Raw genomic sequence first — 259,749 nt, 5'->3', positions numbered from 1 at the left:
AACACATTTCTGTGAAATGCAAGTTGCTAATTGTGATAGATTAATAATATACAACTTCCGACTGAGACTCTCTCTGGTTGCAGTACCGCCAAGGTGAGTAGATTCATGATAATTTCTTACAATTGTGCCTGCTAGATGATGAGGTACATAAATCCTATTGTCCGGCAGGATCATCCAACCGTCCTTCATAACCGCTCCTTCCTGTTCAGCCCACTTCCTCCCTCTGGGGTATAGTGAGGTTTAACTTCTTCTGGAACTACCTCTGGTATGAGGGCTGCTATAAATCCTCCCACAGGCTTTTGGGCTGCCTCTCGGGCTGCTTTGTCAGCAGCATGATTTCCTCTGGTTATTGGATCCCTTCCTCGTCCATGACCTTTGCAGTGCATTACAGCAATCTGTTCTGGAGCCCATACTGCTTCTAACAGGATTTCTACTTCAGGTCCATATTTCAAGGCCTTCCCGTGGGCTCCTATTAGACCTCTTTCTTTCCATAGAGCTCCATGTGCATGCAGGGTTAAGAAGGCATATTTAGAATCAGTATAGATGTTTGCCTTACATCCGGCTGCCAATTGCAGAGCTCTAGTTAAACCTATAAGTTCAGCTTTTTGTGCTGAGGTGCCAGCAGGCAAAGCTTCAGCTTCCACAACTTCCTCATTGGTGACCACAGCATATCCTGCTCGTCTGGCACCTTCATGAAGGTAACTGCTACCATCCGTATAATATACAACATCTGGATTTTTCAATGGTTCATCTTTCAGATCAGGTCTACTGGAATAAACTTCATCCATTACTTGGAGACAATCATGTGATTCCTCATCATCTACCTCTGGTAGGGGCAGCAAAGTCGCTGGATTGAGCATATTCACTACTCGTAGATGAATCCTGGGATTTTCACACAATAGGCCTTGGTATCTAGCCATCCTTGGGTTCGTTAGCCAATAACTACCCTTATATTCCATGAGTGTCAGAACAGCATGAGGTACATTCACATACATCGTCTGGCCGAAGGTAAATTTATCAGCTTCTTTGACAAGGCTTGCAGTGGCCGCTACTGCCCTTAGGCATGGAGGCCATCCTTTTGCTACTGAGTCCAATTGTTTAGACAAATAAGCTACTGGGCGGTTCCAACTTCCTAATCTCTGGGTCAGGACTGCAGCTGCAATCCCATTCTGTTCATGTACATACAGCTGAAAGGGTTTTTCCGAATTAGGCAATCCAAGGGCTGGGGCCTCCATAAGTCGTTGTTTGATAACTAAAAAGGCTTGTTTCTGCTCAGGTCCCCATACGAATGGGTCCTTTTCTGCACCTCGAGTGCTTTCATGTAAGGGCTTGGCCAGACTGCTGAAATCAGGTATCCATAGTCTACAAAACCCTGCTGTTCCCAGGAATCCTCTAAGTTGTTTTCTTGTGGTAGGTTCCTTGATAAGGCAAATAGCTTCTTTCCTCTCTGGTCTCAATGCTCGTTGTTGGTGTGAGATGTCAAAGCCCAAATATTTGACCTTTTCTAAACATAACTGTGCCTTTTTCTGGGAAACTCGGTAGCCAGCTTCCCAGAGCAAGTGGAGCAGTTCCTCTGTCCCTTCTTTACAGGTATTAAAATCCTTTGCCGCTAATATAAGGTCATCTACATATTGCAGAACCACCTTTTCTCCCGGTATTGAGGGGTAACTTGTTAGATCCCTCGCCAAGGCAGTGCCAAATAAAGTTGGGGAATTTTTAAATCCCTGGGGCAATCTTGTCCAGGTTAGCTGGCCTTTTGTTCCTGTCAAAGGGTCTTCCCACTGGAAGGCAAATATAGGTTGGCTCTGTGGTGCCAGCCGGCAACAGAAGAATGCATCTTTCAAGTCCAATACAGTAAAAAATGTTGCTTCTGGTGGGATCAAACTCAACAAGGTATATGGGTTTGGTACATTTGGGTGCAAGGTCTCGATAGCCTGGTTTACGAGCCTCAAGTCCTGCACTGGCCTGTATTCATCTGTCCCAGGTTTTCGAACAGGCAAAAGGGGTGTGTTCCATTCTGATTGGCAAGGCTTAAGCAGACCATATTTTAATAGGCGGTCCAAATGTTTCTGGATGCCCTCTGCTGCTCGCCGGGGTAAGGGATATTGCTTTACAGATACGGGGGTAGCCATAGGTTTTAGGGTTACTACAATTGGAGCTATATTCTTAGCCATTCCTGGTGGGCTATTTTCGGCCCATACTCCTGGTGGCACCTGTAGAGTTCGGAGGAGCTTGTTTAATTCTGTATCCAATGTGGGTTGGACTTGCAGGGCTGACATTAGGCGCCATGATTGTTCCTTAGGTACTGAGAGGGTAATTATTCCTGCTGCTTTTGATGGCAGTTTCATTTCTGGACCTCGAGGAGTGAAGGTGATTTGGGCCTGCAATTTGGACAGCATATCTCTGCCTAAGAGAGGTATTGGACACTCAGGTATATACAAAAACTGATGGGTTAAACGATGTCCCCCAATCTGGCATTCCAAAGGTTGGAGGAAAGACCTCTTAGCTGACTGTCCAGTGGCACTTTTAATGACTACACTTTTGGATGCCTTTTTCTGCAATAGTTCTGGGAGTACTGAGTATTCAGCCCCAGTATCAATCATAAAGTCTATTAAATGGCTCCCTAATTGAATCGTGACCGTGGGCTCCTGGAAGCCTAACTTTATGGAGTCCGGTCGTTCCTAGTCTTGAGTAAAATCCTCTTCTGCCAGTCCAATGAAATTGTCTCTATTCTGTCCTTGTCCTGGTCTCTGATATCTTCCATTTCGGATCATTCCCCGTCCCCGTCCCTGGTTTCTTGGGCCGGAGCCTGGGCCTGGGCCTGGGCCTGGGCGTACTTCTTCCAACCTCAGGGGTTCAGGACACTCCCGCTTCCAATGACCCTCCTTCTTGCAATTTGCACATTGATTCCTTCCCAGTGGTGGATTCCTTCCTCGCCCTCTCCCTCCATTTAAGGGGCGGTGGTCTTGCTTCACTGCTGTGGCTAGCATTACCATCTTTTCCTTCTGCCACTTCTTCTTCTCTTGCTTCTCAGCCTCATCCCTATTCCGATAAACTCGGCGTGCAATGGCCATAATTTGGCTCATCAGCATCCCTTCCCATCCTTCTGATTTCTGAATTTTCTTACGAATATCAGAAGCGCACTGGGCCACAAATGTAGCAGTAATCATTCTGCTGTTTTCAGGGGCTTCAGGGTCAAAAGGAGTCCATATACGATAGGCTTCTTGCAGCCTCTCTAAAAAGTCTCCTGGACTCTCATTTGGTTTCTGTTCTACTTCTGAGACTTTAGACATATTAGTGGGCTTCTGGCATGCCCTGCGGATACCTTGCACAAGCGTCTGGCGGTAGGTGGTAAGTCTGGCCAGGTGAATTCCATTGTTTGGATCCCAATTAGGATCTTCCAAGGGAAAGTTGTCTTGGAGATGACGGTCAATATTAAAAATATTTCCCACTCTGGCCTGCTCACGCAAATATATCTGTGCCTTTTCAATTATGTCTCTCCTTTCCTCAGTGGTGAAAAGAGTATTTAGGAGCTGGCGACAATCTGTCCAAGTAGGGCTATGAGTATTTACTATTGAAGTCACCAAGTCCATCATAGCCTGAGGTTTTTCTGCAAAAGATGGGGTGTGTGTTTTCCAATTCATCAAATCTGTAGTTGTGAATGGAATATATTGCAGGGTCGAAGTTCGAGGTGGCCGTGGTCCGGGTTGCCCGTTAACCAGCGCAGGCTCCTCAAGTGCATCAAATACTCTTCTAAGAGGGGCTACTACGTGATCTTTCTCTTCGCTTTGCTCTAGGGGCCTCAAATCATAGGGGATGGTATTTGTCCCAAGGCGTTCTTTTAGCAGCTTTATACGCCTGGCTGTATTGCTTGCTGACCGATTAAGGTCTCCCTGTAACTTCTGTAATAATTCTCTAGGACTTGGATGTACAGGGGTTTGGGGTGGGCAATCAGTTGTTCCACTAAAGGAGACTGTAGATGCAGGTCTATTAGGAGTCACAGGTGGAATAACCACTTCTGCTTGGGCTTTATTATAGGACTCCAATGCCTCCTGAAGATATTTATCATAATCTATCAAGGAATCAAGCTCTGTGACTCCACTCCCATTATTCATTCCACTTTCTTCCCTTAGGGTTACAACTGGCGGAGTGTTTGAATTAAGCTCCCTTCGATGTGGAGCATAGGGTGGAGGTGGAAGCACCTCTTCCTCTGGTCCCTCAAAAATGGGTTTGAGTTTATTTGGCAAGATTCCTTTCCTAGCTTCAGCTTTTACAGCCAATAATTTGCATCGTTTGACTTTGCATTCCCTTATCCATGGAGGATTTTTATTTAATGTGCTCAGCCAGGAATCTATATATGGAAATTGTTCTGGGCACCCTCCAGTTTCTTTGGCGATATTAGACCAAAGTTTGCTTACTAAATTTATATCAAAAGTTCCCTGAGATGGCCATTCAGTATTTTGTTTCGGCCATTCTAGTTCACATAACGTTCTCAAGCGCTCTGGCGTCATTTTGACTCCATATGCCCCTGAGAAGGCTTTCTTAAAATTATTTAACATACACTCAAGAGGTGTATTTTCCCCCTTTGAACCCCCAACTCCCATTGTATGGCCCTGTGAAGTATCCACTCAGTCACTCACACACACGCTTTGTGGGTTTCCTTGCCTAGTGAAGTCGCCTTACTAGGAACCGAAGTACTGCCCACTCCACACTCAGGTCAGCTACAGATTGCTCTGTACTTTCTCACACATACAATGCGCTAGATACTTCACCACACTCTACCTCCCAATTTTCCCTTTTCCTCCACCAGACCAACATCTGATGTACCCAACCACCTAGCGTACTCAGTTTCCCCTTACTGAGACGCAGAAGTTTGATCAAGACTTCTCTTCCTCCCAATTAATTGGAGGGCCAAAAATCCCTTTGTGCACTTACCCTTGGTTGGTTCCCTGTTTCCCCCGGTCCGTCGCCGCCAGTGAGCAGGGTATCAGACAGACGAGTCTTCTGCGTTCCCCCTGGAAAAATTTACCAGTGCGCGCTGGGTAAGCAGTGGTCCTCTCTCTTGTACCCTGCCCAGTAGGGCGAAGGGGCTGCGTTCCAGCAGACCACTTATCCGAGTCACAGTGGCACCATAAAATGTAGCACCCTGCTTGTGGTTAACGCTTAGCTGGAATGAAATATTCAACGCAGCAATAGAGAAATTAAAATAATAATTTATTTGTCAGACAAATAAATGAGAGGCTCAGTGGTATATGGTTACCAAGCTCTGGCCTGCCTCTTGCCATCCTGGCCAGCACTTATATTCCCTTAATCCAGCCCCCTTTGCTCCTCCTGTGGCTGCCTCTGTCCAATCAGCCTGGTTGAAATTCCTATTGGCTGTTTGGTAGAACCAATCACAAAAGATACACCCACAAAAGATACACCCACTTCCTTGCCCTTATAAGGGAGACAAAGAGCTATATATAAATGACAAATAAGTAATAATATATCTTACATGGAATCTTAATTACCAGCTCACCTCTTGCCCTCCTTGCCCTATTGCCTTCTAAAACAAATGTTTAATCTTACATTTTTATGTTCAACAGATGTCAAGGATCTTGAGTTTCACATCAATATTGAAAGATTTCCTTCATTTGAAAGTTTCTAAACAAATGCCTGACAACCATATATATCAAGAGTGCTTGGATGGCGTCTTCTGTCTAGCAGGGGGGCTAGGCTGGTGGCTGACTTAATTTCAGGATAAATACAACTCTTACAACCATATGAAATAAGAATCTAGCATTCCTTAAATCCTTTGCATAATTACATTTAAGCCAATATATTTAAGCTAATATATTTCATTCACTTATCATAGGTAGCCTTTTAAAAGAATAAAGCCTTTGTAAAGTAAAAAGGAACTCAGTAAAAAACAGCTTTTAAAAAGAAGCCTCTTCAGTTTACACCTCCCCCCTTTCCCCCTCCTTTCCCAGCCAGCTAGATGCTTCTCCCATTAGCTCTTCCCAACAGCTTTAGAAAATTTCCCAAAAATGCTCTCTTTTCTTCTAGCCAAGCCAGTTGCCTTTTTCACTGCTCTTGGCCTTTCAACCTTGGAAAGAAGATCTGGCTCATTTTACTGAGAGGCACATTGGTATTATTTTACTATTTACCCTTGCCTTTAATTGTGTTTTTTCAGCCTTGGGGCAGCATATGTAATTCTCCCTTTTTTATGACTTTGAGAATTGTTTTTCTACTATAAATCAATGGGGCCCCCTTGTCTTAGGAGAAAAACCTCTTGCCAAGGTTCTTTCTGCCTGGCATGAAACATTTGAAAATCCTTTTTTTTTAAGCTCATTTTTAAATACAAGCCTTGATTGCAATATATAAGCTTTGATAAAAAATGCAGGCTTATGATTAGATGCCTCACTGCAAATGTAATTTTTTCTTGTCAGTCGCACCAACAGCGATGCAACCGCCATTTTGGGCCCACCAAGCTTGAATACAGCGGGAAAGGTGTCCATTTGAAGTCCGAACAGGACAGGGGACACTTTTGTGCAAAAACAGGGCAAACCTGTTTTTCTAGGGATGGGGTGGCAACCCTAATGACAATACAAGGCAAAGGGGTGAGGAGAAATCAGTATTATCAATAAATCCAAGTGGGACAAAACACAATCATAGAATAAAATTCACCATTCCTAAAGAGCAGAAAGAAAGTTAACAGATAATAAAAAAAAACATTCCAGGTGCTGGTTTTGTTGCACTGCAGGGAACCACAGAAGTCTGCCTTCCCAGCATTTCCAGAGAAGAAGGATTGATTGTTAAACTACTCTAGGAACTGCAGCCTTGCAATGGGGGTGTCCTAACGAGTCTTAGCAACCTTAACAAATTACAGCTCCCAGGATTCTTTGGGCAGGGTAGCCATGGGCTGGTTAAAAGTGGCATGATATTGCTTTAAATGTGTAGCACAGATGAGGCCTTTGTTTCTCGAGCAAAGCTGACTGTGTCCAGTCCTCATGTAACCCAAGAAGGCAGACTCAGCACCACCGTTCCTTTCTCCGGGGTGTCTGTTAACAGAACTTTCTAACCACAGTCCTTGTGCTTCCTCCTCAGAAAACCCGAGGGACATGAGAGGCCAGATCACCATGCACAAAAGCTAGATCCGGCCTGTTGGTTCATGAGGGAAAGGGGAAGAGAGATTATTTTTACACATGGCATGTAAAGCGTTTGAGGAAGCCACATGCTCTGGGCCTGCATACGTGAATGTTGTTAATTAGGGAGAGATGAAAGAAAGAGAGAGGCACCCCTACATTTACTGTGTGTATAACCCTGAGGTCAAAACAAACAAATTCTGTTAGATTGCATATCCATATTTCAGCTAAGATAGGGTTTACGTTTCATCTAGAGATGCAGGAAATTCAAAAATGCAGAGCCAGTTTGGTGTAGTGGTTAGAGTATAGGACTAGGACCTGGGATGCAGCAGATCTATGTATTTGCAATAGTAATTTTAATTAAATTAAGGTATTTATACTTCAAAAATTTGCTGAACCACAGAACGGTGTTGGTGTGTTTCCTATGTTACCCTTCAAACATTTCACACTCTTAAAAGTGGTTTAACAGAAGTTTAAGATTTGATCAAATGTACTGCTTACAGTTCAATTTTCTTCCCACCAACCCCTATGACTTCAACTGTCTTTAAATTTTACATCTCTGGTGGGGGCAACGTTGCATTACATCTCCAGCTCTAAATGCATCTGGCAGTGCTTAGCAATATGATTCTCCATCACTTTATTTTTCTGGTTAAAAAAAAAAAGAAAGAAATATCCCAACAGAGGTGAATTCAGGAGAGGACATGAGCATTGTTCCTGAGACAGCACAGATATATAGCGGAAATAATATCACGCATATCCACTGTCAGATTTTATACATAGTTTTGTCACAAAGTATTTATTTCTGAATCAGATCAGCAGTTCTTAAGATCTATTTGAAATTCCTGTGTGTTCTGGTTCCACCTTAAACCAGTGCAAGGTTTCACATCCACAAGAGCCAAGTTGCCAGTGCAACCCTGTGCATATCTGCTCAAAAGTAAATCCTATTGAATTCAGAGACACTTGAATCCGGTGTGCAGGATGACAATCCCAGATAAGGTATCATATCTATTCAAGGGGGGGAAAGGTAAGGATTATGAAACACCAGGTGATTTTTGTAATGCAAAGTCATGTCTCCTCGTGGTACCCTTCTCCAGCTTTTCAAGTATTTTCTCTTTGTCCAGGGAATGCTATAAAAGGGGCGCTAAATAAATTCTTCAGTATTCACTGTGCCCTCTCCACAGGTTAATTGCTTGCCTTTTTGAGCTGTGGGCTTAAGCCTATTTAAAGAACCAGCTCTGTGCTTTTGCCTCTGCGCAGGTTAACAAGGGCACATACAAATATTAATTGTTTTGAGCCTTAGAAACAGCATCTTTCTCTGGATCTCCCACACACTTCAAAGTTCTTTTGTCACACTGACTTTTACATTGTGGGATTTGCCATGGTTTCCCAGGCTCTTAAGATCACGGGCGCGTTTTATTTCTCTTGCACACCTGAACCCCGGCCCTCTTCCGATGAGGGCAGAGCAGCATTGTATCCTCACAAGATTGAGGGTGGTGTAGGTTAGATCAGGGGTGCCTGGAGGTTTATGCACAACCCAAACACTAGCCGTGCCTTTTCTTTGCAATACAGACCGTACAATATACTAATGTTTTATAGTACAGTGATTAAAAATAAAATGTGAGCTGCAGGTTCCCTGTTTAAGGTGTTGTTGTTGTGCATACCCTTTGGGGTGTCTGGATGTGACATGGCCCATGAACCCACCAGCAATCCAGACACAGAGCCAGGGGCTGTAGAGCTTATGGAGCCAGATCAAGTTCAGGGCTCTCAGCCAACCAGTGGAGACCAGGACACCAGTGGGCCTGAGGTTGCTGGACAGGAGCCCCCAGAAGAACCACTCGGACTTGTAGGGCCAGAATGTAGATTTCCACTGGCACCAGCAGCATTGGGAAGGAAGCTACAGAACAGAGGAGGAGGAGGAGGAAGAGGAGTGCCCATCTTCAGGCCAGAAGGTTGGCCTCTGATGTTCTCCACCAGGGGGTAGAGGCTGGAGGAGGGAGTCTGGGGACTAGGACTTTAAAGGCCTCCTTCTGCTTTCAACCTCTGACTGGAGCAAATTGCTTACTTGGAGCTCTCCGGGGTGCTGCAGCTTTTGACGAGCCCCACACTTCCTCTGGCATTGGACCAGGACAAGACAAGGGAGCTGGACAAGGTCTGCTGCACACAGTCCACAAATCTCCTTTCAAGGTTTTCCCCTCTCTGAGCACCAGATTGAGCTGCTCTAGAGGAACAGATTAATGGATGTTGCATTTGAGCTGCTTGGCTGCTCTTCAGAGACATTGTTGAAGAATGAGATGCCACGAAACACCATCAGCATATTCCTGAGCACCACTAAAAGCCTAGGCTAGAGCACCTATCGTCAGACAAATGTCTTCCTTTCGAAAGGAACTTGGAGGCCAGGGCTAGCCCCGCCATTTTGTCAGAGGGAGGTGGCAGCCTCAGGCAGCAGATGCTGCAGGACATGGAGTGGTGGTGAGGTGTTGAGCTGTGTGTGAAATGCCTGCCCTGTGCGCAAAAAGCCACTGATAAGAACAGAAAAAGCCCCCTGCTGGATCAGGCCCCTGCTGGATCAGGCCAATGTCCATCTAGTCCAGAATCCTGATCTCACAGTGGGCAGCCAGAGGGTGTGGTCCTGTTTTCCAGGGCTCAAGTAAAATTCAGCCACCATCTTCTCTTTTGTTTCAGGCAGCAAAATGCCTCTGGACTGGACCTGCTGGAGACAGTGTAAAACAACAGCAACAGCAACATTTTACTGCCTGAGTGTCAGGGACTGGACAGATAGGAGGAATGGTGGAGACCACCCCACTCCCAGCCTGAAGCTTCCAGAGAAAAGCAAGAAAGTATAGATTTACCACAGTGGTTTGCAGGAGGTCACAGCTCAGAGGTAGATGAGGGGCAAAGTTGGGAAATAATGGGAGAAGAGGAGGGGGAAGCAGAGCTGGAGCAGCTGGCTGACTCGCTATCACTAGAAAACATTCCCCCTTCTCCCAGAACCCGGCGAGCATTGAAAGTAGGAGAGCAATGAGCTCAGAGACAAATGGCCCTAAGCAGCCACCGTAAGGTGGGTGGTGCTGTTGATGATTGAGGAGGGAAGGGGGGTGGGGATTGCTCGGAGCAACGCCATTACTCCAAGATGTTGCATTTCTAAGCCTCTCTCTGTGAATATTGAATAAAAGACATTGGTAAGAACCTTCCTTGTGTATCTATTCCTGGAAGCCTACCGTAGGGGGATTGGATTCCCACACACTTGACACTGAGCAAGAACAGCAAATGGTACCACACACTCACCCATCCACCCAAGTCAAGGTGCATGGTGCCCAAGGCCAGATAAGTTATCTTGGCAGCTGAGACAGCAGATTCTACAAGCATCCCCTCCCTGGCTGTAAAAAAAAAAAAAGATAACAAGAATAAATTTGGGAATAGCCATAACTCAGAGGCTGAGCTTCTGTTTTGCATGCAGAAGGTCACAGGTTCAATCCCTCATATCTCCAGGTGGGTCTGAGAGAGCCCCCTGCCTTAAACACTGGAGAGCTGCTGCCAGTCAGTGCAGAAAATGCTGGTGTATGTATAAGGCAGCTTCATGTGTTCCTAATTAAATAACTAACTCATAATAAATAGTTTACTGCCTCTTTGTGACACCCAAATCAGCTGGCTGCCTCACTCTGCCAACTGGTAGATCCAGCCCTTACAGATGTGTAAAGAAAAAGGAAGAAGGGAAGAGCCCTGTTAGCAGCACATAGGGCCTCTTTTTGTGTTGCAGTGATGATGGAGAATAACCCTGGACCTCACATGTCAGCAATGATGAAAAGTACAAAGGGTGCAGAGAGAAGGAAGAGGAAATCATCTGAACCATTAAGCCCCAGACTTCTCAGACTGCAATCTTATGCACACTTCCATGGGAGTAAACCCCAATGTACACAGTGGGACTTACACATGTGTAGATGTGCATAGGATTGTACTGTATGGATATTGAACAAGAGACCTGGTATCTGCCAGCACCAAGGTGTGCCAGTGACTGTTAAGAGTTACTTGTCATGAATACCAAACACCCTTCTCTTTTCAGATAAGCAAGATTCCTGCTGGCAGAAGGTAAGGATGGGCAAATCTGTCAGTTTCAGTTTCTTTCATTTTCTCATATTTTTCAACCCTCAGCTCTTTGCATTTCCACGTCAGTTTGCTTTTTCAAAAAAAGTCCTCAAGAAAATTAATCAGCATTTTAGTGCCATTTTCTCCTAAAATACACACTCGCTTGCATTTTTCCTGATATGCAAATTTGTACAAATCAATGTTCCCTAATATAATGTGTTTTTGTACGTTGTCTTCTCTAACACGTAGATTTTTTGCACACTTCACCCTAGTGTATGTATTTTTGTACAGATTACAAGGTTAGAGGAATGCATTGCAAAATTGACAGAAATGAAAATTTCAGAGGATGGCTAAGTTTCGTATTGTTTCAGAAAGTGTGAATTTGTTACATTCACCTTTAAATGGGAATTAAAATGAATTTCTCCTTTGCGCCTGGCAGAAAGAGGAAATAATTATGAGAATCATACTGTGGTTTTATTTTTATTTTGGAAAAATACTGTGTTTTCAGGGTAGGGGGGAAAGATTCCCTAACACAGCACATGTTGTCATGTTATGCTAAGCAGCCTCAAGGCAAAGGAACTCTGTACAACGTTTTCTTCAAGATCCTTCATTTCTGTGCTGCTTCTTGTAATAGCCAGGGACCTGGTCCTAGCCCCTTCTTCATATTGTCTTATGTTTCCCATCATTCTTTACTCAGGGGGTGGCCTCCTTTCAAAAACTGCACATTTGTTAGATTTGCTTTTAAATGTGAACTAAATATTTCTCCTCCCTCTCTAGTGGTCACCCTAGAGGAGGAGTGGGGTGGCTGGGAAGAGAGAGCAAGAGGAGATTTCCATTATATGTCCTCCCACTCCCTTAACTCAGGTGTGAAGAGAGGTCATTCTGAACACACTACTGGCAAGCTGCCAACCTTGGTACCTCTGCTCCTCACCTCTGTTTCCAAAACTTGCACTGATTTTGATGCTTCCCATCTATGGACAATTTATGGGCTGCTGTCCTCCCTTCAAAGGAAGAAACGGCTGAGCTAGAATTAGGCCGAAAAACTGGAGGAATGAAAGCACAGGCTGCCTCGCTCTCGTCTTAGTCTTTTGGGGCATTCTTTGTGAGCAAATTCTTGGAAGGGAGAATGTGAATTCTTGCCATATTTGTGTTATTCTAAAGCAGCAATGCAGCAGCAAGCAAAGGCTCTAGCAGCTCAGTCAGCTGCTTGTGGCTGGAAAGCCAAACAGGAAGTTTGTGACTGTTGCCATGGAAACAAAGGGGCAGTCCATTCTCCTTATTGAGCACAGGATGTGAGCTCAGTGTGTGTCATATGACCTGTACAGGATGTACATGGGTGGAGTTTGGAGTTTTTCTCTGTTTGTTGAAGAGAGCAGACAGCTTTTACTGTATGACTGCCAAAGACAGGAATAAAAGAATGTAGATACATTTCTGTCTGTGTCTGATTCCCCTCCCTGGGGATATGCAGGGAGGAGGAGAAGCAGTTGGTGTGCTTTTCTCACAGCCTGAGGAAAATCGCCGGAACGGACCTCGTGTGTTTTTTCCTGCCGGGAGTCGCCGGAGGGAGGTCAAAGGAATTCAGCCGGTGCCTGCAGATAGGCACATACCTCTGACCGGGATAGAATTCCAACAATTTGAAGGAAGGGTTTGCATAGGAAGAGAGGAGGGAAATGAAATGTGAGCCAAAGTCCTTGATGATGATGCTTTGGAGGCCACAGCATCTAATTATTCTGCCTCCAACCTCTGTTATCAAGAAGCCAGTAGGCTTTGGGGTCTCCCAGAACAAGAAGCACAGAACTATAGAAGGAGGGAGAGGAAGGGTGGGGGAACAGCAAGGTGGCTGTGGTGAGAAATCATTCTTCAGGTTCCAGGTCTCCCGCTTTTCTCCTTCTGCTGAATGTGACATTTTCTGCTGGCGCCTCACTCCAAAAATCTCTGCTGCTAATTTTATGCCCAGGGCTCTGATGCTCTGTAATTTGAAACTCTTCTCAGCAGCCTGCCAACCCAGGCACACACACCCGTCCTGTCCTACCGAGAAGCAACGGGAGGAAGGGCAGATATCAGGCAAATGTCTAAGCTGGCCTCAGGATGTTTGGATAACTCCTGGCCTTCTGCAACAGCATCCGCACAGATTCCCTCCTTCTTCCCCCTCACTCCCTTTCTCAACCCTCCCAATGGCCTAGCCACATTCACAGTGTGCAGCGAAGTACTGCTTCAAACCGCCATGGCTTCCTGCAAAGAATTCTGGGGTCTGTAGTTTGTGAAGGGTGTTGAGAGTTGTTAGGAAAGCCCCATTCCCCTCCCAAACACGTGGACATTGCATCTGTTTTAATCTGCTTTTAGTTTATTGTTGACTTTAATTATATTTAAAAAGGTTGTGGAACCTAATTCCCTGACATATCTACTACAACTATAGCACAGGTTTCTTTTTTTAGGAAACCTGCGGGTGGGAGGAGACCAGCAGCACCTCCAATTCACCCAGAGGTCACTTTAGAGGTGCCATTTGGGGGACTGCCAAAGAGGTGTGGATCCAGCCTCCAAGGAGTGAACCACAGCCTTCACTACTAGAAGAAGAAGAGGAGTTTGGATTTGATACCCCGCTTTATCACTACCCTAAGGAGTCTCAAGGGATGCAGGTGGCACTGTGGTCTAAACCACAGAGCCTAGGGCTTGCTGATCAGAAGGTCAGTGGTTCATCCCTGTGACGAGATGAGCTCCCATTGCTCAATTCCTGCTCCTGCCAACCTAGCAGTTCAAAAGTACATCAAAGTGCAAGTAGGTAAATAGGTACAACTCCGGTGGGAAGGTGAACGGAGTTTCTGTGCACTGCTCTGGTTCGCCAGAAGCGGCTGAGTCGTGCTGGCCACATGACCCAGAAGCTGTACACCAGCTCCCTCGGCTAGTAAAGCGAGATGAACGCTGCAATCCCAGAGGCATCCACAACTGGACCTAATGGTCAGGGGTCCCTTTACCCTTTACCTTACCTAAGGAGTCTCAAAGCAGCTAACATTCTCCTTTCCCTTCCTCCCCCACAACAAACACTCTATGAGGTGAGTGAGGCTGAGAGACTTCAGAGAAGTGTGACTAGCCCAAGATCACTCAACAGCTGCATGTGGAGGAGTGGGGAATTGAACCCAATTCACCAGATTACGAATGCACTGCTCTTAACCACTACACCACACTGGCTCCTACTACTACTACAGCAGCAGCAGCAGCAGCAGCAGCAGACAATTAATTCCCTGAAGGGTGGGTCTTTTGCCCCTGTGGATCCTGCTGCCTGAGGCAGTCACTTCACCTTGCCTCATGGGAGGCAACCCTGATGACTTTGATATGCTTCTTATCTCTTCCTTTTATCTGTTAGTTTCATTCTTGAAGTTGAAAGTTCTTATTGTGACTTATGTTATTGCACCCAACCCTAATATAACTTAGTGATGAAGGATGGGTAAAATATTTTAAATAAATGAAATATTTATTTACAGTGTTGTGGTGGGGGGAAGGTGCTGAGGCGCACAGCTCTGGGACTTCTTTCTTTCTGATGAACCCTCCCTGTTCTGGTAAGTGAATGAGGCGATAATCAGGTTTCAGGTTTGTTTGTGACAGATTAGCACAGAGGAAGTCAGAGGATAAGGGGAATAGCCAAGCATCCACTGGATATGCCTTTCTTGCCTTTGATGAAGTTCCTGTTTCATACTACTGGTTTAGAAGTTAACACTTTTATTTGCAAGATTGTTTGCGCATCAAATTGAAAGGCTGGAGACCTTTAGTTTAAGCTCAATTTATTTGACAAGTTGCACCTCTGCAGTCAGAAGTAAGCACTATAGTGTTTAATGGAGCTGTACGCCCAGGAAGCCATGCACAGGGTGGCAGTCATGGTGATCTCTGTAAATTGGGAATTATGCTATATACAGCCCTCCCTCTGTATATATGAGAGAAATATTTAAATACACATGTCTATGCATATAAGTAGGGATGGACAAATCTCGCAATTTTGGTTCTCTGCATTTCTCATTTTCCTCATCTTCCTTCCTGTTCTTCACATTTCTGTACCAATCTGTGATCCCCGCCCCCATCCTCATAAAAATTCAGCAGCATTTTAGTGCATGTTTCTCCTAAAAAACACATTTTTGTATGCTTTTGACTGTGTGTGTCAAAATCATACAAAAATGTCTTTTTAGGATAAATTTGCACTAAAATGCTGCTGAATTTTCAGATAGATAGATAGATAGATAGATAGATAGATAGATAGATGATAGATAATAGATTAGATTAGATAGATGATAGATGATAGATGATAGATGATAGATGATAGATGATAGATTAGATTAGATAGATAGATGATAGATAGATGATAGATAGATAGATAGATAGATAGATAGATAGATAGATAGATGATAGATAGATAGATAGATAGATAGATGATAGATAGATAGATAGATAGATAGATAGATAGATAGATAGGTAGATGATAGATAGAAGATAGATGATAGATAGATATAGATAGATGATAGTAATGTCTCATTCTATAATGCATTTTCATGTTATTCTTCCTATGTACACACATTATGCGAATATTGTCTGGTTGGAGAACTGCATCACAAAATTCAGAGAAATGTGAATTTGAAATGATAGTTGTGTTTCAGCTTGTTCACTGCTTTGAAAAGTATAGGTTTGGTAGTTTCATATTAAAACGGGGGGGGGGATCAAACTTCCTCTCTCTCCCTATATATAGGAGGGTGGGAGAGGGGGGTCTGCATTTTTGGAGTTTGTCTTGATGGGTTCCTGCACTTCAAAATTTACCACCACAGCAGATAAGAATGAGAAGGGCAAACAAGTGGGGAGAGTGGGAGTCTCCAACCCGGTTGTCAAAGACATACAGTACAGCTCCAAAACCTGACCCACATATGTCCTGCTTTTTTAATTTATGGGAAGCACTAAGATGGACTAGTCAGCAGCTAGCCATAAATCTTTCCTCTTGGCTAAGCCATGTAGACAGGAGGGTTGGGATGCATGACTTGAACAAGATTCCAGCCCACTACTCCTCTTGTGTCTGCTACACACACATGATCGTGGTTCAGAAACTTACAGTGATATCCAACTACTAGGAGACTCACTGCACAAGAGGCACAAAATCATACAACATATCTTCTATACTGCAAACATTCCAGCTTCATGATAGTGCTTTGAGTTGTGGGTGCCAGCATTTGTGAACTCCAGATTCCCCTTGATTCCTGGGTCTGATAGAATTGTTAGAATTTAATCAAGGCTTGGAGTAATACAATTGGCTGCCAGATTTAGCAAAGTGTAAAATATAGGCCAAACCAAAATACAAGCCAAACTTCCATGTTCATGAAATCAGTCATTACCAAGGGAAGTTAATGGGCCATTAGGAAAGCCAGAGAGGGGGGACCCTGCCAGACGGCCCTTGGGAGATGCCCCGACTCCAGGTCTGAGTTAGTTAGCAGGACAAAGGCCAGAGTCTGAAAGAGAGCAGTTGTTTAGGATTACAGTTGGCTGGGATGTGTCCACTCAGTTTAAAAGTTTGATCTAAATGCTATTGTGTTAAAACCTAGGACCATGCAGGCAAGGCTTAATTCAAAGATGGACTAGTGAAGTGCATCCATCCCACTGCAAAATCTTGTGCAGGCACAGCCTTCTTCTGTATCCACCACCTCCCACATTCCTTCCCCTGTCCATCCATCTCTGGCCTTGAAAGAAGGAGAATGGAATTCCTCAAGGCAGCTAATGACTTGGCTTTGGCCCCTGCCTTGCCGGTTTCAGCTCCCTCTTAATCAAGTGGCATGTGAGGCACGACAGGAAGCTCTGGAATGCAGGGCAGGAACTGACCCGGTAATCCCATGGAAAGTCAGGCCTGCCTTAATGATTCTTGTAAAACAAGCAGCAAGGGTTTAGCACCAGAAATCTCTTTGGGCCAATAGCCCTTCTGAAATGCTATCTGACACCATCCGTGACTAAGGGCTGCTCCAAATGACTTATTTATTGAGCATTTATTTACTGAGCATCTGTCCTGATTTGCTTGCACGAAGCTTATGTGGAGGTTACATCATGTCTGGTCTCTACTGAGAATTCATTCTGAAAGATCCAGCAATGTAAAGTACAATATTAAAAACACTTTAAAACAAATTACAACCACCACTAGACTGGAAGTCTTAAAAATATCTCTCTCCAACATCAAAGGCCCGGGTCAAAAGCAGCCTATGAACATTCATCCTAATTTGTTTCTTAGGTCCTTGTACATCTGCCTGCTAATCATTCATTCATTACACACCGTTCAATGCATTTCCCCATTACTTTCCTAACTGCAAAACTCTGTTTCTTTTCTTAACTGTATCTGTTGCACTAGGAAGAGAGAACACTTTAATTTACTGCAAATGGACAACCCTAAATTCCTCAGCATATACTTAAATCAATCCTGCAAAATTCTGACAGCCTATAGGTGCCCTAAGCTATACTGGGATGGTGAGGTGGGGGGAGATGCATATTCCACAAGGCCTGTTGGAGATCATGTATAATGGCTGGAGAATGTACAAAATTCAGCCTAGATGTGCACATTCCCCATAGCCTTATGAACACAGTGTATGTTGGCCAGTTAATGTGTACAATTCCCTCTTCATGGAAATAGTATGTGCACATGTTCCATGAGGCTTGGTGATCGTATACATTTGATCATGTGTATTGTCAGTTTTATTTTGGACAAGAGCACAATGGGTATACCAGGTGATCTGTACGTTCACCTTGGTTGTATTGAAAGTATTGAAAACATTTCTACCAGCATGCTTTCTGCTAAGAGAATAAAAAACACCCTTGAGAAACCCATTTGAAATGAGAGCTTCATCAGCAAAAGTCTTTCCTTCAATAAATTTCTGAGTGAAACCTGAAATGCAGTCTAGGGAAGGCTTTTTTATTGGCCAAGTCTTCACCAGCTAGGTCCTAGTAGAAATTGGTGGACAAAGAGATATTGCCAGAACTCACCACAAATGCCTCCCTTATTCTCTTTTAATGGCAATGGTGCTCACCTGAGAGATGCCAGAACCTAGTTCCGGTGAGTTCTGGCTGGGGGAAAAAGCCCTAGCCTTTTGTAAGATCAGCTCATGGAGAATAAGGCTACCAGGGCGTACTAAACATGATGGATATGTTACTTCTAGTAACATACTTCCCATCCACACAAACAGCAATTTTATTTATGTCTGAAATTGCATTGAGGGCTCTTATCAGAGAGCTCCTTCTTAGATTGTGGCCCTCAGCAGATACCCATCCTAGCCTGAAGCAGGAACTGCATTTCTGCGTCAGTTTTTCACGGTGGGCTTTGTGACAGTTGTTGGATTTTGCTGTCTCCTGTCTTCGGGCTCCTTTTATGGAGGTCTTAGTCTTAATCCTTAATCCCTCCAACTAAATTTATCAGCTGTTGATTCTAGCCAAGAGTTAAGCTAAATTAAACTTTGGAATTCCATGTAGAGTGTATCAGATGCACTTGGGTTAAGGGGAGGTGGAGCTGCAACCAGCGAGTGTCCTAATTACAAGCTGCCAAGGGAGCCATCCTTCACACCAGAGGCTTCTTTCTCACCTCTTCAAGCCTGTTACAGTTTTGGTGGCTTCGACATGACGGAAAACTGATCCAGGGGTGCAGTGCGCCAATCAAAACACCTACTGTCCAGCAGGTGTGTCTGAGTATCGTGTCTGGACATGCACATGCCAGGCATTGACTGCAAGGTTTGATCTGTCTCTGCATGTTTGTATGTGTGACACTGTGATCTCATGGCAAATTTGTGGTCTTTGATAGCAAGTGTGCATGCATGAGAAAAATGTAAGAGAAATCTTTTTATATGCGACAGCCGCTGCCCAGTTATTAATTGCATCGAACTGGAAAGGGGGGAAAGTACCAACAGTAAGGGAATGGCAGAATAAGTTATTAGACTATGCAGAAATGGCTCAATTGACAAATAGATTAAGGGGAAATACAAAACAGTCATTCATGCAAAAATGGGATATGTTCAAGAAATACTTACTGTACCTACAAAAATACAATAATGACATAACATCCATGGCAGCGTTTGAATGACCCTTGTGTAAATTAAATATTATTAAATAAGGAAAAATGGTACTGTCAGAGCTGCCTCTAGATCCCAGCTCACAGAGGACCAACGCCAGGTTGATGTAAGGTACAAAAGTCTTTATTGAAGTTTAGTTTCCATTTCAACGCCAGAGCGTGCAGCCCTACGTCTTAGACCTTAGATCGGCGAAGTCCCGTCTGAATCACTTCCCCTTCCGCACCAGTTTAAGATCCTAGCCCTGCTCCACCTTCTGCACTGTTCTCTCCTCCTCTGGGTCCTCCTGCCCGCTGGGGCATTGCCCTTTCTGGACTCTTCCGACGCTGAGTCGCTCAGCTCCTCCCCCTCCCTCCGGCGGGCTTTAGGACCAGGTTCCCAATCCTCATTCTCTGCTGTCCCGCGCTCCTGTACATTTGAACTTGCCTCTCGCGCCAACCCAGTGACCTTTCTCCTAACCGTCACACTGCTTGTATCACTGCTTCCCCCTTCCGGGACACTGGCCGGATCTGACCTTCCCCCCGTTGTCAGACTCTCCGATGGAGGCGTGGTCAGCCCTGTCTCGTCTTCTCTCCCTGGTGGGGAATGCACTGGCCCCGATGCTTGGGACTCTTCCCCCCCACTCCGCTCTGGTGGGGAAGCTGGTCCTGATTTCCAACTACTGCTCTGGGAGTCCCTGCTGCCCCCTTGCTCCTGGAGCGTTCCCCTTGGGAACCCCCTGCCCTTGGCCACTGGCGCCCCCTTCTGTGAATCTTCCGATTCGCTGGAGAGGCTCATGGAATCCCTCAGACCACTTTCATCTCCTGCGCTCCCCTCGGATTCCTCCCCCTCACTCTCCATCTCCTCTCTTCCCTGTGCCTCTGCTCCTGAACCCCTGACAGGTACGATATGTTATAATAAAGTATTAGAAAATATAGTAAGAGTAAGGTAAGAAGTATAAGTACATTCAATGTTGTAAATGTAACTTACATCGGGAAATGACGGGAAGTATATTTTGACATAATTTAGTTTATTGGATTTTACTTTGGTTTATTTTTGTCTAGTTAGAAAGTATAAGAAAAGAGCACGTATAAGTACAAATTTAAATCAATATTTAACGGTATAAAGGTTGTTATTATTATTATTAGTTTTACCTTTTCTTTGTATGTGATTTTAAGACTACTATGATATTCTTGGATGTCAATTAATAAAAAAATAAAAAGAAAATGCCTGTGCCCTTTCCCATAACTTGATCAGATGTAGTCTCTCGCACACTTATCCTCTGCTATCCAAAGCCATTTCTCACATTAGACAGGGGCAAAGCTGGATCAATAGGAAGCTGCAGGCAGATACGCAGATCAGTGTCCTTGTGTTGTACATGTGTTAGATGCAGTGCTATTTGTCTACGAAAAGAGGTGCCAGAACTCACCATGAACGCCTCCCTTGTTCTCTTATAAAGGCAATGGTGCCGCCTGAGAGGTGCCAGAACTGAGTTCCGACTGGGGAAAAAGCCCTGGTTAGATGAAATGTGTTTGCCACATTCATACATTTTGTATTTAGATCTGCGCAAAAAAGTGTAACGCAAAAAAGTGGCCCCGACATGTGAGCATATGTGGACACAAACACCTGACTTCCAGTGCAAAACATCATTCCCCTTCCCTCAGAAGGGATTCGCAGAAGGGATTCCCTCAGAAGAGATTCGCAGAAAAATTAATGGAGGCTTGAAATCTGTGCATTGAAACGCTCGGCTTCTGAAACTAGAAATCACCAGTTATGACTCTTTTCCGCTTACGAGCAACAGTGAATTCCAAGCATATGTGAAATTGCTTAATTTTCAACAAGGATTGAGGATAGAAAAGGATTTGTGAGATATTAAGTGGGCAATGTATTTGTAATATCTGAGGGAGGTGGTCTGGGGCTCCTGGAAAGGATGAGGAAGTGTGCAGACATACGCCTTCTGAACTTTTGATATACTGACCACATGAGGACTAAAAACTTATTTTATTTTTGAAAAAAGGCTGGTAGAATATATTAGTAGATTCTCCAATGGATTGCTTCTCTGTGCACTGAATTTTGGCTCTGCAGATGTATATTTTTCCATATTAAACAACTGATATTTTTTTCAATTTAATACTGTAATTTATTCCATGCGTCCAATAAAAATTGAAAAATAGTTTATGACATTTTGGACTAAGAGCTCTCACTCCTACTTTTAATTGTTGGAGTGGCCAGGGCAACCCAGCCAGATGGGCTGGGTGTTGTTGTTGTTGTTAAAAGGAATTACCGGTTAATATTAAAAGGCAGCCCTTCTGCCCTTCTCTCTTTTCCCCTCTCAGTCTAATTTGGCCCTTAACAGTGATCCAAAAGAGTGTCTCCCGGGTTGCTCTCTACCCTGCTCCACACTGAGGTGAGAACTGCAGAAAAGCTGTAGAGTTCTTTATTACTATTATTTATTAATATTATAATAATTAATTAAATTAAGTAAATCAGCTGTCCTCGAAAATCAATGGCAGGGGTGAAGTACAAGAAATCCCATCAAGAATAAATCAGATCACCTGGTTTCAAAGACTTTGCTTCCACCTGTAGCTACCTTCCAGATCTGTCTCTGAAGGGTGGCCAAGCTGGGCTTTCGTCAGAGCCCCAAGACCAGCAGAGGGCCCACTGTCCTAATCATAATACTACCTTTCCCACTTTGCACAGAATGTCCCAGATAATCAGATGCAGCCTAGGAGAATTCCCAGTTTGTATATCCTGCCTTTTCCATGGTAAGGGTCACATTGAGGGAGTTATGCCAGAGCCCCACTGCCCTCACCCCCAATGCTAGTCACAGGTCAGTAAATGGCTTCAGCAGAAGCACTGGTGCCTGGTCTTGTGGCGCTGTTCTGTTTATTTTCTCCTCTCCTCCAGGCAAGAGTTCTTACATAGTCTCAATGGTTCTTCCCCCCTACTAATTGTTTCCCAGTGACTGCTGTGATATGGAGAGATTTCTACTGGAATGGACTCATCTCACATTCTGCAAAGCACATATATTTCTTTTGTGGGGACTTCAGTGCTCAAATTGGAGCAGTCTCAGCAGGTCTTTTGCAACCATTAGGTTTCGAGTTGGAAGACAGTTTTCTAACGTTGTGTAATTCCATGAATAGTAAATAAAATCAGCAAGGGAACTAACATTTTTAGAATTTGCATATGCATTATGCTTACCTGAGTAAACGTGAAGGTGATGCCACTGACCACATAGTGATCTCACTATCATTATTATTTTTTAATGGAATACCTTTAAAGTGCTAGAAAAAACTGAGAGTGATCATTTCCCGGTATCAATGTCCCAATAGGCACTAAATGAACCTGCATCACTAACTGAAACAGCATATTTGACTGGAGAATTGCTGGGTGAGAAGAGATTGAAATGTCTTTTTAGACTGAGTAGTGACCTCCAAAAGAAACTCTATGGTCTCAATAGACCAGCAATTGGAGAAGAGAGGAACCTCCTCTCCTTAGCCAGAAATACAGGTGAAATGTCCATCTCTGGAAATAGGATGTGCTAACTGGTCATTAAGATTTACCCCCAAAAAGTAATAAATGGTGTCCATAAAGCAAAAAAAAAAAAGAATCAGGAGGGGGAGAAGGCCTTTTGGATAGTGCTTACTTTTCTTTTGCTGGAGTCTACATGTGAAGCTAGAGAGGGATTAGGAGTGTGAGTAACTTGAGAGCAAAATGACCAGCCTGCCCACTGAAACAGATGCCTCTCCATCCAATAAGCAGAAATATATTTTGCACTAGGCTGATTGAGTCCCTTGGGCAATTGGGACATGTGCAGTGTAATTCTGTGTATCTCAATATTCCACTGCGTTCAGTGGGGCTGTTGTGGTCTGGAGGCAATAGTGGACTGTATGAGGACCAATAAACTGAGGCTGGGACTCAACAAGGTGGAGGCACTTAGGGGTGGTGATTCTCAGAACTGGGAATTGGTTTGGCAGCGTTCCACACATTTTGAAACTGCAAGCAGCAGACACCCCAAGCTTGGCAGTAGTTCTCAATCCAGCTTTGTCATAGGAGACCCAAGTGGTGTTAGTGGTAGTGTGCTTATTTCTAACTGTAACCTGCTCACCAGCTACAGCCATTCCTGGACAGAGATAGCCCAGACACGATAATCCATGCCTCATGACTGTCTGCCTTCATTTTTCCAAGCTCAGTTCATTATCCCAGGTACCTGGTACCTGATTCAGCTGCTGTTTGCCTGGAATTGCTAGTGATTGGACCTAGCATGTGTTCTGCCACTGATCTATGTGAGCCCTCCCTTTTTGGTTAGGGGTAGTTTGTAATTATGAACTGTCCATTTTTTTTAGAAAAACTGTAGAATTGTCCATCAATTTATTTGAGGTGAAAAGCATCAACTTATGAAGAGGAGAAATCTATTCATCATTAGCTAGGCATATTTTGACATCTTACTCCTTTCCCAATTTCCCTCCTTAATTGGTCATACCTTATAGTCATATACCAAGTCTCGCTTGTTGCTCATTTGGTTGCCAATGTTTGTGGTTTCAGACTGACCTAGGGCTGTTTGAAGGCCATGCTAAATAAACATTCTAAAATGCATGTCATGCAGTCCACACTCCTGTGACATCAATGGCATCACAATTGCTCTGGGTGTCCAGTTCTGGTCCTGCAGACAAGCCCACAGGGCAAGGCAGTTCTATTGTTGCAGCACCAAGGAGAGCTCCTCGTTAGCAACCTGCTCTGGCAAGGGTTAGAAGTCATCTGAGGTCTTTTGAACCTCTGTCTACAGTCCACCTCTCTTGGGCTTCACCCCCTTTTAAAGAAATAGAGTCTCTTAAAGGGCCAACTCTCTGGCCTGAAGATGGGCACTTCTCCCATGCTCCATGACCTGCCTGGTACACTCCCAGTGCCATTAGACTGGCAAGGTAATATAGGAGGCACTCAGTTCTTTGGATCTGGAAAAAAGCACCCAGGAAGGTCCTGGTAGGGGTTCAATGGGCCTTGGTAAGGTAGGATCTGGTTCGATGAACTTCTGCCTGCCGGCCTCAGGTTCTGTCTTTCCCTGATCACCAGCATTAGATATAACCTGAAATGTGGGCTAGCTCCTCTGTTGATGATATAGTAGCTTCTGACTCAGTGCTGGACTTTGGGGCAGTAGCTATAGGTGGGCTGAAGGAGCACTGCTTACCTAATCTCCCGCCACCACTGTTGGTGTGATATAATAATAATAATAATAATAATAATAATAATAATAATAATAATAATTTATTTATATCCCACCCATCTGGCTGAGTCTCCCCAGCCACTCTGGGCGGTTCACAATCATGTGTTAAAAACAGTACAGCATTAAATATTTAAAACTTCCCTGAACAGGGCTGCCTTCAGATGTCTTTTCAAGATAGGAGAGCTGCTTATTTCCTTCACATCTGAAGGGAAGGTGTTCCACAGGGTGGGCGCCACTACCGAGAAGGCCCTCTGTCTGGTTCCCTGTAACCTCACTCCTCGCAATGAGGGAAACGCCAGAAGGCCCTTGGCACTGGACCTCAGTGTCAGGGCTGAACAATGGGGGAGGAGATGCTCCTTCAGGTATACAGGACCGAGGCCATTTAGGGTTTAAAGGTCAGCACCAACACTTTGAATTCTGCTCGGAAACGTACTGGGAGCCAATACAGACCTCTCAGAACCGGTGTTATGTGGTCCCAGTTGCCACTCCCAGTCACCAGACTAGCTGCCGCATTCTGGATTAATTGCAGTTTCCGGGTCACCTTCAAAGGTAGCCCCACGTAGAGTGCATTGCAGTAGTCCAGTCGAGTACAGTACAGTGATGTACTGTCCAGTCAAGGAGGAGGGGAAAATAAATCTCAGTGTCAGATTTGTTCTGTTGGTGAGTTTGCACCACACTGCTGCCTAGCCCCTCACCCTCCCACTACACCACAAGGATGGCAGGGAACACCTTGTCCAACCAACTGCTACTGCTCTGGGGTCATGACAGCTGATAGCTTCTGCTACTCTTACTATTACTCATATCTTTGGAACCAACAATGGAAACCACTAGCACCAATAATTGTATGTCATAAAGAAAGTAGTTTAGAAAAAAAAGATGGATTGATCCTTTATTAGGATAAACTTGCAATTACAGTCAAAGCAACTGGCGTGATTAGACCAGGAATGCTTCTTAAGGAGGCAAAATTGCATGTTGTAATAACAGGCGCATCGTTTTCTGTCCCTGTCATAAGGCACAACAAAGGGGTGAAAAAATAAAGAAAAAGAATTGCATATCTGATTTTTTGCATGGACACTCAAAGAATATGGAGATTTCATATCACAGAAGACGCCCACTAGTGCTTTCTGCCAGAGGAACTAAGTAATTCACTACTGAGAAATCTACAGAAGACTGAAGCACATCAAAGCATCATTATTGTAATGCAAAAAAGCAGCAAGATAGTCCAAATCTGCCAGGGCTTTTCTGAATTAACCTTATGTAATGATCCTATTTTCTCTCCATTATTTAAAAGGCATACTCTGCTGAGCCCATTTTGCATCAGCCGTTCTCTGCCTTACAAAGATCTGTTGGTCCATCAGCACTCAAGCAAAGAATCACTAGTTTTCCAAATTCTACATGTGTATTTCGCTGCTGGAGATTTTTCACATACACCTTAGGGTGTTTTTTTTTAAAGAGGGTCCCTTGTTTCTGGAGTTGCAATAGGAGCATAGGAAGCTGCCTTGTACTGGGCCAGACCAGTGGTCCATCTATCTCAGTTTTGTCTACACAGACTGGCAGCAGCTCTCCAGGGTTTCAGGCAGGCAATGCTTCCAAGCTCTACCTGGAGATGCCAAGAATTGGACCTGGGACCTCCTGCATGCAAAGCAGATGCTCTGCTACTGAGCTCCACCCCTTCTCAAATGTGATAATGTGATATCTCCAGTAAGGCCAGACATTTTGCAAGCCAATTAGCATGATTCCAGACTTGCTGCTGTTTGGAAAGCATGCATGGAATCAACTAGTGCTGCCAGAAAGGCTCTCTGATCCCAGGCTATGGAATGAATTTGGAGGGACTCGTAACAACCTACCTCAAAGAGGAGAGCTTTATAGCCCCAAAATCTGGGTTAGGTTCTTGCAAGGTTTACTGAGACAATGTGTGCAAATGGCTTTGAGCATTCTCAAGTGTGGCATATATGCTAAACAGGGGTGACAACTTGAATAATATAGGGGGTGGGCAGATAAGCCCCGCCCCACATAATTAATCACAAGGCGCAGTGCATGCACACCATTTGATTGGCAATGCTGATCCACTTTGGGGGAGCCTGGAAATCTCAAATATTTTATTGAGGGGGCCAAAGGGACCTCGGTCCCTAGGAGTTGGCTCCTATGATGCTAAATATAATGGTTTTAGTAACCATCGGCTTAGGCAGGATGCAAAGCAGTGAATGGCCAAAGGATGCTAGACTAGCAGCAGCACTCAGTGAGGCTGGACAGCTGCCAAGGAACCATAGATGGTTGAGGGAGCCACTGAGCTAGACCTAGTGCAACCCCTAATACACCTTCTCTGCTGCATTTGGCATTCAGTGGATCCGCAAGAAGGATGGATTAAGACTTTCAAATATAACACAATGGGGAATGATCACACTGGGGAGGGGCCTTCTTTCTAAATCGCAGTTGTGTCCTGGCAATGAGCTCCTCCTCTGCATGAACAGGTCATTTTCAGCCAGTAGACTATTTGCATCCAGCAGGTCATTAGCGTCCATTAAAGCAAATGGGGTTTTGCCTACCAACCTTAGTCTCTCCTCACCCACCTGCTTGCCTTCTTGCAACTAGTCCTGTGGCACAATGGGTCAATGCCTCTGGCTGTTGACCAGAAGGTTGGTGGTTTGAGCCCACCCGGGGATTGCTGTGGGCAGGATTCCTACACCAGATGACCCTCGGGTGTCCCCTCCAACTCTACAATTCTACGAGTCTATGAACTAGTCCGGGGTTGGTGGGTGACATTGGTTGTAGGCTTCCTACTCTTTCTTCAGTGTTGCCCTTGTAGAACTCATGAGAGAAGAGGATAAGGACAAACCTAGAAGTAGCTGGTTCTTGCTCCGCCTACCCTTGACCTCTGTGCTTTCTGCACAATCATTTTCAATGGGCACCAGTCATCACTGTTTGCCTCACTTCTGTTCCAGCGCCAGCTGTCATGTGAATTCCTTGCAGTGCTCCCAAGTGTTTGGTGGGAGGGCACAGCAAGGAGGATGGGCTAACAATCGCACAGCTGAGCCCAAGTAGCATGCCCTTGTTGCAAAACCTGCTGCACGCTTGGCTGATATAGCCCACTTTCTTGTCACTTAAGGGGAAAAAACTGTTGACCAGTGAAATATTGCTAAGGTGCATTGCCAGCTGACGGAATCCTCACTCATTGCCTCGTGCTAGTTTTAGACTTCCTTAGCCAGCACTTTTCACTTGGGATGTTGGCAGGAAACCCCCCGGATCAAAATTCTGGGATCAGAGCTATGATGTTCTCCTTAGTGCAGCTCCGGCCATCTCCTATATAAGCACCAGGATTTTAAAGGCTGCAGTCATGGTTAAATGCATTTGCACTGCTCAAGCTGGCTTACAGCATTTTTAAGAGATATAAAATGAATGCATTTAAAAAAACCATACCAGAATCTTTGTAAACATCTATAATCAATCCAATTTTGCTTTGTACTATGAATAGCATCTGGGACCAAACGAATGTTTTGCAAGTTATGCTCCCTGTTCCACATAACTAGTAATGAGGGTATGTACCACTTTAGAACGTTACAAGTTCATTTTGATTTAATTTCTCAAAGCTTCTGGTGTTTGTTTTCTCTTACTCTTATTTAAGATGCAGATGGCCATGATATGCATATTCACAAATACCTAGTTTTCAAAGGAATTTGAATTGGTCAGTACTCCTGTAGCCAATCTGGTGCCCTACGGATGTTTCAGACTACAACTGTGTAGCTCTGCTGGCTGGGACTGATGGGAATTGTAGAAATCTACAGAAGCACATCAAAGCATCATTACTGTAATGCGAAAAAGCAGCAAGATAGTCCAAATCGGCCAGCGCTTCTCAGAATTAATGTTATGTGATGATCTTATTTCCTCTCCATTATTTAAAGGGCATACTCTGCCAAGCCCATTTTGCATTGGCCATTCTCTTTCTTACAAAGATGCTGCTGACCCATAAGCTCTGCTGGCTGGGGATGATGGGAGCTGTAGTTCAAAACATCTGAAGGGCACCAGGCCTATGCTCACCCTTTGACTGAAGATGCCATTAGGTGCCACTATGAAGCTGGTCAGTCCAGGTGATGGCAGTTGCATTCAGCAAACCTAAAAGGGTTGTGACAGACTAAGATGTTGTTATGAGTTGGGGGGGGGGGGGTTGGCCACATGCCAGAATCCCTTCTGCAGGGATTCAGTTGCTGAATTAGCCAGCCAAGGGCCATAATTGCCCCCTAGGTTTGGGTCTTTAAGGTAACAAAGGAAGTAGCCCTGTGCCAGAGGGCAAATGGGTGGGCCTCTCTCCCTCAACTGTCTGGTAATTAGAAAGACAAAGAGTCAGAGGTGAGGTGTGTGAGGTAAAAGTAAGAAGCCTGCAGCTGGTTGGGTAGCTGAGAGATGGAGCCATGCCTGATTTCTGCTTGAATCCAAGGCTGTGGCTATGGGAGAAGCAAGAGCTTCTTGGGGTGTTAATGCTGCGAGCATATATCACAAAGACTCCACTGTACCTCATTCCAAAGGAAACCCTGGGGGAAATGCCCAGAACCCCTGGAATCTCGCACCACTCAAGGATTGGGGTGGCATGAAATAATATATTCCACCTTACACTATCATCTGATCTTGTGCACACACTTTATAATCCACCTCTTCTGTCCTTGAGGAATATACATTCAAAAATTACAGTGAATGCATAGGCAAGGGTAGTCAAACCATGCTTTGCTGTGACTTGAGCTATATGAAGTTCAATAGTTGGCTGCTGAACAAAGTGATTTTGAACAGATCATGTAAAAAAACAGAGAGGCTTTAGTTGATTGTGATCATTTTCTCCATCTCAATTTTGTAGGTTCATTTTATCACTACATGGATATATACATCCAGTGCTTTTTTTCTGGGGGGATGCAGGGGCACACATACCCCTAAACATTTTGTGAATCTTTGTACTTTTGTCCATTTACTGTATTTATTTTTCCCAATTTGAACTATAAAATGGTGATTTTCTTGAGTCAAAATGAGAGTACCCCTAAACATTTTGGGGGGGGAGAGCACTGCATACATCAGGTCAGACCATGGATCCATGGTGTACTGTAGCATTGTCTACCACAAGAATGGGGAGCCTGTGACTCTCCAGATGTAACTAACTAATATATCACACTGACATTGTCATCCCTCCATGAAGTGGCCTCAGTTATGCTTGATGTAACTGGTCCTCATTAACTAGAAGGCAAAGGAAGTGCGGAAGAACTGGCAGACAGCTCTAATGACCAGTGCAACAGGTTCCCACTTAGTCATAGCAGCATAATAAAGTCCAGCATGGAAGAAGGGGACACTTTGGGCAAAATTTGCCTATTCATTTTCTCATAGTGCCCATGTCCACCTGTCACAAAAAAAATGGATGCATGAGAGAATCCCAATCAACTACTTTTCCCCTGATTGAAATCTTTTTAATCCTCACTCAGTCTCAAGTAGGCAGGGGGTTAAGCAATGTAGCTGGCTTCTGCTGAGCTAGTTTATACTGGCCTGGAAACCCTTGCAGCAATAATTACATGGGCTTTTCTAGCCTGGTGTGAATAAAGCCACAGTGGCAATTACACCAAACATCTGGTGTATAAGCTCCTTTTTGCTTATAGAACTGGCTCTTTTCCATTCATTTATCCTCTCACATAAAAAGCAACCGATAAGCTCCCAAGTTCCTGCACTTCCCTTCCTCAGAAGGAGGCTGGGGAATCACACACACACACACACACACACACACACACACACACATATATATGGACCCCTGGACGGGGTCGAAGGCAACTATGTCAAAGGCAATTATGAGGTTGCAGCGCTCATCTCGCTTTCAGGCCAAGGGAGCCAGTGTTTGTCCACAGACAGCTTTCTGGGTCATGTGGCCAGCATGACTAAACTGCTTCTGGTGCAACAGAACACTGTGACGGAAACTAGAGTGCATGGAAATGCTGTTTACCTTCCCACCACAGCGGTACCTATTTATCTACTTGCACTGGTGTGCTTTCAAACTGCTAGGTTGGCAGGACCTGGGATAGAGCAACAGGAGCTTAGTGGGGATTTGAACCATCGACCTTCCAAACGGCAAGCCCAAGAGGCTCAGTGGTTTAGATCACAGCGCCACCCACATTCCCAATATAGAATGATACTGCATCCCTAACCAAGTATGCCACCTAATTCCATACATCTTAGAAGATGAAGCAAAGGGGGGGGGGGTGTAAATGGAGACAGATATAATTTGAAACACCCCCGTGACAGTGTATCTATTTCTCCAAAACAAACTAAAGAAAACCCCCACAACAACAACAACAAAAGGTTCAGGCAGGCCATGTTTAAAGCATGGAAAGAAAAAGTGAGGAAACTGTCCCCAGCCCTATCCCCACTAATTCCCCATGTCCACCACCCCCCATTCCACAATGCAATCTAAAGCTTCCAAGTAAAGAAAAGGCAAGCCAAAGGTTTTCACCACCTAACAGACTTCTGCAAAAAGGCAATCCTATATTGATACAAGAAATACAAGTCAAACTAGGAAAGACCCAAATACTCTGGCTGACCCATTACCAACTACAGTTCACTGAATGAACCCTAGCTGCTACAAGAGTTATTGACATCCCTACTTTTCACATCGACACCACACTATGGAACATCACCATCAGGTTCACTAACTGTTTCTCATAGATCACCTAACCTACCGATCCTCAGAGGCTGCACCCACACTCAGAACTCCTCTTCTGTGGAACCTGCATCATTACTCCAGCCAGCACTTATACAAGATCAAGGCATAAGACAGGACAGAATACCAAGCTGTAAAAGTTCCCCCTTCATACCCTTGAAGCAGCTGCAAAATGGGGAGAATGGTATGCATCCATGCTTGCAAGCTGTCAATGAATTTGTATTTCACAGGCAAAAGGCAACGGTTATTTGTTTCTTTCCCCCAGCTATTGATGATATTACAGAATGTTCACAATTGTTTCAACTGCTCAGAGTGAAGGGTTGGGAGTCAAAAGTCACACACTGAAAATTTCACATGGGGGGAGTTCACAAAAAGAATTGTATGATGGGGGAAGGCTGATTCTCCACATGCTGATTGAGAACAACCCGCCAATGTCTGGGTCAGTACTCTCTGTGATATAAAATGAATTATGAAAAGGAAGAAACAAATTTCCCATCACAGTAGTGACCCACTGGGGACCTCATATGAACAGCCACATTTCATGATCAGGTTTTGAATCAGGTTCCAGGAGGGTAATAAAAGCAATAAATCTTTCAGAATATAAAATAGGAAATAAATGCCTAGGAAGAAGCATAAGGACTTAAAGGTTGAATCCTACATAAAAATGTAGCAAGAACATAGTCTTACTGGGAAACGCTCATGTTGAAAAGTGAGTATCATAATCATCCAAGAAAGGTGTTGATAATAAGTTGGAAAGGATCTTGAGGGAACGGGTCTGGAATGGAAATCCTGTGGGGGTAGATTGATGGAACTTATTCTGATAAAAGGATATTTAGCGGTTGATGATGTTAAATATGCAACCCAGTCCTATGCGTGCTTTTTCAGAACTATGTCCAGGTACGCTCATTTGGGATTATTCCAAGGTAAATGTGCCTAGGATTGCAGCCTTACAAGGATTTCAGAAAGAGACAATCGCATTCCCTCTCTGCTAGGTGTATGGCAAATTATTGGGGGGGTTTTCACTGCAACGGCAAGGCTGGCTGTCTGAAGGCAGTGCAAACTATCAGCAGGCAGAGGCATGGGTAGTTTGGCAAATACTGTAGGCAGTCTTCACTCTGAGGAGCCAAAACAGATTCTGAGGCTTTTTATAGTGCCAGGTGGAACCTCATCTGCCTTTTTCTGTCACCTGCTGAAATAGAAGCTATAGTACCAAAGCGCAACATAGGGAAGGTCGTCAGCTCCCTTTTATGACACGCTGTCATGGTGGTGCAGAGAGTAAATTGCCTACATCTGGTTATAAGAAACCCCAGGTTAAGTCCTCTGGCACCTTACATACAAGAAAGTAGAAAAGGAGTGGGAAAGCTCTAGGCTTTCAAATGTTGTTGGACCCCAACTTCCCTCAGACCCAGCCAAAAGTTATGGATGATGGGAATTGTAGTCTAGCAACACATGGAGGACTACAGGTTCTGTACCCCTGACGTAGAATTAGGTTATATTAGGGGGAGGATTATATAGGGAATGGAATGCGAGAGATCTTCTACTTTGCAAGTTTTCAAGCAAACACAGGGAAGATGATTCTTGGAACAGAAATAGGCAACATCAGATGTTCATAGAATCAGGGGAATGTAGAGCTGGAAAGACCCATGGGGGTCTTCTTGTCCAACCTCCTGCAATGCAGGAATCTTTTGCCCAACGTGGGGCTCAAACTCAGGAGATTAAGATTAAGATTGAGAGTCTCATGTTCCACTGCTGTTGGGCTACAACTCACATTATCTCGAGTTAGCTTATCCAGCAGTGGTCATACATGATGGGAGTTGGAGTCTAACAACATATAGGGATTGAAGTCTGGGCTAAATGACCCCCTGGGTATGTTTCTGTTCTGTGACTGTCTTTTATATGCAGAAAGATGGTGTGACCAAAGAGCACAGAGGCTACAGCTTGCAGAAAGAGGGAGGAAATGATATTGCAGAGTGTTGAGAGAAAGAGAGAACAAAAGAAGGGAAGGACTGAGAAAATAGTGAATGGTTGCAAAATACAATGGAAACTATTTTGTTTGCAAATTATCTCCTTTGTACTCTCCTCTGCAAATGGACATCAAATTTTCATGAGATGTTCTCAGAATGTTCAGGTGTCTGCTGAATATTCACAAAATATCTGGTGTCACTATTTGACAACTAATCATGCTTTGATTTAGATATTTGACTTTGCAGTTTGATTTTAATGTTTGATATTTGACAGTATGTGACAGCTGCCTGTGTCTGATAGTTTATGACAAATCAAGGTTAGATCTATATCTGAACACAGTATATATACAGCAGCATTGCACACAAGGCCACTAAAGTAATATCAATAGTTGTTGATGTTTTTCCTCAGCACTGCTTCGGAATATTAAAATAGGCTAGATGTAGTTCAGTATCAGGACTTCCTGAGAAGCATTGCATACTACCAGTTAAAAATGCAAAAAAAAATTCCATGATTCAGGACATTCACAGCAAGGTTAAATTCATTCCATGAGTACCTTGTTACACCTTCCTATGCAATGAGATATAGCAGCAACAATATGGATGTGGGCAGTGCTTTTTTCTGGGGGAACACAGGGGTATGCATGCCCCAGAACATTTTGTGATTCTAAGTTTGGCCTCATTGAGGGGCAATATTTCAATATGAGTAGGAAAATGAGAGTACCCCTAAATATTTCTTTTAGAAAAAAAGCACTGGATGTGGGTAGCTCAGTTGGTTAAAATGTGGTGCTGATAATGCCAGGGTTGCAGGTTCGATCCCCAGAAGGGACAGCTGAATATTCCAGCTGTCCAGCAAGGGGTTGGACTAGATGATCCTCAAGGTCCCTTGCAACTCTACAATTCTATGATTTCTATGATATAGAATTAGGCTGCATTCACATGGCAATTTATTCTGCTTTCATAATTTCCCCCCTAACTGTTAAGTTCAGTATTATATTTGCACTGCCACATGACATTAAAGGCACTTCTGGAACTATAATAGAATATAGTGTAAGTTTAATTTCCATATTATTTGCTTCCAGAATCCATTTGCAAATAATATGAGTGCTCAATTTGACTTTTATTCTACTATACACCCACTATAGTTCTGGAAGTGGCTTTTACATTGTGCAGAAGCTCAAATGTGGCAATTAAAAGCTAGGGAAACTTCATGGAAACAGAATAAGCTGCCATGTGAATGAAGCCTTTTTCTGTTACAATTCTAAAATTATGGATCCATCACCGCTGAAAGGGGAGTCCAGACAACTCTGAGTCGTGAATGGAATTGTCATGCCCCCTCATGCTGACATGAGTGCTCCCTTCATATTATTACCAAACGTTCAGCCACAACAGAGCATCATCACCAGTGTGTCAGCCTCAAACAGAACTTGGCTGGTAGGCACAATGCATCCTCTTCCTCACATGTTCACTAAATGGGGAGTGTGGAGTCTGAACAACTCTAAGAAGTCTATTGTTTATTTATTTAAATTTCTATGCTGCCCTTCATCTGAAGGTCACAGGACAGTTTTCAATATAAAAAACCACAAAAATGCATCACATAGTAACAAACAAAAATAATACACAGAGAGAGAGAGAGTTTAAAATGCCATCAATTGTTTAATTAGCCAAAGGCCTGGGCGAAGAGGAATATTAGATACTTTACGCAAAACTTCAAAGTCTTCTTTTCAGACTAGCTTGCAAATCCTGAATTTGCTAGTTGGAGCTGCAACCTTAGTTTGCCACTTGGGTTCAAAGTGGTTATTTTTTTGGCTATTTATTTATTTCAGAAAATTTATATGCTGCTTGATTGTAAAAACAAATAAACCTCCAAACAGTTTGCCAAACTTACGTTTTGCATTCATTATTTGTTGTGGCTTTCTGTCTTGTTTTATTGCTGGCTGTTATTTTATTGAAAGGTGGACCCGAAATGTTTCAACCAAAGAAATTAAGCTGCTGTAAGATTAACAGCCATGTGATGTCTTCCAATCCGAGCCATTTGCACAATGGTGTGCATTTCCCTCACATGATCCCAAGCATAAAACCACAACTAAGAGTAGCAGACAGGGGAGGGGGGTATCTCATTGTGAAGAGATGCAAAGACATTCAATTTCTTGGGCCTAAGATTTCCAGAAACAGGCAAATGAGGCAATCTGACAGCAGCATGATTTCAATGGGAAGGCAATGCTCAGCAAGGCTGAAAGGACCATTATTGGATATATTCTAGATTAAGGTTACCAGAGTTTTTTTCAATGAATTAACACTTTAATTAATTAATTAATTAATTAATTAATTACTACACGTTCGGGACATTGATGCTGCAGCGATGGTGGTGGCAGAGGAGCAGCTGCCACCTTGACCTCAACCACCACGTTTCCCCTTCCTCTGAGGCTTCTATCTCCTTTCTCCATGAGCCTGGGCAGCCCCTGAGTTGTCGGTTCTTGTTTGGTAGTGGTGGTGGGGAAGCGGTGTGCGGTGGGTCAAGCATGGAAGGCAGAGAAGGAGGGTTGAGAGCGGCGGTGGCAGTGAGGCTTGGGCAGTGCAATGCCTCTCTTCCCATCGGAGCAACCCCAATCCCATTCCTACTTGCGTGCAAGCAGGAGGGGGCAGGGATCCCTCAGCTGGGAAGCGAGGCTTCACACAGCCTTTCGGAGCAGCCCCATCCCAACTCCTACTTGTGTGCAAGCAGGGGGGGGTAGGGATCTCTCACTTAGGTAACGGGAAGCCCGCCTTCCCAGCTGAGAGATCCTGCCCCCTCCTGCTTGCACACAAGTAGGAATTGGGATGGGGCTACTCCGAAAGGCAGTGTGAAGCCTCCCTTCACAGCTGAGAGATCCCCGCCCTGCTTGCACACAAGTAGGAATTGGGAGGCTGCTCTGATAGGCAGCATGAAGCCTCCCTTCATAGCTTAGTTGCTGGGGTCAGGAAAGGTGGAGGCAGCCCGGAAGCTGCATCTTCGAGCCCCTGCACCACCATCATATGGGGACTTCCGAGCTGCTCCTGAAGCCAGCCAGAGCCAACTGCTCTGGGCTGCTAAGACCACCGCTGCTGCATTTCCCGGGGACGTTAGATGAAATCCGGGGACATTCTGGGGATGGAATTTGTCTGGGGACTTATTCGCAAATCCGGTGACTGTTCCCAGGGATGTCTTCTAAAAGTCAGAGTTAGGATTTGATATCCTGCTTTATCACTACCCTAAGGAATCTCAAAGCGGCTAACAATCTCCTTTCCCTTCCTCCCCCACAACAAACACTCTGTGAGGTGAGTGAGGCTGAAAGACTTCAGAGAAGTGTGACTGGCCCAAGGTCACCCAGCAGCTGCATGTGGAGGAGCGGAGACACGAATCCAGTTCACCAGATTATGAGTCCACCGCTCTTAACCACTATACCACACTGGCTAGTTGTTTATTTCCTTGACATCTGATGGGAGGGCATTCCACAGGGTGGATGGCACTACCGAGAAGGCCCCTGGTTCCCTGTAACCTCACTTCTTGCAGTGAGGGAACCGCCAGAAGGCCCTCGGAGTTGAACTCTCAGTGTCCTGGCTGAACGATGGGGATGGAGACGCTCCTTCAGATATACTGGGCCGAGGCCGTTTAGGGCTTTAAAGGCCAGCACCAATGCTTTGAATTGTGCTTGGAAACATACTGATGATTCTATGATCAGGGCACTGTGGAAAATTTAAAAAAGGCAAGTGGTTTGTTGCTTGTCCTGCAAGTTGTAGCACTTTGGTGCTGGCTTCCCATAGCCACTTCTGCCAGGGGAGATGTCTATTGAGCCATGTCAACAATCACCCAACAGAGGCTGATGCTCATTGAGACTGGTGGGCATTAGGAATGTCTGACTTCACCCACTGCTCACTGGATCCCTCTAACACCCATCTCACAGAGAAGGGTGGGACCTCAACGGAAAATGAGAAGGGTGCCTCTCTAAGTGTGCTTGAGTGAGGTGTGAACCAAGAAAAAACATGCAAAAATAATGAAACCTTCATTTATTGAAACTAAATAATAAAGCATATAAACCACACAGTGGAGTGTTGTGACTAAACTACGCCAAGCCACACAGGGATAAATAAAACTGCAGTTGCTTTAGTTTATAGATCTAAATGTTTTGAAATGCCCTATGCTAGAAGAAAGAAAATGAGAGGTTTGGGAGTATGATGTGTACCATACAAATTCCCAGAAAATAGAGGCAAATGGTTAGGTTTTACCTTTTTCTGGTTCTCACTGAGGAACTCCTTGCCACTGGAAGAATGCAAGTGTGCAAAAGAGGGCTTAACCAGAAGCAACCAGAAGGTTCTGTGTTTCTCAACTCTGCACTTGAAGCATCAGAAACCCCTCTCCAAAGCTGCCTGGCTTTGAATCTAACAAAAGCTGCCCTTGTGCTCAGAGTGAAAGAGGCATGATGGATCTAATTAACAATTCAAAGACTATTTAACAATTCAAAGGAAAACAGCTAATTAACAATTCAAAGACTAACCACTTCAATACACTTTTACCTCTTATAGCTAGATGTGTGTGCCTGAGGGAGGGTTTATTTAGTGACCTCAAATGATAGCTGACCCATGATGAGACTATACTCTCCTTAAGGTCCAAATTTTTATGCCCCTGGGTAGATGTGCAGCTTCACTTCAGATGCCTTAACATGTTTTTCAATAAGCAACCCCTTGATCTATTCCTAGCTTTGCCATGAATAATCTATAATCAGGAAAAATTAACTTCTAGCCAGGACTAGATAAAAAATCATCAAGACATACATCAGGGGCCATATTTCAAGTCTGCCAATGTTATTGTCTGTTTGTTGTGCTGCAAATAAAGACAGGATGCTTGTGTTCACGTCATATAGTATTTAATGGAGATAAAAGGGTGGGGTGGGGGACAGATGACAATATATCACAGGGTACACATGGCTGTACCTGGCCTCAATCTACTGAAATGAACCAGATTCTGGAGCTATGTGTCATCCTCACATAGGACAGAGCAGGTGGAGCCAGAGGATCTTTCTCTCCATCCTTAGAACTAAGGAGGAAGTAGCTGGCAGACACTGGATGGAAGTAAGAAAGCAGATGGGTGGGAGCTGTTGGATGGGGTTTATAGGCAGCATTAAAGTGGAAATTTTGGGATTAGGCCATGTAGCCTTATTACTGTAACAGACTGGATTTCCCTCCCTTTCCCTCTTAATTAAATGAATAGTGCAACAGACTGTGGATTAAGCATACAAATAGTGTTTACTTACATAGAATCTTGTACTTGATGCCAGCGGTAACAGTAATGAAAACAAGGTGGGCAAATCCAGCTACTAAATTATAAAATTCATATTTGACTTCAAAATGAAATCTCTGCTTGAGCGGAGATCATAGAGACATCCGTCTGCCTGAGAAGCCTTGTGAAAAAGAGGCTGAGTTCTGAGGCAGGGGGCAGTAGAAAAGATTAAACTCTTTTGTTCTTTTCCCACAAGAGAACTCAAGGGAAGTGATGTCACACAGTGCCCTCTCTAGAAATCAGGAACTGTGTGAGTCTTAACCCTTTTGTATCCTTTTTTAGCAAACACACATTGTTAGACTTTGGCTGCATATTCCTACAGGAATGAGGACAAACTGAGTTAGTGGGGCAGTGCCCCATTCATCATAACAGGACAGCATCTAGTGCAATACCCTAAACTTTTTGCCAGCCCGGCAAATAATTTTTAATACATCAACACCAGTCACAAAGTTCAACTGAAGATTAACTGTTGGTATTATTTGTTCTCGCTACTGACAGGATAGTTGAATAGAAGGCTAAGTGCCAGGAACCCCCAAGCAGAGTGCACCCTGAGCCCGGTACTCTTGTCTCCTCCTGAATTGGCCCCTGCCCCATGGTATCTGCTAGGTTGGGAATGTGGTACTCCTATCACTTTGAATGTGGTACTGTTTCCTCCCAGGGTTACAAAGTCCAAAAGTTGCTCACGTGACAAGACCCCAGTACCAAGAAGTTTGAGAAGCATCAAACAGTAAACCATTGTACAGTGACCTCCCCCTTCCATGTCCATCTAATGTCACCACCTAGACTGATGTCAGAGACAGTTTTCAATGACTCCTAACTAGAGCTGGATTCATAAGGGTGACCTAGAGATGTCAAATTCTGCATCTCATTCTCAGTCCTGCCAGGTGGAAAAAGTGCTTGCTGGCTCGTGAAATATTGCCAGGTAAATTAGCATTTGACAGAGTCCTCTCCCCCTCTCCCTGGCTGATGGGAGTTATAGATTTTCTTTCCTTCACAGAGAGCTGCGCTGCCAATAAGCCACACTGAAGGACTGCTTTCAAAGGGTAAGGAACTATTTCAGTCTGTTCCTCTGATTACCCATGGATTTGGGTGGGTTTTTGTGTGCTTGTGTAGTATGTACTGCTCAACAAAACTCCCACTGAGTAATGCTGCTTTCTATTAGAGCAGCAAGCCTTGCATCCTGGCTTTGGGATTTTCAGCTTTGGAACTTCCAGATGTGCATGCTGGAGCCATCCATTGCTGCAGCTGTCCAAAGTAGCAAGGAAACCAGTGCTTGAAGGCAGCTGATTTTATACAGATGCATCTTGCACTGGCTTGCAAGAGGGGAAATGGAACTCTCCCTCCTCCCCCCTGTTGTCAAAGACAACAAGCCTGCAGATAAATGTGATTAGCAATCACCTGTAAGTAATAGAGGATCGCTCCACAATATCCCTCCCTAATTCAATGGAAAACAAATTTCCCCATTGCCCTAGGGATTAAAATCAAAGTGCACACATATAAAGAGGGTTGGTTTAAGCTGCTTGTATATGTGGCAGGTCCATGGAACCCGGGGTGTGTGACATAATAAACAGAGAAGAGGTAGGGAAACTCAGGCCCAGGAGCCAAATGCAGCCATCTCTGTCTGGCCCTCGGAATTCTCCCCCAGCCACCCACTTCACTGGCTGTGCTTTGCATTCAAGGTGCCTGACAAGAAGGTGTCCTTGAGTTCTGATCATAATACATTGCAAGGGGTTGGACTAGATTGGCCTTTGGGATCCCTTCCAACGCTACAATTCTGTGATTCTATGATTCCTGAACAGGGCAGCCCTCATACCAAATGGGCCGCAAGAGTACTTCAACATGGAACCCATGGGTTGCACGCTGCCATGTCATGCAGGGGCCAAGGGAAGCGAGGCCGAAATTTGACGCCCTCCCCATGCTGCCTTCCCAAAGCCAGATAAGTGAGGTGCCAGACTTTGGGGAGAATGCACAGGGCTCTGGCTGGGTCTGAGAGCCTTCCCAAAACTGGGAAAGTACTAACTAGGCTTTGGGAAGGAGACTGGAAGACTCTAGGACCCTTTCAGAGCCCTCACACCTCCTCCCCAAATCCCAGCACCTTGCTTACCCAGCTTTGGGAAAGAAGCACAAGGGCTGGCAGGGGAGGGGGGGTGGAGTGTCAAATATTGCCGAGGGCCACCAAAAAGTCCTTGAGGGCCGCATGAGGGACTAGATTAGTTAACCTTGGATCAATGCGGTCTACGGGCACCATTTATTTAATCAGGGGTATGTGCATCAGTTTCCTGCGGACACCGCGCCCAATAGAGGGAAATTATTTGCATGGCAGCACTCATTCATCTGAACGCACTACAGTGTACTGTGACTCCCCCACACTCACCTAGTTCTGAACAGAGGCTGTAGATCCTATCGCAGCATCTTCCAGCATTGTTGCTATCACAGGAATGTCCAAGCACTCTGATCTTCTTGACTTATAAAGCTAATGCTAAAATCCTCAGATTGGCTTCAGATGGTTGGAGACCTGGGGGGCAAAAAGGAGGCAAAGGCGACTTGCACTTCCAGTTCCAGCACACTCTCAGTAACAGGAAGTGCAAGGTCTGCTCCTTAGTACTGGGCTCAAGCCTGCCACATGTCCAAGAGACCACCAACAGAGATGAGCAAAGGCAGACTTCTGTATTTGGTGCATGATGACTACGAAACAGGGATAAGCAAGACACTTTGGAGAAGGGCAAAGGGAGCAAAGGTCCTCTGGCCATTCATCTTTACCATGGATAATGAGGATACTATATGTCTGTAATTTACAACTGGGGTTAGGAAGAAAGGACCACAGCTCAGGAGCAGGTGCTTTGCAAGCAGAAGGCTCCAAGTTCAATCCTGGGAATCTCCAGTTAAAAGGATCGGGTTACAGGGGATGGGGAAAGATCTTTTCCTGAGACCCTGGAAAGCCAGCGCCATTCAGGGCAGAGGGACAAGCAGTCCGATCCTGGTAGGAAGCAGTTTCCCACTTTCCTAAAAGGACTTCTTTTCCCCCTCCATTGTTTAAAAGTTCCTAGCCCTTATGACTGGGGAAATGAAATTGAACAATTTTAAAAAAATTAGAAGCCAAAAAGTGCTAAGCAATAGCATGTATGTATGTATGTAATTTGTATACCACCCTTCATCTGAAGATCACTGAGCTGTTCACAACATAAAAATACAAAATGAGAACGCAAAATACATAATAAGACAAAAACAAACTAAGAAGCCCCTCTCCAAAAACATAAATAAGGCAACCCCCCCCCCAATTTCAAAGGTCATAGAAGGCCAAAGGCCTGGTTACAAAGAAACCTTTTAGCCTGACAACTAAATATATGTCATGAAGCACTAGGCAAGAACATGTAATATTTGTATAATTCTCTTCTTTCTACAGAAAAGTTCCATGGGATGAGATGGTGTTCCCTGACCCTCCTGGTGTCTAGTAGAAGCCAATTAAGCAAATACATACAAATTAGCTTAATTTTCATCATTATTATTATTATTATTATTATTATTATTATTATTATTAGTTGTTGTTGTTGTTGTTGTTGTTGTTGTTGTTGTTTCACAGATCTTTGCTTTTCCTGATGCCCAGTATCCGGGGGTGAGTGTTTTGAGCTCAGATTCGGCTCTATAATACATCCACCACCGTACCTGCCTTGACAGAGGCGCGGCTCTGCCCTGGTTCCTTCCTCCCCACCCAGGTGTGGCCGCTCTGCGCGGGGGCTCCTCCAATCAATCCCATCCTCCCTCCCGTTTGGCACACAGTTTAAATAGCCGCGCGGGGACGGGATGTCATTTCGATTCTCCGGGGACAAATAAATGGAAGTTTCATCAGAGCGTCCCGCCAGATTGCCGATGTAATAGGTTTCGGGAGCGAGAGGAAGGTGGGTGCCAAGGATTATTAATAGTGCCGCTTGATTAGTTAGGGAAAGGTAAATGTGATACTGCCATCACCGTCCCTGAGTATCTGACACCGGCGAGGAGGGGGACATCGTCTTCCCGAAATAGAAGAGGCAAGGAGCCTATATAAGTGGGGTGCCCACCCGGGGTTTCACCTTCCTGTGTGAGCACCTTCAAAAACCCAACAGCCTTTCCTAGCGCGCCTGGCACAAACATTAGACAGGTAAGTTTCAGGAATGGAGGCAGAGAGAGTGGATCCCGTTACTCCAAGAAGGATTCATCTGTGGGTTTGGGGGACGAGGGGGGTGGGTCTCTAAAGGTGCGGTGTCTCTCTCTACCTGTAGGGTACAACTCTCCCACCCCAATAAAACAGAAGTATCCCCCGCGTTAGAAGAAGCTCGGGGCTGCTTCTTTTTTCTCCTTCCCCAGCAAGGCAATCGGAACAGGTGAAGGGGGGAAATCCAAAAAGGAGGAAACTTCAAAGGGAGGAGGGAGGAGAGGGCGGTGGAACTGGCATGGGGAAGCGAGAAGAGGGATTCATTGAGAAAGCACGGGGAGGGGAGGAATAATTCAACCAGGGTGTGCCTTAAAAAGACCTTTTTTGAAGCTAGAGAGAAGGGCGGAGGCGAGCATCTGATCTCGGTGCGTATTTGTGCGTGGAAAGTCCGAGATCAGGGAACTTTGAGTAAGGGATTGTCAAGCGCCCTCATCGGCTGCCTGTTTAGCTGGATCCTCGTGCTCTCTTGTAACCCCGAAGATGATGGCAACCCGCATGTTTTGGGTGCGTTTTGCCCCCGATTTGCTCTCGGGGATATATTTTTCTTTCGTAAAAACCCTGCATATAAACGTGAACAGCACTTGCCACATTTCTTCAGGGGAAGAAGTGTGTGTGTGTGTGTGTGTGTGTGTGTGTGTGTGTGTGTGTGTGTGTTTAAAGTCTAGTGTGCAAAGTTTGGAGATGATTTCAAAAGAGGCAGGCAGGAAAACTGAGAACTGCAAAGATGAGGCAGGCGTATTCTTCCATCTCTGCTTGCGGCTTGGACCAAAAGCGCTCCGGTGTCAAGATAGAGACAGCGCAGAGCTGAGGGCCTGCGGAGCGTAATGCATGCTGCGGCGGTGCTCTTGAAGCCTCAGAGGTTCGAGCCCAGCTCTCAGTTTGCAAAAACAGGAAGAGAAATGCTTTATGTTCGCTTTTCGTGAGTGCGTAGGTGATAGAACCCTGTTAGCTTTTCCCACGCCTTACGCTTTACGTTGCCCTACTTGAAAGAGGCTTCCCCACTTAACCCCAAAATAAGTTGGACTGGAGCAGATTGCACAGATGGTTACTAGAACAGTTGTTATGTAGTTTTAAATTAATGTAAGGTCCAGCATTTTTCCTTGCACCAGTTCCTTAAAGCCTAAAGGAACGATTGTTCTCTGACGAAGAACCCTGTGTTATTCTAACGCTTGCTTTCCTAACTTTGCTTGCAAAGGTGGCTCAACTATCGCCGACATTATTTGGTTTCATGCCAAAGACCCGCCCTCCGCTGGATTTTTCTTTATGTAATTGCTTTACTTTCTTTCTAGTCCCCCCTTGGGGGCGTTGGTAACTCCTTGTTAACCTCGGAAACGGGAGCAGAGGGATAAGGGCATCTCCTCGGCCTCCTATCACCTCCATCTTTCCTGTTAAGTAAAGGCTTGCGCAGGAGGAGCGCCAGCCTGGTTTGGCTACTTGCGGATGGGCTAGCAAAAGCAGAGTAGGCTGGAGGCGGGCCTCGGGTTGCAGTCCTCTAAAGGCCATCGCACCTTCAGCTGAGCGGAGTGGGTGCGAAACTCGAGTCCCGCTCGTAGCAGCAGCAAGCGTCAAGCCGAGCATCTCTGCGGTCTGGCGGGCGGTCAAGGGAAGATCTGGCGCACCGTGACCCGAGGCGGCGCCTGAGTGCGAGGGGTTGCTGAGTAAGGGCCTCGGCAACCAGGGCAGAAAGTATCGGGTGTATCGTAGGGAACAGGTGCTGCTGCATCAACACCACCAAGCTCCTTCCTTCCCGCTTCTCTCTCTCTCTCTCTCTCTCTCTCTCTCTCTCTCTCTCTCTCTCTCTCTCTCCTTCTTTCTCTGGATGGAAAGACGGAGTTTTCAAGCAAGGGTCTACTTAGCCGCCTTCTCCAAATCGGGAGCGGTGGGGGGCGATTGGGAGAGAAAGAGACCGAAGTTACAGCCTAGGGTGCTTTGGAGGGAAACCAGACGCCACGGCGACAGGTCAAACTGTGTTTAAACCAGGATCTGCTGACACGATCGTGTAGGAAGAAACGAGGTGGGGGGCTCTGGTTTTAACAGCAAAAGGGACGCGCGGATAAAGGGTGCAAGTGAAACTTCTCCCTGTCCCCATGGGCGTCCTCACTGCTTCCGCGGAGACCCCAAGCATTTTTCTCTCTTCTGTACTGAAGGGGGGGGGGCAGGGTAAAGCACTGGGGAAAGAGAGGCAAACCATGGAGAGTGATCTGCATCCCCAACACGCCCTTTCTCTGTTAAAATAGGACCTCAAGATGTGATTTGTTGTGGACCACGTTTCTGCCCGACAAAGAGTTCTGTGTCACTGGAAAACCTGCATTCTCCTACAGATCCGCAATAGAGCAGCGATAGTTTTACACACACACCCCTATTTTGCAACCTCATACCAGGCAGAGGAACAGCTGGTGGTAGCATGAAAGTTATGTTTGACCCGAATTTCACACGGTTTGGGAGTTTCACAGAGCTCTTCCTCTGCCTTGTGACAGCAAGCAGTGGCAGGAGGAGAACCATTGCGGGTCACCTTCCCTGGGTGCGTTTCCTATGTAGTTAGGTGTGTTTGACAAGAGCTAGGGAGGGTTTTCCAGAGGCAAACTCGTGTGGACCACATCAGATCTGGATTGGATGCTCCATGGCAGTTTTTTCTTCAAAGTAAAAGTGGCTGAAGCACTTTTTAAAGGGGTATTTAATGTTGGGTGCAGTTTGGCCTATGAAGATGATTGGAAACTCCTGGACTGGATGAGAGTGCATAACGGGGAGAAGAGGATGGATAAAATCCCGGTCCTCAGCTTCCTCTACTGTACTTCTGAAACTGCTTCCTCCTTGAAAGCATAGAAGAGTGATGTGGCCCACAGTAGCTGCAAAAAGGGTTGTCATGTTTTAAAGTGGAGCAGGAGAACCTGTGGTCCCTCCTGATATGGTTGGACTCCAAATTCCATCAACCCCAAGCAATCACCGAGGATGATGGGAGTTGTAGTCCCAATAACATTTGATGGGTAGCAGGTTCCTCACCCCAGCCCTGCCTTTAAGATTAAACATGCATATATCACAGGTTCTTCTAAGCATGAACCTATAGCAGTGCTAAAAGGTAAAGGACCCCTGACAGTTAAGTCCAGTCGCAGACTACTCTGGGGTTGTGGCGCTCATCTCGCTTTACAGGCCAAGGGAGCCGGCATTTGTCCGCAGACAGTTTTTCCAGGTCATGTGGTCAGCATGACTAAGCCGCTTCTGGTGGAACACCGAAACCAGAGCAGCTCACAGAAATGCCATTTACCTTCCCGCCAGAGCGGGACCTATTTATCTACTTGCACTGGTGTGCTTTTAAACTGCTAGGTTGGCAGGAGTTGGGACCGAGCAACAGGAGCTCACTCCGTTGTGGGGATTCAAACTGCTGACCTTCTGATCAGCAAGCCCAAGAGGCTCAGTGGTTTAGACCACAGCGTCAGCGTCACCCATTTGCCGTTGCCTACAAAATCTTATGGAAAATAATAATAATAAAAATATATATATTATGCAGAAGAGTCGCTCTGCTGTTTCATATTGTTAACTTCAGCACAGAAATGACTGCCAAAGCCAGGGTTATGCTGTCAGATCCACAGCCTTGACAGTCTGCTACAGCCCTGCCCTATGAGTCTCTTCCTGGGCCTACTGCTGACATAGGTATCTCTTTAGATCCCAGTGATCTTGGAGCCCCGCATTGCATTTTTATTGGAAGCCATAAAATAAATGAGGCGTTCATTCCCCAAGGATTGATTTCAGAGTGTTGGAAAGCATTTCTGCACATTGTGAGCAGCCTTTCCAAGAGACTCTCTTGTTTTGGGATCAGCCCCTCCACTGAGGAACTGCAGAGAGGCATGTAATGCCCGTTAGCATATTCTCCCATCCAGATCTTCCTCTGTTTGCTAGCAGATGGACATATTTACTGTGTACCGTTGAAAGGCAGCTTGATCCATCTGTGGCCTGCCTTGCAGCAAGCATGGGTGATGTAGAGGCCAGTGGGCTAGTGTAGATTGCAGCTACTTGATTCTTCTGGAATAAGGCAAAATTAGCACAAATAGAGCCAAATGTTTCTGCAGAAAGATCACTTATGGCAACACAATGGCCAAGTGGTTTGAGTACTGGACTAGCACCTGGGAAACCCAATTTCATTTCTCTAATCATCAGTGAAACTCACTCGAGTGGCCTTGAGCTAATCACTCTCTTTCAGCCAAACCTACTGTGCAGGGCTGTTGTGGAGATAAAATGAACTCATTGGAGGAAGAATGAGATATAAATGTAATAAACAAGCAAACAAAAGGAGACCAAAGAATGATATGGCAAAACTGCATATGGAAATTTTGTTTGGAGACCGACACAATTTAAAGGCGCTTCTGTGTTAATGCCAGAAGCCTCAAAAACAAAATGGAAACATTGGAATGCTTGGTACTAAAAGAGGATAGGTGTGTATTAGGGACCTGGTGGAACAAGGAGAAGTCAACAGAATACAGTTTTCCCTGGACATAAACGCTATAGAAAGGACGCAGAATCACTGTGGATGGAAACGGCAGACTCAGAAAAGTAATATAATATTTGGAGCCTACTGTCACCCCTTGACCACATTTCTGAAGGTGATATTGAGGGAGTGAGAGAAAATAGAAAGAGTTACATGGCTCCCCTCAGTGGTCAACACTTAGCAAATGGTGCCACACAATTTATTTCCTGATTTCCCACAAAGCAGATGTTTTCTTTTACGTTTTGGGCTTCTTTATCTTCTGCTGATTTTCAACATAGCATACAAAATTCTACTTTTCATCTTTGTAATTGCTTTGCTCACATGGATCTCCTGCTTTGGCTGCTATGTTCCCACTCGTTCTTTTCTGGAATAAGTGTCCTTCTTTCTCCTCCTCTCTGTTATCAGTTCTCACTTCCAGAATGCGATTACTTTCTCGTTTGGGGATCTGCTGCTCCTTTGCCCATGCTCAAATGGCTTCTTAAAACTCATTGTGTCTCCCTCCCCCTCTCTCTGCCCAGCTTCTATCCCCTTCTCCACTTATCACTGCTAAACACTTTTAGTGTTAATTATTATGTATTTAATGCACATCCCACCTTTTCTCGACGGAGCTCAAGGTGGAATACATGGTTCTTCCCTTCTTCATTTAATTCCCACAACAAACCTATGAGGTAGGTTAGGCTGAGAGGCAGTGACTGGCCCAAGGTCACCCAGCTTTAATAATGTTTTGTTTATTTTTCAGCCAAATCACACAGTGAGCTTTGTGGCCTAGTGGGGGATTTGAACCTCTAACCCCTACCCCACAGTGGCTTAGGGATGATACCTTTGCAGATCAATATTTTATTGTTTTAACACTGAAAAGCTGAGATTGCTGTGTGCGTATGTGCTTTACTTACTGATGTGTCTTGCTGTCTTATCTTTTACCCTGTGTTCCTTTTGGAGGAAGGGCAATTTATAAATGTACTAAAGAAAGAAAAGAGTTAATCTGTTTATAAATGATATGATACGAGGTAAGCAATGAGATGGACAGGTCTGCAGATTATTTGCAGTTGGGGGCAGAGTACATTTCTGTTTCCTTTTCACCCAGTTTTGAGAGCTCTTTGCTATCTGATAACCAAGCGGACAGAAAGAGCTCTCCAAGTTGGGTGAAAAGGAAACTATGGTCAAAAAAACAATGATATACACTTCCAAGCTTGTTTTCTCCTGCTCTGGAAGGTAGGACTCGAACCAATGGCTTCAAGTTACAAGAAAGGAGATTCTGACAGTAAGAGCTGTTCAACAGTGGAACACTCTCCCCCTGGAGGTTGTGGACACTCCTTGGAGGTTTTTAAACAGAGGTTGGGTGGCCATCTGTCATGGATGCTGTAGTTGAGATTCCTGGATTGCAGGGGGTTGAACTAGATGACCCTTGGTGTCCCTTCCAGCTCTAAGATTCTATGATTCTATGATTCTGTATACATAGGATGGTTCTGAACTGGCTGACAGTCATCAAGAAAAAAGATATTGATGTTTTGATGGATACGCCACTCAGTGAGCAGCAGGTGTTTTGAAAAATCAAATACTGAGTTGTATTCAGCTAACTTTGACCCACTGAAATTAATGACCAATGGCCATGTCTAATTTGGGTCTATTAATGTCAATAGGTCTACTCTGAATAAACATTAGTTGAATGTTACCCTCTGTGTTAGGGGTCATTAGGAAATGATTGAAAATCAAATGCTGTGTTTCAAGTTGTGTTTATAAAAAATCTGTAGCGCATCTGAAATATCACATGTGCTTCTGATCGCTTAATCTAAAAAAAGATATCCTATAGCTGAGAAAGATGCAGAGAAGGACAGCCATGATTATTAAGGAGTTGGTTGCCCTTTTCTGAACCTCCCCTAGTAGCAAAGGCTAAACCATTCTGAGCTTTTTAGTATAAGTTTAGGGTGGTTGCATGGTCAATATTTTTAAAATCTTGAGTGATGTGCAGTAAGTGCATTTGTTGTTGTTTAGTCATCTTAGTCGTGTTCGACTCTCCGTGACCCCATGAACCAGAGCATGCCTTGGAAACTCTCACATTCTTCTCAAAGCTTCTCCTTTTTTATGTCCATTGAGTTTTCTTGGCAAGTAAGTTCATAGGGAGACATTTTTCTTGTCATATTAGAACTCAGTGACACCTAATAAAAGTAAATGTGAGAAGATTCCTGTGGAACCTGCTGCCACAGGATGTGGGCTTTGAAAATGATGAAATTCATGGTTATTAGCCATTATTATTAACTCAACAGATCCTCTATGACTGCAAATTGTCTCAATATCAGCTGCTGGAGGGCAAGCAAGGCAGATGTCTCCATGCCCTGTTTGTGAGCTTCCTAGAAACATATGGTTTATTCACTGTTAGAACGCTGAATGAAATAGATCCCTTGGCATGATCCAACAAGCCTATGAAGTACCGTAGTAGACTCTTGTGAACCCCAATGCTATGCATATTTACTCAGAAGGAAGCCATACTGTATTCAGTGGGGTTTTACTCCTCAGTACAGGTGGCGCTGTGGGCTAAACCACAGAGCCTAGGAATTGCCGATCAGAAGGTGGACAGTTTGAATCCCTGCAACAGGGTGAGCTCCCATTGCTTGGTCTCTGATCCTGCCAACCTAGCAGTTTGAGAGCACAAAGTGCAAGTAGATAAATAGGTACCACTCCAGCAGGAAGGTAAACGGCGTTTCCGTGCGCTGCTCTGGTTTTCCAGAAGCGGCTTAGTCATGCTGGCCACATGACCCGGAAGCTGTACGCCAGCTCCCTCGGCCAATAATGCGAGATAAGCGCCGCAACCCCAGAGTCAGCCACGACAGGACCTAATGGTCAGGGGTCCCTTTACCTTACAGGACAGCAGCTTGGATCCTAGAGCACACCGGAGATGCTGTGGTTCACCTGTAGGTTTTCTACTGTTTCCATTGCTGGTTTGCTAACAGGTGGAACCACCACAAGGTGACTGGATGGGAAGAAGCAGGTGATGTTGGTGGGGTTGTACTTTATATAACTGTGCAGAAAGAGGGATTTGGAAAGGTGTGCAGGGTTGGGGGAAAGCTACACCTGCAGAAATCCCCTCCTTTCTCTAGAATCAATAAACAAAGTCTCCTACTTAGAGCAGGGGGACTTTGACTGGAGGGCTTGGATTCAAATCTTCACAGTGATAGTGAATTTTGGCCAGTCAGTAAGCTCTGTTTTAAAAAAAACGGGGTGGGGAGCTAAGCTCCACCACAAAACTTATTTATGGATTTGGTGTGAGGATTCATTGGGAAGGAAGGAGAGGGGAAGCTATGGCCCTCAACCTAGAGATACATCCTACATCCCTCCCTCCCGTCCAGGACAGAGGTATCAGTCCCAACAAAGATACAGGTAGATATTTGAGAGATAGCTGATAGATAGATTATAGTTCGACATAGCTCTTTTCCATCTTAGATGTATATAGAGATATACAGTGGTACCTCGGGTTACAGATGCTTCAGGTTACAGATGCTTCAGGTTACAGACTCCGCTAGCCCAGAAATAGTACCTCAGGTTAAGAACTTTGCTTCAGGATGAGAACAGAAATTGTGCTCCGGGGGCATGGCGGCAGCGGGAGGCCCCATTAGCTAAAGTGGTGCTTCAGGTTAAGAACAGTTTCAGGTTAAGAACAGACCTCCGGAACGAATTAAGTACTTAAGCCGAGGTACCACTGTAGATAGATCCCTCCCATCCTAGATAGATAGCCACCCCTTTCATCCTAGCTTTCATCTACCTATAGATAGGACCACTCCAGTCCTAGATATAAATCTAGAAACCCTCCCATCCAAGATAGGGATATGTCTATAGACATCGCTGTCCCTCCCATCTCCATCAAGAGATGCTCCAAAGGCAGTCCTGCCGTCCTCTGTTTTTTTTTGTCCCACCACATTATCTTTCCCTGTACCGGCCGACAGGTTGACCTTGACATGACTGTCTCTCGCTTCCTGTCTGCAACTCTTTCCCGCCACGCCAGGTGCTGCTTGGGACTGCGGATGCAGAAAAAGTACCCAAACCTCTTGTCCCGGCCACAACCCCTTTAGCCTGCACCGGCCCCTCTCTTTTTTTGCAAACTGGTGCTAGTCTGGCAGAGAGATGCGAACACACACACACACACACAGCCTCGTGGCTCTTTTCCTCCTTCTGCTGCTTCTGCTTGTAGCTGGCACCCCTCCAGCCCTTCTCCCGGTGTGCTATCCCCGCCCGGCACTGCAGTTTTGGTCATATGAGCAGAAATGATGAGGAGGGCACTCCCCCCTCCCTCCCTCCCTCACTTTCCGCCCCCCCCCACACCCTCCTCTCCCGTCTTCTTCTTCTTAAATCTTTTGGCACTTTCCCTCCCAACAGTTGCAAGGATGGCGATGACTGACGTGCTCTGCGCTGACGATATCAAGAAGGCGGTGGCAGCCTTTGCAGGTGAGCCACGCCGGAGACTTCCAAGTACCGGCGGGATAGATGGGGTGGCCGGGGGTGGGGTGGGGGAGGCATTGCGGAGAGTGGGGCGCATATCTTCCAAAGTCCGGCCCAAGGAGATGAGGAGAGAAGGGGGCGGTTGGGGTTTTGCAAGCGCATATTGCCAAGCTGAGCCGGTCCAAGTCCGGGGCTCACGTCCTCCACTGCTTGCTAACTTCCTCGGAACACCTCTAGGAAGGCAAGGCAATGCTTCGTTGATTTTACTGCTAAGATCCCGGAGAATCCACTGCGGGAGGGCTCTGCGCCGCAGCTAGCGGAGAACTCCCACATTTGGACAGCCCCAAAGATTGGCATAGGGAGCTCTGAGTAATCTGGAGCCCTTCTGCCAGCAAGGCAGCACCCCACCCCCCACCCACGACCTCCCCTCCTTATCCATTTTTCCAAGGACTCGCATCCCTTGCTCTGCTTGTGTCTGCTTTTCAGGATGCATAACTTTTTAAAGATATTCCGTGGGTTCCAGTCATGTGGGGCTGCGGGTGTGGTGGCTGCAAAGGTCCAAACTTCGCCTGCAAGAGAGGCTTCCTCCCCTCTTTTTGAACATGCAAGCTGCCGTCCACGGTTCAGGACTGTGGGCAGGACAGGGTTAACTCAAGGGTCTCGATCCACCACCCACCCACCCCGGCTGCAGGATTTGGCAGTCCCACTGCTTAGATGTGAGGCAGGGACCTTCCCATTTCCCACTCGGAGACCTCTCTCCTTGGAAGCACGCCTTCGGTCCCAAGTCAGGGTCTGGAGGCATGTGAGGTCACCGCCTTGCTGAAGCTAAGCAAGCCAGGGTCTGGCCAGCGCCTGGGTTGGAGGAGACTTCCTGGGAGCCACATCTACGCCGCTTTGGATTCCCTTATATAAGGAAGGTGGGGGTCTAAATAAAGGTCAGTGAAGATCATTGGCCTGGGAAGAGCCATAGCTCAGTGGCTAGAGTACCTGCCTTGATTGCAGAAGGTCCCAGGGTCCGTGCTTGCTCCGGCATCTCCAGGTAAATCTGGGTGAGATTCCTGTCTGTGCTGCCAGTCCGTGTAGACAATATTGAGCTCGAAGAACAAATGGTTTGACTCCGTATAAGGCAGCTTGCAATGACAGAACTGAATAGAGAAACCTTTCATTCGGCCCTGTCCACACGCATACGCAGACTAACGCCAAGGTTGCAGGTTCGATCCCTGTATGGGACAGCTGCATATCCCTGCATTGCAGAGGGTTGGACTAGATGATCCTCAGGGCCCCTTCCAACTCTGCAGTCCATGATACCCTCAAACATGTGGGTTAGCATGCAAAACCAGGATCACAAGGCAGAGAAACCCCAGTTAGGCCAGATCCACCTTTCCCAGGTGTCTGTAGCTCTCCGAAGCTCGCCTGCACAAGATATTTGCTTTGCCCGGCTATCTGTGTTCTAAGCAACTTCCAACCAACCAGGACATTTCTGGCCTCGACCCAAATGGACATGCTACAACCCAACTCCCCCCCCCCAACCCTAAACCACTACGATGTCCTCTTTGCCTCCTTCTCCCTGCTCACGCGGCGACCTTGCCGAGAACGCCCAAGCCAAGGGCTGAGCTCGGAAGGAAACTGATCGCAGTAGCAGCCCAAAAACTCGAAGGGAAGGCGAGCTCGTCTGCAAATCGCTTTAGTCCTTGGCACTTCATTGCTCTCGCAAGTCTGGCTCCCGCGGGAAATACGGGCCAATATGAAGACCAGGCTGATTCCCCACCCCGCTCCTCTCTCCCTCTTTTTCATTAATTGATTCTCTCTTGATTTGCATGCAGCGGCGGACAAAGGCTGCTGCCCACATCAAAGGAGGCCGGCCTAATCAGGGCACTTCTTAGAGGTCACTGCGTTCGATTTCCCTAGCGCCTCCCCCGGATTTAGAGCCCTTGGCGAGACGGGTCTCGAAGTTTCATTTCAGAAGCGTTTAAGCTTCTGATGTCCTTTATTTGCAAGAGTGAGAAAAAGAAACACTGTGCTGTGCTACAGCAGTCTCTGGGTAACTGCCCTAAATAATATGCATACCAAGGAATGATAAGGGGGGAAGCTTTTGGAGAAAACCTTGATCTATCAGCGCACCTGACTACGAGTTGTGGGGCTATTTATTATCTCTATTCCACTTCCTCCACCACCCCGCTGCTTAGGTGTGCAGGGCAGGTGACAGACTCAAAATATGATAAGTAAAACAGCAGGCCTCTGTTGTCTTCCCTGGCAGCAGGGCGGCTACAGTGATGCTTAGGGGAGGGAGGTGTGTTTGAAATGTTGTGTCTTCCACCACCCCTTGCTCCCAGGTCATACCACATTCAGAGCTACCCGAGTCACCCTTTTTCAAAAGCCTGTCTTTTCTGTCCTGTCTCTGCTTTACAAATGTGCCTGTCTCATGGACAGCCAGCGAGGACCAGAAAAATGTCGGTCTTGGTTCCTGAAATGTGTGTGTTGGTTGTGGGTGAGGAGCTAGAATACCTCTGGCAGTCTCTTCCAAATAAAGTCAAAGTCACCCTTGGCTTATATTTAAGTTGTATCTCTCACCCACCACCCAGCCCATGATGTCCAATTGCTTCAAACCATTGGGAAACATAGGACAGAAATGCTATAATAAAATCAATAATTTCCACCACTCTTGGCCACAAAAGTGACAAATATTTCTTCTAGGTTCCCAGCTCACACAGACCTCTGTTAGACATTTGTGGCACATCAAGCATGAAACTCTTAATCTCAGGGTTGTGGGTTTGAGCCCCAACTGGGCAAAAATATTCCAGCATTGCAGGAGGTTGGACTAGATGACCCTCAGAGTCCATTTCAACTTTACAATTCTATTATTTTCTCAACAGCCCCAAGGGGGATGGGTGTGGGGCAGTAACTAGTTACCTTCCAGATTACCATAGTCATTCTGGTGCAGTTTCCCAGTTATGTCCATGGTGTTAGACAATGCAGCAACTTTGCTAAAGCTTAGAAGCTCTGGTTCTATTCACTATTTGGATAGAACACTACTTGGGACTCTCAAGGATCCTGCCATTGAGCTCCATAACTGAAGAATGGAGACATATTTGTTGTAATCCTCTCTGATACTTAGTTGCGCCTTAGTCAACAGGGAGAGAAGGGAATCTATGCATATGAATTCTCTGGTACTTTGCAAGCTCCAACAACAAATTGCAGGCACTTTGCAAGGCCTGACAATCAACTGATTGTCACCAGAGGCCAAAATGGATCACCTGATGTCATTGTGACATTGGGTGAATGACAGGTGAGCAGAGCTGCCCACTTGTCAAACTAGGCCCACAGGGTGTGAGAGACAAGGAGCTGGCCTTTCAAACAGATCTATTTCCTGCTCCAATATAGATAATAATTTTCTCTGTACTTAGCTGCCTGCCACAGAATGCATGAACTGACTCCATTGGAAAGCACTACGTTTCAAATGATTTGTGGTGCCAGACCTACGGTGGCCCATTCGCACATGCAAGCATCCACTGGTGTTGTTTCTGTCACTACCAATGAGCAGGCATGAATTAACCAACCCCATGCCATCTGAAAAGTGAAAGATGAATGGGCCTGTTTACAGAGTTAAGGTTGCTAAAGTGCCTTGTCAGCCACTCTAAAACTGAGGTGCCCTCTTCAATTCTCCATCTTCCTGCAGCTCCCGATTCTTTTAACTACAAGAAGTTCATTCAGCTGGTGGGATTGAAAGCTAAGAGCAAAGAAGATGTGAAGAAATGTTTCCACATTCTGGACAAAGATAAAAGCGGTTACATTGAGGAGGATGAACTAAAGTAAGGAAAGATTCCTCTCATATACCAACTAAAATATGGGTTGTAGAAATAATGTGCAGCATGGACTGGTCTTAAACATTTCAGCATCTGGTCATATCAATATATGCATAGAAGATGTTAAGCTACCAGCCATCATATGACTAATATCAGCCAACAGAAAAGACAATATCCACATGCCCCATACCTAAACATTAATTGATCTTTTTGCTCCCCACCCTCAAAATATTTTGTTTTCACTTATTTATACAAGGAGAAGCAATCAACAAGCCCACCCCCAGCAGAAGCACCAAATGTCTGTTTAATTCCATTTAGCTTTTAAGTCATTTCAGTTTTTAATCAAAGGTAACATTCCACAGGTTGCCATGTATCCTTGGAAGCCTATAACAATGTTCTATTGATGTTGCATATGTAATAAAACAGTTTGACAAAGCTGTGGGAGGCAGTGGAGGACAGGGGTGCCTGGCGTGCTCTGGTCCATGGGGTCACAAAGAGTCGGACATGACTAAATGACTAAACAACAACAACAACAATGTAATAAAACTATGCCGGGTTAATCAGAAAGTAGTAGTTTTCTTTTCTGTTCAACTCTCTTGGACAAGGGTTGTCAGTTTCTCCAGTAATATTACCGGTAAGTCCCAGAGTTGTGAGATCCAGAACTCAAATGCAGTAAGTCTGCATATAGTGTCTTCCAATGCCTTGCAATAGTAAGCCAAACTTCAGTCATCAGGTGAGTAATGAGATCCTTGTGGGAAAGTTGTGGAACAGTTTCTGAATAGTTGTTTGTTTATGTTTGTATACTGTCCTTCATCCAAAGATCTCAGGGCGGTTCACAGGAATAAAACCATAAAGTGCGTAATAAAAAAAGAACAAGAACAAAACAAGCCAATAGCACACACACACGAAAAACACACACATTTAAATGATGTAGGATGTTAATCAGCCAAAGGCCTTGCTGAAAAGGGACATTTTTGCCTGGCACCTAAAGGTGTATAATGAAGGTGCCAGACAAACCTTGCAGAGAGCATTCCACAATTGGGGAGCCACTGCCGAAAACTCATGTTCCTCTTGTGAAGGAGGCACATGAAGAAGGGCCTCTGATGATGATCTCAGGGTCTGGGGTGGTTTATATGGGGAGAGGCAACCCTTTAGGTATTGCAAGTGGTTCTGAGCTGTTTAAGTGCCATTTTAGGACCCAAAGGGATATCTCGTTTTGTGATAAGGCCTGCTTTATGAAAAATTGTTGTCACTTGTCCAATCAGGATAAGCTCAGTTTATTCAGTGTTCTTGACTGGTGAAATACAACTAATGCAGATCCAAGAGCTCAACCAAGAGTAAGAGCCGGTGATTTTAAATTCAGTTCTGTAGCCAGACATGGGGGAAGAAAGGCTAAGGTTACATCCTAAGTCATCCTAAGGGCTCTCATCCTAAGGGTAATCCTAAATCAGGTGTGGGGAACCTTTACCCCTCAAGATGTTGCTGAACTACAACTCCCATCATCCCTAGCCATTGACCATGCTTGCTGGGGTTGATAGGAGTTGTAGTTCAGGAACTTCTGGAGGGCCAAAGGTTCTCCATTCAAGTCCTATGTCAAAGAATCATATACTTGGAGGAATCTTGGGTAAGGCCATCTTACCCAACCTTCTTGAGGCTGGAAATCCAAAGCAAGAGCATCTCCAGGAGTTGGACGTCCAGCTTCTGCATGAAGACCTCTGGGGAGGGAGACTCCCACCCCCAGTATTTAGTTCCACCATCAAACTGTTCTTGCTTTTTAGAAGTTTCTCTTAATGATCAACCAAAATCTACCCTCATCTCACAGAAGCCCATTAGGTATGCCCTGCCCTCCAAGGTACTGGAAAACAAGTCTTTGTTCTCTACAGTGGGACAATCCTTCAGGTATTGGAAGAGTGTCATCATGTCTCCCCTCTCAGTCTTTTCTTCTCCAGCCTAAACATCTGCAGAGCAGCAGAAATGGACATAGTTAATCAAAAATATTAGTGCAACCCTATGTATGCCTATTTAGAAGTAAGTCCATTGAGTTAAATCAGGCTTACTGTTTAGGACTGCAGCCATTTATTTAAACATTTTAATAACATTTCATGTTAATAGAAAAAAATTAAAAAGTCAGTGTCAAGTGCTGATTGGGTTGGAGTTGTTTGCCTTCTTACTGGATCAAATATTGCCTGCATGTTATTTTCCCTTATATCTTTGCAAGTAAGAGGGCTTTAGCCTTTTTATTTTTGAGATGAAAGATGAAAATTCAAGGAAGGGGATCTGGATTATCCCCTGAGGGGGGCTTGCAGCCCTTGCCCCCACCCAGCTACAGCCCTGCTTGCACGGGCTGAGCTCATGAAGTAAGCACTTAAAAAGAGGAGTATTCTCAAAAGAGAACGGATGGAAGGAATCCGTAACGTGGCTTGAAATAACTGCTGAAGCATCTGAAATAGAGCTTTCCCTTGTGAGACTCTCTTCCACCTGAAGCAGCCTCATGTGACAATTCCCTCTCTTTCAGCGACATTAGGAAGGTCACCCTCACAAGGCAGGGCAGGGCCAACTGTTCCTCTCCATGTTAGCCTGTTGTGCTTGAGCTCAGTAACGGACAGAATGAGACCAAATCACCTCAATGCAGGCAAGGCAAAGGCAGAGGTAGAGGTGTTGATGGTGGTTCTTGGGGGAAATGCCGCTTTGTGAAAAGGGTCGCATCCCTCCTTAAGTTTGCAGGTTAAGGGGCGCTCTTAGCTTCAGATGTTCAGGTGACAACTCTAGCCAGGAGCGTCTTCCCTCACCTGTGGTTGATCTGCCAGCTGTACCCTTTCCTGGAGACCAGGGACTTAGCCATTGTTATGCATGTTATAGTAAACCACTCAGCTTGACTATAGGAACATGCCTTCTATGAGGCTCTTCTTGAAGACAATTTGGAAACATCAGGTGGTCCAGAAGGAGGCAGTGTGACCTTTACATGGTACTATCCATGGGGGGGGGGGGCATGGTGTAACACTGATCCTCTGAAAGCTCCGCTAGTTCCTTGTCCAGGAATAGCCAGTTGTTGTGGGACAACAACGCTCATCATCCCCACCTAGGGCGGCCAATGGACAGGGGTTATGAGAGTTGTACTCTGACATCTGGAAGGCACCTCATGGGCTACCTTTATACTAGTCTGCTTCTGGGCTAAATTCAAGCACTAGTTTTGACCTTGAAAGCCCTTTGAAACTTAGGAAGCACCTTGTCCCATATACAACACACACCCCTATAAATTGAGATGTTGCTCCAGATGCCACCATCATCTGAAGTGATGCCACCTGTGGCCAGAAATTGGTATTTTGTTTTATTGTTATGATTATGCCTGAAGTATGGTAGACCTGCAGTTCAAACCCCAAGGCCTTTCAGTGGATGAGCATTTGCTCTACCTGACCCTTACATACGGCTTAATTCCTGTTCTGCCATTTTTAGGGCTGCCCTACTTTTTTATTGTGAAATGTTTTAAAAACGGAACAAAACTATGTTTGTGTTTTTATTCTGTGCTTCGAACCACTTTGGAGCACCTTTCAGAGGAAAAGCTGCCTGTACATTTAGATAGCAAATATGTGCTACACGCACGAAATTTAAAAACTGGGTAACTCCAGAGTTCTCATGAATTAGCTTCCTCTCCCCCTCCCCCGTTCTTCTCATTGATAGGTTTGTATTGAAGGGCTTTACCCCTGACGCCAGGGACCTGACTGATAAAGAAACCAAGGAATTCTTGGCCGCTGGAGATAAGGATGGAGATGGCAAAATCGGTGTTGATGGTAGGTGCTTTGCCCTGGAGAGTTCAAGTGTAACACCAGCAGGTCAGAAATAATACCAAGAACAACCATGCATTGAAAAGGAATGATTTTCAAAATGCATGCTGGGACACAAGAAACAAGACACAAGAAAGATGTTAATTCAGTAATTTGATACTCCTGTTGCCCCAAGGCATCTAATTTCCAAGGTGGTTGTCCACTATGTCTCTGCCATCTCCTTCCAATCAGTCATTCTGCCACATCATTGCAGTGGAAGGTCTTCTTCTTCTTCTTTGGCGATCACTCGTAGCCGAGTAAGATTGTCTTCCATAAACACGGTTTTAACAGTGAGTCCGTAAGTGACTGTGGAAGCCAATTCTGGATCCACATGTTCTTCCACAGTGGGGACATTGGTTTCCGGGTGGGAGTTGATCACAATGTGGATTTGCCAAGTGTGCCTTCCTCTTAGCACGTTTCTCCCTTGCGTCCTGAGTTCGAGCGTCTTCAAAGCACATGACACCTTTGGTAAAGGCTGTTCTCCAACTGGAGCACTCGCAGGCCAGTGTTTCCCAGTTGTCAATGTTTATGCTACATTTTTTAAATTTGCCTTGAGACAGTCTTTAAACCTATTTTGTTGACCACCAGCATTGCGCTTTCCATTTTTAAGTTCGGAATAGAGTAGTTGCTTTGGAAGATGATCATCAGGCATCCACACAACAGGACCAGTCCAACGGAGATGATGTTGAAGAATCATTGCTTCAACACTGGTGATCTTTGCTTCTTCCAGTACACTGATATTAGTCTTCCCAAGTGCAATCATTTCCACTCCAAAGGTGCAGCAGGACACTCACCTCTCTTTGCAGGAGGCTGCCCACTGCATCTCTGCAAGAGTCGTGGCTTTGGGTACACATCCTTTGGGGCAGAACAGTCAGTCATGCAAACATATGCCTCAGAGAGTGAGTTCCTCTTATTCTGTCATTGTCTAAAGAGTCTCCCGGGTATAAGGGTGAGGTGTATCTCCATTTTGAATTCAGAACATAAGTGGGGCACAGTTATCAGAAGGTGAGAAATGCTAGTCTAAAGTGATGGGACTTGGGTGAAAGGGGAGGCTTCAGGGGGAAAGCACAGCTGACTTCAGACATGAGGGGAACCTTGACAAAGCACTGTGTGATGGGCCTCCTCCTAGGCCAACAAGTCCTGATAAGCTTACTTAGCAATGGCAGCAGATAACAAAAGAATCATGTCTTAGCCACCATTTTAATTTCCTACAATGCCCCAGAGTGTCTGCTTTGGATCTCTCCTCTCTCTCAAGAACTCTGTCACATGTTTAGCATCTCTGGCTTAGAATTCAGTCTCAATTTAAGCAAATCCTTCATTATTTGTTTGCAAATCCGTATGAAACTTCCAGACTCTCATGAATCTGGGCTGCGGTATCACCCTCCTTATCATGCACCACCTGGGCATCTGAAATACTGCTTAAAATTTTGGTCTTTGCTTGCTGATTCTGCCTGTCAGGGCACAAGGGAAGTGACCTCACAGAGTTCTCTCTAGCAAGTTTACAGGAAAGCTCTGTGAGCCTCAGCCCTTTCATGTGCCTATCTGGCAAAAGATGTATTGTTGTTTTGACTGCATAAAATATCCCACAGAGCACTGCTACATTATGGGCATTGGAGGAAACTAAAAATGTGGCTCCTAGACCAAGTCAGGCAGCCCAGGACAGGTGTCAGCACTAGTGGGTCCTAGCAACTGCCAAAGGGTCTGAGCAAAGAGCTAATGCCAGTTCACATGCAGTTGGCAATTTAGCATCATTGCCACCTTTGCTACCCACAGCTGAGGGTGAAGGATGTGAAATAAAGCAAAGGGACATGGCTTTAGCTTCCTGCTGTTGATTAATCTGCCAGGACAGCATGTAGGTATATGTGTTAGGTATATGCATACACTGCAAAAAAGACACCTTCCTCCGCCCTTTTGGCTCTACTGTGACCATGTTTGTATTCTTGTGCCACCACCTCTTTCCATGAAGCATACCAGGGGAAATGCATGATTCATAAATCTAGGTCATATTGGTGTACTAGAAACAGGAGTTGGCATGTGTCCCAGAGCCAGCACTTCAGTTGTGTCTTTGGCCATAGGAACAGAGAGGGACATGTCATGTGCTGATCTGGCAGTCTTCCATGGCCATTAAGAGGCAAAAGAGAGTCCAAGAAGGAGATGGAGATCTACTAAGGTGGCCCTTCCAAACAGATCTCTAAGCAAGCCAATAAAATGGGCCTCTCGATTTGCATGGTGACTAGGAAATGGGGGTGTTAATATTGTTAAGAGCTAAGGTCTCTAACCTTTTCCTGCTTACTTTGAATTGGGTGGTATGTGCAGGAATCCTTCTGCCCTAAGATCCCACAGAGGTAAAGGAGAGCAGCTGAGAAACCAAAGAGAAAGTGAGGCACACACAAAACCCGCAGGAATGTGCTGTGGAGATGCAGGCCCCCCAAGAAATTCAGTCCTGTAGACTACAGGGTACTCCTTCAGAAGTGGCTTCCCTGCAGAGAAAGTACCACTCTGCAGGATTCAACCGACCTATTCTCAGCACAATGGTGGTGATGGGGAGAGGCTGCACCTCCTTCCCCACCCTGCTCCTGGCCTGACCATATGTTTAATTGTGAACCCTAATTAAACATTAGCCCAGCCCTCAGGTCGATGCAGGTTGAGGCTCCCCCAGGTCAGCCCGGCTTGCAGGGTGGGAGCTGTGTACAGACCTAACAATGCCAAATCTCCTGCATCCCAACCTAGCAACTTAACTGGGGGTGGGACTAGATGATCCTTTTGGTCCACTCCAACTCTACAATTCTATGAATTGTCAGGAAACAACGAAGTGAAATAAGTGGTTTTTGACTGAGTAAAGAGAAATAAAACCTACCACCTCCAGATGCTTTGGACTACAACTCCCATCAGCTCCAAGCCCCACAACTATGCTGACTGGGGCTGATCATGGGAATTTTAGTCCAAAACATTGGAGAGGGGATCAGTTTGGTGCAGACTGCCTTAAAACATTTACTCCCTTATTGTGCTCCTGACACCAGTGAAATTGGTGATTTGACAACTGGATCTCAGAAGACATGAACCACGAGGCTGGCCCTTTTCATCACAGCCCTCATAGGGTGCAAACGTGACTGTCTCCTCTTCCTCTCTCTTTTTCCTCCAGAATTCTCAACCTTGGTGGCTGAAGCATAAAGGCATTGACCAATCTCAACCCTTCATGCACCCTTCATTGCCTGATTCCAACTGTTTTTTGCTGACCTCCTTGGTTCCTCTTCTATTTATTTATGTTATTTTATACTCCAACTCTGTTCCTTGCAGCCCTGCAACTCTGTAAATTGTGCTGAAAGATGCTGTTAAAATAATAAAGGTCACATCAATCTGGGCTCCATTTTCCTTGCCTTTGACATGTGCTTCATTTTATTCCGACTTGAAAGGATGGAGGGAACTCAAAGAAAAGAAGGATGAGGTTAGGGACATAATCCTCTTGGCTATCTAGATACCCCTTTGCCGAAGCAGCTTAGGCTGGTATAAGGTCAGCAGCACCGAGGAAATTATTTCAGTAGGGATATGCCAATGGCAAATAATTTAATCTCATTTCACTTTGCGGCAAGACTGATTTCATACTCTCCCAGATACGCGCACTCATGCGCACGCGCACACTTAGCCTTGACAAATCTCTAGTGATAGCAATTACACAACTTCATTTGGCAGCTGATTCCTTTGATTTAACTGTTCTTGAAGCTGTAAAACATGTTTTAATGGCTTGCCTCGGATTTCCCCCCAAACATTTTTTTAAATGCTCAGTAAATCTTCCCCAATACATTCAGCACATTACATTTCCCAAATGCAGGGAGCCATATGAACAAAAAGGCCATACAGCTACATCAGTCTGTGTCGATCAAACTCAAATATCGTTTCACAAATGGCTGTAATGCAGCCATTTCTAGGACGGGAAACAGAGTGTGTCAACCAGTAGTACTAGTTAGTAGCTTAGGACAGGAAATAAAGTGACTCATGCTATGAAAAAATTTAGATGATTAGAAAAGAAATCACTTCACTGAGACCTCAGAAAAACTAGTAACAATCCTGCCCCATGAAAAAATAATGTAGGGTTCTTTTTATCCTTGACAACAAGCAAGGTTTTGCTTTTAAATCTGATCCAATATAAAGGCTGTTTCTGAAGCTGAAAAGCATCTTCTTCCTGGATCCTTGCTACTGTTCTGCAGCAAAGAAGCAAAAGTGCTATTGTCAGAAACCTGGAAAAGGGAATTATTTTCTCCACTGTTTCCATTCTCCAGCACCAGGGCTCATAGCTCCTTGGTACAGTGGTACCGCGGGTTACATACGCTTCAGGTTACAGAGTTCGCTAACCCAGAAATAGTGCTTCAGGTTAAGAACTTTGCTTCAGGATGAGAACAGAAATCGGGCGGTGGCGGCATGGTGGCAGCAGGAGTCTCCATTAGCTAAAGTGGTGCTTCAGGTTAAGAACAGTTTCAGGTTAAGAACGGACCTCCGGAATGAATTAAGTACTTAACCCGAGGTACCACTGTATCTGCTACTTTGCTATCTCAACAACCATCTGAGGCTTCTCACTACTCTGTGAGCTGCAGGTTCAGAACATTCACATGGAGGTCCACCATGACACAGCGCCTAGTCAGGAACTACTTAAAAAATTTTGCATGGGGTACAGATTTGACTACTCGCCAAGCCAGAACAAATTCTTTAGTTCAGCGTTGGCCATTGTCACAACAGTCGCCTTCTCTTGAACCTTGCCACTTGTCTCTCATGGCTGAATGATTCCCCTCGACCTCAGTCCTCCTCTCCAGCCTTTGCTCAGTGCCCCACATAGGGCAAGGTGCATCAGAGTTATGAGAGAGGCACAGCTATCAAGAGCACATTACAGAGTACCTGAAGACTGGAAGGACAACCCCATCCCACCAAGCTCTGGTGCAAGTGTAACACTTCAAGTCTGCAGACTGTTGAGGGGTTTGTGAAACCAAACAAAGCAGAGCTGTGTGGATCTGCCACGCACCTTGCACAGGAAGCACCTCAATTGCTACGGTGCAAACGTATCTGTGCGCCACATCAGGCTAAAGCAGCCAGATAGGGTGAGCCATCATGGGCCATCCTGACTGCAACTGGGAGTCCAACAGCGTCTGAAGGACGACAGATACCCCAGCTTTGATTTGAAGAATTCACTAAAAAATATTGGCTTAAAATTAAACAACGAAATACAGAGGAAAACAACAACTAACTTTTTTAAAAAATGCAGATAAAAGCAGTACAAAACAAAGACAAAATTGGGAAGATAAAAAAAGGTATTCATCTAGCACTGAAGAGGAATCAGGAGAGATACAAGGTGAGCAGCCCTGGAAGAAGCCTTCTACAAATGGGGCACCACCACTGGGAAGGCCCTTTCCCCACTGTAATGTCTCAGGTCAGATGACACGGTGCCTATAAGGTATCCTAATAAGATTTTGTCCTGTTGCAGGATGAGCCATCCCATGTCATAATATCCTTGTTTCAGAGGAGCAGTTGTCATGCGACTACCCAGGTTGCTGCAACACTGCTCCTCCTGATGCAATGCAGACTTTGCTAATACAGTCAGAAGCTCTTTGCAGTACAGATTACGTGCAGCACCACATGTGCAATGTGCAAATGGCTTTCGGATATGTGCTAGTGTGGATTTCAGCCTGACGGTGCATCTACATGACACACCTCCCTATTATTTTTTAAACTCCCCCCCCAAAAAAAAAAAATCTGTGGCACCCAAAAGAATTGCCTGGGGTCACAATAACCTTCCCACCCCATTAACCACCTCCACCCCACAAACACACACCCCACAAACAGTTCTCCAAGATGTTACCGCTTTAAAGTCGCTGGTCTGTGTAATCATAAGGTGCAGACTCAGCATCCTCTTGAACGTTCTCCCCTACCTCATAGGCAGATTTAAACCCACACACCCACAAATATGCTGATCTTCACTACACCTTACTAAGGCCATTGCCTTAGGTGACCGCCTCACCTTTCCTCTCCTCATAGTTAGGCTGCCTCACACCAGAGGCCCCTCCAGACCAGATTTAAACTTTTGTTTTACTGCAGGTATATTCCTTGCCATGTCACTGAGGGTACTTGCTTCCCAGCAACTCATTTATTGAGCCTTCAGCCTGCTTTGTTTGCAGAGAGATTAGATTATATTGACTATTTAATGAGTAATCACTCTAATTTGCTTGTGGGGAGACTAGAGAGAGCCAGTGTGGTCTAGTGTTGGACTAGGATCTGCGAGGTAAAGGTAAAGGGACCCCTGACCATTAGGCCCAGTTGTGGACGACTCTGGGGTTGAGGCGCTCATCTCACTTTATTGGCCGAGGGAGCCGGCGTACAGCTTCCGGGTCATGTGGCCAGCATGACTAAGCCACTTCTGGCGAACCAGAGCAGCGCACAGAAATGCAGTTTACCTTACCGCCGGAGTGGTACTTATTTATCTACTTGCACTGCTTGCTTTCAAATGGCTAGGTTGGCAGGAGCAGGGATTGAGCAACGGGAGCTCACCCTGTCGCGGGGATTCGAACTGCTGACCTTCTGATCGGCAAGCCCTAGGCTCTGTGGTTTAACCCACAACACCAGGATCTGGGAGAACATGGTTCAAATCCCCACTTTGCCAGGAAGGTCACCGGGTAAGCTTCGGCCAGTCACTTCCTCTCTGGGCTCATCCAGGCTTCCTTTTGTACTGTGTTTCTAGGCACAGGCCTGAGCTTTAAAGCGCCATGTTCAAGTACATGGGGTTTTTTTGTCCTGGCACTTTCCCTGTGAAAAACTGCTTTACTGCTGAATTGGAAAACCTAGATTGCCGTTTGTTCTGATTCAGCATTAAAGAGTGTATTTTGTTGTGGGGAAAGTGCCCAGGCAAAAAAGATAAACACTCAGACTCAGTGCTTTAAAGTGCAGACCTGTGCCTAGGAAGCGCTGGTAAGTGTGGATGAGCCCGCAGTCTAACCTACCTCACAGGTTTGCTGTGAGGATAAAATGAGGTGTGGGGGAACCATGTAAGCCGCCTTGAGTTCCTTGAAGATAAAATTGGGATCAAAACACAATTAATATAATAAAAATAAGAAGCAAGTGCTATTCCACACCTTCCACCACATTTTCATATTACTCCCCTCCCCCCACTAAAAAGTCCAGTCTTTGGAGCAAGTGTGCTTATCGTGCAAGAGGTGCAAACATGTGTTTGTTTGTTTGTTTGTTTGTTTGTTTGTTTATATTACATTTGTATATCGTCCCTCATCCGTAGATCTCAAGGTGTTTCGCAACATAAAAATACAAAATACATAATAAAAACAAGAGCAACAACAACACACACACCCTGCAATGTAATATGTAAAGGTAAAGGGACCCCTGACCATTAGGTCCAGTCGTGACCGACTCTGGGGTTGCGGAGCTCATCTCACTTTATTGGTTGAGGGAGCTGGCAACCAGCTTTCGGGTCATGTGATGCTGCAGCCTAAATTTGATGATGTGTGATTGAATACCCCACCCATGCCCAAAAATCCCCCCCCCAAAAAAATGCTTTGTATGTACCCTGATGTGAGAGCTATAAATAAGGCTGGTTGCCAAAGAATTTATGCTTTTGAATTATGGTGCTGGAGGAGACTCTTGAACGTCCCATGGACTGCAAGAAGATCAAACCTATCCATTCTTAAGGAAATCAGCCCTGAGTGTTCACTGGAAGGACAGATCCTAAAGCTGAGGCTCCAATACTTTGGCCACCTCATGAGAAGATTCCCTGGAAAAGACCCTGATGTTGGGAAAGATTGAGGGCACAAGGAGAAGGGGACGACAGAGGACGAGATGGTTGGACAGTGTTCTTGAAGCTACCAGCATGAGTTTGACCAAACTGCGGGAGGCAGTGGAAGACAGGAGTGCCTGGCGTGCTCTGGTCCATGGGGTCACGAAGAGTCGGACACGACTAAACGACTAAACAACAACAACAGTGGTATATATTTGTACTAGACTGTCCACATGTTAGGTCTGTTCTGAGATACTTCCCCATCTGAGAGGTATTCTTGCCCTGTGGCACAACAAAAATGTAACAAAGGCAGGATATCTCAGTTGGTAAAGCGTGAGACTCTTAATCTCAGAGTTGTGGGATCGAGCCTTGTGCCGGGCAAAATAATGGTTTGATATGACTCTCGTGGTCCCTTCCAACGCTACAATTCTATGATTCTGTGAATGTTTCTGGTATAAAATATTACAGGATTTCAGCACAAAACTACTAACTGAAAATGAAGCAGTATGTCTGCCCCCCCCCCCCAATATCTGTGGGTACACTTTGGGAAAATAGGATAGCATATAACTGCCCTGATACTATCAGGAGCACAAATCATGATGAAATCACCATAAAGAGGATGTCTGGAGGGGCCCAAAGAGTGTACAAATGGGATCCTCCTTAATGAGGGTCCTGGCTGTGTGCGGGCCCCCAGGACACCCCTGCAAGGTGGGTTGTTAATAGGTGTGACTCAAATCTTAACTGTTAGGCCCTGGGGAAGGGCTTGGAGGCCTCAAAGTGCAACAATGTTCCTGGGCATCGGCTGAAGACTCAAGCAGTAGCAGCAGACTGCCATTGTGTATAATACCAAACCCCACCCACATACTCATGCACTAGTAGTAACTGAAAAAGAATAAATTAAGATACTGTAGGGGAGATTAGATAGATAGATAAATATATAATTTCTCAGCAGCCACTGACCTCCTGTGGCAATAAGGTGTAATTGCACTGCCTACGACTTGGGCTACAGGGAAATTGACAACCATTAAAACAAAGGCAATCAAACCATGCCAATTTTTATTATTATTATTATTTAAACCAACCTCTACAGGGCAGTTCTATGGAGGATCATCATCCCTTTCCCCACAGGAATAAACTGGTTCTGTCTGAGTGCAGCCCAGCTAGGCAGAACATTTCTGATTCCACAACAGCACACGGCTTACCTTTTATCTCTCCTGCTCTGCCTGAAGGTATTGAAAAGAGCTGACTTTTCCTGAGTCATACCAATGTTTGTTCTAAACCCAGCATCATCAATCATGACAAGCAGCCCATTTCAGAGAGAGGGGAGCTATCCCTATCCTGCTGTCTGAGATCAGAGCAGGCATGAAGTTGAGCACATCTTTCAAATAGGATACAGAGACTTACAATAAGAAACCAAATCTTAAACCTTGTTGATAAAAAAAAACAAAAAACCAAGTGCCTCGGTAATGGTTTGTTGATAATAATTTGCTTGGAAAAAATCACTAAACATGCATGTGCTCACACCTTTCAGCTCTACTAAAGAACTTTTAAAATGAAGAAGAGGATTGAAATAAAATCCAATTCTTCTTTATGGTTAGATAGATAGATGATAGATAGATAGATAGATAGATAGATAGATAGATAGATATATGATAGAGATAGATGATAGATAGATGATAGATAGATAGATGATAGATTAGATAGATAGATAGATAGATAGATGATAGATAGATAGATAGATAGATAGATAGATAGATAGATGATAGATGGTAGATAGATGGATGATAGTTTTGCATTTTTCTTGTTCATTGGCATTGGTTCCAGTGGGTTTACAAAGAAGTAGAGCAGTGCTGTCCATCAGTTTGTTGGTGAAAAGAAAGGTTGGGGGGATGACTAAATCCAGACCCCTCCTCTTCCCCAACAGCTACTTGGTGTTATTGCCAATTGTTTAATAGGACCATGCCAGTTGGATTAGAAGGGGAATTGTGCACCCAATTAATGTGCATTGAAACCTGTTTCCATGGGCTCTGATCAGATGAGGCAATTGTGCCTCAGTGGTAAGAGACACTGTAGCTCTCTTCTTCACAGCTGCAGGTAAATCTGTCCATACTGAATCTAGCAACCTCAAGCCTTGAAAATGCACACAAAACCTATTTTAGTGCTGAGTTATAGTCCCTTCCCTAGAAGGTCCCAGCATCACTTTGTGAAACCTGACCCAACTAGAGATCTTGCATGATTTATTTAAATGGACCACAAAAGAACAGACTCACATCAAGTCGGGCACAATGTGAATTATTGGTATCAGTACACACATTCAGCTAGGACTCTGAAAGAATAAGCATAGAAAGAGTAATCAAATTATGTGCATGCGTGTGTGAACCAAGTTTGATATGGCTTTAATAATTATCCTCCATTTCCCCGGAGAATGATCATTTTGCTATTTTTGAGAGTTAAAATTATGGTCTACATTCCTGAAAACAGTCCAACAAAAAGAGCATGAGGGAGGTCATTACACAAGGGGAAGAGGCCACTTCACACAGTGGATTTGGGCTGGGTACCACTAAAAGTAGCAGAATTTCAAAAAAATGCAAAAGCCAACTGGGGGATGGGTTAAATAAAATGCACATTCAAGATGGTACTACTGTGCAAACACATTCCATGGGGTTTCCTGAGTAATTCCCTTAGGACTGCATCATCTTAGGGCTCCTCACTGGTGCCATCAGGGCAAGATTTTGGGGGCAGAGGTCCATATGAGACTCTGAGTAGGAAGCTGAAGGACTTTGGGGCACAGGTGGGTATTTCATCACTCCTTCCTATTGGAGGTCATAGCCCAAGAAGAGAGGAGAAAAAACTAGAAGTATACCACTGGTTGTACAGATGGTGCTATCTGGCTTCTTGCACCATAGTATCCACTTCCATGAAGACTTCTAGTAAGAGGTAGATTTCACCCCATAGCAGCTGGCAATAATGTGTTTGCTAGGAGTCTCGTAAATCTGATCAGGAGTTTTAAACTGAATCTTGATGGGGAGGAGAGAATATTTCAGAACACAGAGGACACCAAGTACTGGGGATAGTAACTTCAGGAAACTCGGGCAGTGCTACAGGAACCTGGAATTGGGCAGGGGGGAAAACAAGGAAGCAGCTGGAGGAAATGACTCAAGGTTTCAGTTGTCTCTATACTAATGCATAGAGCATGGGAAATAAACAAGATGAACTTGAGCTCTTAATACAGGATGACAAACATGATAATAAACATTACTGAAACCTAGTGGAATGAGACTCATGATTGTAATGTACTAATTGAGAGGCATAACCTAGGAATAGACCATACAGGAAGGGAGGAGTAGCAACATTATATGTAAAGGATGGGTATACCAACAAGAAGATCCATGACTTGTAGCATGGAAGGTAGGTCTAGAGTATTTGGGTAAAAATTGTAGGAGAGGGAAACAACAGTGAATTCACAGTGAGAGTCTACTATAGATCTCCAAGCCAGAACAAAGGCTTGGATGATGCCTTCCTAGAGCAATTACCAAAAATTCAAAAAGAAGAGATATAGTAGTCATGGGGGACTTCAGCTATTCTGATATCTGTTGGAACTCAAGCTCTGCCAAGAATGTAAGATCCAGTAAATTCCCCATTTGCCTTGCTGACAATTTTAGAGCTTTTGGAAGCTGGTAACTCTGATTCATTAGAAGTTAAAAAAAACGAAATAAATGTTGGAAGGCCAACTGCCTGGGATTCTGTAGCTATGATTCTTGCATTGCAAGGAGTTGGACTAGATGACCTTTGGGGTGCCCTCCAACTCTTCACTTCTATGATTCTATGAAAACCAGAATAAAAAAAACACCTGACTGCACCACTGAGCATACTGAAAAGTGGAGGGGGGAGAACCTTGAGAGAAGATCAGGGGGTAGCCATGCTGATCTTCTGCTAAAAGAAAGGAGCAGACAAAATTAACCAGGTGTCTGGATGATTGAGTAACAGTGTGCAGCGCTGCGAATTTGTTGCAAGATAAAAAGAAAAGAAAAATATTCTGATAATGAATAATGAGGAGAGGTGGGACAACAGCCAGGTACTAGCAGAACGGAAGAATGCTGCCCAGATGATTATCAGGACATTCTGTATTTTGTTATATGAGATTTATGTGGGAAACACACACACACTCGGGAACTGAAGAACAGTGACATATCCCAGGATTGTATATGAAATATAAGCAGCAGATCATGCAAAAACACTGCCAAACTGCTCACACCCCAATTGTCTATATCTTATGTCAAAGTTCTGCCCACACGTTTCAGGATCTTGAGGGGGGTTTTTCCTTCCTTCACATCTGGCAAAGCTATCTGCCTCCCTGTCAGCACTGCCCCTCATGTTCTTGTGCATTTTCTGCAAAATATCTACAGCACAGGGAAAATTTACATTTGGGGACATTGTAACCTAATATCACATTTCTGATTAAATAATGGAAGATTATGTCAGGATCCTGTTATTCAGCATTATATTTAATTCATCACAATCTTCAATTTTTTAAATGCATTTAAGGCTATAACAGAACCTCTAATCAGCTGCATTGGGAGAACGCAGGAAGTTTCCAAAAGAATTTAGGTCAATCTTGCAGGCACATACCCAGGGCCTCAATTATACTATGACTGTTATACATATAAATTAGGCACATTATTTGACGTTGTGTGATTATTTATTTGGAAGAAAACCTACCGCTGTGTTCTTATGCAAGGACCACAAGTTATGCTTGGCCTGGGAACCTTACTTCTGAAATTGCAAATTGCTGGGTTTGTAGAACCCAGAACTTTGATTGGAATGCTGCCTTCAATATCCGCCCAGCTGTGACAAACAAAATCTAATACAGCAGAACCAGAGGGTGAATTTTGAGAGATTCAGGGCAGACAAAGCAAAGTATTTCTTCAAGCAGCACACAGTAAAACGCTGGAACTGAATTCGACAAAATGTAAGGAAGGCCACCAATTTGGTTGTGGTGGTTATGTACTACCTCCATGTGCCGAGGCAGCATGCCTGTGAACGTCAAGCGCTGGGGATCACAAAGGGAAATGATATTGGCGCTCTCATGTCCTGTTTGGTTGGCCATTGTGAGAACACAATGCCGGACTAGGTACACCTTTGATCTGATCCAGCTCTTCTTAGAATACTTAGAAAATAAACACTGAATCCAACCTCATAACCTAATTCACTCAGCTAGCTTGGCTGCTGTCACATTAGTTTCTGGTAAGATAGACATATAGCCATTCTAAAGCTTTGTCATTTGTGTACTATTAGCATTGCTTCTCTCCAGATATGCCAATTTAGATTCCTTGAGAACAGCAATTTAAGGGTTATGGAGGCAGAGTGCCCCAGAGTCCTTTTCAGATGCTGTAAGAACAGAGAATGTGCACAGGCAGGCATGTAAGTACATTTTAGATATGCTGAAATTCGTAGAATGTACTTATTTGATACATTTAAATCCTACCTTTCAAAACAGCGTTTTCTCAGAATACCTGAAAAGGTCTAAGTTCTTCTTCTATCTCAGGCACAAACAAGTCACACTGGCACTCCAGACCAGAAACAAGGTCACAGTGCTATCACATCAGCACCCACTACCCTCAGACCACAGATACAGAGATAGGCAGGTGTGTGGAGGAATGAGAAAAGTCTGTTTCCTGCATTCTTTGTCCTCTAGTGCAAGGGGTTGTGTAAGCCATTGTGAAACAAAGTTACCAGCAACCTGCTTATGCATTCCCTTGCACAACATCCTGCTGGCACAAAACATTTCACCAGCGGAACAAGTGTACTGCTAAGTGACAATATTAACCCAATTTAATTAATATTAAATTAACTTAGTCATACATTGGATACAACTAGGGTGCTTTAAAAGTAAACCATCAAGCTGGAGTATTGCACTCAATAAGCTATGGGACATATCTAATAATGCCATCACCTTAATGAAACGTCTTTATCAATTTTGAATACCTTTGTTTCCAATTTTTATCATCACAAATTAAAACTGGAGCATTTAAAATGTTTAAAGGGCACAAAATCAGCTGAAATTAATGGGTCTCAAAATCCACAGCCAGCAGTAGCCAGCATGTCTTGCTTCATGATAAGACTGCTCTGAGACTGGAGAACCTCACACAACATTGTTCTTTGTGTCGCCGACTGGCTAGGTACCAGGATAATCCTAGGACCTACCTGCATTTCAATGGATTGTGATCCCCTCCAGCTGTCCATTTTATTGCACATTCGTTATTTGTGTTCAAGGTGGTATCAGGGCAATTATATGGAATCCATTTTTAGTAGTTTGTATTGGAAAACTTGCCCCCTCGGGAGAGGCTGCCCCTCTCCTCAGGCTCCTGGGGCTTGTTTGCTGGTGATCTACCCTGGCTGGAATCCCCGCAGTCCAGGAAGATCTTGATAGGCGACATCTCCCTGCGTGGAAGATGCACACCCCCTTCCCCCTTGCATACCAGCAGGAGAAAGAAGATAGTCAGAAAGTCTATTACATCTCTAGTTTATTTCTGACTGTACAACTGAAACAAAAACATGTCCGTTCACTCAGACTTCTCTCCAAGCAACTGACTCAGACTTCCTTCACATACGCAACAGGAAGGTCTCATATTACACAAAGAACAAATCCCTGTGAACCACCCTGTGAACTTCCTGGAACATTCTTTCCTACAGCTAGTCACATCATGTGATGTAAACACCGAGCTGCTTGTTTGCAGCTGCGTAGTACTCATATTCCAACATCCTCCCCCATATGAATCGATGTTAGCTGTGAACAAAGCTTCATCCAGAGAAGAAAACAACAGTTGTTATACACGTAACAATCCCCTGTTGTTTCAGTTCCACCTTTGGAACTACCTGCCACTGGTTTCACCAGTGTACCTCTCTGGTTGTCTGTTTTCCAAGGAATGAGAGCTTCTGCATAACCTTGGCTAGGGAAGGTAGTGTTATGCGTAGCAACTCCCAGTTTCCAACAGTTTGCACTGCAGGTGTTTGAGGGCAAACAGTACTAAAAGAAATCCTGGAACTTTTCATATCACCAATGTTCTGGTGTTGTTGTTGTCCCCTCCCCCCCCCTCGTTGCAGTATAGTGCAAAAGTGCCCTCCAGGAGGCAGTAAACGCAGTTACATTGGATAAGCATCACTGAACTAAGAAAGTAGAATGATGTACGAACTGTTCAGTATAAATCCACAATGAAAGCATTGGTATTGCATCAAATATATGTTGCAGAATATATTTGCCAAACAAAAACCACCAGGCTGGAGGTGCCTAGGATTATCCTGTCTGCATTTCAATGGACTGAGGACCAGTACAGGCAGATGATCTATAGCACAGGTTGATGGATCAACACACAGCTCTGACTCATCCTTTCAAAATCCATACACAAGAAATTGAGAAAGCATTTGCTAATTTAGGGATGTATTGTTGTTTTCTCAGCAGCAGTTTCTGCCTTTTATTTGAGATATTTCTCAAACCTGGTAATGGTGCTTGGTCAAACTGGCTGAAAATAATTTAAGTTTAGATGGGTTTGTTGAATGTCAGTTTCATTCTGCTCAATTAATGTTTTAAACGGTGTTGTTGTTGTTTGAACCACCGGTGGCTATATTGTGCCAAGATTTGAGGGTAGACACACTTGGACTAGATTCTCACTGAGGTGGTAAACATGAGTCAGGACTGTACCACTTTAGACTGCAGGTTGGAGACACACATAATCAAATGCTACCCCATACAAAAATGGAGTTTTGTTCTCACTCCTGGCTCAGTGACGTCTACACTGGCTTGGTCATGTCCACAGAATGGAAGATGCCAGGATCTTCAAGGGCGTGCTCTATGGAGAGCTGGCTTCTGCCAGCAGGCCAGTTGGCAAACCAACACTGTGTTATAAAGATGTCTGCAAATGTAACACGAAGGCTGGCAACATCAACCCTATCATGTGGGAACACCTTGCAGACAACCACAATGCCTGAAGACAATGCAGTCACATTGTGTATCCATAGCAGTGACCAGAGGAGAAATGACCAGTGGGAGGAGTGGAGAGAGGAGAAACGCCATAGTCCATCTGCAGCAGCACAACTGGACACCTTCATCTGCCCCACCTGCAGGAAAACATGTCCCTCCCACTTCGGTCTTTTCAGCCGTAGCAGGTGCTGCAACCTTCCAACAGCTTGACCTCACCCCCAAAGGCGTACTCTTCCATTGTCTCCTGAGAGAGGCAGATGCCAGCAGCAATAAAAATAAATTTTATTTCACCTAGAAATCAGAGAGAATCTAACTCAGCCTTCCTAACATACACTAGTGTTCTAAGTACAGGAACGTTTTTAGCATGGAGGAATATAAAAACCATATAAATCCTCAGTTTTAACACTGCAGTAAAAACAAAGCCATAGATAACTATTCTCAACCGTTATTGTGTAATGCTACCAAGTTACTGTGGCAGTATAATGCAGTTTGTCTGGATACCCATTTGGTTTCTGCTCCACTGCAGAAATTTCTCCTACAGCTGAGAGGTACATGTCAAACAATATATGTGAACTTTCCCCCTGTAAAGTAACCCAGAATTTGGTTGGGTAATGTCACTCCATAGCTGCTAAGGTATGTTACCAATGATCTACCTCCTTACAGCTGCCCTAAGTCACAGAGCATGAATCAGAGGTGAAGGAAAAGAAAGATTTTGTGTCATTGTTATCCAAACCTTTCTGCTTTGCTGACTTTTACACTTGGTTGCTCTCTCTAACATTCCCCATTTACCACAGTCTTGAATGCTCAGAGTTCATGTTGGATGGCTTGCTTATTAGGGGAGAGTATACCGGGCAGGAATGTGACCAGAATTTACATAGGGTTTCCATTCTTTTGGCCCATACAGCTAATGCTTAAATGTGCATCTCAAATTCTGAGCATGTAGCAGCCTAGATGATACCTACAATATTTTTGCAGTGTCAGAACTGTCCTCCTGTCCTTGCCCTCTAATCTTCAGTGATTATCAAGAAGAGATAATGAGCAAATACTCCCATAGTTCCATGCAACTTCAATTTTATCCAAAAGCCTCCAAGCTAAGAGTGGTTTCAGACATTCAAGATGTTATTGACTTTTGCTTCCTGTTTTCAGTGCATGTTGGTAATATTAAAAGAGAATTCATAGCCACTCTTACTTCTAAGTAAACATGCATAGAATAAGGTTCTAAACCATTCTTTGATTAACACTTTTGGACTCTCTTTTTAAAACCTACAAGATCCCACATTACCCCAGCTTTGTTAACTGTTAGAGGTAGTTTGCTGTATATTGTTTCAAACTGTATAAGCTTAAGTCTGTTCTGAGACTGCTTTTGCCTGTATAGCAGCCTATTAGTTGAAAACTGCCAGTATGTCTCCCCTAATTTTGTTTTCTTTAAGTTAAACATACCCAGTTCTTTCATCATTTTCGTATGTGTCATATATTTCAAACTCAGTAAGTGAAAGTCTGCCTTTCACAAAGATAAGGCTGTGGGTAGGATTTTTAATACCAAGGTGTTCCTGACAATAACAAAAAAAAATATTCCTCAAACAAAGGTTTCTTTATCACCACCTATTTTCCTTTTCTTTCTTTGATTTGCTGTCCTTTTTCTTCTTGAACTTTGTTCCATTTCCCTCCTTTATTCGGTCCTCTGCTCACACTTCTTCTATCAAAGTCCCATGTGTACCTCCTTAGGGTGGGTCAACTCTCACTTTGGTTTTAAAGTCTGCTGTTTAGAACACAGCTACGTTGACACTGTAACTATTTAATTTTCTGTCTCTTGCTAGACCTGTCTCCCACAGTGTCTGACCATCTCAACATTTTCTAAAAAACAAAAACCTGTTAACCTCTACAGATAGAAAGCTAAAGTATAGTGTGAATTGAATCTTAAGAAAATGAATACAAGAGGGAACTGAACCCACACCTTCTACATCCCAAGTGAATGTCATAATCAGCCTTCTTTACACTTCTGCCAAGAGTTCCCTGCTTTCTTATATGAAAGCTACTCTCCTGACTCCCTCAGGTAGTCACAAGGAACTACTGGGTTTTTGAAGGTTTCTCTAGCACAGTAGTTCCTAAGAAGCATACTGGTCCTCAAGTTCTGTCTTAGCTGATATTAGGGATGATAATTTTACAGTTGGGGGTCCCTTTTATTCACTTTAGCTGTTTTGATGTTTTGACTGATTTTACTACCTGTATTTTATAGAGGTTATTTTCTGCTGCTTTTACATATGTTGTTTTTAGGTTAGCACTGCAAGTTTAAGTGAAGCTATGTCCCTGTTCAAATAGAAAGAATCTGGGCTGATAAACAATGGAACCTGGTTTCATGTTTAGGACTCGCCCTCCTCTTCTGATCGCAAACTTTTAACTGATTTTAATATTGTATTTTAAGATTGCTGACCCCTGGGACTTTGGTGAAAGGGGGGGTTAAGAAAACTAACAAATAATAATTAGCATGGAGGGAGCCTTAAACCATGGCTGTCAGACCAGATCTGCTGTGTCTGAATTGGGCTTCTATGTCTGAAGGCGAGGTTGAAATTTTATAAATAAATACAAAGAACTAAATGTTACGATTGCTGGGTCATAATACAGATGGTAGTATCTAACTTTAATCATACTTAAGAGTAGATAAGTATGATCTATTAGAATGAATGAGCACAGCTAACTTAGGTCCATTCATTTCAGTGGATCTATTCTGAGTAAAACACAGCTGGAGACAACCCAGAGTTGTCATACACACCCACACACACCCCTTTAAGTGCATAAGAAAAATGCAGTCATGACAGTTCCTTCATCTACCTTCTCCCAATCCTGCAATAGCAAGCAAGATTTCAGTTTTGCACCACCAGTTTTGCAGAGGGTGGAAGAGTGGACAAAGGAACCAAGTGAAAGAATAGGGAGCTCTGGCAAACTGCATAGTTTCTCACATCTCAGCAGTTTAAAAAGGGCTGCATGTTTTAATTAGGGAATTACTAAGACTGCAATCTTATATACCAAGGATGGGGAACTTCAGGCCCAGGGACCAAGTGTAGCTCTCCATGCCCCCTCCCCAGGCCAAGCTTCTCACCAACCTACTTTGTTCCTGGCTAGATTGTTTTTATCTGCATTGATGGATATGTGTTGAAATCTTTCCAATGTTGTTACATTAATTGCTACACCATTTTTATCTCTGACTCCCACCATTATCAGCAAGCAACTCCCATAAAATAACCATAAGGGAATGTAGTCCTCAGGCTGAAAAGCTTCCCAGCCCTAATACATATTCAGTTAGCAGGGAATCTCATTAAACTCAATCAGATTTACTCCTGAGTAAACATGCACCGGATTGCATTGTAAGGCTGCAATTCTGTGAATACTTACTTGTGCATAAGCCTCACTGTGCAGACTTCTGAATATACAGATAGGATCAGGCTGCACAGCTTTAGAGGGCAGGTTTATTCCCTGGCGGTGGGGGAGATACTTATTTCTCCTGAGCTGTGATTTCTCCCTGCAAATGTGCACCACAATAAATTTCCACACTTGCTAGACTCGCTTCTGGTTTCAGAGTCCAAGTGATGGGGAAATTCTTCAAATATAATCATTAAGGGTGTATGCAGAAGACAATCTGCAGGGAACAGAAGAAAATCTTCCTCCAACTATCACTTCTCCTCCCTACAAATGCCTGTCAGCCATTACGTTTCCTTGGTAGCATTTAGTTCCACCTAATTTTAGTTGATAATCAGTGGGGCTGGATTTTAATCACTGAGGACAATTTTTAATTGGTAAGACTGAAAATGAATGTTTTGTTTGTTTGTTTGAATATAGTGGCCATCTGCACCTCCACAGGGCAGGAATTCCAGTCAATGCACCACTACAGAGGAGGCTCTATCCTAATGGGTGCTTCCACACTGTCCCTTCATGTTGTTTTCTATGATCCAATTCCTATCTACCTGTTTTGCCCACATCCTGTCCAGAGCCACTGTGTTTAAAAGCCCATTTATACTAATCAGTTGTAATTTGACTTCTTTATCAGTATTGTCATTAGAAAAAGTCTGTTTTAAATAAGCATTTACTCCCCTTCATTCCTTTCAATATGCCCTCTTGAATGGAAAGAAATACTGTAGCCACTGCATTTATTAAAAGAAAAGTGCAGGTTCTCAAGCCTGCCTTCAACCCCTATGCTCTAGCCAATGCTTCCTTTGTGGGGAAGAAGGGATATTCTTGCTGATGTTTACTGGTATTACCTCCTGTATAGTGCTTCACATTTAGATGTATGTCATTGAATTCACACTGGCTTTTGGTGGCCAGGGAAAGAACAAGATTAAAGCACTAATCCAATCCATTTATTTGGGAGTGACCACCATTGAATGAAATGGGACTCACCATTGAGTAGACATGCACAAGACTGCAATTATGCTTTAACTGGAAGATTGTGTGATTAATATATTGTTACTCCACCCGGGCTCAACCTACAGATGGAGAGGGTTCTAAATTAAAAGGGGAGCATACAACACCTTGTAAGGAATTTGCTGCCACAAGATGTGCCAATGGCCACTGACTCAGAGGGTATTTTAAAAGTCACATAGGTCTGGCAAATGGCTAGCACTCATGATGTCTAATGGAACCTCCATGTCCCATGGAAGGATCTGGTTGGATACTGTTGGAATGCTGGATTGATCCCACAGGGCTTCTGCATTCTTATGAATGTAACAAATCCTTCAGAGCTTTTGAGTCCCGATGCTGAGCCAGTGTGCTGTAGTATAGAATCATAGAACTGCAGAGTTGGAAGGGACCACAAGGGTCATCTAGTCCACGCATAGGCAAACTCTGGCCCTCCAGATGTTTGGGACCACAATTCCCATCATCCCTAGCTAACAGGACCAGTGGTCAGGGATGATGGGAATTGTAGTCCCAAACATCTGGAGGGCCAGAGTTTGCCTATGCCTGATCTAGTCCAATCCACTGCAATGCAAGAATCCTGCCCACAACTGTTATCGGAGCACAATCACGAGGCTGCCAGATCGACACTAAAACACAAAGCTCGTGTGGTGGCCATGGTTTAGTTCAGAGGTGCTCAACATTTTCGGATGAAAACCTGGCAATGCTCACAATGCCATATGCAGCAGGCAAAACACCAACACTTACATACCCCAAATAAAACAGAAAAGCAGGCAAGCCCATAACCAAACATTGCCCCCCCAAAAAAATTTAAAATTGGAGGGACAGTGGCTACAGGCACCAAGTCAGAAAGTGCTACGAGGGCTGGCCTAAGGCATTTTGGCACCTGAGGCGGACCCCCAAATGGCATCCCTCTACCTTCCAGGGAAGAAGGGGTGAGGGAAGATCTACATCAGGAGCAAGGCCGGGGGGGGGGGATGAACACCAGGATCAGCTGCCCCAGTGGATCTTGGCACCTGAGGCGCTCACCTCACCTTGCTACCTAGGTAGGCCAGCCCTGGGCACTATATTGGGAACACCCGGGCTAGCCATTATCACCTCAACAGTAATATTGTGAAGATGTAAACCAGTGGGGCCTATGCCACCGTAAAAGAAAGGCGGTATTGACACACAATGAACTCCAAAAAGCGAATGGCCTTTCCAGCTCTGGAGCAATGTCAGCTGTTGTGATCCGCCCTTCCCTACCATTTCTTCCCCGTTTTCGGGGTCAAGAGGTGGGGAAGCAGCAGCTACTCTCCCCTCTCTCTGCTCCCCATCCCGCCTTCCTTTTGCCTCAAGGAAGGAAGGGTTCCCTCGTTGCCTTTGCTCGGGAATTCGCGAGGAGAGGAGAGGCCCCTCTCCTATGGTTGAGCAACAGTAGACGCCACTCATCCCCGAGCTGGGGACGTTGAAGTGCGGCTGCCCGTCAACGATGAAGAATGAAGGTTCGCCGGAGGAGGGTCAAAAAGCGCGCGACGCCAGTGACCGTTGGAGACGGTTCGAACCCCCCGCAGCGCGCGCAGCCCTTCCCCGCTCTCTGCCAAAGGAGGGGCAACGTGTGGGGGTGGGGAAGAGACAGGGCAAGCGTCGGTCTGCGCAGACGCGGAAAACTCAGTTAACCTTGCGTGGAGCCTCCATAAACACAGAAAGTACATAGGAGCCACATAGCGGCGTGGGAAGGCCCACTGTTGATGGGCGGGTGGGGGTGTTTAGGGATTGACTTGGGAAGTGAACCCGCGTCTTGCTTCGCAGAATCCTAATGGAAAGTAGTCACCGAATCGGGATTATCCGAAGACAGTTTAACCGTAGTCATTTCCGGCGTCCCTAGAGAATTGACAACGAAAAGAGCATGATTCCGTCCCAGTGGTACAGGCCGCCCGGAATCAACCAATCATAAAATAGGCTCGTTTGGCGGGTCATTAATCACCGGGTAGAAGAAGACGGTCCACGCACGCAAAATTGTTGCTTTGAATGACTTCATCGCTTCCTCAGGCAGGGGCGTCATCGCGGTTGGCGGCCCTGGACGACTTCAAATGATTGAGCACAAACTGAGCCAATAGGCGCCTAGAGTTCCTTTTGATCGGCACATGCTGAGAACTAATGAGCCGAGGGCATCAACGAAAAGGGCGGAAAGGACGTGCGAGGGAACAGCCAAACGGAAATGTAGGCGGGCGCAACGCGAAACCAATCGCTTCTTCCGAGAACGGGGAGCGTCGGCCAATAGGATTGCAGGTGCGGGTGGGCGGGGGAAGAGCGGACGTTCTCGTGTCCTGTTGCTAGGAGAGGGCTGGAGTCGCTTTTTTCCGCGAGAGGCGGAGGAGCGTGGTTTAGGTTGGAAGCTGGGTTTGCGGGGACCCGGTAGCCCAGGCCCTGCGCCGCTGTCCCCGCGGATCTCAGGGCGGCTCTCCCTCCCGACCCGCTAAGGCCCAGCCTCAGGGGTCCCTTTCCCCGCCTGCCTTAATTCCAGCCCCTCGATGCCTACACAACCCTCCCCTCCGTAAGCGCCGGCCTCTTCCTCTCCCCTTTCCCCACAAAATCCTCTCCTGTGGTGAAGGGGTAGCGCAGGCCATGGTGAAGCTGGCTGCCAAGTGCATCGTGGCAGGTGAGTTCCGAAACCGGCCGCCTTGGCAGCATCGCTACAAGTCGCACCTCGTGTACAGGGACCTGAGAGTCCCGGGCCAAGGCATGTCCTCGTCTCAGAGGGGAGGAAAAGAGCATTGCTGCCTCTGCACAAGCGCCCGCAATCTAAGGATGCGGTTAAGGTGTTCGGTTGCTTTTATAGCAACGCAGCCTGACAGGAAACCGTTGCTTTTAAATCATTCCTGCCCCGCTCTAGAAATCTCTTGAGAATCCCTTCCTTCCTAGATCGACATGGTTAGGATTGGGTTTATATATATATATATATATATATATATATATATATATAGTAAAGAGTATATGCCTTGGGTTAATTTTGTTCCCTGTAGAAAGGGAAGCACAGGAGCACACCAGGTAGGAGGACTTGCTCTTGAAAAAGCGAAAACACACAAAGAGGAAAAAAGCTCGGCACACCTGCTATCTAATTATTCTATTGCTCTGGGACCAGTTTGACCCTCCAATGTCAAACATAAGCTCTCTAGGGCATTGCTGATTTCTATCAGTCACATCTAATTTTGGCTTTGTGATGTGAATGTTTTGTCTCTCGTGTTGCAAACTTTCTTGCATCGGTTGGTGGCATACAAATCAATCAATAAATGATTCTGGTTGTTGAAAATGACAATTAGTCTGCAACAGGTCCTCCTTTTAAGGGGGCAAAGGCTTTCTTTGCAAACCTGTTAAGGAAAACAATGGTGAAAGGAAGAGATTGTTCCAGTTCCATGTTAAATAGCAGGCATGTCCACCTTTCAAGAGACTGAGATCTACTCTCACTATAAAATAACTGGCAGTGAGTTACATACCCCCCATGATCTACCAGTAGATCAAGATCTACCTGTCGGACGTGCCTGTTATATAGAAATGAACTGTAACTGGCAGTTTGAACTTACCTTGATTTGCCAGAAAGCATATTGACGGTTGGTTGGTTGGTTGGTTGGTTTGGTTGGTTGGTTGTTTAAAAAATCTGCAGATCAGGAGGCACTGTAGGCTTTAGGATCAGCTTTTAGACATGCAAGTTTCCCAAATAGAACAGAAAATGCCAAGATTATTGAAAGATGATGTGGTTTTATCGCATGCTTAGCATTATGGGATGTTTCTTTAGAATCTTAGAAGGGTCGTGACCCTAGAATCAGATTACTCTTTTTCAGGGGATGAGGGCAGACTCTGAAGGGGGAGGCCATGCAGGGCTAATCCCCCAAAAGCTCTTCGAAGCAGGGCTGGTGTGTCCCGCTTGAGAAGTGCCACTCCACTAGCGTAGAAGGGCCAGCATCGGCAAGATTCACAAGATCCCTTTGTGCTCCGTGAGATGTTGCGAGATTTCAGTGAGATCTCACTGGAAATGGGAACCAATGCCAGCACTGCTTCTCCACTGGTGGTGGAGGCGGCAGAACAGGCAGGGTGCCCATGAGAGTACCAACTCAGGGACTTACGCTGCTTCATCCTGCCTCATAGGTGGGCAGTCAATTGGTACCAGTGCCCTTCTTGCCTAAGGATGTAGCATTGCTATCTTCAGTCTAGAGGACTCCATTGCAGAGGCCCCCATGAGGAGGTTGATGCCAGAGCAGAAGACTAATGGAGCAGGCTGGGGCCTTTAACTGATAAGGCAACTACCACCAAGGGCAGACCAATAATAGGTATGTTGCCGCTATATAGAGCTCAATCTCAATTTGATAATTGCTGAAGCTACATCAGCACTCTGCTCTGGGCCTCACAACGATATATTCCATATTTTTACTTTAAAAGCAAACCTTACACCACCATTGATAAATGCAAAATACTCAATTTGCCTAAATAAATTTTATTTTCTAATTGCATTACAAGGTGGCCTAGTCAACCAGAAGCATATAAATTTGACTGTGTTGTCTCATGCATAATGGACACATTTTTTCTGCTATGTCCATTGGGTGCTCCTGTCTTACCTGGCATCCATGCAAGAGTATGAAGTTTGAGTGGAGTAAACACACACAGGCCAGCCGCCCTGAAAAGCACAATTTCCTTCAATTAGTCTTGGAAATAGTTGCTCAATTTGAGCCGAAATACTGAATTTTTCATGCATGTTGCTCCTGCATATGCATGTCTAGCAGAACAATTGCATCCTGTGTGAACAGAGAGAAACTGTTGTGAAATCTGAGCGTTTCGTGCATCTTATGCAGAAGAATTAACATGTTTTTCCTGTTCAATTCTGATGCCTAAAATGTTGAATCCTGACAATATTGTTATGATCGGAATTAAATATTTTTCCATACTGGAAAGTACAGTATGTTGCACCTTTAGGCAATGTTTCCACAATGCCATTTGTTGTGTTCTGTACAGTAGATCTCCTAACTTCACTCTTGTTCGCATTATGAACATAAGACTGGACAAGGTTATGATTGGCATACAGCTTCTGGGTCATGTGACCAGCATGACTAAGCCGCTTCTGGCGAACCAGAGCAGCTCACAGAAACACCGTTTACCTTCCTGCCAGAGTGGTACCTATTTATCTACTTGCACTTTTACGTGCTTTTGAACTGTTAGGTTGGCAGGAGCAGGGACCGAGCAACAGGTGCTCACCCTGTCGCGGGGATTCGAACTGCCGACCTTCTGATCGGCAAGCCCTAGGCTCTGTGGTTTAACCCACAGTGCCACCTCCGTCCTTTGCCCAGACAGGTGTACGGTATTTAAATCCTTTGGTTTCAGCATGCATATAAAATGTATAATATTGAAATGCTCATTGTTTACATCAGTATTATTTATTTATTTAGCATCCCCCCTCTTGTTTATTTATTGAATTTATATATCACTCTATACCCGCAGGTCCATTATATTTCTTAGAATATAATTGGAGGAAGGAAGTAACTTAGCCAAATTAGAATAAAAGTATTTTTCCTATTTGTTGTGTAGGTGACCCAGCAGTGGGGAAAAGTGCCTTGGTCCAGATGTTCTGCAATGATGGGGCTCATTTTCAGAAAAATTATACATTGGTGAGCTTTTGGATGGAATGACAAGCACCGGGGAGGAGAGACATTGGTGTGATCTTCACAGATCTGAATGTTAATCATAGTGCTAAGTATTTTGGTTACATTTAAAACATCCCATCAGAAAAGTGGCAAGGATATATTTACCTAGGACCAATTTGTACACTTACACAACCAATTATCATCAAATGCAGGAGGAGCAAAAGTGCATCGCATTCCAGGCACCCATACAGAGACCTGTACATGTGGAAACCCAATTTGAGGAGGAAGACTTGTACAAATCAGGTCTCTGCACGTGTAGGTCTTCATGTTGAAACATACTTTTTTTGTATTTACCTTAGGTGAGCAGAAAAAGAAAGATGTACTATTTCTCTTATGAAGATTGTTGCCTGAAAAGGGGTTTGAAAAATATCCTAAAGAATCTACAGCCAGAGTTAGTCCTGCAGCAAAAAATAAACTTTCTATAACTGTGAGCAACTGCCTTCATTTCAGCCTAGTTTTGTTTTTCCAGGCTAGTCCCAAACATCCATTTTTCAGATTCTGAGTGTTTCTGTGACATATAAATTAGTTTGTTATATTGTGATGATGATTTGAAAAGCCTGAAGGATTCTGTTGGCCCTAGGCAAGCAGTATGAAAATACACTTGCTTCCTCTGAATCTTTATGACATGTTTACCTTATTTTGATTGACAGACAACAGGAGTAGAATTGCTGGTGAAGACGGTACTCATTCCAGAGACAAATGATAGTGTGGTGAGCCCAGCTATGATTTAAACAGATAGGCTTTTTTAAAAAAATTAAAAAGCCTATCTAGAATTCTCATTTTTTTCAATGACTTTGTTTAACTTACTCCGATTCTGTTAGTTAATTTATACAAACATAGGAAAACTTATTTGTATAGCATTAATGTTGACGCAGGTGGCGCTGTGGGTTAAAGCCTCAGTGCCTAGGACTTGCCGATCGAAAGGTCGGCGGTTCGAATCCCTGCGGCGGGGTGCGCTCCTGCTGCTCGGTCCCAGCGCCTGCCAACCTAGCAGTTCGAAAGTACCTCCGGGTGCAAGTAGATAAATAGGGACCGCTTACCAGCGGGAAGGTAAACGGCGTTTCCGTGTGCTGCACTGGCTTGGCAGATGCAGCTTGTCACGCTGGCCACGTGACCCGGAAGTGTCTCCGGACAGCGCTGGCCCCTGGCCTCTTAAGTGAGATGGGCGCACAACCCCAGAGTCTGTCAAGACTGGCCCGTACGGGCAGGGGTACCTTTACCTTTACCTTTAATGTTGACAATGCAACGTCTTGGACTCTCTAATTTGTTCCAATAACTTCATACCCATTGGGACTCCTACCTCTTTGGGATAAAATCATGTAACTGTGTTGGTATATGAGTTGCCATTTTGTCTATGCAATAAGTTGATACTAGGAATAGAAGCAGAAATCAATGTTTTATAGGAAAGGAAAGAACAAGCTTTCTGAACCATCTCAACTGCTTTGACTCTCCCCCAACCCTCAGAGCTCTTTGCTGCCACCATTTGGTGAGTTAGTCATGGGCTGCTTAGTGAAATAGGGCAGTGAAATACTTGCAAGCTGGACTATCCTGGGCTATGGTGTGTTTTCTTCTGTATTTAAAAATATAATAGTTAATTCATTTCTATAGCTCTGTGGTCAAAACAAAAAAAATTCCTTCCAGTAGCACCTTAAAGACCAACTAAGTTAGTTCTTGGTATGAGCTTTCGTGTGCATGCACACTTCTTCAGATAGCTCTGTGGGTTACATGTATTATTATTAATTATTAAGATTGTGATCATTGCTGTGCCTGAAGCGAAGTAGCATTTAAAAACTGTTTACTTAGTAGGGAAGGTTTAATGGCTACACATTGTTTTTGCTTTTGCTTTCAGGAACTCTTCCTCTTTGACTCAGCAGGGAAAGAAATCTTTTCTGAAATGCTAGAGAAACTGGCAAGTAGAATATAAGAGTTTTCATTCAACAGATAAGTTCTGAAGTACCCCTGGCTTCCACATCATAATTAAAGCTTGCATAAGAACTGGGAGTAATCATTCCTTCCTGTCTTCCTTTTTCCTAACAACTGAATGGATCGTCACGGGGGGGGGGGGGGGGCAATTTTCCCCATGCATAAAAGTTATTGGTAGGGAAAGAGAGCAGTTCAGTCTCCTAAACAAAAGTGGGCAGAAGTTTAAATACAATTGAGCAGTGCAGCACGGTGTCAGGTAGACCAACTAATGCCTTCTGGTTATTTGAATTCTTTCAGATAATTAACACAGGCCTTTGTCGGATCCAGCAAGACACTTAAACAAGAATGCATATTTTGGGATTGTTTCACAGAAAATAGTTATGCCTTAATTTGGCTGTGCACTCCTGCTTTGTAAATTGAAAGCCCATGGATCTTATTGTGCAGAGAGCATATTTGCATAGAGTAGGGATAGCCTGGTGCCCCCAGAGGTTTTTGGACATCAGCTCCCATCATCGCTGACCATTGTTTGTGCTGGCTGGGACTGATCAGGGTTGGAGTCCAGAAGCATCTGGAGAGCACAGTGTTGGTTATCCCTGACAAGGAGGACCTTTTTATGTTTCCCTAATAGATCTTCAACTTCAACTTGCTTTGTTCTTACGTGTTTGGTAGTTTTCCTAGTTTTTAAAACACTGGGGCAGTTATGCTGATTCACAAAGTGGGCATTGGCATGGTACCTTGCTGAATATGCCAGAGAAAAGTATAAACTGTAATCTCCTTCTTTGTCTTTCCCAATAGCTATGCTATATCTTTATATCTTCATTTGGAATGGTTTTCAGACTTCATTATGAGTTTATACTATGGTCTTTTCATGGAATATGATCATCTACTGCTGCACCACAGCACAAACTCCTATTTTCCATCCTTGAAAGTGCTTTTTTGAGGCTTTGGATAAGAACTTGGCTGAAACACAGCAATGTACCTTTCCCTTTGAATGCCAGTGATGTTTCCATAGATGACGGAATCCTTGTCTATCAGACTTTCTTTTCTAGCTCTGGTTTTCTGATGTTCCTTATATACCAAATTTTTTTTTAATGAATTCTCCAGGGCTGTACTGACTATTGACAACATCTGTTTCAACAGAACTGACAGTGTTTTCCTCTTGTTGCACAGTGGGAACAGCCCAATGCCCTGTGTATTGTATATGATGTTACCAATGAAGAGTCTTTCAATAACGCTGCCAAATGGCTTGAGATGCTGAGGACCCAAGCCTCTGGAATACATATTCCAGGTAGGAGACTGAATATTTCTGCATATATACTTTGTGCCTGTAACTCCTGCACATGAGTTCTGACAGACATCAGCATCTCAGTTCCAAGCTGTTAGAATGGCTTTCTTTTATTCAGTCAGTATCTGAAACAAATATGGGAAATACATATGCCATGTGACTCCCTTGTGGTCTTTCTTTCCATTACTTTGTCAAACAACACATTTTCCTGTTAACTTCTTAGATTTTATAGTGCCATTGTTAATAATGCTTCTTTTCAATGCTTCTTTTCTTCTTCCTTTTGTTTTTTGTAGGTGTGCTGGTGGGCAATAAGACCGATTTGATCGATAGGCGAGTTGTGGAACAAAAACAAGCTAAAGACTGGGCAGAAACCAATGGCCTAGAATATTGCGAGATGTCAGTAGTGAGTGTCTATATAATCGGATGTAGAGAAATAATTGCTTTCATTTTCAGATAGAGGAGGCACTGGATTATGTTGTTGTTTCCTGCAATTGTTGTTTCTTGAAGTAATTAAATGAGTTTTTCCTCATCTGTCATCATATATTTGTTTTTTATGTTTACAGAAAGAGATGGAAAACTATGAAGCCCCTTTTCACATCATGGCAAATGCCTTTCACCGACTCTACAAAGAGAGGGTGGAAACCTTTCATTCATTGGTATGAGGCACCTCTGAGCTTAGCTTGTTTCATTTCTTTGTGCCTGGAACTAATCAAATGTTTAGCAATCACAGACTAAATCCTGTAAGAGTGGAAGTTAGACTTTTATTTTCTTATTATCATATGTTTTCCTGTAATTCTAAGCCAAAATAAACCTACTGAAAGAGACTTTGACTAATATTTCACCTGGCTATTACTTATCCAGTGACTTAAAATTTGGCATGCGTGGCTTTGCCTGATTGCAGTTTAAATATTGCGAAAGCGAGTATAATGTGGGTCAAAGCATTCCCAAATGATTGAGGGTTGTTTAAAATCACAATATTAGACATTCAGCTGGAGTGTATATTGCAGATCAAGAAAGATGCCGTAAGAGCCACCAGAATGTCAACATAGTTAACAAGAAGAGTCAAAGAAGCTGGTAGAGGCAAAAAAACTTCCTTCAAAATATGGAGGTCTTGTCCAAACGAGAACAAAAAGTAACACAAGCTTGGGGAAACAAAGTGCGAGCAGGCAGTAAGGAAGAGCATATTGCTAAAAACATGAAGATCAAAACCAAGAAGTTATTCCAATACATTAGTAGCAGGAGACTATATGGGGAGGCAGTTAGACCCTTGGATGACAAAAGTGTCAAAGGAGAATAAGGACATTGCAGAGAAGTTGAATGAATTATTTGCACCTGTCATCATAGCAGAAGTTATGGGGCAGATCCCAGTGCCTGGACTCACTTTTGCAAGATGGGAGTCTGAGGATCTGAGGCAGATAGCGGTGACATGAGATGAAGTTCTTTCTAGGCCTAATAGACTAAATAAAATAAAATTGACAAGTTGCTGGGTCTAGATGGCACCCACCTGAGAGTTCTCATAGAACAGAAATGTGAAATTGCTGGTTTTCTAACAAAAATATGTAACTAGCCGTGATTGGAAAGTAGTCAGTGTCACACTAATATATAAAAATGGATTCAGGGATGTTCTTGGAAATTATAGGTCGGTTAGCTTAACATCTATCCTTGGAAAACTGGTGGAAAGCACTGTTAAGGATAAAATAACCAAGGAAATAGAAGAACAAGCCTAGGTGAAACAAGGTCGGCATGGTTTCTGCAAGATCAAGTACTGTCCCAGAAACCCATTGGAACCATCTGAAAGTGTCAACAAGCATATAAATAGAGGTGATGTGCTTGACAAAATGTACTTGGATTTTCAAAAAGCTTTCGACAAGGTACTGCACAAAGGACTCCTGAGTAAGCTTAGCAGTCAATGAAAGGAAAGGTCCTCCTGTGGTGTAGGAACGGATTAAGTAGCAGGAAGCAGAGAGTAGTAATAAATGGCCAGTTCTCTGAATGGAAAGCTGTAGGAAGTGGAGTTCCCCAAAGGATTGCTTTTGCGACTTGTGTTTTTTAACTTGTTCATAAACCATCTAAGAGTTGGAGGTGAACAGTGGTGGCCAAGTTTGCTGATGATACTAAATTGATCAGGGTCATTAAAACAAAAAGGTTGTGAAGACTTCCAAAAGGACCTCTCAAAACTGAGTGAATATGCAGTAGAATGCCTGATGCTGAGAATCACAGGTGAGCCGAGTGCTGTTGCATTCAGTTCCTACTTGTGGGGTTCCTACAGACGTCTAGTTGGCCACTGTGAGGATAGGATGCTGAACCAGACATGCCATTGGCCTGATCCAGCAGAGCTCTTAGGTTCTTAAGCCCATGGGGTAGTTTTCACAGCTTGGAGCTCTTCAGCGTTACTACTAAGACTAATATCTGTTTGTAATTTCACATTTATTTTGATTATTTAATTGATGGTTTTGATTTGGCTCATTCTCTCTGGCTGTTTGTAGTTCTCTTAACTGCTAAGGGCTTTTCTTCTCCCTCTTTTACCACTTGATAATGCACTGCCCTCTGCTGGTGCCCAGACCATTTAAGGAAGGCTGTGTCAGCCGAGGGTTAGAACACAATTGCCTTCTAAGACTTTGCCTAGCAAAACTTGCTTTTGCTTAACAGTTTTCTTCCCATTTTACTAGTGCTTGTCACATTGTACAGTTGTAACTGATGGGCTTCTGACATTTCCACTGTGGTATATAAAGAATTAATCTTGTGGGAGTGATATAGAATACACTTGCTACTTTTAAATTGAGAGATTATACTGGAAAGACTTGTCATAACGTATTTATCTGTTCTGATTTTTTTTTTTTAATTCTTCCTTATCCCAAGGGCTCAGGGCAGGTCGTAACATGCTGCACATAAATAAAGTCTAAAAATATCATGTTACAAAACCCGTACAACTCAAAGCATATTAATATGGCCCAATGTGCGCAGAGTTGTAGCACACTTACCAAAAACCAATCCAGATACAAAAGACTTGTGACTTTCCATACGCCATCTATAAGTGCCAACGATACAGAAAGGCATCCATCAAGCAATCTCATTAGCTGCAAATACCTTTGACTAGAGATATGAGGTGCAGATTACCATTTTTGCACATGGGGTTCTTGCAAAGATGCTTTCTTTTTAGTAAAGCTAATAGCAGAGAGTTCCTGAAAAACAGTCTCATTGGTGAAGGCAAAGAAACTGCTGATTGAACTCTTAATGTACATTAACACAAGTAATAATAATAATTCCTGGAAAAATTGTGTGGAACTTGCCCTTTAAAGCAGAAGGATGGGAGATGGACAAGGAGTGAAGGTGCTGCTGTGCTTGAGCAAATCTGGATTATGCCAAAAAGGCAGCAATTAAAGGCAGAATTAGTAGGGCTGCTGCTAGAATCCTGTAATAAATCCACATTCAGGAGCTGTCTTAAGGTGGGGGTGGGGATGGGGATGGCGACCAGGAATCTGATGCGGGTGCTGACAAGCAAAAGTGCTGCATATCCTTTCCTTATGCAGCCCTTGCTTGCTTTTAGGCACTTGCACGTACATACGCAGGGAGAGAGGTGCTCTGCTTTGGTACCAAATAATGGCTGTCTTCACAAATGGACAAAGCATCTGAAGTAGCAAATTGCTTCCCTGTCATTTCTGAAGTTCTCTTTGAACTGTTAGCATTATATGCTGATAATGCTTAAACATCTGCATTGTCTACCCGCTGATGTTATTTTCTTCATGCTTTATCAATGTATCCCTACCAATTATTTTTCCTAAATGGGTGGTTGCCAATTCTGCTTGCATTTTATCACACACACCCCGCTCCTTCCAGACTTGCTACACATCCACAACACTTTATACACTAAAGAGTTAAATCTTCTGAGAGTGATGTGGTTGGACAGATATAATCACAGAAGTTCATAGGCTTCTGCACCTCCCTAATTATGGGGCAGTTCCTTTGTTTGTCATCTTGGTCTGTCGTTTCTCGTGTCCCAAAATAGCAATATGTGGGTGGCTGGGGAACTGCTCACTTGCAGATTCTTGTTGCCCAGACCTCTGCAGTAATCCATAGGATCAAGGAGTTCTAGAGCTTGAAGGCACCCCAAGAGGCATCTAATCCAGGCATAGGCAAACTCGCCCTCCAGATGTTTTGGGACTACAACTCCCATCATCCCTGACCACTGGTCCTGTTAGCCAGGGATGATGGGAGTTGTAGTCACAAAACATCTGGAGGGCCGAGTTTGCCTGTGCTTGATCTAACCCAAACTCTTGCAATTTCAGGAATCAAAGCTACAGAAACCCTGACAGATGGCCATCCAATCTCTGTTTAAAAATCTCCAGTGAAGGAGACTCTACCACCTTCCAAAGTAGTCTATATAAATGTTGAACAGCTTTGGGGGATGATAGAGCCCTGACTTTCTCCAAGAAGCTCCAGGTCTGTGGAGATAAAATGGCAGGAAGAATCATGTATTCCACCTTGAGCTCCTTTGAGGATGGATGGATAGATAGATAGATAGATAGATAGATAGATAGATAGATAGATATACACCTAATCAATACATAAGGTTTCATCCCTGCCTTCTGGTGGAGTGTTGACAACCTAGCCAACACTTTGTTGAAGTCGCTGCAATTTTACTTCCACAGGCTCCCTCAATTCTTGTTCTGATTTGGGAGATTTCTCTCTTCCCCACTCCCCACGGGAGGAATTTAGTTCATTCTTCTGTCATAGCCTCACATATCTCCTCCCCTGGAGATGTTTTCTTCCTTTCTCCAAAGAGAAGCCTGGGATTTCTTTTCTTTCACTCTGATCTTTGAAAACAAATAATAACCTGGCAGTGCTTATAGGGTGAATATGACAGGCCCAGTGTGTCAAGCCTGGGTTGGGGTCAGTTTTCATGAGTTCCCCTCAAGCCATATATGTGTGAATGGGAACGGCATGGAGGTTGCAATAAGATTGCTGAGTAAGTACTGGGAAATTATCTTTCTCTAGTTCTCTCCAGGAAGCAAGCACTATAAAATAAATTGATTATTGGAACACAAAGTCATGCATAATCATACAGAATCCCAGCATTCGTTTATCTGCCCAAGCCTCAAAACATTAAAGGTCCAGTTCCCCAAAATTTGGGGCATTTTTTTCCCCCTGCCAAAAGTAAATGGAAAATAGTGTTGTTCTGATAGTGTGGTGTTCTACACCACCTGCATTGAATTCAAAGTGTTATCCAGATACATAAAAATGCAGTTTGATATTGATGTATATCGTTCTGAATGTGTGAAGTGCTTTATAATTTTGAGCTTGCCCTTAAAACTACCCTGTAGGTCACTCTTATTCTCATTGTACAGTGACATCTAGTGTGATTGAGAGGGCATTCGAACCCAGATCACGTGAGATTATGTTTGGTCCTCTCCACTGAACCATTAAGATTTTCACTAAGGCCATAACTGAGGTTACTCAAGCTGCTAACACTGCAGTATTACAATGTACCTCATTGTTTGTTTGCTTGTTTATATACCGCCCTATACCTGTAGATCTCGGTGGTTCACAACACAAAATCACAATATAATGAGCACAAAATGCATAATAAAAATAAGAACAGAACAAAACCAGTAATTCCCCCAAGTTCATGTTGGGCAATGGAGTCATGAGCCACACATGACTGGGTTACACCACATACTAACCACAATTCAAACTGTTTTGGGTGGCTCATATGAGCAGGATTTAAACAGAATTCCAGTTCAGGGATTAAGCTTTTTTAAAATAAAAAATAATTATTTGTATCCGGGCCAAGGCCGAGCTCAGAGCAGCTAACGTAAAAACAACACAAAACATAACTTTAAAATAAGCAACCTACATCACAAAAATAATATTCAACAATCATTAGAATAGTATACAATAATAATATCAACATTTAAAAGTTAAACCGAAGTCCACTCAACAGTTACAATAAACAAATTCTAAACTATAATCAATAAATCAATGGCAACCCACAGTACATAAAACAATACAATACAAATTGAGAAGCAGAGACTAGAGGGTGGAGTAAGGCAGGTGGAAGGAGGCCTTGTCTGACAAAGTCTCTCCCCTCAAAGCTTGATAGTTTCCCCTTTATGCCCACTCTTAAAAAAAATAATCACTACCCATGGGTGTTGATTGCTGCATATTCAGCAAAGATCAAATTAAGGTACGTACTGTATATGCATATATTTTATACATCCGGCTGGCTCTTCAACCTACCTCCTCTGTATTAAATCATATTTAGTGAGTAGCATGTAACTAAAGCTTTGTGGTTAGTCATTGCTTAGCAAAACTTGGGCCTAAAGCTAACACAAAGCTGCCCAACAAAAGTAAATGAAAGCTTCAGGCATTTCAAAAGTCTTTTACCTAATACTCTTAACTTTGGTGTATTTTAAACCATAGTTCAGGGCAACATCTTTAGAATTACAAAGATTTGACTGCTGCCAATATTTGTGGCAGGTGGAAGCAAAACTACAGGTTCTTCATATAGCAAACAGGTCAGGAAAATGGTATATCCCAAGAACGTAATAGCCATCTTCGCCCCATTGCAAAACGCAGGCACTACAGCCAAGATATACTATACATCAGCATTCACTTAATTCCTAATCTATAATAAATATTTGGATGGGTCATAAAACAGCATAGCTGATAAAGAGCTAGGCTGAAAGGCTTTTAATAAAGCAAGACTGAAGAGCAGTAAAAGATTTCAGTACATAAAAGGCTTTAGCACATGACCATGTGTTTACTGAATCAGCTTTCCTGCTGTCCTTTAGACAAGTAAAAACATAAATGCCACTGCCAGTTCTGTGTTGATCATACTGGGCTCCCAGTATTATACTCTATGCGAGGGGCACTTCTGTACCATAAATCCAGTGTGAATGCTTCTGAAGAGACTTTACTCCACACTGGCAGAGTCTGACATTCGGATGTATTCACAGCAGATATCTGTGGTTTCTGGAGCAAGGGGAACAAGGCTCAGGGATGTGTATGAAGGGAAAGTGGTACCAGGAGGCCACTGCATCTCCTTGGCTACCTCCTCAGCTTCTGTTTCTTACCCTTCCATCTCCCAGGCATGACTCAGAAAGCTGATGCAATTGGTGGAGGAGCCATCATATGGTGAACTCAGAAATGATGCTCTCTTGAACCCAGGATGCTCCCTCGCCTCATGAGTGCTGCACATGTGTTTTTGGCACCATGCACATGACATCACCATGAAAATCCCAGTTCGTAATCTGGATTCCCTGTTCACTATAAAACAAGCTTGGAATCCACATGGGAGCCTGGAGTGGAAGATTTCGAGGTTTACAAAAGAAGATGCAGGCTGCTGCTCTGCAGGAAGCTCTCGGAGAATGTTTGCTTCGTGTCCGTGGCCCGTGTACTAGATGAGGCTTGGTTTCAGTGTTGTATATCTGTCAAAAGCTGAGCCTCAAAACAAAGCTCTTCCCGTCCTCCGTGGTCTCATGTTGGAAAGCCCGGGGACGTTTCTCTTGGGCAAGGATTGAGTCACAGCTGCTGCTACTTCTGCTGCCGATAGCCCTGTCGCCAGAGTCAGCCTAGTGGTGTGGCTTTCACTTGTTCTCACAGATAGGAGACACAACTAAGCCAAAGTGACAGGGGCTCGCAGGAGAGATGGGGCAGAAAGCGCATCGCCAAAGAGGAGGCTTCTGGGCAGCAGAAAACTCTGTGTCCCTCTACCAAGCTGCGACGAGCCCTGCCAGTTCTTTTCTACGGAGCTATATAAGTCCCTGCCCATGAAGTTCTGGAACAGACCACCAATTTGAGCTTGCAGTGGCATTTCCCCCCATCCCCATTTTTACCAGTCACGTCCCTCCCCTTATTCCTGTCTCCAGCTAAGCAAGCTCATTGCAATGTCAGATCTTGACCCCATGCTGAAGGGATACCCCTCCTTTCTTCTGCAGCCCAGCTTCTCAGGCATCCCACTTGATGCTCAGGCCAGAGCTATGCCACTGCTTTGCTCTGTGCTGCTGGTTAGGAGGTTGGGCTGGAACCGGATAATGAGGGCATGGCTTGAGTTTCTCTGTGTATGTTTGAGTGTGTGTGTGTTTATGAGGGGTGGGGGTATCCCAGGCAGGCACCCCCTTCCTCCCCCACTATCAGACTGCACTCATTTATTACACCATCTGCTTTCTCAGTGCCAGAGATGATGCTGGGGATATGTGACTTGGGGCACTCAGGCGGAAACTGGCCTGCACAAGGCCAGGCATGTGTTTGCCTCCTAGCAATGCAGCGGTCAGCAGCAAATTCTTTGCCGCTGCCTCCTCTCAGTATGGGAGAGAGTGAGTGAGGGCCTGGAAGTGTCCGAGATGCAGAAAGATGGGCTGTGTGAAGGAGGCAAAACCACCAAGAAATCGGGGGAGACGGGTAATGTCTGTGTGGCAGTGGCGGTGGCAGGAGGAAATAGGCCATGGACCAGGTGCAGGAGACAAGAAGGGGTGGAAGAGCTGATGGGGAAAGGGAAGCGAGGAGGTAAGGAGAGCCAGAGAAGGTAGGCAGGGGACAAAAATAACAGGAGAGAATCGGGTGCCCACTATTCCCTCCAGCTAATGGCCACAAGAAGCAACCGTGAATAGCATAGCATCAATATTAAGGGCTAGACCAATGTGTCACAGAGATTAAAGCAGGGTGAGAAATGGGTTGTGTGGAGAAAGGTGAGGGGAAATGGCAGGAGGAGGCAGGTGTCATGATCAACAGAGGAAAGCTTTTTGGAAGGAAGGGAAGGGTAAACAGTGAGAAGAAGAGAAATGGAATTGAGAAATGTGAATTGAGGATTCCTCAGAATCTGAAGAGAACTCTAGGCCATCTTTGGCAGCTGTCAGGAACAAGAGAGTTTCGTTCCTAAGATACTCAAAGTGTATTTGAATTTGAAGTGGCATTCACCTTTGGAATATTTACTTCCCATAGTTTAATCAGATTAACCTTGAAAGGACTTAATAGCTATTTGGGCCAACACCTTTTATATAGGGCCCAAGTAAATAAAGATAATAAGGGGTGTGGCTAAGTATCACATTAGTGGTATTTATCGCTACTGAATGTGTATACATTTCTGGGAAAATATACTCGGGGAGTCATATCCTGACATATTTATTTAACAAAATAAATAAACCATTTGATTGTAATAAAACCTATAAGTGGTTTACAATAAATATAACAGTAAGATATTAAAAGACCCTGATTGTGGATATTTTTTCTTAACAGATGAAGACTAGAGGTTGTGTCAGGGTTTCTATTCCATGTGGTGTATTAGTTTGTTCTGTATTTTTATTTCATCCTTTCCTTGCCCACATGAACTCATACGTAACATTATTTGGTTGCCTTTGTTAACCACAGCTGAGTCAAGAAGCAGGGGGATTGATAAAGGGCCTCGATTCAAAATAATTTGTGATTCAATGGAATTTGTAGATTCCCAAACTGAATTTACAATGCAGCTCAGAGGAATCGGTGCAATCAATTGGGGACAAAGGTATCCCCATGCAAAAATGAGACTGTTAAGATGCAAAAAAAAAAAAACAACAACCCAACCCAATCTTGGATGTTTAAAAGCTTAAAGCAGGGATGGGGGGGACCTGTCCCCCCCCCCACTTGTAGGTTGTAGGTCTACTACCACCATCCTCCCTGGTGTGGTATATTGTGTATAAAGGGTTAAAATGAAATTGGCTTCAGCCATTGCTTCTCTCATGAATCAGTGGGTGGGATTTATGGTGGGTGAGTATTTCAGGCCTCCACCAGCTCAGTTCTGTGTACACTGGTCTCAGAGCTAGTCTTCTTTATCACCTGTCTAATAAAGCTGCTGTTCAGCTGTTCTCCTGCTATGCTGCATGGTTAACAGGAAAGGGTGCAGTTGTGTTTGTAGATGTACAAGGGACCCACTAAAGAATATTAAAACCCGGGTCTGATTAGAGATGGAGTCTCAACAACAGCTGAAAGGCCATGGACTCATCACCCTGTCTTTTGAGCCTCCTGTCTTTGAAGGCACGTGCTGAACCACCGTCGTCCTATCAAACAACAACTGAAGACAAGGAAGCCAAAGAGAGAGCAGAGCGCTGTTACCCCATCAGACCTTTCCCCTGCGCAGAAATACTGCACAGTCTGCACTGCTGCAAACAGATGGCATTTGTGCATATGTGTTTGGGGTGGGGGGAGCACAGCATATGTCTCCATTGAGAGCTGGGATATTCAAGGGTCCTCCTTTGAGTTGCAATCTGGAAAGCCTACAGAAAAGGCTGTGTTAGGCAGGTCCCCTCTTAAGAGTCCACCTTCGTTCTCCTCTCTCTTCCTTATTTCTTCCTTGCACCTGATATTCACTTATAGGTAAGCAAATAAAAGTTCATCTCTACCATATGTTTCTACCCTTCTGCTCTAACAGAAGTTTCAGAGTGGCGAATGATTTGAAAAAATAACCGTCTCTTTAAAACAGGGTTGGGGGATCTGTGGTCCTCCTGACATTGGGCTCTAACCCCCCCATCAGCCTCTCCAGTCAACACAGCCAAGGAGTAGTCTAGCACAGTGGTTCCCAATTAGGGGTCCAGGGACCCTTGCGGGTCTGCAGAACATACCCACGGGGTCTGCGGCGCCATCTCCTGCCAGGAACTCACTTAAAATGCAGAATGAAAGCCTTCTATGGATCATCCAGCCTCTGCTCACAACTAGTGTCTGCTTATTGGCAGGCGAAAAACGTGCGAAAGGGTTGCTGGATGGCAAATGAGCTGGGATTGGGCACAAACCTCTAACACAGTTTCTTAGGGCTTTTGTGATTGGAACGGGAGAGCAGGGGGAGAGTGCAAACATGCTCACATGCTTATCATTTAAAAAAATCTAAGGGATTCCTTGCCCTTGTTCTCTACTTTTTAACTGAAAAGAACTTCTAATTGTTTTCAACGACTATCAAGTTTAGAGGACTCACCCACTGCTCGTAAGTAGGGTTTTCAGTGAATCTTGCCTTATGAGTTTGGGATTCAGGTCTCATCTTGGAAGTCCAACAGGAGAAATAGCTAAGCAAATTGCCACTCTGAATAGCACAACAGCTCAGCCTCTGATGATTTAGTTTAGTGCATGGGTAGGCAAACTAAGGCCCGGGGGACGGATCCAGCCCAATTGCCTTCTCAATCCAGTCCACAGACGGTCTGGGAATGCATCTCTGGGTTATTTGTGGGGCCTGCCTGGTGTTTTTACATGAGCAGAATGTGTGCTTTTATTGAAAATGCATCCCTGGGTTATTTGTGGGGCATGGGAATTCGTTCATCCCCCCCCCCAATATAGTCCAGCCCCCCCACAAGGTCTGAGGGACAGTGGACTGGCCCCCTACTGAAAAAGTTTGCTAACCCCTGGATTAGTGCTAGGGCTGGGCACTACTTTCTTTTTAACACCATGATATATCAGCACCTAAATACCGGTATATGCTCATATATCATGATGACTGGAATTTATATTGTCTGCTTCTTCCTGCCTTAGGGAAAGAAGAAGCAGCTGAGATACATGGCCCAGCCCTAAACAGTGAGCGAGTCCTGATGCTTCTCAAGCTCACATGTGAGCCGAGGAGCATTGGAGCTTTGCTGAACTGCTCAGCTGGAGTGTGGAAGACACCTCCCACCCCCCAGCTGAACAAGCCAGTGGCGGGCAGGGGGCTCTGTTAACTGCTTGGCTGAGGGGAGCGAGGTAGTGCTAGAACCACTTAAATATACGCAGCACTGAGGTAGTGCTGGACCAGTTAAAAATATATACCTAATATGAAACAGTCTCATTTGTTTAAAGGCTTAGATATAATAGAAATATTCACCCAGCATTGAGGATCGCAAAGAAAGTGTCATGCAAGTTTTTCTGGGGAGGGTAGCACCAAAAAGGTCCTATCTCAAGTCAGCATCCACCCTAGATCAGATGGTGAGGACCTGAAGAAGGTCCTTGGAAGACGATCTTAGGGACTGCACAAGTTTACGTGGGAAGTCAGATATGCTTAAATGGGTAAAGGGGACCCCTGACCATTAGGTCCAGTTGTGACCAACTCTGGGGTTGCAGCGCTCATCTCGCTTTATTGGCCGAGGGAGCCGGCATACAGCTTCGGAGTCATGTGGCCAGCATGACTAAGCCGCTTCTGGCAAACTAGAGCAGCGCACAGAAACACCGTTTACCTTCCCGCCGGAGCGGTACTGTGCTGGTCCCGGGGGGAAGGTACTGATACCGTAGTCAGAGTTCACAAGACGTGAGGCGAGGTCCGAAGCAGGGAGCCAGGCGGGGACAGGAACTCTCGAAGACCAGAAGCAGGAAGCCAGGCGGGGCACAAGCATGCTGGAAGGTCAGAAGCAGGAGGCCAGGCAGGGAACAGGAACAGTGGAAGGTCCGAAGCAGGAAGCCGGGCGGGGAACAGGAACACTGGAGGTTCAGGTCTAGGTCCGGGTAAGAGCAGGTACTCAAACAACGACGTTGCTCCCGCAACCTGGGACCGGGCTGACTGACCTTTATCTTCTCTAAGGCCAGGGGCAGTCCCGGCCCCCAGGAGCCCCGCCTCTCCTGGCCTTAAGGCGAGCACTCCTCCTGGGAGCAACCAGTTCCCTTCGCCTCTCTGCCCTAAGCCTCTGCAGTTCAGGAGAGGCCGAAGGGTTACTGGGCCCCGGGGGAGGCTCACCTGTAGACACTGAGTCCTCAAGCACCTCTGGGGCCAGAATGGTTTCACCTGGTGCCTGCTCCTGAGGATCTGACACAGGTGTAGGCTCCTCAGAATCTAGGCCTTGCCCCAGTCAGCCGGCCCTGGAGGCGGGGACTCCTGGGCAGGCTGGGATTCCTCTGGTTCAGCCTCTGAATCGGAATCCCAGGCCATCACAGGTACCTATTTATCTACTTGCACTATGATGTGCTTTCAAACTGCTAGGTTGACAGGAGCAGGGACAGAGCAATAGGAGCTCACCCCATCGTGGGGATTCAAACCGCCGACCGTCTGATCGGCAAGTCCCAGGCTCTGTGGTTTAATCCACAATGCCACCCGTGCCCCTTAAGATATGCTTACCTGAAAGTTATTTGTTCACTCAGAATAGTTCTTAGAGTAATTGGTTGTATTTAACAAGCACTTATTCAGAGTAGACCAACTGAAATATATTGGCCTAAGTTAGTCATAGACAACCTGACTGTAAGAACCAATCCAAGCCAAGTATGTATTTCTCTTAAGACTACACTGTTGCGTTCTCATCTTGGTTTCTTGGGGATAAACATTGATCTCTGACTAGGCGAGTATGTTTTCGCCAGTGCTGTTTATAGCACAACTAAGTAAACCTCCCCAGCCTTCCCTGGCGGCAAATATCTTACTGGGGTTTATGTTTCATAAGTGCATGTATCATTTGTTTATATTCTCCAAACATAGTATATGTGTGTAGTGAACTATTAAATATCTTTTGACAATGCAATTCTGTTTGCCTATGGAAATCCAAATGTTCTGGCCTTGTTTGCTGAAGTTTGCTCTTATTGCTAGTCTGTCGCACTAGGGCAGTCAAGTGTGGGGAGAAAGCACATGGACCTAGCTCTAGCCTAGACAGGGAGGGGCACTCAGTACTCTCCCAGCAAATGCACACTGCTTGGATTTATGGGTCTCTTACCTGCATTCAGATAATGGGCAAGTGGTGGCAGAGATTTCAAGGATAAATCCCTCCACTGGATGCAGATTATTTTGTGTTTGTGTGTGTAATATATAGATAGCTGTGATGGGGGAGAAATTTGATCCAGTTCACATTTAAAGGGAGCCTACCTAATTTGCTCTTTCTTAACACGATGTGAACCAAAACCCAGCTATCCTTTGAAATGTTCACTTCTCTGAATTTTGCAGTGATGTTCCCAAGGCAATGCAAATGCTTATACTATGATAAAGGGTGCATATAAATGTATATATTACAGGGAAGCGCTTTGCAAAAAAATATATAAATGTGTATATTAGGCAAAATTGCATCAAAAATGTGCACATTGGGGAAAATGTGTACAGTATATTAGGAAGAACTGAAATTGCCTGCTCTGGTCTATGAGGTCACGAAGAGTTGGACATTACTGAACAACTAAACAACAACATATATCTCTAATAAATAGATATGAATGAGACAAACCTGAATCTGGGTCAGAGACTCTGTTTTACCAGCTAGGCAGTAGTTTGCAAAAGGTGTATATACAGCAGCATATACTGTATCACAAATGGTTCACCGGCACCTTTGTTTGGGGCCAGTCCCAGACATTTTGCTGGTGCCAACACTTCCAAAAACTTGTTACACCATCCACACACCACTTCCTGTCTTCTTCTCCTACAAACCCATGATGCTACCTGCTGCAGGTACTTAACTCTACTGCATAGCAGAGCCAGCCCTGACTTTTATCATGGATATGCCTTATTATTCTACATCACTATACCTACCACTGCTAATGAGGGCTCTGATGCTTGGTCATGTATACATTCCCAACTGTATTAATAACATGTAAATAATGCGTGCGTGTCATGCCTTAATCAAAGGAACATTCCTGAGGAACATGCTCCTTCATCTCTGCTCCTTTCTTAATTTTGATCTCAAAAATAGCTGATCGTTCTCCTTCTAACTGTATACATTTCCTTCTTCCATTTCTTCTTCTTGTCTCTCTCATTAGTTCTCTTCATGCAGAGTACTACTTCCCAGTTACCTAAGTTTCTCCCCCTTAGGCTAACCTTTTAGCTCTGCTTTCCCGCATCCTCTTTTGTCTGTCTGTCTCCCTCTTCTCATATTCATTCTCTCTCTCTCTCTCTCTCTCTCTCTCTCTCTCTCTCTCTCTTTCTTGAACTAGGCTGTGAATTTTAGCAGCATCATAACGGGACAAGCTGTAAAACTGAAATTCCCAGAGGGGCCAAGTTGCGATCATTTTATTTTTACATTGTCCTTGGATGTGAAAGGTGTTTATTCAAGGGGGAGGAGGTCTGTGGTGTGTGTGTGTGTGTGTGTGTGTGTGTGTGTGTAAGAGAGAGAGAGAGAGAGAGAGAGAGAGAGAGAGAGAGAGAGAGAGCAGGCCAGAACAAACGGAGCTTAATATGAATATAGGTCAGCTCCAGATAAGACCCTAAGTGGTCTGTGTCAAACAAGAGTATCTTGTTGCTTTTGGCAAAATACCAAAAACATGGCAACTGAGCAGTAGATTTACACACATAATACATTGCATGCATCATCCACCACATGAGGACGTGTTACTACCATGCGTGCCTACAGTCAAAGGACAATTACTCTAATGCTGGAAAGGAGATCAGTGCAATTGCTGGATTTCTGCATACAGCTGATGGAGAGAATACATATCTGGATGCATGCCCTCATATGCAGTGTGCTGATTATTCACATCCTTGCATTAGCTGGGTGCTGAAATCTCCACTCAGGCTTCCTCTGTGTTGACTTCCTTATAACCTGGCCATGTGAAAGATTCAGCCTTTAAGTCCATACTTGCATGCTTAAATCACTATTGAGCCATCATACTTGTGTGGAATTGGTAGGCATGCTGACTGCATGGATTTTTAACTATTGGGATCAGATGCAATCATTTTTTTAAAAAAAACATTAAAACCCCCACCTTTCTCCCCTTAAAAAGGCCACATAATAATAAAAGTCTGCAAAATAAAACTAATTCTAAAATACAAATAAAAAATAAAAATATGCAAAATAATAAAAACATGAAAACAATCCATAAATATACAGAAACCTAAAAGCAGAGCCATTAGAAACACCACCAACCAAACAGCCTGCAAAAATTAGTTTACCGAAAAATCACAAGAGAGAGGGCCAGTGTGGCTTCTCTGTGAAGTGTATATAGACTCGGTGCTGCAACCCAGAAGGCTTTGTTCTGCAATCCAGGCAACTGCACCTCTGAAAGCGCCAGGACTTGGAGCAAGATGACAACAATAGTGGGCAGGAAGGTTCATGTAGCAAGAGGCAGTCCTTAAAATATATGGCTCCCAAACCATCTACGGATGCATCTATAATACCCAGCACCATGAACTGGGCTGGGAAACAAACTGGGAGACAATGAAGTCTGGAAGAATATGCTCCCAAGGGCAGACTGCAAGAACCACTGCCTGAAACACCTGGATCCCATAGCCCAACCTTTGGCAGGGCCTCAACCCAAGCTGGTCTCCCACTCTTGCATATCACTACTAGGAACAACTGTCACAGAAGCAGAAGATGGCAAAGTCTGTCTGATTTCCAGGATTCAGCCTGGAACATCTGAATGGCAAGCCTCAGACCTGGGGAGAAAGCAGTAAGAAAACTGCTTTTCTGCCTGGCTATTCCCACCTGCAAGTACCAAAAACACTGGGCAGGGGAGAAAAGAAGTAGGTGTAACTTGCAAACCAGCTTAAAACCCCAGCACCTCTGATTTTAGAAATTATGTGTTACTCCTTTCTGGGTTTTGACATAGGTTGATGGAGTGACAGCATGGAGAGAAAGGACCCATTTCCCCCTCTCTAAGATTCACATCTCTAATACTTTGGTTGCTGTGCCTCCAGTGCCAAATCCACAGCTGCCTCTGTGTCTGCGATGCTCCTAAAGCAATATCTGAAATATTGAAGTAGATAGTAAAGTTGATCTTTCTTTCCTCATAATTTTGCTAACATTTCCTAGGATTTGTAATCTTATCGGATCATGTGAATAGCAAATGCCTTCAGGGCTTCCTGCATCAGTTGTGTGTTAACTGTCGGGGTGACTGGTTTCCCTCCATACTGTATAAACTGTAATAGTATTCAAATGTCCACTTGCCTGTGAAGACAGGAATATGCCATGCAAGGTCCCTTAAGTTTGACCCTTCTAGGCTACTTTGCTCACTGAGTTCCCAAGCTTTTGATTGGTCTGTTTACCTCACGGAGCCTTCCTGTGAGTCTGAAACTGACCAGTGCATAATGCAAGCTCAGTTTTCCTTTCCTGAACTGCAAATATATGTTCTGAAGTTGTATTTTCTTTTCTTTTCTTTTCTTTTCAACAGTTCAACATTTCACTTTTAGGCTCTGCCAGTTGCTCAAATGTGCATAACTGGACATTACAGAATGAGAAAAATCTGCAGGCGCATCAGACTCTTCATGCCCCAAGCTATATCAGTGTTTTGTAAAAGTGACAGACACAGTGGCCCAAAGGAATCTGGGTGAAAGTGTTCAGGACTAAACATATTCTTTAAAGGAAAGAGGACATCCCTGGTATTGACTATTAGCTGAAATGTTCCAAAACACCCCAAACTCTCTAAATGCCAGAAGATGGATGTGAACAAAGGGCAGCATTCTCCTTCATATGCCCTGCCTGTAGCTTCCATTGCAACATTCAGCACTGGCCCCTTTGGAGATGGGATCCTGAACTCTATGGACTGATGGGCTGATCCACTGTGGCAGTTCTTACATTTCTATGCTAACTCCCTGACAGCTGCCCCAAGCAGTCAAGTCTGTACCTCAGAGAATCATTTCCAGGAAAGGGGTTTGTGTGTTTCAGATAGCTGAGGATCAGAAGCAGAGCCTGAATAAGCTGTGGGTTCTGTCTTTAGCAGATCATGAAAGTGAGACGGGTGAAGCTGCAAAAGGCCTGCCTTTCTCGAGTCCATCTGCACCTTCCCCTTTTAGGAACAAGACCTGTTACCATTCTGTATTGATAACCATCAACATGAATCATCGCCACTCCAGGGGCTCAATATTTCTCGCATCTTTGGTGTATCCATTTTGCTGCCAAGAAGACTTCAAATGTGTGAATGGGTTTTTTCTCTCTCTATCTTGCTCAAACACACACACACACTCCTCTTAAGTATTAGATAATTCCACATGGGGAAGTCCTTTTAATTAGGATGGCTGCCTTGAGCATCCTACCTAATAGCTGTGGATATCTTCCTTTCAAAAGCAAACAAGTAAATCATTTTAATATTTAGTTATAGCAATGATGAGGTCCAAGGCTGCATTTCCCTGGGGGGAAATGGTCAGGGCAACAGGCAAAGTGGGTTAGGCCAAAGCTGAAGGTGGGTGAAGTTACCTCTTCTGTATTTTTTTCTCTTCCTGTTTACCTGTATAGAGTTCACAGGTAGTCAAGGTCCCAGCTAGAGTAATGCACATGTTGTTTTTATTGGGCAGGGCAAGGGGAGGATAGATAGAGCCCAGGAGCTCCTGGCAGCATCCCTGTAGAGAAGCATGCTGGCTGATGATGGGATTTGTAGTCCATAAAAGATGGCCACCAGTTGGTAAAGGCTACTTTAGATAACTTTCTATGAATTTTTTTTGGGGGGAGTGATACAGGCAGCCTTCACCATAGTGACAGCCTGCCACTAATACTCATTCCTGTAATCAAAGAAGCATGGCATTGTACTTACTCACTATTCCATCATTATAATCAGCATTAAGTATTAATAGCTGGGGAGGGGGACAAATTTTGCCTGGGACCCTCTCTTCTGCTCACACCCTCAAGATGAAAGCCCAGTATCAGTCCCTTTTTAAAGTACACCCCCCCAAATCTCTTCATGAGTATCATTCATCTCCCCGTAAAATTTCACCGTTCTTTTTGATACAGGTAATTAAGGAATTGTCAAAGGGTGGATATATTTTTCTTCATTGAGTCTCTGCATACTTATTACTGTATAGTAGGGTTTCCAATCCAAGCTAATTATCATGCTTACAGAATGAAGGAAATGTAGTAGTTTTTGATGAATTAATCAAGAGTAAAAAAAAAAAAAAAGACATAACATTATTTATGGCCCTTACGTCTCCCCACCTTCACTACTTTGACTCCCACCTTTTTGTCATCTTTGTTGAGCAGTTATGTTTATTGTTTATTCATTTAAAACAGTTCTCTCCTGCCTTTCAACCACAGCATCCATCATCCCAAGCATGGCTTGCATCCCATCATTTAAAGTGAAACCTATCTAAGACAGCTAAGACAACATCCATATATATTTACACACACACACATCACAGTAGGACAGGGACCTTATCTCAGCTGTAGAACATCTGCTTTGCATAAGGAAAGTCCCTGGTTCAGTCTTTGAAAACTCCAGGTAGAGCTCCCAGCTGGAAAGCCAGAGAGATGCTGCCAGTCAGAATAGACGTTACTGAGTTGGATGGACCAATGATCTGACCCAGTATATGGCATCTTCCTGTGTTCTGGAAAAGCAAGGCATAAAAACAGTACAAATTCCATTCATATCAGAAGCCCAGTTTATTCCCTCTACAGTCCTAGGTTTTAAGGCCCAGGTAGGTGACTTGCCTCTTGAACTCCAAGCCCCAGACTGCTGAGGACTAGCAACCGTGTGTTACTTTCTGAGATATTCCATGTGTGTGTGTCTCAGGCAAAGATATGCAACCTCCCTTTCAGAACAGGGAGTAGATGTGCGCAATTAGAGGGGGAAGCAATGGAGACTGGTCCATTAGGGAAAACGGGGCACTTTCCCAAAAACCGCACTCTGCCATCAGCCAGCCTCCACCTCCCTGCCTTTCTGCTTACAACCATTCCAGGGGACAGAAGTGCCTGTCAGCTTCCTTCGCCTCCTTTGTCTCACTGCTGCCCTTCAGCAGGTAAGAGGGTAGGGACAAAACTAGAATTAGTTGGCTCTGCTTCTCATTGGCTCTGGCTCTCTGTACTATTTGGGCTCCCTTCCTTCTGCCCTACTGGTCACAATGAGCACTGGTCACCAGTAGAGGAAAGGTGTAGTTGTACTCCACTGAGTCACGACAGGTAAGAAGAAGCACATGACTGCTTACTGAAGGGTTTAGAGCCATCATCACAGACTGACTCATCCCTTAATCTGACCCCATGTCCTCAAAGCCCACCTACCTACCTACCGCCCCAGGAATATTTTACCAAAAACTGTTATTCCAGCTGGCATGCCTTGTTAACAGCTTGCCCTCTGTTTGGAGCTAATGGCTCACACACATTGATTTCTTTCCTATTGATTAGGCAGCTGCTGAACATACAAATTCCACCAAAACATGCAAAGAGAAGGGAGGTAAAAGAGTTATCTCAGGAACCCAGTGCTATTCAGAGGATGTGCCAGGGAAATTCTGGCCCATTCCATTACCCGTGTGTCCCCAAAAGAGCAACACCATTTTCCTCATGAGAAAGAAAGCAAGCCATAAGATCCGTCAGATAAAATAGCATTTATGGAACAGTGATTCAAAATTAGGATAAAGTCTGGGACTCTACCCAGGGAGTATGCCTACACTTAGAGATATTGCAGCCTCCCCCTCCCCCACTTCCAGATGTTTTGGACCACAACACCCATCATCAAAGCTGTTCTGTCTGGGAGTGATGGGAGTTGTAACCCAAAACATCTGTATGGCCCATGTTGGAGGAGGCTGTTCCAGGAGTTTGGAAACAGAGAGAATGAACTTTGAATTCATCTGAGAATTTGTGGAGGTGGAGACAGTACAATGACTCCCTGTTTAGGGAAGTTTTTAACGTCTGATGTTTTATCACTTTATTGTTGTTGTTGTTGTTGTTGTTGTTGTTGTTGTTGTTGTTGTTGTTATAATCGTCATCATCATCATCATTATCATTACTTCTGTTGGGAGATGCCCAGATGAGTGAGGTACTACTACTACTACTAACAACAACAACAACAACAACTTCTACTTCTTCTTCTTCTTCTTCTTCTTCTTCTTCTTCTTCTTCTTCTTCTTCTTCTTCGTTGGTTCCAGAAGCTTGATGAGGTATATAACAGTCCAGAATACTTATAAAGTACTCTATATTCCATTGTCCACTCAAGCTGTGTACATGTTATCATTTATTCCAGCCCTGGTGCCCTCCCACCACTCATTTTTGAAACTGTGCACACATGACTTCAGCTACAATCCATATCTATTGAGCAGTCTCTTAAGCTCAAACCAGCTTCCTTCTGATTTGAAATTGTAAGCCACATTCACTTCACAGTTAAATTGAGGTGTGCATATTTGAGACTGGCATTGCACATGTGCAGGTGACAGTTGTGTGAAATAGCAGTGGGGAAGAAGCTGCAATTCCCTGAGTGGTTTAACAATCAATCCCTCTTCCCAGGGAACTCTGGGAACTGTAACTCTGTGAGAGAAATCAGAATCTCCTCACAACTCTCAGCACCCTTGACAGGATACAGGACCCAGGATTCTTTGGGAGAAATCATAACAATTTAAAGTGATATGATACTGCTATAAATGTGTAGTGCAGATGGGGCCACCGTTCCTAAATAAATATGGAACATAAAATATTCTTCTTGACTTATGCCTGTGTGAGAAATTAAATCGCTATAGAGCAGTCTTGCTTGGACAAACTTCAGGGTTGCTGTGTCTACTTTGGTTTTTTACACAAGGCAACCTACTGGAGTCAGGCATGATAGTTACTGGCTATATGGAGCTGGATGTAAAACGGTGACTCAGAGGAAGAGCCAGTGGCCTACTGCACACAGCTCACATGATAGTTCAACTGGGATGGCTGCATACGCAAACACAAATCTACATTGGAGTTACAACAGATAAGGTAAAGGTAAAGGACCCCTGTATGGTTAAGTCCAGTCAAAGGCGACTATGGGGTTGCAGCGCTGATCTCACTTTCAGGCTGAGGGAGCCGGCATTTGTCCACAGACAGCTTTCTGGGACGTGGCCAGCATGACTAAACTGCTAATGGCATATCAGAACACCATGACGGAAACCAGAGTGTACAGAAATGCCATTTATGTTCCCACCACAGCGGTACCTATTTATCTACTTGCACTGGCATGCTTTTGAACTGCTAGCTTGGCAGGAGCTGGGACAGATCAGCAGGAGCTCACCCTGTCACGGGGTTTCAAACTGTCAACCTTCTGATTGGCAAGCCCAATAGGTTCAGTGGGATCTAACCAGTAATGTCTAGTGTTGTGGAGCAGATCTGCCCTCTCAACAGCAGCATCACTGCAGCTTACCTGAATGGGGCAGGGCAAGGGTGAAGGTTATTGCTAAAGTATAGCAAAATGGTTCCTCAACACTCTTTAAAACTTCTAATCTGTAGTGTAATCCTATGCATAGTTTCTCAAACGAAAGTCCCACCAAGTTTAATGGGACTTATGCCAAGTAACTGTTCATAGGATTAGGGTTGGGGGGGATTCAATTTTGTTTGCATTTTAATGTGAAACAACATAATTCACATTTTTTTGAACCAATGTGTGAACCAAAACACCGCTATCCTCCAAAATTTACACTTTTCTGAATTTTGCAATTCAATACTTCGGCCAAACAATGTGTACCAAAAAATGCAAATATTAGGGGAAAGTGTGAATAAAAATGTACATATCAGTGAAAACAACTCACAAAATAGCATTGTGTGAGGGGAAATTGATTGCTAAACTGTGTATGAGTCTAAACTGTGTCCAAACATGTGTTTGATAGGAGAAATATACATTAAAATAATTACGAACTTTCGTGAAGGCCCCCCCCCCTCAAATTGCAACTTGTTCTGGAAATGTGGAGAACTGAATTTAACATAGGAAAAGGACTAGAAGCTGAGAGGACTAAAATGGACACATTTGTCCTCCCCTAATCGTAGTCTGTCATAGACCTTCTGAAGTAAAATCCCAATTTCTCCCCCATCGGCACATGAACTCTGCCATGTGTGTTAATTGTGGTGAAGGAAGGCAGGAATGAGCAAGTAATGGACAAAACACAATGATGGAAGCCTTTAAAAAATTAAAAATATTCTCACCCACTAAGTCTATCAATGACTTAGAGCTGCTTCATGCCTTATGTGGAAAACAAACATCCTGTTGTTGTTTTCCAAACACATACAGCACAAAGAGGGGACATGTACCTCCAAACATGCAGAGATAGCACAGTGGACATCTGCCAGAAAACTGCAACCAATTTTGGATTCCCAGTGCATGCCCAGAGTGTAGGGAGTTGTCAGAAGGCGGTTTGAGGGTAGCGGAACCAGTTCAGCTGCACTGGGGGCTGTGCTACAGGGAGCACCACAACAATGCTGTAAAATGGAGCGCAATTCTCCTCAGAGTAGACTCATTGAAATTAATGGACCTATGTTAATCATGCCCATTAGTTTCAGTGGGTCAACTCTGAGTATGACTACAACCCACTAACTGCATATCTTAACAGTTAATAATAACAGCCTAATGGTATAATGTATGCAGTATACATGCTGTTTTTAAAGAAGGCCTATGTAGTATGTAACTGAGAGCAATATACCTCTTGCTAAACTATCTTAACAGGCTAAAGGGGGAGGAAAATCAAGAAGAAATAAGATGTAACATCTTATTGGGGGCTAATGGGACACAGAAAGTTGCAATGTCAGCTTGAGATGTCAGAAAGAGCCAAGGAAGAAAAGACTATAAAAATGATTATGAGTAATAATAAATAATAAATTTGTGAAGTAATAAATTTGTGATGAGAAGGGGGGGAAGAGCAATACAAGGCAAGTAAGGTAGGGAGGAGAGAGAGACAAAGGCTTTTAACTATGAAGCCATTTATGTGCCTATAAATCCTATTGCAGTCAATGGGACTGACAAGTTCATAAGTGTCTTCAGGAGTGCAGCCAAAATCTATCAGGTAGCATGAACCTGAATGCTTGCGAAAGCCGTAAGAAGAGCAAGGAAAGAATTTGAAGCCAGAGTTGGTGTCTCAGACATGAATGAAGCTGGTTTGCTATAGACAAGCTGACAAGAATGGCATGCAAAATGTCCCTGAGGATCTGACTGGGTCAATGGGAAACAAGTCTGTTCACAGGCAGAGGGAAGGTGGCAATGGATAGTAATAATGGAAGAATAATAGAGCTAAAGCAGAATTCAGGGTCATGGATGGTGCCTTGGTAATTGACAAGAAAGGTCAATGGATGAGCCAATCTACCTTGGGGATTGGACTGTATTTCCTTATATTAGACAGCAATGAACCAACCCCTTACCTTCAACTAGTCCCATTGACTTTAATGGGGCCTTGTTAATGTAAGTGACCACAGAGAAGCAACAGCCCTTAAAGGGTTTCCTTTTGTCAAAGAAGTTCCGTTAAAACAGGGATGGGAAACTTGTGGCCCTCCAGATGTTGTTGGAGTCCAACTCACATCAGCCCCAGCCAGCAAGGCTAATAGTCAAAGACTATGGGAGTTCTGGTCCAGCAACATTTGAGGGCCATAGGTTCATGGGTCATCCCATTCAAATTAGTGTCCCCACTATTGATTCAGTACAGTGGTACTTTGGTACTCGAACGGCTTGGCTCCCGAACAAATTGGCTCCCGAACGACACAAACCTGGAAGTGAGTGTTTCAGTTTGTGAACATTTTTCAGAAGCCGAATGTCTGATGTGGCTTCTGCAACTTCCACGGCTTCCAATTGAGTGCAGGAAGCTCCTGCAGCCCATTCGGAAGCTGCGCCTTGGTTTACAAACTGTTTCAGGAGTCGAACGGACTCCCGGAATGGATTAAGTTCGAGAACCAAGGTACCACTGTATATTCATTAGTATTTCTGAAGCAAATGTCTGCTGCTAGACCCAAATCATAGCATGGTTTGTTGCCACATGGATGTTGTCCATGGGATAGCATGACTCTGAAATGGCCAGATCAAACCCTGCCATCTGGTTTATTGTGTGATAGTTAGGTACTGTAGTGAAAGACAGCAGGTATAAAGAACCTAGATTGCACAATTCTTTTCAGCTCAACCTTCAGTTGATCAGTCTGATTCCTTCCTGTCATAATTACTTTGACCTTTCAAAAAATATTTATAGAAGTGACTCCTTCACCTCAGTTCTACCTTTTAAACTACACTACACTTATTTTTTTATAAATCTATCCTGGATCAGTGCTGGTTTGTTTCAACCAATAGTGAAATGGCAGCATTTACACTAAAAAATATATATCTGGGAACCAGTAAGAAATACTCACAATGGAGTGAAAGGATGCTTGTTAGTTTGACGTTGTGCAAAAGTGATGGAAAATACACCAGTTGAAGTTGATTTGAAACAAGGCACAGATGTTTTCAATGGATTTCAGTTTGAGCATAAAAATCTTCAGAAAAGTGGGGTGTGATTACAATTTCAGAGAAATTGCTGTCTCTTTTTGCAAGCTGACCAGAGTTCCCATCAATCACATGGAACTCTGGAACTGCATCAGGCACAGTCAGTGTTCTCCCTGATGTCCCTAGAAGTTCTGCTTGCATCCTCCTATCCTTCTCAGTACCATATGGTCTTGACAGGAGATATGCACCCCATGCTATCTTCTAGCTCCTGATACCATCTCTACAGAAGCATCTAGACAGAGTGATATTTTCCACCAGCTGCTGCTGAAACTTCCTGTTTCTGCCTGTGCTGCCCAAATAGAGTATCACAGGAACTTACCTTAAGCTGAGTCACACCACTGGTCCATCTAGCTCTGTATTGTCCACATGAGTGACAGCAGATCTCCAAGAAGGTTTCCAGTAAGGGAAATTCCCCACCCTAACTGGAGATGCCAAGGACTGATGCTGGGATGTTCTTCATGCAAAACACATGTTCTACCCCCAAGTTGTAGCCCTTCCTCAGAACTGTTCCCTTTTGGTTTAGAGTCTATATTTACCTCCTGTTTTTCTTTTGGGTTATCCCAGGGATGGAGGACCTGTGGCCCTGCCAATGTGGTAGAGCTGCAGCTGCCATCCTCTCCAACCATTGGTCATGCTGGCTGTGATTGATTGGAGCTGAACTCCATCAGCATCTGGAGGGCCACAGGTGCCCCAACCCTGGTTAGCCATCTCCTCTTTGAACAGCAACAAAGGGAACCATAAACCATCTAAGAACAGGTTGTCAAATGAATTCCTATAGACTGTTGGTTCTAATATCTGCTCCCCTTCTCACTTTCTATTCCTTGCTGCTTCTATACTTCATTCTTCCTCTTCCTGCACTGTAGAAAAACAAGTCAACAAATCAGGGAACCTCCTTCCCAAGGAAGCAGGTTCATCCTTCATAACCATGAAGGATGAACCTGCTTCCTTGGGAAGGAGAAAACGTCCCTAGTGTCAAGGTTTCATAGAACATGAAATGAAAAGGTGGTGCCTTCTGAGCATGTGCTTAGTGGTTGTATACAACTATAATTAAGTTAGGAGGCACCTGAGCATGTAGAGTAGTGGTTGCTCACTGCCTGCTAGGCACAATAAAGGTTAGGGCAGGGTTTCCCAAACTTGGGTGTCCATCTGTTTTTGGACTACAACTCCCATCATCCCTGATCACTGGTCCTGCTAGCTAGGGATGATGGGAGTTGTAGTCCAAAAACAGATGGACACCCAAGTTTGGGAAACCCTGGGTTAGGGGGTCACTTACACATTGCCTAAAGTGAGGATATATAACCAAAAAAGAAGGGAAAAGAAAGCACATAACTACATGAAATTGGCAAGGGTTGATTTCCATGTTTAGATGCAGCTCTAGAAATAATTACCATAATATAAATAGGACTGCAATAGATCTTACCTAAGAGAGGAGGGTTGTGACCAGGTGAGCTATGTGCCTGTTCCGTCTGCTGTCCAGATGCTAACTACTGATGGACAATTTCAAGGCCCTTGCTCCACCTTCTTAGCGTTATTTATCTTTAAAATGGATTTGGGCTACACAGCTCTACAAACAAAGGATACCTTCAAACAGAGGAGAGCCCTCTGTAAAGTAAGACACAGGGCCAGTCTGGGTCCATGAGATGACTTCTGACCATAGGCAGAGTAGTTCTCAATCACTGCTGCACATGATTGCATTTGGAGATGAGGGGAAATGCTCCCATGAAAGGTCAGGAACCACCCACATCTTCCTGGCTAGGGTGCCACATGGCAGTGTCTGTGTAGTGGACAGGCGGGTAGGGTGTGTGTGTGGAGCTGGGATACATGGTAGTTTCTTGAGAAATACTGCATGTGGGGAGAGCTGTAGCTCAGTGGTAGAGAATATTCTTTTCATGCAGAAGGTTCCAAGTTCAATCCACATCATCTCCAGGTTGGATTGGGAGAGACAGCCTGTCTGAAACCCTGGAGAGCCACTGCCAGTCAGTGTAGGCATTACTGAGCCTACGCTGGCCTGATTCAATATAAGACAACTCCCTGTGTTCTTGTGGAGGTGAAAGGAAAAAGAGAAACGCTGAAGAAGAGGAATTGGTGAATAACAAGGTGAAAGGGGAAAAGGAATGGCCTGGACAGAGCTTTGAATGAATGGAGGTGTGAAGAGTAGGAAATGTACTAGATGTGAAGATGGGGGTGGGGCCTCTTTCTCACTCTCACCCTGCTTTGCTTCCCCTTTTTCCTCTGCTCTCTTTGGCACGTGCTGAGCTCAACAAAGAGCCACCCTGCAGAGCCAATTAGTCAATAGCTTGTATTCTTGCAATGAAATCCTGCGGGAAGCAGGAGGCAGGGTGAGAAGGAAAATGGGGGGAACCCAAACTTGGAGTTGGCAGGAGTTTAGTGTGCAAATATAGGGCCAATTCCAAAGCAATTCTTTCTTCTGAGTGAGTGTTTTTGGAATGGTTCCTGTGGAGTCATACACTTGGAATAATATTAGGCTGACATACTGATCAACCATATGCATTTTTCAGGGAGGATTTCATGACCAGAAGATGAGATTGTCACTACTTCTCCTTGCAGGGCTGTCTCAGAATGATTTGCCAATTTGAAAGTACATTTTTCACCTATATAATTTTAGGGGGCCCTCCCCAAAGCTTCCTCCTTGAGGACAAATGTCTCACCAGAAGATACCATGGTCTTAGGACTAAGCAACTGCCAAAATTCAGATATGGAGGGGGGAGAGCTGGCCAAGACTGAATGTCTGCACTCCTGGCAGAGAAGCAAGACCTAGTCCTTGACCCCTAGCCTGAGGCTGTTGGCCTGAAACTTGAGAGTCCTAAATTAGGGCCCTAGAGCTGGTTGGAGATACTCTGCTGTTTGGAGCAGACCAGCAACCACTGCTGCTTCTATGGCAGAGGTGGGAATGTATGGCCCTCTGGATATTGCTGAACAACAATTTCCATCAGCCCCAGACAGCATGGCCAATGGAGATGATGGCAGTTGAAGTTTAGCAACATATGGAGGGCCAAATGTTCCCCACACCTGCTCTATGTTGTGGCCCTGCACTGACCTCCCCGTTATCCTCCTGCTGTTTTTGCTTCTGCATCAGCAGGATGTATGCATGAAACTTCTCTAGCACCATCTCACCTGACAATGCCATACTGTGATGAAGGCCCCTGTATTGTGACACACAATCCTTCCAGAGTATGGCATTTAATGCCAGGTGGGCTGAAAGAGAGCTGTACTGCCACCACTTTGCCAGGACAGTGGCAATAATGGCAGCAAAACAGTACTATGGAGCTCTCTGGAGCCACTTCATTCACCATGCCTCACCCTGAGGAAGATAGTGCTCTTACAGTGCTAGGCAATGGCCACCACTAGCCACTTCACAGCAGATGAGTGGAGAGGATGAACAGGACTTGTGTGTGGCTTTGTGGGCAGCTGGGACAGGGCAGGCTAGCAGCCGTGGGGCAAGCAGTGGAGGGCATCAGATTTGGTGTCTCTCCTGACCCACCATCTGAGACAAAATACTCTGTGTGGCTGAAGGGTGAGCTGTTCATGGAAGGCTCCCAGAGGCAGCTCTCCCTGAGCCATTATGTCTCAAGGAAACAAGTCTCATCACATCAGACACCGCTTACTCACCAGAGAACACACCAGGCAGGAAGAAAGGACATCAGAGTGCAAGGTTTTAGGATTTTCTCTTTAAGGATCTCCACTCCATAGCCAGAGATGTGGAGCCTGAGAAGGGTAGAAGTTAGAGCCTCAAATGCTATCAAGCATCATTGGCCTTAGCACTCAGGAGCATGCTTCTTTATCTTACAAGGCTGGATGTGGATCCTCTTGATTCTCCTGAACCTCATGGTGCAGTAAAAGTAATTTTGCAGAAAGTTTGAGAATGCTGAAAGACTACCTTTTAAGCCGACCATTTTCTAAAATGGTCAAATTCTGTAATAGCATTTTGTCTTCATTCATCAGCTTGACCACAGAGTACCAGAAGCATAGCTGATGTCCCTCTGCTTTCCAATCTGCTTTTAAAGCACCATGAGAAAAAGCAATGTCTGTGTGACCATTCCCATTCCAGTGCCACTGTTTCTGGGAGGCAGAGTTGTATGTATATGCCTTTTCAATGCTCAGCTACAAGGAAGCAACCCCACCCCACCCCCATAAACCAAACAGAATCTGGTCTGATCAAGAGGAAGGCCCAGTAGTATAGAGAGAAACAGAACTAGAATAGTAAAGGTACATTTGCAAATGTCTCCTCCTCCTCCTCCTCCTCCTCCTCCGTCTTCTCCCCAGAGCCTCGCTCCATGCAGAAGGAAAGGAACGACTGCTATGGAGCAGAGCAGATGCTGATATGGCTTTTGTCAGCAATAGTGCCAGACACTGGCGTGCATTTGTTGACAAATTCTTTCAATTGCTGTGGCTGCCATTTTATTTTGGTTTGGCTCCATTTCTTGGTGGCTTTCTCTTTGGCAACACTAGAGGGAAAGGAAGGATTACTATGATTATCATGATAAAGTTGACGTGGGCAAGAAAGCTAGTATGATTGATCTTCATGGTTTTGTCTGATACAGTGATTGGTCATTGGAATGTACTGGTGCATAAAGCACATCAGTGTGGTGTTATGGCAACTCTCAAGTCTTAGCTCAACCCAGATAACATACTTCTGTTTAAATAGGAAAACGGGAGCCAGGCTTTCACCACAAGGTGAGTTACACCCCAAACTTCAATACTGCACTAGTTGGGTTGAAACTCAAAGGGTGCTGAGTTTGGCTAGAACTGATGTCACCCAGACCAGTCAATAAGTATCAGAGAAGAATGGTTATAGGGGGTGGGTCACCATGCCAAAAATGGTGCAACTGTTATGTCTCCAGATGCTTGCTATGCTAAGAGCTGTGACCATCCCACTCTTCAAAAGGAAGGCACAAAGGGCATGTCATTTGTTGCCTATGTACTGGTCTGGTTTATGCATTAAAGTCTTTGGCAGAAGCCAAGCTAGGATTTTGAGTAAGGACTAGGATGTTTAGGTATGACTGACTTTTGCAGTTGGTTCTTCAGGACAGTGGGTGGGATGATTATCAGAGTGAGATACTGATCTTGGTCACATAACTTCTGGAACCACAGATCTCATTCACCCAAAAGAAAAACTGGCACAAGGGTTTTTCCACTTGCCTTCTTCTGGGTGTCAACAGTCTAGCTAGAGTTTCTCTGAGTCATAAACTACCTTAATCCAGATTTCTTAAAAGGGCAGAGGTAGCAAAGTGTCCACAGGTATGTTACATGCTTACCTTCAAATGAATGATCACTGTGCCTAAAGCAATTAAGCCGATATGGCTCTTATCTACTTTGACTACATGCCCTGAAGGCTTTCAGTAGCACATTTCCCAAACTCAGAGGCCTTTGAAGTGTGTAAGAAGAATTAGAGAGGAAATGCTATCTCTGTACAGAGAAATAAATCTCTCTTCAGGGTTGGCCAATTCATTCTATTTCCCCACCCCTAAATCACACAGAAAGTGTATCCAATTTGAGGGGCTGGGTCATGTCCCCAATTCCCTGGCAAAGGAGGCTTTTCCAGATGTGGGTCAGGGAGTCTGCCTCAAGGATCCTGCAGAACCTTGAGGTCCAGTCCAGTGGAGAGCATGATATACTGGTCCTGAAGGAACCAGAATCCCCAGTTCCACCATCTCACGAACAACCCACGTTTCCTTACTGTTCTGTAAACCCCCACAAAGAGAAAACAGAAGGTTTGCCTAGAGGCCATTCAGTGATACTAAAGTGCTCAGATCCTCAGACTACACATTACAATGCAAATCTGTATGATGATACTCAGCTTTCTTGTTTTCTTGCTTAACAGAAAAAGGCACTTTCAGAGAAAGTGATTGGAAGTATGAGGTTCTGCTTAACCCTTTCTCATGCCCTGTCATTTTACCACTCCAACTCACCCCCTGGCAGATTCTTCTGTCTGAAGTATTTCAAATATGCCATCACAAACACATATTTGGCACACAGTATGGGGGAAGGGAAGCTGCTCGGTGTACAATTTGGAAAGGAGAAATGGCAGGTGAGGAAAAGGTTAAGTTAAGCAGCCATTCACTAGTCACTTCAATTCCAATTATCCCGTCTCAAAGTGCCTCTTCCTGTTAAGGGAGTAGGGGATCAGAAAAGTGAGTATGTAGCTGGTCCTAAGTAGCTAGGCTTGGCTGTTCAGTAGGCATGCTTTTCTGCTAGCAGTTCAGTTGAGATCAAAGCATTAGCCATGGACCAAACTACATGTTACACTGACGTTCTATTGTTGTAACTGCTGGTGTAGTTTCCTTCTTCAAAATCCAGCTGCATTTGAAACAGCACCATGGCATAGTTAAATATTTGTAAACCTTTCCCTGTCATGCTCCAGCCCTGATCCAAATTACCCACTGAAGCTATTAGCCATGTAGGAAAAAACACGAAACACCCCCCCCCCCAATTCTGCCCATCTGCTTTTCCCTTTATGTTCCCTAATAGCAACTTTGAATGGGTGATTTAAGTTAGGAAACTGGTGTGGGAACAAAACGTTCGTAACCATCATAGCATGGTCCCTATGCAACCAACTGGCACCCAGGGGATCAGGATGCAAATCTTTGCCTAGCCCCATGCACTCCCTATTTAGCCTTACACAGTTCATTGACTCATTCTTAATGCTAGATCCAAGGTAACATTTTCTTCCACGTGAATTCTTTGGGCATGATTCTGATGGAGGAGTGCACTTCTAAAACAGGATGTCTAGCACCAGTGTCTAGCACATTGATGGAGCTATATTACGGCTTAAGCAACCTTTTCTCTCTGTATTTCCTTGGGAGTAATCTGTCAGGGTCTAGAGTCACAAGTGGATATGACAGAAGTAAAGCCAGAAGCAAAGATGAGTGGGACCATCCCACTTTTCTCTCTCATCTTTATGCCACTCCCCCACCCCCCTGCTTTTTCTTCCTTGCCACCTGCAAGAAATAAGGCAAAGGGCCTCACGGAAGTAGACCTATGACCACAGGGTTCCCACCCCTGATCTGTATCAATAAGGAGGGGAAAGAGGAGAAATGAATTAAAAATCCTCAGCATTTTCTTAGGAAGCATCTGAAAATAGACCAGGATACTAAATACCTGAGAGCTGGAAGCAGAGGCAGTGGCAACAGGAATCTTCTTCACTGGGTCATTGGAAAGACAAACAAAACCACAAGGGAAAGACTACAAGCTGCTTTGCATAACTATGAGGGCTAGAAGCTTAGATGGCCTTGGAAAATGCAGAATGACATTACGTCCCCACGAGATTAAGCTCTGATTACAAGAAAGTTGTCACCTTGTTTGTGAATATTTATTATTTTTAATAACAGTATTTGATAAAATCCTTGAAAACTAAGTTCCAAGCAACTGTTTTCCTTTGAGTTCAATACATTAAAGAGCATAAAAATACATAAAGGAATCTTTTAAAGATGGATATTTCCTCTACTGTATGTGAACCTGGTAGGCAAGCCATTCATCTTCTGCAAACTCTTTAATGTTCATCAGACCTTTGAGTGATTGTTTAACAACAAAAAAGCACCTCAGCCTGTAAAGTGAAAGAGAGAGGGAAAGAAAGAAAGGCAAAAAGGCAGGGGTATGAAACTGCAATGTGTCTCGACACCTTCCACAGATTCAGCCTCACCACACACCCCTCTGGCAAAACTACAGGCAACCTCAAGCAGCCCTTCCAGTCTCTCTTGTTCTCTGATCTATGAAATTGATCAGAGATAAATGAAATCAGTTGGACCAGAAATTAGATGGGAGTCATTTCACTTCCTTTGCTGTTGTTACATTAATGAGCAATTATACATTAAGAACTATGAGGTGACTGATGTAATTAACCTCATAAACTGAGACTACTGAGGAAAGGAGGGGGAAGGCTTAGGACATACTTTGATGTCAGTATTGTATGTTAAAAAAATATAGATAGATAGGTATTATTGGGCCTACTGTTAGCATGTTGCAGTTGGCTTAGTAGATACAGCGAACTAGCACAGTTTTGTTTGGTTCTAAATGAAGGGTCATAAGAAGTGGAATATCTCAAGGATATATGTTGGGACAGGTGCTTTTCAGCTTGGTCATAAATGACCTAGAGTTTGGGATGAGCAGGAAGGTGGCAAAGTTTTTTGAAAACGCTGAATTATTGGTGGGGGAAAAACAAAAAGGGATTGAGAGGAGCAAACTGGTTGGATGTGCAAAAAAAGTTAAATATTGTTCATTATAAACAAGTGTCAATTGATGCACATTGGGGCAATAAATCCTCTTCTCACACTTACACTGATGTGGTCTTAGATGGATGTGACTGGCCAAGAAAGGGGTCTTGGGTCATGGTGGATAATGCAATGAGAATATCAATAAAGCATATGCCAGGTGTGAAATGGGCAAATTCCATGCTAGGTATCATTAGGAAGTGGTTCTGGATTAAAACTACCAGTATTGTCAGTCCTTTACAGTCACAATCCTCAGTGCAACCATGCCTGAATTCTCTTTACAGAGCTGGTCACTGCATTCCAAAAAGGATAGTTTAGAGCTGGGAAAGGTGCACAAAAGGGCAACAAACATGACCAGAGTAATTGCTCTATATGGAAAAGTTACAAATTTGGGGGCTTTGTAATTTAGAAAAATGGTAAGTAAAGAGGGGACATAACAGAGGCTTGTAAAATTATGCATGGTGTGCAGAAAGTGGAGAAAGAAAAGTTTCCATCCCTCTCATAACACTAGAACTCAATGAAGCTGAATAATTCAGGACAGACAAAAGGAAATACTTATTCACACAGTGCATAGATAAGCTATGGAATACCACAAGACATGAGGATGGCCACCACCTTAGAGGGCTTTAAAGTGGGGCTTAGACAAATTCATTTAGGATAAGGCTATCAGTGCGTAACTACTATCTCCAATCTTCCTCTAGTTGCCAGTTGCTGGGAAACAGAAGTGGGAGAGGGCTATTGCCATATATCTCCTGCATGTGAGCTTCTAATAGGTTTCAGGCTTGCCGCTCTAGGAAACAGGATGCAAAACTAGAAAGGCCTCTGGTCTGGTTCAGTAAGGTTCTTCTTCTGTTCTAATGCTCTCTCTCTCTCTCTCTCTCTCTCTCTCTCTCTCTCTCTCTCTCTGTGAGCAAGGACATTTGAGGACAAGATTCTACACATGCATCAAGTTCCTTATTTGTTCTGCCTTGTTTTGCCATTCCCAGGGCTTCAAAATATCAGTTTGTTGGAGTACGCAATCTGTTATCTCACAGAGAGCTTTCAAAAGAAAGGCAGACACACAACATAGATCCACACCCAACAATTCAACAGAACAACGGATGTAGCCCAACAGCAGCACCCTCCTCCCCCCCCCAAAAAAATGTTTTAAGCACCCAGCCAAAGTAATGAGAACATTTCCCCCCTTTTTGTCAACATATATAACAATATATGCAAATAGATTTCAAATTACCCTTCCACGTTGCATTTTCACTGTCTCCTAGGAAGAGAAACGGCTGATTGAAGTTTTGTGCTGGACTAATTGTGATGTGAGGAGCTCTGGGCACTTATTACTGGAATGAGCAGGCTGGATGGGGGAGCGGGCGTGGGGGGGGGGAGGGCAGAGGATGAAAAGAGAGATCCAGCTACTCCTTTCTCTGAGCTCCTGAAGCGTAAGGGAGTAATCATTTCAGAATCTGGAAGGAGAGGGGTAAAAAAACGCAAAGGATCACGCAGGAAGGCTAATCGCCCCCGCCCTTTCTGCACTTGAGAGACAAGAAGGGTTACTATCACTTGCAGATGCTCGGGAAGAGGATCTAGGAAGTGGAAGGTTGCCCCCCCCTCCCTCCTTCTCCTCCGCGCGCCCGCCAACCCTCCTCAGTTTTCCCAGCAGCACCCCGGGCAAAGAGGTAAAAGAGCTGTTCTTCAGCACCGCGGAGTGATCGGTGCAGGGGAGCTGTCCATTTCAGCACCACCACGTTAATGCAGTAGGTGGGAGCGGAACTAGCAAGGCAAGAAGAGGCGCGAGACACCGACGAGCAGCATATCCTGCAGCAAGCCTCCTGGTTCCCCTGATCTTCGGAAGCTTTGCAGAGAGGGGGGAGGAAGGGAAATCCGTCTTGCTTCTCCGGGAGAGACTCCCCCCTCCTCTGCCCATTTTACCACCACTACCAACATCACCACCAATCACAACAACCGCTGCTCTGCCGCTGCCGTGAAGAGGGGGGTGAAAAGCCATGGAAGGCAAAACCTCAGCACCTGTTCAGCTGAAATCAAGGGCTTACAATATACTGGCAAGTCTAGTTCGGTGGTAGAAAACGGGGAGCGGAGGGAAGATCTGGAACGAGAGCGAGCCAACAGACGAACAAAAACCCCACCAAAAAAAAATATATCCGAAGAAGATAACTGGAAAGAAAAGGGATTTTTCATGGCGCAGGCTGCAGAGCTGAGCAAGAAGACTGAAGGTTGCATCTCTGCTCTTACAGTCTCTAACTGTCTAGGTCCAGATAATGAGAGAGTGTGTTGAGGATGCTGTTTCTGTTGCCGCTGCTGCTGCTCCCCTGTTCACTGTGGAAGCCATCTCCAAATTAGCCATTACATATGGAAACTGGAGACCAGAATTTTAGAAAAAGGGATTAAGGCATCTCATTTTTTGGGGGGGGTTATCTATTTTTTTCCTTTATTTTATTTTTATAATATATATATATATATAATATTAACCGCCGGAACGTTTCTCTTTTAAAAGGCAAGCCTCTTCCTGTGTGATTTTTTTTTTTCATTTACACTGATTCCGTGGGCTTTCTTACCTCCCTTTTTTATGTATAGATTTCTCTCTATTGATCTCGAATAGATACCCATTATATTATTATTATTATTGCTATTATTACTATTATTATTCTTACTAGAGGAAATATTATTCTTTTATTTTATTATTAACATACAAACACACACACACAGCCCAAGAATCAGAAGGCGTTGGGTATTTGTATAATGAAGAATTATGGGGCTCTTTGACAGAGGTGTTCAGATGCTTTTAACCACCGTTGGTGCTTTCGCTGCCTTCAGCCTCATGACCATAGCTGTGGGGACCGATTACTGGCTTTACTCCAGAGGGGTTTGCAAGATGAAAGGTACCGGTGATAATGAAACCAGCAAAAAGAACGAAGAAGTCATGACCCATTCTGGATTATGGAGAACCTGCTGCTTGGAAGGTATTTGATTCCGAAGCTCAACCTCTCCCCCACTCCCCGTCCCCACTCCGTCCCATTCCCTCCCATCTCCCCCCCCCAAAAAAAAAAACAAATCTTCCCCCGTTCCACCATTTTCTCGCTCCAACCCTGCCGCCATGGAACCAGGATGCTTGGGTTAGTTTCTGAGGAAAAGCAGTAAAGTTAGAAATAGCTCAGGTACACGTCCCCATTCTGTCCCCGCTAACCCCTCTTTCCCTTGTCCCCTGGAAACCCTGTTAATGTGATCAATGATCTCTGTATTGTGAAAACATCAAAGGGACCGTCTTGTTAAAGCGTGTGTGTGTGTGTGTGTGTGTGTGTGTGTGTGTGTGTGTTCGAGCCGCCTCTTTCCGGATTCTTTACAGTTCCTTTTTGGAAAGCGAGCAAAATGTTATATTATTGGAGTGCGCTGTTGGCTTCTAATGACGGGGCGGTTGGAAGGGGGGGGGGGCGGAATAATTGGTCTCCTTTTGCGAATGGATGTTGATGACGAGAAGTCTGGGAGAGTGAAAAGAGGGGAGAAAGAGGCAGAGCAACTTCCTATGTCTGGTGGCGTGTTCTGCCCCCACACCCCCGCTTCCTCACATGTACAATTTCTTAGCATCAACAACAGATCTTGTTATGTCTCGGCTGCCTAATTGGGTAAACTCGAATGTTCCCAGTTTTCTCTAGCGGAGTTTGCGAGGGGCTTTCGTAACGTCTCCTCCAGGCTGCTTATATACAGCTTGGCTGTGTGTGGCTTGTTTATTCTTTCTATTATTATTATTATTATTATTATTATTATTATTATTATTATTAGGCTGGTTTCAAGGGTGGGAGAGATCTGTATGCCCTTCTCTCGCCAAATGAACAAGTGGTGGAGAGAGGAAGGGGAGGGGAGAAGGGACAAAACCCTTTCCCTCTCTTCCCACCTCCCCACCCCCGTCTCTCTCCCTCTGTAATAGGAAAGTGAACTAGAGCAAGTCCTCTCGCACCCGGATTGACATGTCTGATGGCAGCAGGAGAATCACTACGGCAGCCAGTTTTTGAAATCAGACGCTGGAAATAGGCGGAGGGGGTCCGGGGCTTTGCTTTGAAATGTGCTATTCAGCATGGCTCTCTCGGTATAGATGTGCAGGGCTGCGAGGGGGGGCGAGGGAGAGAGGGAGGGTGGGATGGAGCTGGGGGGGGGCTCTTCAGATCGTGCGTGGAAAGAAGGAAGGGAGGCTGATGCAAACGTGGGGTGTTTTGTGGGCACGCAAAGCCTCGCCGTAATCAGACCGTCTGTTTTAAGAATAGAAGCTAACTTGGGGGTGGGGGGAGCGGGGGATGGGTGGGCACACACGCAGCATGTACATGGTTTGCCTCGCGTCCCCGCCTCAAACCCCAAGCTGAGGCCGATCGCGCTCGCCGGCGGTGCCTCGGGGGTGCTGGGGGGGGGGGGGCAGATCCCGCAAAATAGGATGGCGGGGAAAGGGAGCAGGGTCCTGGGAAGAGAAGATCAACCTCTCTCCGCTCGTCGTTCATGGCCTCTCTTGCCCCCAAGCCCACACCCGCCCCCTTTTTATAAAAATAGGGGAAAGTAAGAAGTAAGCGAGAGGGGAGGGGGTTGGACCTGCTGTTTGCAAATGGTTGTGGCCGGGAAGAATAGCGACAACCCCCCCCCCCCTTATTCTTGGTGCAAACGGTTGAGTGATGGCTGAACATGTTTTGAATAGCTAAGTGACTTCATTGAGCGATGGTCTGTTTGACGCATACTGCATTTGGTGCCCTTTCTCTCTCCAAGCCGCTGCCTTTTAACATATTCTGCAGAGGACTTCCATGCTGAATACTCTATGCTATCTCCCAGCCAGAGAGAGGCGGGTGAGGGGGGGGTGGGAAGGAATCAATATCGGAAAATTAATCGGCGGCGTTTTAAACACGCCAACAACACACACACACACACCTCCAGAGAAGCGAATCTATCTGGAAATCTCTTCCCCTAAACACACACACACACACAAATATTAAGAGCCTGTCAGGCTGCTCTATTCATTAACGTGGAAGAAAAGGAGAGGCATCGATCGAACGAAGCACTGACGAGATCCCTGTCTTCCAAAAAGCGAAAGGAAAGAGGCGGGATTGCCTCGGGGACTTGGGGGGGGGAGGGGGCTGCAGAAAAGCCTTCCCGATCGGTGTCTTTTAGGATGAGGAGCCGATGAGGATGACTGCTGCTGCTGCTGGGAGCAGTCTGGAGCGCCAATGAGGCGATCTTCCCGGGGGCAGGAGAGAGAGAGAGAGAGAGAGAGAGAGAGAGAGAGAGAATAAATAAATGTGGCATGAGTCCGCTTGTGCTTCTGGATCCACAGACACGTATCTCTGGCTACAAGGCATTTGGTGCGGGATGGCGGCGTGTGCAGGGGGTGGGGGAGGCGGTGCGGGTCGCTCAGGGAGGGAGGAAGAGAGGAGGAGAAGCTAGGCTCTCTTTCTCCTTCCTCCCATTTTGCACGAGCCTTCCCCCCCCCCCCTCCGCACCAGCTCCCCTCCCCCACACACCCTCCCCTTCCCGGCAGCTCGCCTGGGCTGAGATCGCCCGTCGATTAAAAGGGCAAGGATCTTTTAATTAAAAGCTCCTAATTGTGCCCATCCCGAGACGTGCCGTCAGCCTTTTTAACTCGGCAGCTAGTGTGTGTATGTGTGTGTGTGTGTTGCGTGTGCGCGCGCGTTTGTGTTTGTGCTCACAGCCCCGTTTGTGTGTTTTGGAAAATCGCAGCCCTGCAAAAGGGGTGTGAGAAGAGCAGAGGCAACCGCCTGGGCTGCTGTCACGGCGGCGCCCCCCCCCCCACGTTAGATGGGGAGGGTGCTCTTCTGCACACACACACACACACGCCCAGGCACTGCACACCACCGGCCCTGCTCCGTTGAGCGTGCAGCTGAAGTTTCCCTGAGAAGACCCCGTCCCTCCACTCGGGGGTGGGGGGAACCCCCAAAGGGAAGCAGCCTGGATGGCACACTCCGCCTGTTGCTCGCCCATCGCCGGAAGCGACGCCGGGTGGAGAGACATGCAACTTTGTATGGGGGGGATGGACGAGGGTCGCTGCTAGCCCAGGGTTAGTCAGCAGCGCTGCTGGGGCGCTAGATCAGGACAGCCGATCTCCTAAGCTGCAAAGCACACGAGCTCCTGGGCCGAGGTTGGCTTTGCCCGGGGGCCTTTCCAGTCGAAGGCAGCAGAAGCAGAAAGAGACTTGGCTTTTTTCGACTCCCCAGAAGAATAAGCATTAAGTGGCTCTGGGGTTCAGGGAAGCTACGTCGAGAGGCATTCTTTCTGATCTCCCTTTCTCTCTCTCGCTCTTCAGTCCCCCTCTTTTTTAATCGTGTCGTTTGGCCTCGTGGGAAGACTCCCTAGCTGGGTTTGAAAGTCGCCCATTGGGGAAAGACTCTGGCTATTTCTCACCTCCCCCCCCCCCTTAGCTGTAATATTGGAAAGTGAGACAAAAGAACAAAAACTGGAAGGTTTGCTTTGTTTTGTTTCCAAAGGAAGATTGGGCATTTATCCCTTAGGGTCGCTCTACTTCTATTTGCCATCTATGTATGCTTACAAAGAAGAAAACCCCACTGAATATAGTGGGACTTGCTCTCAGGTCAGTGTGCATAGGACTGCAACCTTAGAAGGCTTGTGGCCTTGGAGAAAATGGGTTGCATTAGAGTCCCACTGCACCAGCCGCCCTCCCTGCAAATCCGTGGTCTTAGAATAGGCTCTGATTTTTCCATGAGAGTGTACAAAAATGGCACCAAATGCTAGTTTGTCCTTATATCAGTGCTTAGTTTACAAGAGAGGTTTTTGCAATGCCCCCCTTAGCTACTGTTTTTAGAATACCACAGGTGATCACAGTTAAGCTAAAATTGGAGGGGGTAGCAAGGTGAGCGTGTGGATTTAATTCAGTGGCCCCTATCTTTCCTATCATAATTGGAGCATTGCCTTATATCTAGCTAGGACTGTGATATGCAGTGTTTGGTGCATCTTTCAGTTGTAAGATACTATGGCTTTTGTTAAATAAGGATCAAATCCACATCATTTCGAGAAGGCATGTATGCAAACAATATTTTTCATGTAAAACTAATGGTGCTTTTGTTGCTCATTTGTGGAATATACAAATCATTTTGGCTGTAGGAATATCACATTTCCCTACAGTAACATCTTACTACAGCAACAACATGTGATTCTGCCCTCCAACAAGCATGGTTGTTTGTTGCTCATGGGAGCTCTATGACTGCATAAGTGCCACAGTCCTTTACTGTAGGTACTGCCTCCTCAATGTTGTCCTGGGCAAGGGTCTCTAGTCTGGGGCTAGTTAGCTTCATGACCAATTTGTTGGTGAACTTGAATGTCAGTGAATTGCAAGAGTTCCGAAAGACAAGCTTAGGCCAAGGTGAACTCCAGATTGCCCAGTGGCCTTTGTAGCTCTAATGAGTAGAAGGATAGATGGATACTGCTAGTAAGAGAGGAGTGCCATTGCACTCAGGCCTTGCTCTTGAGCTTCCTATAAGCATCAGGCTGGCCACTGTCAGAACAGGATGCTGAGCTAATGGGTCTTTGGCCTGATCCAGCAGGGCTCTTTTCATGTCCTTTTCACAGAGTGATGAAACTCCTCCCTCTCCATGCCCACACTGTATTGTAGACCTTTTTCTGTTCCAGTCAATGAGACTACATTCAAATAAACATGGATAGGTGTGAGTGGCACAAGGTTTTATGTGTGCATGTTGGTTATATCAGAGACTGAGCAGTCAGTCATGTATTATACCACTCCAGTGTTGGACTACTTAGACATCCCAGTAAGACTTTTCTTCTTATTTTCTTTTTCTTTTCACGAAACAGCAAACACCAAGTAGTTGCCAATGTTCTCTACCCTACCACTCTGCCACTTTGTGACAGTTCAGTCTTTGAAAACCCTTGACTTTTTAAAAAAAGTTATGTTTCTTTTATTTATTTATTTATTTGAAAGTCCTGTTGCTCTTTATTTACTTATTTTGTAAACAAGCAAGCAGTAGTGTGGCTGTTGCCACCCTGTATTGTGTTTCGCCAGGATATCATACTGCTGTTGCCTTTGAATCAGAACCTGCAGATATTGATATTTAGTTGGATCACACCTTGGCAGAATAAAATGCTAGTGAGAACTGGGGGGGGGGGGATGCAGCATCTGACAGCATGTAGGTCAGACCTAGTTCTTGAAGCAAATTCATCTTGCCCATGTAAAAGCTTTTTTTTTTAATTCCCAATTTTATTAATGAAGAAAAACATTCGTTTATTCATTCATTTTGAAAATGTGTAAGAAACAGAGATATTCCACAATGAATGTTTAATCTCCCTTTTGGACCTTGTGTGCAATACATACATGTTTGTATGTCATGCGTGTGTTCCATAAAGATGGAATGGCATATATTATACTTCACCCATGCATGTATGCGGAAGCAGCTTCAGAAAGAGGAAATGTAAAGTGGGGTGGGCACAGTCAATTCTTCAGTTCTCCTCCCCACATCAACACTTCCCAGGCTGCTTTTCCACCACAGTGATCATAAAACATGTGTTTGCCAGAGCAAACTGTGAAACCCTTAATGCAGAGATGCAGGTGGGAGGTGCCGTGATGCCCTCAAGAAGTTGCGGAACTCCAGCTCCCACCAACACCAACCACCACGGCCAATGATCAGGGATGATGCTAGAGGCCCACAGGTTCCCCAACCCTGCCTTAATGTTTGATGTTGGTAACTTTGTTGTAGTCAAAGGGAGGGGGGACAAAACACTATTTGGCCTCACTGTCCGTGGAATAAAACATTCCTCCGCCTGAAATGAAAAGTTGGCCATCCCTGATTTAGAATATCATGCACTGAGCTTTTACTAGGGATTTTTTTCAAGGAGAGTTACTTTGATCCTCAAGAGATTGGTTTAATCAGGGCTCCTGATGAAAATAGGTGTAGGGTGGGAGGGAGGGAAATATCATTTAAAAAATCACTGATGTAATTATGATTACTGAGCTAGTGTATATTACATGCTCCGAACAGCTAGCATGTATGATATGAATACTATATATTTCAAATAAAAGAGGCTGTGATTTGTTGAGCGGAAAGGTGCAAAGGCTTATGTCCACCTAGATGTTGTGGACAATGACTCACATCAGCCCCTGCCAGCATGGTCAATGGTCAGGTATGGTGGGAGTTGTAGCCCAGCAACTTTGGAATAGGACCACACTGGCTGTCCCTGGTCTAGAGTGTCTTCTCTTAATCAAGACAGCCATATACATAGCCTGGTGGCTGTCTCAGTTCTGGCTTCTCCTGTTTCAACTATCAGTTGTTTTTATTCACTCATTCATTCATTCCTTATACTTCTAACCTACCTTTCAACACAAAGTCACTAGGATGAGTTAGCTACACCTAATCCATAGATAGACAGCTATCACCTAACCCAGAGGTGGAGAATTTGTGGCCCTCCAGATGCTGTTGTATCCCACCTCCCATCACCTCCAGCTAGCATGGTCAATGAGATTATGGGAATTGTAGTCTGGCAATATCTGGAGGGCCAAAAATTAGGTGTCCTGTCCTAACCCTAATCCTTAGACAGTTCATACTCTATATTCAGCCAAGGGAAACCACCGCTTCATACAAAGTGATCTCCTACAAAATGAAAGACAACAGCAGGTGCTTATACCCCAACTCATGATTAGAATTGCCACCAACATTTTGCCTGAAGCGGAATTTGCCATGAGTCTCTAGTTCCAGCTCTGAGAAAACCAGCAGAATTCCGAGGAGGCAGGGAAAGAAGAAGGCAGTTACACATCTGCACAAATGATTATCAAAAAGTGCTGAGCATGCATCCCTGCAGACAAATCAGGTTTTAATCTTCTCCTTTCTTCTTGGGCACGAGAGTCAAACCTTGAAGTTCAGATCCATCCTGGAGGGCTTTCTTCCTCATGGCTGGATTGAACAAAGATGTCAGCCCCCAGCTGCACTGACATTCCAAAATATACTGTTTTCCTCATCTGAACGAAGAGTTCTGGTCCACCCCTAGAATATTATCCATCTCATTAGATTAGGTTCTCCACTCAGGCTCCTTCGTTGGCATGTATTAGAACCATCACATTTTAATACTTTATTATTACTATTTTTCTTTTATTTTTGATCTTGGCCATTCTGTCTTTTTGCTGCAGCAGGCTCTAGTTTTCCAAGTTGGGGGCTGGGAAGAGACCTTTTGGATTTTTAATTGCTCGTTTGTATGTCAAGCAGCTGAAATCAGCAAACTCTTATCAGCCATCTTATCCCTTCCTGCAAAGCTCTTTCTTTGATGGCCATTTCCCTCTTAGCCTCTATCTATTAATTTTGATGAATGCTATTTCTGAGCCCTGGTTAAATCTCCATAACTAGGGACTAATTTGGTCTTCCTTTTTACAGAAATCCAGAAGCCAAAAGGAGATTGGCTCACTGATGCCTCACAAAGCAAACAGGGATGACTTTGATTTTCTTTCACTGCATGGTTATTGGGGTTGTCATGTCATTACTATCAGAGGAGGGATTGGTCTTGGAGGCTTGCATGTGGGGCAACAGGCAGAGAGCACAATCGACTGAGAGTGAGCGTGTGTGCTGCACAAGAGGTTAGACATCCCTGTGGATTTGCCTGGTGTGAAGGCAAATAATTGAATGGAGGCTGGTGATGAAAAGAATCCCAGCCAAGAGACCCTTTCTGAAGGAAATTAACGAGCTCATTGCTCCCTCTTTGCAGCTTGTCATAGCTGAGCAGTGCAGTGTGCAGATGTGTTTGAGTGCAATTTCAACCAACACATAAGCCAAGCGTTGACATACACCGAGGCGGAAGGCAGGCAGGCTGCATTCTCACTTTTCTGACATTTCCTTGACCTGTGCAGAACCCCTGCTATTCAGCCTCAGTCCCCCCATATTTTCCTGCCAGCATTATTTAGGCACGGTTCATCTCCTGGCTGTGATCTGAGTTTTCCACCCCAAGGCCCCTATATAATTTTGCCAATGCACCTTGGTCTCAGCTTGTTCTCAACTTCGGAATCCTTCTCATATTAATCAATCCCCAGCAGAGCTTTTGCCAATACACCCTCAATCTTGATTTGCTGTAATAGCCGGTTTTCCCATTCTGGAGTCTCTGCAGTGCTTTACATCCTCTGTTTTGCCAGACCAAACTCCTGCTATTTGTGCTAGGACTCGCACAGCTTTGCTCATGCACGTCCAGCCTGATTTATAATACCCCTCGCTGTTCCAGCCTTAGATTTCCTCTGAGCACAACACAGTTAATTGCTGTGGATTAAGGCAGGGTGGTTGTATCTTTGCAGAAAGGCCCAGATACAGCACTGTGTCTCATGCAGAGCAGCAAGTGATTGCCCAATACATTGCGCACATTCGAGTGGCAGGCTGTCCATATGCAGCAAGGGTTGAGAGAGGGTCATAGCTCAGTAGATGAGTTCAAGCCATGCTATAGGAGGTTCATTCCTTAGCATCTCTGGGTTGTTGGGTTTAAAAGGGAAAAAACTCAAATAGCAGGACTGGGTAATTTCTCTGTCTGAGGATCTGGAAAGTGGCTGCCTATCAAGGTAGATGACACAGGACACGATGAGACCTTCTGTCTGAGTGCAGAGACTCACTTGTTAAGGAAATGCCATCGGGGCAGGAGCTTGAAGCAGAAGTCCAGGCCCCACTCTGCAAAAGGATCAGAAAGGCCATAAACAGGCTTGCCTGGTGCCTTCGTTATATATGTTTAGGTACCAAGCAAAAACATTCCTCTTCTCTCAGGCCTTTGGCTAATTAAATAATCTGTGGCCTTTTAAACTGTGGGAGGGGGTTATTGTTATTGTTGGCTATCAGGGTATGTTTTTGGGGGGAGCCTATATGGTCAACCATCCTGTGATCCTCGGATGAAGGGCGGTTTAGAAATGTAATAAAAGAAAACATTGCAAGGCCAGCTTACCAAATTTTGAAATAAGCAAAGTAATATGCATTACCATCTCAAGAGAACCCAACCCCAACCCAGCAAGATCATTATGTCCACTAAATGTATCACTGTCTGAGTGAATGCAAGCCACATAGGTCCATCTGTTGGATAGAGCTGGTGGGTTTCGCACAGCCCATGTGGTTTCTGTTGATCTTGAGAGAGGTGTAGGATTGTCTGAAGAAAGGGGTTAGATGAGGTTATTTTGGAAGCCGGAAGCAGAGGCACAGGTTTGATGGGCTTCGTGGTCCTCCAAATGTTGTTTCCTGGTTTGGGTTTATTTCACTCTGCAGAAGGATAGAGGAGGATAGTGACACCTGATGAGGTGGAGATTACCAGGGGTAGGCGACCTGTCAATATATTGCTGGATTTAGGCCCTACCAGAATGGCTAATGGTCAGGGATGCCCAGAACCCTAGTCAAATAATATCTGACAGGTACCATGTGGCCTACCCTTAGGTTAGGCTATCATGAGATATGCAAGCCTAAAAGATGAAGTGTTAAAGACCGTATAACAATCAAGAGCAAAGAGCAACGTGGCTGCTATGCAAGGGGGGTGATGGATAGCTTAACGTTGTCCTGGAATGCACCATAAATTGCCGCCTTCAGGAGAGTGAGAAAGAAACTGTAGTGAGAAGGATGTGGATCTGCAGTGTAGCAGCAGCAGCATCGCTACCATGCAATGCAATTGCACAGAGACACAGATAATATTCTGACTTTTTCCACGGATACGAATAACGTTCTCTTTCGACTATCAAATCCTTCTTCTCCCTCTCCCCATGCGGTCCCAGAATTGTGTAGCCTACAGTAGACCCCTGTGCACATGCATGCTTATGTGATCTTGCTTTTGGGCCAAGGGAAATTGAGCCTAAATAAAACACAATTCCATCTAGATCTCAGAGCACTGAGGATTTTGCCCTCCCCCACCTGCTGTGTCAATAGGTTTCCCAATCAAACTGGGAAGTGTATCTTGTTTCAGGGAGAGCCTGGCCTGCACCATTATTGCACTGTTCTTTGCTTCCTGAGGCAGCATTTGCCGGGAAAGAAGAATGCAGCTTGGCACAATGGGCATGTTCCCTTTTCAAAGGAAAAGGGGAAAATGCTTTACCAAACTGTACAGCGGCTACTTTCCCCCATCATAGTTTTTCTTCAAACCTATAAAAAGAAATAGGGTAGGGCAAGGAACATTTTTTTAAAAAAAGAAATATAAAAGGCAAGCATTCAATAAAGACAACCAGTCATGGCACATATTTTCCTTATCTGCAATGATTTTGGGTGTCATGAAAAAGCAGAAAATTGTTTGATTTTTAAAATATATATATTTTTCACTGTCAAGGAGGGGAAGCTTCAGGTGCCAAGATAACATGGGTGGTGGCCCTGTGTATGATGCACAATTGCTTCTCTACCCACCCCCACCCCACTGTCCCCGCACCAACATACACATCCTGAGCATTTATTTTTTTAGGGCACTATTTGCTACTTTGCCTCAGGCAGCAAAATGCTTTAGGCTAGCCATGCTTGGGAGAAGTAAACATAAAGGAACGTGCCCCCCAATCTCTCTTTAGATATCCTTTGACTGGTCTGCCCTCCCTCAATCTACGTTCCCAGTTATCTGTTCTCCATTCTTTTCTTTTTTTAAAATAGTTTTTATTAAATATTTTCTTGGGTTACAAAAGTACACACATCATCTCTGCTTTCAGGTCATAAAGTCTTTATTTTTACAGATCATTTATATTTGATGTGAGACTTTCATGCTGCATACAGTATATGGTTGGGGGGGGGAGAGAGGTGGGGGGAGAGAGGAGCAGGGAGAGAAGGGGGTAGTAAACTTTCCTTCTTTTTACATCTTCATTCTTGCCTGTATTTCCTTCTCTCTGTTGCTTTTCTTTTATTCCGTTCATCCTCTTTTCGTTCTGGCATTTCTGCCACCTTTCCCTTGCCTCCATGTTTCATTATCACGCCTGCAGCTTTGCCATATCACAACTTCTCACTACTGGGGTTGGGTTGTTTTTTCCACCTTCACTCCAGCGGACTCACTTCTTTTGTATTATGGTCTTCACTGCTTTTTTCTTCACATCTCTTTTAAGATTGCCTTTTTGCTCCCTATCCCCTCTGCTTGAGTCCTCTTTCTTTCCTCAGCTGAGGAAGAGGAAAGCTGCTGTCGCTCATAAGGGTAAGAAGAAACCATATTTCATATTTCTGTGCCTCCTCCTGAAAGCAGATGCCTTCCTCTACTCATGGCTTTCTCTCATGTCACCTCTAAGGAGCAGATCTCAGCATTAACACATATACAGCTCCTGTACAAGCTCTTGACCACCTTCACTGTGCAAACTTTGCTATGGCAAACAGAAGTTGGTCAAGATCAATTGCTATGATTTGTACTGGATTCAAAAGCCAGGATTCAGAAGCCCATAGTCTTGTCATATAACATCCATGCTATAGGAACAAGGTAGCAGATTCTCACCATAGATAAGAACATGCAAAGTTGGAGTTTTTTTGCAGGAGTAATACATAAGCTGGTCAGGAACAGCTGCAGGCAACATTTTGATGTGGCTATTCAAAGAACTTCCAGGTTATATAATGCATTTTTACCACTGATATTGGCCATCTTGGATTTCAGAACATTTGAGAACATGACAGATCCACGTCCCAAAATGGTTATTCTCATCCATCCAATAATAATTATGCTAAGCCATCTAATAAGGAACCAATCCATGGTTCAACAAAAAAGGCTTGGAGCTCCAAAGCCAGGTGAGCTTCAAAGCCTGGTCAGGACAGGGTGTTGCAGGGAACAACAATCACACCATACATTTAAAGCACTATGATATCACTTTAAGCAGTCATGACTCCCCTGCCCAAAGAATTCTGGAAGCTGTAGCTTGTTAAGGGCACTGAGAGTTGTTAGGAGACCCTATTCTCCTCCCAGAGCTATGATTCCCAGACTTCTCTGGGAGCAGTGAGTGATTGTTAAATCACTCTGAGAATTACAGCTCTGGGGGAGGAATAGGGGCCTTCTAACAACTCACAGCACCACTAACAAACTACAGCTCCCAGAATTCTTTGAGGAAACTGCAACTGTTTCAAGTGGTATCATAGTGACACCAGCCACTGCTGCTAGCATAGACCTTAGCACTGGCCTTTGGGGGATTTTTGAGGGATGGATACCATTGTTTTCATATTTCTTGAGTCTGAATTGCTAAGCTTGCTCACTTGCACCTTTACATTTTGTACTCATCCATTGTCCCTATCAACCTGAAACAGTCTCAGTTTTATGGTACCTTTCTTCAATCAATATCTGCCTTTATTTTGTCTCTGTTTAAGAATGTAAAGCTTTAGTGCACATGGCTGGAGTTGACAGTCTTTAGGTATCAGTTTCCTCTCTTTGATCACAAAACATTAACCCTCCATGTTGGGGCACTGAGTGGGACTACATCTGGTCTCTGTTTCGCCTGCACATACCTGCTCTTGCATGAACATCAACACACCTTGTTGTGCACAGCCAAGGCATAGGCAGCAGCTGGTGAAGTTATCTGTGATCCCATTAAGTATGACAACCTTTGGCAATTATGGTCCACCTCACCCCACCCCACTGTATCGTCAACTAAAATAAAATACATCATCTTTACTTCTAAATCAATAAAGGTCAGGCTGTTGCAGAAAAAAAATGAATGCAGCAACCTGTGTAGGGAAGAGCCTCCCTTAAGGTCTACTGGTGTATATTGGGTGGGTCTTAGGGAAAAGTGACAACCTGGATAGTATGAGTACACTGTTTTCAAATGGGAAATATTGAATGGCAGCAGCAAGGACCCTGTTCCCTCCAGGCATTACTGGATTCCAACTCCTATCAGTCCCAGTCAACATGGCCAAGAGTCAGAAATAATGGGAATTGTACTCCAACAACACTTGGAAGCCACAAGTTCCCCACATCTGTTTTAAAATCAGAGGCATTGAACAAGGCCATGTTGCTGTGTTGGCAGCTGTCCTCCTTTGACAGAGGTGACTTTTCCATTGTACTGGGAGTAGAGGCAGGACAATAAATGAGAGAAATGAATGCTCTTCTGTGTTATGTGCATGTGGGGGTAAGTGACTTACATGGGGAAAGCAGTGTGCCATTTTTAAGAAGGGAAGGGCTGGTGCCTAGGTCTGATAGGAAGTCTGCATGCCAGACTCCTTCTGGATACTGTGGTTACTCAGTAGGGAAGAGAAGGCATTCTGTGCTTCTTCCAAATTGTCTTTCTTTTGTCCTGGAGTTGCCAACAATGTCCCAAGAGGATGGTCAGGGTGCAAAATTAAGCTGTGTGGCTGCTATCTGCAAGCATCGACATCCCAGCCCTTTGAGACTTTCTGGTCCCACATAAACCCAACTGGAGAGGGATGGTGATAATGATGAATTAGTATGACACTTTCATTAGCCAGAGTGCTTTATTGCCCCGGTTCCATTTCAGCAGAGGGAAGGACAGGCACCCCTGGGCCTGCCCAGTTCTGGTGGCCAAGCCCAGATGGGCAAAGCCAGGTCCTACAGTCCAACCTGCTAGCTGCTCTGCCCACTCTGCTTCCTTTTGCATCCATGAGAGTGTTCGCCAAGCGTACAAACAGCATCGAACATGCAATCAATGCCATTGGTTGCTGCTCTGGATTTGTTTTGCTCTTTTAAAATACATGTGAGAGACTGCCTAGTTTCTCTCTCACACACGCTGGTGTAACTCATGAGTCACTCGGCTGAGGGGGGGGAAGAGAGATGGTTTTATATTTGGTATTGAAGCAGTTTAAGCAAGAAGAGAACTGGGCACTTATATAAGAAGCTGGCTTCTACTGAGTCAGACCAATGTTCCATAGACTAGCATCTATGCTGACCGGCAGGCGCTCTCAAGGCAGCTCTTTCTCTTCGTCTGCTGCTCTGAGATCCTATAACTAAAGATGCTAGAGTTTACCAGATGCCTGTCACCAAGCCTTTTCCTTCCTTCTGTTTTCACATAATTTAGAAACCATTTAGTTTTACGTCTCTCAGGAATCTTTTTTAGAGCAGGGAATGTATTTTCTGCCCTTTCTGATCTCCTCTGTTACACACACACATTTCATATTTTTTTTAATGCAGCTCAAATTTAGTCATGATTTGAGGGCTCCTTTGCACATCCTTCCTTCTAAAGTGTTCCCCTGACGTGGGTTGAGGTTAGTGGTAAGCCAAAATTTCTCAGAATCCATTATCCTGGGAGAATTCCTGAGTTTCCATTCTCTCTCTCTCTCTCTCTCTCTCTCTCTCTCTCTTGCGCTCTCTCTCTCTCTCTCTCTCTCACACACACACACACACACATTCTTAGAAAAATAAGACCACCTTGCAAAATTTTCTCTGAATATTCTTCACTATTCTTTTTATTGGGGGGGGGGGGCGCGATGACTGCCATTCTTTCTCTCCCCCCCCCCCTTGCCAGTATCCAAATATGCTAGGTCTAAGGCACAGTGGAGGAGCCAAAATAGTGGCCAGACTGCCAAAGCAGTTGTTGTTGCTGCTGTTACTACTTATGGTGACAACAACAACAATATCTATCTATCATCTATCTATCATCTATCTATCATCTATCTATCATCTATCTATCATCTATCTATCTATCTATCTATCTATCTATCTATCTATCTATCTATCATCTATCATCTATCTATCTATCATCTATCTAATCTATATCTATATCTATCTATCATCTATCTATCATCTATCATCTATCATCTATCTATCTATCTATCTATCTATCATCTATCTATCTATATCTGTCTATCATCTATCCATCTACCCTTCCCACCTTTTTCCCAGTGTAGGACCCAAGGCAGCTCCAAGCATAAATTTAAACTAATAAAACAAATGCTGTTTTTCTAGTAAAAGAGGTGCCAGAACTCACCATGAGACCTCCCTTGTTCTCTTGTCATGGTAATGGTATCCACCTGGAGTTCCAGCGAGTTCCAGCTGGAAAAAAAGCCCGGATACAACCAAAAACCCACAATAAATAAAACCCAGTTTTAAAAACCCAATTAAATTATTACACTATTAAAAACAGCACCAAATACACTTAAAACCTTTTAAAAGAGCGTGTGCATGCATGCACGCACGCACATGTACAAAATCCACTCCCAAATGACCCTACCATAACATGCCAGTTAGTGGCCAAAGGCCTGTTGGATCAAACATGCCTTTGCCTGCCAGTGAAAGGAAAACAAAGAGAGAGGGAGCCTGCTTTGTCTCCTGTGTAAGGAGATACAGCCCTTCAGATAGACTGGACCCAAGCCATATAGGGCATTGTAGGTTCTAGCCAGCATTTTGAACTGTGCCGCAACCCAAAATGGGAAAGGAAGAAGCTGTGCAACTCCTACTGCTAATGGGGAGTCCCACATGTGAGAAGCTGCTCCTCCAGCCAGTTTCTCTGCCCACAATTTGGGTAGAGAATTCTGAGAGGTGATTTGCTCTAGTTGCAACAATAGGAGGAAAATTCTCTTGGACAAATGAGAAGCTTACCAGGAGGAAAGGGGAAGTTAAAACAAGAGCCAATGACCACAAACCACATCCACGAGAAGTGACTGGTGGAGGTTATGATCCCTCCTATATCTGCTAAATCTGGAACTGTTGACTACTTGGCATTTGAGGTCTTCCTGCAAACCCTCCAACCTATACTGTTGCACATCACCCCAATCTCTGAGTGGTACAGAATTCCAGGGATTCCAAGCCCAGGGTTTGTGTTTCCTTTGAAATGAGACACAGTGGAGGCTCTATATGATATATGATTTATTTACACATATCTACAATGGAGGGGTTCACAACATTAGCACCCCAAGAGGGCCTTCCTTCCGCCATAGCTGCAGCCTTGGATTCGAGCAGAAATCAAACATCACTTTGACTCTCTCTGACATCCCTGTCTGAAGCTTTTCGCTCACATCATTCAACTCCCAACCCTGGCCTTTTTCTTTCTAACCACCAACCAGCTGAGGGAGGGTGTCCACCCATTTGCCATCTGGCACAGATCCACTTCCTTTATTCCCTTAATGGTCCATTACCTAGGCTATCACCTCCCCAGGAAGCTAGCCTGGTTTACATTTTAACACTTGCTAGATCCAGGGATTAGAAGGGTCCCATAACAATATCAATGGCCAATGTGACTGCAGCATCAGTTACTATTTCTGCCTGGCTGATTGAGGAAATGCCCTATCTTTTCATGACATTCCCTATCCTCAGCAGGTGTGATCTTTCTGAAACCTCAGTTACTTGTTGGAATATATACTGCTGAATCATGGCCTAAAAGGAGACCTTTCCTTTTAAATGCATAATGCTATAAGCACTCACCAGCCCATGGAGCCCAGCGGAATTCTAAGGCCCCTACTTATTTCATTGATAAACTCCTATTGCGTAACAGCTGCATGATCTTTGGTGGAGCAGTTCCACACCAGCTGCTCACAGACATCTCCCAGGCCATAATCCCTTATTATGAGATTGGCAATTTATTTCTGTGAATGTGCAAAAGAATGGCAGATGTGCTGTCTGAGCCTGGCTCTCTGCCCCCTCAGTGCCTTTGTCTTGCTGTCTCTTCTTTCTTCTGAGCCTTCACTGACTTCTTCTCCCCTGCCCTCTACATACTCCCCTTACTTTCACCCTAATCTCACCCTCAAGGACCTGTCAGGGACTGTCTGGATGCAGAGGAGTGGTGAGAGTTACCATCTGGGGAACCTGCAGGGGAAGAAGGCTCAGAGCCAGGGGATTGGTGGTGGGGAGACGATATGTGGCCAGAGGGAGAAGAAGGAGCCAATTGGGAGGAGGAGGGGTCAGAAGAGGTAACAGGGTTTGGTGAGCAGGAAGAGGCTGTGGCAGAGAGCAGTTCAGATTCTGAGGTAGAAGCAGAAGCTGCAGGGGAGTCGGACCAGGAGACAGAGAGGCAGGCTGAAGAAGCCAGGGAGTCTCCACCTCCTGCTGCAACCAGCTCCCCTCCCCCCTAGTCTCCTAGAGCAAGCAAATAAATGAAGAGGGCAGAGCAGAGACACAGCTTGCAACATCTTGGAAAAGACCCTGGAGAGGAGGAGCCTTTGGAACTGGTGGGAAGGCAGGAACCTTCAGTGCTCACAACTGCCTTGTTGGAGCAATATCTACTGGGAAAATTTGCTGGGATCACTAGGCCTGTGCCATTTTGGTTTCTTGAATAAAGTGTTAACTTCACGGACTCTGTGTTTTGCTTTGATTGCTGACCTGCACTTGACTACAGCTCCTGACAGAATCCTATTCTCTGGTCACCTAGGCTCCTAGGTTTTCTGTTGAGCTCCAGTGAGTAGGACCAACAGGTTCAAATGAGAAGAAAGAGGATTTAAATTTAGGAATAATTTATTGACAGTATGAGCAGCAAAGGTGGTGGGCTCTCTTTTGTAAGAGTGTCTGAATGGCCAGCCTCTCATGGATGCTGTAGGAATGGGTTTTCTGGATCAGTAGACAACCTTTGATGTCTCTTCCAACTCTAGAACTTTGTAATTCACACAAATTACTTATAGGGCTCCTAGGTTCTCTCAAGTTAGCAAATGAAAACATGGTGTTTGCAGACTCAAAGTTTTGTTGTTAACATGTCTGTGTGTTCCCTCAGCTGGCCACAAACAAATGTTGGCTGCTTTTGTTGAGAGCTGTCACTCAATGAGGAAGGAGGGAATAGGCAGAAATGCTGAGTGCTCCGATACTTCCAACTTCTCTCTCTTCACTCCATCTACTGAACATGCCAGTGTGGATGATCCGGTCCTAAGAGGCATAGTCTACCTCTTCTCTCACTCTGATGGTCTGACAGCTGTCATTCAAGTAAGGCTCTTCCAGGCACAGGGCTGCATCAGCAGCTCTCAAGGAGCCAGGCTGAAGGCTGTGGAAAGTGGTGAGACCTTATTATTGGCTCACGGAGGCTAAGGAAGCTAGAGCTTGCCACTCAAACTATCACAAACAAATTCAATGCCAAAAGGGATAAGACCAGAAGAGCCTGCTGACTCTAGTCCAGCATCCTGTTCTCACAGTGGCCATGCAGGTACCTATGGGATGTCTACAAGCAGGACATGAGCACAACAGCACTCTGCCCATCTGTGATTCCCAGCAACTGGTATGGAGAGGCAAAATGCCTCTGACAGTAGAGAACATAGTCATCATAGATAGTAGCCAATGGTAGTCCTCTCTTCCATCATGAACTCATCTAACCCTCTTTCAAAATCCAAGTTGGTGGTTATCACTACCCCATGCAGAAGCAAATTTCATAGTGTGCACTGTGTGAAGGGCTTTCTTTTACCTGTTCTGAATGTTCCAAAATTCAACTTCATTCTCCTCCCCTCCACTGAACTAGGCTTGTAGTCAACAGAATAAGTTGTGATGTGTGTTTGGTTGCGTTGTGTAATGTGGTGCCCACGATAGTTTCTCCATTTTGCTAATGGGCCCGAAAGATTGGCAATCCCTGCTTTCAATTAATGCCTGGGTGTGGAGTATCCTAAAGAACACAGCAGCCAAGACTGGGGTGCTAGTACTTACCGTGAATGGGGGAGGGAGATGTGAGATGTGATGTCAATGGGGGAGAGAAACAGGCAGATGTTATCTCAATGTGCCTGATGTGTGATATACGGGGTATGTATGCATGTGTGTGTGTGTGTGTGTGTGTATAAACAAGGGGCAGGGCTGTAGATGGAGCAATCTCCCTCTCCTCTAAGAAGCTGGCTTGTCTTTCAATTGACAAAGGGTGTGGACTCCTCTCCACTGTTCATCACTTACATCCCTCTCCTTGTCCCCAACATATCTTCCAACAGCAGAGTGACCGCTTATACTTTACACACACAAAAGAGAACCAGTGCATCACTGAAAAAGGGAGCAGAGATGCACCTATGCTAATTTATAAGTAGAGATGCCAATTTGGAATTTGGAATTTAAACTGAAATATAAGACATCTCACCTTAGTAGGGAAGCTAGACCAGGTGACTGTGTGCTTGCTCAGCCTGCTGTATTGGTGCTAACTGTGTTGATGGACAAGCTCAAGGCCCTGATCTCCCTTCTTATGGTTCTTTATCTTTAAAACCAAACTTGAGCCAGAGAGCTCTTCAAACACAGGAAGCCTTCACATAGAGGATTGTCCTCTGACAGCCCTTCAAACAGAGGATAAAATGAGATGCCACCTTGGACAGCAGCATTTCTGTCCCTTTTCACAAAGGAGATTTTCACAATAAGTAAAGGTTATTAAGAGGTCATAGCAAGACTTGGAATGATAGCCAACTGAAGCCAACATGTGCCCTTCAAATGTTGCTGGACACCAACTCCCATCAACCACAGTCAACATGGCCAATAACAACATCTGGAGATCACCATGTAGGGCAACATCTGAAGGGTACCCCTGGAGTAAACTGAAGGAGAAAGACAAGTAATGGAACTAGTGACAGTGTGCAAAAAGGTAGGAGCCTTTGGTATCTATATAAAACAAGAGCAAACAAAGTGAAATAAATGGGAGGAGGACAGGGGCAGTAGAAATGAAAACATTGGAGAGAGCAGCATTGGTCCATGTAGTCTCAGTCAAAAGGAGTACCAGTGGCCCACCAAATGGTTCTAAACTAAAACTCCCACCATCCCTGACCATTGGCAGTGTTGGCTGGGGCTGATGGTCGTTGCTGGGGCTGATGGGAGTCAAGCAACGTAGGAAGGGCCACAGCATCTCCATCCCTGACCCACAAAAAAAGAGGTGATAGATATCCATATAGTTGTGAGTTTGATGTTTACTGTATGTGGGTTTGCCATGCAGCAGTGCTGGATCACAATTTGGGACTGAAGAAGGGGATGTTATTCTCTGAGCTAATTTTACTGCGGGGAATAAATGCCCAGGAAGTAGCTGGAGATCTCTCTGGAAAATCTAGAGCAGCAAAAGTCATCAATAGGTGACACCCTCCTTTCCCAGCTATGAGACAGGGGTCGATGCAAGCTCTGTCTGTCGAGTACAACAAGAAAAGCTGTGTGAAAACAAAGTTTGAGCTGAAGATATCTGAGGGGTACAGCTATCTCCCTCCAGGGATCTGATAAAGGACAGGTGATCTGTTGACTGCTAGCAGTTGTTTTAATTATTGTTTGGTAAATTTCTATCCCAATGTTTATGTTAGTCAAGGCTGCATTAAAAAATGTGTACATCTGCACTAAAATGCCGGAGAATATTCCTGGAGTGTTGTTGTTGTTGCTGCTGCTGCTGTTGCTGTTTTTAATGCAAATGGCTGGAAGAATGTGGAGAACTGAATTTAAGACTGAAAGAATGAGAAACAGAGATAACCAAAATGTACATAGCCTTCCATCCTTAGCCTAGAGCAACAAACCACAAAGCAGTAAAACAATGACTGCTCTTTGCGTGGTCGCACGCAGGCTCTGGACCCTGTGCAGCTCCATTAGCACAGGCTTGGCTTCGCCTCCCCCCAGGTGGGATACCTGGAGGTCTCCGCCTACCTCAGTCAGTTGTCCAATCCCGCCTGGGGAAGCGTTGCCAAGGTGACCAGGCCAGGTAGGGGGAGGGACTACCTGCCCACACAATAGGGGGAGGATCTTACCTGGGAGTCTTCAGTTAGCTCAATAGACTTTATGCCACTTACTTCCAACAATGCTCTGGCATATGGGGCCAATCAGACCCACCAGTGTTCCCCATTTGGCCAATGACACTGATTTGGCCAAGTCCTGCCCTCCTACCCTACACTTGATCGCATCACATTGTTACCTGTTCCATACCATGCATTATATATGGAATTGCCAGGTATGGAGCAGGTAACAATGTGATTGGGCAAAAAGGACTTGCACAGTGCTATGCAAGCCTGACAATCAGAGGATCATCAGCATGGGCAAAAATGGGTAACCTGACGTGATGGATAGGTGGATAGCTCTGTCCACCAGCCAAACTTGGCCCATGGGGGTGGGAGTGATAAGGATCCAGCCCCCCACCAGATCAGTTCCCTACACCTCCTCTACTTGTCTATTTGTGCATAAACCAGATATCACAAAATCACCATATGTCTCAAGTGATCTCTCCTCCAGAAGGAAAGCAAATCCTGGAACTTCTTGCTGCTCAGGCAAATATGGAGTAGATGTAGAGAGAAGGCAAAATATCAAAATACCCTACTGACTTCTTGCTGTTCCTTCCATCACATTCTCAAGAACAGCTCCCAGAGTGCCTTAATGGAAACCACGACAGTCAAATTGTTTTTTTAAAAGAACACTAGTACACTTGTAGCATAGAAGCAACCTTAGGAGCAGTGTTGACAGCAGGCTGTCATATGCTTCACAATTCCTGTTTAAACAGTAGCCCTTTGCCATTCTCCTGTTCTTCCCACTGCTGCTTAAAGAAAGCATGACAAATGTACAATGTCTTTCCCAGAGAGGAGTTAGTATGAGAGCTGTCATGGTTACTTTATCTTTGCCAGGTGATTTCTCCACATAGTAAATCCTTGTACAACTCCTATTATTTTAACTGGGTTTGGGACTGGAAACTCTCTTCAGAACCCTGACATTCTCTGTCATAAATGTTCTTTCTTAAAAAAAAAAAAAGTTTCAACCTTCATGGAGGCAGGAGAAAGCTTGGAAGCAGAATTTCCAAAAGATGTGGGAAACTTGAAGATAGTATTTTAGAAATAATAATCCTATGTTCTGCTTTTTGACACTTTAAATCAGTATAATAAAATAGAAAGGGCACTTTTTGAGGGTTACAAATTCTGAGCAGCTGGTAAATCGGTTGAGTGGAAGATTCAGCTCCAGAAACAGACTTATCACAATTCCCAAACATGTTAATAAAATATGCAGATGAGCTACAGATCTCCAGCTCATAAATTTCCAAGATGGCCCTTGGTGCCAGACTAGTCCCCCTTTCCTGTACATAATTAAAGACAACAAACTACATGGAGAATGGTAATGAGTAGCAGTGACAAAGTCTTAGCAACTTAAAAAAAATTATTTGACTTCTTTTCTTTGGAAATAATCCCTCATGCGGGCCAACAAACCAAACAATATGTTGGGATTAAACTCACTACTAGCTTGGCAGCCCTTGGTGTCCGGTATGGGGAAAACATATTCCATTTCCTTATGGTTTGTAAGCAGATAAGCCTAAGATTGCAACCATATGTACATTTCTTTGGAGATGTGTCCCACTGCACACAGCAGATCTTTCTTCCAAGAAAACGTATACAAGGATCAGACCACGCTAGAGCTTCCAAAAGGAGTTCCACTTAGCCCTTCTACTCAAGCCCAAAATTTCAAACAGCTCAGCTTCTAGCCAATGTTTTCAAAAACATATCCAAGCCCTCATAATCTCAGCCACATGTTCCTGTTCCTCCTGGTCATATTAGGAGCCTGCTGTGGACATGTAAGGAGAGCCATCTAGATTCAATCATGGGATGCTTTTTCTATGTCTTTGGTTTACTAGTTGTATGCGGACACTTAAGGTGCTTCTGTTGAGAAGTTCCCCATATACCGTATTGGCCTGAATATAAGCCACACCCTAATATAAGTTGCTCCCTTAAATTTCCGCAGGCACTCACACCCGTTCCATTTTACCGTATGTCTGTTTCAGCAGTGATATACTAAAAGCCAATTTTTGTAAGGTCGTGAATTTAAGCCACACTTTAACTTTTCAAGGTCAGAATTTGGGGGGAAAGTGAGGCTTATATTCAGGCCAATATGGTACAAAAAACCTTGAACTTTAGCTCAGCTGTTACCATTCGTGGGGAATGAGGTACAAGTGTACCTAGTGGTTTCTTGTGTGCTTTCCTGCATTGCAGTGGGCTCTGATCAAAACTGACGGTAGCTGTCATGGACCCATCTGAGAGTCAGAATGTGCTGGGCGGGTTGTGTGTTAGAAATAAATTGATTACTCTCCTGGATCAGATCAAAAGTCTATCTAGTTTTGCCTTCTATCTCCCGACAGTAGCGAGAGTGATGCCTCTGGGAAGCTCACAAGCAGCAGTGCGCTGTGTTCCTAGGTACCCCCAGCATATAGCAATACTGCCTTTAACTATGGATGTTCCAGCTTTCCCTATCCCAGCCATTTGCCTGTGGATTTTCTAATGTTTTTAAATACCATCAAAGCCTATATCCTACCAGAAGCTCAGTGCTAGAGTATTTGCATGCAGAGGATCTCAGCCTCAATACTGGGCATCTCCAGGTTCTTCCCTAACCCAGATATATAACCAACCACAGACAGACAACTGCATATATTCCTCACATAAATCCCCCCTAAGGATGCATTCTACATCCCAGTTAAAAAAATAAAAATCAACCTCCTTTTGATTTTAATGGGAATTGAGTACACCTCAAGAGTCAATTGTTCTTAAACAGCCATGTTCACAACTCAGCTGAGATTGGTTTAATGGCTCAGGGCTAAAGAGAAAACCATTAAGGGAAACCGTCTGAAGAAGCAGAAGGGGTAGGTGGGCAGATTAGCATAACGTTCCAGACCTAGGCAATTGCATGTTAACTAGAATACCTACATTTGGGGGCTATGAAGCGGCAATTAAAGGCCGTGGCTCAGTGGCAGAGCACATGCTTTGAATGCGGAAGGTCCTGAGTTCAATCCCTCACAGCTCCAGCAGCACTGGGAAAGGCTCCTGTCTAAAACTCTGGAGGGAAATAAATGGCTCTATTGCAGAGAGAATGTTAAATATGTTGGAGCAATGGTCTGACTTGCTAGAAGGCAACTTCCACTGTCCCTAGTGGTCACTGCTATCTTTTGTGGCAAGCGGGCCAAAGAGATACTGGAAATAGAAATGCTGATCATCCTGAACCAACTGCCTTCCCTGGCTTAGTGCAGGTCCATGGGGTCACGAAGAGTCGGACACGACTAAACGACTAAACAACAGCAACAACAAGGCAACCTAAGGCCCATGGGCTGGATGTGGCCCAATTGCCTTCTCAATCCGGGAATCAGTGTGTTTTTATATGAGTAGAATGTGTCCTTTTATTTAAAATGCATCTCTGGGTTATTTGTGGGGCATAGGAATTCGTTCATTCCCCCCCCCAAAAAAAAGAAAAATATAGTCCAGCCCACCACATGGTCTGAGGGATGGTGGACCGGCCCACGACTGAAAAGGGTTGCTGACCCCTGGCTTAGTGCCTAAGCTGAGCTCTTTTAAGCCACCAGCCCAAGTGCTGCATAAGGTCCGTCTTGTTTTGCTGGCACAACTGAGAGGTCAAAGACTAAATGGGCCATGAAGACCCAAATACTCAATACTTCCCTCGGGGTCATGACTCACACAAGCATAGCTTTGCTGTTGGCATAGGTGGTGTGGGGATAAACAGGAAGTTTTCCATCTCTTCAGGGATGGTGCTAAGCTTGTTTAATTTCAGAAAACTAGGCCCAGCAGGATTAAATGGCAGAGAAAGCTTGATGCTATGCTGCAGCTCCCTGGCAAAGAGAAAAAATTGGGAGCAAACCCACATTTGCCACCATGTCATGTGGGTTGGAGCCCTTACATTAAGAGCATGTGGTTGTTATACTTGCTTTGTATTTCCTAGATTTCCCCCCCAAAATGTCCCACAGGCTCTCTGGGAAACTTGTGCTGTTGGAGTGGTACAAACTGGGCACATTCCAAAGGGGTTTCCACGCTCGTTGCCTTAAGAACTGCTAAGAATATTGTGGCACCTAAAAGAAGCTGGGTAGGTCCTACCATTGCATCTCTGCTGGGTGGTCCATTCTTGGTGCTGAGTAGGTGATTAAGGTTGGACGGCTGCCTGTAAACAAGCTAGGGCTTCCACTGAGAGAGGGGAGGAATCATCTTCCAGATTATAGATCCTTTTTCAAAAACCATATTTTGATTGTCCCCCCCCCCCCCGGAATGATATTGATAAACCAAACGAAATGAGAACATAAATTCAAAGACAATCCGAAAATATGATGCATGTGTTATCATCAGAACTGAACATTGCCATTAATTAAGTCCGGTTTTCGTAAAATCGGCATTCATGCAAAATTCATATAGTAATCAAGTCCTTCCAAACAGATGAAAGAAACAAGGACTCAGATATTTGAATCAGTCCTTGGACTTCAAATCATTAACTACCAAACTACTGAGGCTCAGTATTCTTGAACTGGCAACCATGAGAGCAGGGACCACTTCCCTTCCTGTGGAACCACAATCGTAGATCGGAGGAAATAGCCATCTAATGAGCTCCACCTCCTTTATACTGATTAGCACTCAATGACATTAGTTATATAAATACTTCCAGGTGATGTTTACTGAGGATGCTGCAACTCCTTCCTGTCACTACGATTGGTTCTCTAAGAAACCAAGTGGAAGGGACAGCATTTCCCCACCCACCCCCTAGCAGCCTAGGACAGAAAGAACTTCATACCATCTTGGGGCTTTTTGTTTCTTTTGTTTCTTTTATTTTTTCAGAAAGGGCCAAACAAATGGATGAGGGACATTCCTAGCAATTTGAAATGGTGGGGGGAGTATTAAGGAGAGAAGAGATCAAGGGCGTTTTAATATTTTGCCTAAGGATCACAAAATTGCTAAGATGATTTCTGACTTAACTGATTAGCTTCCAGACCTCTTCAATATCCAACACATTAAAGGGGGGGGAAGGAGGTAATTCTCAGGGGTGACAGGATACTGTTGATAGCACCAGACACAATGGCCCAATGAACCCAGTTCTGATCTGGCTAAAACTGGCTTGTTTTAACAAGTTGTCCAGTTGCCTGTGATGAGTAAAAACTGCATCCAAGCAATGAGGCAAGGAAGTTCTAGTAAACTAGCTGTTGGGTATGTGTGTGTTTCCTCCTCCTTTCAAGCCACTGATGAGCCACAAATGGCCATTATAAATACATGTGGGCATGCTGGCTATTAAAATATTGCTCGCTACTTATTTTTATGGGTGCGTTTACAAGGTTGGTAGAAAAGCTGCAATAATTCTACAGCATTTATTTTTTTATGTGGGATATGTTGGCATGCTTTCATTTCATTAAAAATAAAATATGGAGGGTGTAACTGCAGCCTTAGCAACTGTCATCTTTGCAGAGGTGGGCAGAAGGTTGATCCAGAGCTACTGGTAAATCTGTGGGTGATTTGCAGCAAAGGTTTCGATAAACCAATTGTTTAGCTATAGCAACGCAGCAAAAATGATTTTCCACACCTTGACGAGGCTGCTGGAATGAAGAAAACTAAGCAGGAGTTTTCTATGAACTCTGTTTAGTTGGGACCAAAAGCAAATTCATAGGCTTTAGATGTGCTTAGAGGCTCCCTGTTATTTAATTCCAACCATATATCCCTTGCGCTTGACTTTGTTGGTAGATTTTGGGTACAAGGGTGGGGGGAAACTACAGTGGTACCTCAGGTTACATACACTTCAGGTTACAGACTCTGCCAACCCAGAAATAGTACCTCGGGTTAAGAACTTTGCTTCAGGATGGGAACAGAAATCGTGCTCCAGCGGTGCGGCGGCAGCAGGAGGCCCCATTAGCGAAAGTGGTGCTTCAGGTTAAGAACAGTTTCAGGTTAAGAACGGATCTCTGGAACGAATTAAGTACTTAACCCAAGGTACCACTGTACAAAGATCTGACAAGCCAGGAGACTGTCCATTCCTAGCTACGGCATATAGTTATTCATTTGTGACAAAGATAAAAGAGTTAAGAACATAAGAAGATCCCTGATGGATCACGCCAAAGGTTTATTCCCACAGTGGCCAGCGAGATACCTCTGGGAAACCCATAAGCAAGACATGCATGCAACAGCATGTGATTCTTAGCAACTAGTATCTGGAGGCATACTGCTTCTCACAGTGTCAGCCATTGCGACTAGAAGTATCTGCACCATACACTTAAAGCACGGGGCAGGTAGTAAAGTTGTGGCCCACCCTCCAAGTATCCCTATTTTCAAGGGACATCCCTGATTTGGAGATGCTGGTTTCTGATTTGATCCCAGAATGTCCCACTTTTCCTTAGGATGTCCCTATTTTCATTGGGGAAATGTTGGAAGGTATGGAGTTCTCTGACCCCCGAGCCATCATAAGGCAATCCTGTATAGGGAAGGGTTTTTTTAATGTTTATGTTTTAATACATGTTGGAAGCTGCCCAGAGTGCTGGGGCAACCCAGTAAGACATGAGGGGTATAAATAGGAAAATTATCGTTATGAAATGGGACGTCCCTATTTTCATCTGAGAAACGTTGGAGGGTATGTTGTAGGCAATAACATATTGTCAAAATGAAACTGCAAGCAACAGCTGTTCATCAGTTTCACATTCGTGCAGACACAACCACCTCTCTCCACAGCTCTGCTCAAGCAGGTCATAGTTCTGCATCAAATGTGGATCAGCGAAAGGATGGGAAGGTATTTGTTTGATTCACCTTTTAACGCAGTGTGTGACTCAAAATGCAGCAATCCTTCAAAATTCACATGCCACTGAATTTTGCAACACTGCTCTCCAACCAAAAATTGCATCACGAAATGGGTGAATTGGGGAAAATGTGTGCAAAATGGGTTTGTTAGCAAAAATATATTATGCTAGGATATATTATTTGCAAAAATGCATGCATTAAGGAAATTGCATAGCAAAATGCCCATATTAGGAGAAATGCACATGACAATGTGTACAGAATTTCATGTGAACTTATTATTATTATTATTATTATTATTATTATTATTATTATTATTATTTAAAAAAAACCAAACTCACGCAGAAATGGGACAAATTGAACTTAAGATGGGGAGTGGGGTGGGAAGATAAAAACTATGAGAAACTGAATGTGCCAGATTTGTTTGTTCCCACTTCAGAGGAACGGGACTGAAAGAGATAACCATGTGCAATGGAAGAGTAGCATGCTATCCTGCATACAATTTACACCCCTTACAAATTCCTTACAGTCCTGGTCTGGCAGGAAAAGGAGAGAAAGTGCCAAAATTCCCAACCTGAGCCTCCCAGTAGCTGATAAACCAACAGATTGACTGTCTCAACTAAATATGATAATCAGAAAAGTGTGTGTGTTTTAACAATTGCTTCATGCCATCGGAAACTAGATTTGCTTCTGTTGTGCATCAGCTCATTGAACCCCGGCTGATAGGTAATAAGCAAGGCAGAGCATTCCCATTTGCTTGATAGGAAATTGTATAATAAAAGAGGGATGTATTTAATTATGCTTTTGTGGGTTAGCGGGACATTTAATTGGCTGAATCATCCAGTGGGTGTTCTGTCTAAGCCAATCATAGTGCAGCGGCTCGATAAAGCCACACTGCTGCATCATCCAGCATAGTCTCTCTTGAGAATGATTATATCATTTGCAATAATCAGATAACCACAGAATCAATGCAATGGGCAATGCTGTGTTCAAGCAATGCCTTTGTATTGGCCATTTCAGGAACTGTGGTGCCACGTCGATCTCAAACTGAGTCACAGGTTCATGTCAGGGCTGCATTACTTATGGCTGCCTATTCGCTTTCTACTGACATGTCAGTTCTTCATGGCTCTCTTACAATGGATATGTTAAGGTTCCCGTGAGACTTTCTAAAGGGCAAGATGGCAACATGTTGCATAATATCTCCATCAGAAGCCATCTGCATTTTTCCAGATGTGACTACCGTTTAGGCATTGGTGGAGCCATATAGTATGTGCAGCCTTGAAAGCAAGTACTTTCTTATTGCATTAGACAGCTACTAACCCCAAGGAATAGGGACACGGCAACTCTGAACCCGATAATGCAAGGTGGAAATCTTTTCCTAAGTGACACAGGGACAAGTTAAATCATTTGGAGAATTGGAAATCATACAAAGAAGAACGCAATGTACAGAAAGTTTACATACTGTCTGGGGTATTGGGGAGATCTACACCAGTTAACACACATTTAAAGTACCCGACTCTCCCCACCCCGCCCCCCACAATAATCCTGGGAACTGTACTTTGTATCTATATGAGGGAAACTAAAATTCCAAGGATTCTTTGGGAGACGTCATTTGCTTTAAATGTGTGTTGGGTGCACTTTAAGAGTATGGTTTAGCTGTGACCATGGATTCTAGAAACAGAAGGAGGAAAAGTAAAACTGTGCCTGGATTTTACCACTTAAAACCATTGGTAAGGAATTGCATGACTGAACAATTACAATTACAACAAAAGCACTGTTCATACAAATGTAACAAGAGTCCTGCTGGATCAGGCCAAAGGCCTCTCTAGTTCTGCATTCTGTTCCCACAAGCAAGATATGAGCCCCCTGTCCCACTCATGTCCCCCAGCATTGTTATTCAGGGGTCTGTTACTAGAGGTAATGGAGCCACCATTACTCAAAGCAAGTGGCAATGTTCCTCTCCATGATTTTGTTTCATCCCCTGCCCCAATTGGTGGCCATTACCATGTCTTGTGGTCTTCCTCCTCGAGTTAATATTCATTTTCCCATGCACTCCTCATCTAGAGTTTGAAGTTTATATACTCTATACCAGGGGTCAGCAAACTTTTTCAGCAAGGGGCCAGTCCACTGTCCCTCAGACCTTGTGGGGGGCCCGATTCTATTGGGGGGGATGATGCAAGAGCACCACGAGCCCCAGTGGCTGCTTACCTGTGTCTTGTGAGTGGCAGGGGCCGGTGGTGGCAACAGAGAGACGATGAGCATCGTGCAAAAGGGCTCCGGAGAGAGGGGCTGCTTAAAATGGCGGCCGCTTGAGCGCTGCTGCTGGCATCAACACTGCCCAGTCCCCTTCCTCCTCTAGGCAGGGCAGGGAGAAGCCAGGAGGAGGGAGGGGGGAGGAGGCGGCGCTGCCAGCGCTGTGTGAGGGAGAGGGAAAGAACGTGCACACTGGCGATCCACGCGGTGATTCCTGGACCGTCTCTGGGCCAGATCAAGAAGGCAAGTGGGCCTGATCTGGTCCAGAGTCCTTAGTTTGCTGACCTGAGCTGTATACACACAGAGAGAGACATATACACACATTATTCATAGTATGACCAGGTGGCCACCATATGTACAAGCAAGACAAGAAATGGCTCGTAAAAATTAACCACAAAGGGCCAGTAGTTCTGAGCAAGTCCAATCCCTGGCATTTCTAGGTAAGGCTGGGAAGACCATTTTCTGAAGCCCTGGAAAGCTGCTGCCTGTCAGTGTAGGTACAGACAATACTGAGTCAGGTGAACCACAGGCCTGGCTTATATTATTAAGCTCCTACTGGGGAAAGAGGTGATCTACAAATGATGGAAAAATACATGGTCATGCCCCACATGTTTACAATCTAATCACAAGTTTACATGGAGTCAGTGTGCATAAATCCTCATAAGCATGAAGTGTTGTCTATTTCCAGAAGTCTTTCAGACCATTCAACCAGTTTGCACCCATAGGGTATTGTTTGTAAATTTACGGCATAATAAATACATGATTGCAGTGTTTAATTTGGCCCAAATGGCCCATGATCCTAACAATCTATTATCAGAACTTTCTGCCTAGAGGAGTCTTCCCCAGGCAGTGCTTTTTTTCCTCAGGGTACTGACGGGTATACAGTACTGGCACCTTTTTCTTCTTCAAATTTTAAAGGTGTGGCACTTACTGTACCAACTTCATGCTGAGTACCAGTACTGTTTTTTAGAAAGAAAGGAAGGAAGGAAGGAAGGAAGGAAGGAAGGAAGGAAGGAAGGAAGGCAGGCGCTGGCCCCAGGGATGGCAAGCTGGGATGGACAAATCATCCAATTTCAGTACTCTCAGTTTTTCATTTTTCCAATCATAAATTCAGTACTTCACATTTCTGCCACAATTCGTGGATTTTAGTTAAAATAACCCTCATGAAAATTCATCAGCATTTTAGTACAAATTTATCCTAATAAACACATTTTTGTATGCAGTTTTGACTAATAGACACATATTAGTTTTGACTAATAGACACATATTAGTTTTGACTAATAGACACATTTAGTTCTCCCTAAGAAAATGCACTTCTGTATATTGTTTTCACTAATGTATGCACTTTAATGCACATTTTGCCCTGGTATATCTATTTTTGCACACATTTTTTGACTGGAGACCTGCATTGCAAAATTCGGAGAAGTGCAAATTTTGAAGGATAGCTGTGCCTCAGTTTGTGTCTTGTTTAGGAAAGTGCAGAATAAGTCAGTTGGCCTTTAACTGCAAACTGAAGCAAACTTATATTCCATCCCTAGAAGACTCTCTTTTACATTTAATCAGCTGAGATTTTGAGTTTGACAGAAAATGACAGTCAAGAGGCATAATTTATTAAGCCCTCTGATGTCACAGGGATGTTTTGCAAGGCAAGAGCGGCGAAATTGAACTCATTTGGAAACAGTAATACAGACCTACTATGACATCAGAGTAGGTCAACCAATGGTGTTTCAAGAGTCAAGACAAGCAGAAGAGAATGCACGACTTTAAGAAGTGCTGTTTATCCTGTGTCCTTAGCTAGGTGTATTATATAATGGTTGATTTAGGATAGCCATGTTTTTCTGTCAGGGAAAATGGAATCTGTTGTTTTACTGCCACCAATGAATGCACAGGAATGCTGCTGAGAAAAAAAGGGCAACCCTAAAAGTGATTAGCTGAATAGGAGTTGAAATTTCTTGGGAGAAAACCTCTAGAGGACTGTTCAAGAGGCCAGGTAGATTATCAGAGTGAATTAATATGGAAAAATCTGTCTTGCCCTTGCCTTTTCTTATCTGGCACCCCTATTTGATATGGGGGTCTTTTCCTTTAAGAACATAAGAAAAAACCTGCTGGGTCAGGCCAAAGGCCCTTCTAGTCCAACATCTTGTTTTCACAGTGGTCAAGCAGACACCTATGGGAAGCCCACTAACACGCCCTGAGTGCAACAGCACTTCCCTCAATTGGGATTCCCAGCAACTGGCATTCAGAGCCATACTGTCTCCAACAATGGAGGAAGACCATAGTCATGAAAGCTAGTGGCCAAGAAAAATGGATAAACTATGGGGAATTGGCTAAACTGACATACAAACTGCATGATAAGGACAACTGTGACTTCAAGAAAGAATGGGAACTTTTTTACAAATTACCTAAAAAGACAACAAAATGATCTGGACTCCACGGCAGGTTTTGAATAAACATCCACAAATTTATTAGTTGAACATATGATAAACAAGACAAGGATATGTACAATTTTACAACATGCAGAGAACAATATGTGTAAAGAAACCAGAGAGGGGAGCTGAGGGAAGTCCTGGGTGGGGAGAGAGGAAAAAATAATGTAATTGATTATTTGGATTTATAATTTGCTATGTTGAAATTGTTTAATATTTTTTTAAAAAAGAAAGCTAGTAGCCCTTGGTAGTCCTATCCTCCATGAATTTCTCTGATCCTCTTTTAATGTCATCCTAATTGGTGACCATCTGTATCTTCTGGCAGCAAATTCCAGAGTTTACATTCTGTAAAGAATCAGTTACAGATAGGTAGCCGTGTTGGTCTGCCATAGTCAAAACAAAAAAATTCCTTCCAGTAGCACCTTAAAGACCAACTAAGTTAGTTCTTGGTATGAGCTTTCGTGTGCATGCACACTTCTTCAGATACGTGGTATCTGAAGATACGTGCATGCACACTTCTTCAGATATGTGGTATCTGAAGAAGTGTGCATGCACACGAAAGCTCATACCAAGAACTAACTTAGTTGGTCTTTAAGGTGCTACTGGAAGGAATTATTCTGTAAAGAAGTACTTTCTTTTGCCCGTCCTGAATCTCCCAACATTCAGCTTCATTGGATTATGAGAGAAAGAGAGAGAGAGAGAGAGAGAGAGAGAGAGAGAGAGAAGTTCTCCACTTTAAATATAAGAATGTTTTAAAAGAACTGACTCATCACACTACACCTGAAGCAGTGTAAGCGTCATGTGAAGATTGCAACAGGTTTTCTTTTTAAAAAGAAAAAGAAAAAACACGTCTCAATAATGTCCATTTGAATCAGCCCAAAGTTTTCTCTGAATACTCCAAAACGTGCTGACATTCTAGCAATCCCAGACATATGGTGTACATAAAGAGTTTAGAAAGTGCTATGGGAAATGACATGGGTTGCTGTCATAAGGACACAACATCTGGTTTGGGAGTTACGTCTGGTTTAGCAACATATTGTGCTAACTCTTAGCTTCTTTGTGCAAACCTGTCAGGGATGCCACAGAATCTACATCGGGTTCCACTAAGACAGCCTTTGCCAAGCAAGGGCTCTCCAAATGTTGTTGGACTACAACTCCCATCAGCCCCAGCCAGTGCATCTGGAGGGCACCTGGTCTGCATGCTGACTGGGGCTGATGGGAGTCGGAGTCCAACAACATCTGAGGACATGAGGTTGGAAAAGGCCACACTAAGATATGCTATGGGGGGGGGTGTTTAAGACAGAAAGAGCTGGTCCCGATTGTGATTCATACCACTACCACCACTCCCTTTCCTCAATTTATTTTACCTTATTTGATTATTTCATCTCTGAAGTAAAAATAGGGGTTTATTCTCTTTAGTCAGAGCCAAAATGGATAGAGAGGACACCAGGGTATTGCCTTTGTTGCAATTTCAGATGTAACACGTGGCGAAAAGAAAAATGTATTGTGCTTTCAAGAGACCCACTTCCCTGAGCAGTAGGATGTCCCAGGACAGCTTTACAGAGAGCCAGTGTGGTGTAGTGGTTAAGAGCAGTAGACTTGTATTCTGGTGAACCGGGTTCACTTCCCCGCTCCTCCACATGCAGCTGCTAGGTGACCTTGGGCTAGTCAACACTTCTCTCAGCCCCACTCACCTCACAGAGTGTTGTGGGGGAGGAAGGGAAAGGAGAATGTTAGCCGCTTTGAGACTCCTTCGGGTAGAGATAAAGCGGGATACCAAATCCAAACTCTTTGTGATGGCCTGGGAATCTGATTCAGAAGCTGGATCTGAGGAGTCCCAGCCTCCACAGGAGTCCCCGCCTCTAGGGCCGGCTGAGCTGGGGCAGGGGCTTGAATCTGAAGGGCCTGCACCTGTGCCAGATCCTCAGGAGCAGACACCAGATGCATCCACTCTGGCTCTGGAGGTGATTGAGGATCCATTGCCTGCAGGTGCACCTCTCCCAGCCCTGTCAGGGGAAGGTGAAGCTGCCCCTGGGTCCAGTAACCCTCCAGCCTCTCCTGAGCTGCAGAGGCTCAGGGCAGAGAGGTGGAGGGAACTGGGTTCTCTCAGGAGGAGTGCTCACCTTAAGGCCAGGAGACGCGGGTCAGCTGTAGGCCGGGACCGCCCCTGGCCTCAGAGGAGATAAAGGCCAGTCAGCCCAGTCCCAGGTTACAGGAGTAATGACATTGGAAACCTGTTTCTGCCAGCACCCAGACCTGTTTCTCCGGAGTTCCCAACCATGCCCGGCTTCTTGCTTTGGACCCCGCTTCTCCCTTGGTGGACAGTCTCCAGACCCTCGGCCCAGGACCACGCCTTTGACTACACCTCACGGTAAACCCTCCCGCCCCGGGACCAGCACATTCCTCCTCTTCTTCTTCTTCTTCTTCTTCTTCTTCTTCTTCTTTACAAGAGTCAGTTTCCAGAGAGGAAAGGAAAGAAGTGGAGACAGTGTTGCTTTGTGTACTGCCTGTTTCCTCATCCCAGTGCCAGCATCACCATACTTGGGCAGCTGCCCGGGCCCACAGGTTCCAGTCGGGTTCACCCTTGCTGAGGCCTGCCTTCTGCCCCTCACATCCAGTGCTGGTGCTACTCAAAGCAGACCCATTGAAATTAATGGGCATGATTAACTTGGGTCCATTAATTTCAGCAGGTCTACTTTGAGTAGAAGTTAGTTGGGTTCAACCCTATGGGTGCTGCTGCCTGTCCTCCCCACCCCCGTGGACTTTCCTAAAGGCATCAGTGCACTTCTTATGGGAGGCAAGCAACCAGCACTTTAAATTTCCCAGAATGCAACGGTGCAGTGTGCTCACAGTGCCAGGTAAGCCCATCAGGGAGGCCTCCAGTCTGTGCTGCCAAACAGCAGCGCCATAAAAACAATGATCAATGCACAAAAGCAGCAGCCATAAAATCAGGAAAGGTTTTATGAGTGCTAGAGTGATGCAGCGGTTGGACGAAGGCCAGGGAGACCCAGGTTCAAATCCCCTCTCAGCCATTAAGCTCAATAGCTCAGTTATTTAGAGCATGGTGCTGATACCACAAAGGTTGCAAGTTCAATCCCTGTAAGGGACAGCTGCATATCTCTGCATTGCAGGGGTTTGGACTAAAAGGGACCTCAGGGTCCCCTTCCAATTCTATGATTCTATTACCTTGGGCCACGCACTAACCTACCTCACAGGGTTGTTGTAAGGGTAAGATGTGGGGAGGAAACTATTTACTCTTGCTCATAGGAAATTGCCTTTTTGAGTATTGGGACAGCATGGACCACAATGATCTTATGCAAAGGATTAGGATAACTTCCTCTCTATAAATTGGAGAATAAGGCATTGCCTTGCCTAGCAAGAATCTTGGGTCCAGATCAAACACTCTGCTACTGAGTCAGAGCACTGGCATCAACTGAAGGGAGTGTTGTGTGTTTTATATTGGCTGATGGTCTTTTCTCAAATCTCTCATCTGGCCTTCTGGGAAGGAGAGCAGAATTTTACACTCCAATATTTGGCAAAGGAAATTTTTTTAAAAAGTTATTTCACTTGCTATACAAGGAGTTGGTTATTTGCTGTTGCTGTTTCCATAGGATCTGGTGGTCTGTAAAAAAATAATAATTAATTATAATCAAGTTTAATTTAAATCGTAGGCGGCCAGTGTTCTACAGCAGCAACATTTGCCGCAGGGTGTTACTTACCTATGGTTGTTAGTCTAGATGGGTAGTGGTCACAGATGATGGAAACTGGAGTCCAGCAGCATATGGAATGTGTCAGATTATCCACTCCTAATTTACAGCACAATCCAGTACAGTGGTACCTCGGGTTACATACGCTTCAGGTTACAGACTCCGCTAACCCAGAAATTGTGCTTCAGGTTAAGAACTTTGCTTCAGGATGAGAACAGAAATTGTGCTCCTGCGGTGCAGAAGCAGCGGAAGGCCCCATTAGCTAAAGTGGTGCTTCAGGTTAAGAACAGTTTCAGGTTAAGTACGGACCTCCGGAACGAATTAAGTACTTAACCCGAGGTACCATTGTACATGTCTACTTAGTCATAAACCCCACTGAATTCATTTTATTTGTGTATTAGATATATGTCCCACTTTCCCACATAAGTCTGTATAGGATTTCAGTCTAAGGCATGCAGAGGATTGTGTCATTGAACAGTTACGGTAATTGATTAATCTAACACAGGAAAGGGAAACCTTTAGTTGTTGTTTGACTCCAGTTCCCATCAGCCCCAACCAGCATAGCCAATGGTCAAGGATGACAGGAGCTGTACTCCAAAAACAGCTGGAGGTCCATAGGTTCTCCACCCCCTTGTTGCTTTTTGTTCTGAACCAGTTTATACATATTAGGAAGTTTTCAGAATACCCCCACGGTTACATGTGCTTTGGCTTAGTTACAGTTAGGGATGGAGAGGAAATTTGGTTCAGCTTGCATTTAAAGGTGAACCAACTAATTTGCACTTTCTAAAATAATACACGAACCAAAACACAGCCATCCGTCAAAATCTGTACATTTCCCAATTTTGCAATGCATTTATCCAGTCAAGTAAAGGATTCAAAATGAATCACCCTGAGCCCTCCGGTGGAGGAAGAAGAAGAAGAAGAAGAAGAAGAAGAAGAAGAAGAAGAAGAAGAAGAAGAAGAAGAAGAAGAAGAAGAAGAAGTGCTTGTGCTTCTTCTTTGGCGATCACTCGTAGCCGATGGGGACATAGGTTTCTGGGTGGGAGTTGATCACGGTGTGGATTTGCCAAGCGTGCCTTCCTCTCAGTTCATTTCACTTTTTTGCCCTGAGTTCATGCTTCTTCAAAGTCTGTGACACCTTCAGTAAAGGCTGTTCTCCGGTTGGAGCACGTATTGCTGAAAATAACATACAAAGATGCATTATATTGGGGAATACCAGAGATTACAGCACTGGTCACAAATTTTTGTGTGACAGCCTATAAAATATGTCAGTCATTCTTACCTACTGCATCTACATAGCCTTACTCTCTCTCTCTTTTAAATTATTACAACTTCTATGTTGCTTACCCACCATTTTGTTTTATTTTATTTTGTCCATATTCACATTTGTTGTATTAAATAAAGTGTGGTGGTTTTTAACCACGTAATAAATTTCTCTCTCTCTCTCTCTCTCTCTCTCTCTCTCTCTCTCTCTCTCACACACACACACACAGAGAGAGAGAGAGAGAGACAGACAGACAGACAGACAGACAGACAGACAGACAGAGACGGACATACAGAGACACACACACACAAACACACAAGTGCTTTCTTCTGGGGGGTGCAGGGGTACACATACCCCAAAACATTTTGTGAATCTACATTTGGTTTCATTGAGGGGCAGTATTTCAACATGAGTAGGAAAATGAGAGCACCCCTAAACTAAGGTTACCAGACGTCCCCGTTTCCCAGGGACAGTCTCCGGATTTACAAATCAGCCCCCTGTCAAAATCCATCTATTTAGTAGGAAGTTGAAAAGTGTCCCCGGATTCATTGAAAAAAATCTGGTAACCTTTCCCTAAACATTTTTTAGAAAAAAGCACTGTGTGTGTGTGTCTGTGTGCGCGCATATATACGGTGTATATATATATATATATGGCAAATTGTTTGCAAAAATGTGAATATTAGGCAAAAATACATAGAATCCTGCGCCACTGGATGGTCCTCGGTCACATCATCCTTAGGCTGTCCAATCCGGACAGTCCAGTGGTGTGGGGCAGGCTATTTAAACTGCCCGCGGCTGAGGACTTGCCCCTGTTTTCTCCCTGCTCGGTCATTTCTCCCACCCTCCTGCCCTTAGGTTAGGCTCTTTATTCTTGACCTTGCTATGGATCTTGGTTGGTCGCCTTGGTTGTCCAAGGGGCCTTTTTTCCCCACTTCACAAATTGGCACCAGCCATTTGGTTTTTCGCCTACCTCGTAGCAAATCATCACAACTTTGTAAGTTTTGGCAGTTAGACATTGGAGTATTAGGTTGAAGGTGAGGGGAGGTAGTGGCCATCACCTACCCCTTCTAATTCAAGTGTATTCTGTTAAAAGAATCCGGAGGGGCGTGGTCCCTGTCCAAAGCCCCAGACGGGGGGCTAGGGCCATGGCACAACCCCTAGCTGTGACCCTGGGGGAGTTCCTGGTTGATGTGCATCAGCTGGGCTCCCCCTACTGGTGGTTAACCCTTCCAAGACGCCTGCAGACGGGCAGGAGTCAGATATAGTTGTGTGGTTTCCAATGCCTGAGCCAATAACACTCACATTCTGTAACCAATAAAGTTGTTGCCTTTTTCTCCCATTAACCTAAAATGCTGTTTCATGTGTCTTTATTCCACTTCCTGGGAGGGTCTGTGACCTTGCCACGCAACTGAATTTAAGACTGGAAAATTGAGAAACTGAGAGAAACCAAAATGGACAGATTCACCCCTCCCTAGTTACAAAAGACTATGGGAACAAAGAAGAGCACAAACTGTCTTCTGCGTGATTACATTTTGTTGAGGTTGGGATGAGCAGCCCAAAGCTTCCATCCTAAGCGGACTTACTTCAAAACAAACTCCATCAAAATCAAGGGGACATAACTTCCACATAGGCCTGTTATGGATTAAGTTGTAAGCCTCCTTAGAACTGCTGGCAGCAAACAGACCCTCTTGAAGAGCTCTTTTCTTTCGGCCTCTTTCACTTGCTCCTGGGAAGGAAATAAGTGCACACGATTGGGACTAGTGACCTGGATTTCCCTTCCACTCCCCTGACTCCTTCACTGTGTGCAGAAACTAGCAGTGATGCCCTTGCTCTAGCTAGCACATGGCAGATTTCCTAATGTAGAGACCCGCTGGCTTCCATTGTAAGTGACAATAGTGGGAGCTGAATCAGGAAGAAAACAATTTGTAGAAGGATCTCCAAATGGTATGGATGCCAGCACTTAGGGCTTCCCCAGGGTCTGAGCATTCATCCTGATCTGCTTGCACAAAGCCTACTGTGGTTAGACTCTGAGCTTATCCACATTTACCTTTCCCCCCACTCTTTCCAGGCACAGGTCCATGAAGGGGCAGGCTTTTGTCTTTCAAATTTCAGTGGTGCCCTGTGCAAAGCCAAAATCCACCCCCCCTCACCTTCCATTCTGCTCAATTCACTACATCATAGTTTTGATGCCCTGCAGCGCTCCCTAGGCTCAGTGCCCAGTGCAGTGGAACTGGCCACGATGCCCTAAATTTGCCTCCAGGTCTTCACTTTAATGCCCCACGTCTGAGCATTGTTCTTGGTTTGTTTGTTTGTTTTTTGTATTTTGCCCCGAGTTTTCCCTGTGAAAACTTGCTCTATAAAGCTGAATTGGAGCATGCCTCAATTCGAGTTTCGGTGTTTCGGTTCACTTATATGCTTCGGAAATTGTGAATTAGAGAAGTTCACCTTTAAATGCGTACTGGATCTAATTCCTTCCCCATCCCTAGCCTGAGAGTAGCAGGTTAGCTCTTATGGACTGGTTGGATGCAGAGGAATGGTGAGAGGAACCAGCTGGGAAACCCCCAAGGGAAAAGAAGGCTCAGAGCCAGGGGGTTGGTGGTGGGATGACAAAGATTGGTTAAAGGGAGAAGAGGGAGAAGACTGTGGGGAGGAGATGTCAGAAGCTGAAGAGGTAACAGGGTTTAGTGAGCAGAGAGAGTCTGTGGCAGAATCAGAATCAGTAGCAGGAGCGGGGCAAGAGGTAGTGATGAGTCAGACTGGTGAAGACATAGACATCTCTCAAAACTGCTGCAACAAGCTCCTCCCCACTTGTCTCCCTGAACCAGAAAAGGCATGAAAAGGGCGGAGGAGAAATTGGCTTCACATGGGTACAGTCTCTGATTGCTTGGGGGAAACCCAGGAGAGGAGGGGACTTAGACAGCTCTGGGGAGGCAGGGACTTTCAGTCTCAGCAACTTAGCCCTACCAGGGATGAGCCACTGTGCTCATTAGGCCTGACAATCCACCAAGTCTGTGAAGATTGTGTTCTTGCTAATAAAGAGTTAACTCCACTTTGCACGGTGTGGCTTACTGCCTACTCACTCCCAACATTGCCTTAGGGGGTGCAGGGCAGGTGGCACACACAGATATGTCCTACTGCCTATTCCCCCACAAATGCCGCCTGAGACAGCCCACTCTGCCTAATGTAAGGACAGGCCCTGTCTCTGACTCTTGCCTCTCCTCTGTACAGTGGTACCTCGGGTTAAGAACTTAATTTATTCTGGAGGTCCGTTCTTAACCTGAAACTGTTCTTAACCTGAGGTACCACTTTAGCTAATGGGGTCTGCCGCTGCGCCGCCGAGTGCAATTTCTGTTCAACTGAAGCAAAGTTCTTAACCCGAAGTATTGTTTCTGAGTTAGTGGAGCCTGTAACCTGAAGCGTCTGTAACCTGAAGCATCTGTAACCCGAGGTACCACTGTATATCGTTTGACTGGGACACTGGGATTTGGTGGTCCTTTCAGCTTTATCTGTACCTCTATCAGTTTCTGGGTCCAGGTAGGCTGCCTATCCATACTTCTCGCTTGTTAATTCTGTAGCTGTCACTCTACCTCAGAATTAGCTTTGCTGGGGATAAAAGGACTCCCTGGCCCCTTTGAGGTCTCAGCAGCAGCTCCATTAGCACCATTTCCTGCCGATTATGTAGGCCACAGCTTTTCCTTTTTTGAATGAAAGCATTATTAAGGGAGGATGGTCTCAGAACTGCCACAGGTGCTCAATTTAACAATTTTATTTCATCCTGATTTTAAACTCGTCTCATTTAGCTTGACCACTTTCAAATGAGTAACTAAGCAAGTGAGGCACTTCCCCAGGTGCTCTGCTAGTGGCTCAACTCGCAGCCTAACTTGGATTTTGCTTCCCATGGCGGCTCAACTATTCCTGCTCTTCTGGGATCTTTAGCACTCTTTATTTCCATAGCTGAAGTGGTTATCCTACCTACACTTGATGGTGTTGCAAAGGTTGGGTGCCACCCCCACTCTCTGGTGAACAGTAGCAATATTCTGGTGGGTTCCAGGGTCTCGCATAAGGTTTGTGCTCCTTTGGAGAATTGAAGACGCAGTGTAGACCATCATAGCTTTTTCAGCGCCTTCTTAAAACCTCCCCTCCCTCTCCACAAGGCATTCCTGGGTTGTTGGTATCAGCAACAACTGCTGCAGATTCGGGGCTGTCCCAATATACTTTGCCATCTGAGGCAAATCACAAAAATGGCACCTGCCTCACTGGCAGAGAAGGAGTGAGTGAAGATCTGCAGCAGGAACAAGGGAGAATAAAGACGATTTGCTGCCCCTATAGATCTTTGCGTCTGACACAGTTGTCTCACCTTGCCTTATGGATGCTCTTCTGTTTCTATGGGGTTTTTAAAAAATATATTTCCTATATTTTACACTAAAGGTAAAGATAAAGGGCCCCTGACAGTTAAGCCCAGTTGCAGACGACTCTGGGGTTGCGGCGCTCATCTTGCTTTACAGGCTGAGGGAGCCAGCGTTTGTCCACAGACAGTTTTTCCAGGTCATGTGGCCAGCGTGACTAAGCCGCTTCTGGCACAACAGAACACCGAAACCAGAGCAGCGCATAGAAACACCATTTACCTTCCCGCCAGAGCGGTACCTGTTTATCTACTTTCACTTGGGGGGGGGTGCTTTTGAACTGCTAGGTTGGCAGGAGCTGGGACAGAGCAACGGGAGCTCAACCTGTCGCAGGGATTTGAACCACCGACCTTCTGATTGGCAAGCCCAGGAGGCTCAGTGGTTTAGACCACAGTGCCACCCTCATCCCAATATATTTTACACTACTTATGTTAAAATATAGAGAAGCTTCATCCTTTTCCTAAATAAATAAATGTTCTAAAAATGGCAACCTAGGAGAAATTAGAGGCAAGCAAACCTGGCAAGAGCTAGTGGCCATACAGTGTTGCCATAAGACTGAGAAAGGCTGAGTAGGGCAGTGCTATTATCCCTTTCCTGCTGATAGGAGTGGAGGAAGAGAAGTTTGCCTAAGTTTTAGATAAGGGGTCCTCAGAATCCCTTCCAACTTTTCAGTCCTATGATTCTATGATATACCAGGTGGTACTATTTAGCAGGTGGCGCTGTGGGTTAAAGCCTCAGCGCCTAGGACTTGCCGATCGAAAGGTCGGCGGTTCGAATCCCTGCGGCGGGGTGCGCTCCCGCTGCTCGGTCCCAGCGCCTGCCAACCTAGCAGTTCGAAAGCACCTCCGGGTGCAAGTAGATAAATAGGGACCGCTTACCAGCGGGAAGGTAAACGGCGTTTCCGTGTGCGGCTCTGGCTCGCCAGATGCAGCTTTGTCACGCTGGCCACGTGACCCGGAAGTGTCTCCGGACAGCGCTGGCCCCTGGCCTCTTAAGTGAGATGGGCGCACAACCCCAGAGTCTGTCAAGACTGGCCCGTACGGGCAGGGGTACCTTTACCTTTACCTTACTATTTAGCTACAATATTTTCAAAATCCATCTCATTCTTATCTCAGAAGAAGTAAAGGGTCTGCTTCCCTACAGCTGAATATTTATTTTTGCTATATTGTCTGGGAGTCTTAATCCAGGGGTCAGCAAACTTTTTCAGCAGGGGGCTGGTCCACTGTCCCACAGACCTTGTGGGGGGGCCAGACTATATGTTGGGGGGGGGATGAACGAATTCCTATGCCCCACAAATAACCCAGAGATGCATTTTAAATAAAAGCACACATCCTACTCATGTAAAAACACCAGGCAGGCCCCACAAATAACCCAGAGATGCATTTTAAATAAAAGGACACATTCTGCTCATGTAAAACATGCTGATTCCCAGACCGTCCATGGGCCGGATTGAGAAGACGATTGGGCTGGATCCGGCCCCCAGGTTTTAGTTTGCCTATCCATGTCTTAATCCAACAACATCTGAAGGCCCACAAGTTCTCCATTCCTGGTCCATGCCCTGGTGGAACAAGCTTCCTCTGCAAGTTCCTAGGCTCAGGTTGCTAGCTCATAGGGATGGGAAGAAATCCAGTTCAGTTTGCATTTAAAGGCAAGCATATTCAATCCACTTTTTCTGAAACAATAGGAAAACCAAAACAGAGCCATCCTTTGAAATGTGCACTTCTTCAAATTTTGCAATGCAGTTCTCCAGCCAACACTGTGTACCAAACTGCATAACTGGGGCCAAGTGTGCATATAAATGTATACCTTAATGAAAATAGCATATAAGAAAGGAGCTGGTGTAGTGCACTTGTTAGAGAGCTGGACTAAGACCTAAGAGACCAGAGTTCAAATCTTCACTCAGCCATGAAGTTCATTAGGTGACCTTGAGCTGGTCACTCTCTCTCTCTCCGCCATATCACAGGGTTGCTGGGGGGATCAAATGGGAAGTAGAACTATGTATGTTACCTTGAGCTCCTTGGAGGAAAGACGGGACATAATTGCAAATGAGGGGAAATGGCTTTGCAAAAATGTGTACATTGGGTGAAGTTGCCTTCAAAAATATGCTTATTTGGAGAAATTTGCACTAGAATGCTGATTAATTTTCACGAGGATTTCCTTTTTAAACATTGCAAACTGATGTGCAAATGTGGAGAAATGAGTTTAAGATTGGGAAAATGAAGAACTGAGAGAAAGCAGGATTGGCATATCCGCCCATCCCTATCAACTCATGGCTTAAAATGGGCTCCTGAGCCTTTAATATCTATATGGTAAGAAAAAAATAGTTCTTCAGTGCTAACTTGTCCAAGTACTGCACATGGCAAATGTTTACCTGTCACTGGAGCACCTGTCAAGCCCAGCTGTTGGCAACCTTCCCTGCAAAACAGGCGACTCTCCTCGTCTCCAAACGAACATTAATATTTTGCTTGAGTAAGGAAGTTGCACCTGTGTGTGTTTCTCCTCTGCATTGAAAGAGGTGTAATCTCATTGTTTCCACAAAACATTTTCTTCTCTTTTCAAAGACTGTGTAAGGCAATTTGCTCCCAGGAAAAGAGAAAAAAGGGAATGTGGGTTGTGTTGTTCAATCGAAAATAGATATATTACTTAGCAGTTGTTGTTGTTTTCTTTCCTTTTTGCTAAACATCTGAATTATACAAAATGAAAGACTCTTGTGTTCTTTGCCGGCTGCCGTGCCTTTTAAAATGGGACATCAGCAACCTTATCTAACTTTTGTGTAACCTCTCTAAGAAAAGCAGAGGGAGGCAGGGAGGGAGGTTATTGTAGCTGACAGAGAACTGTGAACAAACTGTAAATTAACAAAGTGCTATCTAATGGGGATGGGGGGGAACCTCACTTGCTAACAGTGTTGTGACATTCACCAATGCAGTGCAAGCTTAACATTTGCATGTGCAAGGCCAGACCCTGGGAATGAATCAGAAATACATTTCCCATTCTCAAGCAAGGCTGGCCACGTCTTTAAGAGGAGCCCAAAGGGATGCCTAGGAGGGCAGAGTGAAGGGGGGGCAGCAGGGCGCACTTCTGCAGCATCAACAGATGGGAAGGTCTTCCCCCTTTCCTTCAGAAACCTGTGCTCTCTTGGCTCTTGTAGGAAAGGAAAGCCCCTTCCATCTCCTACAAAATGGAGGAGCTGATGCTCTAAGACAGATCTCTTAACTGACATGGGGGGGGGGGGAGTAACCAGGGAAGGGGTGAGCAAGAAATCTATCAGAACCTGAAAACCAGGCTGCTTCCCCTGTTGTGTCAGTTCCTGCTGCTAGTGCTCTTAATGTTTAAAGCAACAGTGGTTGGAAGGCAGCTCCTGAAACAGAAACTGCCATTTAAAAATAAAATAAAAAGGGACTTCCTGTTTGGAATTGCAATTGCTATTGTTATAGATTTGGGAGTGGACCCACTAAAGCCTAGACATTAATTTTTATTTTATTTTTAATAGATATTTATTGAGATTTTGCAAAACAGAAACATAAGTAACACAAACATACAACAAAAACAGATATATCAAAAAAGAAGAGAAAGAAAAAGAAAAAAAGAAAAAAACAATAAAAACATTTTGAAGAAACAAAGAAGAAATCCAATTTTTTAACTTCATAGTTCTATAACCCTCTTTCTTGACTTCCTCACATCTCCCTTTTTTGTGTTCCCCTTTACACAATCAAGTTCAGCAAATTCTGACCCTCTTTCAAACCTCGTTTATAATTATATGTTTCAACCTATTATGTCTCCAATTTTTCTTCTCTTTCCACATCATTTTTTACCTAATCTTTATATCTTAATCCCTTGTACCACTTTATATACATTTATATACATTTGACATAATATTACTCTGGTCTTTCCCCCCTTTTCTTTTTAATCATTTTTGCATACTCCTTTTAACCATGTCACTAATGCCATATTATCTTTATATCCAACATCATTTTAACATTCAAACATTTTACAATGCTTCTGTAAATAGTTTTTAAACTTCTTCCAGTCCTCTTCCACCGACTCTTCTCCCAGGTCTCAGATTCTGCCGGTCATTTCTGCCATCTCCATATAGTCTATCACTTGCATCTGCCATTCTTCCAGGGTGGGCAAATCTTGTGTCTTCCAATATTTTGCGATGAGTATTCTTGCTGCTGTTGTTGCGTACATAAAGAATGTTCTATCTTTCTTTGGCACCAATTGGCCGACCATGCCCAGGAGAAAGGCCTCTGGTTTCTTCAAGAAGGTATACTTAAATACCTTTTTCCCAGAAAGTCTTAACCTTTGGGCACGTTCACCAAAGGTGAAAGAATGTTCCCTCAGTTTCTTTACATTTCCAACATTTATTAACAGGCAAATGATAGATTTTTGCAAGCTTGACCGGGGTCATGTACCACCTCTAAATCATTTTCATAATATTCTCTCTTAGGGCATTACACGCCGTAAATTTCATACCGGTGGTCCACAACTGTTCCCAGTCAGCAAACATAATGTTATGACCAATGTCCTGCACCCATTTAATCATAGCTGATTTGACCGTTTTATCCTGTGTATTCCATTTTAACAGCAAGTTATACATTCTTGACAGTATCTTAGTTTTCGGTTCTAACAGTTCTGTTTCCAATTTTGATTTTTCCACCTGGAAGCCTATTTTTTTATCCAATTTATAGGCCTCTCTAATTTGATAATAATGCAACCAATCTCACACTTTATACAGCCTAGACATTAATACATGGTAGGATTTTGATTATTTGGAGTATTGAAGATATGGGTGTAGCCAAGGGGGTTAGAGGGAGACAGCTGCCCCCCCATCAATACAAATCTGGGGTTCTGCCTCCACCAACAAAAGCCTGACCACCCTAACAAAAATCTTGGCTCTGCCCATGATTGAAGGGAAGATTGCAGGCCAGTGGGAATATACAGGCTGAGCTTCCTATCCAAGCCAGGCCTCACCTGGGATAGAGGCATTAACATGACAAAAGGTGCTGGTGGCCCATCTAAGAGGGATTCTTGGGCCTGGTCTTGAGAGCAAGGTGTGCTGGGGAGAAGGAGGCTGGCTGGGAAAGATGCCTTGGACTCCAGGGCTGTACTGCTGTGGGGGACAAGTCCCTCATGAAACGGCCATGCTGTAAGACCTGGACTCCTTCCATGCAGACTGAAGGTGTAAATAGGTGAATAAACCATAATCCTTGAAGCTACGACAATCTCTACTGTGTATTCAATTCTCCAAAGGAGCACAAACCACGGGTGAGTGCCTGGAACCGCCTGGAATCTTGCTACCGCTTAGTAGAGAATGGGGGTGGCGCCCAAGCCCTGTAACACTATTAAGGTACAATGTAAGCAACAGTGTAGTGGCAAATTCAGAAATGCAGGGTCCTTTCAGGTCAGTCACAGCCGCATCATCTAACAGCTTTCTAGGATTATACAACATTCTTTTTTAAGACACACACACACACACACACACACACACACGGATGCATTGCAATGATTAATGCAGATATCCATGCATTGCGTTTCAACTAGATTTACTAATTTCCGTGCACATGCATGGGCAAATGTTTTGGAACGCTCCAGTGTCTTCTTTCAGAGTTGCCTAAATGTTTTTCTCTTTTAGTCTTTTGAACATTTGTACATAACAAGACTTGAAGACCATTCTTTTGAAGCTGAAGCACCTTGTGTTTTCAGTGTTCCTAAATGCTTGGCTTTGGAGCATACATAACAAATCCTTCTCAGTGTTTTTCCCCACATGCTTTCTCCAGTGTAACTCTACAAGCCAATCCTCAGTGGTGGACTCACCCTCTTTCACTCTGGCTGTCTCAAATCAGAACAAAGTGTGAGAAGACTTTTTCTTGGTGGCTTAAAAGTCCCCCTTCCATGCTGACTGGGCAGCTCTGTGCTGCTGGAGACAGGGTCCCTGCTGCAGAAATAGTAACAGGTCTTGGACCTGCACCTCTTAATGTAAGCCTTAATTGTCCTTTACAGTGGACACTCAGGTTGTGAACATGATCTGTGCAGGATGCACATTCGCCACCTGCAGCATCTGCGCACGCGCAGGTTGCAATTTGGCGCTTCTGCGCATGTGCATGCATGCGTCTGCACATGCATCGTCGCCAAAACCCGGAAGTAATCCGTTCTGGTACTTCTGGGTTTCAGCAGCCCACAACCTGAAAAACACAACCTGAAGCGTTGCCCGAGGTATGACTGTGCTGAACTTGCTGCTTGATGTGCAGCTGTAGCTATCCGAACATGGAGGACCTCCTCTTTCCTGTGGCTGCATTACGGTGGTCAGCACTCTGGATCACTGGGGCAGTTGCAAGAGTATGACAACTGGAAGGTGATAAGCCCCCTAATATCTGGAAGCAACCCAATGGAGCAGTTAGATAATTTTAGACTCTGGACTGAATGGCCTTTATGGAGCTCCCTGTCAATGGCAATGTGGATTTCTTAACTTCGATTGCTTTTGGATGACCTGCTTATTGAGCATTGATTTGTTTCCGCAAAGTTCACAGGGAGGTTATACGACAGCGAGTCAAGCATTTGTTATCCATTGTATTTTCCCATCCATTTCCTTCCTGCAGAAAGTCAGATGGGAAGGGGGAAGCAGCTTTGTTGCCCAAGAGCACCAAATCCACTGTAACAATTTGATCTGAATTTGCCAGTATGTGGCTGAATCTCAAACTAGCAGCAATCTGGAAGTGCCCTTGGTTCAAAATGGGGTAAACCAGCCTTGTCAAATTCGGGGGTCCTCAAACTCATGCTACTGGTGTTTGCCCCAAAGCCCTGCCATGATGGCACCACTGAAGTCACCTGAGATGTGACTGGACTTGCAGCATCGTCCAAACACCTGAAACTTATTGAGAGCCACATCACAAGGACAGTGAATGGGCCAAGGTGTGCTCCCACACTAAGCATTTATTCTGGGATTGCTGCTCTTTGTTCACTAGTGTTTCTTTGATTTTTTTAAACTTTCAATTTACATGGCATCATCAGCAAATTGGTATCCTTCAACACTGCTTCCTACTGTGTTCCTTCCATATTTTTTTCAGACTGCAGGAAAAACTACTTTGGGGTGGTGGTGGTGGTTAAAGGACAAAGCAACAGGGCAGTCACCGCAAGTGTCGATCATTCTCCCGCTCCCACTTTCTCACACCCAGCATGGCCAATGGTAAGGGCAGGTTGGAATTGTACTCCAACAACATCTGAAGAGGCACAGGTCCCCCTTATCCCTGCTGTACTATGCTGGTAGCAGCTTTTGGGGGATTCAAGTAGAGAAGGGTCTTCCTGAGATCTGCTTAGATCATCTCAGGCAGAGATATGGGTAGCTAAACCTTAGACCTCCTGTAAGTGTCTGCTCTGCTGCTGAGCTACAGCCCACCAGTCTGTAGCTGAACCAGGAGGAAAGGTAGCTGGAGCTCCTATCCCCTGCTCCCTCCATGATTCTGCCCTCTGCCTGCTTTCCTCACTCATCAGCACATAAACATGAAGGAGAATGAATGGATGAGAGTCTTTGTGAGCTGCCTTTTCTCTTGCTTCAGCTGAGAAATGTTCACTGTTTGGTGTAACTGGTAGTGCCGCCTTGTGGTAAGTCAGATCAGTGACCTCACTGCCTTAGAATCATAGAATTGAAAAGTTGGAAGTGACCAAAGCATCATCTGCGATGCAGGAATCACAGCTAAAGAATCTCTGGCATTCAACCTCTGCTTAAAACCTCTAATGAAGCAGCATCCACCACCTTCCAAAGTAGACTATTCCACTGTCAAACAGCTCTTACCATCAGTTCAGATCCTCTGTCAGTCTGTGTTCAGGGTTTGAGGCGGGAATGTTTCCCAGCCCTACTTGGGAGGTGCCAGCAATTGAAGCTGGGACCTTTGGCATGCCAGAGATATGCCCTACCACTGAGCCACAACCCCTGTGCCAAAATGCCTATGACTGCTGTCAAATGTTCATTTTGCGACCATTCTTTTTTGACAGTAGTAGTATTTACATACCACCAATGTTAATTCTTGCCAGGAGCGTTGACATAATCAAACAAGCAGTTAGTCATGGCAGTTAATCTCTATTATGGTGCATCGTGATGCATTTCCACAACATGGGCTCAAGTAGGGTTGCCTTCTGGCATGTTTAAGCCAAAGGAGCCAGGGAGATTTTAGGGGTGGGTTTTTGCCTTGCAGCCAGTATGCCGGTTTTTGTTTTATCACAACCACATTGTACAGTAAGTCTGTAGTCTGTTTCCCCCAAAAAAACAACAACAACATGGAACTTGATTTTTGTGCAACTTGGAATTGGTTAGAGTTGCTTTCATTCTGGGAATCATGGGTGAAAATCATTCATGTTCATCACAGATGGGGAACCTATGGTCCTCCAGTTGTGGCTGGACTCCCATTCCCATCAGTCCCAGCCAATACGTGCAATGGTGAGGGAAGATGAGAGTTGTAGAACAACATCTGGAGGTTGGCAGGTTTCCTATCCCTGATATAGATAGGCAAACAGGACTTGTTTGTTTATTAAAATAGTTGTATTCCACCCTTGATCTGAAGATATCAAGTAACACCAAACAGGTAAAATCACAATACATAGGCCATCAATGAAATATTTTTTAATGCATTAAACCATCAAGTATACCTACCTCTCAGCTGAGAAGATATCAGTAAGCCAGCATCAAGAACTAGCATCTAATTCACAGCAATCACTAACCGCATCTCAAGGGCCAGGGAGTTCCAGTGCTGGGGTGCCAGCATGGAATAGCCACACAATGTATAATACCTGTCACTGGAATACTAGGCAGGCCCCCTTGGCTGATATTAAAGCTTGGGCAGTGCTATGATTTCTGCTCATGGTGGTATCAGGGCAGTCATCTGCAATCATGCTTTAAATACTGTTTGCATGCACAAACATTTCAAGGCATGCATACTGCTTTGTTCCAATTTGTGTGTGTCCCATAGCTTTATGCTGAAATCTTATAACTTTTCATACCACAAATATTATGGGATGTGTGGGTCCCATTTATGCTGTGCTACAGCACAAAAGCATCCCTCCAACCATGGCAGTACTGCAGCAATATTTGGGAAGCATTGCAGAACTAATAACGTGGAACAACGTCTGGATGTTCCAGTATAAATCTACCACTAATGCATTATTATTGGGTCAATAACACTCACCCAAAAAACCCCACACACAACCCCTGGCACCAATCTAGAGGACTTTTTGTGCCCATAGTAGACATTTGTGGAGATGAGAGGAGCTGAAAGAGTCAATGGGATGGGGAGATGTGATTGAGTTCATCTTGCCATATAATATATTTATGGTTCTTGGGAGCTAAAGGGTTCGGGCTTCTTTTAATTATAAACGATGGTTGAAGTTTTTGCTATAGAAGTCTTGTTAATTCTTTTTGTGAAATCCTATTAGATCCCTGATTCTCTATGCTTTGAAACCCAGCAGAGGGTATCATATTCTAGAGCACCAATTATATGGAGGTGTGCCCCTCAATTTCAGATCAAGCCTAGGGTTTTATTTGTCCCACGTCATTATGTCCTTGGGTTGTCCTCATCATGTTCTATAAAATGATACTTGGACTGTGTTCCTTTCTCTTTCCCCAGTCCTCTAACTAGTGAGAAAAACAATAGCTTAGATTGGACCTACGTACATGAGGGTAAGCCCCATTGAAGTTTATGGGATTTCCTTCTGAATGCACATGTATAGGATTGCACTGTCAGTCATCTACATTGTTATATCCATTTCACCTTTGGGTGCCTAAGCATATTTTTGTGTGCCTTTATGACTTAATTACAGAAATGAAACTCATATCTAGAATTTCCATTTTACCTCTTCAAAATGAAGACCTAATAAGGAATGAAGTTGGTCAAGGGATTGTGGTTTTATATAGCAGTTTAGGTCTCATAAAACTTGCATTAACCAGCATGAAAACCAAACTCTTGAAAGCAGCTCCAGTATTGACAGCCTGACTCTTGAAAGGGTGCTTTCTGGCCTGATACAACTGGTTTGATCTAGGTGCCCAGGTTTTGCGGAAAGTTTTTATCTCATCTTCAAATGTGGTGAGGAAGAACTGAAGAAATATATACTTTGCAGAACCATCTGAAGCAAAGGCAGTAGACGAAATTCAAAATCCATACTAAGAGCATGAATTATAAAGTATAATAGAGTACAGTTTGCCGCCTAAATAGGTAGACTTGGCTGATCTAGGATTTATTGCTGGCTGAGGCTGCTCAAGCAGATTAATAGATCTCCGAGGCTGAATTCCTAGGAACATATTTTAACATGCAGTTTGCTTCACTTGGGGCAAAATGCACATTAGCAGCTGTTAATGCAAATACCGCCCCAACAAAACAAGGATTGATAAGAAGTCTCTTTCTAATGAATATCCTAACTGTCTACTAGCATGTAATGATTGTAACCCACACAGTGGTAGCCTACGATTACTATGAACTGGAGGAACAGTCTGCTTGCATGGTACACAATCAGCTACACATTAAGGGCTCATTCACACTTTGTTTTGCCATTTCTTCTGTTTGGTCTGTGATTCCAGGCACCAGTGTGAGAGATTTTCCCACTGCTTTCCTTGCTGAATTGGAACAAACATGAATCCTAGGGCTTTTTCCTCAACTGGAACTCAGTTTCGGCACCTCTCAGGTGAACACCATTGCCATTATAAGAGAACAAGGGAGGTGTTTATTTTGAGTTCCAGCAGTGACAGAGAAAGGTGGGTGCGGTGGGTGCGGTCCACCCTGGGTGTCATCACTGAGGGGGGTGACATCTCCGCGCCACCCCCGGGATGCTCGACGCTCATGGCATACACAACCCGGATGCTCAATGTTTGTGGCACACACACCTGGCCGCTGGCGGCACCCCCTGGGACACACGCTGCTCACGGCACACACACCCCGACGTGCGATGCAACACACTCCCTGGGATGCTTGTGGCGTCATGCCCCCGTGGGCAGCTAGCCCCACTGGGTGCTGGAGCAGCTACGTAGCTCCACCTATGAGTTCCAGCACCCATTTTCTAGAAAAATACCACTGGGCAATCTGCAGATAACCCGATTGACATTTACCTATTCAGCAGTAAAGAGTTGGTTTTCTGGGGAAACTGACAGAACAAAAACAAGACCTCTCAGAGACCCGTGCCTAGAAGTCATGAACCAAGCAGAAGTATGGATGAGCCCTAAGTAACACTTTTAAGGACCCCTCTTGGAGAGGCTGATTCTCCAGTTGTTGTGCTGTGGGGTGTTCCGATTAAAACAATACACAGATTTGATGCGTTTAATTTCTCCATTACTCACTGCTTCCATATGCAGGCATCATGGTGAGGCACTTAACCAAACAGTGACACGCTTTGGCCTTGTGCTTTTCACAGATCATATAGGAAAGTGTGGTGCTGCATCTCAAAAAGGATATTGTACTTCCAGGAAACGTGCAGTGTGAAAGCAACTGAAATGCTCTGGTTTCTAGAGTGACCCCCTATGAAGGCTGCTAGGCCAATAAGGGGAGAGGAGGTGTGATTAGAGAAAGAGGGGCCTTGGGAATGTCCCAAGGGTCAGGTGGAAATGTTTGGGGGTTTATTTCCTCACCTCAGAAAGGATATAATAGAGCTGGATAATTTAGAAAAGGGCAGCCAAAATAATCAAGGGACTGGAGCAACTGCCCTATGAGGAACTGTTACATCATTTAGGCCCTTACAATTTCGAGGAAAGTTGAGCAAGGGGAGATCATGAAAGGGGGTATAAAACATGTGAGGTGAAAGACTAATTTGGTGTGTATGGGAGGGTCATTACCCCATTTCCCTCATGCTGCTTTTCTGCTAAAACTCATCACCTCTAATTGCCTTTACCCACAAAAAGCACATGGGTATCTATGGCTGTGTACACACTGTACATTTAAAGCACATAACTTTCCCCCAAGAATTCTGGGAACTGTAGTTCACTTCTCACAGAGCTACAATTCCCAGCACCATTAACAAACTATATTTCCCATGATTCTTTGGGGGAAGTCATGTGCTTTAGATGTATGGTGTGTATGCATATCTTTTCCATTGCAAGGGTGAAGGCAGCAATATGTGTTAGGAAAGAATTACTGTCACACTCACATTCTCACTTGCACACACACACACGTCTGTCACATGAAATTGCAGCCTCAGCAGCTGTTTAGAGATGAAAAACCTGGAAGAATATAATGAAACTGCAGGTCCCATGTTGTTTTATGTTCTGTGACCACACATAGTTGCAGTTTTATCTTGGCCTCCTCATATCTAATAGTCTGGTTTTGTGCAAAATGGTGGTCTCTTTATTTTAAGAGGGCCCAATTCTTTTATCTTCAGGCATATCTGAAGGTACTCTTGTTTTCCTATTTATTTTTCTGTATTGCTGTTGCTCTCGTGGTGTATATTTCGACATCATTCCAGACCTATTTGTAATAGGCTGCTCTTTTCCAGCGACTTTGATCCTGCGGAAGCTGTGAAAATGGCAAAGGAAAGAAGTCTATGGCCAGAATGTTGCAGCCCTAAATAATGTGCCCTGTTAGGAGGAGTAGTGCAGGCTATATATTTCTGGAAGGCAGAGATCCTTAAATTTCCTGTGACACACAGCATAAGCATTGTTCAGTTTTTAATCCTGGTGATTCGTGAGTTATCAGACCTTGAAAGTCACCCTGATTCCTCAGCCGAGCCATGCTTGTATGTGCTGATCCATGCCGGGAAGATTGCAAGTCCTAGACCAAGCCCTGAATATGCTGTGCATATGTAGCTAGCCGGCCGGAGTAGGCACTTCATTTGAATTTTTGTCGAGATTAGCATACTGCAGCAATGAACAAATATGCTGAATCACTGCCTCGAGACATGCGCTTGCCATGCCATAGCCCATAGACTTTCACCACACTTCCCTCAAGTCTCCTACCCCGGTTCCTTTGGCAAAGTAAGGACATATACTATCCAAAGACCTATCCTAACTGATTTTCATCAGAAGTGATCGAGATTGAGAATTATCTCCTTTAAATGTTGAAAAATAATAATAAGATGGATTCACAGACCCCTGTATCCAATACTGAGCTGGGCATGGAGGCTGAAGGGGCACCAAATGGCGGGCTGCCTCTGGGTCAGGGCTCAGAGCTGACCGTGGAAAACAGGGAGACCATTGCAATCGAGGTAGTTGGACAAGAACTCCTATAGGGACCTACCAGACCACCAGGATCTGGTACCTGATGGTCCCCCCTGAGCCTGGAGACCTAGATGCCTTCTCCTGCACACCACCAGTCTGGTAGCAGAGAAGGTGCCAACATGAATAAAATATTGGGGGGGACCAAGCAAACCCCACCTCTCATAATCAACCACATGACAGAGCACACCCCATTTTAATGGCAATGCCAATGGCATATTTTATTGGGGGAGCTGAAGGGACCTTGCCCCCTAGGAGTTGGCTCCTACAGGCAGCACCAGGGGTGCACCAAGAGGGAAGCTATGGAACGAAGGAGGATTGCCTGTCTTTGGGCCAGAGGGCTGGCCCTTTAAGGCTCAAAATTTCTCTCAAGGGGGTGGAGCCTGGAGGGAGCAGTCTGGAGACAGAGGCATAAAAGGCTTCCGCTTTCTCCCGACCTTCCTTGGAGCAGGTTGCTCACTCAGAGTTTTCTGTGGGCCACCAGCCTCGCTGATTTCCCTGCAGGTTCTGGCATTGGACCAGAACATGGCATCCATCATGCAGAACGGATAATATGCGGGAAAATGTGGTTGGTGCAAGGCAGAGATGGGATTGCAACAATTCCCTCTACAGTGGTACCTTGGGTTACATACACTTCAGGTTACAGACTCCGCTAGCCCAGAAATTGTGCTTTAGGTTAAGAACTTTGCTTCAGGATGAAAACAGAAATCGTGCTCCGGCGATGCGGCAGCAGCAGGAGGCCCCATTAGCTAAAGTGGTGCTTCAGGTTAAGAACAGTTTCAGGTTGAGAACGGACCTCCAGAACGAATTAAGTACTTAACCCGAGGTACCACTGTATGTGGCTTACGTTTTCCTTTTAGATTGGAGCTGAGTTGAACGAATTAAATACTGAACCCGAGGTACCACTGTATTTCCAAAGTTCAGGTTGTGAGTGTTGCTGCTTGTGTAGCCAAGCTGGCACCACACACACACTAGTGGAAGGGGTCAGTGGGCTTGGAGGAACCTTCAGGTGCCTAAAACGACAGCTTTTTTAAAGCGAAATATCCCTGGGTGGGGAGTGAAGTGTAGGTGGGTTCCCACAAGGCAAGACACAGTGATAACAGCAAGAAGCTTTTATTGAACTAACAAAACTGGACAACAGGGCCAAAGCAACTGCTTATATTCCTTTCTGAAGGCCTGGGCCACTCCCACTTCCAACGTGATTGGCTGTCTAAACTTCCAAGCTGCGAATCATGACTCAGAGTTCAAGGGCCAATGGCAGAGGCCCAAATCCTAAAGTGTTCTGTGATTGGACATCATGTATCGAATCAGAACACAGGGGCTCAGAATCCTTAGTCCAGACTCAAGTTCAGGCAAACACAGACCACTGACTACATAACAAGGAGGACCCCAAAACAACCCCCTGCAAAAGAATCCCAGTAAGAACTGAGCACTATCGGTGGGGGCATGGGATGCTAGCGGAGGTCATATCCACACCACATGTTTAAAGCACATGGCTTCCCCCAAAGAATCCTCAGAGCTGTAGTTTACCCCTCACAGAACTACAATTCCCAGCACCCTTAACACACCACATTTCCTGGGGTTCCTTAGGGGAAGCAAAGTGCTTTGAAAGTATGGTATGGGTTCAGGGGTGGAGCAGACAGCTGGAGGGAATGGAATGCCTAGGACCCTGAAGCGCAGCACCCCACACTGCAACATTTTGTTGCAGGTCCCTCAGCGTGAAGCACTTCTGCCACACTTATGGCCACATATTTTATGCCACCCCTCTAAATGCCTTTGGACCTAGAGGAATACTTATTGGGCCAAAACCCGGAGGTCCTCCTCTGAGTGCCTTTGGTATCTGAGAGGAGGCATGTGCCACTTACCCGGAGTGGGGGCACCTTGTGTGGGGCACACCCTCTCTTGGCAATGCTTTCTCCTGGGAGGCCTGCCTGGCTCCTGCTCCTTTTGGCAGCAGGAAAACGCTTTTTTCTTTCCTTTCTCCAGGCTTTTTATTAAAACCTTTCCCTCCTGTGATGTGTTTATGCTGCCTTCGTATCCCCTGTTTTGTTTTGTTTTGTTTTGTGCTCTTTTACCTTTCTGCCTTGATTGTTTTTTAACAACAGTGGTTTTGTTAGCATCCTTGGAAGTAAACACACTGGAAGGGTGCGCTACAAATGTGTAAAAGAAAATACAAGCAGCCATGGGAAAGAAATATTCTGCCTCTGGTTTCCAAAGCCCATCGTGAAGTAGGGCGGTGCTGTTTGATTTCGGGTGGGAGGAAATTGCTTCATAAAGTACGTACATGTAGCTTGCTGGAGTTAGGTATAAATGCCAGTCAATCCCTTGCTTTTCCGGAAGCAAGAAAATATCTTAGTGATCAGGTTGGCAGGGTCTCTGTGCATGTTGTAGCATATTGAGGATTGCCTCGGAAAAGCAGGGTCCTCTCAGGCAAGTGAAAGATTTTAGATTCCTGCCTCAGAATGTAGGTCCCTGATGGTTACTGAGAGAAAGATCTTTATGCAATCAGATCTGTTTGGCTCTTTGCACTGCATTAGACAATAGTCCCATCATGCAATGCATAGCTGCATCCAATTTCCCTAGCAGGATAGTGCAGGCAAAACAGCAGCTGTACTCAGGCAGCTCAGTCAGGGGGAAACGACACGCTAGAGAAAGTGTCTTTTAGAATGCTTCAAAGCTTCTACTCAGCTGGCTTGAGGTTTGCACGCCAAATTCCTTGAGATGCCCGAGATCAAAAGTTCCTTTTGACCTACCTGTGATACAGCAACGGAACGATCACACGCAGCAGTTTCGGGTACGGTTGCGGTTCGAAAAGATTTGACTCTCTGAACTGAAGCTGTGGTCAATAGTTCAACAGCCTATTGGCTGCTCAGGAGAGCAACACCCGAAGTGCAAATTATTGGAGGTCATATGGTGTAGCCGGCCAATGAGACAGTCGAGGAACACGAGGGTGTAATGATATACAATAAATATTTCATGCAGATAGATGCCTCCTGGTTCAGGCGGTGACTCCTGGTTCATGGAGCAGAAGCTTCTCGGTCAATGAGCTGCTTCCTCACCTGGGACAGGTTGAACTTTGGGTGCAATCGTCACGATCATAGTTCTGTATTTCACACAAAGTGCCAGAGCCACGTTCTCTGCCTGGCTTCTTGCTTTCTTGAGTCAGGGTGTAGATCTTCTCAGCTGTCCTTTCCTGCAGCAAGAGCTTTTTGAGGAGACCTTGTAAGCTGGAGCTTTCTGAGGAACAGAGTCTTGTGAATAGGAGGACAAACAGAACACATCCAAAGCTCATTATTTGCATTGCAAACAGCAGCAGATGAAAGTTAGCGATTGCTAGGTTTGTGTGGCTACAGCCTTAATTCTGCCCAGTGGTGCATATTCATTATGATACAATCTAACAAAAACCATCACATACCGTCCACCGGCCTCCTGCCTCATTAAGTTTGCCGGATGCACAGAATAAAGCTTTGATGAGCAATTGTAAATCTAGCAGTTGTGAACATTTGAATGTTCTGGTTTTGCAGACCGACATAATGGCGTTTTAACATAATGTGTTTGAGCGAGACAGGGAGAGAAGGACAAATTGTATCAAATGTATTTATGATCTCAAATATAAATTCTCAACCCAATCCGGCTAAATGTAGTCATCACTTGCTGCAATTCCATACACACCTACCTTGAATTCAGTGGGGCTTCTTCTGAGTAGGCATGTATAGGATTATGTGCAACTTCGAAAGGGACTTAATCATGGCTGGGATGGGTCTCTATATTGCTTCTAAGTATAGATAAGGGGAGTTAAGCAATGGCCCACCAGATGTTCTTAAACTACTGGCCCATCAGAATCAGAAGAATCTTTATTTGCATCAGCCACTAGCCATAGCGATAAAATAAAATGTACTGAAGATAGAGGTAAAGCATTAACTATACAAAATACATTTTGGAGGTTCACATCAATAATCAAATAATAGATCTTACTCTAATTGCCCCCACTTAAAACCTTGCCGTTTTTGCTGTCACCTGATCATCTGGGTCCCCAGATGTTGTTGGACTACAACTCCCATCATCCCTGAGCTCTGGCCTTGCTAGCTAGGGGTGATGGGAGTTGTAGTCCAACAACATCTGGGGACGCACAAATTGAGAAAGACTGTGCTAAAAGAAAGGACACAGTAGCAATGGTTGAGTGACCCAGCATGGACTGTAGTAGAGGGGTAATTCTTAAGCTACTGGCCCATCACCTCTGACCATGGGTCACACTGACGGGAGTTGGAGTCCAGCAACATCTGGAGGGCCAGAGGTTAGGCACCCCAGCTATAGGTAGAGATGGATTCCATCTCAAGTCTGAAGATGAGAATCACATTTCATATTTCAGTGCTGGGAGAGGAAAAGAGATTTTGCTAGCAGAGTGAACATTCACAGCATGGGTCAAAAGCTATAACTTAAATAGAAGTTCAAGGCATCTCACCATTGTGGGAAAGATTATGACCAAATGACCTGCTCCATCTGCTGTTCTGGCGCTAACTGTTGTTGATGGGCAGCTTCAAGGCTACTGCTCTCTCCCTTCTTTATGTTTAATCTGGACTTGATTAGGCAGCCCTTAAAACAGGTGACAGCTTAAAATAGAGGATTGTTCTTTTTAAAGTAGGGCATATGGCCACCCTAAACATGGAGGTAAAATGATCCCATTCCCACACGACCACAATTGGTCTGCAATATGGATAAGGGTGGGTGTGGGTGTGAGAGAGAGAGAGAGAGAGAGAGAGAGAGAGAGAGAGAGAGAGAGAAATTATGTTTGTATGGGGCAATTATGATGCCGTTTTATTTCTTTTCATTTACAAAATAGCACTCCCTTTTCTGGTTATTATAAATCCTACCCATTGGAACAAGACAAAAACAAACCAACAACCAGTTTATGAGAAAATAGGTCATTTTGTTGTTATCAATGACATCAATCCATTTGACTAGAACTGCATGGCTCTTAAAAGGTAAAGGTAAAGGTACCCCTGACCGTTAGGCCCAGTTGCGGACAACTCTAGGGTTGCGCACTCATCTCGTTCTATAGGCCAAGGGAGCCAGCGTTTGTCCACAGACAGCTTCCGGGTCATGTGACCAGCATGACTAAGCCACTTCTGGCTAACCAGAGCAGCACCGGAGCGGTACCTATTTATCTACTTGCACTTTGCCGTGCTTTCGAACTGCTAGGTGGGCAGGAGCAGGGACTGAGCAATGGGAGCTCACCCCGTCATGGGGATTAAAGGTTCCTAAATCCAAAATGGTGCCTGGAAATCTCCTTGTAAGCACCATTGGTTTGCATGTGCATAGGAGGAGTAAAAGGAGTGTTGTCCTGAAGCAAGGCTACTGCTATGTCTTGACTATAAACAGTTGCTCGCATGGGGATTAGTGAAGGATGGCTTCTATGTCATGTCAGAATGTTCAGTAATGTTTTTTTAAACAAAGTGTGAGAGAATTGCATCAAAGACAAAACTCCCATAGAGCTATGAACATGAGGATGTTTAATTGAGGTACGACCAGCTCCTTGCTTTTTAATAACCTTGGGTTGACATTCTAGGGCCTGAACAATCTGGATAATCACTCTCTGATTTTCTTCCCTTTCCTCCCTCTCTCTTTTGTACGCTGATCTTTTTGTACGCTGAAGAATACAGCTGCTGAGGAAGGAAATAATTTGTCTCGGTTTTAAAGGATAGCATTTCTGCAATTTTCTGTCCTCTTAGTATGGCATATAGTAGCTGAAACACTGAATCCAATCTTTATTGCCTCAGCAAGATTCGATAGGGAACCTGTGGCCTTCCAGGTGTTTTGGGATGCTATAACATCTCATGGTGGCCCATGATCAGGGGTGATGAAAGATGGACTGGAGGGCCACAGAACTGAGACATAGCTACAGATAAGAAAAGAAGAGGCAGTTTGGGCATCTGCAAGGGACATGTGTAATTGACCCAGAATAGCACAGGGAAAGTAGCTGGGTAGGCTGGGTGTACAATGAAATCCATGTACTCCTTCTGCCACCTATTGCATTTTCAACAGTGTGTTCCATCAGACTTAATTATATGTTGTTGTACGCAGCATTAACTTGCAAAGTGAATACTAGGCATGTGCACATGTATGTACGGCAGTGTGCTTATATGAGCACAACAGACAGGGCAATTGTTAGTTTTAAAACAGCTGAAGTAAGAAGAAATGAGGCTGCTCTGGTCTCTTCCAGTCTAAACTACCAGAAAGAAGCTCACTGTCCCACTGAATACATCATAAAAACAAGAAGCCCTGAAGGAGACGAAATCTTCCTTATTCCTGGCATTCCTAAAATTAGAGCAGTGCAATTTGGAAATGAAGGGGACAGCTTCATTGTGGATGTCCTTAAGAGGTGCTTGGAGAGTCAGCAATGGGCTGGATGAGAGGTCATGAACTGAATCTCAATCCAGGCAAGGCAGAAGCCCTCTTCAGGTGTAGCAAATGAAGGGACCTGTGAGAATGCATAAAGAGCTCTGCCCTCTTGAAGACGCCCTGTGTAACAGCAATGCTGCAAAACCCATACACAATCAGTTGAGTCTGAAGGAACTGTCTTCATTGCATGAAGGGTTTCCAACACAGAGATAGGAACTCTGATGTGATGAAGGAACCTCCTTTGGTGTGATGAAGATGACCCCTTTCAGACTCAGCCTGCCCCAGCTTTTAATTAAGGGATGGTGCTATACCTGGGCATATTGGATCTCTCCCCACCTCCTTATTGCCTCGGGCTGCAGTTCTCTCCTTACATCATTTATTCTGTTTTCACCAGGTTGGACATCGCTTTCCTTTTGGGTAAAGAAAGAGGCAAAGGAGGTGTTGAGCAGTTCCACCTTCTCTGTGTCACCCAATAGTTTGCTGGTGGTCTTCATAGTGCCTAGAGCCTTTCACCAGTTCTGGCTAGTGTGACAGTTGTGTGCCTTCTTGACGAGATGACTTCGATACAGTCATCCATGCCGTAATAATACACAGGCAATAACATGTAATACAATTTTATGTGGGGCTGTTTTTGAAGAGCTTTTGGAAACTGTGACTAGTACAGAGTTCAGTTGCCAGATTGTTCATGCAGACTGCTGACAGCAGAGAACAATGACACCGATAATACATTCACTGTCTACTGGTATGTTTCAAATGGCTGGTATTGACCTTTAGAGCTCTAAATGATGTGGGACTTGGGATTCAGATTGAGGTCTGTTTCTGCTTTTCCAGACCCCTTGTCTTCTGAGGTTAGGAGCTGACTGCTTTAGTAAGTACAGGGCATTCTCATAGATTGACAGGGTGGTTTATGCATTGCCAAAGAAGAGGAAATGCAGTACCAACAACAGAGGGGGGCAGAGACAACAAAAGAGGACACAGATTTGTATATAATTTGCATGGGCTAATTTGTACATATAGATGCAAATTTGGAAATAGTTACTATAACTTAAATAGAAACACAAGACAACTCATCCTAGTGGGGAGGACTATCACCAGATATGTAAGAAGGCAGGAATTTCCATTTTGACCTATATTTCTCACCATCAGCACTGTTTGCCTTCCACTACAGTTCAGTTTCTGCCAAATGCTACCTGGGTCATCTTGCTGTTTGCTATTTAACAGAAGTTACTTAAGCTACATAACTATTTACACAAGTTACATAAATAGTTACATAACTTACATACCTTACATTCATTTCAGTGAAAAGGAAACATCAAAACAATTCATTAATTACATATTGTTTGAGGGCTTAAAAAAACAAAACAATGATGTGAACGAATACTGACTGTATTTTCTTGACTAATTTCAATTCCTGACCACAGAGAAACACATGAACTGCAGCAATTTTCTCTTCCTTTTCCATTTTTGTGGGAATTCTCTGACATCCCTTTCTGTATGCCTGCTGTCCAGGTACTAACTGCACTGATGAGCAACTTATCCTCCTTCTTTTTATATCATTATGTTTATTTATATTCAGATATTTTAAAAAACACACAAAAGAGGGAAAAAACAGGAACAGATAATGAGATTACAAGATACGTCAGTATGTCATCATCCCAATGTTTCTGAAAATCCTGTCGGAAGTTGCTTACTACAACAGTTCAGTGGCGGTCCATATTTACGGTTCATCTCCAAATGGGCTTAAACCAAGCAGGCCTTTAAGTACAGGGTGCCTTAAAATAGACAACTGTCCTCTGTAGAGTAGGGCACACGGTCAACCCTTTGATGGAATCCAACAGAGTGTGTACCCAGAAGTGGCAAGAGGGCAGGCCAACAAACCCAGAAATGGTAGCATGGAATACAATGTCAAAAGCATGAGGTGAGGAAAGGCGTACCCTCCAACATTTCTCTGATGAAAATAGGGACGTCCTACTCCATAATAATAATAATACCGTTAATAATAATTTTATTATTTATACCCCACCCATCTGACTGGGTTGCCCAGCCACTCTGGGCGACTTCCAACACATATAAAAACATAATAAAACATTAAACATTTAAAAACTTCCCTATTCTAGGCTACCTTCAGATGTCTTCTAAAGGTTGTATAGTTACTTATCTCCTTACTTGGGGGTGGCAGAACTCCATACCCTCCAACATTCCTCTGATGAAAATAGGAACATCCTCAGGAAAAGCAGGACATTCTGGGATAAAACCAGAAACTGGGACAGCTTCTGTAAATCCGGGGACTGTCCCTGGAAAATAGGGACACTTGAAGGGTCTGAGTGAGGTAAGGTGAGGCAAAGGCTGGGTGGGGAGGGCATTGGTCATAGTATTTTTGTTGCTCTGATAAAATGAGGAGCACTGAGTCTCCTTAGAAACAGACTATCTGTTATGGTAAAATCTGGGTGCGAGGCTGCTCTGCCACCCAGCTCGTCGGACTAAGTCCGCGGGTCCCTGCGGAGGAAAATGAGCTCAGCCGGAGACAGGAGCAAGCTGCAGAAGATCCAAGTTTATTGCACAACAGGTTCAAAGTGAGATTGAACAGTGAGAAAGGGGTGACATGAACTTTTGAAACTTCCCTCCATGTCCCAGAATACAGTGCAAAATACAGCCCAGTTACATCATGAATACATTAAGAAGAGGTTGGGTTACACAGGATTAACATATGGAGGAGGGAGGGGGGAATATGCAGAGCTGGAGATATGCACAGATAAGCACATCCTGAGTACCGGTGATGAGAAGACAATGGTCCATGTACGCATAGTTTGCCACCTGGCATTACCCGGAGGAAAGGCTTGGCAGAGTGATTTGACAGGATTAGGGTCTTGACACCTTGCTTGAGGGATTATGGAGGACAGGGGAGGTGTCATGGAGTCCTAGACAAATTGAGCAAATTGGCACGTTGATTTTCTAAGAATTTTATAGATTTTAGTCCCTTTTGACATTGACAATTGGAAATAAATGGATATATTGTAGCGAAGAAGAAGGTGAAGAAGACATCCCCCCCCCTTCCGTATCACAATCCAATGAGCCAGACTTCCACCGGTGGGCTCAGTGAAGAAAACAACCCCAACAAAGCTTGCAGGAAAAGCCTTTCTTACACAGGAAAGCACATTGCTGTGCATAGCGAGTCTGCTCATGATTTAATGCCAAATATATAGATATGTACAGTGCTTTTTTTCTGTGTGGACGCAGGGGTACGCATACCCCTAAACGTTTTGTGAATCTAAGTTTTGCCTCATTGAGGGGCAGGATTTCAATATGAGTAGGAAAATGAGAGTCCCTTAAACATTTTTAAGGGGAAAAAAGCACTGGATATGTGGATATATAGGCCTTGCAAACTGACACTGCAAGTTTGTGCTGTGGCAGCTAACAACGTAGATAAGCCCCAAGGGGAAAACAAAAGAAAGAGGAGAGAGTTTGAGTATGTAAGAAACATCAGAGGTAGGTACAGGACATCATAATTATGCATGAGCATAATGAGCTGCAAACAAAATGGAAATAAAGAAGCTCCACAAAGATGGGAAGAGGCACATTAAAAAGAGGAGGAAATCAGCTGCACAGAAGGGATCAGGAAAAAAAGCAGCTGGAGAGGGAGGAGAAGCTGTGCTTAGGAAATCTTCACTTTCTTTCCGCAGGGCCTGCAAGACAGAGTTGTTCCACCAGGCTTTTGGTTAGGGCGCAGCCTGACCCCATCCTCTGGCAACCTGCACAGAATTTTGCTTAACGGTTGCCATCAATTTGATTTTAATTAATTTTTCTAAGGAAATGTTTTTAAAATGTTGGATTATTTGATTGTTTGGTTATTTGATTGTTGTTAGCCGCCCTGAGCCCAGCCTCGGCTGGGGAGGGCGGGATATAAATAAAATTTACTATTATTATTATTATTAGAGTCTTGCACTGGGCCCCATCTGCACTGATGGAATGATTTTACTTATACAGTGGTACCTCGGGTTACATACGCTTCAGGTTACATACGCTTCAGGTTACAGATTCTGCTAACCCAGAATTGTCCCTCGGGTTAAGAACTTTGCTTCAGGATGAGAACAGAAATTGTGCTCCGGCGGCGTGGCAGCAGCAGGAGGCCCCATTAGCTAAAGTGGTGCTTCAGGTTAAGAACAGTTTCAGGTTAAGAATGGACCTCTGGAACAAATTAAGTACTTAACCCGAGGTACCACTGTATGCTGCTTTTCCACAATGAGCTCTGCTCATTGCAGCAAACATCAAAACAGAGAATGTTCGAAATATAAACATACCAAAAATACAGTACGTCAGTAAATTCAAAAATAACTATTTTGTGAACACAGAATAAATTATTTTTTTAAAAAAAGCAATCTAGGGTTAGGTACATAAATACAACGTAAAAATGAAAATGAATCAACAATAAAAATTTTGGTATTGGTCTTGCTGCAGCCCAAGGAGCCTGGCTTAAACACATATCAGAGGCGAGGCTAGATGACCTACAGCTGGCTCCCATATCATTACTCCAGAGGAGACCAACAGCAGCAAAAGGCGCTGTATGATTAGAGCAGCATCATACCACTTGCTTCCCCCAAAGTATCCTGGTAAGTGTAGTTTGTTAAGGGTGCTGAGAGTTGATAGGAGACCTCTAGTCCCCTCACAGAACTACGGTTCTCAGAGTTCCCTGGGAAGAGGGACTATGAAATCACTCTGGGGATTGTAGCTCTGTGAGGCTGTACAGCAATCCTGAACAAACTCCCAGGAGTCTTTGGGGAAAGCCCTGACTATTTAAAGTGGTATGAAACTGCTCTAAATAGATGGGGCGTTGCTTTAACAGTCCGTCCTTCTTCCCAGTGAACCCTGAGAATAAATGACCCATGTTGTATATTGAAATTGCTCCAATGGTGTCCCTGGAGAGGGCTTACTCTATGGCAGCTTCTCAGTTGTTGAGTTCCCTGAGGTGCATTTAGCACCAACACTGTGTACCTTCTGTCATATATTGAAGATACACCTTTTTACCTAGGCCATCGACACCTGAGATATATGTATTTTAGGACTCACCCTCCTCTTCTTATTGTAAATTGTTTAAATTCGTTTTAATGTTGCATTTTCTATGTTGTGATAATCGGCCTCAGAGGCCTAGGGTGAAGGGTGGGTGAGAAATACAATAATATAATAAAAATAATGTAGAGAGAGGGACATTTTCCCTATTGATGACCATTGTGCCTCAGAAATTAACATCAGGTTCAGTTGCCTTCTTGCTGCATCTCATTTGAATCCGGTCTCTGCCAGCCTCCTGACTCTTCCATAGCATCCTACAACTGACTATCACCTTCTCTGCACCGAGGTGAGAGACTCACCAGCGGCTGTTCATGCAAGCACTGAATGCATAATGTATTCTATCTCTGTATCTAAAAAAGGTTTAAAGTCACTTTGATGTTTATCTTCATAAGAAAAGGAGAAGTCTGGAAAAAAATTACTGCCCACACTCCTTTTCAGGAAGAAACTGGAATGAGGGGAACATGGTGGAACCCCTAACCCAGGAGCAGGGAGCCTTTTTTAGTGCAAGGTACCAGACTTGATTACTAACATCTCCAGGTACAGCTGGGAGAAACCCTGGCTATGTACACATTAGTGGCTTTAAAAAGCAGCAGGTTTTCTGCTGCTTTTCAAATCATATATGCCCATTGCTGAACACACCAGAGTGGGAAAAGAGGCCTTCACTTGATGTGCATGGCCCGTTTCTGAACTCCTGCAACCAGTTCCTGTTCATGAAGGCAACATCTGCACATGCTCAATGGTTGCTTAAAACGTACACCCCTCAGCTTAACTGCAAAGTGTACAGTGGTACCTCGGGTTACAGACGCTTCAGGTTACAGACTCCACTAACCCAGAAATAGTACCTCAGGTTAAGAACTTTGCTTCAGGATGAGAACAGAAATTGTGCTCCGGCCGCGCGGCAGCAGTGGGAGGCCCCATTAGCTAAAGTGGTGCTTCAGGTTAAGAACAGTTTCAGGTTAAGAACGGACCTCTGGAACGAATTAAGTACTTAACCCGAGGTACCACTGTATGTGGCTTAAGTTTTCCTTTTAGATTGGAGCTGAGTTGAGGGGAGACACATCCAACAGAAGTATTTCTCAAGAAACTACCGGTTAGCTCTGCATCATGAGTAGTCTGTGTAAACCACAGATTCAAATGCCAGCTGTGGAAGCACACTGGAGCCAAAGTACATGGTTGTGTGTACACAGCCTCTGTCTGCAATTGTGGAAGCGACTGTCAGTCAGCATAGAGACCATACTGAGCTAGATAGACTAATGGTCTTAATTCAGTCTAAGGCTGCTTCCTATGTTTAGACTTTAGAGCATGCTCTTTCAGCCATGGAAGCTAGAAATCTGAGGGTGGTGCTGATGTTGGTGACTGATTGTTTATAGTCCCCAAATCCGAATTCTGCCATAACAATTTGTTTTTGTGAAATTGTGGAGTGCTGGGGAATTCTAGTCAGATTCTCTAGAAGCCAATACAAAATATATAGTCTGTGTCTGACCACACAAAAAGAAGTCTTGATGTACTGTACCTTGAAGACTAGGACTGCAACCCTTAACTGGAAAAAGACTCACTGAACTCAGTGGGACTTACTTCTGAGTAGGCATGTATAGGATTGAATTGTAAGGGTTGGAGTCAGGTTAGCTGCACGTAAGTCCCTTTGAAATGAACTGGACTTAGGCTACAGCACAATTCTATACACGTCTAACAAGGAGGATTAAGCCCCACTGAGTTCAATGGAGCTAACTTCTGGGTGAGTGGAAACACAACTACTGCCTCAGCTAACTTTTTATATTGATCTCAATAGGATGCAAGTACGGTGGCCAGATGCAAAAAAAGAGAAAAAGGAGGGTAGGATGGTTGTATCTAACTCTTCTACACAGCTATTGGGGTCAAAGTGCAAGAGGTCCAGAAGGCCTGTGACATTTATTTAGGAAGTGAAGCCAGAGCCACTGAATGGCAGAGCCAACTCATTCCAGTTGTGTCTCCATCCTTCACCCTGTTGAGTTCTACAAGGGCAACCCTAAGGCAAAGGAGGAGGAAGTTGACAGCCAGTAACACCCCTTGGGCAGAGATGGTTGATGCCCCCCCCACCGAGACTGGTAGGCTGCTTGTGAGTACGGGTAAGCAGGCAGGCAGAGGAGTTGGCCATGGGCAAACAGGGCAGTGTCCCACTTGCCCTAATGAGGCAGCCTTCACAGATATTACATATAAGTACAGTGACTATTTGCACCAACAGCAGTTGAAAATACATTTCTGACTTTGCTATGCTAATTTAGCACCTGGAGTGGGAGGGGATTCCTATTGGTCCTGATGAAGACTTAAGGTTGCAAAAGTGGTTTTATTGAAGGATTGATTGTGTTTATATTCTGGCTTTCTTCCAGGAAGCTCAAGGTGACATACCAGGAAGCTCTCCCACTCCCTGTTTTATCCTCACAACAACCCTGTGAGGTAGGTTAGGTTGGGAGACAGTGACTATCTCAAGGTCACCCAGTGAGCATCATAACCAAGTGCAGATTTGAACCCTCATCTCCCAGGTCCTAGCCTGACTCTTTAACCACTGTGCCACACTGGCACATGCTTATGGCTTGTGGCAGACAGAACGACTTTGCCCTCTCACTGTGCAGCTTCTGCCATGGGTCCAGATCTGCTCTATTTGAACAGAGCCTCTTCCTGTGACAGCCACCTGTCTCACATGATGCTGAAAGAGCAAGTATCTGCCGCAGAATTCTAGACTGTGGCTGTGGATTAGAGAGACAGTTCTTTATCAAGCAATAAAGATCAGCAAACCCACCCCGTTCTTCTGGGACACAGAAGCCCAGAGGCACTCTGGAATATGCTGCAGCCATCTTGCTGGCTTGGTGTCCTACTTTGAGTCATCATCTCTCCCCGAATCCATGCAGTGGCTTCTGATCTCCTTCTCTATCAAATTCAGATTTCCTAGCCTCGCAGTCAGAGCCCTGCAGAGCTCTTTCATCATGACTGCAACTCCTAGTGCGTCCCATGCTGTACAAAACTCAGCATGCCTCGACACTTCCCTCTCTCCACTCCTCAACACACACACACACACACACACACTTTCTGTTCGGCCTTCCCTCCCTCTCCCAAACACTCCCGCAATTCTGCAATCCCACACAGTTTCTGTCTCCCCACCTCCAGCTTTCCAGTTCTGACACTCTTCTTCTATTTCCATTCTGCCTCCCAGCACCAATTCTGTTGTGCTGTTCAGGCAGCCTTAATGGACTTTCCTCCTCAAAACTATTCACTTTGCTGAATTTAACATAATACACTTTACCTACACACACAAATTTGAAGACTTAATAAACGGGAACAGCCAAAACACAAGCTAGACAAAACTTTTGCAATCGTTGCTAATGTAATTCTGCTCCTTTCTTGATGATGTTGCGATTCCACCTTTCCTCATGGTAACTAACATGCTATGTTTCTTCAGCACACAGTAAGATAGACATTGTGACAATCCTGTGAGGTAGACTGTCCCAAGGTCATCCAGCAAAGGCCTGAATCCATTTTCTTCCTTTCTTATTCTTTATTAAATGTAATCATTCCAAAATCAACAGGTAAATAAATCTACAAACACATAAACAAGAAATATAAGTGATTGGCAGAATTTTTTAAATTATTTTCAGTTTGGGTCTAATACTAATAATAATAATAATAATATAAATGCAAAGCATGTGGCTTCCCCCAAAGTATCCTGGGAACTGTCACTTATTCCCTCACAGAGCTACAATTCCTAGCACTCTTTTAAAAAGGCCAGGCCACAGATACAGATCACCAAAAGCAATCAGAGAGCTCGAGAATGACACTGGGTTTTTGTGCGTGTGTGCATGTGTGTGCATGTACATGCAAGAAGTGTGTGTTGGCCATTCTCATTTCTGGCCTTCAACCTACAAGGAGGCCATCTCTCAATGTAAACCAGGCCGGGTGGGCTGTTACCTGCCTCTTCCTTATTTGTTTATCCCTTAGCCTTCAGCCTCAAACAATTATCAGTCGAGTTGTGAACACAGCTATATAAGAACAGGTGTTGGCATGTATGTACACAGTTTCCATTAAATTCAGTAAAAGGTTGATGCATTTCACCAGATCGTAGATTGTATCCTCTAAATTCATTTATATGGCCAGTGTTAAGTGGTTGTCTGCGTGTGGGTTACCTACCTGTGTTAGGGTAGAGACTTTTGCTTAAATAGCGTAAGTGCCTAATGAGTCTGCAAAAACTTAGGCCATTATTAATGTGTTTAAGGTGGCACAAAACTGTTTACATATATGACCACTGAAAAGCGTCCTCTGCCCACCTACCGCCCACCATTGCAACTACACCTGTTGTCTTTAAGATGTTTTTCAGATGTATATAAGGGAAGAGGTAGAAAGTCGATTCAGTTCACATTTAAAAATGAATCTATCAAAACTTTCTGAAACAATACGAGAATCAAAACACACCCTATCCTTTAAAATTCACACTTACCTCAATTTTTGGATACAGTCCTCCAACCAAACAATGTTTACAAAAATGCATGTATGGAAAGTGTGGGTTTAAAATGAATATAATAGTGAAGATAACATGTAGAAATGCATTATATCAGAAAACTGCCCACAAAAAAGTGTACATTCGTCAAAACTGCATATAAAATGTGTTTGTTAGGAGAGGTTCACACTATAACACTTACGATTTTCATGAGAATTAGAAAGAGAATGACCGCTCCCCGCTTAAAACGGGGGCGCCCTTTGTGTGGACGCGTGCAGCCCTGGATCTGGAGTGGCCCCATCAGCATAGGCTTTGCCTTCCCTCAGGTGGGATACCTGGAGGTCCTCGCCTACCCCAGTGAGTTGTCCAATCCCACCTGGGGGAAGCGTTGCCAAGGAAACCAGGCCAGGTAGGGGGAGGGATTACCTGCCCACACAATAGAGGGTGGATCTTACCTGGTAATCCTCACTTGGCTCCAGAGCTTCATGAGAATTAGAAAGAGAAAAAGAAATTGCTGCAGAAATGCAAAGAACTGAATTTAAGATGGGGGAAAATGAGAAACAAAGAACTGAAATTAACAGATTTTTCCATTCCTAAGTGAGAGGCTCTCCTTATCCAAGGGGTCCATAAGATAATGGCCCATTAGAATGATCTGCCCCACAAGCAGCTTGAACACGGGCAATTCAGACTTACCTGCCTGCTCTCCCCACCAGCTGTAGAAGTCACCTTGTCTTCAGGGACATACATACATTTGTTGTTGTTGTTTAGTCGTTTAGTCGTGTCCGACTCTTCGTGACCCCATGGACCAGGGCACGCCAGGCACTTCTGTCCTCCACTGCCTCCCACAGTTTGATCAAACTCATGCTGGTAGCTTCAAGAACACCATCCAACCATCTCATCCTCTGTCGTCCCCTTCTCCTTGTGCCCTCCATCTTTCCCAACATCAGGGTCTTTTCCAGGGAGTCTTCTCTTCTCATGAGGTGGCCAAAGTACTGGAGCCTCAACTTCACGATCTGTCCTTCCAGTGAGCACTCAGGGCTGATTTCCTTAAGAATGGATACGTTTGATCTTCTTACCGTCCATGGGACTCTCAGGAGTCTCCTCCAGCACCATAATTCAAAAGCATCAATTCTTCGGCGATCAGCCTTTTTTATGGTCTAGCTCTCACTTCCATACATCACTACTGGGAAAACCATAGCTTTTACTATACGGACCTTTGTTGGCAAGGTGATGTCTCTACTTTTTAAGATGCTGTCTAGGTTTGTCATTGCTTTTCTCCCAAAAAGCAGGCGTCTTTTAATTTCATGACTGCTGTCACCATCTGCAGTGATCATGGAGCCCAAGAAAGTAAAATCTCTTACTGCCTCCATTTCTTCCCCTTCTATTTGCCAGGAGGTGATGGGACCAGTGGCCATGATCTTCATTTTTTTGATGTTGAGCTTCAGACCATATTTTGCGCTCTCCTCTTTCACCCTCAATAAAAGGTTATTTAATTCCTCCTCACTTTCTGCCATCAAGGTTGTGTCATCTCCATATCTGAGACTGTTGATATTTCTTCCGGCAATCTTAATTCCGGCTTGAGATTCATCCAGCCCAGCCTTTCGCATGATGAATTCTGCATATAAGTTAAATAAGCAGGGAGACAATATACAGCCTTGTCGTACTCCTTTCCCAATTTTGAACCAATCAGTTGTTCCATATCCAGTTCTAACTGTAGCTTCTTGTCCCACATAGAGATTTCTCAGGAGACAGATGAGGTGATCAGGCACTCCCATTTCTTTAAGAACTTGCCATAGTTTGCTGTGGTCGACACAGTCAAAGGCTTTTGCATAGTCAATAAAGCAGAAGTAGATGTCTTTCTGGAACTCTCTAGCTTTCTCCATAATCCAGCGCATGTTTGCAATTTGGTCTCTGGTTCCTCTGCCTCTTCGAAATCCAGCTTGCACTTCTGGGAGTTCTCGGTCCACATACTGCTTGAGCCTTCCTTGTAGAATTTTAAGCATAATCTTGCTAGCGTGTGAAATGAGTGCAATTGTGCAGTAGTTGGAGCATTCTTTGGCACTGCCATTCTTTGGGATTGGGATGTAGACTGATCTTCTCCAATCCTCTGGCCACTGCTGAGTTTTCCAAACTTGCTGGCATATTGAGTGTAGCACTTTAACAGCATCATCTTTAAAAATTTTAAATAGTTTAGCTGGAATACCATCACTTCCACTGGCCTTGTTATTTGCAGTGCTTTCTAAGGCTCATTTGACTTCACTCTCCAGGATGTCTGGCTCAAGGTCAGCAACCACACTACCTGGGGTGTATGAGACATCCATATCTTTCTGGTATAATTCCTCTGTGTATTCTTGCCACCTCTTCTTGATGTCTTCTGCTTCTGTTAGGTCCTTACCACTTTTGTCCTTTATTATGGTAATCTTTGTACGAAATGTTCCTTTCATATCTCCAATTTTCTTGAACAGATCTCTGGTTCTTCCCATTCTGTTGTTTTTCTCTATTTCTTTGCATTGCTCATTTAAGAAGGCCTTCTTGTCTCTCCTTGCTATTCTTTGGAAATCTGCATTCAATTTCCTGTATCTTTCACTATCTCCCTCGCATTTTGCTTGCCTTCTCTCCCCTGCTATTTGTAAGGCCTCGTTGGACAGCCACTTTGCTTTCTTGCATTTCTTTTTCATTGGGATGGTTTTAGTTGCTGCCTCCTGTATAATGTTGCGAGCCTCCACCCATAGTTCTTCAGGCACTCTGTCCAGCAAATCTAAATCCTTAAACCTGTTCCTCACTTCTACTATGTATTCATAAGGGATTTGGTTTAGATTGCATCTTACCAGCCCAGTGGTTTTTCTTACTTTTTTCAGTTTAAGCTTGAATTTTGCTATAAGAAGCTGATGATCTGAGCCACAGTCAGTTCCAGGTCTTGTTTTTGCTGACTGCATAGAGCTTCTCCATCTTTGGCTGCAGAGAATATAATCAATCTGATTTCGATGTTGCCCATCTGGTGATGTCCATGTGTAGAGTCGTCTCTTGTGTTGTTGGAAAAGCGTGTTTGTGATGACCAGCTTGTTCTCTTGACAGAACTCTATTAGCCTTTGCCCTGCTTTGTTTTGATCTCCAAGGCCAAACTTGCCAGTTGTTCCTTTTATCTCTTGATTCCCTACTTTAGCATTCCAATCCCCTATAATGAGAAGAACATCCTTCTTTGGTGTCACTTCTATAAGGTCTTGTAAGTCTTCATAGAAATGGTCAATTTCAGTTTCTTCAGCACCAGTAGTTGGTGCATAAACTTGGATTACTGTGATGTTAAAAGGTCTGCCTTGGATTCATATTGAGATCATTCTATCATTTTTGAGATTGCATCCCAGTACAGCTTTCGCCACTCTTTTGTTGACTATGAGGGCCACTCCATTTCTTTTACAGGTTTCTTGCCCACAGCAGTAGATATGATAGTCATCCGAACTGAATTCGCCCATTCCCATCCATTTTAGTTCACTGATGCCCAGGATGTCAATATTTATTCTTGCCATCTCATTTTTGACCACATCCAACTTACCCAGCTCTGGATCTACTTGTACTTGTCCTCCGCTCTTCCCCAGTAGCATGTTGGACACCTTCCGACCTGAGGGGCTCATCTTCCAGCGTCATAACTTTTATATGCCTGTTGTCTTTGTCCATGGAGTTTTCTTGGCAGGGATACTGGAGTGGCTTGCCGGTTCCTCCTCCAGGTGGATCACATTTGGTCAAAACTCTCCACTATGACCTGTTCATCTTGGGTGCCCTGCTCGGCATAGTTCATAGCTTCTCTGAGTTATTCAAGCCCCTTCACCACGGCAAAGCAGTTATCCATGAAGGGGATACATACATTGCACCTGTACATCTTTTTTTAAAAAAAAAAATATTTATTAACATTTTAAAGACTGCAAAAGAAAGACAAAGAATTAAACAAAACAAAACAATACAATACAAAAACAAAAACAAAAACACCACACAACACCAACCCCCAAACATTAAATTAACAAAACCAAACAAACACAATTTAAAACACATCTAATAAGTTCAATATCTTAACTTTCATTTACTTGTTTCAACGACCTCCTCACACCTCCCTTTTTGTATTCCACTTTAATTAACTGTTTCAGCAATTCCTTTCCATCTTCCTGTTTTCTGTCCTGTAATTTATCTTAACATATTCTAACCTTATTTTTCCCTTTAATATATAATTGTCTTAACATATTTTAACTTTATTTTCCCTTTAATACTCTAATAATCTATTTGTACTTAATTCCTTGTAACATTTCTACTAAAGCCATATAGCTCCTTTCCAACATTTTTCTAACACTCATTAATTTTACAATATTTTTATAAATAGTCTTTAAACTTTTTCCAGTCTTCTTCCGCCGACTCTTCTCCCTGGTCCCAGATTCTGCCAGTCATATCCGCCAATTCCCTATAGTCCATCAACCTGGTGGTGCATCTTTACAAAGCATGGGGACTTCTTGTGACACTCTGTGCAGCTCTCTTAAGCCACAGAGCTGGCTTAAGAATTTGTTATTTCATGGAATCATAGCAGGTATATTGAACTTTGACAGAAGAATAAGACATGCAGACATCTGAAGGAACTGCCACTACATGAAGTGTGCTTCCCTACCAAGAGGAGCCCCCATGCTTAGTGGAAAAAAATGAATATGTGCAGTGCCTGTAAGTCCCTGCTGTGCTGACATAGCAAGGCCCAGTAGGACATCCTGCAGGTTTTATAGCTCTAGGGTAAGCTCAGTGTGAATGAGCCCCTGGTGTATGCAGACTCAGCTAATTGCTTCTTCATTTGCAGGACCTGGATTTTTCCAAACTTCAACCAGCTAGGTAAGCAAGGAGTACTGATAACCTCAATAATACCAAGCTGAACAACTTGTACAGACTACACAAATGGTACGAGTGCTATTTGGTTTATTGCCCTGATAACCCAAATTAATTTCATTTTAGACATTGCCCACAACCTGCCACAGTGGAACCAGCCTCAATTTCCACCCTCCCTTCCCAACAGGTGGGCGGGGTTTGCGACACCAAGCGGGCTTGCCTGGTCCACCCTCCCACCTGGGTCAGGGTGGCTATCGTCCCACCCCTGGCATGGGTGGACAATGGATGGCCAGTGGGGGGGGGGGGCGAGGGCCAGGGGAAAGAAGCCAACACCTTTGGCCAAACCTCACTTTGGTTCTGTATTCTGAACCAGGAAGGAATTTTCCCTGCATTGGCAGGTTTCGCCTTCCCCATAGCATTTCGTCACAACTTTGGTGGTTTTTAGGCCTTGGCAAGGTATCCTTTAGTCTATCTTCAAGTTGGGGGGAGGCATTTCATGCACCCCCAAGCAGCGGTGTTTGCAGGGCCCATTAAAGGGTTGATTGCGGTAGTTCCTGGCCCTAGAGCGGCGGCATGTAAGTCAAACTCCCTGCTGAGGTGAGGTGGGAGGGCACGCTGTGTAAGTTTGTGCTTTACAGTCCCCTCCCACTGCACCCCATTGCCCTACACATCCTCAGTCCCGCACGGGCTGAGCGGGTTACATGCCAAGTTTCCCACATTCTGAAGTTATATACTGTAAAGTTGTGGCCCAATTTGAACGCATACTTTGGTCTCTCGTCTCATTCTTGGGAGGGGGGGTAGGCTCTACGGACGGGGTTCAGCGCATGTGCTCACAAAACATGCTGCTTCTTCCCCTCCTAACCAAAGTAGCCCTGTTCAGGGTTCCTGTCTGGTATTCCTTTCAAGCACAGGGCATTCCATTTTCCCACCATCATTTCTCATGGTTATTCCCCCAATTGAAATTTGACTTCTGCAAATGTTTTGGTTTCCCCATACCTGCTAATACCTACTCTTGTTTTTCAGTGGCCCTGAATTTGCTATTAGGAGAGGTGATATAAGATGGATTGGCAATACTATTCACTTTTTAAGTACTCTGTTTGAATGGATTAGCAGTGCAATAAAAGAATACTAGCAATGAGCTAGGCTTGGGTGTGTGTGAATTCCTTCTTGATGCCAGGAAATGGTGCTCTGGTTGTCAGTGAAATCCATAGTTTGCTTTTGTCCACATCAACATATTCTGAAATATCTGTATTGCCTTATTTCTGTGCAAAGCAGCTCAGAAACGTCTAAGATGGAGCAAGTCAAATTTGCATTATTGTTCTTGCGTGGTGGAGTTAGCAGTTCTCATTCCAATGGACCGGCATAAGGCAGAAGATTTATTTATTTATTGCAGTAAATGGAACTTTGAGGGTGAAATTTAGCTTTGTGGACAAAACCTATTAGGCAATACACTTGGAATTAGAAGGGGAAAGATGAGTCTCTGAGGAGTACTTGCCTGGAGGTATAGTCAGCATCCAAAGTTAGGTCCAGTCCTAGGGTTGGGCAAACAGCAATCTGTGTGGTCCAGGGGTCAGGGGTCAAGACAAGCAGGAGGCAGCAAAGTAGGACCAGGAATGACTAGTGTTGTTTCCAGCATCTGACTGAGACTGGAAGCTTTGCTTAAGAAGGTTGAAGCCAGCTGGTCCTCATCTGTGACTTCTCCTCCATGTCCTTGCAGGCTGATCATCTGCAGGTCAAATCTGCCTTCTCCCCCTTCAGGCTGCTGTTCAGCAGGTGAAGCTGACTCCTGGCCCATGACACCCTCCAGGTGCTGTAAGATTGAACCATAGCTCAGTAGTAGTTTGCTTTGCAGAAAGTCCCACGCTCAATCTCTGGTAGCTGAGAAATATTCTTGTCTGAAACCCTGGAGTTGCTACCCATGTACACACTGCCAGCTTAAAAATGCAGCTAGGTTGTTCTTCCTCCCGCTCCCCAGTTTGAATTGAAGCTAGTTTCATGGGGGAAATGCCTCAGAATGCAGCATTTCACAAGAAACAACAGGATAGATCTGGATTGTGGCTAACATGCACCACTTCCCAAACCTGCCATTGGAGTGAACTGGATGCCATGTGAATGGGAGTGTGTACATGGGCTCAGTGTAAACCAGGGTTTCCCAAAGTTGGGTCTCCAGCTGTTTTTGCACTACAGTTCCATATCCCTAGCTAGCAGAACCAGTAGTCAGGGATGATGGTAGTAGTAGTCCAAAAAACAGCTGGAGACCCAGGTTTGGGAAACACTGGAGACAATATTGAGCCAAATGGACCAGTGATCTGACTTTCTAGAAGGCAGCTTCCTATGCTCCTGTGTTCCTGGCCTTTGACAGTTCTAGCTGGGGCAGATTGGAGAGGAAGACCAATGAACTGGTGAAAGGTTTCTGGCAGGGCTGAAGCAGAACATGTCAGTGCACAGCACCCAAGTTAAGGCGTCAACCAGTTTCTGAGACCAAGTCCTAATAATGTTCTAAGTTCAGTGTAGGATTCTGGGATAAATTCTGGCCCAGCTAACCCCACAAAGCTGCCTTCTAGTTAGGGATAGGAGAGAGATTTGATTCCATTTGCCTTTAAAGGTGAACCTACTTTCTGGGGGGAAATGAAATACATTTGCACTTCTCTCAGTTTTGCAATACACTTTTCCAGCCAAGTAATGTGTACAAAAATGCATATACAGAGGTAAACTGCACATAAAAACACATATGTCAGTGAAGACAACATAAAGAAATACTTTATATTTAAGTAAAATGCTTTTTGAAATTGTGCACATTCATCAAAATTGCATACAAAATATGTGCATTAGGAGAAATGTACACTAAGATACTGTTTAATTTTCATTAGGACTTTTTTAAAAAAATGCAAATCGATGTGAGAGTGTGGAGAACTGAACTTGAAACTGGAAAAATGAGAAATGCAAAGAAACTGAAATTGACAGATTCCCCCCACTTAATAGTATAGAGCCAGAAGTTGTGGCCTATTTGATCCCATAAACCTAAATACTCGTGTCCGTGTGTTTATTAATCACTAGGGAACTGTGGGTCATGGGGCCGTGGCACGTAATCAAACTTTTTTTAAAAAAATGAAATGCAGTTGGAGAAGCTACCGTCTTGAGAGTGGAAGGGAAGGAGGTGGTGAACTCATTCCATGCTCAGCCCCCTAAAATAATGTAAACTTCTCCCTCCCCCAGCAGCTTTTCCAGTTCAAGTGAAAATATATTGATGCATCTGCCTTTTCTATATTATTAAGAAAATCAGCTTTGGAGGTGCAATTCAGAGCAGAAAAAAATACACAAAGGGAAGGGGTAAAAGTACCCCCTCTTTTCTCCGTTTCAGATAGTAGTCCCATTGCCTGCTTTGTGTTTTGGGGTCAGGAAAAAAGGACACCACCATGTTGTCTGGGTCAGCAACTGAGCCTGGTACCTTCTGCACATGGAGCATAAGTTCCAACACTAACCTATGGCCCCTTGATGGCTCCAAATTCAGCGGCTTTGGGGATTTGGAAGAACTGGGCAAAACCCACATTCAAAACCCAATGCATTCAATTGTGAAAGATCACATAATCACTAATTGCGAATGATCACACAGTAGCAGATAGTAACATGAGATGCTGGATTTTATGAGGACAAAGAAAAATAATCTACACAGCGACTCTTCCTCCTCTCTCACTCTCCCTTTGTCTGGCTGCTCCTCTCCCATTGTCACAATTTAGCATCCTCTGTCGTCAGTCTCAGCTTTGCTTTGCTGCTTTTTGGAACAGACCCAGCTTTGGCTCTCTGTCCATCCCAGCAGGTATTCTACACACAGCACTTCCAGCTAAACAAGAAATGTCCTCTTGTCTTCCTCCTCTGCTGGAAATCTTCTGGCTCCAGGATTGATACAAAAGAAACATTGTTCTTAAGCAAAGTCGTTCATTATTTTTGGAGGCAATTAATGGCATCTCTGCTCTTGCAAGCCATTATGGTGTTTCAGCGAGACAACAGATCAATAGGGAGGGGGGTAGTAGCCCTGAAGGTGTGTTTGTACCACTGATCTGACAAGAGGCGGCATTTGCAGTGGACAAAATCAAGATGAATTTGGAGTACTGGGTTTGCAAAGCTGCTGCTGGCCATTAAATGAGAAAAGATCTCAGCAAGGGAAATCTGAGTGCAGGACTCAGGAACACTCCCAAAAATATGCTCAGAAGTGTTTGTGTGTGTGTGTGTGTGTGTGAGAGAGAGAGAGAGAGAGAGAGAGAGAGAGAGAGAGAGAGGGAAGGAAATCATGGTGCTATTAGGTAATAGAAGAAGTATGTGGAACCAGTGTGAAACCAGTGACCTTCTAGCTGCTATTGAACTGCAACACGCATCATCCCTGACCATTAATGATCGGGACTGATACAATGTCTAGGCCACAGGTTCTCCTCTCCTCTTATAGAATCATAGAATTGTAGAGTTGGAAGGGACCCTGAGGATCATCTAGTCCAACCCATTGCAATGCACAAATATGCTATTCGGGAACTGCTTCCAGCTGGATGTTTGTTGTGGAATCAATGTTCTTCATGCGTGCAAGATGCTTGCATTGTCTACATCAGTGTTTCTCAACCTTGGGCCTCCAGTTGCTTTTTGGACTACACCTCACTACATCCCTAGCTAGCAGGACCAGTGAGCAGAGATGATGGGAGTTGTAGTCCAAAAACAGCTGGAGACCCAAAGCTGAGAAACACTGGTCTACAACATATCATTGGCATCAAAATGTCTGTTCCTATCCCCAGCCCCCATATTTAATTCAGATTTCCCTTTTCCAGGGAAAGTCCAATAAGTTTTTTTTTTAAGCATCCTTTTGTTGATGGTCCATTAGCAAAGTTAAGTCCTCATTTGGAAGCACCTTTTTTAATTTTATCGTATTTCAAATGTACAGCTGGAATTTTAAAATTGCATTACATCTTTGCTTTGGGAAATGCTCTCTTTGTCGTATGAAAATGAGGGCAGCACATGCATTTGTCCCACGGGAAAACTAGACACCCCCACAGTCTATTTCGAAAGCTGCCCCAAAAATGTTAGCGAGAATTGGTAACTGGTGCCAAGCGTGTGAACGAAACAGGTCCAAATCTGGAAGTCTGGACTTGATACTACTGCTAGTGCTGTTGTTGGCTGAGGAAGAAAACTCAGAATGCAGCAACGGTTAAGATTATACAACACACGTAATATGGAAATGGCGAGTTTGTGTCGACGCAGTGGGCCCCAGGCCAAACGGTGTCGTGGGCTTTTCTTTGCAGGTTCTGTTTTGAACAAGCGGAAGGCAAAATCTGCATCAGCCACAGGATCTAAGAGAACAAAGGGTCTCCCTTGATCAGCAGCTGCCCAGCTGTGTGTATAGTAATCATAGACATTGTGGCAGGTCCAGGAAAAGAGATGCTGTTTGGGGCATTATGGAAAAGTGACATGCCAGCTGATGTGGAGTGAATAAAAAATGCATGGCTAGAGGGAAATGCAGGCTTTAGGTAGGCGCCAAAGAGCTGACAAAGGAAGGATTTTTCTATGACGGGAAGAAGCCAGTGAGGTAGGAGGGCTAGTGCCTAATCTCATACTGTCTAATGATCTCATACCTTCCAACTGTATCGGTATGATAGTTGTATTTTTTTATTTTCTCACACTGAATGTAAGTTGCTGGTGTGTGCTAGTTTTTCTCCCTCCAAATACTGGAGCTCAAAGAGCAACTGTCCTACTTGATCGCCAACATTGTTTTCTGCTGCCCCTTTAAAACTGAACGACAGGCAGAAATTCAACTGATGAAGTTTTTTTTCCCCTGACACAAAAAGCCAAGTGATGGAGAAACGTCGCCTGTTGAATTTTTGATTGTCACAAAAACTGTTAAAAGGCACAGTCTGTCAGCAAAGTGTCTGTCAAAGGGAGAAAGTGGCAAACCTGATTTGTCTGCCAATGTATTCTGTCTGTCCTACTCAGGACCTAATTCTCACAACTTCTGCTCAGGGTTTTCAGGTTGCTGTTTGTTTGTTTTTTTAAAAAAAAACCACTCTGAATATTTTAGAAAGTGTGAAATGTGTGAGGATTATGACACATTTGGCGTCTCAGCCAGCCTGAACATGTTGCCTTCTGGACTATAGCAAGTTTATTATTTGGATTTCAAATATTCTTTGGCTAGAACGTGATCCCAGACTCCATGGAAACCACTTGCTACTTCGACTTGCCCATTCCTGGGCTGCTCCTTTGTGGGTTTATAAAATAAATATAAGCTGGTGTAATGTAGCACCTGGGGCATCTTATTTGGACATGGGAGACCAGGATTCAAATCCCCACACTGCCATGAAACTCACCGCATGACTTTGGGCCAGTTACTGCCTCTCAGCATAGCCTACTTCGCAGGGCTGTTGTGTGAATAATGAGGAGGGGGAGAACCACGTACATCACTTGGAGATCCTTGGAGGAAAGCTGGGGTATAAATGCAATGCAATAAAAAAAAAATGTTCCTACCCTCCGTCTATCAGACCTGATGCATGCAGAACTTCCTTAGCAGTCCTTACGGTGAGCCAATGAAATGCAGAAGGGAATGTAACAAATGGAGCAGTGCAAATATAGCGAGCTGCTTCCAACTGATCTTCACAAAAACCCTTTAAGGTATACCCTCCAACATTTCTCTGATGAAAATAGGGACGTCTTCTTCTCCTATTATTATTATTATTATTATTATTCCCCATCCATATAACTCCATTGCCTGCCCCAGCCACTCTGCACAGTTTCCAGCATATATAAAAACATAATAAAACATTAAACATTAAAAAACCTCCCTATACGGGGCTGCCTTCAGATGTCTTCTAAAGGTTGTATAGATACTTATCTCCTTGGCTCATGGGTGTCATAACTCCATACCCTCCCACAAAAGTGGTACATTCCAGGATCAAATCAGAAACCAGGGCAGTTTCTGTAAATCCAGGACTGTCCCTGGAAAACAGGGACACTTGGAGGGTCTGTGTAAGGTAGATTAAGCAGAGAGATAGTGACAGGCCCAATGTCATGCAGCAAGTTCCACGGCTGGGCAGAGAGAGGCACATTTCCCCAGTCCAAATTCCCACACTCTCTGCCCTTTCTCTCATCACTGTACAAATGATAATTCTTCAGCTTCAGAGGGTGAAATTTCAGATCTCTCTTTTCTTTTTAATGCTGCACTAAATTAGTCTCTTTTTCAAATAGTGAGGAGTGGAGTTGGAGGCAAACAGCTTTGATATGGTCAGTGGTTGAACCAGGAGGAAGGATCATGGGTGGATCCAATATTTTTTATGTAGTGACCTCAAAAACAAGAGAGAGGGTTTTGCAGGAACTCTGCTAATTGGCAGAAATAGCCTGTTGTGTTTGGCTGGGTGCAATGGCTTTGAAAATCACTGCAAACAAACAAACAAACAAACAAACAAACAAAAAGCGTATGCTTGGATGCCCCCAAAGTGTGTGCACAGATCCAGCTGCTATTGCTTAACGAAGCTCTTGTTGCAAGGTTCCATGTGTAATTCTGCATATTGTGCAGCTGTCCTTAAGTTACTCCACAGCAAGAAGTTGTTCTTCAAAGATATTTAAAAAGCCATTGAATCAAAATGCCCGATGTGTGGAGAAAACTGCTTACGTGACATAATGATATATTTTAAAGTCACGGAGAAGCAACCAAAAAAAAAAAGAGTGAAGACTAAGAAATGCTTTACAGAGAGCGATATAGATACAAATTTGCAATTATTGTGGTATAGATTTCTATAAGAGGTTTTGATTACTGGGGAGCGAGCCAGCTCATTGTTTTTGCAGAGAAAGACATAATGAGATTCCACAGATGGAACCTTTTCAGGTGAGAAATTTTCTTAAAGATTGAGGGCTAAGTCACGGTAGTCACAGATGTTGATGCCTCTCTTGCAAGAAAAACCAACCATTGCATATTCATTTGAGTTTATCCAAATTTAAAACTTCCCCTCTGATTAGCATTGATGAAAGGCTTTTTATTTTTAAAAAACAAAAAACAAGAAAAAGATGCAAAGCAAATCCTCCAGGCTGGTAACAGATAGGACCAGCTGCCGCTACCCTAATCAATGTACCCTGAAAAATGTATTCTCTGTCATTTAAATTCTTTTAAGGGCATACTGTATCTGCATCACAAACTTATATTGGTCTTGTGCCATTTAAAACTGCCCATAGCTATGGTAAAAGGCAAACATGGCTCTGTTAGTAAAGGCATTCTGGTTTCAAATATGGAAGGAGTCAAATAAGAGGAGGGTTTTTGTTGAGACTGCAGCCTCGTGGGCAGGCTAGCCCCACCAAGCTCAGTGTTTTCAATTCTAAGTGGCATTGGCCATCCAGGGTTTTGGGGGGTGGGTGGGAATTGAAGCCTTAGAGATACCAGGGATTGAACTTGAGACCTTGAGCATGCAAAGCGTGCAGACCGTCCCTAAGCAAACCTACTGTCTGGTCGTGTGATGTGAAAGGCAAAGAAAGGTGACCTCACCTGCCCCTGGCCCAGAATTCTCCAATCTTGCCTTAAAGCTAATTCTGCACATACAACAAAATAAAATAAAATACAGAGCACTAATGCTGACTGATGAACAAAAGTATATTGTCCAGATCAAGAGAAGTAATAGCACCGCTCTATTCTGCCTTGGTCAGACCACACCTGGAATAATGTGTCCAATTCTGGGCACCACAGCTTAAGAAGGATGTTGACAAGCTGGAACATGTGCAGAGGAATCATAGAATCATAGAGTTGGAAGAGACCACAAGGGCCATCGAGTCCAACCCCCTGCCAAGCAGGAAACACCATCAGAGCACTCCTGACATATGGTTGTCAAGCCTCTGCTTAAAGACCTCCAAAGAAGGAGACTCCACCACACTCCTTGGCAGCAAATTCCACTGTTGAACAGCTCTTACTGTCAGGAAGTTCTTCCTAATGTTTAGGTGGAATCTTCTTTCTTGTAGTTTGGATCCATTGCTCCATGTCCGCTTCTCTGGAGCAGCTGAAAACAACCTTTCTCCCTCCTCCATGTGACATCCTTTTATATATCTCCTTTTATATAGGAGAGGGACCAAGATGATCAAACCAAGCCTTATGAGGTTGAAGGAGCTGGGTATGTTTAGCCTGGAAAAGAGAAGATTGAGGAGAGGCATGATAGCCATCTTCAGATATCTCACATGGAAGATGGAGCAAGCTTGTGGTCTCCCCTGCTCTGGAGGGTAGGACTCAAGCCAGTGACTTCAAGTTACAAGAAAGAGATTCCAACTGAACATCAGAGAGAACTTTCTGACAGTAAGATCTGTTCAACAGATTCCCTCGGGAGGTTGTGGACTCACCTTCCTTGAAGGCTTGTAAGCAGAGGATGGATGGTCATCTGTCATGGATGCTTTAGCTGAGATTCCTGCATGGCAGGGGGTTGGATTTGATGACCCTTAGGGTCCCTTCCAACTTGATTCTATGGTTACCTGGCAGTCCCTTGAGCAGCCTTTGCTTCCCAGAGACAGCACACTAAGGCTGTGGGCACACCATACCATTAAAGCACATGACTTCCCCAAAGAATCCGAGGGTTGTAGTTTACCCCTCAAGGAAATGTAATTTCCAGCACTCTTAACCATTCCCGGAATCCTTATGAGGAAGTCATGTGCTTTAAATGGACATTATGTACAGCTGGTTCTTCTCTTGACCCTGCCTTCTCTGCCATATTCTTGCAGAACTGGCTAGCTTTGCTGCTTCTGTAGCTAGTTCAGCTCAGTTCAGGCCTCCGCCCGCCCTTGACACCCGCAACACTTCGAGTCCAATTTACAGTAAACCAAGCATGAAATTTATTTAGGAAAGTAATAGGATAGTCTGGGATGGGGTGAGATTAGAGAGATGCAAAAAGCATTTTAAGGAAAGAAAAAATACAAAATGCAGCTTCTGTCCTAATGCTTTAGACTTCTGTCCTTGAAGATAAGTTCGCTTATCAAGCGTACTGTCATGAGTCATGCTGTTGTGCTGAGCAGAGTGGAGAGATGGCTTTTCTCCCTAGGCTTGGTGTAGCCTGGTCATTGATGGGGAACAAGAGGCACCAATGTTCAATTTGGCTGCTCTTTCTGCCAAGCCAGCTTGCAATGTTCCTTGAGTCATGCTCATCGGCAGGGTGGGAAGGGGCTGAAACTGGTTTGCCCATTTCGAAATGTGTGTGTGTGTGTGTGTGTGTGTGTGTGTGTACAGACACTACAATTGTGCAAGAATGCAATTTTAAGATTTTTCATATTGCAAAGAATGTGCTCAGATTTTGTGGAATTAGACTGAAACTGCTGTGAATCTGGTATGGTCTGTGTGCTTCCTCCTGCCCCACACTTCCCTAGTACATTTGTAAACAAGTTATTGCAAAGATACCATGATCCAGTCATCTCTCCTCCAAAGCAAGCTCACCTTGCCATAAAATTCCCATCATTCAAGAAAAGGAGTCTGTGTGTGAAATAACACTTAAGATATAATTCTGAGTGTCCTATGGCTTGAATGGAAACATTCAGCATCTGGCTACTTGTTATAGGTTGCTTGCTGACCTTTTTTTTCAAGACCTTTGACCTCTCATGAAGATTTACTGGGAACAAACTGTTCATCCCCCTTCAAATTTGTATAATTCATCACCATTTTCCTCTAAAAATTCTGGAAAGGCATCCATTAAATTATTTTTGGCAGGTCATTAATTAGTAGTAGTAGTATTTATTAAATTTCTATACAGTCCTTCATCTGAGGTGTACAATACAAAAACACAAAAATACATTACCTAGTAACAAACAAACAAAAATAACCTACAAATACACTGTTTAAAAGGCCACAGATTGTTTAATTAGCCCTAGGAAAAGAGGAATGTTCTTGTCTGGTTTCTAAAAATAGGTAATGAAGGCACCAAGCTCGCCTCCCTGGGGTGAGCATTCCACAAATGGGGAGCCACTGCAGAAAAGGCCTGTTCTCGTGTTGCCACCCTCGGGACCTCTCATGCAGGGAGCACATGAAGAAGGGCCTCAGATGATGATTGCAGGGCCTGGGTTGGTTCATAATTGCACATACAGTCCACATGATGTAACTTTATGCAAAGAGGGGTCAATGGGAGGGCCCCTCTCATGTTTAATGAACAATCCCATAATATAATATTGTTCCCAGGACTGCATTGCAGAGTAGAAGCCGAAAGGATCTGAGGCAGCCATCCTGACATCAGGAATAGTTTTCTGACAGTAAAAGCTGTTTGACAGTGGAATGGGCTCCCTCGGGAGATGGTGGACTCTCCTTCCTTGAAGGTTTTTAAGCAGAGGTTGGATGGCCATCTGTCATGTATGATTTAGCTGAGATTCCTGCATTGCAGGGAGTTGGCCTAGAAGACCCTTGTGGTCCCTTCAGACTCTACAATTCTATGATTCTAGTATTCATCTCACTTAGTCATGACTCTGGGCTGAGCTTCAATAGACTCTCATATATATCATCCCCCTGATACTAGGACTTAGTCTCCTTACATGGAGCACCTCTCAGAATGTTGAGTTTTATTCATAGGAAGTAATCAGTGACCTGTAAAAAAGATATCAGTGCCCAGAGTTCCCATTACTGCAACTTTTTTTTTAAGACCACCTTTCCTTTCATCCTTCAAAATATATAACTTGTCAATCCTAGCAGTTGCAGATAAGCCAGGAATATATGTTCTATCTGGCATTTAATCATTTACATTCTTGACTTGAGAGGTTTGGATCTGGAGGCTGATATTAATTTCAACCAGGGTTTGTTGTTGGTTTTTGTTTTGGGGTTTTTTTACTGCTCTTTCGTAAGACTCCAAACTGACATCTGGTGAGCAAATCTGGTGAGCAAATGTTTTTTGGTTGTGGGGCAACTTTGGGCCATGTTGGAAGTGTAGTAGGGAGGGAGAATCTAAATCCCTCCAGAATCAATATTCACAGTACACATCTCTTTCAGAGGCAGAGGGACTCTGGCCCTCCATGTACTGTTGAACCACAACTCCCATCACCCCTTAGCATTGGCAACGCTTGATGGGTCTGATGAGAGCTGGAGTTCAATTACTTTTAGAAGGCCACAGCATCTCCCACACCTGATGTAAAGTGGCTGTCTTGCTCAATGTGCAGCAAGCACAGACAGAAGAAGTAGGCTGAACCAGCAAGACTTTTCTCCATTGGCCCAGAATGCTAGGTTTTTAACACTCAGGGCTCATTCAGACTTCCTTTTGCGCCAGGATTTCCAGGCACAGGTCCGCGCTTAAAGTCCTATGTCCAAGTGGCGGAGTTTTTCTTTTCTTTTCCTCTGCTGAATCAGAGCAAACGGCTAACCACAGAGCTTTAAAACCCAGACCTGTGCCTAGAAACATGGTGCAAAAAGGAATCCTCATTCTCCCAGCTGGGTTGCCTTCTGTCCCTCCCTGGTGAGCTGACTAGAGAAGCAGACGGGAGGTTTCGCACCTAGGTCTGTTCAGAGACCTAGGAATAATAGCTGATGATCCACCCTTGCTTAATAAAACCAGTTGTGATTGCTAAGGGCACAAAAGAGAGCGACGATCACTGAGCATATAATGGATGCCATGTTTGTCTGCAGAATCTCTGCACTGTTGGGGTCTTTTCTCAGTGCTGCATGAAGAACTTTGGGCTCCCTGGGGTACAGGAATCCCCAGCCCTCTCCTGCTCATCTTTCACTTCCCAAAATAAATTCTGCTGCAGCAAAGCAGCTTCTAATGTTCTGGTGGGGGAAGGTACCATGTTTTGCAACACTGACTCTTTATATTGTGCCCATGGGGTGGTGTTTGTTTGAGACTGTACACATTGCCATTTACTCTGGCTCTGGCGCATTCTCACTACTCCATGACCACACGATGTTACCCAGGACCCAGAGCTGTCCTCTAGTTTCTGGGGAAACACTGTCTTTTGATGCAGTTTCTTTGATGCAGATTCAGTCCAACTTGAGCATGGTTTCCTTATTCAAGTTGCATTGAATCCCAAGTGTGTGTATTTGCAAAATAGGCATTTCCATCAGATCTCTGGGGATGGGGAGGGTGGGGGATCACCCAGGAAATTCCATCAGGCTGTCCACAGATGTAATGGTCCAATCCTGGGGAAGAACCTGGGACGCCGTGCATCTGGCTCTGCCACTGCCCACCCCTCTCTTCAAAAGGAAGGTGCAGGATGTGTGTCACTGGTTGGATCAACATCTTAGCCAGTAATTAGCCATGCAACTACACCTTTCTTGCATCCACTAAACCTTCCCACCAGTGCCTTGCCTATATACTCATCTGATTTGTGCATTAAGGACAAGCTGAAGTGGGAGTTTGAGTTCTTCATCTGACAGCGAGGGCCCAGACACATGTAAAGACATCACCACACAGTCTCTCCCTACTGGCATGGGCTTACAGTGGGTGACTTCAGTACACAAAGCAATCGACTTGAAATGCAGCAAGAAAAAAAACACAACCTTGCTGCCGTAGGCACCAACTCCTAGGGGCCGAGGGGTCTTCGTTCCCCCCCCCAAAAAAAAAGATTTTGACGTGCCCCCCCAATGTTGATGAGCATTGCCATTCAAAAGGTGTACATGCACCACATCATGTGATTGATTATGTGGGGTGGGGTTACTTGCCTCCCCCCCTTATTTTATTCAAGTTGGCACCCTGCTCGCTACATTTTAGGCTTGGATTGTGTACACCGCCGCTTTTGAAGCAGGTTTCAGAGGCATTGTTTCTCAAGGTATACACAGTTGTTTCTTCTGCTGCACTGTCACTGCCAGTCAAGCAGGCTTTGAAAGCTTTTGAACGACTGCAAAACCCTGTGAAACTGATGGCAGAGGGATGTGTGGGCAATAGTGCCTACATGCCACCTTCAAACCCTCTGGGGAGGAAACCCTATTGTCTGCCTCCTATTGCTGTTCTCTCTAACACCACCTGGAAAATATTAATAGACATCAAATTGTTCTTCTCTTTGGCTCAGTAGCAAAGTGGAAAGAAACCATTATCTGCTGTGGGGAGAATCTTATTGTCCAAGCCTGGGAAATCCTGCAGCTCTGCAGTGGCAACAGCATTTGTAGAATTGACAGCAGCTGTGTTTCTCAATTGTTGTTCAGGGGTTGTTTTTCTCCCCCAAATACGTCCAGCAGAAGCCAGCCAGTAACTGCAGAAGGTCAGGCAATTGGACCTGGCAGGCATCAGAAATTGGGAATGTTCCCTTAGGGCCTCCTGGTGCATAATTGCTCAGTTCTCTCATTGTCTCCATCCAGCCTTCAATTAAAACAGCAATAATTCACATTAAAATATTAAAACAAAACATTGAAATTAAAAGTAAACAATATAAAACAAAACACCCCATAATAGTTCTTTAAACGCCTAGAGAAATTAAAAGGTTTTTACCTGATCACACACACACACACACACAAAGGATAATGGCACCAAGCAAGCTTCTCTGGGAAAGGAGATTTTAAATATGAGATGCTGCCACCAAAAACAGCCGTGTGTTGGATCACAACCCCATTTTACAAGGGAGCCAAAGGAGGGTCTCTGGTTACTGAAAAAGAGCTAAGCGCCAGGGCCACTTTCACACGTGTCAGTGAGCAGCACATGAAGTATGCTGGTCCCAATCCCTTATCCATAATATAAACAGATTCATTCCAGTAGTATAGCTTAGATGCATAGTTTGATGCTCATACTCACACAATCTGGAATGATTCATACAGACTTCACAGAACCGTGAGCATTTTGTGTGCGCAAGAAAGGGGTGGGTAACATTTGTCAACACAAATGCCACATCATACCTTCCAACATTTTCGTCCCCAAAATGAGGATGTCAGGAGGCGCACGCCTTCCACTCTGGCACTCATCAGCAGGGTTGTGCCAGAGCTGGTGCAACCCTGCTTATGATCATCAGAGTGAGCATCTTTTGGTCCAGCGCTCACACCAAGGATTGGCTTCTGTATGGGGCTCTTGAGGGGTATGCCACATTCTTTTCTGGATACATGAAAAGTGTGGGGGGTGCATGCCAGTGGTGGGTGGGACCAGAGACAAAACTGGGCAGAGGAATGAATTCAAAATTTACTTTTCTACAGTAGGCTAGTTTCTACACGTAGCCTTCTCTGTTCTCCATTAAAGCACGCAAGAAACATGATCAGAGCTCAAGGACACATTCCAGCCAGGCAAAAACACTCAAAGAGGGTGTAAAGAAGGCTGAGTGGCCCGGGGAGAAGTGGTTTGACTGGGCAGAGGGTGTGGGAAGAGTTCTGAGGACCAAATAGAGAGGCTTGGAGGGGTACATTTGGCCCCCAGGCCTGAAGTTTCCCACCCCGGTGTAAGATGAGATGTAACAAAAGGATTCTCTCTCTCTCTCTCTGTCTCTCTCTCTCTCTCTCTCTCTCTCTCTCTCTCTCTCTCTTGTTTTAAATACCTCTCCATGCAACTTACAGCTTTGAAAAGCACCAGAGTTTCAGAGCGTACATACTGAGAGCTTCAGACACCAGTGACTGCAATCATGTTCTCCAAACAACTGCGTAATTATGGGATGGGTAGAGAGAGGAATGGAACCAGTCACTAAGCATAGGGGAAGCTAGATTGAAATATGTCTGTATAATTGGCTTGCTACATTCTCTGGATTATTTCCCAAGAGCCCTGGGGTATATTTTATTATTAATAATAACTTTTTATATAGCTCTTCCTATCCTGAAGGACCCCAGAGCACTCCACATACTTTATAAACTAATTAGGCAGATTCTGTCTCACTTACAGTGGAGATTCAAAAATATTAATAATAATCAACCTCAGGAGGTAAGCAAATTACTCCAGAAATACACCCGTTTAACTGAGACAGAATCTACTCAGGGCAGATGCAGACAACTGCCCGCCACAGGCGTTAAGACAAACATCCTTTGCAACTGAGAATCCAACTTGTGACGTGCACAGTCACCAACTCTGTTCAAATCAAGTTTGCATTGTTTTATAATTCAAAAAATAATCATTTGACTGAAGACAACAATAAGGCAAAGGAAATGTGTGATCATGTATCTCTCAAATCACTTTCAGCTTCCTTGGAAACTGGGGTGCCTCCAGAGATACCTGGGAGTATGCAGATGCAGATGAAATAAATAATGTTACAGCGACTGATCGAGCTTTTGCAAGAGTGATTGCATGCCAATGGCTGAGATTGACCAGTACAAAAGGGGTCAAGGGACCTATGGCCCGCCAGACATTCTTGGGCTCCAGCTCCCATCAGCCCCCACCCAGAATGGCCAATAGTCAGGGATGATAAGAGGCTGCAGTTCAACAGTATCTGAAGGGCCACAGCTTCCCTGCTGGTAGAGGTTTCCTGAATGAAAGCTAATGCTTGGGAGATACCCAGTGATGGATGGCGCCCATTGGAATGGGCAAGGTGGAAGGCAGGGGGACCAACAGTAGGTGAAACCAGAGCCAGCAACAGGCAGAGCCCAGTAGTTCTAGTTTTGCCCCCACCCACTGTTCTTCTATGATCTACAAGGCGACATGGAGACAGCTGACAAGTAGTGCTACCCCTTGGACTAGTTGTATGCAAAAATACAGATGCGGGGGGGATAGGACTACAGGAAGGCTGAGGCTGGTGGGGGAGTGCCTCATTCACCCTAATGAACCAGTCTCCACTGCCCCTGCCCAACTCTTCCTGCCATTCATGCACAGGGAACTGAAATAGGGATCCTGGGCTTCCAGTTCTAATGGAGGTACTGGAGACCTCAGTCTTGAGACTATTGCACTGATCTCCTGCCACTTCTCTCCACTGCTGCCCCCTGCCCTGCTGTTTTTAATCTTTCTTGAAAATTTTGCTTACAGGATGGCTGCATGCACTGCACAGTGTAGTTCTGGTGAGTCTCCAGCCACTTGCCACCTTAATTTGCCCAGGTGTACATATACAATTCTGTTGTGGGCCAGTGCCTCTAGAGAAGGGTTTTCCAAACTTGGGTCTCCAGCTGTTGTTGGACTACAACTCCCATCATCCCTAGCTAGCAGGACCGGTGGTCAGGGATGATGGGAATTATAGTCCAAAAGCTGCTGGACACCCAAGTTTGGGAACCCAGCCTAGACCTTTAAATGCCTCATAATACTAAAACACTGCAATGTAGAACTTCTCCCCTGCTTCAGACCTTCAGCCCCGATGCATGGGCTTTCAGGGAATGTGGGGACGGAGCCAGCAAGCCTGATCCTGAACACTCTCATGGGGTTGGGAGAGAGCAACTAAAGGGAGCTATATGGATATCACCTAGTGTGGGCATCATTAGGGCTTGAGGAAGGTGGCATCTCTCCCTATGAAGGGAAGAAGGCTAAGGGAAAAGAGCAGGAAGACTAAGTTGGAATAAAACTCAATTAGCAAAAAAAGAGTGTCTAAGTACAGTGGTACCTCGGGTTAATAACTTAATTCATTCTGGAGGTCTGTTCTTAACCTGAAACTGTTCTTAACCTGAAGCACCACTTTAGCTAATGGGGCCTCCTGCTGCCACTGCGCCACCGCTGCATGATTTCTGTTCTCATCCTGAAGCAAAGTTCTTAACCTGAGGTAATATTTCTGCGTTAGCGGAGTCTGTAACCTGAAGCGTATGTAACCTGAAGTGTATGTAACCCGAGGTACCACTGTATCAAGGTGCTTTTTTCTCTGGGGATCTGATATGGAGTGGCAGATTTGCTGAGCGATAGAAGAACTTGTGCTGCTTCCTTCTTCCTATGCATGGCTTGTTTAGTGTAAGGATGAGAACACAGGGATATAAGCATGCAGAACATCCTAGGTGCAATCTCCAGCTTCTGCCAGTCAGTACGCTCAGCTAGACAGTTTGGGAATAAGGCAGCTTCTTACGAACATTTGTAAAGAAACCAGGTGCTGGGAGGGGGGCGGGGACAACTGCATAAGCCTCCAGTCCTCACCCTTCAAAGGAAATCAAACCTGAGTAGTGCTGTCCATGGAACTTCTCATTATACAGGAAGTGAGAAGCATGTCACACTGCATGCCCAAGAAAATACCTCCTGGTTTCACCTGGTTTTCCCCCCTCCCCATTAACGACATAGTTACTCTCCCTGTATTGTTAGTGTGTGTGCTTTGTGCTTTGACAGCTTGGCACATTTTGATGGAGTCTTTGTCCAAGGCTGCCACGAACCACCCCTGCACTTGTCTGTCTCCCCTGCTTGGTGGTGGAGTGCTGGCATACAAGTGGTGCTGGAAGAACAATACTCTTTTCTCTCTGGAGCTCTGTATCTGCCCACAGCCACTTAGCTGAAATGTGTCACAATTATAGGCTTCTGCTGAATAAGCAGCAGGAAGTCTCTTCCTTCAACAGCTAGCAGCTCTCTCCATCTTTCTGGGATAAGTTACCTTTTTGTGTGTGTGTGTTTCCAGCTTGTCTATTGCAGATGTATGAGGCATATAAAATCATGAATGGGTTTGTTTTTCGAGTGGGGAGGGAGCGTGGAATGAACGACTGGGAGCAGCTGCTGAACCATGGGATGTCTTACACAACTAGCAGGCCCTGGATGAAATTAGTGCACAGCAAGTTTTAACACAACCCAAATGAGATATTTGATCATGTAGGGCATAAAACTGGCTGCTATGCAACAGGGTAGTAATGGCTGATATTAGAGCTGAGATCAAAATATATACTAGGCAGTTTCATGGAGGGTAATAACACGAGGGCTGCAGCTCAGCAGCATCCGCTCTACATGCCAAGGGTCCCAGGTTCAATCCCTGGCATCTCCTGGTAGGGCTGGGAAACACCACTGCCTGAAACCACAAAGAACCATTGCCAATCAGTGTAGATTGCCAATCAGGTAGACAATATCTACCAATAGTTAGGGCTCACCTATACTTTCACTTGCCTCCCCCCCCTTTCCACTGGAGAAGCCCAAACCTTCTCTGGGTTGATGTTTGCTCCGATTTAGCACTAAAGAGCAAGTCTTCTGGGGGAAAGTGGTGGAGCAAAGGCAAAATTGATCAAACTCATAACTAGGAAGCACAGGACAAGCAGAAACCCACTCAGACCTGTGCTTTCTAGCAGAAGTATTGATGAGCCCTAATTCAGTACAAGGCAGCTTCCAGTATTCCTCTGTTCAGTTAATCAGGTTGGTCAAGGCATAAAGGGTGGCAGCAGTGGTGTAACATGGGGGCGAGCACAGGTGCAGAATTGTTGCTGGGCTCCAATGAAAACAGCTTCTCCACGTGAACCAGGAAGTGACCTCTCCAGAAAATGGAATGACTCTTCTTATCTTTGTGGCTACAATCTCCTGGCTGACGCAGATGCCGTTAGGCAGTTGAATGCACATGCTTACTCTGTCTACTTCCCTCTCACCCACCCCTCCATGCAACCCCGGGCACTGGCAACCCATGCTACACCCCTGGCTAGCAGTCAGCTAAGGGCTTATCCAAACTTATCTTTTACCCTCCTGTTTCCAGACACAGGCCCATACTTTAAAGCTCCATATCTGAGTACCCTCTTTTTTCTCTCTCTCCAGAGCTTTCCCCATGAAAACCTTCTCTTTAATGCTGGATCGGAGCAAACAGCAATTTGGGTTTTCTGAGGATTGCCATTTACTCCTATTCTGCTTTAAAGAGCAGGTTTTCACAGGGAAAGCCCCACAGCAAAAAGAGCATGCTTGCACATGGAACTTTAAAGCATGGACTGTGCTTGGAAAGGGCAGTTTGGGAAATTTAAAATGGTAGCTCATAGCTGCTTGCTGCTGCCAGGTGGGCCTACCAGGGCTGGTGCTTTCATTAGGTCAACCTAGGGTGCAGCACTGATTTTTGAGGAGCACAGTTTAATAAAGATCTCACTCTCTATATATACTGTATACATGCATACATAAAAAGTGAATGTGCACTTAATTTTAAATCTTACAGTCACATCTTAATCTTATTTAGAAAATATATTCATTTTTCTAGAGAGCTATGGCTGATTAAAAAATGGCCATCTGGAGCTCAGTACCACAAGCAAAAGGCAGAAAACTACAGAGCAATCAAAGCAAGAAGGGTTCTTCTCGAAATACCTCTTCAGTACAGTGCTAGTAATGGATTTTTCTTTAGGTTTGTATAATATCTAGCCCTTTTTTATCCCATCATGAACAAACATTTGCACAGAGTAAAGATCAAGAAACAATGGTTGACTATCAAGGAAAATATATCCAAAACGAGCTTAAACAGCTTCTAGCAGATGCCATAATGCAGAAAATTTTAGCACATGCAGATACTACTCAATTATTCTGGACTGCACACCTGATATTAGTCATATTGAACAAATAACAATGATTGTATGTTATATTGATGCAATCAAACCATGAGATAATGGTCTGAGCCTGAGGTTATCATAAGAGGACAATTTGTGGGATTTGTTCCACTAAAGGAGACTACAGGTACCTTTATGATAAAAACTCTTTTTGGACAGCTTGAGCAAATGGGATTACCAATTAAGAATCTAAGGTTATGACAATGGGAGTAATGTGAAAAGCAAAGATAATGGCATACAAGAGAGGGTCCTGGACTAAACTCATGTGTCATTTTTGTGCGCTGCAATGCATAGGGACGTGGGTGGTGCTGTGGGTAAAACCTCAGTGCCTAGGACTTGCCGATCGTATGGTTGGCGGTTCGAATCCCCGTGGCGGGGTGAGCTCCCATCGTTCGGTCCCAGCTCCTGCCCACCTAGCAGTTCGAAAGCACTCTCAAGTGCAAGTAGATAAATAGGGACCGCTTTATAGCGGGAAGGTAAACGGCGTTTCCGTGTGCTGCGCTGGTGCTGGCTCATCAGCTGCAGCTTCGTCACGCTGGCCACGTGACCCGGAAGTGTCTTCGGACGGTGCCGGCTCACGGCCTCTAGAGCGAGATGAGCACACAACCCTAGAGTTGGACATGACTGGCCTGTACGGGCAGGGATACCTTTACCTTTTTTTAACGCATTGCACGCTCTTTAAACTTGGTAGTCAATGGTGCTGCTAAGTGTTGTCTGGAAGCAACTAGTTTCTTCAGTTAGGTTCAACAACTCTATAATTATTTTTCTGAACTGACTTAGTATTGGCAAGTTCTAATTAGCAATGTATCAGACTTAGGCATAACTGTTAAGCCATTGAGCGAAATAAGATGGGATAGCCGAATCAATGCTTTGAAACCACTGAGATATCATTTGGTAGTATATGTGATGCTTTCATAGTGATCTTTGATGGCACAAGCCTAAAAGGTTTAACTGGAAATACTTTCCAAATTGAAGCTTAGGCCCTTGCAGATGCAATTTGTAAGTTCAAGTTTGTGGTATCCCTTCTTATATGGTACAACAATCTTAAAAACAAGGTGCTGCAAAATAAGGAAACATTTAAATTCGGTTACAAGCCATTTGCAAGTGACCAAGAATTACCTTGTGGGGTGCAGGTGTGATGATGATTTACAACAAGTTTTGATAGATGCTACCGAGTTTGCAAAGGAGCTAGAACTACTGTATTACAAAACTTTGAGACAGAACAAGGTAGAAAAAGGAGAAAGAAACAGCAGTTTGAGTATGAGGCACAAGAAGAGGCGCCGCAAGATCCATAGCAGAAATTCAAAGTAGATTTTTACTATGCTGTCTTAGACATGGTCATACAATCTGTTGAAGAGAGATTCAAACAGCTACAACAGTATAATTGCCTCTTTGGCTTCCTTTACGATGCACAATGGAAACAAAGATGTTGATGCTGAATATCTGTGTTGCAAACTTAGAGCAATAGCCTGAAGTCTTCCAAAGTCCATGCCACCACAAGGAGTACTTCTCTTCATACTCCGACAAGAACTAGTGGATAATGTATCCGATGTTCCTGTTGCTTTAAGGATCCTTCTCACACTTTCAGTGGTGAGTGGTGAACAGTTTCTCAAAGGAAAAATTTACATACACTCAACAAGGTTGCAAAAGAGATTAGTTGGCTTGGCAAGTATATCAACCAAACATGCCCAAGGATCAGCACTTGACCTGAAGAAACTGGTGACAAAATTTTCAAAGAAGGCCCGCAAAGTGCGGTTTTGATGTGCCTGAGACTTACATTTTAGCGTCACAGTTCACATGATTCTTCAAAATGATTTGTGTGCTAAAATATATTCTTTTGTACCTGAGAAAGATAATCAAAGAGTGTTGTGTTACTTATCCTTGCAATTTGAAATAAACGTAGCAGTTTTACATTTTGTGCTTTTCATTTTTCCTACAAGACATCTGTTTTTGGAATTTGAAGTTAGCCAGTTTTGTAGGTGCAAGTAGTTAGCCTTGCCTAGGGCGCCAAATCGCCCGCCCTGCGCCTACAGACATCAGAGGGCGCTTTGTCAAAGGCCTCCTCAAACCTCATATGCCAGTCCTGCAATAAATCAACAATAACTATCAAACGGCAGCCATTAAAATATTAATAAGCAGCAGTAGAAAACTAAAAACTCATTAAAAATTGAAAGCAGCAGATCATACAGTAAAAGCTGACTAGAATTTTTTAATGCTAGCCTGCTAATGAGAAGCAGGGAGCCTGATGGAGGTGCTACTGCGATACTTTACAGAACCAGGGCGGGGGCACATTTTAAATTTACTTAGGGCAGCAAAAACTCTTGCTGTGACACGGGCCCCATCTGCACTACACATTTAAAGCTGTATCACGCCACATTAATCATCCATGGCTTCCCCCAAAGAATATTGGGGGCTGTCATTTGTTACAGGTGCTGCCAAGTTCTCAGAGTGGTTTAACAATCATTCCCTCTTTTCAGGGAAGTTGTAGTTCTGTGAGTGGAAAAGGCTTCTCCTAATGATTTGATAAGAATAATTTCATTACTTATACATTGCCCATGTGGCTGGGTCGCACCAGCCATTCTCCATCACCCTTAACCAACTGCACCACCCAGGATTCTTTCAGGGAACCCACGACTGTTCAGAGTGGCATGATACCGATTGAATTCTAGAGTGCAGATGGGACCCAAGATTGGAAAAAAGGAGAAACTGACAGAAAGTGAAATTGACAGGTGTGCCCATCCCTATCTGTGACCTTGCCATCGCAAGACAACAAATGTCATAGGCCAGTTTCAAATGGGTTCGACCAGTGGCCGAGCATATGGCCGCTCTGCTCAGGGCAGGTGTGCTCCCGAGAGGGTGTGTGGCACACTCCTGAGGGAGGCATGGGGTGGAGGGTGCCCTTTCAGGCGCAGGATAGCCACTTGGGTGCCCAGAGAGGCGTGCACACCCTGCAGCCGGGGGCAGAGTGAGCCACCCATGGCAGACATTTGGCCTACTGCCCGCTCGCGATTTCCAAACTTCCCCCAAGCTGTCAAAACGAAAGGGGAGGGGGGATGCCGCCAGCCAAGCGGCGCAGCTCCCCCCTTACCCCAACGGCTCGGGGTAGGCTTGGGAGTCACAGGCAGGTGGCGCGCCAAATGTCACCCCCCTCAGTGAGGGCACCCAGGGCAGTCCACCCTCACCGCCCCCACCTTCCTACTTCCCTGGGTTCAACTAACCAACAAACTTTGAGAATTGTAGGTTTGCACAAAATCCATGTGTCTCTAACAGAATTCTCAGCACTTCCATAAAATTATAGTTTCCGGGGTTTCCTGTGAGAAACAGTGACAGTAAAATAAATCAGTTGTAAACCTGTTTGAATCTGTGTGCTCTTAGAACCACTTCACACAACACATTTTTAGTACACTTGAAGTGTAGCCAGGTCCAGCCTCAGGGTGGGTAACTTGTGCTGACCTGAATGGGATGCCAGGCTGAGCTCAAGGGCTGTGTTGTTTATTAAACATATTGTCCGCAGTGAGCTTTGGTGGCAAAAAGCAAGTTTCTACAATCTTTTTTTCAAGGTTCTATAGGTTTTTTTCCCCCAGTACTATCTGCTTTTTTTTAAAAAAAAAAAAAAGCTTCCTTCAGTTAGCTTTAAAGTATGTTTCTTTTTCGATTTCCACTTTGATGTCATTTGTGCTAGGTAAAAACCAGTGGAGCACAGCTTTACTCTGAGGCTACATTACCAAGCACTTAGCACTTCAAATACTGTAAACACTATAAGCACTATATAAATGATTAAAAAAAGTAAAGCTGTAAGCGGTCAGCTGGAGATCTGTTTTTTTATTTGTAACTTTTCTGAATATTAAAACATGGATATTCAAAAAGAAAGAAAAAAGAATCCTTGCCGAAAGACAGGAACTGCTGCAAAAAGAAATCAAAAGTAAAGCAAGGCAGTTGCTAGGCTTGGTCACGTGGTTACTGCAGCTCTATATTTTGGGGCAATGGCAATCTTCAAAGGGATTTTGGTGTGTTTTTTAAAGCAGTGAGGAAAGGAGCTACAGCCTGGGAGAATGTAGTACAGTGGTACCTCGGGTTAAGAACTTAATTCGTTCAGGAGGTCTGTTCTTAACCTGAAACTGTTCTAAACCTGAGGTACCACTTTAGCTAATGGGGCCTCCCGCTACCGCTGTGCGGCCGCCACGCGATTTCTGTTCTCATCCTGAAGCAAAGTTCTTAACCTGAGGTACTATTTCTGGGTTAGTGGAGTCTGTAACCTGAAGCATCTGTAACCCAAGGTACCACTGTACTGCATATGGTGATAGCAACCCTTTAAGACTAGTGATTTCACTCCAACAGAAGGCTTACTCTTTGTAGCTGAGGAGGGAGTGCCTGGAACTCAGAGGGGAAACCTCACAACAGAAACTACATTGTGTTTGTGCTGAACATAATGAAGAACTTACTCCACGATTCCATGAATGTCATCTTTTGAGAGCCACCCACCCCACCTGGTGTTGTCTTTATTGGGCTCATACAACTAGTGCGCGAATGTGCAGAAAGCAGAGGAGCAAATAAGAAATAGCTCAGTCCCTTTTTGTGAACATTGCTGCACTAGCTTGATGAATACATTGCGTGATTCTTTTTCTCTTTTGTAGTGTGCAGGCAACCCCCATTTTGCATGGAGGTTGTGTTTCAAGTCATTGTGCGCAACTGAGGAGCATGCATAAGCCAGCTCTGCCCCATTCTGCCCCCTCTTCTGGCCACTTCTGGGTTGCCACAGTGTGCACACAAGGTCGTGCGCATATCAGAGGCATGCAAATTAGTCGTTGCCTGTACATTCAATGTACAGTGGTACCTCGGGTTACAGATGCTTCAGGTTACAGATGCTTCAGGTTACAGACACCGATAACACAGAAATATTACCTCAGGTTAAGAACTTTACCTCAGGATGAGAACAGAAATCGTGCAGTGGTGGCGGGAGGCCCCATTAGCTAAAGTGGTACCTCAGGTTAAAAACAGTTTCAGGTTAAGAACAGACCTCCAGAATGAATTAAGTTCTTAACCTAAGGGACCACTGTACACATATTTTAAAAGGATCGTGTAGCTGCTTCAAATCTTAATATTTTCATGAACACATGAGGTGGGTTTGTAACACGAGCAAATCTGAAAGGGGAAAATGGCCTCTTAGAACTGAAAAGGACCCAGTGAGTCACCTTGTCCTACCCTGTGTCTTAGGACATGACATCCAATACCTAACATACCTCTGAAATATGTCTGTCAACCGTGTTCTGGAAAACTGCCAAGGAACAAGATGCTATAACTGTTTTTTCCATTGCTCAAAGAGAAATCTACCATCTGCTATAAATCACAGGAGGCTGCCTTACACCGAGTCAGACTATTGGGACATCATCATCATCATCATCATCATCATAATAATAATAATAATAATAATAATAAAATTAATAATAATAATATTTTATTTATATCCCGCCCTCCCCAGCTGAAGCCGGGCTCAGAGCGGCTAACAACAATAAAAATAACACAGTTTACATACAATCACAATCAATTAATTGAAATGCATTCTAAAATCAATTCATTCTGAAATCAATTCAAAATCAAATCAATGGCAACCATTGGGCTAGAGTTTTATGAGGAATACTGAAGGAGGGGGTCAGATTGTGCCTTAGCCAAAGGCCTGGTGGAACAGCTCTGTCTTGCAGGCCCTGCGGAAAGATGTCAAGTCCCGCAGGGCCCTAGTCTCTTGTGACAGAGCATTCCACCAGATTGGGGCCACGGCTGAAAAAGCCCTGGCTCTGGCTGAGGCCAGTCTAACCTCCCTGTGGCCCAGGATATCCAAGATGTTTTTGTTTGAAGACCGTAAGGTCCTCCGTGGGACACACCAGGAGAGGCGGTCCCATAGTTCAAGTCTGCACTGACTGGCAGCATCTCTTCAGGCAGTGGTCTTTCCCAGTCCTGCTTGGAGATGCCGAGAACTGAACCTGGGACCTTCTGCATGCAAAGAGGATACTGTACCCTGAGCTTCTTTCCAAGCAAGGACTTGTATCCAAGCAATTGTGTATGAGATTAGGCTGCAGCTGCCTGCTTTGCACATCTATCTGGAAGCAAGCTACACTAAACTTATTGGAACTTCTTTTTGAGGAAACTTCTGAAGGATTGGGCTGTGAAAGTCTAACAAAGGGCTTTTTTCAAAGCGCCCAAGCAAGCAAACATTGGTTAATTTATTTCAGCTGCCTATGATGCACCATGTGGGCAGCAAAGGCTGTTAAATAATGAAATATGTCATGTAATCTTAACAATAGCTTTTACAGCTACCTTGAACACATTTACAGTGGCTGCCTTTGAGGAAGAATACTTCCTTTATTTGTCAGCCTGCAGCAACATCACCCAATAACGTAGGTTAAAGTATCATAGAAAATGGAAAACACTGCCAGAGTTTCTAAGGAATAGGATAACAGCTCTACCCTTGGGAAAAGTAGAACTTAATAACTAACTTGTCAAGGCCTTCCTTATGATTTACTCAAGGGAGCAGAAGAGATGCAGTTCAAATTCTACAACCACTGCGAGGTAGGACTGAGATTTTGAAGACTGCTTGAAAGAAGTCCAGAGGAGATAGATGATTAGATAGATAGATAGATAGATAGATAGATGATAGATAGATAGATAGATAGATAGATAGATGATAGATAGATGATTGATAGATAGATAGATGATAGATAGATGATAGATGATTGATTGATTGATAGATGATAGATAGATAGATGATAGATAGATAGATAGATAGATAGATAGATAGATGATAGATGATTGATTGATTGATTGATAGATGATAGATAGATAGATGATAGATAGATGATAGATAGATAGATAGATAGATAGATATAGATAGATAGATGATAGATAGATATAGATAGATGATAGATAGATAGATAGATAGATAGATAGATAGATAGATAGATGATAGATAGATAGATAGATGATAGATAGATAGATAGATAGATAGATAGATAGATAGATAGATAGAGATAGATAGATAGATAGATAGATAGATAGATAGATAGATAGATAGATAGATAGAGATAGATAGATAGATAGATAGATAGATAGAGATAGATGATAGATAGATGATAGATGATAGATAGATAGATAGATAGATAGATAGATAGATAGATAGATAGATAGATAGATATAGATAGATAGATGATAGATAGATAGATAGATAGATAGATAGATAGATAGATAGATGATAGATAGATAGATAGATAGATAGATAGATAGATAGATAGATGATAGATAGATAGATAGATAGATAGATAGATAGATAGATGATAGATAGATAGAGATAGATAGATAGATAGATAGATAGATATAGATAGATAGATAGATAGATAGATAGATAGATGATAGATAGATAGATAGATAGATAGATAGATAGATAGATAGATAGATAGATGATAGATAGATAGATAGATGATAGATAGATAGATAGACATAGATAGATAGATAGATAGATAGATAGATAGATAGATAGATAGATGATAGATAGATAGATAGATAGATAGATTAGATAGATAGATAGATAGATAGATGATAGATAGATAGATAGATGATAGATAGATGATAGATAGATAGATAGATAGATAGATAGAGATGATAGATATAGATAGATAGATAGATAGATAGATAGATAGATAGATAGATAGATAGATAGATAGATAGATGATAGATAGATAGATGATAGATAGATAGATAGATGATAGATTGATATAGATAGAGATCGATAGATGATAGATGATAAATAGATATAGATAGATAGATAGATGATAGATAGATAGATAGATAGATAGATAGATAGATAGATAGATAGATGATGATAGATAGATAGATAGATAGATAGATAGATAGATAGATAGATATAGATGATAGATAGAACCTGGAACTTTTGTTTTTCTACGTTACACATTGAATTTGTCTTACTTGTTTTTATTCATTCATTCATTTTCTAACATATTTTGCTTTTCTTCCATCATGGAACCCAAGGTGGTATATGTGCTGTTCCCAGGTGGTTCCCATCAAGAACTGCTTAGCTGATGGACTTGTGTGCCTTCAAAGCCATCCCTTGGGATCTACTTAATTCCTGTGCACTTTCTTCCAACAGTCTTAAGAAACTCAACACTTGCCTTTTGTGGTTGTAGAATTTGAACTGTATCTGACCTCCTTCTGTTTCTTGACTTCTTTGAATTCAAATGAAGTTTGCATAAAGACTCCTGGTTTCTCTGGGTGAGACAGCCCAAAATCCCAAGGTTTGGACATGCTCAGCTCTCCTCTTCTGATTTGTATTACCTGTTTGGGCAAAGGGAGGAACAGAGCCAAAAAACGATGTCTTATCGATACTCAATGCGTTATTTTTGTTTTCCGTTTGTGATATAATCAAGTTCGAATTTGTCATTAATAACGTCTTATCCACAGTAAACTCCTTCTTTATCTTGCTTCATTTTGGATCATCTCCTTCACATCTGTATTCCTTAAATCACTTCAAGCGATGATACGTTTCAAATAAAAGCAGTTCAGCTGCAAATCATCAAATGCTGAGTAATCAAACAATGGATATGTATTTATGGCTCTGTCCATGGTGTTCTGGCAATGCTGCTATATCATCACACAACTTGTGGTAAAGCAAAGCTAGTGGCAGCAATAACCAGAAGCAAGGAAAGCTAAAACCTAGGTCTTGAAGAGTTACGGACAGAGGAAAGTGCCATGTACAAAGTTAGACCATTGATCCATCTAGCTCAGTATTGTTTACACTAATTGGCAGTAGCTTTCCAGGGTTTCAGGCAGAGTTTTCTCCTGGCACAACCTGCAGATGCTACAAAACAGTTGCAAAAGACAAAAGCCATTCTTTGTTATCCCTTTGCTCTTCCAAAGTTCTATTTAATAACTGGGAGATAACTTTCTCAAGGCATTATGCCTTGCACATACTTATATGACATGTGGCTGTTCCTAAAGTGTTATCTTCAATATAATTATAATTGAAGCCTTCCTATTTGCCCCCATGACTAGGGGGATGGTAGAGAAATTTGATTTAAACGCAAACCTCCCTATTTTGTACTTTCCTGAACATTATGAGAACCAAAAACGCAGCCATCCTTTGAAATTTGCACTTCTTTGAATTTTGCAATGCAATTCTCGAACCACATAATGTGTGCACAAATGCATATACTGAGGTAAAGTGTGGATAAAAAGGCATATATTCATAAAAATAACACTAAAATATGTGTTATATTAGGGGGAAATTGCTTTGCAAAATTGCGCAGAAGACAAATTTGCGTACAAAGTGTATGTTAGGAAAAATCGTATTGCAATGCGGATGAAGAGCGACGGTTTAGATAATTCACAAGCTGATGTGGAAATGTACCCTATTTACTTGAGTCTAATGGGCCATCGAATTTAATGCGCTCCTTAATTTTCAGAACCTTGAAACAAACAAAAAAGTTTTTGCTGGCGAATGTAAATGTGCCATTGAATCTAATGCAGACCTTAATTTTTGCAGTGTCATTTGGCCAAAAAAGGTGAGCATTAGATTCAAGTAAATATGGTATTTCAATGCAGATTTACCAAAGCACAGCTCTTCTCTGAATTTGCGTTTCTCCAAATTTGTCGGTGCAGTCTTCTAAACCAAGAAAGTGACCATAGTGAACAAAAAAAGCCTTCTATCAGGGGTGAATTGCTTTTAAAAAATGCATATACCATGGAAAATTGCATACAGAAATGTGAACATTAGGAAAAATGCTGGTTTCCTACAAGCATCTGTGAAAACAAGATGCTTGTCTAGATGGGCCATTGGCCTGATCCAGCAGGCTCTTCTTATATTCAGGTTGGTGCAATATTTGGAAAGTTTGATTTCGGTTCCTAACTATGATGCACAAAAAAATTCTGTGCAACCTTCAATGACCTCTATAGGTCACTGCGCCGGCAAAGAAGGAGCCAGATGAGACGTAATGTTGGCCCCACCAATACATGTTCAAAATGTGTGGTGTTGCATGGGAAACACAACAGACAAACAGTTCAAAATTCAGAATGTATAGTTAATGCAGGGGGAAAACAGAAGTCCAAGTAGAGATGATACAAAATATTTGTGGAAGGGAAGCCTATGTGTGGCTCCCCAATGATGGAAGTCTAGTAATGAAGCTGAGTCAGGATAGAGGGAAGTTAGCTAGGTTTCAGTAACCATGATTCAGTGTTGGTGTCACATACCATTTAAAAACTCATTTATTGTTTGGCCAGCGGAGCATAAGCTGAACACTTCAGTCACAGCTGTTCTCAACTGTCAATTCTACAAAATGGCCACCAGCCTCCTCAGAGCACTTGAGGATGGGCTGGTGCATATAAAACAGCTGCCACCTGGAGGCCACTTTAAATTGCTACACCAGGCAAGCCATTCATTTTGCTGCGGCCCATCACTCAGCTCAGGCGATTTCCTTCACACCAACGCAACCCTTTTTGCTATTTCCTTTCCCCTTTTTTAAACGTTTGCAGTAACACAAAATAAGGTCGGCTGTACCCGTGTTCTGCTTTAATAGCACGTGAAATAAAACTGAAGTTAAGTAAAAGCTATCTGTGTTTTTATTATTCCTTTGTTTGTGTGGTTCATTAGTCGATTCCCTCCCCTCAATAAGGATTATATCCCATAGTTGAATCTCCAAAATAATTGTCTAGGATGACTCTTGCAGCTGTCATGAGATGAGTGATAAGATCTTTCTGAATGAGATCCTGTGCTTTTGGTTCATACATAGAGATAACAGGGTGTTTTGATTTATGATTCGTTCTGTTTCACAAAATATTTTAGTCCAGAAAAGGTGGGTGCATGGACCCATCCACCACAGATGGGTCAATTTATCTAGCTGCTGCTTTTGATATGTTCATATAAATAAAAAAAAAAAGCTAAGTACAAGAACAGAATGTAATAAAAAGTATAATAGCACTACAACATTACATTTTAAAAATTAATAAACAGTTCGCTTAATATATATCAACATTTATGTGAGCATAAAGTTCACTTATACATAAAGTAAAAATATTCAATAAATTCACATCCAAAAGTAGCTCCAAAGCTGATGGCAGTGTAATGGTTAGAATGCCAACCTAGGACCTGGGAAACCAGGGTTCATATCCCCGCTTGGGTGACCTTGGGCCAGTCACGGCCTCTCAGCCTAACCTACCTCACAAGGTTGTTGTGGGGATTAAAGGAGGAGGGGGAGAACCATATACTCCACTTTCATCTCCCTAGAGAAAAAGGTGAGCTGTAAATTCAATCAATCAATCAATCAATCAATCAATCAATCAATCAGTCCTTAGCAACACCACTCTATGCCCATCATTTATGCCTCAACCAAAAAAGGTCAGAAAGCTCCCTCCCAAGTTTTTTCTAGATGCTGCTCTCTGAGCTAAAGGGTGCAGTCAAGTAGGCAGAAACCACCACCCCCTAATGGTAGCCACAGAGCATCCCCTCACCCTAACAAGAGTTACAATTAATATCAGTGGACAATAATTAAAAGGCATGGGTAAATAAAAAAGTCTTGAGTGTAAATCAGAAAAGAGGATACTGTTAGAGCATCTTAGACAGAGATGAATTCTGCATCAAAGCAGCCGCAACACTGAAATCCATGCTACTGGTAGACAGAGGGAAATAACAGGAACATTGTTTGCACAGATTGTGCATGGCAGTGGCAGAAGCGGTAGATGTTGGCATTGTTCATCAGAGATTTGGGCACAGTGTCTACCTCACTAGACAGCCCTAAAGCCAAACCCTAGAATATCTGCACCAACTATGGGATTGTACATTTGGAGACACATGTATGGGGAGGTTGCTCTGTGTGCGCATAATGTGCTCTCTCAATAATAGCTGGTATGTTCAGAAAACAGTGTTGTTGTTTACAATGAAAGCCTGCAGTGGGCCATTACAGAACATTTCTAGAAGAGCTTCTTTTTCCGGTTGCTAGAAAAGTAGGCCATATATTTCACTGCTCTGCATATGAATATATGGAACGTGCATATCTGTACAAAAGAATGTTTGTATTGTACCAGCAAGTATGCTTAAGCAGGTGTGGGTGGAAGCATATTGCGCTCACTTAGTTTGTGTAAATATGATACGTACGTGGGTGTTTGGGTAGATATAGATGGCAGCACACACCATCTAAAGCCTTATTATTATTATTATTATTATTATTATTATTATTATTATCATTATCTTTTAAACCTTCAGTGAAAATGTGTGCTCTGGTACTGGAGGCAAGGTCCACAGCCTTAAAGAGTTAAAAATTAAAATGAAAACAATGGAACAAAAGAAAAGTGGAATAAATGTTTTTAAACTGTGGTACATTTCTGCAGGAAATTTTATTTGTGGTTTTGTTTGCTAGTTTTAAAATGGGTGACTGAGTGGGCGACACATGAATATATCAGTGGGGAGCACCCAGCCTTTAATTTATTAACAAAAGACAGAATGTTAATTTAATGTTCACAAAATGGCACAGGCTCAGGAGAGTGATGTCATGGGCATTATCCAGTAGGTGACCATGGCACTTGTATAATCTCCCTCCACTCTGTTAATTATTGCAATGCAAACACTTATTTAGAGGGGCAGGAGAGGAGAATCACATTTTCTCAGCCACAGAGCATTGCAGTTTGAATTGCTGCAGAAATGTACCAAGAGGGCTAAGAGTGTCTGCAACAAATGAATAGCATGTTTATTTGCACACCGAAACCATCTTCGGGAGAGGCCTTTGGAAAGAAAACACAACGGACAGAAAAGGAGCTGTTGCCTGGGTTTCCGATGTTCTCATTTGTTGTTTCTTCTCTTGTATTGTAGGGAATTTTAAAGGTCTGTGTAAGCAAATCGATCACTTCCTCGAGGACACAGAGTATGAAGCCGACACAGCAGAATATTTCCTCCGTAAGTCTGCAGCTACTTTTTCCTTTGAGCTGATTATCATGTGTGCCTGGCACTGCGTGCCCTTCGTTCTCTGCTGATGAAATTTATGCAAAGCTCATTCCCTTGAGGATGGACACGCTGGGTGAGGCAAAATGTGAAAACCAGAGCATTGCACCTCTCAGACTGACTGTGTGTCTGCCTTGAAAAGCTCAGCCAAATATTCCATCTCATGCTTCTCCCGGTTCTCTTGCACACACTGTCCTTGTTTTGTTTTGTTTTGTTTTGTTTTGTTTTGTTTTGTTTTAACTAAATAGTAAAATAGATGCAAAATGTTGCCGGGCTTTACATAGCGTTATCAAATAAAACCTACTTTATCCCGGTGGAAAGAAAGCACTTTTCGCTGCTGAAACCTTCCAGCTGCATGCAGAATAAGTCAGCGTCATTAAGCTACTTTGTGGGGTGGCCTGGGATGGGGCTGGTTGGGCAGAAAGTAGGCAGACCAGCAGCAGGTGCAGCCAGAGCCAATGAAAGGCAGAGCTAACTAATTTTAGTTTTGTCCGCAACCTCCTCCCTGTTAAGTTTTACAAAGCAACACTGAGACTGAGGAGGAGGAAACCGAGAACCAGTGTGGGATGTGTGTAAGAAGGTAGGCAGGCAGGGCTGTTTAAGGGCAGACTGAGGGTGATGGGGCAGTGCCCCATTTGCCCTAATGGACCTAATTGGGAGTTTCACATGTCCTGTGCATCTTCCGCTTATGGGGACTGCCAGTATCCCAAATGGGGAACATGCATTAAGACTGAGACACCAACAGTCTTGGAAATCAACAAAGAAAGGTGCAGGGACACGAGGCAAGGGAAATTGGAGGGGAATAAGCTCAAAGACTATGCATACACTACTTTTTTAATTTGGGTTCAAAAAAGTACCAGAATTTAAATTGCAAAATGTATGCTTAATTTTGACCATTGTGAATCATAGAATCATAGAATTGTAGAGATAGAATGGACTCTGGTGTATATGATTAGATTAGATTAGATTAGATTAGATTAGATTAATGATTATAATAACCAGGTTTCCCTGCAGTGAACATGTGGGGGAATATTCTTTTTTAATCACTCCCTTTGTCTTTAATTCAGGGGTGCCCTTTGGAACTGATGGCACCACATTGGTAGTTTTGCCATTTAAATATGGTTTTAAACTATGTGCCCACATTAAGAAAGTCACATGGGAATTGGCTTTAAAGGCAATATTTGTAGTCTTTGGGTTGCCATTTGTGAAACAGGAAACTACCTAAACATAAAATACAGGAAGCTGCCTAATACTAAGCCAGACCATTTGCCCATCTAGCACAGTATTGTCTACACTGACTGTCAGCAGCAATCCAGGGTTTCAGACAGGGGGCATTTCCAACCCTTCTCGGAGATGTCAGAGATAGACCTAGGAAGGTGTACCAACTACTAGGCATGCTGCTGGCATCATGGTGATGTTTCAGATGTTTGAGATTTTCAATGCTTGTACTTTTATTTTCTCCTGGCTATATACTGATGGGGTCTAGATAGACAGTAGCCACCAAGGAAAGAGATATTAGGGGCATAGTAGATAGATAATTGATGGCAACAACACAGAGCCACACTAGATGTTACAAGAGATATGGAGCTGCATTTCTGTCTTTACTTTCTCCTTCTTATGATGAAAAGATCTGCTTTTATCACACTTCTTGCACACCTAGCAAAAGTGCCAGCAAAGCTCTTTTCTGGACTGTTGCACCAATATCTCACCCATTCAGATTGATGTCAGGATATTATTATTGATAATTATTATATTTATTTCCCACCCATCATCACGAGAAAGTCCCATGGTGTATTACAGCAATATAAAATTCATCATTTAAAAAGTTTAAAACAAATTATAATTATGACATCATATATATATATATATATGAGAGAGAGAACAGCCAGGAAAGATGTGCCTTCATGCCTTCAAATTGCATATGTCCATGCAATTAAACACACCTTCATAACACACCACAAAGAAGTTGAGTACAGTGCTATGAACAGCAATGACACTACCCTGCTCTTGTTCAATAAATCAACTTCCTTTTTCTTAAATGATCTTTTTACAATGAGAAAAATGACAGAAAACTATAGTACAATGTGCAAAGTAACAGCCACCTGACAGCAACATCTTATAACCACCACACAAATTCTGTGAAAGCAAATCAGGATATACTGAATATATACTTCATATGGAAGCAGCCCAAGAGCTCATGACTGCCATAAGGATGCATCGCATCCCAAGCTGTGCTGATTCTAAAACTAACCTATGAGATGGCAGTGAAGGCCGCTAAGAAGTCCTACTTCTCGGCCTCCATTGCCTCCGCTAGCTCTCGCCCGGCGCAATTATTTAGTATAATTAGGTCTTTAACGTCCCTTGAAGGACAGCCAAATTTAAATAACAATTTGACACACAGCTGTGAGGCATTTGTGAGCTTTTTTGCGGAGAAGGTCTTGTTGCTCTGCCATGACCTCCCTGCCAACTTGAATACAATAAAGGAACTGGAGGCCCCTCGACTGTCCTCGGGTCCAGTATTGGACCACTTTGACCGGATATCCCCAGCTGATGTGGACAGACTCCTCCAAGCTGGAAAGCCCACCACCTGTCCTCTTGACCCATGCCCGTCTTGGCTGATTAGAGCGTGTCCAGACGAGGTGCGGGCCCCCCTGGGTGACATCATCAATTTGTCCCTTGGCACCGGGATATTCCCAGGGGAACTGAAGGAGGCAGTGGTGCGTCCGCTCTTAAAGAAAACATCATTAGACCCTTTAGATCTATCCAATTACCGCCCGGTTTCGAATCTTCCATTCCTGGGTAAGGTGATTGAGAGAGCGGTTGCTGAACAGCTTGGTAGGTTTCTGGATGAAACATCGGCTCTCGATCCATTCCAGTCCGGCTTCCGCGCTGGTCATGGGACCGAGACGGCTCTGGTCGCCCTAACAGATGATCTCCGCAGGCAGCTGGATTGAGGCGGGTCAGGGCTGCTGATTCTTCTGGACCTGTCAGCAGCCTTCGACATGGTCGATCACGAACTCCTGGACCACCGCCTTGCCGACGTGGGGATCCAGGGCACAGTCCTTCAATGGCTACGCTCGTTTCTCTCTGGTCGGGGACAGAGGGTGGCGCTTAGGGGGGGAATTGTCATCGCGCCACTCCTTGGTGTGTGAAGTGCCTCAGGGTGCGATTCTCTCCCCGATGCTTTTTAACATCTTTATGCGCCCCCTCGCCCAGCTTGTCCGGAGTTTTGGGCTGGGTTGCCATCAGTATGCCGATGACACCCAACTCTATCTGTTGATGGACGGCCATCCTGACTCGGCCCCAGATACACTGACCAGATGTCTGGAAGCTGTGGCTGGATGGTTACGTGGGAGCCGGTTGAAGTTAAATCCTTCGAAGACAGAGGTCCTCTGGCTGGGACGGAGCGATATGGGATTGAGGGGACAACTCCCATCTCTTGTGGGGGTGCAATTAGTGCCAGCATCGTCCGTTAAGAGTTTGGGTGTAATCTTCGATACCTCCCTCTCTATGGAGGCGCAGATTACAGCTATAACAAAGGCGGCATTTTTTCATCTCCGCCAAGCTAAGCAGTTGGCTCCTTATCTCTCTCTCCCTGACCTAGCCACTGTGATCCATGCGACGGTCATCTCCAGACTGGATTATTGTAACTCGCTCTACGTGGGGCTGCCCTTGAGACTGACCCAGAAACTCCAGCGGGTGCAGAATGCCGCGGCGAGACTCCTTATGGGGTCTTCGCTGCGAGATCATATTCATCCGGTACTATACCAGCTGCACTGGCTCCCGGTGGAGTACAGGATCAGGTTTAAGGTGCTGGTTTTAACCTTTAAAGCCCTATATGGCCTAGGACCCTCGTACCTACGGGACCGCCTCTCCTGGTATGCCCCACAGAGAAATTTACGGTCTGCAAATAAAAACATCCTAAAGATCCCAGGCCACAGAGAAGTTAGGCTGGCCTCAACTAGAGCCAGGGCTTTCTTGGCCGCTGCTCCAATCTGGTGGAACGCTCTGTCACAAGAGACTAGGGCCCTGCAGGACCTGACATCTTTCCGCAGGGCCTGCAAGACAGAGCTGTTCCACCAAGCCTTTGGTTAGGGCGCAGCCTAACCCCCTCCTCTGGCAATCTGCACAGAATTTTGCTTGATGGTTGCCATTAATTTGATCTTAAGTTGATTTTAATTGATTTTGTAATGAATGTTTTTAAAATGTTGGACTGTTTTTATTGTTGTTAGCCGCCCTGAGCCCAGCTTCGGCTGGGGAGGGCGGGATATAAATAAAATTTATTATTATTATTATTATTATTATTATTATTATTATTATTATTATTATTTACCTTCTGCATTCCAGCAGGGGATCTACAATGGTCCCCCAGAGCAACCTGGGCTTGCTTTTCTATCCCCTTGCTGTCACTGCCTATTCTAACTGCCCTGTCCAAGCAAGTGAGTAGCATCAGGAACTATCTTGGATTAAGTTACGGGGCAGAGGTTATAGACTTCACAGTTAACACAAGGAGTCTAAATAGCCTTCATATGGATTTTCAAAACTGTGCAAGTAGGTATTCTGGGTCATTTGTTATTGGTGAGGGCTCAGGTAACTACCTAGGTTAGTTACTAAGGTGCTGGGGTACTCATATGTATTCATTTCAGGACACAGTGCAGCTAAGAGTAATCTTATTCCATCTATATTAATATCAACATGCTGCTTTTCAGGCCCTGTAGATGGCGTCAAAGCCATACACAAGATAATAAAAACAGTCTTGACTCAGAGAATCTTCTCACTGGTGGCAAAGACTGAAGTTGGAGGGGGAATGCATGAGATGAGACAGCTGTAGTGGATAGAGTGATGGTTTTGGACCAGAAAGATTTGGTTAATCCCTACTCAGCTAGGAAGCTTTGGGGTGGCTTCAGAAAATCCTTATTTCTAACCTGTGAAGATAAAATGGAAGAAATGATAGTCGGAGCTGCTTGGAGAAACTGCAGGATCCAGATGTGATAAATATAGGTATGCATAGTGTTGTCTGCGCATGACAAGTACAAGATGCACTTTCAAAGTAGTGTGCTTATGGTGATCCCTGGAGTAATTTGTTGTGCCTCTTGAGTGCTGTGTTATCAGAAAGGACCTTGCTAGAAGCATGCACTTTCTCCATATGTGTCACCAAGCAGATGTTCTGCAGAAAACCATGGAAGGCACTTGTGTATCTGCTCCATCTTGGGGCTTGCTTGCCTACCTGCTTAGTGATCTGATCTCTGCCTCTCAGTGTCCTGTGCCCCCAACCACAGCTATAAGAAGTTGACCCCAGACCCAATGGCACAGCTGCCAAGAGGAGAACTGTTTGCCCGAAACTGGGCCAAACAAAAAGGGATGAGGCCAAGGGTGAGAAATCTATAGCCCTTCAGATGATGCTGAACTACAGTTCCCATCTTCCCAGACCATTGGCCATTCTGGCTGAGGCTGGCAGGAGTTGAAGACCCACAACATCTGAATGGCCACGTCCCAAATCTCTGTGTTAGTCAAATCAGTGGCATAGGAATGGGGGTGCGGTGGGTGTGGGCCGCCGCGAGTGTAATCACTGAGGGGGCGACCGCGGGGCCTGACCTGAAGTGCACCCGAGCCATACATCTGTCCTGGGGAGTGATGCGGTGGCTCAGGCACCTGCAGGCTCTGCACTGCCCAAAACGGCAACGTGGGGCTTGCGGACTCTACAGAGGTCCCCCACAGTGTGCTTTGTCCTGGCTTGCCCCGCCCCTGGGTGCCCGAGCAACTAGCTATGCCACTGAGTCAAATCACTGGGTGCTGTCTCTTGAGAAGTTATCACAAGCTGTGTGCATAGGTAAAGAAGATTTGGGGGGAATTACAAGCTTTCCTGGGGAAAAGTTTGCATCTTTAACAGGACAGGCAGGAAAACTGATCAAGGGCTGCAGTGATGAGAAAAGCGGCACGACTTGCATTTATTTATTTATTACCTTTACATCCCCACTTTCCTACAAGGTGCTCAAGGCAGTGTGCATAATCTGACACTGCCCATTTTTTGCCTCACAACAACTCTGTAAGGTAGGCTATGCTGAGAAGTAGAGACAACCTGCATGCTTCAAAGCTGAGTTGAGATTTGCATCCCAGTCCTAGGTCTGATACTCCAACCACAACTCCACCTTGGCTTTTGGGGGCAGCCTGGATTCAAGTTGTACACAGAATTAGAATGAGGATGCTGGGTTCTTTCTGAAACCATTTATTAGCAAAGCTAGGAGAGCATGCTTCCTTGGTCCACCTTCACCCCTATTAGAACTGTGGCTGCACCTTCTCAGATCTGCTTTCTAGCAGCAGGGCTCATCCTTGTGCCTTGTCATTTTACAGCCGGAAGCCTGGCTTGTTGTATTGCCAGGGCCCCTGTCGTAGACTTGGGATCAGCATTGGAGCATTAGTGCTGAGCAAGACTGTCAACCTATACAATATTTTATAGTGGTTACCTCTTTAGATGGCCATCAGTCAAGCAAGCTTAAAATCAATGGCATTGTTACAGAACTTCAATCCACTTCCTGGGTTGGAAGGGTGTAGTAGTCAGAATGAGATTGGGCCATTACTTCACTTAGCCTAACATTGTCTGTGCTCAAGGAGATGTTTCCAGCATCATTGCCAGAGGGGAGATGTAGAGAACTGAACACAGGACCTTTTACATACAAAGCATATGGCCTGTCTGTCATCTTTACGCACAGAGTTGCTAAAAAGTAGTTATATACCTGATATATATATTCACAGTCCACTTCATACAATGGAGATGTCTGATTACGTAGTTTTGGTTTCCAGTTTTTAATCTTTTTGAACGGGGGAAGATCATGTGCCTGCCTTTTAAGGTGGAATAGCAACAGCAATGGTTCATTAGCAAGGTTGGGAACTAGGCAGAAATGTTTTCTTTAAAAAAACCACACACACACACACACACACACACATACAACAAATGCAATCTAGTCTGCTCCTGTGCCTTGAAGAGAGATGTGACATGCAGAACTCAACAGCTGTATGTTTATGTGACAAGGAGCTAAACGTTGCCATCTGCTCATTGTGCCACATCAAAATTCCTGTTGAAGGACAAGTTCAAAAGCTGGAAACCCCACTGGAATATCCTTCCATCCACTCCACCCCTTCATGCTAGAACAGAGGAAACCCAGATAGGAGAACAAGGCATGGAAGACTTTCACCTATAAATGTTAGAAATTGAAGACCTGCTGATAGGATGGCCGAGTGAAAAAGAGGCCAAGGCTTTCGCACCCTTGGCTGCAGCTGTAGGTAACCTAAGGGTGGGGACAGGTGAAAAAAGGGATGGAGCTCCTGCATCTTTTATAGTTGAGTAGAATAGGAAATTTCAGCAGGTGTAGCTTGCAGAAGTAGGGTCCTTCCCCCCCCAATCTGGCCACCCTATGTAATGCCTATAATTTTTGAACCTTCATCAGAGAATGCCTACATATTTCTATGGAACTATGCAGTCAATGGAGAGATCAGTTTCACACATTCATACACATTGCAGGGAGTAAGCTCACAATACAAACACCTAGAGCAAAGAGTTCAATTTTCTCTATCCTTCTAGTGAAAGAAAAGCGTATATGGAGCGGGTGGGCACAAATATTCAGGGCTGCATGACTGAACGTAATTGCAGTGCACCATGCAAATTGAGTATAGTTTGCAATCATTAGGCTTGCTTCTGCATAATATATTCTGAACAGTGGTCCTTTCCCAGGCAGTCAAATAAAACTGGTCCAGAAGAGGCTTTCTGCTGCTGCCACAATTCTCTGTTGTTGCTTTTGTGCTGGACTAATTAGCAATGTATGGGGGGCAGCGGGAGAAGGAAAATAGTGGCACACACCTATGGTATTCTTAAAAGGTCCCTCAGTATGTAGGGCATCCTCTGATGGCAAGCATCTCCTGGCATTTGCTGTCATTCCCCACCGTTAAATCTCATTAGTGTTTTCCTGAAGTCATTAGTGTAGCATACCACCATCTCTGAAACATAGCCAGGAAACTGGGAAAGGCAAGAGATGTTTCTCTAGCCCATCTAATACAGATTTAAAATCTTTTGGATCTGGACAGCATTGCTGCCATGTTTTCCACAGCAATTAGCTATGTGTTGGCACTAAAATGCATGTATTGTTGCAGTAGTAGTGGTAGTAATATGTAACCTGTAGGGAATGTAAAAAAGCTGATCCACGATTTGAGTACCTGTCCCTTTATAAATGAAATACAGTGGTACCTCGGGTTACATACGCTTCAGGTTACATATGCTTCAGGTTACAGACTCCGCTAACCCAGAAACAGTACCTCAGGTTAAGAACTTTGCTTCAGGATGAGAACAGAAATCGTGCTCTGGCGGCACTGCAGCAGCAGGAGGCTCCATTAGCTAAAGTGGTGCTTCAGGTTAAGAACAGTTTCAGGTTAAGAACGGACCTCTGGAACGAATTAAGTACTTAACCCGAGGTACCACTGTACTTACTTTCCCCCTCCTGCCTTGTGTTTGATCTGTGTTTGGGGCATTTACACAACGTTCATATATTCTTAAGCAAAACAGTCAAACACCTGATGAATCAGGAGGAAAAAGAATTGCCTGGCAAAGCAAGTGAAAGGGACCAAATGAAAGGCAAGAGGGAGTACAAATTCCAAAGCTCCCCGAATACAAAGCAGGCCCAAAGACTCACATATGGGGATAACCCAGGGTGTTTGTCTATTTCATGCTTTTTCAGTATAATATTCAGAGTGGTACAATTTGATTCAAGTGTGCAAGTAATGCTTTTATTGCAAAACTGTTTAAAAGCCAGCAACTGGTATTCAGAGACTTACCTCCCCCCACAGTGGAGGCAGATCATACCCATCATGGCTAAGAGCAGGTCATTGACAGCATTATCTTCCATGATTTTGTCCAATCCTCTTATAAAGCCATCGAGGTTGGTTACCACCACTACACCTTATAGGAATGAATTCCATACTTCAGGTATGCTCAGGGTGAAGAAGTATTTTCTCACGTCTGCCCCGAATCTTCCAACATTCAACTTCATTGAGTAGCCACGAGTTCGTCTTTGTAAACGAAAAAGTCCCAAATGTGAGATAACCTATCATCACAGGGGAATTGTTTAAGTCAGAGTGACCAAACGTGACAATTTACCTTAGAATCACATAGTCCTCCCAAGAAAGAAAGCTACAGTGGTAACCTTGGGTTACAGACGCTTCAGGTTACAGACACTTCAGGTTACAGACTCCGCTAACCCAGAAATAGTACTTCAGGTTAAGAACTTTGCTTCAGGATGAGAACAGAAATCGTGCAGCGGTGGCATGGTGGCAGTGGGAGGCCCCATTAGCTAAAGTGGTACCTCAGGTTAAGAACAGTTTCAAGAACGGACCACCGGAACGAATTAAGTTCTTAACCCAAAGTACCACTGTACTTGCTTCTAACAGTTTCCTTTTTTGAAAATGTATCCTGTGAGCTTGTTTACCTCCTTGTATCACAGCACGTCACATTGTTGCATCATGGGATATGTTTCTGTAAATTAGCAGTACTAAACAGAGAGTGAGAACCTGGGAAGATTATAGGAGGGCTTAGATGGACCCTAATATAAAATTCTGAAAAGGAGTCAGAAGTAAACTAAACTCTGTGATTAAGATGATGGTGAATACAGTGGTACCTCAGGTTAAGAACTTAATTCATTCCAAAGGTCCGTTCTTAATCTGAGGTACCACTTTAGCTAATGGGGGCCTCCCACTGCCACTGCGCCATCGCCACACGATTTCTGTTCTCATACTGAAGCAAAGTTCTTAACCTTAGGTACTATTTCTGGGTTAGCGGAATCTGTAACCTGAAGCGTCTGTAACCTGAAGTGTCTGTAACCCGAGGTACCACTGTAGGTGGACCCCCCGCCCCCGTTTACAATTCACCCTTACTTGTGGTCTGGCCATTCTTGTGGGGGTTTTTTATTAAAGATTTTCTTGATTTACAAAAGTGTTTGCAATGTCTCTCTCTCATATTTTGGTCTGGCCATTCTAATCTGCGTTGTGCTTTTGAGGACTGAACATCTCAGGTTGCTTACACTCCATACATTTAAAACACACACTCATATCCCCAAAAATGCTGGGAACTGTAGTTTGTTAAGAGGAGTTGTAGCTCTGTGAGGAGTAAACTACAGTTTCCAGGATTCAGAGTGTGCTTTAAATGTATGATGTATACACAGCCTTAGATGCTGCCACACACCTTACATTTTAAGTAGGAAATGTTAGCCCCAGTGTTTTCCATTGCAAGCATGTGAAGTGTGGACATGTGCATGTTCATCTTTAAACGCCCATGTGCACACATTGTGGATACATGACCCAATCAGGCTTTTCTCACACATGTACATGCATGAACATATGTCACTTCCACACTTTACATTTTGCTGAAGCTCTGCGTTTCCTAGCCCAGTTGCAATGTATAGAGCCACCCATATGCTATTCTTAACCTGGTGTCTGTGTGTGTGTGTGTGTGTGTGTCACATATATCTGCATGCTACTGCCATCTGCTGGGTGGAATGTGTGAGGATGGGAGTGAATGAGAGAGAGGGTTAATAGGACTGCCTTCGTTTGTGTGCAATTCATATGTGCCTTTTCTAAGTGTGTGTCTGTGTGCATGCACATGCGTGTCAGCAGGGATTTATCTTCTGGCTCTCTTTGGAGACACCTCTGCATCCACTTCTGCAAAATATCTGTGTTTATTTTTGTGGCGCCTCTCTGCTGATTGAAGTTGCCACCTAGATGCTCCAGTACTGCACTGCGTTGGTGGCGGCGGCTTTCTGGCCTGCAGATTTCACTTTCTGTTTGGTGAGAGGGACGTGCCTTTGGGCTTTCTGGGTGCACGAAGGAGCCAGGAGAACGTCTGCTATCAGATGCCATTTGACTGGTCCCTGGCCCTAAGTTCACTGCTCGTTTCTAATATCCAAGATGTTGACAGTTCATTTGTAACAGCTCTCTTCTTCTGTTGACACTCTGTTTCTCTCTCCTCCTTCTGTCTCCTTATTCCTCCCCTATCACTGGCCTTTCCAATTCCTGTGCTTCTTTGCTCCGTCTTTTATGTTCATCCTTGGTACAATCCTCCTCCCCCCCTCCCCTCAATCTCTTCACTTTGCTCCTGTTTGCCTTCCCTCTCCTTCTCCCCACCCTTCTCCATGTTTCTTGCATGCATGCTGTTCTGTTTCTCCCCTTCCTCTCCCCACCACCCACCCCAAACCCCTTTCTTTGCTTACAGGGGCTGTAAGGGCCTCTAGTATTTTCCCGATCCTGAGTGTGATTCTGCTTTTCATGGGTGGACTCTGCATTGCAGCCAGCGAGTTCTACAAAACCCGACATAACATCATCCTTAGTGCCGGTATCTTCTTCGTGTCTGCAGGTAAAGGAGGGCTGAGGGTTGACCAGCGTCCTCGGGATCAAAGGACAAAAATCACAAGCGAGGGAGGGGCTCAAGGTGCTGGGAGGCTGAGAGAGCAGCCACTAGGCAGCTGCCAGTGCAATGGAAGTGCATGGGGGGGGGGAGGGAGCAGAGAGAGCAAGGAGAAAGGACATGCAAATGTTTGCACAGCTACAGTGACAGAGAATTAACTTAGATGAAAGAAGAAGTCAGAGAGAGGGGGAGAGAAAGAAGATGCATAACTGCATACTCCAGAAATTTCAACATTTTGGGGTTATCACCTGTTTTAGGCAAGCACCAACGTAGACATGATGATGGGTTGTATCTATGCTAGTCCTACCCAGAGTAGGCCTGTTGACATTAATGGACAACAGGCTTAGGTTTGTCCATTTCAATGGGTGTTCTCTGAGCTGAATTTAGTTGGGTACAGCCCCAGATGTTTAAGGTCATGTTTGCTCCAATTGCATACTTTTCTCCCAGCCAACTTCACTTCCAGTACAAGATAAAAGTTCCAGGGGGTGGGAGAGACTGTAGAGGGTTATACTGTACAATTGCCCCCAAGTACAATGTGATGAAGGATAGAATGGAAAGGGTGGAATGGACGAACAAACAAGCTACAAGCAGAGTCGGGGGAGTGCTCTTAAAATCAGATGCCTCTGCCCTCATTACCGATGTGATTACAGCATACCCAGGCTTGAACAGATAGGTCTTCCACTATCTCACCTGGCGTGGCCCTGAGGTTGCAAAATCTCTCAAGCCCAAAGAGGATTTTGCTGTCTTGCAAAATTTGCATTCAAAGGTGAAACTAGGTTTGCCTCAAGTAAGTCACCTGCCAGCTGAGGATTACATTTCACCCATGTGATGAAGAGGGTGCTACAGTAGTCTAAAAAAGCGTATGCCATAATAATTTTGTTGGTCTTCAAGATGCCACAAGACTCTCTGCTGGTTTTACTTATAATAGGGCTTCACACATGCTGAAAGTGATATATAAGATCATGGATTTGACTACAAGGCTTATTCTTCACTGTCCGTTTGTTTGGCAGAGAAGAGCCAAGACTTATCCTTCACTGCTCAGTTGTTCAGCAGAGAAGAACAGCGCATATCTCTTCTGTGGCTGCATAGAAGGATAGGAAAGAGCCCCTCTCAAGACTTCCTCTTTAGCAGCCTCTTAGTAGGGAGGATGTGGGGCAATATAGGCAATAACAAAATATAATGGTGCTTCTTCATCTTAAATACACTGGAGAAACCAGGTTGTTCCAAAGTATGATGGAAAACTTTCATTTCAGCCACAGATTTGCTAAAGACAAGGGTTATCTATCACCAACAGAAAATAAAGAGGACACAAATAAAAAATGCCAACCTATTTTTATTATTTCATGCATTATCTACAAGGCTGAGGAATAAAGAGTAGCTCAGGAAAGTGAAGAAGTTTTGTTTGGCATCTCATGCCTGATTGTGTCACTGAGGTGGTTTGGGCTGTACCATTTCAGCTTCCAGGTGGGGCCTCACATGATCGAATGTTCATACAAAAGAAAATCCCTCCACATGGAATATTAGAGATCAGAGAGTTCTAGCCTAAACATCTACATGCCATGCTAGTTTTCTAAGTACATATATATATATATATATATATATATATATATATATATATATGCATGGAGTAACATTCAGTCATGTGAATCCCCAACTGCAATGGCATGAACCCCCAACTGCATTCAGAAGTGGTACAACCCCAGCAACAGGTTTCCCACCTCAGTGAGAACCAGGCCAAAGAAGAGCCAGGACCTTGAATTTCACCTTATGTGAAAGTCATATGGAAACCCAAACCCAGCTTTGCAACCTTTTGAGCAATGATAGCTGCATCTGAAAATATTGCTGTGTGTAGGCTGTTCGTTAGTAGCCTCTCCCACTGTTTTGTGGCTTTTACCTCTTGCTTCTAATTACTGTATTTGTATGTTGTCCCTAATGGCGTCAAAGCTGTTTACAAAGGAAGTCAAACACAATCAAATACAGTATATAAGAGAACTAAAGTAATGAATGCAGTATACAAAACATCAGAATCCATAAAATAAGATTCCACTTGCTCAGTATTTCTGTTCCCTGAATATCCACACGCCCATACCTCCATTAAACTATGCTTGCACACATTCACCCATAATCAAGCAAGAACACATGCTCCCTCACTCTCAACAATTATTGAACTCAACAGTCACCTAGTTACATATACAAAAGTCTGCATGACACTGGCAGACTAACGCTATGAGGCTAAAACCAAATATAATCTCAAATAAAAACCTCACACTGTTCACCAAACACTCATTCCCATTCCCTTCAGATGTTTCAGGCTGCAATTCCTATCAGCAACAGCAATCAAGGAGGATGGGAATTGTAGTGCAACAACACCTCAAGGTCACTAGGCTACTCTTGCCATGGGTTTATTGTTTGTGGCTGAGAAGGCAAGTTGTCCCTGAGTCCTCAGCCACCAGTTCCTAGCTCCCACATGAGAAGTGGTCAGACTCCAACCCCTAATTGCCAGCAGCCCCACATTGTCACCCTGGACAGCACCACACATCCCTAAATTCAACCAAAGCACACTCAAAAGGAGCAGAGTGGGGCTCCTCACCTTCATAGAACCTCAAAGCCATGACAGCTCTTTTCAGCTTTCTGGGCAGAACTGGAAAGTCCATTTGCCCTCTCCATTGGTTCTTGCTGACCAGTGATGATGATATTTGGACCCATGCTTTATACAGCAGGGGCAGCAGCTTGTGGACTGCTTATGAGCTTCCTGAAGGGTCTGGCTGACCAGTGTTAGAAACAGGGTGCTGGACCAGATGGACCTCTGGTCCAAGCCAGCAAAGATATTATATTACAGGGTCAGTTATTAAAATTGTATGTGACTATTTTGGTGGTGCTCCATAACTGTCCATTCCTCTCTACTTTCACTATTGGCTGTTTCCTATATTAGCATGGGAGTTTTCTTTGGAAACTGGGGTGTGCTGCTTCAGTGCATCTGTTCCCTGCAAAACACAAGGCTTTTGGATGATTGCTCACAGGGTCAAATGAGGGCCATGAATCAGGCGAGGGCCATGGCTTTATCTAGACCTGAATTAAATGCTTCTTTGAAGTGCAGCATGCTGAAAACAGTGCTCTGTTAGGTAGGACACCAAGATTGGAAAATCCAGAAGTCTTATCCTGCCTGCCAGTCACAAGAGACAATGTTACACACCTCTTGAAGATGCTCTGAGGCTTGAACATACCCTAGGAGTAGCCAACGTGGTACCCTCCAGATGTTGTTGGACTACAACTCCCATTATCCCTGAACACTGATGGGAGGTGTAATCCAAAACACCTGGAGGGCACCAGATTGGCTACCCCTGGCACACATCATCTGAGTCATTCACTAGGCTAGGTCATTAGACATTGTGGATCAGTTACTACCACATTAGTGGAGTGCTGACTTTCCTAGAGCAAAATCCAGAGAGCGTCCTCATCAGAGACACAATCTAGCATAAAGGAAAGACTGAACCAGCTCTCAGAATAATCATGTTGGAAAGGATCTCAAACATCCAACCAGCTGCTGGTGCAGGAAATGTACTGCTACATCCCTGATGTTCTTGGATGTATCTTGGAGAAAATGCCTGGTGAAGGCACACCTTAACATTTAGAGTTAGATGCATATTGAATCAGCCATCTGGACAGATGTGGAATGGCATTATTGTTCACCTCATGTATTCTGCTATATCTTCTCAGAAATATGACTACAAAAAGTATATCATTTTGGAATGGCAGTGTTTTTAGCATGTGGCTGTCAGTGAGGAGCTCAGATCAATAACAATACTCATAATGCCCATTGTTTCTGGAGCTACAGGAACTCAAAACTTATGTGCATTTAACTTGTGTGCATTCAGCTTTATGTGCTTGGGGGGTGATTAAAAAGGGGGCAGGCAGGCAGGAAAAAAGACTTTGGCAATCCCACTCGCCATTGCACCCAATGTATTTTGACTATACACAATTGTGGCTTTATGTGTTATCCCAGGAATGCAACCTCCACGTAAATTGAGAGTCACCTGTACTGTCTGCACCACCATAAAAAGCTTAATTTGCAAATAGGTTGTTGAGGTATCACAAACAAGTTGTTGGCAACAAGGTTGAGCCCTTTTATCAGATTCTCCCTGTGAGGATAAGAGGGGTTATGTTAGCTCCCCAGTTGGCCCATTACTATGAGTACTGTGTAAAATGTGGTTGTGAGATTATTTTTTAAAGAAAGCAACAGCATGACTCTATTGCCCTCTCTAGGGCTGACCCACAATTTTGCAGATGTTTAGCTTCTTTTTAAAAGGGTGTGTGTGTGTGGCTCTCTTCCCATCCCCAGAATGCACAAAACTTGCCTTTCTTTTTTTACATGGAAACAGAGTATCATATTGGATTTGGCAGTAGTGTAAATAGTGCTCTGAATGAAAATAAAACCAGGGTTGTTGTTTTTCCTATTGCCTAAAAAGTTTGCAAAATCTCCACTAGGGTTCAGTATACAATTAGGGCCAAATCACTCGGTCATTTTTTAAATAGTGAAGCTACCCAAAGTTGTCCCTTTGGGCATGGCAACTCGTCTTCTGAATTTGCCAATACTGAGAGTGTAGCACCCATCACACAGCATATGTGTAAAAAGATTTGTTAACAGGAAGCAGGGCCATCCCGTGGCATCACACGAGGGGCTGACCCTCAAGCATGGGTGTCTCTTAGAGGGGTCGTTAAAAGCCCACATCTGCAAAGGGCACCCTGATTGTGCAGAGTCTGCCTATACCTGTCTGTATATTCATGTTTAGGCATGTACCCCACTAAGAGGTGCTTAACACGGAGGGCCAATGACATGCACAATATCAGGACAAGGGTCAAAAGTGTGGCCCCTGCTTCCTCTTAATGTCAGACTCACCACACTCTAAAAAGCAATCCAAAAGAAGATTGAGCCAGGAAGTGGCATCATGACCTTGATGTGTTCAGGAGCATTATAAATATCAGATAAATGCCCCCAACCCCTATATTGTGGAGGCTGCACTTCTGCACAATTGCCATCTTTTTTTAAAAAAAAAGGTCACGTGAATTGGCCTTGGGGTGGGGTACAGATTTTATATGTTGTTATTATTTTTTATTATTACATTTTTAGACCAACTTTATTTCAAGGCACAAAAGTGGGCATACATGGTTGTCCTCCTTCCCATCACAACTGCTCTGTGATTTGAGAGACAAGAAGTGGCCCATAGTCACCCAGTAAGCTTTATGGCTGAGTGGAGATCTGAACTCTGGTCTCCCAAGTCCATATCTACCAGGGCTCTTCAGCTTATCCTTGATGTACATAGAGGACATGCTAATGGTTTCTTCTCTCTTCCCCTTTGTCCACAGGTCTGAGTAATATAATTGGCATCATTGTGTACATATCAGCCAATGCTGGAGACCCTTCGAAAAGCGACTCAAAGAAGAATAGTTACTCTTATGGTTGGTCCTTCTACTTCGGGGCCCTGTCATTCATTATAGCCGAGATGGTAGGAGTGCTGGCCGTACACATGTTTATTGACCGGCACAAACAGCTGCGTGCCAGTGCTCATGCCACAGACTACCTCCAGTCCTCTGCCATCACCCGCATACCCAGTTACCGCTACCGCTATCAGAGACGCAGTCGCTCCAGTTCCCGTTCCACCGAGCCTTCACACTCCAGGGATGCCTCTCCCGTCGGGATCAAAGGGTTCAACACCCTCCCATCAACGGAGATCTCGATGTATACCCTGACCAGGGACCCCCTGAAGGCTGCCACTACCCCCACCGCCACCTACAATTCAGACAGGGATAACAGCTTCCTCCAGGTTCACAATTGTATCCAGAAAGAAAACAAGGACTCTATCCACACTAACACAGCCAACCGCCGGACCACCCCTGTATGAAGCCGTCGAGAGGGGCTGAAACATGGGGGGGGGGCTGGGAAGGTGGGAGTGGGACTTGGGTTCAGGATGGGAGGGAGCAGTAGGGGTGGGCAGGGGGAGAGGAGAAAGCAACCATGGGGAAACCTTCCAAAAGCAAATAAAAAATAAAAAAAATCCAGAAAAAACCAGAAAACAAACTTAAGTGAAACACCTGAAAAGAAATGACAAAACGTTTAAAAAAAGGGAAAAAGAAAAAAAACTTCAAAAAAAATCAAGAGAAAGAAATTTAAAAATATAAAAAATAGAAAATAAATTTAAAAGAAAATGCATGATTTCCCATGTACCATTATTTTAACATTTAATAAAAACAGATTTAAAAAAAGGAACCGAGAAATAACAACAAAAAAATTAATTAAAAAACCAAGCGGGAAGAGGAGGCAGCTCTTTGGATTTCTGGGGGGTTTTACTCTTTACTTTTTCAGTTTGTTTTCTTTTCACTTTTAACCCACTGTGGACTTGCAGGTTCATAAGGATCTCCAGGGACAGGTGGTAACAAAACGCAGTGCTTTCAGTGTCCTTGTGGATGCCTTTGTTGCACATGCACTGGAGCCTGCCTAAGCTTACCAAACCCCCCGGAGTGACGAGTGATTCGACATGTTCCTGTGGGTCCACAGGGCTTAACAGTGACCTTCCTGTCCTTGGGGATTTGAGGGTTTAATGCTGATTCACTGATCTCCAGGTCTCAGGAAGCTAAGGCTGATCAGCTCAGCCTCATCAGCCTGTGACTATCCTGGGGGTTAACAGTGACATTGCAAAAACAAAACAAAAAAAAAAGCTTCATAAAAAAGTGGCAATTTTTTAATAAAACAGAACCAACTATAAATAAATGTAAATATAATAAGTGGATATACTTGCAAGAAAGCCAGATAGTATTTTTCTTTTCATTTTTCTTTTCCAGCTTGAAAACTGTGAAAACTAAAATCTTAGGGGTTGAGAGGCTTCTAAAGTGAAAATGGAAACTGAATCCATTTGAAAACAACAAAAACTTTTTAAAAGACACCCAGAACTTGGCCACTTGGTTGGTGTGGGTCGAATTCCCTCACGGGCCATGAGAATGTTGGGCCAGGAAAAAGCGGGAGGGGGGACATCTCTCCCCACAGAGAAAAGGCTGCTGCTATTGCTGGGGCTGCAACCTCGAACACAGAACAAGGACTAGATGTTAGTGTGGAGACTTCTGCTCATGTTCCCTGACAGGCAGGCAAAACATGCTATCACCTGAACTCACTCCCAGGCTTAAAAAGAAGTCAACAGGCAAAATGACTGCTGCTTGTCTCCCGTTGTCGGTTTCATTTACACTGCTAGCTTTCCTGGTGCGTGGATAGCTCTCGCCGGATTCATTCAATGCCCCTCTCATGAACACCTGACACACCGAATCAAGACACAGTCCCCATGCCAAGTACATAACTGCAGAAAAGTTATTCCCTGACTTCATTCTGTTGTCAGTGCCAGCTGGCTGTAGGGCCCAGCCAGTCAAAAGCTGTAGGCTTAGCCTGCCTTACGCAGAGACACCCGCCTGTAGGGTTGCCGTAATCAAATATGGGACAGCTTGGCCTCTAGACCTTAAAGAGAAGGTGCCATTTTCCCCACCCGCCATTGCAGCAGCAGTGATGGGAGAGAAAACCGCAACTGCTCAGATTCTGCTGCCGCTATGTTACATAAAGTCAGACGGGCCAAGTTGTCCCATGTGGGAGCTGGCAGCTTTGCAAGTCTCAATTGAAAGGGAGAGAGGCAGGATCCCTGAGGCTCAGCCTCATTTTACCCTCTTTCTCCCCAGTCTAACCCCTTCCTCTCACCAAAGACGCCCATGGCAGAGAGAAAAGGTCGTCTTGAGATCTCTGCCACAGGAAGTCTGCCAGAAGGATTATGGGGTAGGAGTCTTTGGGGGAAGCGATGATACAGAAGAGCAAGGGGGCTGCATAAAGGGTTGGGGGGGGCATGAGCCTTGTCTTTCTTGGGCCCAGCATTTCCCTCAAAGGTCTATAGGTCCCATCCCCCCCGCACCTGCTGTTGGTTATGGCCATAAAGAGTCACTGCAAAACTCTACCACAGACCCACAGCTAGGCCTCACTAGACCCTTACCTGGAAGGGGCTCCTGTGCCTTTAACAGCCAAGTCATAAGGAGGCGGTTGGCATGTCCTGTCCCCCCCCCCCCAACACTGTGGCACTTCTTATATGTCTCTCTTGTATATGCTTCTTAGCACATGTCAGAGGAAGGGATACATTTTAGAGTTCCAGAGATAAGCCTCCCATCTCGACTTTGCTGACAGGCCTAGAATACCCACAATCCATCTTTCCCCCTTGCTCACCCCAGTAGTTCCCATCCACATTCATTCTGGAGTGAAGGCATAAATCCTGTAAGGCAGTTGAGAGGCTGGGTCTTCCTGGTGACATGCCCTATTCTACTTCCTCGCTGCTTGGCCGCTTAAAGCTTACATTCTTGATTCCACTGCATCTGCCCCTAGTTTACATCTGTGAAAAGCAAGCATATACATAGCACACTCCCTCCCTAACCTTCACCCACACACCCCATCACAGACACCCAAATCACCATTGTGTACATGAGGGCCATTCATTTTACCACTGAAGGGAAACGGTGTGCTACCGCTTTTACTTCAGTTCCCTTTTTAATACTGTTAATGGCAGGTGGGGAGAGCAGGATCCCAACAAAGGTAGCAAGGCAGACAGTGCTTACAGCTATGGCGTTGAATTAGCTTTAAGGTACAGATCTGGCTTGGGCCAATAAAAGAGAGATGGCGTGAGCTCTCCATGGTCCTAAGAGGCCAGAGCCCTTCGCATTACCTTGAAGGAACAGGATTTGGGGCTGAGGGTTTTGCTGAGTGGGGTCCTCTTGGCACCTTTAGGCTCTCGCCTGACTCTTCCTGTTCAAACAAGTGCTGCTCCAATTCAGAGAGTCTTCACTCCCCCAGCTGCTGAGCTCCTGTTGGAACTGAAACGGGGTCCGAAAAAGCAGCCTGCACTACCCACCCACCTAGTGCTGCCTTCCCCTATTTTTCTTCTCTTTGAGAGGAGAGGTGAGTCCTTTTCCAGGACAGGGTTGCGTAGGGAAGCAGCAGGTGGGGCGCTGAGCCAGTGACAGAATGCATTCTCCCCAAGCCTCAGCAGAACAGTCCCTCATGGCTGAAGGGCCTAGATACAGCTTGACCGACATTATTTATCCGTATGGAACACCCCATTTTATAGTGAATGTCTAGAACTCCTGCTTAATCCCAAGCCTCAGCCTGCAAACCTGTAACAATGAAAAGGGCAGAAGGGGGTAAAATGAGCCAATATCCAAAGCCCTGGAAATGTGTTTTTTTAAAAACTGGTTTTGTGTTCTCCAGCATATGCAGAGGGTGGTATTTTGGTTGAAATCCCAAAGCTGCTTTCGAGAACTTGATTCCTGTAGAGTTCTCTAGCATTTCTGATTGAATAAAAGATGAATGAGAAATTGTGCGTGTGTGAATGAGTGTGCGAGTGTGCGTGAGTGTGTGTGAGAGAGAAACAAGTAAGAAAGAGGGAGGAAAGGAGAGGGAGGACTAGGACTGGTGAGGAATTTTTTTTCCAAGGATACTGCTTATGTTCAGCTCAAACCAGTTCAAGAAACAAACCTCCATTTTCTTTATTTTGTGTTTTTTTTCAGACTGTTAAACAGAAAAATTTTAAAAAGAAGAAAATTACAAAAAAAAAAAATCCTGGTACATGAAATAAAGATTTTTTATATATATCACTTGGTCCTTGTTTATGTGGGTATGTTTGGTGGCTTGGAGAAATTGGATTTTCTTTTTTCTTCATGGAGAAATCCCTGAGGAAAGACAGTGCAAACAGAAGTGAATGGAAGCCATTTTGTCTTGGCTGAAGACCTGAAAAACAGCACTCCAGTTTTGCTCTTAATCTAAAGAACCGAGGATGGAAGATGTAGAAGCAAGAAAAATGAAGAGTGTAGGGAGAATGGGGCATTACTCTTTTCTGTCTGAAGTAAACGTAATTCACTGGACTTCCTTGGTCTTCTCTGGCAGACAGGAGTATTATGGAAATTTTTAGATTTCCACTAAAATATCCAGTTTTCACAATATAGTGTTTGATTGTTTCGAGGAATATTGTTGTTAAAGCATCTGTTCTGCATGGGCCCTGAACCCGAGGTGGTCAGTATTTCCCCTTTTTGTCCCTGTTCCATTAATGCCTCAGGAAAATTTCTACTGTTATTATATATAATTATTTTATAACCTTTTTCTTCTGCTTGCCCTCACTAGAACTGTGGTTTACTGAGGCTGAGAAAGAAGTTGAGAAGGGCCCACAAAATGAACCAAGCCTCCCAAATTTAAAATTGAATTGCTTCTGTTATATAACAGCTTCTATCCCACCTTATTTACAAATGTTTCAAGATAGCTCAGGTTAAGAGGACATAATAAATCACCTCAATACTAGTATTTTTAATAATGATGATGTTAAAAGCAGTAGTAGCACACAACGTAAAATCAGTAATCAAAACACAGAGCCAGTTAAAAACAACAACTCACAAACCAGAGGAACAAATATATGTACAATGTTCAACTCAGATGCAATTCAAACTCTGAAAGAGCATATTGTAGTACCAGGCACACCTGCTTAGAGATGTTATTCCATAATTTAGGTGCCACCATTGAGAATGCCCTCTGTCCAGAAGCCACCCACATAACCTAAGAAAGATGGGGCACTTGGAGGAAGATCTCTAATGGAGAGTTTAATTCTAATTAGATGCAATCCTTCAGATATCCCATTTGGCTAGATTATACTGACAGACGTATACCCGAAAGAGATGCTCCTCAGATTATATGCTAGTTGTCAAGATCTCAGGGATCTAAGTTTTCATACAGATATGCCATAAAGTAGCATACATTGGTAAAGTATACTACACTGTGGCATACATTGAGTTTATTTATTTATTTCCAGGAATATCTTAGCAGGGCAAAATGGGACCCCTGCCAGACCAAATTTGGCCTTGCAGACCAGAATTTTCTGCCCCTGCTTTACAAAACGCATCAACAACACATTTGACAGTTTGCTTGCTTGCAGTCTTCGTTAGGAAATCTAGCGACAGTTTTTCAGCAGAAGACCTTCAGTATCATCCCCCAGAGACTGAAGGAGGTAAGTGTGAAGTGGGCAGGATTGGACTTGGAATAAGGAGACTTGGAGTCAACATGTGACTCAGGGCTAGACAAAACATGAGGGGAGTTCACCGTAACTTTAAGTATGTTTTCTCCCATTGTGCAAAGGGGAGGTTGTGATTTCAAGTTCAAAGGGGTTGCTGAATCTTTCCCCTGACTTCTGACTTCTATTTCATCTGGAGTTTGTTCTACAAAGTCATTCCCCACCCCCCCAAGCTGGGCATTGATCATAGGATGTGAGCCTGAGTGGGAGAAAAGCAAGAGGAAAAGTGGTGGGTGCTTCTTTTGCACTTTAAATAGCAGCCCTCAGGTATACACCTGTGTTGTTGAAGCAGACACATTTAAAGGCAGGAATCTGCTGCTATTGTGTAATTTGACTCAAGGACAGCTCCACGTTTGAGAGGGCTTTTTGTGGATTACCCTCTGGAGATATTCCTCCTATTTCAGGGTTTATTTGGCAGTGGTGGTGGGCTGGTGGACCACTGCAGCAGCACTATGAACAGTGCCAGGCAGCTGAGTCTGAGGAGCCATTGCAATTTCCCACAATGCCTCTGAGCAACACACAGTTGGGTGGCACTGTGGGAAACTCAAATGGCAGGTGATGCCCAACTACCTGGTGCAAAGGGGAAAGGAAATTTCAGTGGGTCGTCCTGGAGCACTAGGGGCCCAACGACTGCCCAAGGGTGCCATGAACTGACACCAGGCCTGATTTGGCCATCAGGCAGGAAGCTTGCTGGGTGACCTTGGGCCAGTCGGTTTCTCTCAGCCTAATCCACCTCACAGTGTTGTGGGCATAAAAAGCCAGAAAACACAGAAAGTAACACCGCAGAGCTCCTTGGATGATGAGTGGGATACAAATGTGACCAATAAAGTCATTGTGCATTTGTGTTTATTTCTTAAAATCTCATTATTTAAATTGTAACTGGTTTTTATCTTTTTACCAAGATGAAGCTAGATTAGATTTACTCCTCCTTCAGTTTTTCATCTGATTTCTTATTTAAGGAGATGGATCTTTTAATATCACAAACAGTATTAAACTTGGAAATAATTACCAGTGCCTGGTGGCTAGAATCAGTATAAAAGCAATGGTGAATGTAAATTTTCCTAATGTGGTTTCTAGGATAGACTACGAATATGTTGTTTAGCTAAGATTCTACACTGAAGAAATATCAAGGGCTTCCTAGCTGGGGGTGGCATTAATCAGACATTCTCATTAAATTCAGTGGAAGTTATGCTCAGGTAAGTATGCAGCATGAATATGTTCTTACGGAAACATTTAATTGACTAATTGAACCAATCAATTGATTAAAAATCATAAAAACTACAAAAAGACTCCTGTTTGATCAGGGACCATTCCATCCATCCATGCATTTATTCAGATAGCAATATGAATATGCTGCTTTTTTGTCAATGAGCTCAAGGACTGTGGCCCAATAGCAGAACACACACTCTCCTTGGCATATCCTGGTAGAACAGGAAAAGACTCCTGTCTGAAATTTTGGAGAGCTGTTGCCTATCAGTGTAGAAGACAATACAGAGCTAGTTGGATTGATGGTCTCACTCAGTATAAGATAGCACCCTGTGTTTACAATGGAAAACAATGACATATAAATCTAATTTGCATGATATGAAAGAGATGGAGAGAGAAGAGGAAAATGTGAAAATTCCAGGCACTATTTCTAAACAGTTTTAGAAGCGGCCTCTCTGCTCAAGACTCAGTCCAGGGCCCCATTCAGAAGAATGAGCAGAAGGGCTCATCAAATGTGGCAGCGCTGTTTTGCCACATTTTATAATTAGAAAAGTTATGTGCATTATCATATAAAGAAGCAAATACACCGCAATTAGACCCAAAGTCTAGAATTACCAACTGCACCACTGAGTTGGCTCATTAGCTGACACCGGTCACCTCTATGCAGCTGCAAGACTGCAATTGTGTCCCATAGGACTAAACACTATCAAAATGATCAGGCAAAATTCACAGTTCTGATTGGCTGAAGTTACAGTGGTATCTCAGGTTACATACGATTCAGGTTACATACGCTTCAGGTTACAGACTCCGCTAACCCAGAAATAGTGCTTCAGGTTAAGAACTTTGCTTCAGGATGAGAATAGAAATCGTGCTCCAGCAGCGGGGCGGCAGCAGGAGGCCCCATTAGCTAAAGTGGTGCTTCAGGTTAAGAACAGTTTCAGGTTATGTACGGACCTCCGGAACGAATTAAGTACTTAACCCGAGGTACCACTGTACTGTCTCTAAGCAGGTGACAGGCCAACTTTTTATGCACGACAGCTTCTAAAAAGAAATGAAATGTCATTCCATACATCTCGGGGTCAGCAGCAAGTGCCAGGGACAGGGCAACTAGATCCCGCTAGCTGTTACTGGAGTACAACTCCTATAATCACTGACCATACATGCATCTGCAAGCAAAAAAACATTCCAGGATACAGAGGCATATTCTCATTACAGATGCTCCAGGTAATCATGTATAAGTACCATAAGAACTAGCAGTAGAAATCCAGTGGCTAGAGTGGTTTATTGGAGAATATATTGTTTACTATCTGTTTTGCTTTCAACTCAGCACACATTTTGTGGTCCAAGCTATTCTGGCATCACACGCTACTCAAATGACCATTTTGTTTGGATGTATTATTTCCACCCGCTTCTCTGCCTGTGGATACACAAAAGGAGCTTGCACAATTAAGAACAATAAGACATCAAAATAGAAATAGCAAACAATCATCATAAACTGATCTGTAGAAAATGTAACTTGAAAAAAGAGAGATTGCACATACAGTACTGTACTTTTGTAAACCAAGGAATCTTTAATAAAATACATATTTTTCTTTAAAAAATCATAAACACAAACAGCTTTAAAACTTTTCATGGAGGCAAATCAAGCAAAAACTCTCATCAGGTTATTAAAATGGTAATGCTTGTATGAAACAATAATAGGGAGAAGTGAAACGACCAATGAATATCAGAGAACTGAGAAGATAAAGCACTTAAGGCAGAGATGGAGAACGTGTGGCCAACCAGATGTTGTTGAACTACAACTCCCTTCCTCCTTGGACCCTGGCCATTAGCCATGCTGGCTGGGGCTGACAGCAGCTCTAGTGCAACATCTGGAGGGTAACGGGCTTCCCACACTTTCCAGAGAGAAAGGAGAAAACAAGATTAGTATTATTTAATAATAAATAAATAAATAAATAAATAAATAAATAAATAAAGGTAGACCGGGGTGCGGGGGGGGTGCACACGCTTCCCATTAGCACTATATTTGTGCTCTCTGCCCTTCAGTTTGGAAAGCATAATATCCTGTCTCCATATAAATGAAGACAAGAAAGCACCTTGCTTGCAGGGAGAATTGCTACACTCCAGATGTTTGCCACCACTTGGGTGGTGTCAGGGAACTGCCATCAGTACTGGAGGGAGAGCGCAAAAGCCAGAGGGATTCCAGAGAGTGTCCAGAGATCCGGAGAAGCAGCCCATCTTCTGGGGAAGAGAATCAGCGTAGCACCAGTGGAGAAGGGGGGCAGGTAGGGGAATTGGCAAGGCGGTCCCATGACTCCTTGCCTGGGACCAGCGGGGAGAGTAGGGGTCCTCCGTTGCCCACGCCCTCCCTGCGCAGAAGGCTTTCGCGCAGAGAGGGTAGGCGGAGACTAGGCGTCAAAGAGCTTCTTTGCTGGAAGAAGTTTAAGAAACGCCCACTCACGGATTCTGCCAGCAACTGAGTCAGCCACGGGTGAGTGGTGGTCCGGACAGATGAGGTTCACTTTGGCAGCCCAGCCAGCTGTTTGCACCCAGCCAGGGAGATAGGTATCTGCTTACGCACAAGCAACCCCTTAGAAACCCTTACAGGTGGGTTCACCACTTCCTTTAGAAGGCTATATGGCCACATCTGCACTTCACAAGTGCAGCAGACATGTGCTTAGTACGTGAAGAAGAAGAAGAAGAAGAAGAAGAAGAAGAAGAAGAAGAAGAAGACGACGACGACTTTACTAAATGAAAAATAGTCAAAGAAGTTACCATAGCAAGACCTGAAATTGTGAAATAATCCCCCTTTCTTCAGAATGGCACAAGATTTGGAATTAATGTAAACATGTTCTTTACTACTGCAACTTCTCTTATCGTTCATAAAATGACCAAAAGGCAAACATCTCTTTATGTGTAACAGGTGATCACTATTATAATATAATATAGAATTTCTGTCCACGGGTGGGATCCAATTTGTGTCCTGGTGCTCAGAGAAAGACTTTTGATCCTGCCATCAGCTATGCTATCAAAAGTGGAGGGGAGGTTGGCAGAACTGTATTTAAAAAGAAGAAAAGAAAACCTCAACAACCCA

At 44.3% G+C, this 259,749-nt stretch overlaps 3 protein-coding genes and 1 long non-coding RNA gene across 11 annotated transcripts; all 4 read left to right on the top strand.

Moving 5' to 3' along the window:
* The first annotated feature begins 18,858 nt into the window (after nt 1-18,858).
* On the top strand, nt 18,859-62,497 carry PVALB (parvalbumin). Of its 2 annotated transcripts, none has more exons than XM_083701213.1 (5): nt 18,859-18,883; nt 51,444-51,512; nt 55,183-55,315; nt 58,988-59,097; nt 62,273-62,497. In XM_083701213.1, the coding sequence occupies exons 2-5, from the start codon at nt 51,452-51,454 to the stop codon at nt 62,299-62,301; spliced, it is 333 nt and encodes a 110-aa protein (XP_083557339.1). In that variant the 5' UTR covers nt 18,859-18,883; nt 51,444-51,451; the 3' UTR covers nt 62,302-62,497. The 2 variants fall into 2 exon arrangements, with proteins under 2 accessions (XP_083557339.1, XP_083557338.1); XM_083701212.1 differs by lacking the exon at nt 18,859-18,883 and adding an exon at nt 42,385-42,541.
* LOC310825762 lies at nt 23,906-25,739 on the top strand. The gene is made up of 2 exons (XR_014555520.1): nt 23,906-24,171; nt 25,483-25,739. It is a non-coding gene; the product is annotated as an uncharacterized lncRNA (long non-coding RNA).
* An 18,357-nt stretch (nt 62,498-80,854) lies between the features above and the next one.
* On the top strand, nt 80,855-88,984 carry IFT27 (intraflagellar transport 27). 6 transcript variants are annotated; one of them, XM_083701194.1, is made up of 7 exons: nt 80,857-81,551; nt 84,837-84,916; nt 85,603-85,662; nt 86,802-86,861; nt 88,046-88,163; nt 88,454-88,563; nt 88,724-88,984. In XM_083701194.1, the coding sequence occupies exons 1-7, from the start codon at nt 81,407-81,409 to the stop codon at nt 88,820-88,822; spliced, it is 672 nt and encodes a 223-aa protein (XP_083557320.1). In that variant the 5' UTR covers nt 80,857-81,406; the 3' UTR covers nt 88,823-88,984. The 6 variants fall into 6 exon arrangements, with proteins under 6 accessions (XP_083557321.1, XP_083557320.1, XP_083557324.1 ...); XM_083701196.1 differs by having other exon boundaries at nt 80,863-81,482; XM_083701197.1 differs by lacking the exon at nt 80,857-81,551 and adding an exon at nt 81,574-81,921.
* Nucleotides 88,985-123,021: 34,037 nt separating this feature from the next.
* On the top strand, nt 123,022-253,986 carry CACNG2 (calcium voltage-gated channel auxiliary subunit gamma 2). 2 transcript variants are annotated; one of them, XM_083701175.1, is made up of 4 exons: nt 123,029-124,341; nt 232,752-232,835; nt 244,132-244,272; nt 249,688-253,986. In XM_083701175.1, the coding sequence occupies exons 1-4, from the start codon at nt 124,131-124,133 to the stop codon at nt 250,221-250,223; spliced, it is 972 nt and encodes a 323-aa protein (XP_083557301.1). In that variant the 5' UTR covers nt 123,029-124,130; the 3' UTR covers nt 250,224-253,986. The 2 variants fall into 2 exon arrangements, with proteins under 2 accessions (XP_083557302.1, XP_083557301.1); XM_083701176.1 differs by lacking the exon at nt 244,132-244,272 and having other exon boundaries at nt 123,022-124,341.
* The last annotated feature ends 5,763 nt before the right edge of the window (nt 253,987-259,749 follow it).

Source organism: Podarcis gaigeae (assembly GCF_964106915.1).
Source record: "Podarcis gaigeae genome assembly, chromosome: 10".
Classification (NCBI taxonomy): domain Eukaryota; kingdom Metazoa; phylum Chordata; class Lepidosauria; order Squamata; family Lacertidae; genus Podarcis; species Podarcis gaigeae.
This window is presented reverse-complemented; position numbering and strand designations above follow the sequence as displayed.

Coding starts and splice junctions, on each gene's coding strand:
- PVALB (XM_083701213.1), top strand. CDS start 51,452: ATGGCGATGACTGACGTGCTCTGCGCTGACGATATCAAGAAGGCGGTG. Junction 51,513..55,182: donor GGCGGTGGCAGCCTTTGCAG/GTGAGCCACGCC, acceptor ATCTTCCTGCAG/CTCCCGATTCTTTTAACTAC. Junction 59,098..62,272: donor TGGCAAAATCGGTGTTGATG/GTAGGTGCTTTG, acceptor TTTTTCCTCCAG/AATTCTCAACCTTGGTGGCT.
- IFT27 (XM_083701194.1), top strand. CDS start 81,407: ATGCTGAGAACTAATGAGCCGAGGGCATCAACGAAAAGGGCGGAAAGG. Junction 81,552..84,836: donor GTCGGCCAATAGGATTGCAG/GTGCGGGTGGGC, acceptor TTTGTTGTGTAG/GTGACCCAGCAGTGGGGAAA. Junction 88,164..88,453: donor CTCTGGAATACATATTCCAG/GTAGGAGACTGA, acceptor TGTTTTTTGTAG/GTGTGCTGGTGGGCAATAAG.
- CACNG2 (XM_083701175.1), top strand. CDS start 124,131: ATGGGGCTCTTTGACAGAGGTGTTCAGATGCTTTTAACCACCGTTGGT. Junction 124,342..232,751: donor GAGAACCTGCTGCTTGGAAG/GTATTTGATTCC, acceptor CTTGTATTGTAG/GGAATTTTAAAGGTCTGTGT. Junction 232,836..244,131: donor CACAGCAGAATATTTCCTCC/GTAAGTCTGCAG, acceptor CTTTGCTTACAG/GGGCTGTAAGGGCCTCTAGT.